Source organism: Musca autumnalis, unplaced genomic scaffold, assembly GCF_047663935.1.
Source record: "Musca autumnalis isolate F117 unplaced genomic scaffold, ASM4766393v1 scaffold_1, whole genome shotgun sequence".
Lineage (NCBI taxonomy): Eukaryota > Metazoa > Arthropoda > Insecta > Diptera > Muscidae > Musca > Musca autumnalis.
In genome coordinates this window covers 61068389-61301527 of record NW_027411644.1, presented here as the reverse complement: position 1 = coordinate 61301527, position 233139 = coordinate 61068389, and the positions used below count along the sequence as shown (strand labels likewise).

The 233139-nt window shown below is 36.1% G+C and overlaps 10 protein-coding genes and 2 long non-coding RNA genes across 30 annotated transcripts; 8 read left to right on the top strand and 4 right to left on the bottom strand.

The window, feature by feature from the left end:
* Window positions 1-2003: 2003 nt before the first annotated feature.
* LOC141399026 (methylglutaconyl-CoA hydratase, mitochondrial) lies at window positions 2004-4152 on the top strand. Its single transcript, XM_073976996.1, has one exon. The coding sequence runs from the start codon at window positions 3144-3146 to the stop codon at window positions 4038-4040; it is 897 nt and encodes a 298-aa protein (XP_073833097.1). The 5' UTR covers window positions 2004-3143; the 3' UTR covers window positions 4041-4152.
* Window positions 4153-4253: 101 nt separating this feature from the next.
* On the bottom strand, window positions 4254-7436 carry KLHL18 (Kelch like family member 18). The gene is made up of 6 exons (XM_073976944.1): window positions 7110-7436; window positions 5922-6622; window positions 5720-5863; window positions 5504-5647; window positions 5156-5270; window positions 4254-5087 (listed from the first exon to the last, which is right to left on the bottom strand). The coding sequence occupies exons 1-6, from the start codon at window positions 7251-7253 to the stop codon at window positions 4605-4607; spliced, it is 1731 nt and encodes a 576-aa protein (XP_073833045.1). The 5' UTR covers window positions 7254-7436; the 3' UTR covers window positions 4254-4604.
* Window positions 7437-12153: 4717 nt separating this feature from the next.
* Window positions 12154-14007, top strand: LOC141399002 (WD repeat-containing protein 55 homolog). 2 transcript variants are annotated; one of them, XM_073976901.1, is made up of 2 exons: window positions 12154-12311; window positions 12396-14007. In XM_073976901.1, the coding sequence occupies exons 1-2, from the start codon at window positions 12304-12306 to the stop codon at window positions 13885-13887; spliced, it is 1500 nt and encodes a 499-aa protein (XP_073833002.1). In that variant the 5' UTR covers window positions 12154-12303; the 3' UTR covers window positions 13888-14007. The 2 variants fall into 2 exon arrangements, with proteins under 2 accessions (XP_073833002.1, XP_073833013.1); XM_073976912.1 differs by having other exon boundaries at window positions 12236-12307.
* An 18271-nt stretch (window positions 14008-32278) lies between these two features.
* Window positions 32279-49687, bottom strand: wkd (TBC1 domain family member whacked). Of its 6 annotated transcripts, none has more exons than XM_073976877.1 (6): window positions 49572-49661; window positions 48026-48263; window positions 47764-47895; window positions 37836-38048; window positions 37395-37759; window positions 32279-35862 (listed from the first exon to the last, which is right to left on the bottom strand). In XM_073976877.1, the coding sequence occupies exons 4-6, from the start codon at window positions 38040-38042 to the stop codon at window positions 34971-34973; spliced, it is 1464 nt and encodes a 487-aa protein (XP_073832978.1). In that variant the 5' UTR covers window positions 38043-38048; window positions 47764-47895; window positions 48026-48263; window positions 49572-49661; the 3' UTR covers window positions 32279-34970. The 6 variants fall into 6 exon arrangements, with proteins under 6 accessions (XP_073832978.1, XP_073832958.1, XP_073832986.1 ...); XM_073976857.1 differs by having other exon boundaries at window positions 48026-48236; window positions 49156-49658; XM_073976885.1 differs by having other exon boundaries at window positions 48026-48239; window positions 49629-49658.
* Window positions 49688-53129: 3442 nt separating this feature from the next.
* Window positions 53130-55922, top strand: LOC141390563 (thiamine pyrophosphokinase 1). The gene is made up of 4 exons (XM_073963512.1): window positions 53130-53461; window positions 53579-53826; window positions 53889-54150; window positions 54210-55922. Exons 1-4 carry the CDS (start codon window positions 53215-53217, stop codon window positions 54335-54337), a joined length of 885 nt encoding a protein of 294 aa, XP_073819613.1. The 5' UTR covers window positions 53130-53214; the 3' UTR covers window positions 54338-55922.
* A 1739-nt stretch (window positions 55923-57661) lies between these two features.
* Window positions 57662-63862, top strand: LOC141398976 (short-chain specific acyl-CoA dehydrogenase, mitochondrial-like). The gene is made up of 3 exons (XM_073976835.1): window positions 57662-58086; window positions 62429-62659; window positions 62727-63862. Exons 1-3 carry the CDS (start codon window positions 58053-58055, stop codon window positions 63698-63700), a joined length of 1239 nt encoding a protein of 412 aa, XP_073832936.1. The 5' UTR covers window positions 57662-58052; the 3' UTR covers window positions 63701-63862.
* Window positions 63863-69683: 5821 nt separating this feature from the next.
* LOC141398965 (short-chain specific acyl-CoA dehydrogenase, mitochondrial-like) lies at window positions 69684-73228 on the top strand. Of its 2 annotated transcripts, XR_012411737.1 has the most exons (4): window positions 69695-69831; window positions 71585-71815; window positions 71881-73060; window positions 73179-73228. XR_012411737.1 is itself a non-coding variant. In XM_073976818.1 (3 exons), exons 1-3 carry the CDS (start codon window positions 69798-69800, stop codon window positions 72849-72851), a joined length of 1236 nt encoding a protein of 411 aa, XP_073832919.1. In that variant the 5' UTR covers window positions 69684-69797; the 3' UTR covers window positions 72852-73228. The 2 variants fall into 2 exon arrangements, 1 of the variants encoding a protein (XP_073832919.1); XM_073976818.1 differs by having other exon boundaries at window positions 69684-69831; window positions 71881-73228.
* Window positions 73229-76012: 2784 nt separating this feature from the next.
* On the top strand, window positions 76013-143312 carry SppL (signal peptide peptidase-like protein). Of its 5 annotated transcripts, none has more exons than XM_073976802.1 (8): window positions 76060-76146; window positions 76293-76454; window positions 133969-135217; window positions 137932-138054; window positions 138142-138333; window positions 138408-138861; window positions 138931-139051; window positions 142696-143312. In XM_073976802.1, exons 3-8 carry the CDS (start codon window positions 134947-134949, stop codon window positions 142762-142764), a joined length of 1230 nt encoding a protein of 409 aa, XP_073832903.1. In that variant the 5' UTR covers window positions 76060-76146; window positions 76293-76454; window positions 133969-134946; the 3' UTR covers window positions 142765-143312. The 5 variants fall into 5 exon arrangements, with proteins under 5 accessions (XP_073832879.1, XP_073832903.1, XP_073832894.1 ...); XM_073976793.1 differs by having other exon boundaries at window positions 76293-76866; XM_073976787.1 differs by having other exon boundaries at window positions 76088-76146; window positions 76293-76785.
* A 9337-nt stretch (window positions 143313-152649) lies between these two features.
* On the top strand, window positions 152650-153821 carry LOC141398941 (uncharacterized). The gene is made up of 3 exons (XR_012411736.1): window positions 152650-153209; window positions 153271-153618; window positions 153676-153821. It is a non-coding gene; the product is annotated as an uncharacterized lncRNA (long non-coding RNA).
* Window positions 153822-177754: 23933 nt separating this feature from the next.
* On the top strand, window positions 177755-220410 carry Lnk (SH2B adapter-like protein Lnk). 7 transcript variants are annotated; one of them, XM_073976701.1, is made up of 7 exons: window positions 177755-178081; window positions 178720-179048; window positions 208683-209798; window positions 209865-209972; window positions 210079-210327; window positions 210388-211545; window positions 213866-220410. In XM_073976701.1, the coding sequence occupies exons 3-7, from the start codon at window positions 209421-209423 to the stop codon at window positions 214721-214723; spliced, it is 2751 nt and encodes a 916-aa protein (XP_073832802.1). In that variant the 5' UTR covers window positions 177755-178081; window positions 178720-179048; window positions 208683-209420; the 3' UTR covers window positions 214724-220410. The 7 variants fall into 7 exon arrangements, with proteins under 7 accessions (XP_073832802.1, XP_073832793.1, XP_073832816.1 ...); XM_073976692.1 differs by having other exon boundaries at window positions 177755-178090; XM_073976715.1 differs by having other exon boundaries at window positions 177759-178090; window positions 178720-179037.
* Window positions 178160-187935, bottom strand: LOC141398929 (uncharacterized). 2 transcript variants are annotated; one of them, XR_012411732.1, is made up of 2 exons: window positions 187536-187935; window positions 178160-178723 (listed from the first exon to the last, which is right to left on the bottom strand). It is a non-coding gene; the product is annotated as an uncharacterized lncRNA (long non-coding RNA). The 2 variants fall into 2 exon arrangements; XR_012411730.1 differs by lacking the exon at window positions 187536-187935 and adding an exon at window positions 179112-186572.
* LOC141389182 (SH2B adapter protein 2-like) lies at window positions 207707-208260 on the bottom strand. The gene is made up of 2 exons (XM_073960351.1): window positions 208238-208260; window positions 207707-208160 (listed from the first exon to the last, which is right to left on the bottom strand). Exons 1-2 carry the CDS (start codon window positions 208258-208260, stop codon window positions 207707-207709), a joined length of 477 nt encoding a protein of 158 aa, XP_073816452.1.
* Window positions 220411-233139: the final 12729 nt, after the last annotated feature.

The window sequence follows — 233139 nt, the reverse complement described above, 5'->3', positions numbered from 1 at the left end:
TCTTCAATCCTCCATGATTAAAAAGTCAAGCAGTTTTTTATATTAATCTCTATCGTTATAATCAGATCATATTTATTCTTAATTTTACTAACACTAACACATTAATTACTAACAACAATACATTCACATAAAAAAATTGATATCAAAATATAATTAAATTTAAAGTATTTTAAATGAAGGAAAAATAATAATAATAAAGAAAATCAAATAAAAAATATCAAAAATTATGTTTTTTTAGTTCTCATACACAATGAGTGATTTTCAAATGTAACGGCTAATAGCCAAATCAGCGAAAGGTCTCGTGACCAAAAATTCAAAAACAAATGTTTCTTTTTGTGTCAAATTAACAAGCTAAACAAAATGTGATTTAACGAATCACAACATTAACTGAATACAACATTCAAAAAAAGAGAGCGCAAATATTTTTTTTGCATTTTTCAACGAACGACCCTAATATCCTCTAAAAGAGCTCTTTTTCTGAGTGAATCAAGGGGCTAACAAAAATTCAAATCTTAGTAACTGCCTCTATTTTTGAAAGTTGAAAACTCACAGAATCTTGACGGACACCAAAAACAAAAATAAAATATTAAATAAATGTAAATACGAATAAGGTCAAATAATGGTAATACAAATAAAAAAGGTAAGTAAAATGAATAAAAATACTAATATAAATATATATATGTAAAAAAACAAGGTGAGTATGTAGGTATCAATTTTGCAGTCTAATAGTCATCAGCCACTATTTCAATCCTTTGTTGATGATAAATGTGATACAATTATACGATTTTCTTAATTTCTTCTCGTTTCAGGTTTTCTTTAGGATTATTGATCATTACCGGCTGATGAAGATGTTTCGTGGAATATCCAGTAATTGGTTTTTGTTTTTGGGACACAAATAACAAAAAGCTTTTGGCTGAGCTTCTCGTCCCAATTCTGAACATCTATTGGTATGTTCCAGTACTGCAAGAATCTACTAATTTTTACTATTTTTTCCGATAACATAAAGGAAAAATTGTTATCGTAGTAAAAAGTAGTAGCTTCTTGCAGGTTCTGGAACAGAGCATATATGTCCAGGAAAAAAATTTCAATGGTGCTGAACTTTGGATTTGTGGAATCTATTAGTGATGTTGTGGCGATTGCTCCCTAGATGGCATTAGGGCAGCCAGATAATCTAGTCTAATAGGTAACACTGTCCTACCTTTGTTTAAGGGTTCTGTCCTGGATTATGTAGTTGTGTTTTTTTTTTCCTCCAGGTTGTCATCAACACGCCAGCGGATTCGGCCAGCCTACCCAAAAATGCATTAGTTAATTTATGTTTTTTTTATTTCTTTAAATCTGGGGTTTCTCTTAAAAAAATTACCTTTAAAATACCCGCTGGATTCTATCGAATTTTTCGTGTCGTCTATTCACCCTTACACCACAATCTATTGATTCCACTTGTTGCCTAATCAAATTAAATACGAAGAGATTATATACTGTATTTGTTTTATTCAAAAATCACTTTTAATAATACCTCTTTGTTTAGTTTGATAATTAACTATTACTTCACAGATTTCAATCAGTCTTTCTTCAACTAAAAATCGTCTTCACTGTTTTAATTATACATTTAAACTTTTCACTGCGAAAACTATTGAGGTTTCCTCACTCAGCACCATTTACTAAACTAAGTTTTTCCCCCAAAACACTCTCTTTTATAACCTATGATAAGAGCAATGGCAGCATTCCAGCAATCGACATTTTGGCGAGATCACTTCAGGCTATCCCTTTTTTAAAATTGATCTATAATTTGTCCCTTTCTATAATCTCTCACGGGTACCTCTGACTCATCAATTATTTTTAAGAGTGTAAACCACATCCTACGTCATAAGTAAGAGAGGGCCCCCACTGTGTCGGTAGTACTGTCCCAAATATTGCAGTGGAATGATAACCCCAGTGGTTTTGGTAGTTCCACCCCCAGAATACATTTGAACCAAAACAAAGAAAAACACAAAAGGAAGCAGATAAAATAAAAATACGCGGCCGGTGGTAAGTTGTATCGTTCCAGTTTTTTGTTAATTATTATTTTATTAATAATTATTTTTCTTTCTCTTTTCAGATTTTCGTTCACGGCATGTGGAAGGACGCAGTAGTCATCAAGATATCGGGAATAATGTGTTTTCCATTGTACCAAATATATTTTGATGACTTCTCCATTTGTCCACATGTTGCGAACATTTTCTGGGTTAGCCTTCGATGGTGAAGAAGGTTAACCTGGCTTCCATGGGTGCATTCCACAAGCAACTAGGAACACCCCAACGAATATAATAACCAAAGGAAAACATTCTGCCCCTCCGCAACGGGCATTTGGACATGGCTAGCCATAGTCGCTATGGTTACCCCTTTTTTAGTGTCCAGATGTCTCGGAGAGGGCACTTGGACATGGCTAAGCATAGTTCGCACTATGTTTACCCCCTTTATAGTGTCCAGGTGTCTACAGATGTTAATTTATCCCCCCACATTTACGGACAATTTATAAAGCATGGTTTTGGAGACCGCCATGGAGGCAAAAAAGGTCTCGCCTAAAGTCCTTTCCACGCAAAATTTTTTTTTTGTGTACAGGGCTGGACTTAGGTTTCTGCAGGGCCCCGCAACATCTTGTCACTTTATTTTCTTCCTCTAAAAGCGAAATGATCAAAAATGCACATCCAATCTTTTTGTCATCCATATTTATTAATAAAAGTTGTTATTTATATGATTTTATAGCTATGTGAACACAGTAATTTTTCAACTTGACTGTTGGTTTGTCATCCAACTTGAATGACTGTTTGGCCGCTACGAACAGCACAACAAAAATAATGTTCCAGAACCTGCAAGAAGCTACTATTTTTTGCTACGATAACATTTTTTCCTTTATGTTATCGAAAAAAATAGTAAAAATTAGTAGATTCTTGCAGTACTGGAACAGACCAAAAACTGAAGCAATCGATATTTGACCAAAAGCTGTCAGTCAAAACTGATCGTCTGAACCCCACTTTAAACAGCTGATTAAAAAATCGATTTTTTTTCTCGAAGTTATCAACTTTCGATAACTCTACTGGTTTTATAACCGGCCACGAACGAGTAAAGTTCTTATCACTTTTAATTACATTATTTTTTATTAAAATATGACTTTTTTAATATCAAACTTGACTCGCTGCTCCCGACCAACATTGCAACAAATTTCCCGACTATGTAAGGCAAATTATTCCGTTGCTGCAAGTGGTCAGGAGGTTCTTGTAGAGAGATTGCAAGGAGAACAAAAAGGAATTACTGTGTTGGGTTTGAATCGTCCTGAAGCCAAAAATGCTTTTAGTCGCGGATTGGTGGATACATTTTCGAAAATTCTCAGCGAAATTAAACGTGACAATGGTTCGCGGGTTGTGGTCTTGAGAAGTCTTACACCCGGCATCTTTTGTGCTGGGGCCGATTTAAAGGAACGCAAAGGAATGTCCGAGGAGGAAGTTAAGGATTTCGTTACTGGGCTTAGGCAACTGTTGATATCCATTGAACAGTTGCCAATGCCTGTTATTGCTGCCTTGGATGGTGCCGCATTGGGTGGAGGATTGGAAATGGCTTTGGCTTGTGATATTCGTACTGCAGCAAACACAACCAAAATGGGTTTGGTTGAAACTAAGTTGGCTATTATCCCTGGAGCTGGAGGTACCCAACGTTTGCCCAGAATCTTATCTCCCTCTTTGGCCAAGGAATTGATATTTACTGCCAGGGTTTTTACCGGCGAAGAAGCCAAGGAAATGGGAATTGTTAATCATGTGGTGCCACAGAATGAAACCAAGGATGCTGCATACCGTAAAGCATTAACATTAGCTGAAGAAATCTTACCTAATGGTCCTGTGGGTGTACGCATGGCAAAACTGGCAATTGACAAAGGCATGCAAGTGGATTTAAGTACTGGCTACTCCATTGAAGAGGTATGTTATGCTCAAGTTATACCCACCAAAGATCGCCTGGAGGGCTTGAAAGCTTTTGCCGAGAAACGTAAACCAGTTTATAAGGGTGAATAAAGTTTTAAAGTTTTTCAAAGGCGTTGGAACAAAGAAAAAAGTGCATTTATTTTTTTATTGTTAAATAATTTCTTTTTTGTTAAAACGAATAAAATTCGTCATTAAACTGTTATTTTTTTGGGTTTCCTTTCTAGTCTAATTGAGGATTTTAAAAAGGATCTTTGCTAGCCAATGACCCCCGAAAGTAAGTATAAAATAAAACCAAAAAAAAAGTATGTTAATATTTCATATTGTATTTAAATTCCGTATGGATAAATTGCAATCGTTTGCAAAGTTCTTTAGAGAACTTGTTTAATCTTAAACATAACAAGGGAGTATTAATTTTAAGAGTGAGAGTATTTTTTATATTATTTACCTATTTTAATAATAATTTTTGGCTTTAAAATGCTTAGATCATATGCAAAAAAGAGCTGCAGTTTAATAATCTGTTGTTTTTTTTTTTTTTTTTTGTTAAAATTTTGACAATTTGGAATGCTAGAAATGTGATGAGCCGCCGCCGCCTTACAATCGAAATGTACTTCCTAAATTAATGACAGTAAAACATTTTTTCGTTGCTGGATTCATTCACTCATTACGTATAACACCAGCTCCCACGCCGCCACTATGAGCACACATAGATGGAACAAATGTCCATATATCTGTTTCAGGATCATATATCTCAACCGTGGAGAGATTTGTTTCGCCATCATAACCCCCAATAGCCCACAGTTTACCCATATTTGCCGCCAATGCAACACGACTACGTTTGCAATTCATTGATGTTACCAATGACCATGAGTCTTTAATGGGATCATATACTTCCACGGAGCGTAAGAAAGAATTACCATCATAACCACCACAAGCATAAAGTTTACCATTGAGGGCAGCAACACCTAAACGACAACGACGATTCAGCATTGGTTTCATTTTTTGCCAAACATCATTGATCGGGTCGTAACGTTCCACCGAATCGAATATGGAAAGGCCATCGTGGCCACCTAAAGCATAAACATATTTTTCTAAAGCCGCTACACCACCGGCCGAACGGTATTTCATCATGGGGGCAACCTATGAAATGAAAGGGAGGGTGTGTTCAGTTGTTGATGGCAAGTTGGGATAAAGTAATTTATACTCACAGTCTTCCATACATCGGTTTTGGGACAATAACACTCGACAGTATTCAGAGAGGTTACGCCGTCATAACCTCCACACACATAGATGCAATCATTAAGGGCTGCAACTCCAACAGCACTGAAAGGGTAACATTTTACAACGATATTTCAAAGTCATCGAAAACATTCGCCCGAAATTGGACTCTAAAATTTACGACCTTATAGTCCTCCAAAAATAGACGACCATAAAGTCTTTAAAACAGACGACCATAAAGTCTTTAAAATAAGAAGACCTCCAAGAGGTTTTTTGCCATCATTGCCCTGGCTCCAAGTCCCTATTTTTTATATCTCGATGTTAAATTCTTTTCTTACCTTCTTTTGCAATTCATGGCACTGCCTTGAGACCATTTATTTTCTCTTGGATCATAGACTTCAACGGTGGATAGACGTTCGGAGCCATTGAAACCACCAAATGCATAAAGTTTTCCATCCATTACGGCAACACCAACACGAGATCTATGATTAACAAGAAAAAAAATTCAAATGTAACATTAACAACAATTATACAGCCTGCATCTTCCTGCCTACCTCATCATGGACATTTGTTCACCCATACGCCATTTTTGGGTTATTGGATCATAAATTTCCACAGTACTGACCGACTCACCATTGCTAGCCAGGCCCCCAACAGCATATATTTGGCCAGATATAAATTCACCACGATGGCGAGTTCTGGGAAATAGAGAAACAAAGGTAAAAATGCGGAAATCTAAATACGAAATGTTCCTACCTAAAACTCTGCAACAGACCCCTTCGCTCGGGCATCAAGTGAAAATCTTTGGCCTCATCCAATAAATCACGACACTGATGCGATGAACGTATCAAATCTTCACGAGCCACACGATCTGCCAGAAATTGTGGTGACAACAATGGCAACCGTACCTGAGCCAATACCTGCGGAAACAACTCCACCCTTTTGGCTTCGGAAAATTTAACCCATTTCATGCATGCCTCAAATACCACTTCTTCCGATTTAACATTCAAATAATCACTCTTTATCAACTCAATTAGCTCATCAAATTCCAAGTTCAAAAACTCTTCGGATTGTGAGACTTTTGCGAAGTTTTGATCAATATATTTATCGGCTGCCTTTATCAAATGTTGACAGCTCATGGAATCGGCAAAATGCCGTATACCCAAAACATTATGTGGATGGAAACGTGATATCAAGAACTCCGCACAAGCCTTACGCACCTTTAGCAATTGAAGGAACGAAGCGCCCATCATAAGACTTTGGACATTTTGATTATCAATGCGTACTTGTCCACTGTACGCAAAGTTGATCAAACTTTCCAATGCCGTGGGTTCGATTTCTTTCATGGTTATTTCTTTGATGCGACTTTCGGCCATATTATTGGTAAACATGGCATAGAAATAGGGTATGGTGGCGGCCAAAACTATTCTGTGGGCGGAGAATGTTTGATCTTCAACCTTTTTTTGGAAGATAAAAACGAAATGTTTATTTGTTAATTACAAGCAGAGCAGAGGACCAAGACGGTTATACCCGCGACCTCCCGAATCTTCTGACATTTTTACCACCGCTAGGTCTCTTTGCCCTGAACAAAACTATGTATAACATTTGTTGCGGAAATACATACTTCCTAAGATATGGGCCTCTGAAGTTGCGAAAATTCCCTTGGTAAAATGTTGATCCCGATCGCGAAGGCCGACTATTTAGAGAAAATGTTATAATTTAAAAGAAAATGTTGGTCCCGAGATTTGAACCAGCCCATATTTTTCGAACTTTAAAGACTATATCTCGTGACGTATGACTTCCGCAACAAATGTTAAATACATTTGTGTTCACAAAGAAACCTACCTTAAGTAACAACTTCAGAATAATCGGTATTTCGCGTGTATGTCCGTCTTAGGTTCAGAATGTAATATTTGGGGTTTGGGGTATGCAATCATAACTCGCCTTCAATGTCACATCACATAATTTTCCCATACGTCTTATCTCCTTGAAAACTGGAAAACTCTCGCTGAACATTTCATCGTGTCTGTAAATGATGAACTTTTGTTCATCGTCCAGTGTCTCACTCAGTTCCTCCTTCAAAGCCATGAATTGTGAAGATAAATGTTGTTTTCTTATTTTCAATTAGTCACCCCAAATCTTTTCAAGTCTAATTTTTTTCACTTTCTTTTTTTTTTTTTTTTTGTTTACATACAAAATAAGAGATATGTATCGATAATATTTTTTACAAACATATCGATGTCGAAGACTATCGGTATATATTTGGTCTGTTCCAGAACCTGCAAGAAGCTACTATTTTTACTACGATAACTATTGGTCTGTTCCAGTACTGCAAAAATCTACAAATTTTTACTATTCTTTCCGATAACATAAAGGAAAAATTGTTATCGTAGTAAAAAATAGTAGCTTCTTGCAGGTTCTGGAACAGAGCATATGTCTTGTTCATACTAAAGTATAGTACACATTTGTTCTGTTCCAGAACCTGCAAGAAGCTACTACTTTTTACTACGATAACATTTTTTCCTTTATGTTATCGAAAAAAATAGTGAAATGGTCTGTTCCAGTACTGCAAGAATCTACTAATTTTTACTATTTTTTCCGATAACATAAAGGGAAAAATGTTATCGTAGTAAAAAATTGTAGCTTCTTGCAGGTTCTGGAACACAGCAAAAATTAGTAGATTCTTGCAGTTCTGGAACAGACCAATTGTCAAGCAAAACTTGCAGTCATCGAGGTCTATTTCGTGAATATCAAAGCCTATCTGAAAATCTTCTTTTGTAATCACTAAATAATACCGTATATATTGTATTTCAAACGTTTTTAGCTAAATAAAAGTTGTTATTTGCCGGAAAATTGTCCTAACAGTACGTTGACTGTCAGTTTTGAATGATAGTGTGTACTTCCCTTAAGGCTAATTCGCTCTCTATTCGTTGTTCGAACCCAAATTACGATATAATTACTTCATTTCCCATACAACACTTTGAAAACGAACAACGATTTTTGTACATTGTTCAATTTAAATTACTCTCAGAACGACGATAAAATATTGGTTTGTCTTTTTACGTACTGAACTTTACTGAACATTTTTTCTTCAGTAAAGTTTTGACAATTGTATAATTGAAATGTTGCTAAACATTACTGAAGAAACAATGTTCAGTAAAGTTCAGTACGTAAAAGGACAAACCTTATGTCCCATCTCTAACAAATATAAGAGTTTATCAAAATAAATTAAATATGACAGGAAAAATATAAAATTTAAAATTTATTAAGAACCCAAACATTTTTATAAAAACTGCAAAACATGAATGAAAATTAATCGGTTTAACGACTAGTATACATTCAAATTATAGCAAATTTTCTCTTCTCTTTTATTGCAGTTGCATTTCTTGTCCATCGTTTCAAATTCGCGTACAAATTTAGAAACAAAAATCAAATGCCTGCCAGAAAGTCTGTATACCAAAAAGTTATTTTGGCAAGTCTCCCTCTCTCGTTAATTTTGAAAGTAGAAAATTAAAAAATTTGCTGAAAACACCAAAATTGTGAGAACAATTAGAAAAGATGAATGAAAATAATATAATTAAATATCAAATAGATATCTGAAAGAAGCACAAATAGTTTTTCAGTTCATATCAATTAATTTTACCCGTCTTTTGTACAGAACATTCTTTAAAATCAGTACATAAAAAGTATGAAAATATGAATCATGTTGCTATGAATTGTGTACCATGTCGTATGAACAAGAGCTGGCAAAAAATCGATGGCACTATCGATAATATCGATTATTTTTTAAAAATACAATATCGATAGATAGTTTTTTCTATCGATATTATCGGATTAAAAACCCCTAACCTAAAATTCATTGAAATTACTAGAAATTCGCGGCTTTTCGTTTCTGTGGATGTAAGAAAGTAAGTTGGTAGTCATATGTACAAATTTTTCGAAAAAGTAAAATGTATTTTTTATTAAATAAAAGCAATTGTTTTTTCTCCTTTTTGATTTCTGTGCACTATTTGTGCAAAATGTCAACAAAAGCGTAAACATTTCCACCATTTTCGTTTCCTAATTAATGGTGGTGACAAATTAACGATAATATCGATAGCAATCGATTTTTTAAACTATTATATCGAAAATATCTAATGTTGGGAATATCGATGGTTTACCAGCTCTAGTATGAACGGGTTAATTCGTGTACGTACCCAGCAAAAAGTTTGCATCCGCGGATGCAGTTAAATCACTAGAACAATTGCCGCTGGATTACATATTTTCCTATGAATTCACCTATGAATTTTACAAGAGAGCGCGCAGCTAGGATGCACTCCATTTTGCTTCCACGGTACACAGATAGGATGCACTCCATTCTCGATCCAAATCACAGTCTTTGATGTAGTTTTTTGGATTGAATTTAAATGCAGTCTAAAGATGTTATAAAATGCAAGCCATTGCAAATATCCCAAAATAAATAAAATACATTGCTTTTTCGTGTAAAACAAGAATATTAACTTTATTACATTAAAACAAATTATAAAAACTCTCCATTAAATTTGATCGTAACTAATATGCCATTTAGATATGACACCATTAGCCGGATTTAGCGCATTATCAGGTTTTATTTGCTAAATCCAGCCAAAATCTACCAGATTTCCCATACAAAAATAAATCCTCCTATTGAGTGGATTTGTTTTAAATCTGGCATAAATCCTCGTATACAACTCTGTTTTTTGCAACATGTTGCTAGAAAATACAAAAAGTTGCAAGCTGACACAAGAAACAAGGTAGATGCATAAGTGAATTGCTACACTAAAAATAATTTAAAATGTAAAAATTTGTAAACAAGGCGGAAAAATTAAATTTGTTTTGATGTACAAAGTTGATTTTAATCAACCAAGACTAATATTTATGATGTCTAAACGATAAAATAATTCGTTTATTTATTTTAGATGGGCAAACTGCGATAAAATAATTCTTTATTTGCTCTTTAGTTAGCATTAGTAGCATAATGTGCTAACATTTTCTGTTTAATACTGAAAATGTTAGCACATTATGCTACTAATGCTAACCTTTGTAATTTGACGTATGTTTTTTGACACGAATTCAATTTTTGACGTTTGACGTTTCACATTCGTTCAGATGGGCTGATGCATCTACCTTGGTAATTGTGCTATGAACAAAAATCAGCTGACTTCCATTTAAATCCTCCAAAATGTATATCTAAATGCAATGAGATTTGTACTGGATTTATTAAATCCAGTCGAGGATTTATGGCTAGTCTAAATGAGCTATAAGTTTACTTCCTCTACTCTGCTTTTTATGACCTCGAAATTGATATGGCCCCGGCACATACGGTCCATTGTGCATCGCGTCACGCGTTGGAAACAGCAACCACATGAAAAAAGTGTAAGTGATGCCAAGTTTGTTCTTGAATTTTTCATGTGGTTGTTGTAGAGCGACGCTCAACTCGCCGTATGTGCCGGAGCCTATATTGCTTCATCATCCAAATGGTTTTTCATTTTTCCTCCAACTCCAGATCAATAGTGGGATTCTGTAACTCATTTTTGTTGTTACCGACAAAAATCGATAAAATTAAATCGCACAATTATGACTAAAAACATAAAGAAAAGTTGGCATCACTGTTTGTGTCGGTAGAGGCTAGCGACTACTTTTTATTCATCGTTAACATACCGAAAAATTTCGTTAATTATCGAAATTATAAGCATTTTAATTTTACCGACAATTATCGATAACAGCAAATATGAGTTACAGAATCCCACTATAGATTTCCATAAAAAATCTAAAGGCCTGGGTACATAAGCTGCCTTGCCTGCTTACTTCTGCTAAAAGAATAAAAAAGAAAAGGGCAACCCAGTTCGAAATTTGCTCGGCCTTCTTTATTCTTTTATTTTTATTATATCCATGGTACAAATACACAGGTAGCCGCATCGGCAATTGTTGGTAACATAAGGTGTCAAAATTTGACATCAATTCAATGCAGTTGACACATTGTGTTACCATCAGCTGGCATGATAATGCTACCTGTATTATTGTACCATGATTATAGCTCTGTTCCTTTACGTGCAAGAATCTTCAAGTTTTACCACTTTTTACTCGAAAAGCGTTCCTTTACTTCTGACACCATACAATTCATTCGGGAGCAGTTTACAACTTTTACTACTTTTGCCGGTTTTACCATTTTCAAAAGTAAAGGAACAGACCATATATCAGAAATGAAGAAGGAAAGCAAGGCAACCAGGCAAGGCAGCATATGTACGCAGGCCTTATCCCTGCGTTTACAAATGACAGGACAGTTGATTTCATGTATTGGTTGTCAAAATCCCAAAACTTGCCTTTATGACGTAGGCGTCCAGACAACTGCAAAAACAGTTGTAAAATTATGAATGAAAATCGTCGATTTCTTTTTGTTTTCCGTTCACGTATTTTGTTTTTGTCCATGTTCTTTTGTTTTCAACACATTTCCATTATTATCTCTCACATTTTTACAGAAAATGTCAAAATTTTGTTAACCCGGCTGTCTGTGAAAGAATGATGGACAGCTGGGAGACAAACGACAAATGTATGTATGTGTTAGTAAATCAGAGTTGTATTTGAAGACAAACTGTCTAGTGTAAACGCCTAGTAACTCCACTTCAAAAATAATTTGCGTCTGTGCGTGCGTGAATTACAGCAATGTTCGTATCTTTAGTTTGTATTTCTTTATTTTTTTAAACAAATTCTTATAATTTTAGACACTCTTTCTTGTGTTCAGAAAAAAAGACTACGACTGTAGGGATAAAAAAATTGGCTTGCTTGGCTAGGGATCTATAAGCGAGTGCTTCTAAAATGTATCGAGCGGAGTGCATTTTTCATAACTCCGTGTGGACTGCATCGAAAGATTTATTGAAATCATAACTCTGCATTGAGCTACTTCCAAACTTTTTTGCTGGTTAGTTATGAGAGCGAACAACGTTATTCAAATGCTGGTATGAACATGGCATTAAAAACCATCATAAAATCCCTTCACGTCTTTTCGGCAATCACTTTGAACGACTACCATCGATGTCGATAACATTGTTCAGTAGTGTGCCATCTCTAGATTGTCAACTCTGTTTATTACCAACAAAAAACGAAAACATTACGATAGAAAATGCGTATGTGAGTCAGATTCTGAAAAAAATACTTAAATTTACCATTTTAAACATTACTAAACGAAGTTTTTCTTTCCCCTATCTGCTATAGGCGTAGCAATTTTAAGAATCCTGATGATCCATCAGATGATTCCGAGATTGATGAAGTAACTGATGCAGTGCTGGAAGATGAAGTAGATCTTATTATCAATCCACGTGTGGACAATTGGAGTGACGATGATGATGAGGATATTGATTTGGCGCCAGATCCTGAATATGTTGCAGGCGATGAAGACACAGATAGTGACAGTTCTGCTTTTGATCCAATGGCAACAGATTCGGATGACTCCATGAGTGATGGTGGTGATACAGACAAGGGAGGTAATGATAAGGCGGCAAATAAGCAAAACTCTACGTCTGCGACGGCGGCAGCAGGTTCATCAACAAGTAAGACCACCAGAAACAATGAAGATGAAGGTGGCGGCGGAGAGGCCAGAGCTTCTGTTTTAGAATTAGATGAGAACGAAGAAGACGATGAAACAGTTAAAGCTATAATAGCAGCCATTAAAAAGCCACGTTCCTCACCACCCGAAATTAAGCTTGAAGACTTTGTAACGGATATTTGTTTTCATCCAGAACGTGATATCATTGCCATTGCCACAATAACTGGTGATGTTGCCCTGTATGAATACTCCAATGATGGCAATAAACATTTACGCACCATTGAGGTGCACGCCAAAGCGTGTCGTGATGTTGAGTTTTCTACAGATGGCCTTAATGTGCTGACATGCTCCAAAGATAAATCCATAATGATAACAGATATGGAAACTGAAAAACTAAAGAAATTCTATGAGAGTGCCCACGATGAACCCATAAATAAACTGCATGTCATCGATGAAAATCTCTTTGCCACCGGAGATGATAATGGTACCGTCAAGCTGTGGGATTTAAGAACCAAAAATGAAATATTTGCCCTCAAAGAGGTGGAAGACTATATCAGTCAAATGTTAACCAATGAGGCGGGTAAACTATTGCTTGTTACCAGTGGTGATGGTTATTTGACCACATTGAATATTGGTGCTCGCAAGCTGTATGTACAATCAGAACCCTATGAAGAGGAGCTGACCTGTATGGGTACCTATCGTGGCGATTCAAAATTGGTTGTGGGCACATCAAAGGGGAATTTATATACCTTTAATTGGGGCCAGTTTGGTTATCACAGCGATAAATTCCCCGGTGTTAAATCTTCAATGTCTGAAATGATACCCATTACAGATCGTATAGCATGTGTCGCCGGTGAGGAGGGTATTATACGTGCTGTCCACATTGCACCATTTAGAAATTTAGGCATTGTCGGACAGCATAGTATGCCAATTGAATCGTTGGATGTTAGCAATTCCGGAGAGTTGATTGCCTCTTCATCGCATAACAATGATGTACGCTTTTGGAATGTAAAATATTTTGAAGAATTTGGTGATATCAAATACAATGAAAAACACCAAAGCTACAAAGAGAAACGACACAATCTACCATCATCCAAATTTTCAAATGCTTCGGATTTCTTTTCTGATTTGGCCAAGGAAGATAATAATGCTGATGAATAGTAGAGAGAGAGAGAGCGCGCGAGATAAACAAAGTTTTTTGTTTGTTTTACTTTTGTGTTGATGAGAGATTAAGAATGTTACTTTGTAAAAAAACACACGCATACACAAATAAAAGAAAAACAATGCAAAATAAGTAAAGAAAAAAGATGTATTTATCATTTTAGTCGTTTTCATTCGAAAATTTAAAATAGGCATTTGAAATAAAATTTAAGGATATTTAGAGTATCTATATATGAGAGAATATTTTATTTGATTACTGGAGTGGTCATCCTTAAAGCCGTCTTTAAGATAATTTTAATGTTGTCAAAAAGACGACTTTAAGGCAGTGCCGACCAAGATGAGCGAAGCCACAAATGTGTGTGTGAATTGCCGAAAATCTGCGTAATCAGCGACAAATGGCTGTTCGGGGCTGCTTTAAGGTCGTCTATTGAGACGACTTTAAGGTCATCCATTAAGACTACTTAAAGGTCGCTTATGAAGACGATTTTATGGTGGTCTATTAAGACGACTTGAAGGTCGCCTATTGAGACAACTTTATGGTCGTCTATTTAGACGACTAAGTTTGTCTATTGAAACGACTTGAAGGTCGTCTATTGAGACAACTTAATGGTCGTCTATTGTGACGACTTTATGGTCGTCTATTAAGACGACTTTAAGGTCGTCTATTAAGACGGCTTTAAGATTGTCTTTTGAGACAACTTTATGGTCGTCTATTGAGACGACTTTAAGGTCGTCTATTGAGACGACTTTATGGTCGTCTATTGAGACGACTTTATGGTCGTCTATTAAGACGACTTTAAGGTCGTCTATTAGACGAATTTAAGATCGTCTTTTAAGACGACTTTATGGTCGTCTATTGAGACGATCGTCTATTGAGACTATTTTAAAGTCGTCGAAATTTTTCATTAATAAAACACATTTACTATTTTCTTTGTACAAATTTTGTTGTTGTTTATTTTGTTATGAAAAATCCATTATATTTAGCAGCAAACAAGTACATGGTGATTGTTTCCGGATGTAAAATTCAGAAAAAAAATATATGATCTTTAAAAATGTTTAAATAAAAAATGTAAAAAACAAAGCGAATAAAGGTAATGTAAAAAAAGCGATTTGTGGCCCACTAAATGACGTTCAAGCAAGTTGGTGTGTTTCATGAATTTGTGCTCCTTGTCTATGGATAAAATTATTTTGAAAAGAAGTATAAACTTCAAATGGATACCGAGATACAGTCCCAAACAAAATTCTTTTAAACTTTACCTAAAATAAGCGTGAGTCAAATATTTTTGGCAATTTGGAGGGACAAAATGACGTTTTATCGGGATGTTTGGTTTTACAGAGTTCTTCTACTAGTCTGGGCAACATTTAACCCAAAGCCATTAGACTAAAATTCCAAGTGGTTTCCGTGTTGTAGACCCAAACAAAATGCCACGTTTTCCAAAAAATAAAAACTTTTTGTCTATAGAAAAATATGTCCCAAATTTTTGACAATTTGGATGTAATAGATAAGATTTTATCGGTTTGATGTATTTTATGGATTCGATCTCCTTATTCCAATTGGTTTCCGAGTTATTGACCCAAACAAAATGCCAGGTTTACAAAAAAAGAACTTTTAGTCTATAGAAAAATATGTCCCACATTTTTGACAATTTGGAGGTACTAAATGACGTTTTATCGGTTTGGTGAGTTTTAGGAATTTCCTCTCCTCCTCTATAGCTACAATTATGCTGAAGCAAAGAAGTGCATATTTCAAAGGAATTAGGAGATATAGACCCAAACAAAATTCCAAGCTAATTATAAAAAAACCAGTAAGGAAAGGATCAAAGTCGGGCGGGTCCGACTATATGATACCCTACACCACTGTGAATATGTAAAATATAAATCGGAGCTATATCTTAACCGATTTCGATATAATTTGGCACATTTATTTCCAGACCGAATTCAGTCACACATTCCAAATATTATTGAAATCGGACTTATATAGCGTGTTTGGTGCAGCAAATACGCGAAATCGGCCGAAAATATATATGGGAGCTATATCCAAATCTGAACCGATTTCAATATAATTTGGCACATTTATTTCTAGACCGAATTCAGTCACACATTCCAAATTTCATCGAAATTGGACGTATACAGCGTGTTTGGTGCAGCAAATACGTGAAATCGGGCGAAAATATATATGGGAGCTATATCCAGATCTTAACCGATTTCGATATAATTTGGCACATTTATTTCCAGACCGAATTCAGTCACACATTCCAAATATCATTGAAATCGGACTTATATAGCGTGTTTGGTGCAGCAAATACGCGAAATCGGCAGAAAATATATATGGGAGCTATATCCAAATCTGAACCGATTTCGATATAATTTGGCACATTTATTTCTAGACCGAATTCAGTCACACATTCCAAATTTCATCGAAATTGGACGTATACAGCGTGTTTGGTGCAGCAAATACGTGAAATCGGGCGAAAATATATATGGGAGCTATATCCAGATCTTAACCGATTTCGATATAATTTGGCACATTTATTTCCAGGCCGAATTCAGTCACACATTCCAAATATCATTGAAATCGGACTTATATAGCGTGTTTGGTGCAGCAAATACGCGAAATCGGCAGAAAATATATATGGGAGCTATATCCAAATCTGAACCGATTTCAATATAATTTGGCACATTTATTTCCAGACCGAATTCAGTCACACATTCCAAATATCATTGAAATCGGACTTATATAGCGTGTTTTGTGCAGCAAATACGTGAAATCGGGCGAAAATATATATGGGAGCTATATCCAAATCTGAACCGATTTCGATATAATTCGGCACATTTATTTCCAGACCAAATTCAGTCACACATTCCAAATATCATTGAAATCGGACTTATATAGCGTGTTTGGTGCAGGAAATACGCGAAATCGGCCGAAAATATATATGGGAGCTATATCCAAATCTGAACCGATTTCGATATAATTTGGCACATTTATTTCCAGACCGAATTCAGTCACACATTCCAAATATCATTGAAATCGGACTTATATAGCGTGTTTGGTGCAGCAAATACGTGAAATCGGGCGAAAATATATATGGGATCTATATCCAAATCTGAACCGATTTCGATATAATTTGGCACATTTATTTCTAGACCGAATTCAGTCACACATTCCAAATTTCATCGAAATCGGACATATATAGCGTGTTTTGTGCAGCAAATACGTGAAATCGGGCGAAAATATATATTGGAGCTATATCCAAATCTGAACCGATTTCGATATAATTTGGCACATTTATTTCCAGATCGAATTCAGTCACACATTCCAAATATCATTGAAATCGGACTTATATAGCGTGTTTGGTGCAGCAAATACGCGAAATCGGCCGAAAATATATATGGGAGCTATATCCAGATCTTAATCGATTTCGATAAAATTTGGCACATTTATTTTTAGACCGAATTCAGTCACACATTCCAAATTTCATCGAAATTGGACGTATATAGCGTGTTTTGTGCAGCAAATACGTGAAATCGGGCGAAAATATATATTGGAGCTATATCCAAATCTGAACCGATTTCGATATAATTTGGCACATTTATTTCCAGACCGAATTCAGTCACACATTCCAAATATCATTGAAATCGGACTTATATAGCGTGTTTGGTGCAGCAAATACGCGAAATCGGCAGAAAATATATATGGGAGCTATATCCAGATCTTAACCGATTTCGATATAATTTGGCACATTTATTTCTAGACCGAATTCAGTCACACATTCCAAATTTCATCGAAATTGGACGTATACAGCGCGTTTGGTACAGCAAATACGTGAAATCGGCCGAAAATATATATGGGAGCTATATCCAGATCTTAACCGATTTCGATATAATTTGGCACATTTATTTCCAGACCGAATTCAGTCACACATTCCAAATATCATTGAAATCGGACATATATAGCGTGTTTGGTGCAGCAAATACGCGAAATCGGCCGAAAATATATATGGGAGCTATATCCAAATCTGAACCGATTTCGATATAATTTGGCACATTTATTTCTAAACCGAATTCAGTCACACATTCCAAATTTCATTGAAATTGGACGTATACAGCGTGTTTTGTGCAGCAAATACGTGAAATCGGGCGAAAATATATATATATCTGAACCGATTTCGATATAATTTGGCACATTTATTTGTCAGTCACACATTCCAAATTTCATTGAAATTGGACGGATACAGCGTGTTTTGTGCAGCAAATACGTGAAATCGGGCGAAGATATATATGGGAGCTACATACAAATCTGAACCGATTTCGATATAATTTGGCACATTTATTTTTCAGTCAGTCACAGTTCACCTTTAGCTCTCGCAGTAAACGGTCAACATTCTTTTTCGTGCGCACAACACACAAGTCTACGTGTCAAAAAAACATTAGAAACAGTCTATAGTTCTGCTTTTCTTATTAAACTATCGAGTTTTTTCCCTCTCTTTTGTATAAGAACTTTTTGAATTATACGTTATTAGTGGTTAACCCGTACAATGGCTTCCTCCTCCGGAGGAAATTATTATGCTTGTTTGGATCCCGGAGAATCTAATCCGGTGTCTCCCAGGCGCAAAAAACAAAAAACCAGCTCTACGTATACACTTGGCAACACAATGGATTACCCTCCACTTCTCTCCACAAACCCAAGAAAGAACCAGTGTCCAAAATACATAGTGATGAAGAGCAAATATGCTGACAAACCTCTGAATTCATTCAACATTTTTCTCGTTTCGAAAGCAATTCAAGGCATATCTAGCGAGTCTCCATTAAAAACTATTTTTACAAGAGATGGTAATTTGCTGTTTTTAACGAAAAATGAATCTCAAGCCCAACGTTTTCTGAAGGCGAAGAATCTCGCAGGCATTTGTCCTATTGAGTGCACTCTACATCCAACTTTAAATACAATAAAAGGCTTTATTTATTGTGACCTGTTAACTAATCTATCTGAGGAACAAATAGTTAGTGGTATGAAATCTCAAGGTGTAATTGGTTGCAAAAAAATAACAACATTCAAAAATGGCACAGTATCAAATACTCCAATGCACATTTTGGACTTTGACCTCTATGATCTTCCACAAACGGTAGAAGTTGGAATCGTTACATGTAAAATTAAGCAATATGTACCTAATCCATTGCAGTGCAAAAACTGCTTTAAAATTGGCCACACCAAAAAATTCTGCAAAAACAATGCAACCTGCGAAGTTTGCTCTTCCGCCATACACGATCCTACTCCATGTACAAAAATACAATGCATAAATTGCAATCACCCACATCGCTCCAATAACAAAAACTGCCCAGCAATGCTACAAAGGAAAGAAGTACTAAAATACAAAATCACAAATAAGTGCTCATTTAAAGAGGCAATTCAAAAAACACCTATTAACAACGCAACTGAAATTCTCACTGAATCATTAGAGAGTGCAATAGAAGAAAGAAAGAAAAGATTGCAATCTATCAAAAACAACAACAGTGCAACTACCGTTGCACAACATTCAAACCCTATTGCCAGTGAAACAGAACCAAACAACAAAATAACGAATTTACAAGAACCCACCACAACAAACTCATCATCAACTGTTAACAGCAAAATTCTCATTGTTAGCTCCCCTAAGAGTATAACAACATCAACTCTAACTCCCACAAATACGCCCTCAATTAAGGAAACAACACAAAACAAATCGAATTTAAATAACAACTCAACAACTCTCACTAAAACAACTTCTTCTTCTTCAACACTCAATCACTCAAATGACAATACTCACCAACAAGGCAACAACACTCTCAGATTAACCTCAGCAAAAATTAGCAGCAGAAGGCCTGAAATACAAGATATCGACGATGTCGATATGAACAATCCTACAGATACACATCCATATGAATAATTTTAAGATTATTCAATGGAATATAAAAGGATTAATAAACAATTTTATCGATCTACAATTATTACTAAAAGATCACAACCCTTTTTTCTTATCACTACAAGAAACACATATTCCTTATAATATACAACCAATATCTCCCAATTCATACATCACCTATTCGGCAAATAAACCCGAAAATACTACTGCGAAAAGCGGAATCGCAGTGTGTATTAAACCCCATATACCGCATCGAAGAATTTCTAACAATTCAAAAATACTTAACATTGCCATTGAAATTACTCTTAACATAAAATTCACCATAGTTTCTGCCTATATTGGACCTAACGAAGCATTTGCTATTTCTGATATCTTAGATATGTTTTCCAATATACATACACCAATAGTTTTCATTGGTGATGTTAATAGTTGGAATATAATCTGGGGATCCAACAGAACTAATTCTCGGGGCGCCATACTAGAAAACGCTTTTAATATGCAAAATTTATGTGTACTTAATGACGGCAAACCCACCCATCTCTCAACATTTGGAACTCTAACTAACATAGACGTATCTTGCTGCTCTCCATCCTTGTTATCTATGGTTAGCAGTAACACACTTGATGATCTTTATGGTAGCGATCATTTTCCCATAATTACCAACGTCAACCTCAGCACTCCTTTCATAAAAATTAAGCCACAATACAAATATAACCTGGCAAAAGCTGATTGGAACTCTTATATGACAAATGTCGACATTGAGCTTGATAACAGAACTCTTAATGGAAATCCAAATAAAGTTAACGCTATCATCACTAAAATCATCCGTAATGCGTGCAAAAAATGTATTCCTATGTCAAAATATACGACAAAAACTTCAGTTCCCTGGTGGAACAAGGATTTAAACATCCTACGAAAAAATAAGGTCACAACTTATCGCAAATTTAGAAAATCACCCTCTTCGGAGAATCTAAAATTGTATAAAAAGTCGAATGCCAAATTTAGATATGAATCTAAAAAGGCAAAAGCCATCTGTTTTTACAACTTTACCAGAACCATTAGCCGTGATGCACCTCTACACTTTGTTTGGCAAAGGATAAATACAATGTCAAGAAAACACACAAGCCATTTATTTACTACAATGGAACACAATGGAGTAGCTATAAGTAATCCAGAGGAAATTGCCAATGAGTTTGGACACATATGGTCAACAGAATCATCCGACACCAAATTTTCTCCAGAGTTTTGTTCTGCAAAATCTGACGTACCATCTTCTTATTCTAACATCCCCTCAAACAGGCATGCTTCAATAATTGAGTCAGAAATTTCATTTGAAGAACTTTTATTGGCAATGAAAAAAGTTAAGGGAACAACTCCAGGGCGAGATAAAATATCATATCCCATGTTACAGAAATTATCGAATAAGAGTAAAAACAAGCTAATCTCCCTTTACAACATGGTTCTAGATACTGGTATTATTCCACACACCTGGAAATCAGCAATCATTGTTCCATTACCAAAACCTAACAAAATCAAAACCAGCTTTTCAGCTTATCGACCGATTTCCCTATTGCCGTGCCTTTCCAAATTATTAGAAAGAATTATTTCTAATCGGTTATCATGGTTCCTTTCTGCTCGTAATCTTATCGCAATCAATCAAGTCGCATATAAAGCAAATCAGGGTTGCACTGATGCCCTCCTTCACATAGATTTTTTCGCCTCTAAAGCTATATCAACTAGAAGTCACACATCAATATTGTCGATCGACTTCGAAAAAGCATTTGATCGCATTGGCATGCATGTCATATTAAACACTTTAATCTCATGGGGTGTAGGTTGCAAGATACTGAACTACATAAAATCATTTTTAACTGGTCGCACTTTCAGGGTCAAAGTAAATAATTTTAACTCTGACTTATTCGCAATGGAAAACGGCATCCCCCAGGGTTCGCCACTATCAGTTATTTTGTTCCAAATTGCATTCAACCACATCAGTGTAATCATCAACAAAATACCAAGAATTTACCACTGCCTTTACGCAGACGACTTATACATTTTGAGCAGCAATAAAGATAATACAATAACGAACAACCAATTTTCCAATTTAATAAACGACATTTGCATATGGGCCAATTCATCTGGTGCAAAAATATCTTCTACAAAATCATCAATACTACACATATGCAGGAAACACAATTGCAATCCCACAGATATAGCCGTAAACGGTTTTAACATACCATATGTAAATAAATTGAAAATCCTGGGAATAATTTTTGAAAAAAAATATAGATGGAAAGAGCATATACTTAAACTTAAAAAGGATCTTATTCAACGATCGAATGTTATCAAGTACCTTTCTTCTAAAACGTTCGTCCATATTAATACCCTCACATATTTGGTAAAAACACTGGTATTGAGCAAAATAGACTACGGGCTGTATTTGTTTGGTGATAGCCCAAAATCAACCCTCAAACTCATTAAAGCTGTTTACCACGATTGCATCAGAGCGAGTATATACGCTTATAGAACTACACCAGTAAACATTTTACTCATCGAATCCGGATTACCATCACTTGAACAAAGAATTGTTGACTCCAAGAATCACTTATTGCCGAAAATTCTATCTTCAAAATCATCCATCATTGGAGTTGATGCTTCAAAAATTTTAAAAGCAAAAAGGAAACCGAAGAAACCGTCAGCCGTATACAGATCAATAATGTATAACATAATCAATTTTAAAGACAGGCTGCCCAGTCATAAAATCAAACAACCTTCGTGGATGTTTACAGACGAAGTATGCAACATATCCCTAAGCACACTAGGAAAAGACAAAACTCCAAATGAATTGTATGTTCAAAATTTTAATCTTTTTTCAACGCAACACAACGATTGGCGATTTTTATATACAGATGCTTCAAAAAGTGATTCAGGAACCTCTTTTGCAGTTGTTGATGCCAACGGAAAAACAATTACCACCAGAACGATGAGAAACTTCACATCTATTTTTACAGCTGAAGCTGCAGGGATTATCGAAGCCATACATATTGCAAAAACATCAAAACAAAAAACTATAATTTTCACGGACAGCTTATCTGTCCTCAAAGCTGTTTTAAACATCGCATGTAGTGCCTGGACATCGATTAACAAAATTCGTGACCTCTTAACAGACCAGAGCAACATAACACTTTTTTGGATACCTGGGCATGTGGGAATTTCAGGAAATGTATATGCCGACAACGCTGCAAAATCTGCATGTACAGCACCTTTAGAATGTGATAAACTAATTGAAAAATTGGATTTGAAAACTCACATTAAAACAGAATTAGCTTTACAAGCGAATCAAAATAACATGGATTTTAGACACTTCCATTACAACAACATAAATCCTTTATGTATTAAACCCACATATCCCACCAACGTGGACAAAAGAAAAATACGCATGTTTTCCCGGCTACGTATGGGTCATACCATCTCCACACATCAACATATTCTAAACAAAGAAGTCGACAACAAATGTCCGAAGTGCGGAAATCCTGGTACTGTAGAACATTTTCTGCAGTCGTGCAATGATCTCTCAAATTTGCACCAAGTGTATCTTAACAACAATGGAATAGAAATCCTTAAGTCACCAACTACTACTAATATTAATCATATGTACAATTTCATAACAAACTCTCATATAATTATATAAGATAAATTGTTAATAATCTGTAAATTCTTTGTATTATAAGTATTAGCTGATGGCCATAGTAGCCAATGCTATCTCTTATTAACATTGTATTTACTACATGTTAATATAATAAATAAATAAATAAATAAATAAATAATTTTTCAGTCACACATTCCAAATTTCATTGAAATTGGACGTATATAGCGTGTTTTGTGCAGCAAATACGTGAAATCGGGCGAAAATATATATGGGAGTTATATACAAATCTGAACCGATTTCGATATAATTTGGCACATTTATTTTTAGACCGAATTCAGTCACACATTCCAAATTTCATTGAAATTGGACGTATACAGCGTGTTTGGTGCAGCAAATACGTGAAATCGGGCGAAAATATATATGGGAGCTATATCCAAATCTGAACCGATTTCGATATAATTTGGCATATTTATTTTTAGACCGAATTCAGTCACACATTCCAAATTTCATCGAAATCGGACATATATAGCGTGTTTTGTGCAACAAATACGTGAAATCGGGCGAAAATATATATGGGATCTATATCCAAATCTGAACCGATTTCGATATAATTTGGCATATTTATTTTTAGACCGAATTCAGTCACACATTCCAAATTTCATCGAAATCGGACATATATAGCGTGTTTTGTGCAACAAATACGTGAAATCGGGCGAAAATATATATGGGATCTATATCCAAATCTGAACCGATTTCGATATAATTTGGCATATTTATTTTTAGACCGAATTCAGTCACACATTCCAAATTTCATCGAAATCGGACATATATAGCGTGTTTTGTGCAGCAAATACGTGAAATCGGGCGAAAATATATATTGGAGCTATATCCAAATCTGAACCGATTTCGATATAATTTGGCACATTTATTTCCAGACCGAATTCAGTCACACATTCCAAATATCATTGAAATCGGACTTATATAGCGTGTTCGGTGCAGCAAATACGCGAAATCGGCCGAAAATATATATGGGAGCTATATCCAGATCTTAATCGATTTCGATAAAATTTGGCACATTTATTTTTAGACCGAATTCAGTCACACATTCCAAATTTCATCGAAATTGGACGTATATAGCGTGTTTTGTGCAGCAAATACGTGAAATCGGGCGAAAATATATATGGGAGCTATATCCAAATCTAAACCGATTTCGATATAATTTGGCACATTTATTTTTAGACCGAATTCAGTCGCACATTCCAAATTTCATCGAAATCGGACATATATAGCGTGTGTGGTACAGAAAATACGTGAAATCGGGCGAAAATATATATGGGAGCTATATCCAAATCTGAACCGATTTCTATATAATTTGGCATATTTATTTCTAGACCGAATTCAGTCACACATTCCAAATATCATTGAAATCGGACTTATATAGCGTGTTTGGTGCAGCAAATACGCGAAATCGGCCGAAAATATATATGGGAGCAAATCTGAACCGATTTCGATATAATTTGGCACATTTATTTGTAGACCAATTCAGTCACACATTCCAAGTTTCATCGAAATCGGAAATATATAGCGTGTTTGGTACAGAAAATACGTGAAATCGGGCGAAAATATATATGGGAGTTGTATCCAAAGCTGAACCGATTTCGATATAATTAGTGACATTTATTTTTAGACCGAATTCAGTCACACATTCTAAATTTCATCGAAATCGGACATATATAGCGTGTGTGGTACAGAAAATACGTGAAATCGGTCGAAAATATATATGGGAGCTATATCCAAATCTGAACCGATTTCGATATAATTTGGCACATTTATTTCTAGACCGAATTCAGTCACACTTTCCAAATTTCATCGAAATCGGACTTATATAGCGTGTTTGGTGCAGCAAATACGCGAAATCGGCCGAAAATATACATATATGGGAGCTATATCCAAATCTGAACCGATTTCGATATAATTTGGTACATTTATTTTCAGACCGAATTCAGTCACACATTCCAAATATCATTGAAATCGGACTTATATAGCGTGTTTGGTACAGAAAATACGTGAAATCGGCCGAAAATATATATGGGAGTTATATCCAAATCTGAACCGATTTCGATATAATTTGGCACATTTATTTCTAGACCGAATTCAGTCACACTTTCCAAATTTCATCGAAATCGGACTTATATAGCGTGTTTGGTGCAGCAAATACGCGAAATCGGCCGAAAATATACATATATGGGAGCTATATCCAAATCTGAACCGATTTCGATATAATTTGGCACATTTATTTCTAGACCGAATTCAGTCACACTTTCCAAATTTCATCGAAATCGGACTTATATAGCGTGTTTGGTGCAGCAAATACGCGAAATCGGCCGAAAATATACATATATGGGAGCTATATCCAAATCTGAACCGATTTCGATATAATTTGGCACATTTATTTCTAGACCGAATTCAGTCACACTTTCCAAATTTCATCGAAATCGGACTTATATAGCGTGTTTGGTGCAGCAAATACGCGAAATCGGCCGAAAATATACATATATGGGAGCTATATCCAAATCTGAACCGATTTCGATATAATTTGTGACATTTATTTTTAGACCGAATTCAGTCACACATTCCAAATATCATTGAAATCGGACTTATATAGCGTGTTTGGTGCAGCAAATACGCGAAATCGGTCGAAAATATATATGGGAGCTATATCCAAATCTGAACCGATTTCGATATAATTTGGCACATTTATTTCTAGACCGAATTCAGTCACACTTTCCAAATTTCATCGAAATCGGACATATATAGCGTGTGTGGTACAGAAAATACGTGAAATCGGTCGAAAATATATATGGGAGCTATATCCACATCTTAACCGATTTCGATATAATTTGGCATATTTATTTCCAGACCGAATTCAGTCACACATTCCAAATATTATTGAAATCGGACTTATATAGCGTGTTTGGTGCAGCAAATACGCGAAATCGGCCGAAAATATATATGGGAGCTATATCCAAATCTGAACCGATTTCGATATAATTTGGCACATTTATTTCCAGACCGAATTCAGTCACACATTCCAAATATTATTGAAATCGGACTTATATAGCGTGTTTGGTGCAGCAAATACGTGAAATCGGGCGAAAATATATATGGGAGCTATATCCAAATCTGAACCGATTTCGATATAATTTGGCACATTTATTTTAAGACCGAATTCAGTCACACATTCCAAATTTCATCGAAATCGTACATATATAGCGTGTGTGGTACAGAAAATACGTGAAATCGGTCGAAAATATATATGGGAGCTATATCCAAATCTGAACCGATTTTCACCAAAAGCAATAGCGTTCTTCCTATGGCTAAAAAAATTATATTCCCCAATTTTCAGCTGAATCGGACAAAAAATGCGACCTGTACGTTGTGAACAAAAATACATGGACAGACGGACGGACATGCATAAATCGACTCAGAAAGTGATTATATGTATATCCCCAAAAGGAACTATGGGTCTATTTCGTTTCCTTTTGTATGGTACATACAAATGCACAAAGACATAATACCCCTTACCACAGTAGGGTATAATTATCATTACTATAACATTTTGCCAATTGGGAGGATTAAGATCACCTTTTATCGGGTTTGTTGTTTTACACATTTCTTCCACTAGTCTATGGGAACATTTTACCCAAAGACACTAAACTAAAATTCCAATAAGTTTCTGAGATATAGACCTAAACATATCTGTCAAGTTTTCGAAAAGAATCAAATTATAGACAATTTATGTAAAAGCCCGATATTTTGACTATTTAGTGGTCCAAGATGACGTTTCATCGATTCAGTATGTTTTATGAATTTGTTCTCCACCTTTGTAGCTACAATTATTAGGAAGTAAAAGTTTATTTCAAATATTTTCCGAGATATCGAACCAAACAAAAAGGTGTATTTTTTATTAATAAAATATCCATGAATCCGTCACTTTGGTAAAGTGGAGACACTAGATAACGTTTTGGAATAATTTACAAGGTTGTTACCCTAGTTCATAGGAACATTTAAACCAAAGAAAGTAAACTAATAGACCCAAACAAAACGCAATGTTTTTCATAATATTAAAATTTAAAATAAAAATAAGTCCGACACTTCAGTAAAGTGGAGGCACTAGGTAACGTTCTTTCGATTTGAAATATTTTACATATTGGTTCTTCTTCTCTATGGCTACAATTACCGCTAAGGAGGGAAATGTGAATTTCAAATGGTTTCCAAGATACCCAAAAAAATATATTAAAAAATTAGCTAGAATTAACATACGTTAAATGTGTTGGCAATTTGGAGGGACAAGGTGAAGTTTCATCGTAATAGTTTGTTTTACATTTTTCTTCCTCTACTCTATGGCAACGTTAAACCCAAACCCTAAAATTCTAATTGGCTTCCCAAGTATAAAATTAAACCTTTTTGTGTTTTCTGAAGAAATTAATAAAATGAGGACCCTTACTATAACAATTTGGAGACATTAGATGAAGTTTGTGATAATGGATTAGAAGGGTTATTTTCACCCTGTACGTGCAACGATCTTTTCCCGACGATATCCCAGCAAAAACTTTTGCCCTTCCTTTTGAGGGAAAACACAACAAAACTTGTAACTTGTGATATTATTACAAAATATGTATATATTATTTTCTTCCAGTTTGTATGTTGTACGCATATGTTTTGCCTTTTGCTTTGCATTTGTGTAATTTTCATTGGATTGGGGTACAATAATTCTTAGAATAAATTATAACAAAACAAAAAATAATCGTAATAATAATAAGTGTAGATATAAATAAAAAAAAATTAAATTAATAAAAAAAAAAATATTGAGACAAATAGAAATAAACATTTAATAATTAGTATTGCAAAATATATTTGTTTTTTTTTTTTTTTTGAAAATTTCAATACATTTGATGTTATTTGCACTTGTTTGCATGGTGTTTTTTTTGTTTATGTTTGCATTTATATAAGAGTTTATTTTTTTGCTTTAATACATATTGCTGTTAAAAATTATTCGATTTATTATATACAAGATTAATAATTTATTATTTTATTTATATATGTATATACTAAAAAAATACTAATAATTTTAATAATAAAAATCTGTGTGCTGATTGTAAATGTATGTATTGTATATTTGTTTCGTTTTATTTCCCATGTTAAGAACAAAAATAGTTCTCTTTTCGTTATATTTTTCAATTCGTATTTCAAACACTTGGAGGGAGTTAGCAAAGGGGTGGATGTTTTGACCAAAAAAAAAAAAAAGAAGAAGAAGAAGGAATAAGTTGGAGTTGTGTTAGTAACTATTGTATATCGTCATAGCCTTGCCAAGGTGAAAACAATTACCCAAAGAAGGAAGAAAGAATGGAAATATGTTCCGTTTTGCAGTTTTCCAAGTACTTAATGGAAACCAAAAACTCGCTTTTTACACCCAGTACTTACAGGACTGGGTTAGCTATTTTGCACTTTAACTATGCCGGTCCTTAGCTATTATTTTAAAATTGTAATAACAAAAAAATTTCAAGCTTGAAAAATAACATTTACCTAACGTTTTTTGCATTTTGTAGCTACAAGATGAAGCGGAAAAGGTTTCTGGTGTTTTACACTTTTGTTCTGCTAGTCTCAAGCTACAATAATGTCGAATACAGAAAACCAAAATTCCAAATGGTTTCCAAGATGTTTCCCTTTCAAAAGGGCTATGTTTTACAAAAAAAAAAGGCTATGGACAAACTATATATGTCGAACATTTCTGCAATTTGGAGGTACTAGTTGAGTTCCTATCGGGTTGGTGAGTTTTAAACAATTGTTCCTCTAGTCTTCAGCCACAATTAAGCCAAAAAGAGTAAACCAAAATTCCATTTTGATTACGAGATATAGCACCAAGCAAAATGCCATATTATGGAAAAATCAGTTTTGGGGGAAAAAATAAATATAAAGACATTTTGGTGATTTGGAGGCCCTTGATCACGTTTTTCCGGAATGGTATGTTCTACAGATTTGTTCTCCAAATCCATACCTACAATTATGCAGAAGAAGAGAAAAGTAAATTTCAAATAGTTGTCGAGATATAGACCTAAATAAACTTCTATATTTTCAATAAATTATTTTAATTTGGGGAAAAAATAAGAGTCAGATATTTTAGTAATCTGAGGGTCTTAGATGACATTTTATCGGTTTGGTTTTTTTTACAAATTACTTCCACTAGTCTATAGCTACAAACAACCTAAAGACAGTAGTCCAAAATACCCACTGGTTTCAGAGATGTAGCCCCAAACACAATGCCATATTATGGGAAAAAATCAGTTTTGGGAAAAAATAAATATAAAGACATTTTGGTGATTTGGAGGCCCTTGAGCACGTTTTTCCGGAATGGTATGTTCTACAGATTTGTTCTCCAAATCCATACCTACAATTGTGCAGAAGAAGAGAAAAGTTAATTTCAAATAGTTGTCGAGATATAGACCTAAATAAATTTTTATATTTTCAATAAATTATTTTCAGCCCAATTATGAACGGCATCTCACCGTGAGTTTTCTCTTTCTCGCCTCCTCCCCTATTATAAACATCATATCGCCGTGAGTGCTGTTATGTTCTCACTCTTCCCTTATTATAAACAACAAGAGGGTAAGCAAAACTCACGTTCGTGAAAAAATTAGCTATTACAAATGTAAAAAAAGTGAGAAAAAGAGGCAAATTTGTGCTGAAATTTCTCACTACCGAAATCAAAATGAGTTGAACAAAAAAATTTAAGTGTGGTCATTTATTTTAAAAAATACGAATATTTTGTATCTGTAATGATAATTAATTGTATTTTAGGTTGAAAGCAACAAAAAATAATTAGAAATTTTTTATGTTTTGAGGTTATTGTTGACCTTTGGACGCTTTTTTCTTTGGTTTTAATTTTGGCTTGAGGTCAACTTAAGAATTAAAATTTTTTTGTTTTTATTCTTATAAAAAGAAAGAAATATCATTGTTATTATAAATTTCTACCATATTGTTTATAGTTGCATAAAACAAATGTTCTTGTTTTTGAAAGCCAATCCCTGAGGATGACCATCAAAGATGGTTGAAATATTGGAAATGGAATAGATTCTACCTTATTGTGATAAGAGTTTCTTTATATTTTTAATCGCAATATGTTTTCGACAAAAACAAATATTAGGACATTTACCGCTAACATTTTTTCAGAGTTCTTTACGAATTCGGTCTGAATCTCTGAATTCTTTCAGAATTTGGTACAAAATTGGGTCTAACTTAGTTCCAAGAATGGGATGTAACTATCCACTGAAGTTAAATGACTAGGTTTGGCATCGCACCTTTAAAAGACGAAGAGTGCTATGCATGGTGCTATCAACATTTGCCCTATAAGAATTTAGACGACTGCAATATCCCGAGTATAGTTGAGCAAAAACTACTCTGGTTTGTGGTGGACTTTATTCACACTATATTTGTTTACATTAGAAACTGCGACTATGTGAAAGCTATACAAACCTACTTGAAATGCTTGTTGAGCAAGGGGTTCTCTCCTGTATCGTTGGGCTTTCCTCTCTAGAAAGTGAAGATCATTCTTGATGGACCTAGTGTATCGGGCCAACCTACTACACCTTTTACAGATGTAATTCGAATCATTTTAGTTGTAATTCGAGAATTCCATTTGTAATTCGTAACATTTTATTTGTAATTCGAGAATTCCAGTTGTAATTCGAAACATTTCAATTGTAATTCGAATTATTCCATTTGTAATTTGAATCATTCTATTTGTCATTCGAATTATTCCATTTGTAATTCGAATTATTCCATTTGAAATTCGAATAATTCCATTTGTAATTCGAATTATTCCATTTGAAATTCGCATTATTCTATTTGTAATTCGAATTATTCTATTTGTAATTCGAATTATTTTATTTGTAATTCGAATTGTTTTATTTTTAATTCGAATTATTCCATTTGTAATTCGAATTATTCTAGTTGTAATTTCAAATGGAATAATTCGAATTACAAATGGAATAATTCGAATTACAAATAGAATAATTAGAATTTCAAATAGAATAATTCGAATTACAAATGGAATAATTCGAATTACAAATAAAACAATTCGAATTACAAATAAAATAATTCGAATTACAAATAGAATAATTCGAACTACAAATGGAATAATTCGAATTTCAAATGGAATAATTCGAATTACAAATAGAATAATACGAATTACAAATGGAATAATTCGAATTACAACTGGAATTCTCGAATTACAAATAAAATGTTACGAATTACAAATAGAATAATCGAATTACAAATGAAATGTTACGAATTACAACTAAAATGATTCGAATTACATTTGAAAAAGGTGTAGATGGTGATTGGGATGGCTCTCACGGTAACGCCCAAGCAAGTACTGTAACTAAAGCGTTCCCCGTTTTCAGGTATGGACAGATCAAAAAGGTGCATACTGTATAAAGCGGTTCACAAATATACAAGGACCCAATCTGGAGCAACCCATGTCTGCGATTGTTGTTCCTAGAGAGAGTAATGTACACGATTTGGAACTTTAAGGGTCGCAGTCTTGGAAAAAATGGGTGCTGGTGCTAAAAAGATGACATGTCCAATCACTTGCCCTCAAGCTTGAATAGAATCAAATATTTTGATGGAATATAAGTCCAGACCGTTGCCCAAAAAGATCCAAACCATTTTGAGATCTTAATCACGTCATCGTCGATAACCCAGTGGAATGGTATCTACACCAAGCAATTTCCTGGAATAGTATTTTAAGTACCGGTTGTTATATGCCATGAACAAAAAAAAATTGGAATTACAATTGAAATTTATTGAAATTGTATTTAAAATTCATTAAATTGGTTTAAGTGTTGAAGAAAGCATTAGGAATTATACTTAGCATTCATAGAATTGGTTCTTATACTGGAGAAAATATCGGATGTTTCACGAATTGTATTTACAATTCTTGGAATTGGCTAAATGCTGAACCTCATTTGAACCAATCATTGATCTCCTGTGATGTCCTAACATCGCTGGTACAGCTTCCACTCCATTTCCTTGGTATTCCTCAGAACTTGCCATTTCTGTTATCACCCAAAATGCAACATTAAACATTTACTTATTGTAGCCATTTAATGACGTTTTTAAACGACATTTGTTCACTTTTTTACGATTTTCCAATAAATTTCACGAATTCTTCAGTGTAAATAAACAATTTTCACATATCTGTCAAAACAAAAGAACAGCTGTTACAGATGTTGCCATGTTGTTTCAATGTTGTATTTTCTTTTACCAATATTCATGTTCTTTTACAGTGGATTTTTAATAACCGACATTTTTCTTGCTAGAAATGTTTATTAATTTGAAAATTTATTTACTTTTTATGTAAAAAATAAGAATTTAATAATCCCAAAGTTATTTGTGCAAAAAATGACGGTATGGTAACACAAATTATTATTTCAAGGGTTCACAAGTCGCGCCATTATTTTCCATTTTCCGACTTGTCAACCCTTGTTCACTTTTTGTGCTCCTCCCTGCCCAATCGTAATAGCTCGAGCAGGTGAAAGTGAACTGCAACTCACTTGTGAGTAGCTCCCTACGTGAAGATTCATAATCGCTATGTTTAATTCGTGAAAAAATAAGAGCCGGATATTTTAGTAATCTGAGGTTCTTAGATGACATTTTATCGGTTTCGTTTTTTTACAAATTACTTCCACTAGTCTATAGCTACAAACAATCTAAAGACAGTAGGCCAAAATATCCACTGGTTTCAGAGATGTAGCCCCAAACACAATGCCATATTTTGGGAAAATCTCAGAGAAAAAATAAATATAAAGACATTTTTATGATTTGGAGGCCCTTGATCGCGTTTTTCCGGAATGGTATGTTCTACAGATTTGTTCTCCAAGTCCATACCAACAATTATGCAGAAGAAGGGAAAAGTGAAATTCAAATAGTTGCCGAGATATAGACCCAAAAAAATTCTATTTTGTCGAAAAAATAGTTTAATTCATAAAAAATAAGAGCCCAGTATTATAGTAATTTTTGGGCACAAGAAGACATTTTACCAGGTTGGTTTGTTTTAGAAATTTATTCCACTAGTCCATAGCAACAACTATCCCAGAAACAATGAACCAAAATTCCAAATGGTTTCAGAAATATAGCCTCAAACAAAATGCCATATTATCGATAAATTTTAGTTTTTGGAAAAAGTAAACATAAATACATTTTTATAATTTTGAGGACCTAGATACAGTTTTTCCGGGTTGGATTGTATTACACATTTGTTCTACTAGTCTATAGCTACAATTAAGGTGAAGACGGAAAAGCAAAATTCCAATTGGTTTACGAGATATAGCCATTCACAAAATATCACTTTTTTGGTTAAATTTATTGGAAGGGTTTGAAGCCAAGCCACTAGAAGACATTTTACCAAGTTGGTTTGTTTTATAAATTTATTCCACTAGTCCATAGCAACAACTAACCCAGCAGCAACAAACCAAAATTCCAAATGATTTCAGAAATATAGCCTCAAACAAAATGCCATATTATCGAAAAATTTTAGTTTTGGGAAAAAAAGTAAACATAAATACATTTTTATAATTTGGAGGACCTAGATACAGTTTTTCCGGGTTGGAGTGTATTACACATTTGTTCTACTAGTCTATAGCTACAATTAAGGTGAAGACGGAAAAACAAAATTCCAATTGGTTTACGAGATATAGCCATTCACAAAATATCATTTTTTTGGTTTGGGTTTGAAGCCAAGTTTATCATTTGGAGGTCCTAGATAATGCTTTTCAGGGTTGATGTGTTTTACACATTTATTCTCCTAGTCTATACCAGTCTCGGCTATTTATTCTAGAGGTACCAGAGCGATGATTCCGGAAAAAGGTGTTTTAAGCTTATGTCCTCCACGCTTGTCCCTACAATAACATCAAAGAAATTAAGACGAAATGCCATCAGGGTTACAAGCTGTTGCCGTTAAGAATTTTAATAGAGGGCGAAGTAGCTAGCCACTTAAGTTTCCAATAAGTACTTCGAATAGAAAACTGCAAGTGACACAAGTGCTTCCATTCCATATTCTACAAAATCTTGATCGGTGTTATTTAAAGAATTTAAAAAAAATTCCATACGAACAAAGAAAATAGTCGGGCCATTTTCTTCGACTGAAAAAAGGAAAATATGTATATAATAAATATTATTTATAATACAAATAAAATATATAAATATTTTTTTTAACAATTTAAGGGAATAAAGTTAATTACAAGTAGCTAGGTATTATTTTGAAATCATTTTTTACAACAAAAACAAAAAAGAGATAATAAAAAGTGGAAAAACAATTGCAAATAATTTTGGGAAATTTATAAATTCCGTTTAAAAGAAAAATTATTTCACAATTTGTATATGTATTGGTGTGTATATGTATGTATGTCTGTTACGATTGGTTTTTAAACGCTCAGCGTTTTTATGTTTTTTTTTGTTGTAATTGTAACTTAAAATTATGTATGATAATTATTAGTAGTAACACTAACACTACCATTGCCATTTGTTGTTGTTGTATTGTTACTATTATTGCCATTGGCTCCAACAACAACTGCTCCTTCATATTTTGTTGTAGTTGCAACAAAAACATTGGCTCCACCAATTGCTCCACCATTACTATATTCAGCTGTAGCCGCCGCTGCTGTACTACTACTAATACTATGATCATCCCCTCCAATATTTACCACAGTAACGCTTCCACTTGTTATATTTGTGGGACTAGTGGTGCGACTGCGTGTAAATGTGTTATTTTGTGAATTTGATGCACTTCTTGACATTATGGGGGTCGCAATTTGTGTGTGTGAAGGCATTATTGTTGTCATTGGTGTGGAAGACGTTGATGCCGAAGTCGCCGATCTTGGTGCTGCAGCCGCTTGTTGTGCTTCTTGCAAAGCTTTCTGTTTTGCACGTCGCGCTTTTTGTCGTGTATGCTCAATCTGAAAATCTTCAACACGCAAATTTAAACGTTGCATATGATTGATGATGAAATCTTCATCTAAGACATTATCGGGCGGACTTCTTAGTACTTCTAGAGTTTCACAGAGGCCATTACATTGCTTGCGCACCTTATGGCTATTGAGAGAAGCACCTAATATCACCAAAGCTACTTTAAATATGACACGTATTCCCTCGGCCAGAAAACAATCCCAAACTCGCAGCAGTGTTTCCCAGGGTAGTGTTCTCGTCATGGCACACAAAAACCAATCGGTCATATAAAGCAACGGTTCAACACGATGCTTTTGTAGATGACGATAAACGGGCGGACAGGTTTTCTTTAGAAGGCCTTCTAAGATACCAGCATCATTTTGTAGTACCTCCAGGCCGGTTATAAAGTAATCTTCCAAGTAGCTGTAAAGAAAATAATCACGAGAGAGGAGATTAGTAGGGTTAATTTTTTGGGTGGAGAATGAAAATTTTCCTATGAAAAACCTTATTCAGCTAAGCTGAATGAAAGTTTTCCTATGGTAAACCTTATTCAGCTAAGTTGAATGAAAGTTTTCCTATGGGAAAACCTTATCCAGCTAAGCTGAATGAAAGTTTTCCGATGGAAAACCTTATTCAGCTACACTGAATGAAAGTTTTTCTATGGAAAACCTTATTCAGCTAAGCTGAATAAAAGTTTTCCTATGGAAAACCTTATTCAGCTAAGCTGAATAAAAGTTTTCCTATGGGAAAACCTTATCCAGCTAAGCTGAATGAAAGTTTTCCGATGGAAAACCTTATTCAGCTACACTGAATAAAAGTTTTTCTATGGAAAACCTTATTCAGCTAAGCTGAATAAAAGTTTTCCTATGGAAAACCTTATTCAGCTAAGCTGAATGAAAGTTTTCTTATGGAAAACCTTATTCAGCCAAGCTGAATGAAAGTTTTCTTATGGAAAACCTTATTCAGCCAAGCTGAATGAAAGTTTCCCATGGAAAACCTTATTCAGCCAAGCTGAATGACAGTTTTCCTATGGAAAACCTTATTCAGCTAAGCTGAATGAAAGTTTTCTTATGGAAAACCTTATTCAGTTAAGCTGAATGGAAGTTTTCCTATGGAAAACCTTATTGAGCCAAGCTGAATGAATGTTTTCCTATGGAAAACCTTATTCAGCCAAGCTGAATGAAAGTTTTCCTATGGAGCTGAATTAAAGTTTTCCTATGGAAAACCTTATTCAGCTAAGCTGAATTAAAGTTTTCCTATATAAAACCTTACTGAGCTAAGCTGAATGAAAGTTTTTCTATGGAAAACGTTATTCAGCTATGCTGAATGAAAGTTTTCCCATGGAAAACCTTATTCAGCTAAGCTGAATGAAAGTTTTCCCATGGAAAACCTTATATAGCTAAGCTGAATGAAATTTTTCCCATGGAAAACCTTATTCAGCTAAGCTGAATGAAAGTTTTCCCATGGAAAACCTTATTCAGCTAAGCTGAATGAAAGTTTTCCTGTGGAAAACCTTATACAGCTAAGCTGAATGAAAGTTTTCCGATGGAAAACCTTATTCAGCTACACTGAATGAAAGTTTTCCTATGGTAAACCTTATTCAGCTAAGCTGAATGAAAGTTTCCCTATGGAAAACCTTATTCAGCTAAGTTGAATGAAAGTTTTCCTATGGAAAACCTTATTCAGCTAAGCTGAATGAAAGTTTTCCTATGGAAAATCTTATTCAGCTATGCTGAATGAAAGTTTTCCTATGGAAAACCTTATTCGGCTAAGCTGGATGAAAGTTTTCCTATGGAAAACCTTATTATGCTAAGCTGAATGAAAGTTTTCCTATGGAAAACCTTACTCAGCTAAGCTGAATGAAAGTTTTCCTATGGAAAACCTTACTCAGCTAAGCTGAATGAATGTTTTCCTATGGAAACCCTTATCTTAAGGATTGAAGTATCCATACTTACACATCACACACGCTGACAAAAACCCAAAATGCATCCTCCGCCGGCAAGTGCATTAAGAGAAAAGCTGCTATTGGTGCTTGGGCTTGACAAAAACCCACTTTTGGATTATAAATGGAATAGGCTTTTAGCACATTAAACAATTCAATTTGACCAACTTTATCTTCATCCAAAAACATTTCATGGAAAGGAAATTGTCGATGTTTATCTTTTTTGATTTCTTCGATGACATGAGGATTTCCCGGCTTTTCCAATAGTTCAGCATATAAATTGGGATTTTTCTTTTTCAATAAATAGGCACCGGATAAAAAGAACCATGCTCGGGGACGTATTGATTTGGGTATACCTTTGCGGCAACGATCTCGTATCTGCAAAGAGTGAGAGATAGATAGGAATTAGATTTCATGACGGAAGGTAAGGGAGAGAAAAAACATTTGGTTATACCTTTTTGTAATTTTTGGACATATACAAAGACCAATTATCCAACATGTATAACCATTTCTTTTCTCGTGCTATAATTTGTGCTTTTGATAGAGGCTCTTTGGGCTTATCTGTGCGTTGAAATCCACCATAGAAACCATTGCGATCCGGACAACTCGATACTGTGGAACATAAAGATATTGTATCGGCAGAACGTGGTGATGTGGCCATGGCAATCTATTGAAGAGAAAGGGAAGGAAATTTGTCAATTGAAAATCGCTTCTTGCATAAATGTGTGAATTAACTAAATATATAAATATATTATTAAAATATAAATAAACAACAAAAGTGATAATTTGTGTTAATAGAAGATAATAAAACCATTTCTGAAATGATTCTCATTATGGGGTTTTAACTTAAATGGTCATTTAGCTAAATCCAATTCCTTTCAGGCAAACTGAATGAAAAAATTTATATTCAGCAAGGCCGAATGAAAAATGTCCTATGGAAATTGGTATTCAGCTAGGCTAATAGAAAAAATTTCAATTGGAAATTTATATTCAGCCAGGCTGAATGAAAAATTTCCTATGGAAATTGGTATTCAGCTAGGCTGAATGAAAAATTTCCTATGGAAATTTATATTCAGCCAGGCAGGCTGAATGAAAAATTTCCTATGGAAATTGGTATTCAGCTAGGAAATTTATGGAAATTTATGGAAATTTATCCTATGGAAATTTATATTCAGCCAGGCTGAATGAAAAATTTCCTATGGAAATTTATATTCAGCCAGGCTGAATGAAAAATTTCCTATGGAAATTTATATTCAGCCAGGCTGAATGAAAAATTTCCTATGGAAATTTATATTCAGCCAGGCTGAATGAAAAATTTCCTATGGAAATTTATATTCAGCCAGGCTGAATGAAAAATTTCCTATGGAAATTTATATTCAGCCAGGCTGAATGAAAAATTTCCTATGGAAATTTATATTCAGCCAGGCTGAATGAAAAATTTCCTATGGAAATTTATATTCAGCCAGGCTGAATGAAAAATTTCCATAGGAAATTTATATTCAGCCAGGCTGAATGAAAAATTTCCTTTGGAAATTGGTATTCAGCTAGGCTAAATGAAAAATTTCCTTTGGAAATTTGTATTCAGCCAGGCTGAATGAAAATTTTCCTTTGGAAGTTTGTATTCAGCCAGGTTTTGTGCAATATTACGTACCCTGCCATGATTTTATGTTCCTCCCTTATGTTGTTATCATTGACAATTTGATATTTACACTAGAGCAAAATGAAGACGCCAATATAAGGTATGTCATATCTATTATACGCAAACCTTGGTATAAACAATTTTTACCTGATGATGATTCATTTTGCCAAGAATATGACGGCACAACGTAACTGAGCGAAAACACTATTGTCGAGTAAGAAGGGAATCTTTTCGATTATGGCGAAGAGGAATGAAGAGCCTATTATAAATTCTCGTGTTCATATCTAAGATAAGATTGTGTTTTATAAATCTGTGTTTTATAAATCTTCAAAAAAACCAAGCAACAATATTTTAAAATTGTGGAAATTCTGCCAAATAAAAATATACCCCTCTCTTTGGCCACCAACCAGTGTTCATCAAGTGTTGGTATATGTGTACAAATACATCTATTCAAATGATCCACCCCCAATTACGGTGCTAATGACTTTGATTTTTCAATATAAACAAATAATGTGCCAATAATAACAACACACAGACACACATATAGCCAAATAAGGTGCATCACCCAACATTGTTGTTGGTTTGGGAACAAACAACGTAATAATGTCATTTGCATACAAATTTCAATTAATTTTGGGCCTCTTTAGTGTGGCAATTCACTTGTAATCAGTATGTTGTGGGGTAATAACATTTATAGACTAATTTTATCTAATATTTTTGTGGCGGTGACCTTAACCGGCTTAGCAATGATATTGAAGAATTCTCAAAAGTACTGACTAATCTTATCTCTACGGTGGTGATAACATTTTAAAATTAACACTAATTAAAAGAAGTTTTGAAAATGGGTTAGAGAATGGCAATTTCCATGGGAAAATCTTTATTCAGCGTGGCTGAATATACATTTTTGAAGGAAAATGTTCAATCAGCCGGGATGAATACAAATTTCCATAGGAAAATTTGCATTCAGCCGGGATGAATACAAATTTCCATATGAGAATTTGCATTCAGCATGGCTGAATATCAATATCCATAGGAAATTTTTCATTCAGCCTGGCTGAATATCAATTTCCATAGGAAATTTTTCATTCATCCTGGCTGAATATAAATTTCCATAGGGAATTTTTCATTCAGCCTGGCTGAATATAAATTTCCATAGGGAATTTTTCATTCAGCCTGGCTGAATATAAATTTCCATAGGGAATTTTTCATTCAGCCTGGCTGAATATAAATTTCCATAGGAAATTTTTCATTCAGCCTGGCTGAATATAAATTTCCATAGGAAATTTTTCATTCAGCCGGGATGAATTCAAATTTTCCTTTGGAAATTTGTATTCAGCATGGCTGAATATAATTCCCGACAGACTAAAATTCATCTAGACTAAACCCTTAATAGCGTAAAATATTTTCAATTACATATCATATTTAGAACATTTGGGATATTCTTCTTTTCTATTTCCCCCTTCCATAGCACATCTATCTATTCATTTCTTCTCTAAAAGTGACTACAACAAAATATTTCAATCATGTCAAAAAAAATTAACATATGAAGATGATGTACGAGTGTATGGACGAATGATGTGTACTTGTCTGACACACATAAAACATTGTGTTTTTTATGGTTAAATTGTCTTACAACAACAACAGTGAAGCAGCAGTAGTAATATGGCAAACATCCTCAGTGTTATGGAACAACAAAACACTGATGACCGCACAAATTATTCATCAGTTCTAATTGAAGTACAAATTTGTTGTTTTTGGCTTTTGTTTCATCTTTTTACCTTCCTTCTTCGTTTCTTTCACTTATTTATTTTTCGTCGTTTCATATTCTGGCACTTGTTGTGTGCTTTTTTTGTTTTGTTTATTTGCCTTTCTATGAATTTGACAGAATTCGGTTCTGCAACACATGTTACCACATTGATATGGTCTTGTTTATAAATATTTCAAAAAGGAGGAGGGGAAGGGCGGCGATGTTTATATGATTGATTACTATTGTTGTTGTTTATTGAATATTCAATAAAAAGTGCATTTCTGTTATGTTCACCGTTTATGGAATGCATCTTTAAGATTTATTTTAAACAAACTGAGACGCCACATATTGCAATTACTCCTGGATTGATCAGCGGGATATGTGATTTCAAAGACGTTTTTATAGTCGATTGGACCTTAAAAGGTCTTGGAGAGGTCTTCTGTTGACTGTAGAAGACCCTAAGAGGTCAAGAGATCATTTGTCGAGACTCGAGAGGACTTTTGTTGACTATAGAAGACCTCAAGAGGTCTTCTGTAGACTATAGGAGACCTCAAAAGGTCTTCTAAGACCTCTATCGACAATAGAGGACCCCAAAGGGTCTTCTGTCGACTATAGAGGTCTTCTGTCGACTAAACAAGACCTCAATAAGTCTTTTGTCGACTAAAGAAGACCTAAATAGTACCTCAAGAGGTCTTCTGTAGACTATAGGAGACCTCAAGAGGTCTTCTGTCGACGATCGAAGACCTCAAGAGGTCTTCTGTCGACGATCGAAGACCTCTAGAGGCCTTCTATCGACAATAGAGGACCCTAAAGGGTCTTCTGTCGACTAAAGAAGACCTCAATAAGTCTTCTGTCGACTAAAGAAGACCTAAATAGTACCTCAAGAGGTCTTCTGTAGACTATAGGAGACCTCAAGAGGTCTTCTGTCGATGATTGAAAAACTCTAGAGGCCTTCTGTCGACAAAAGAAGGCCCCAAAGGGTCTTCTGTCGGCTATAGAGGTCTTCTGTCGTCTATAGAAGGCCCCAAAAGGTCTTCTGTCGACTATAGAAGACCCCAAAAGGTCTTCTGTCGACTGTAGAAGACCCCAAAAGGTCTTCCGTCGTTTATAGAAGGCCCCAAAAGGTCTTCTGTCGACTATAGAAGACCTCAAAAACGTTTTCTGTCGACTATATAAGACCTCAGGAGGTCTTCTGTAGACTATAGGAGACCTCAAAAGGTCTTCTGTCGACTATAGAAAACCTCAAGAGGTCTTCTGTAGACTATAGGAGACCTCAAGAGGTCTTCTGTCGATGATCGAAGACCTTTAGGGGCCTTCTGTCGACTATAGAAGACCCCAAAGGGTCTTCTGTCGGCTGTAGAGGTCTTCTGTCGACTAAAGAAGACCTCAATAGGTCTTCTGTCGACTAAAGAAGACCTCAATAGGTCTTCTGCCGTCTATTGAAGGCCCCAAATTGTCTTCTGTCGAATAGAAGATCCCAAAAGGTCTTCTGTCACTATAGAAGACCTCAAAATGGTCTTCTGTCGACTACAGCAGACCTCAATAGGTCTTCCGTCGTCTATAGAAGGCCCCAAAAGGTCATCTGAAGACTATAGAAGATCCCAAAAGTCTTCTGTCGACTATAGAAGACCTCAAAATGGTCTTCTGTCGACTATAAAAGACCCCAAATGGTCTTCTGTCGACTATAGAAGACCTCAAAAAGGTCTCCTGTCGACCATACAAGACCTCAAGAGGTCTTCTGTAGACTATAGGAGACCTCAAGATGTCTTCTGCCGACTAAAGAAGACCTCAATGGTCTTCTGTCGACTAAAGAAGACCTCAATAGGTCTTCTGTCGTCTATAGAAGACCCCAAAAGGTCTTCCGTCGTTTACAGAAGGCCCCAAAAGGTCTTCTGTCGACTATAGAAGACCTTAAAAACGTTTTCTGTCGACTACAGAAGATCTAATGAGGTCTTCCGTCGTCTATAAAAGGCCCCAAATGGTCCAAATGGTCTTCTGTCGACTATAGAAGACCTCAATAGGTCTTCTGTTGACTAAAGAAGACCTCAATAGGTCTTCTGTCGTCTATAGAAGGTCCCAAATTGTCTTCTTCAAGACGTCTTCTGTAGACTATAGAAGACCCCAAAAGGTCTTCTGTCGACTATAGAAGACCTCAAAAAGGTCTTCTGTCGACTATAGAAGACCCCAAAAGGTCTTTCGTCGTTTACAGAAGGCCCCAAAAGGTTTTCTGTCGACTAAAGAAGACCTCAGAAGGTCTTCTGTCGCCTATAGAAGACCTCAAGATGTCTTCTGTAGACTATAGAAGACCTCAAGAGGTCTTCTGTAGACTATAGAAGGCCCCAAATGGTCTTCTGTCGACTATAGAAGACCTCAAAAAGGTCTTCTGGCGACTATACAAGACCTCAAGAGGTCTTCTATGGACTGTAGAAGGCCTCAAATGGTCTTCTTTCAACTATAGAAGACCTCAAAAAGGTCTCCTGTCGACTATAGAAGACCTCCAGAGGTGTTCTGTAGACTATAGAAGGCCCCAAATGGTCTTCTGTCGACTATAGAAGACCTCAAAAAGGTCTTCTGGCGACTATAGAAGACCTCAAGAGGTCTTTTGTAGACTACAGGAGACCTAAAGAGGTCTTCTGCCTACTAAAGAAGACCTCAATAGGTCTTCTGTCGACTAAAGAAGATCTCAATAGGTCTTCTGTCGACTATAGAAGACCTCAAAAACGTTTTCTGTCGTCTATAGAAGGCCCCAAATGGTCTTCTGTCGACTATAGAAGACCTCAAAAAGGTCTCCTGTCGACTATACAAGACTTTAAGAGGTCTTCTGTAGACTATAGAAGGCCCCAAAAGGTCTTCTGTCGACTATAGAAGACCTCAAATGGTCCTCTGTCGACTATAGAAGACCTCAAAAAGGTCTCCTGTCGACCCCAAAGGGTCTTCTGTCGGCTGTAGAGGTCTTCTGTCGTCTAAAGAAGACCTCAATAGGTCTTCTGCCGTCTATTGAAGGCCCCAAATTGTCTTCTGTCGAATAGAAGATCCCAAAAGTCTTCTGTCACTATAGAAGACCTCAAAATGGTCTTCTGTCGACTACAGAAGACCTCAATAGGTCTTCCGTCGTCTATAGAAGGCCCCAAAAGGTCATCTGAAGACTATAGAAGATCCCAAAAGTCTTCTGTCGACTATAGAAGACCTCAAAATGGTCTTCTGTCGACTATAGAAGGCCTCAAAAGGTCTTCCGTCGTCTATAGAAGGCCCCAAATGGTCTTCTGTCGACTATAGAAGACCTCAAAAAGGTCTCCTGTCGACCATACAAGACCTCAAGAGGTCTTCTGTAGACTATAGGAGACCTCAAGATGTCTTCTGCCGACTAAAGAAGACCTCAATAGGTCTTCTGTCGTCTATAGAAGACCCCAAAAGGTCTTCCGTCGTTTACAGAAGGCCCCAAAAGGTCTTCTGTCGACTATAGAAGACCTTAAAAACGTCGACTACAGAAGATCTAAAGAGGTCTTCCGACGTCTATAAAAGGCCCCAAATGGTCTTCTGTCGACTATAGAAGACCTCAATAGGTCTTCTGTTGACTAAAGAAGACCTCAATAGGTCTTCTGTCGTCTATAGAAGGTCCCAAATTGTCTTCTTCAAGACGTCTTCTGTAGACTATAGAAGACCCCAAAACCTCTTCTGTCGACTATAGAAGACCTCAAAAAGGTCTTCTGTCGACTATAGAAGACCCCAAAAGGTCTTTCGTCGTTTACAGAAGGCCCCAAAAGGTCTTCTGTCGACTATAGAAGACCTTAAAAACGTTTTCTGTCGACTATAGAAGACCCCAAAATGTCTTCTGTAGACTATAGAAGACATCAAGAGGTCTTCTGTAGACTATAGAAGGCCCCAAATGGTCTTCTGTCGACTATAGAAGACCTCAAAAAGGTCTCCTGTCGACTATAGAAGACCTCCAGAGGTCTTCTGTAGACTATACAAGACCTCAAGAGGTCTTCTATGGACTGTAGGAGGCCTCAAATTGTCTTCTTTTGACTATAGAATACCTCAAAAAGGTCTCCTGTCGACTATAGAAGACCTCCAGAGGTCTTCTGTAGACTATAGAAGGCCCCAAATGGTCTTCGGTCGACTATAGAAGACCTCAAAAAGGTCTTCTGTCGACTACAGAAGACCTCAAGAGGTCTTCCGTCGTCTATAGAAGGCCCCAAATTGTCTTCTGTCGACTATAGAAGACCTCAAAAAGGTCTTCTGGCGACTATACAAGACCTCAAGAGGTCTTCTGTAGTCTACAGGTAGGTCTTCTGTCGACTAAAGAGGATCTCAATAGGTCTTCTGTCGACTATGGAAGACCTCAAAAACGTTTTCTGTCGTCTATAGAAGGCCCCAAATGGTCTGTCGACTATAGAAGACCTCAAAAAGGTCTCCTGTCGACTATACAAGACTTTAAGAGGTCTTCTGTAGACTATAAAAGGCCCCAAAAGGTCTTCTGTCGACTATAGAAGACCTCAAATGGTCTTCTGTCGGCTATAGAAGACCTCAAAAAGGTCTCCTGTCGACTATACAAGACTTTAAGAGGTCTTCTGTAGACTAGAGGAGACCTCAAGAGGTCTTCTGCCGACTAAAGAAGATCTCAATAGGTCTTCTGTCGACTATAGAAGACCTCAAGAGGTATTCTGTAGACTATAGGAGACCTCAAGAGGTCTTCTGTCGACGATCGAATACCTCTAGAGACCTTCTATCGACTATAGAAGACCCCAAAGGGTCTTCCGTCGACTATAGAGGTCTTCTGTCGACTAAAAAAGACCTCAATATGTCTTCTGTCGACCAAAGAAGACCTCAAAAAGGTCTTTTGTCGACTATAGAAGACCTCAAAAACGTTTTCTGTCGACTATAGAAGACCTCAAGAAGTCTTCTGTTGATGATCGAAGACCTCTAGAGGCAAGAAAGGCCCCAAAGGGTCTTCCGTCGACTATGGAGGTCTTCTTTCAACTAAAGAAGACCTCAAGAGGTCTTCTATTGACTTATCACTTTTCTTACTGGATTGTATTCTTGATCATCTTGATCAGTAAATCCAATTCTAATTAGAATTCTATAAGAATTACAATCAGAGATGGTCTGTCTACAATGATGACGTATATGACATACATTTCTGACGTATATTACATACGTCGGAAACGTCGTAAACCTAGCCAAACAAACAAGGTTTTTGACAGAATAAACAAACGCATTTTATATCCTAAAAATCGATGTTTTTGCATAATAATAAAACTCATTTTATTATTATTTTTGAGATCCTATTTTATTACAAAACTGGCATAAAAAGATTTCACTCGAAAATGTACATCTTATATATATTTTTTATATTATATGGGGATTATACATATGTTTGTTTGTTACTTCATCCGCAAATTCTGTGAATCTACGTAAAGTAGTGGTAGTGTTCGGAATATATTGTAGATGGCGTACTAAGTGCGTAATCCAATTTATTGTTCAAATTTTTCAGTTATTTTAAAAATTTAAATATTAATAAAAATATGCTGTTATTTTCAAAAAGGGTACGGACCCTCTTCAATAACAAAGACAGGCTTGCAGAATTAATATTAAGTGAAAAATATGATGGTAACATACATTTGTTGAGGTTTATGACATTTACTACTTTTTATACGTTTTCTACGGGTATATGACGTTTTCGACATTTACAACTTTCTTACAGTCGAAAACCTAAAATATCGTCATACAGACCATCTCTGATTACAATGTCGATGTCAGTTAAAGATAATAACGGATACACATATAATAGGAAACACTTCCAAATTCCTTTTAAACTTCCTCCCTCCCTCTCCTTTTTTCTTACTGCCAAATGCAATACCTATAACCTTGTTTAATCTCATTGTTACAGAGGCAGACAAATGTTAATGACTACTTTTATGTTGCAACATTAGGGGTCATTAAACGTTTGACCCGGCAAGTAGCTTCTAATGCTTAGACAGACATCATTAATAATAGACTCAGAATGTATGGCAAGAAATAGCGCCAAAAATGGAGCATTCTTTTGATGTTTTGTTTTTTCTACAATGCGCCTTGGAGCAATAATTAGACATTCAAGAAGAAACTAGAAAAGAAATGTTGGAGAGAATAGTTTCATTATCATATTATCTGGTAAGATAAGACAACATTCCACATAGCGCAAAAGGTAATCATCTGATATCCAGGTCCCTACTTTTAGATCCATTATAAAAAAGGTATTTTAAAAATGTACCCCCCTCCATACTCCTTCCAACACAATTTTGAAATGAAAGTGATTTTGTTTTCAAAATACTCTACAAATATTCCAGAAAATCAGGTTTATACATTTATTTTTTTTTTTTTTTTGTATTTTGTTGGTATGCAAAACATTTGGATTTTGTATCATCATCAAGTGTTGGGTTTCATTTTTCATGCAAGGTGCATCACATTACTGGCACTTGAAGAAAATACAAGAAAAAGTTCACTATCGTAAACCTTAATTTCATATTAATGGCACACCGCACACACATTTAATACGAAATAAAAAATATAAAACAAAAAACCCACATCGATCGAACTACGATCGACATAAAATACAAGGAACAACAACGAAAACCTATACCACCAGCAGCAGCACACAATAACAACAAACCAACCTTAAGAAGGTGTTGCTCTTTTTTGGATGTGTGTGGGGGAGCAACATTTGCATTGTTGTTGTTGGTGGTGTTATTTTGCTTTTGTTAATGGTATATTGTTTAGAGGAAAAAATAAATGAATGGGTCGGTCAATGGTTTTGTTGTTTTGGAGTTCACAATAGTTGACAGACCCCCCATCCATTAGGGGAGAAAGAGGAAGTGCAAAGAGAGAGAAAGAGGAGCATCATTAGCGGAACCCACATCAAATAACAATTATTGTAATTTATCTTGTTTTTGATGTTTGCTACAAAAAGAGAAATGATGACAAGTATTTATATATTTTTTTTTAATTTACAAAACTTACCTTTTGTGCGAAATTATAGTGTTTAATTTAGCCCCAAAAAATATTAAGCAATTTATGCCAGCAAATAAATAACTGCCTCCATTAATTATTTGTTTAAGAAAACTTTCTTGTGGTTTGTCAACCTCTCTGCCACTATTTATTTTTTTAATACATAAATAAATAAAAATTTATTTTAATTTTTTATATTGTTGTTGTTGTTGTGTTATTATTATTGCATTTATCATCATCATCATACAAAACACCACTCTCTCACACACACCACCTTTTATTAGGGCTGGACGCAGACAACGAAGCCGACCCAGTTTTTCGACTCGCTCGCTCAGTACATTTGACAGACAATCGGCGGCGGCGCGCCGATTAGTTTACCGACTGGCGGCTTATTTTGCCATATTTTGTAGTACACAAATTGCCGTAAAGAAAAGTTTTTTTTTGAGAGATCGTGGGGAGGAAATAGTCTTGATGTTTTTGTTGTTCTACTAAAACATGTAATCAGTTTGTAACTATTATAAATTTATAAAGAAAAAATTGTTTAAAGTAGTAAAATTTTCAATTTTTCAGATAGATTTCGATGTTCTCGAAGTCCATTCGAAGCAATGACAGATCTTCTTTCAGGAGTAATGTGATCATTTTAGATTTTGGAAGAATTGCGGATACGTTGGTATCCAATATCATGGAACTCCCTAAATTCTTCTTATGCCTAAATGTTTGAACTTTTGTATGGGAGATACAGGATGAGGTGGACCGATATAGACCATCTTCGAATTTGACATACATATGTATGTAAGTTAGGCCTAAATCGACATCATTTAAGGTGGCTATAGAGTTTTTACAACTTAACTTCAGTAAGTAAAACTATACTGTCGTAATACAAACGACAAGGACCCGTTGTATCCTAGACATGTCACTAAACCGCACAGCTTTGAAAATTTTGAGTAGAAGTAGTAATAGTTGCATCGATATAGTGCAAATTCGCACTTGATTTAAGTGCGAAAGAAATAATACGATGCGCGGTATACTATAAATGTAGCCGGACTCAGAAATTATTTTCCATCTGTCCATAGGAGAAAGTCTCAAATCCCCGATCAAATTAAATTTTTGTAAACTTTCAGTCAAAAATATGTAAATCCGGCCACTACATTCAAATTGCTCCCGATGCGCAAAGGTTGGACCAATGTCGCAAACACTCCTTTCCATAGCTATGTCCGTCAGGCACTTTAGGTGGTCACCGTGAATTTTTTAGAACTTTTATGCCAGTAGACATGGACTTAGTAACTAAGAACGTTATATCGCTGTAGACCACAAGAAGTAATCTCGCTAAAAATATTAAACGATCCTCGTACAGCCCTTAGACTGGACTTGAACAAAAATGTTGAACTTTTGTGAATTAGGTACCTTGTAAATTCTTGGAACTTGATGTACGTTTGTGAAAAAATTTACGATATGCAAAGTTTCGGCTAAATCAGATAAGCAACTAAAATCTATGGGCAAAATCGACTACAACGATAAAAAAATATTGGCGCGCGCCATCTGCAATCGAGTTGACGGCGGCGATTTTTAGCCGATTTGAGCCGATGTAATCGGCGGCGGGCTGAAACCTTAAAAAAAGAGAAGCGGCGGCGCGCCGCCGACCGAACATCGACTCGCTTCCACCTCTGGCTGGACGACGACACTTTCTAATTGGATTCTTTTTTGTTTTCTTTGAAAGATATTTTCGTTTTATTTCCTTTAAATTTCTCAAAGCAACACTTGTTTTTTAAATATTTTGCAATTTCGATTTTGCTTGTATGCGTTTTATTATTTTTTGTTACATTTTACTTGTTAATTTTTCTAATTTATTTTTTTTCGCAAAATACAAACGAACGTACGAATGAAACGAAACGACGTAGAAATAATTTTTGACACTTGAGAGAGGTGGTAATCAATGGAAAATGAGAGCTCGGGAGGCTGCTAATCACCAAGGAATGTTAGCCGGCAGCTAATAACAAAGAAATGATAGCACAATACACAGAGGAGTAGAGCTGGCAAACCATCGATATTCCCAACATTAGATATTTTCGATATAATGTTTTAAAATATCGATTGCTATCGATATTATCGTTAAGTTGTCGTCACCATTAATTTTGAGATAAAAATGGCGGAAATGTCAATGATTTTCTTGAAATTATGCAAAAGTAGTTCACAGAAATGTAAAGGAGAATAAACAAATGCTTTTATTTTATAAAAAATGTAAAAAAATACATTTTATTTTACCGAAAACTTAGTACGTGTGACTACGGACTTACTTTCTTACACACACAAAACCGAAAAGTAGCGAAATTTCTATTTATTTCAATGGATTTCAGGTTAGGGGTTTTTATTCCGATAATATCGATAGGCAAAACTATCTATCGATATTGAATTTTTAAATAACAATCGATATTATCGATAGTTCCATCGATTTTTTGCCAGCTCTACAGAGGAGGGGGCCTTTATTGTAGAGCTGGCAAAAAATCGATGGCACATTGATTGTATCGATTATATTTTATAAAATTAAATATCGATAGAAAGTTTTGCCTACCGATATTAGCAGATTAAAAATCTTCAACCTAAAGTGGGGTGCACACGATAAGTTTTGAATGTCAGTTTTGCTCAAATAATCGGTTGCTTGCCAGTGTGTCCGTTCATTTTTGTCAGTCATCAGGCAACCACAAAATATTTTTGACATTTATTGATATTTCCGAAAAATCGACAGTCAAAACTGATCGTGTGTACCCCGCTTAAAATCAATTCAAATGAATAGAAACTACGTGGTTTTTCGGATGAGAGAAAATATGACCGTAGTCACACGTACACATTTTTATGAAAAGTAACTGCCAGTTTCTGTATGTCGAAAGAAGAATGTGTGCGAATGAAAAACGCCCGAATATTAGTTTTCGAAATAGTTTTACCTTTGCTTCAAAATAAAAAACAAATTTGAAAAACACGCAAGAGTTTGGACGTGTTTCTTTCGCACACATTCTTCCTTCGACATACAGAAACAGGCTGTAAATTGTATTTTTGTTTTGTTTTTATTAAATAAAAGCAATTATTATTTTCTACTTTATATTTCTGTGAAGTACTTATGCAAAATGTCAAAAAGCATACACTGCCATTTTCATTTCCAAATTGATGGTGATGGCGAATAAACGATAATATCGATAGCAGTCGATTTTTAAAATGAAATATCGAAAATATCGATAGTTTCCAGCTCTACTTCTGTCTGCTATAGAAAACTTTAAGACTTCTTCCGTCGACTATTGACGACCTCAAAAGGCCTTCTGTTGGCTATAGAAGACCTCAAGAGATCTTCTGTCTGCTACAGAAGACCTCAAGAGGCCTTCGGTCTGTTAGAGAAGACTCCAATGGGTTTTCTGTCAACACTCGAGAGGTCTTCTGTTGACTATAGAAGAACTTTTTAGTTTTTCTCTCGACTATAGAAGATCCCAAAAGGTTTTTGTTTTTTACTACGATAACAATTTTTCCTTTATGTCGAAAAAATAGTACATTCTTGCAGTACTTAAACAGACCATATATGTAGAATACTTCTTTAATTTTTCTGTCGACTATAGAATACACTAATATTAAATGAGCAGGAAAAACACTTACCTTTCCTGCGAATGTATATTTTATATTTAATTGCACACGTTTCATTCATATTTTCCATTAATTTTGAAATTTTTGGTATTTTCTGTACATTTTTATATGTTTCTATTTTCAAAATTAATGAGAGAGAGAAAAATCAAAATAATATTTGTGTATGCTGACTTTCAGGCAGGTATTTGAATTTTGTTTCTAGATTTGTACGCGAATTTGAAACAATGGGCAAAAAATGTAACTGCAATGAAATAGATTATACAATTCGCTATGCTTTGAATGTATACTAATCGTTGAACCGTTTACTTTTCATTCATGTTTTGAAGTTTTTCTAAAAAAGCCCTACATTCTTAATATTTGTATGTTGTCTGTCATAATTAATTTATTTCGATAAATGCTCTCATTTGTTAGAGATGGGACATATTTTATCGTTGTTCGGAGATTATTTCTACTTGAACAGCGTAGAAAAATCGTCGATCGTTCTCAGAATTGAATTTTGTATAGGGAATCAAGTAATTTATTCGTATTTGAGGGTCGAACAACGAATAAAGAACGAACGACGTACCGTGGAAACAGGCTATAATATGTATCCCTAGGGTACAGCGATCAGTTTTAACTGTAGATTTTTCGGAATTATAGATAACTGTTCAACCGTCCAGCAACCACAAAATATTTTGTGGTTGCCTGACGACTGACAAAAGTGAACGGCCACATTGGCAAGCAACCAAGGCACATTTATATAAGGTAGAAGTGACAATCAGCTGTATTTTAATTGTAATAGGATCTACTCATGAAATTTGAAACTTCGAAATTTGCTACCATAAAATACTTCTTTTCATCGTAGATGTGTAATAACAAAGAACTACGACAGTTCGGTATGCTTTATATTTACATTTTCATCCAAATTTGTTCTATTTTAGGGGATTTTCATAATAGGTCTGTACGATAACCCAAAGGTTTGTAAAAATTTGCACAAACTTTTACAAAATGCTGTTCGATAACAAACTTGTAAAGTAAAAGAGAGCGAATTTGGAGACAATAGTGAGATAATTTTGGAGAGCTGTGGAGAGTTTTGTTTACAAGTTTTTGCAAGGAAAATTTTTCTTGTAAGAACTTGCAAGTTTGATCAGCTGATTTAAATTCGAATGTTTTGTGGCGGACTTCTTGGCAAAAACATAAACAAACGTTTGGTTATTAAAATAAATAGAAATAAAAAAGGGAAAAATTATTAAATAAGCTATGGACTACGATAATGTAAATAAAATAACTTATTTTGTAGTTTATGGTGACTACTTTTTATTATTTATTTATTTAATCTTTTCCGCCAACTTCTTCTTCTTCAAATCACCTGACTTCTTGCAAGTTTTTGCAAATTGCTGTTCGATAACAATCTGCAAATTTTTAGCTTCGAGAGAGTAAAATTGGTGGAGAGCCGTTACTGAGAACTTGCTGAGTACTTTCAAGTACTTTTCACTTGCGAAGTTATCGTACAGACCTAATGTATGTTTTTCCTGAGAAATTTTCTAGAACTACACCATTATTCAACATTTGCTTTGACATTAAATTCTCGATAACAACAATGTTGTTTTTGTAAATTTGTTAGTTGATATAATTCATGCATTTACTTTATATACATTTGCCTTGATTTGAGCAAAACTGACAGTACCCCGCTTTAGTATTTCATTGCCATTTTTTTCATAGCGTCAGCTGCTCGACTTGCCAAATTAGATCTAGAGATTCCTACCTTTCTTCTCGTTTTTCGATTATTAGAACCCGTAACTTTTTCGTTTGTTTTGATTCTACAATTTTATCAGTCTGTCTTAAGTTCCCTTCCATTTCATGCTCTCAGCTGGCATCTCTTGGCACTCAAGGAGAAAAATAATTGCAGTCAGCCTAGGAATGTTAAATATTTGTGGGATAAATGGAGGCGAAACTAATGAGCAATCAACACAAAATATTTGCAAATGGGATCCTGCAAAGATTCTAAGTGAACCATATTTGGCTGATGGACGTGGTCATGGCTGTTTGGTGTTAAATCGCAATATAAAGTCACCAGCCCACGTTGTTACGGCCTTGTGGGAGAATGGTTGGTAAACAAACAACTTTTAATTAAAATCAATCAAGAAGAACGTTATATTTTCATTTCATTCATTATTAACTTTGAGATATTATGTAAACTTTGTTGTTGTTGTTCTTGTTACAGCCTCGATACGATGTTGTGTGGATGGTGGAACAAATAAATGGCTGAATTTCCTTAGGACCGAATTGAAAGATGATGTCGATAATATTAAACTGCCTGATTTAATAACGGGTGACTTTGATTCGATATGCCATGAAACCGAGGAATATTTCTCCTCAAGAGGAGTAAAGAGGATACACACACCCGATCAAAATAACACAGATTTTACAAAAGCCATTGATGTTTTAAAACCTATGCTCAGGGAGAGGAAGGTAAGGAAGGCATATGTATGTGATTTGTTCTATAATACATGTGTTTTTTTCATCTTTATCAGTTACGTGATATTATAGTACTCCATGACACATCAGGTCGTTTTGATCAAATTATGTCCAACATAAATACCTTATATACAAGAAATGATGACTATTGCAATATTTACTTAATGGGTTCATGTTCACTGACATGGCTTCTAAAACCGGGGAAACATTCCATTGTAATACCAGCACAGTTGGTGGGGGAACAAAGATGGTGTTCCTTGTTGCCAATTGGACATGCAGCCAGCGATGTTACAACCAAAGGTTTAAAATGGAATTTAAGTATGTTTTTTAGTAATTTTTATTTTCTTGTTTATAAAAAGAAAACTATTTTTTTACAGCCCACGCCTCAACATGTTTTGGCGGCCTTTTAAGTACTTCAAATACCTATGCATCACAACTAATAGAAATAGAAACAAATTCGAGTCTGATATGGTCTATGGGAGTATTTTATTTTGGCGATGATTAATTAGTATCCTTAAAAGTAGAAGAAAATTTATTTTGTTGCATTTTATTATTTAATTTTAAGTTTTTCCTACCATCTCCAAAAAAATAAAGGGCAAAGGTTACGGCAGGGTAGGTAGTTATAAGTTTTTTTTAATTGTAATTTTGAAAGGAGATGGTAGTACAGGACATTTGACCAAATCCTTTGTTGCTAAAAATGTTTTTGGATTTTTTATTACTTTATTATTATATAATAGTTTGTTATATATGACAATAGTTAGCTTTATTCTTAGTAGACGATTTTCACACACACACACACACACACATAGATACACTTTCCATGACCCCAGTCAGCATTTTTTGAAAATTTTAATCAAATTCGAGTCTTTTTTGATCCGACTGCACGATTAAAAAGCTAGAATATGAGCTCATTTTCTGATCATAAATGACTCCTTTGTCGGTAGGAAAACATAACCTCAGGCGACTCGTCTAAGCAAATCACAAATGAGTCTTCCTGTGCATTAGTTTCGAGTCATTTTTGCCCATTTTCTGATGGTATATAAAGTCTTTTTCGATTCGCATTTCAATCATTTATTGGTAATTTGGGACTCTTTTTCGAGTCTTTTTTGGGTCATGTTTATAATCGTTTATGAATCTTTAGGGAGTCATTTATGAGTATTTTTATTAAACGAAATAAATTAAAAGAATTTTCCCTTTATTCTTTTTTTCTTTCCTTTCCTTTGTTTTCTTTTCTGCTTTGTTATGACTTTTAATTATCCTTTATGTTGGGCGGTGAGTATACTGCTTCTTCATTTCACTTGGCAAAACCTGAACATGTGTTGTGTTCGTATATACACTTAATATTATACGTTACATTTATATCAAAGTTTTGTAGAAAGTGTATATGAGAATTTTATTTTTTTATTTACAACCAAATAAAAATAAAACAAAGCAATCAGTTTTTAATCACCTAACTGTTCAAAATATGATCAGAAGATACATAATTATAATCACTTTTCAAACACCTGCATGACCCTTTTTTGATTAAGCACTTTTCAATCTTCCAGATGATCAAAATGTGACAATAAATAACAAAAAATGGTCACATTTTAAACACTTCAATGACTAATTTGTGATTGCTACACATTTATTGTTGTATTTTAAATTGAACTCTTTTTAATCACTACAGGGAGTCACTTTCGAGTCCCTTTCTGATCATACAAGCGACTTAATCAGTTTTTGATCACCAAAAGGACTCTAAAAAGACTCCTCAATGTGATTTTTGAAAAAACAGTCTTCCAAATGCTATCTGGGACTACAATTTGTTAAAAGGTAACTCTCGAATTGATCATTTTTGTAAGGTTTTTCGAGTCATAGTCCCATCAAATCTATTTTTATTCTAGCCCGCCATCCAACACACCCCCTCCACTTGAACAATTTCCTTTCTTCATATAAGAAATCCAAAAACATGACATGTATTTTTTACATTTTTCTTTTTAATTGTAGTATGTAATTAGTCCTTTTGTTTTTAATGGAATTGTTATGGTACTTATGTGTTTTTTTAATGTATACGTATAATAAAAAATTATAAATATACACTTATATTTTAGTAGCCGACCTCTTTAAGACACCCCCCTTTAGTCGTCTCTTTAAGCGACTTAGAAATCGTCTATATAGATGTCGTTTTTTAGCCTAAGTCGTCTTTATAAAAGAAATTGTCTTTATAAAGGCGACTTTATGGACGAAGTCGTCTTCATAGACGAAGTTGTGTCTATAGACGAAGTCTCCTTCATAGACGAAGTTGTCTCTATAGATGAAGTCACCTTTACAGACCAAGTCGCCTTTATAGACGAAGTCGTCTTTGTGGACGAAGATGTCTTTAGAGACAAAGTGGTCTTTGTAGTCGAAGTCGTCTTTATAGACGAAGTCGTTTTTATAGACGAATTCGTCTTTATAGATGAAGTCTTTATAGATGAAGTTGTCTTTATAGACGAAGTTGCCTTTCTAGGCGAAGTCGTCTTTCTTTAGACAAAGTCGTCTTTTTTAGACGAAGTCGTCTTTTTTAGACGAAGTCGTCTTTTCGAGACGGGCGAAGTTGTCTTTATGGGCGAAGTCGTCTTTAAAGACAAAGTCGTCCTTACCCAGCAAAAAAGTCCTTACTTAATAATGGGTTTTTATAGTACCTATTGATAGTCGTAACCCCTTACAAAACCCCAACTAACCCATTATTTTAACAAGGGCATGTCGCACTTAAGAACTATGTATATGCGAATTCGTCCTTATATACGAAGTCGTTTTTACGGGCGATGTTGTCTTCCTAGGCGAAGCCGCCTTTGCAGACGACCTTAAAGTCGTCTAAATCGACGACCTCAAAGTCGTCTTAATCGACGACTTTAAGAATAAACAAGTGGGAAAAGCGTTAAGTTCGGTCCGAACTTTTTATACCCTCCACCACAAATTTCTGCCATTTCGGTGGATTAATGTGGCCACAACCTTCAAAATACCGAAAATCGGAAGTTACCGTTCTATGGGGGCTATATGATGGCGCGGACCTATACCTATTTTATACCCCCAACGAAGACTAAATACCAAATTTCAGCCATCTCTGTGTGATAATGAGGCCAAAACCTTCAAAATGCCGAAAATCGGCAGATATCGTCATATGGGGGCTATATCAAAACGTGGACCTATATAAACATATTTTGGTAGAAATGTTTCTTAGCCTCTGGAAACACAAAATACAAAGTTGCAACCGATTCTGTTGTCAAATGGGACTAATACATTCAAAATATATTAAAATGACGCGTACTTTATATGGGGCGTTATATGGGGCTATACCAGAACGTGGACCTATATAAACCAACTTTGGTAGGAATGTTTTTTGGCCTCTAGAGACACAAAATAGCAAATTACAACCAATTCGGTGGTAAAATGGGACAAATATCTTGACATGCTTTGGATCCAAAAATGAATAGCATCTTTTGGGGTCCACGCTCATATAAAATTCATCGATGAAGATGCTAAAAAGATGACATGCCAGATCATTTTCACCCATGATTGAATGGCATCTTTGGCATCGAACATTTTGCTGGGATCTTTTCCAAGAATTACTAGGTAATACCGTAAACACAACAAAACAGTAGTACGATGTGACAATTTGTTGGTTATACTGTTTAACCTCACTTTTATCAATATATTCTATAAATCTTTCCATGAAGTACAGCGTTACCACTTCAAAACAGTCTCATCATCCATTAAATCGTTATGCCGTTAACATCCCCTGATAAATGTGATAAAATTGGTCGGTAATACAGTTATCTTTCGTGTAACGTTGCGTACCACACGTTACGTGATACACTAACTGCATCCTTAAGCAAGATAACTTTTTCATTTTATGTTTTCATTAATTTGCAAATAAACAACAACAAATCAATACATTTTAATGGAAACAACAACAAAGTATTTAGCAAGAATAATCATGGTGTTATCATTAGTTGAGTGTTAATAAAAAAACCTGCCCCAATCAAAATGATAACCATTCATTTGACGAGATCATATGCTAAAAATGGCCAAAGAAGAAGAAGAAGACCTCTGTGTAAATATTCTTGTCTTGTCTGCCGTGCCGGTTGTTTTGCGATAATCAGTTGCGAAGTTCGTTGATTTTTTGCGATCCCTCTCGTAGTGATTTACTTTATATTCTATTTTTTGTTGTTTAAAGCTGTCTTTTTCGTCCAACCAAGATGTTTAAAGTTTTAAGTTCTTCCCTGAAGTTGGGTAAGTTGTTCGTTTGTGAGTGATAAAAAGTGGTCCATCGACCAAAGTCCATTTTGAGTTTTTTTATAAATATTTTTGAAGGTAGCAGGAAGGTGACAATATAAAAGGATGTTGAAGATTGTGAAAATTCCATTTAAAAGCTTTCTCCGTTAAAAGTGGCTCGTGGACAAGAACTAAAAAGTTGATGGTTGTGGTCAATATGCTTTGTGTTGTTGTTTCTTGGGTTTTCATAACGCAGAAGAGACCCAGTAAGGTAGAGTTCATATTTGTTATTGAAGACAACATTATGGATAATAGAATAGATCAATAGGGAAAGTGAAGAATTCTGTAAGAAATTGAAAAAAAAATGTATTGGTAATTAAATATTTATATGTAATTTAAACTATTATAGTTATAATGGGCCCACCAGCATTCCTCTCATAAATGCTATTGGGTATTAACCAAGACAGATTGTGTCGGATAACGACATAGGATACAGACACAACTAACGAACTGAATGTGTTGTTAGTCATAATCGTATTAATCTTTATGATCCTTCCAAAAATCCTGTAATAAAGTTGGGCTTAGGAATCGGTTCTTGAAAACTCAAAATTAACAATTGTGAAAGTTTGAAAGTTACGCAAGAGCATGCCATAAAACGTAGTCTATTTTTATAAATATGCGATTTACGACTTTTTGTGGATAGTGAAAAATGTTGTGAATAACAAAATGTTGTGGATAACACCATTTTCTATAGAAAATGTTGTGGATAACACCATTTTCTATAGAAAATGTTGTGGATAACACCATTTTCTATAGAAAATGTTGTGGATAACACCATTTTCTATAGAAAATGTTGTGGATAACACCATTTTCTATAGAAAATGTTGTCGATAACACCATTTTCTATAGAAAATGTTCTGGATAACAACTTTTTCCTATAGAAAATGTTGTGGATAACAACTTTTTCCTATAGAAAATGTTGTGGATAACAACTTTTTCCTATGGAAAATGTTGTGGATAACAACTTTTTCCTATGGAAAATGTTGTGGATAACAACTTTTTCCTATGGAAAATGTTGTGGATAACAACTTTTTCCTATGGAAAATGTTGTGGATAACAACTTTTTCCTATGGAAAATGTTGTGGATAACAACTTTTTCCTATAGAAAATGCTGTGGATAACAACTTTTTCCTATAGAAAATGTTGTGGATAACAACTTTTTCCTATAGAAAATGTTGTGGATAACACCATTTTCTATAGAAAATGTTCTGGATAACAACTTTTTCTATAGAAAATGTTGGGGATAACAACTTTTTCTATAGAAAATGTTGGGGATAACAACTTTTTCTATAGAAAATGTTGGGGATAACAACTTTTTCTATAGAAAATGTTGGGGATAACAACTTTTTCTATAGAAAATGTTGGGGATAACAACTTTTCCTATAGAAAATGTTGTGGATAACAACTTTTTCTATAGAAAATGTTGTGGATAACACCATTTTCTATAGAAAATGTTGTGGATAACACCATTTTCTATAGAAAATGTTCTGGATAACACCATTTTCTATAGAAAATGTTGTGGATAACAACTTTTTCCTATAGAAAATGTTGTGGATAACAACTTTTTCCTATGGAAAATGTTGTGGATAACAACTTTTTCTATAGAAAATGTTGCGGATAACAACTTTTTCCTATAGAAAATGTTGTGGATAACAACTTTTTTCTATAGAAAATGTTGTGGATAACAACTTTTTTCTATAGAAAATGTTGTGGATAACAACTTTTTTCTATAGAAAATGTTGTGGATAACAACTTTTTCTATAGAAAATGTTGTGGATAACAACTTTTTCTATAGAAAATGTTGTGGATAACAACTTTTTCTATAGAAAATGTTGTGGATAACAACTTTTTCTATAGAAAATGTTGTGGATAACAACTTTTTCTATAGAAAATGTTGTGGATAACAACTTTTTCTATAGAAAATGTTGTGGATAACACCATTTTCTACAGAAAATGTTGTGGATAACACCATTTTATATAGAAAATGTTGTGGATAACACCATTTTCTACAGAAAATGTTGTGGATAACACCATTTTCTATAGAAAATGTCGTGGATAACACCATTTTCTATAGAAAATGTTGTGGATAACACCATTTTCTATCGAAAATGTTGTGGATAACACCATTTTCTATCGAAAATGTTGTGGATAACACCATTTTCTATCGAAAATGTTGTGGATAACAACTTTTTCTATAGAAAATGTTGTGGATAACAACTTTTTCTATAGAAAATGTTGTGGATAACAACTTTTTCTATAGAAAATGTTGTGGATAACAACTTTTTCTATAGAAAATGTTGTGGATAACAACTTTGGAGCAACTGGAGTTTAGCCGCTCATCCCAATTTTTTTTTTTTTAATTTACAGTTTTTTTTAATTGGCCGGCCTTCGGCCGGCGATTTAAGACTTTCTCCTATGGACAGGAGCAAATCTAGGGCAAGGGAACACAATTTTTTTCTAATTTAAAAATTTTCTCTCATTAAGTGGCTTTTTACAAGGGAATTTTTGGAACTTCAAATGCCCATATCTCGGGAAGTATATACTTCCCAAAAAAATTATGTGTACATTCGTGATCAGGGAAGTGAAATCTACTTGTAAAAAAAATTTCATCAAAATCGGAGCTGAGCGGCTAAACTCCAGTTAAGCCACAACTTTTTCTATAGAAAATGTTGTGGATAACAACTTTTTCTATAGAAAATGTTGTGGATAACAACTTTTTTTATAGAAAATGTTGTGGATAACAACTTTTTCTATAGAAAATGTTGTGGATAACAACTTTTTCTATAGAAAATGTTGTGGATAACAACTTTTTCTATAGAAAATGTTGTGGATAACAACTTTTTCTATAGAAAATGTTGTGGATAACAACTTTTTCTATAGAAAATGTTGTGGATAACAACTTTTTCTATAGAAAATGTTGTGGATAACAACTTTTTCTATAGAAAATGTTGTGGATAACAACTTTTTCTATAGAAAATGTTGTGGATAACAACTTTTTCTATAGAAAATGTTGTGGATAACAACTTTTTCTATAGAAAATGTTGTGGATAACACCATTTTCTATAGAAAATGTTGTGGATAACACCATTTTCTATAGAAAATGTTGTGGATAACACCATTTTCTATAGAAAATGTTGTGGATAACACCATTTTCTATAGAAAATGTTGTGAATAACAACTTTTTCTATAGAAAATGTTGTGAATAACAACTTTTTCTATAGAAAATGTTGTGGATAACAACTTTTTCTATAGAAAATGTTGTGGATAACACCATTTTCTATATAAAAAGTTGTGGATAACACCATTTTATATAGAAAATGTTGTGGATAACACCATTTTCTATAGAAAATGTTGTGGATAACACCATTTTCTATAGAAAATGTTGTGAATAACAACTTTTTCTATAGAAAATGTTGTGAATAACAACTTTTTCTATAGAAAATGTTGTGGATAACAACTTTTCCTATAGAAAATGTTGTGGATAACAACTTTTCCTATAGAAAATGTTGTGGATAACAACTTTTCCTATAGAAAATGTTGTGGATAACAACTTTTCCTATAGAAAATGTTGTGGATAACAACTTTTCCTATAGAAAATGTTGTGGATAACAACTTTTTCTATAGAAAATGTTGTGGATAGCAACTTTTTCCAGTAGAAAATGTTGTGAATAACAACTTTTTCCAGTAGAAAATGTTGTGAATAACAACTTTTTCTATAGAAAATGTTGTGGATAACAACTTTTTCTATAGAAAATTTTGTGGATAACAACTTTTTCTATAGAAAATGTTGTGGATAACAACTTTTTCTATAGAAAATGTTGTGGATAACAACTTTTTCTATAGAAAATGTTGTGGATAACAACTTTTTCTATAGAAAATGTTGTGGATAACAACTTTTCTATAGAAAATGCTGTGGATAACAACTTTTTCCTATAGAAAATGTTGTGGATAACAACTTCTCTATGCAAACCTGTGGTTTGTTGCGGAATTCTTTAATTTCTTCGCGTAAAGCATTAGTTTATTATCTATCAACAAGATACAGAACATCGCAAGGCGATAATTTTTAACATACGAACACCTTATCTGCCTAGACTATCGAAACTGGATTGTCTGCGTGAGCTATTAATTAAAGCATGTGTGTGGGAATTTTCCTTAGTTAAGAAAGTTATTATGCTTCTTATCAATTGACACAATAATGAAAGAAGATCTACAATGAAGATTGTTGCAAAAAATAGAATTGCCAATGAATAAATTAAAAAAAGAAGATTAAATATATTTTTACATTTTTGACCCCACATAGGTTCCCATCTTCGACGCCCACTACAGCAACAGCTATGTGGCAGACATATTGCATCTTTGTCGGCCTTGCCAGAGACCCATCAAATGTTGCAGAAGACATGTCGTGATTTTGCAAATGCTGAATTGGTACCCAATGCCGCCAAATGTGATCGTGAACATTTGTATCCAGAACAACAAATCAAGAAAATGGGTGAATTGGGTCTAATGGCTGTGGCTATTCCTGAAGAATTGGGTAAGTCACTAAATACAATATTTTAAATGCTTTAAACTAAACTTCCCACTTTTTTCTTGTTTTACAGGTGGTACCGGTTTAGATTACTTGGCCTATGCCATTGCCATGGAAGAAGTTTCGCGAGGTTGTGCATCTGCTGGTGTCATTATGTCCGTCAATAACTCCTTGTATTTGGGACCAATCTATGCCTTTGGAAATGATAAACAAAAACAGGAATACATAACTCCCTACACAACTGGAGATATTGTGGGTTGTTTTGCATTGTCAGAGCCCGGTAATGGTTCTGATGCTGGTGCAGCCTCAACCACAGCCGTTGACAAGGGTGATCATTATGTTCTAAATGGTACCAAGGCTTGGATTACCAATGCCTATGAAGCCAAGGCTGCTGTTGTCTTTGCCACCACCGATAAGTCCCTCAAACACAAAGGCATCTCTGCCTTTATTGTACCCAAAGATACAAAAGGTTTTTCATTGGGCAAAAAAGAAGATAAATTGGGTATACGCGGTTCATCCACCTGTCAATTGATATTTGAAGATTGTATTATACCCAAAGAGAATATTTTGGGTAAGCCGGGTTATGGTTTTAAAATTGCCATGAAAACTTTGGATGCTGGACGTATTGGTATTGCTGGACAGGCTTTGGGTATTGCCCAGGCATCGCTGGAATTGGCTGTGGATTATTCACAAAAGAGAATTGCCTTCGGCAAACCCATTTCCAAGCTGCAGGCGATACAACAAAAAATTGCCGATATGGCTTTGAGAGTAGAGTCGGCTCGTCTGCTTACCTGGCGTGCTGCCTGGTTGAAGGATAATGATAAGGCATACACCAAAGAGGCAGCCATGGCCAAATTGGCCGCCTCTGAAGCAGCCACATTCTGCAGTCATCAATGCATTCAAGTATTGGGTGGTATGGGCTATGTCAGTGATATGGCAGCTGAGCGTTATTATCGTGATGCTCGTATTACTGAAATTTATGAAGGCACCTCTGAGGTACAACGTTTGGTAACAGCTGGTGCTATTCTTAAGGAGTATGCAGCCTAAGCAGATGATTTCAATGTGCCTTAACGTTTACATACATATATTTTAAGTAAAAATTTTAAAAACATGTTTTTATGCATTTATGATGAGAGTACATCACAAAAAATTTATTGTGTTTTAGATTATAAGACAAAAAATAAAAACAACAACAATCAAGCGCGAAAATGTGCATTTTAATAATGCGAATCTTGGGAACAACTCTAGTTTAGTAAAAACTCTCCGATTTTTTTGAAATTTTTTCCAGAGGTAGATATTGTTACGCTGATCACGGAAATGTATAATTTTCTTGGGGGACGGACCCGGTTACCCGGTTATTGAACCCGAAAGTCCGGGTACAAAACCCTGGATCCAGAGAAGGTATCACAACATATAGCACCATTTTGGAAAGGTTAAAGTGGGAGCTTTAATCGGACATGCATTAAGCGGGCACCCATAATGGGCCCATTTTCGACTTTTTGAGGGTTTTATGGAAAAATCCGGGTCCAAAAATCAGTTATATCACCTGACCATCTGGAAATAACACCATCATATGACCACTTGCTGGATAGGTATTTCAATAAGCTTTCCAATGATACCCATTTTGTAGCAATCTGTTCAGTAGAGCCGGGTCCAACCCGGGTTTTGTACCCGGACTTTCGGGTCCAATAACCGGGTCCGTCCCCCAAGAAAATTATACATTTCCGTGATCAGCGCAACAATATCTACCTCTGGTAAAAATTTCAAAAAAATCGGAGAGTTTTTACTAAACTAGAGTTAAGCCGCCGATAACATTTTCTATACTATCGGTAACAATATTTTCTATAGAAAATATGGTCGATAACAATTGCTCTGTTCCAGAACCTGCAAGAAGCTACTATTTTTTACTACGATAGCATTTTTTCCTTTATGTTATCGGAAAAAATAGTAAAAATTAGTAGATTCTTGCAGTTTTGGAACATACCAAATATTTTCAACAGAAAATTGGGTTGATAACAATATTTTCTATACAGAATAGGGTCAGTAACAATAATTTCTATAGAAAATATGCTCGTACAACATTTGCTCTGTTCCAGAACCTGCAAGAAGCTACTATTTTTTACTACGATAACATTTTTTCCTTTATGTTATCGAAATAAATAGTAAAAATTAGTAGATTCTTGCAGTACTGGAACAGACCAATTATTTTCTATAAAAAATAGAGACGATAAAAATATTTTCTATAAAAAATTGGTTTGTTCCAGGACTGCAAGAATCTACTATTTTTTACTATTTTCTTCGATAACATAAAGGAAAAATTGTTATCGTAGTAAAAATTTGTAGATTCTTGCAGGTTCTGAAACGGAGCAAATATGTTCCTTAACAATTGGTCTGTTCCAAAACTGCAAGAATCTACTAATTTTTACTATTTTTTTCGATAACATAAAGCAACAGAATGTTATCGTAGTAAAAAATAGTAGCTTCTTGCAGGTTCTGGAGCAGAGCAAATATTTCATATTTATGACAGGGTCGACAATAATAGTTTCTACAAAATTTTTTGATAAGAAAAGGTCTGTTCCAGAACTGTAAGAATCTACTACTTTTTACTAACTAACGATAACATAAAGGAAAAATTGTTATCGTAGTAAAAAATAGTAGATTCTTGAAGGTTCTGGAACAGAGCAATAGTTTCTATAGAAAATATGTTCGATAACAATATTTTCTATAGAAATATGTTCTGTTCCAGAACTGCAAGAATCTACAAATGTTTACTATTTTTCCCAATACATGCTCTGTTCCAGAACCTGCAAAAAGCTACTAATTTTTACTACGATAACATTTTTTCCTTTATGTTATCGGAAAAAATAGTAAAAATTAGTAGATTCTTGCAGTTCTGGAACAGAGCATATGTTCTATAGAAAATATGTACGATAACAATATTTTATATTTATAACAGGGGCGATAACAAAATTGTCTATAGAATATTTTGTCGGTAAGAATAGTTTCTACAGAAATTTTCTGGAACAGAGCAAAGGTGTTTCTGACTTTCACGTGTGTAAAACCATCAAATTTCTTCTTGTACCTACAAATTTAAAGTTGGATTGTGACATTTCAAGAAAAATTGATTTTTTGTGGTTGTAAAGTGTGTTGCAGAAACGCTTTGAGTGTGTACTTTACACTTGGACTGGAGAGGTGAATGCCAGAACAGACCCGAATATGTTTTCCCACAGAAAATAGAGTCCATAACAATATTTTCTATAACAATTGCTCTGTTCCAGAACCTGCAATAAGCTACTATTTTTTACTACGATAACATTTTTTCCTTTATGTTATCGGAAAAATAGTAAAAATTAGTAGATTCTTGCAGTACTGGAACAGACCCAATATCGACCATATTTTCTATAAAAAACTGTTCGATAATAATTGCTCTGTTCCAGAACCTGCAAGAAGCTACTATTTTTTACTACGATAACATTTTTTCCTTTATGTTATCGAAGAAAATAGTAAAAAATAGTAGATTCTTGCAGTCCTGAAACAAACCAATTTTTTATAGAAAATATTTTTATCGTCTCTATTTTTTATAGAAAATAATGTTGTACGAGCATATTTTCTATAGAAAATATTGTTACTGACCCTATTCTGTATAGAAAATATTGTTATCAACCCAATTTTCTGTTGAAAATATTGTTATCGACCATATTTTCTATAGAAAATATTGTTACCGATAGTATAGAAAATGTTAGAAAATGATTCTTGCAGTACTGGAAAAGACCAAATATTTTCTATAAGCGGGGTACACACGATCAGTTTTGACTGTCGATTTTTCGGAATTATCGATAAATGTCAAACTGTCCAGCATCCACAAAATATTTTGTGGTTTCCTGATGACTGACAAAAGTGAACGGTCACACTGGCAAGCAACCGATTATTTGAGCAAAACTGATCGTGTGTACCCCACTATAGACACTATTGTAGAGCTGGCAAGAAATTGATTGATGATCGATTCTTTTTTTAATTCAATATTGATAGATAGTTTTGCTTATCGATATTATCGGATAAAAAAGAACCCTAACATAAAATATATTGAAATGAATAGAAATTACGCGTCTTTTCGGTTTTGCGAATGTGATAAAGTAAGTCCGTAGTCACACGTACAATTTCTTCGCAGAAGTAAATTTTGTTTTTGTGCCTTTTTATTAAATAAAAGCAATTGTTTTACTCCTTAATGCCTTGTTCAGACTGACGGTGTTTCGCTCTCTATTCGTTGTTCGACCCCAAATTACGATGTAATTACTTCATTTCCCACAAAATTTTGAGAACGAACAACGATTTTTGTACACTGTTCAATTTAAATTACTCTCAGAACGACGATAAAATATGTCCCATCTCTAACAAATGAGAGAATTTATCGAAATAAATTAATTATGACAGGAAAAATACAAAATTTAAAAATTTATTAAAAACCTAAACATTTTTAGGAAAACTGCAAAATATGAATGAAAAGTAAAGTAAAATATTCCTTACTTATTACTTTATTTTATATTAATTTTGTTATATAAACATTATAATGTAGTATACAGCTTAAGGTCGAAAGACTAGGCAAATATGAATTGAAATAAATAAATAAAAATAAACGGTTTAACGACCAGTATATATTCAAATCATAGCAAATTGTGTCTTCTCTTTCATTGCACTTGCATTTCTTGTCCATCGTTTCAATTTCGCGTACAAATCTAGAAACAAAAATCAAATGCTTGCCAGAAAGTCTGTATACCAAAAAGTTATTTTGGCAGGTCTCTCTCTCGTTAATTTTTAAAGTAGAAAAATTTGAAAATATATTGAAAACACCAAAATTGTGAGAAAAATAGAAAACATGAATGAAACTAATATAATTTAATATTAAATAGATATCTGAAAGAAGGACAAATATTTTTCAGTTCATATCAATTAACTTTACTCGTCTTTTGGCTGAAACTTTCTTTAAAATCAGTAAACAAAAACTATGCAAATATGAATCATGTTGCTATGAATTGTGTACCATGTCGTATGTACGGGTTAATTCGTGTACGTAATTATGAGAACGAACTACGTTATTCAAATGCTGGTATGAACATGGCATAATAGTATGGTTACATTGGCGTTTTTTGCCGGATTAAGCAAAGACATAAATACAACTAAGACTAGACAAAATGCATGCAACAAAAAAATGTTTACGAAACTTTGTATAGAAACATTACCCTTAACAGGTTGCAGTTAATTCAAAATCGCAACCAAGGAGGAAAATTTCATGTAATGGTATCAGAAACGAAATTTATGAATTCAAGGATCTATTCAAGAATAATTCTATGTCAATTGGATCGGTAAATTCGGTTAAATACGTAAAAATGTATAAAAGAAAAAAATGTTATATCACCATATCGTGATATAACATTATGTTAAATTCAAAAGCCATCCACTGAAGAATGATAGAAAACAATATGTCTTATCTTGTTGTATTTATGTCTTTGGATTAAGCCACTTCATGAGGATTTATTTGACGTTTGCGCTATGGAATTGACATTTGAAACTCAAACTCACTGGGTTAACCCGGTTAAGTGTAACCGGGGTATTAGTCCATATTTACGTTGGGCAATTTTCCTTGCGGCAATTGTCAGTTTGTAGGTGAGAGAGGGTGTTGAGAGGCAAAGGGTTACCATATGGCACACCTCTCTCTTAGAGCATGCAAAAATCGAGGGCACTATCAATAATATCGATTTTTTAAAAATTCAATATCGATAGATAGTTTTGTCTATCGATATTATCGGATTAAAAACCCCTAACATTTATTGAATTTAATAGAAATGTCGGTCTTGTGGATATGAGAAAGTAAACCCGTAGTCACACGAAACAATTTTTCAGAGAAGTAAATTGTGTTTTTGTGTTCTTTTATTAAATAAAAGCAATTGCTTTTTCTCTCCTTTATATTTCTGTGAAGTACTTGTGAAATATGTCAACAAAAGCGCATAGACATTTACGCCATTTTAATTTCCAAATAAATGGTAACAAATTAACGATAATATCGATATCAATATATTTCTTGAAATTAATGCTCTGTTCCAGAACTTGCAAGAAGCTACTACTTTTTACTACGATAACATTTTTTCCTTTATGTTATCGAAAAAAATAGTAAAAATTAGTAGATTCTTGCAGTACTGGAACAGACCATAAATATCGAAAATATCTAATGTTGGGAATGCCGATAGTTTGCCAGCTCTACACTGTTATTGGTAATAATTGATCTGTTCCAGTACTGCAAAAATCTAAAAATTTTTACTATTTTTTTCGATAACATAAAGGAAAAAATGTTATCGTAATAAAAGCTAGTAGCTTCTTGCAGGTTCTGGAACAGAGCAAATATTTTCTATAGAAAATAAGGTAAATAACAATGTTTTCCATAGCAAATCGGATCGAAAACAATATTTTCTATAGAAAATTTGTTCGATAACAATATTTCCGATAAAAAATATGTTCGACAACATTTTTCTATAATAATTTTTTAAAAAAAATACGAGTAATCGTTAACATTTATATAGAAAATATGGCCGATAAGTATATTTTATATATAACAATTGCTCTGTTCCAGAACCTGCAAGAAGCTACTATTTTTTACTACGATAGCATTTTTTCCTTTATGTTATCGGAAAAAATAGTAAAAATTAGTAGATTCTTGCAGTTCTGGAACAGACCAAATATTTTCTATAGAAAATATAGTCGATAACAATATTCTCTATAGAAACATGGTCGATAATAATGTAAAGCTTTTCGATATCAGTATTTTCTATAGAAAGCCATGCCTTAAGCAATATTTTCTATTGGAAATTATGTCGATAACAATATTTTCCATCCGATTTTTTTGTATTTAAAATACTGTTACATTTTTTCCAATACTCTTCAATAAATTCTGCTGCGAATATAATTTACGTGACGTTATCACTAACTCATTAACATAGCTGATAATTTGTTGATTGCATATGGCAACACTATGTCGATTGATCATGTTAATATTTTTGGGTTGCTTCTTCTGTGTGTTATCAAACAGAAGATCATCAGTTGCTAGTCCATTACCAAACATTACTATTTCTGCAGTACAATTCTACTTGGGACAATGTTTAAATTGTTAAGATCATCGACAAATATTGGTAAGTTTTATAAAATATGTGTTATTAGAAGAATAATAAGTGTATCCAATGTTATTTAATATCAAATAATTCCAAAGTCCATCCATTAACATTGCAAATAAACTATCAATGTAAACATTTGTGTCCATAATCCAGAACCTATAATACAACACACAAACATATACACATGCAAATTTATGTGCATAAATTTGACAACAATTATAAAACAAAAATCGTATGTATATTTAACAGATAAGTATAATTTATGCTTTTTTTACGCGATAAGAATGGTAATTATGTTAAAAATAGTGAAAAGTATTAAAACTTGTTATCTGTTGATGTCTTAGAAAATGAAAGTGTATTATATTTAATATTTCGTTTCTGGTGGAAGATGCCACATTTATATGTTATTATAACCGCCGCCTTTGAGAAGTTACCGTTAGAAATATAACTTGAAAAGACAGTTACCAATATACGATACATTTGTATAAGAGGGCTACATATGATCTATCTTAGAGCTTGATTTTTCAAAGAATAAATCTCAACAAGCCTTGGTCAGTGTGAAGTTACCAATTACTGAAAACCTGAATTTCCACGTTCTCTTACTGGATTCTGTTTTCCAATTGCTTGGAAATAGAAAATCTCCAATGTTTGTTGTTTTGAATTCGGAACTTTGTTTATGATCCTAATCAAAACTTTATTGGCTTCTGCTTTGATAAGCATAATAAAGAAATATAGTAGTAAAGATATACATAAACATAAATTCATAGATGTTATAAACCATTTTAGTAAACAAAGTTGGTATACCAATATAACATTAGGCTTGTTCGATAACTTCACAAGCAAAAAGTATTTGCAACTACTTCTCATTTCCTCTTTTACTGAACAAGTTTGTTATCGAACAGCATTTTGTAAAAGTTTGTACAAATTTGTGCAAACTTTTGGGTTATCGAACAGACTTATTTTATTATCAAAACGGAGAAAATCTAAAATGTTATTATCGCCAAAATTTTCTATAGGAAATGTTGTTATCGACAAAATTTTTCTATCAAAAGTATTGTTAGCGACAAAATGTTCTATAGAAAATATTGTTATCGACAGAATGTCATAATAAATATTGTTATCGGCAACATTTTCTATAGAAAATATTGTTATCGACAAAATGTTGTGTAGAAAATATTGTTATCGACAAAATTTTGTGTAGAAAATATTGTTGACGACAAAATTTTCTATAGAAAATACTTTTATCGACAAGATTTTCTATAGTAAACACTGTTATCGACAAAAAATTTTATAGAACATATTGTTATCGGTAAGATTTTCTATATATAGAAAATATGTTTGTCGATAAAATTTTCGACAAAAAAAATCTATAAAAATATCAAAAAAAAATTCTATAAAAATATCGAAAAATATTGTTGTAGAAATTTTTCTATAGAAAATATCATGATCGACTATTTTTGATATAAACACCGTTATCGACCAGATGTATATAAACACTGTTATCGGCAATTATTTCTTTCGATTATTACCGACAAAAACATTGTAACCGACAAAATTTACTGTAAGTAATTTCTATAAAAACATTGTTATCGACAGGATGGCCTGTTCCAGTACTGCAAGAATTTACTAATTTTTACTATTTATTTCGATAACATAAAGGAAAAAATGTTATCGTAGTAAAAAATAGTAGCTTCTTGCAGTACTGGAACAGACCAATTCTGTTTGATTTCCTAAAAATGAAAACACCTTTTTTTCTTCTTATCTTCCATAGGACTTCGTCTAAAATGTGCCAGCGTACAGAATCTAAAATCCCGTAACATTGCCTGTTTATCAGCACTGCCCGATACCTATCAAATGTTGCAGAAGACATGTCGTGATTTTGCAAATGCTGAATTGGTACCAAATGCAGCGACATTTGATAGGGAACGTCTATATCCCGAGGAACAGATTAAGAAAATGGGTGAATTGGGTGTTATGTCTATTGCCGTGCCAGAGGAATACGGTAACTAAAAAGATACAAAAAATCAGTTTTCACAAACTAATCGCACATTATGAATTCTGTTTAAGGTGGTCCCGGCTTAGATTACTTGGCCTATGCCATTGCAATGGAAGAAATCTCTCGTGGTTCGCCATCAGCTGCTGTTGTCATGGGTGTCAATAACCTATACTTGGGTGCTGTTATGTCATCTGGAACTGAACAACAGAAGAAAGATTTCGTTACACCCTATACAACTGGGGAGAAAGTAGCATGCTTTCAATTATCTGAACCTGGCAATGGTTCAGATGCTGGAGCGGCAACAACAACAGCTGTTGCAAAAGGTGATCATTATGTTTTAAACGGCACCAAAGCCTGGATCACTAGTGCCTATCAAGCTTCAATTGCTGTGGTATTTGCCACAACCGATAAGGCACAGAAACATAAAGGCATTACTGCCTTCCTTGTACCAATGGATTCCCCCGGCATTTCTCGTGGAAAGAAAGAGGATAAAATGGGTATGCGTGGTTCATCCACTGCCCAGGTAATTTATGAAGATGTTATTGTACCCAAAGAAAATATTTTGGGTGGCTTGGGATCAGGTTTTAAAATTGCCATGAAAGCTTTGGATGGTGGACGTATTGGTATTGCTGGTCAGGCTTTGGGTATTGCCCAGGCATCGCTGGAATTAGCTGTGGACTATTCACAAAAGAGAATTGCCTTCGGCAAACCCATTTCCAAGTTGCAGGCGATACAACAAAAAATTGCCGATATGGCTTTGAGAGTAGAGTCGGCACGTTTGCTCACCTGGCGTGCTGCTTGGCTGAAAGATAATGGCAAACCATACACCAAAGAAGCCGCCATGGCCAAATTGGCTGCCTCGGAAACAGCCACCTTCTGCAGTCATCAATGCATTCAAGTATTGGGTGGTATGGGCTATGTCAGTGATATGCCAGCTGAACGTTATTATCGTGATGCACGCATCACTGAAATCTATGAGGGTACATCAGAAATTCAACGTTTGGTAATAGCTGGACAAATTCTAAAGGAATATGCAGCCTAATTGAGTGTCAAAAGTTTCCGTTTTTTTGACTGACCCCGGAAAATAATGTGCATTTAATTTAAAACTGTTTGAACACAGTTTTAAATCTTAACAAAACTAATTTCATTTTTTAATTCATGAAAATACTTATTTCGACCATAAAATGGTTTGTGTTAGATTGTAAGCTATAAGTTTGTAATGCTGGTTTGTAACTCCGAAAAAAGTTGTATGTTTTGGTCTGTTCCAGAACTGCAAGAATCTACTAATTTTTACTATTTTTTCCGATAACATAAAGGAATAAATCTTATCGTAGTAAAAAATAGTAGCTTCTTGCAGGTTCTGGAACAGAGCATATATTTTCAGAAACAATATACAAATAAACTGTTAAGGAAAATATATTTGTGTAGTGTTTGTGGATACATAATTCCAAATATTTTCTACTATATATTTCTGCAATTTAACTAAAGTGAAATAATATGCAAAATTTATGAATTTATATTTGGTCTGTTCCAGAACTGCAAGAATTTACTAATTTGTACTATTTTTTCCGATAACATAAAGGAAAAAATGTTATCGTAGTAAAAAATAGTGGCTTCTTGCAGGTTCTGGAACAAACCAATTGTTATAAAATAGGATTTTTTATAGAAAAAATTTTTATGGACAATATTTTCCATAGATACTTGCTCTGTTCCAGAACCTGCAAGAAGTTACTACGTTTTACTACGATAATTTTTTCCTTTATGTTATCGAAAAAAGAACAAAAATTAGTACATTTTTGCAGTACTGGAACAGACCAACTGTTATACTGTTATCGAAAAGATGTACTATAGCGCGTTTCACTGGAGCAGGGAAGCTATCGATATTCCAAACATTAAATGGGGTACACACGATCAGTTTTGACTGTCAGTTTTGCTCAAATAATCGGTTGCTTGCCAGTGTGGCCGTTCATTTTTGTCAGTCATCAGGCAACCACAAAATATTTTGTGGTTGCTGGACAGTTTGACGTTTATTGATATTTCCGAAAAATCTACAGTCAAAACTGATCGTGTGTACCCCGCTTTAGATACTTTTGAAATTTAAAATATCGATAGCTATCGATATTATCGTTATTTCGGCCTCACCATTAATTTGGACATAAAAATGGCGGAAGTGTCTATGCTTGCTTTTGTTGACAATTTGCGCAACTACTTCACAGAAATATAAAGGCGAAAAAAACAACTGTTTAATAAAAAACACAAAAATAGAATTTCCATTACCAACAAATTTGTACGTGTGACGATGGACCTATTTTCTCACATCCAAAAAACCAAAAAGCAGCATAATTTCAATCAGTTGTAATAGATTTTAGGTTAATTCGATAATATCGATAGACAAAACTATCTATCGATATTGAATGTTTAAAGGGGAGTACACACCAACAGTCAAAACTGACAGTCAACGTACTTTTAGGACAATTTTCCGGCAAATAACAACATTTATTTAGCTAAAAACTTTTGAAATACAATATTTACGGTATTATTTAGAGATTACAAAAGAAATTTTTCAGTTAGGCTTTGATATTCACGAAATAGACCTCGATGACTGTCAGTTTTGCTTGTCAATGTGTACTATACTTAAAAAAGAATCGATATCGATAGTAGCATAGATATTTTAAAACAACTAGTTTATTAGTGGAAAAGATTTGGCATTGTTCGCCAAGGGGTAAGGCAGGGAATACTATAGTTTCGATCCACGCCACTGGATCTCATCAGTTCCCTTGGTTCTTGTTTGTGGATATTCTCCACCGAAGTTATTTTTCAATAACTTCTTCAACAAGAAACTTTTTATACCCAAACATCAATCGTCAGCTCGAAGTATAAAGGTAAGCAAAGAAAAAAGTTCAATGAGAAGTTTTTCCTTGGCAACCTCACACAACTCCGACGAAAGTGTCTGCGAAAACAATTCAAACCTCTTCCACTAGTATGTGTCGTCGAATTTCAACGAATGCACACACCAAAATTTGGTTGGTCTGTTTTACAGCAAAAACAACACACGTCGTGCCAGTGTCTTCAATTAGAAACATTGTGGCGTTTTTTTTTATTGGGATAGCGTTTGCAATTTTGTTTTTTCAAAATAGTCTGGCTTAATCCCATTGTTGTTGTTTTAATATTTTAAAACAACTAGTTTATTAGTGGAAAAGATTTGGCATTGTTCGCCTGCAGGAATACTATAGTATTCCCTGCCTTACCCCATGGTAGAACAAATACAAGGTAAAGTTAATACTACAACAAATACAACTCGAACAACAACCACAAAGGAATTTGTTTTTGTTTGTAACGTTACTGCCAGTTGTATTTGTAAACAAAACAAGGAAATGTCTATAAATTATTGGAATTTAAAAAATTAATAATTTTTCACATTTGGTTGAATATTTTGGAAAACATGAATGAAAATTCGTTATATTTTCAATTTTTATGGTTCCACATCATTCCACTAAATGCATAAATTCTCGCAGAAAGTAGAATTCTTGCAGAAAAGTTTGGGGTCGCTGGAAATTCATAGAAAAAGGAGAAGCTGTTTCAATGTTTTGTTTTAGAAATCAAAGAAGCACATGTTTATTAGGGCTTTATTTTTTTAAATTTTAACAAAATACCTCACATATTAACAAACGTTGTATCGCCTCTACAAGCGGTGATATACTGCGCGGCTTATCGTTCGAACTTGGAGGAGGTTACATATCATTGATATGAAGAAGTCTTTCTGGGAAATGTTTTTTTCCGAATGATATATTTTTTTTCTCAAAAAATATATGTCCCTAATGTACTTCGAAATAGAAATGAATGTATAAAATGTCATATGAAATTTGACACTAACACTACAACCCAGTTCAGTCAGCTGGGTATTGCTGCTACCTTTTCTTGTTCTACCATGGCCTTACCCCTTGGCGAACAATGCCAAATCTTTTCCACTAATAAACTAGTTGTTTTAAAATATTAACCGTCCAGCAACCACAAAACATTTTGCGGTTGCATGATGAATGACAAAAATGAAGGGCCACACTAGCAAGCACCAACAAAGCTGTCCTTCAAAACTGGCAATGTGTACTCAGCTTTAATGTTGGGAATATCGATGGTTTGCCAGCTCTAGTGTGTACCCCACTTAATAGAAAATCGATCCTTCGATTTTCTATGAAGTCAAAAGTCGATTTCGATTTTTAGTGTCTTCAAATCAAAATATCGAAGAATCGATTACTCGATAATCGACTTGCGTATCCCTACTTTTTTGTCCTGCTGCCGTTGTGTGTTAAAATTGCATCAAAAAAATAAGTGCCGAAAATGTAAAAATGAATACAAATTAAACAACAAATAAATTTGCATTTCATCACTACCATTATAAATATTCCATACAATCCAAAGTGTTAGTGTTGAAATTAATTAATAAAATATAAGAAAAAAATCTATATTTTTCCATGTCGATAAAAAGGAACGGGAAAAATTAAAAGAAATAGAAAAAACACAGAAATAGAAAAAAGAAAAAAAAAAAAACAAAGTGTATATAGAATATAGAAACAAGACAACAGAGAAACAACACAGAGAGAGGGAGAGAGAAAATATGTTTTGAATGAGAGAGAGTGAAATTAAAAGAGTAAGTGAAGAAAGAAAAAAACAACAACAAATTAAAACATTAAAAATATTAATACTCTTCTTTGTGTTTTTGGTAGAGTTAGCAAAAAAACAAGGAAAAATTATATTAACTTTATTTTGTTATGAGTTTGCTGGTGTTCAAATGTGTTTTGTTTACCGACGACGAAGAATATACTAACGTGTTGGGTGTGTGATTGGCGAATGCATTTTTGCGTCGGCGGAGTTATAACAAAAAATAAACAAGAGTTTATTTAAATTAAATATTAAAAAAGCAAGCAAAAAAGAAATTAGAAGCAAATGTGGAAATAGAAAAAGTTAATTATTAAATGAAGGTAATTTAAGTGAAAAAAAGAAAAATTAAACAAAAATCGAATTGCTCCATTTATTTTACAATGACCGAGACTACCAAACCGGTGAGTGTATGTGTGATTTTGTTTTATGGCCAAAGTGTCTAACATTTTTTGGAAAAGGGGCGTCTAATATGTAGGAAAACAAGTACCCAGATTTGGATTACTTTTTTGTTCATAGGCCACCATTAAAGGATTATAGGAACAAATCTAGTTTAGTAAAAACTCTCCGATTTTTTTGAAATTTTTTCCAGAGGTAGGTATTTTTACGCTGATTACGGGAATATAAAATTTTCTTGGGGGACGGACCCGGTTACCCGGTTATTCGACCCGAAAGTCCGGGTACCCGGTACCCGATAGACCCGGTTCTACTGAACCGATTCTTACAAAATGGGTATCGTTGGAAAGCTTATGAAACTACCTATCCAACAAGTGGTCATATGATGGGGTTATTTATTTATTTTTTATTTATTTATTTATTTATTCATATTTGTATAACATGAAGCCTTAAAGGCCAAATAATTTGTATACATGACAAAGACTACCTGAGTTTATATATTATATAATTCAAAACTTATATCAAATAATCACCCTTATTACGGTTGGCGTAGTCGTAGACGTTCAAGTGACGTAGACGTTGTCGTAGGCGTAGACGTAGGCGTAGTCGTAAGATACATTTTTATATGATGAAAAATTATATACAACGAAATTTTTTGTCTTTTATAGCATTTTATATCCTAAAAAAATCGAAAGAAATACATTTGTTATTCCCAAAACGAATTTCTTGGTTTAAATACAATATTTTTTTTTTTTGATACGACAAATCGGTATTACGTTTGGCGTATCACGACAAATTGGTATTACGTATGGCGTTGAAATACGAGGAAAAAGTCGTGACCGATTTTGTAAACGACAGCATATAAAAATAAAAACAAATTAATTTCAAAAGAATTTTTTGGCAATGGTTATTAAGATATTTTGGAAAATAACTATAATAAATACAAATTTTACTACTTTGATTCATTTTCATAAGATAAATTTCGTGTCTTTATCAGATGACAAACTTTCTATTGAAAATCTGTTAGAGTCCTCATATAACGATTGAAGCAATGTAAATTTCTTAGTTCTTGCTCAAAAGATGATTTCAAACGAATTGTTTTACAATTAAAAAAATATAAATTTTTTAAATTTTGTATGAGAAAAAATTGTCGTTGTCGTAAATGTTACGTGGTACCAAAAAATATACCTACGACAACGACTACGCCAACGACCACAAAAACGTCTACGCCAAACACTTATTTTGATTGTAAAAACTGTAGGGTTAGTTTTTCTTCTGAATTAAAAGTTTAAAAATGATCTACTAATAATTCTAATAATGTTAGTTACCAAAAGAATTCTTTAAAAATTGAAATTTTTGCTTTTTTGTACAAAAGCATACATAATACCAATTAGACGTTACGACACGTCAGCTTGCAATTTTGGATACGACAACGCCAACCGTAATAAGGGTGAATAAATTTTCTAACAATTCTTTCAATTTACACGAGATACTCTCGCAATCTTGGCTCCCCAGCCAAAAAAAAAAATCTTAGATCAAGATAAATGTTGTCCCATGAGCTATAACTCGATTTATGTAATATAATAAAAACAAAATTAGTTTTGAGATAAGGAATGGAAATGCCCCAAAATTTTTACGCGGAATGCATTATTGCTGTGAGAGAAAATTCGCAGTTCTAGCGGTAAAAAATTCCAGCAACGTGCTACTCTGACGATAAATGATTTTGCAAAAATATTCTTCCAAATCATAGGAATGAATATTTGAGGATTTCTAGAAGAACGCGTAAAGACGAAGGTTCTTCTTAATGCTGGAGGTTTTTCACTTTTTATCATTTTGTAAAACGAAAAAAGGCAACGGAATTTTATGAACATATCAAAAGAACAACCAAGGAAGTTTATAACGTAGGAAGAAACATGACTATCACGACTTAAATTGTATATGAAGCGCGTGATAGTATTTACGATACGCTTCAATCTAATAATATTCATGGCAGTAGACCCCGAGTAAACTTCGAGACCATACAATATTTGTGAAAACAAAAGAGAATTTGCCAGTGTTATCTTGATTCGATAGGGTAAATATAAATTGGCACCATAAATTCTACGTAATGAACCCCATACTTTGCCGGTTAAAGTATCTATATGACTCTTAAAAGATAGTTCAGAATCGATTATTATGCCTAAGCATCTATGTTGTTGCACAAATTCTATACTATCATTACCTATGAAGAGATCAAATGAAGGTAAAACACGGTTAGTAATGCCAAAGTTCAACGCTTTAGTTTTCGACGAATTGACTTTTAATGAGTTTTGTGTTGCAAATTGAACAAATGTATTTAAATGAGAATTAATGTTAATTTCAAGTAAGTTTGGAAAATGACGATTGCCATTGAAAAGCAAAAATATGTCATCTGCGAATATATAAGTGGAGCAAGTCGTAGAATTTAAGAGACGCGGAAGATCATTCAAATATAGAATGAATAAGAGAGGCCCAAGGACAGACCCTTGTGGTACCCCAGACAATAAATTCTGACAATTAGACCTACAACCATTTAACTCGACAAATTGATTTCTGTCACATAAATAGGAAAAAATCAATTTACAGGCAGATTTTGAGAAGTGAAAATCGTTCCTCAGCTTTAAAATCAGTAACGAATGATCAATACTGTTGAAAGCTTTAGACAAATCCAAGGAAATTAGCACACTCAGCCTACTCTTATTAATGTTTTCACGAATGGAGTCTGTAAGTTTTAAAAGCAAATGTGTAGTATTAAATCCTTTCCGAAAGGCATATTGCGACTCGTCGATCATGCGCTCACAAGTCTGAAGCATTTGAGCTTTAATTATATATTCTAATATCTTAGATAAAGCCGGTAATATAGATATAGGCCTGAGATCATCAGAATCACGAACTGAGCGACACTTGGGAATAGGCACCACTCGAGCAGTCTTCCACATAGCAGGGAACGTCGACGTAGTTAAAATGCTATTAACAAGGTCCATTATAAGAGGAGAAATGTATGGAAAAACGAGTTTGATAAAGGTTATTGGTATGCCATCAACACCTACAGATTTAGAATGCACTTTACACATTGCTTCAAAAAGTTCTACTTCATCAACACAATGAAAAGAGAAAGATGAATCCAAATCAGTGAAGTTATCAACATCAATCCGAGGAGCATTATTTCCGAAAGAAGAATTAACAAAGTAATCATTAATGCAGTTGACATCAATGTCAATCACTTCCTGATCATTCCCCGAGCAACCTGAATTTTTTAGGAACTTCCAAAGCCTTGCAGAATCCATTCCACTGAAGGTCCTAATATAATGACGTCTTCTTGTCCTACGAATAACCGACTTAGCTTTATTCCTATATTTGCAGTATAATTTCCATTTTTCTTGAGATTTATCCCTTAAGAATTCCAAGTACGCTAAGTCTCTTATCGATACAGCAAACCTTACCTCATTAGAATTCATCCAAGAATTAGCAGAGTACTTTATTTCCTTTCTAACTATAGGAACAAAAGTAAATAGAGAATCAAGAATATAGGAGATATAAGAGCATTTAGTATCAACATCCATACTCTCAAAGACCAAACTGGGGTCAAAAGTGTTGAGAAAAGAAAATAATGAATTCCAGTCAATTTGATTGTAATCTCGATATTCAACAAAATGGGGAGAGACACTGTGTCTAAGAGATAGAGATGCAAAAATAAGTGCATGATCTGAAATTGCGGGACACTGAACCTGATCAGAATGAATCAAAAGAGAGTTGTTACTAATCAACATGAAATCTATCAGAGACGTAGAATGATTAGCTATACCAAAATGAGTAGGCATAAAATTATGCACAATGTTAAGGTTCAACCTAGTACAGAGTGATCGAAACAAGTACGCTTTGGAGGAATTGAATAAATTGCAATTAAAATCACCGGTAACCATTATGTTCTCATATTGAGCAAAAAGTTCATGATGAAGACTTTCAAACAAATGAATATTTCCCGAAGGCAGATATACGCATCCAAAAAGCAGTTTATTTCCACCAAATTGTAGTTCTAAAAACATGGATTCACAATGAGCTATCGATGTTTTATGAATGCATTTGTATCGAATTCCTCTAGAAACGTAAATCATGATACCACCACCTCTACCAGGTATCTGACGATCATTTCGACAAAGACAGAAGCCCGGAATGGAAACCGCAGAATCAAGTATGTCACTAGTGAGCCAAGTCTCTGAAACAGCAAAAATATCAAATGTATTACCTTCTAGAATGGATTTTATTTCATCCAGTTTAGTAGGAGTTTTAATGCTTCTACAATTTAAATGGGCAATTTTCAGATTATTTTTATATGGAAGTAAAAGTCTTTTAAGATACGAGTTACCACTCACTATTGGACCCAGATTATCATTAGAAGACATCAAAATTGACAATAGTATAGATGGGGAGCCAGATCAAGAAGAATAATCGCGAGAGATAAAAACAATTCATTTTAACAACAATTCATTTAAATTACAGCTAATCGCAAATGCGAATTATAGGCAGTGAGATCAAATAAAATATCAACCAACATATAAAGAGATCAAAATAAAAAAAGGATATGACTTAACCGAGATACAACAGAAAAAGGTTATTAGGCACCTCATAGAGGTTATACATATATTATAAATTCCAAAAATGTGACAGTTGTATCCAGGTTAGACATATTGCAAGAAAAAATATAAGCAAATGTATAAAAAAAGTAATATAAAAGAAACAATATCAATTAGATAGTTACTCCATTCTGTGCTGTCAGTAAAGAAGAACAGCCACTAACATCTCGTTCGATCTGTTTTCCATCAGGCAACACTATTTTCGCTTTGGCTTTATCCCCATTAATTATCCGATATTTTGTAATAATGTTCTGTCGACGAAGCTTGTTGCAAATGGCATTCAAACTGCTAGCATCAGGGGAAAAATGGTCGTTTAAGTAAACCCTTCTCGTGATATCTCCACCTGCACCGGACAAAACATCAGCAATTGTAAGAGATCGACTTTTAAAGTATTGTCGCATTATTTCGTCGCGTAGTTCAGCACAATTTAACTTTACCAAAACATGTTTTTTGTTGTTAATGTAACAGGCTAAGCCCACATCACGGCGTTCAAGTACCACATTGAAAAAGGAAGCAACAGAAATAACAACTGCAACCAAATCATTCAAGCCATCAGGTAGACCAGTAATTAAAAAGTCCGCACGATTTAATCGCCGATGCAAGGCATTGTTTTCAGCTCTAAGCCCTTTATTCTCCTCTTCCAACACAGCCACAGACTTTTCAATATTAGTAACTCGTTCGTTGCTTCTTAACATATCAGCCTTTAATTCAGCAAGACAAGATGTCATCTCCAGAGGTTCAGAAGTTATAACCAAAATACCTCTTTTTGGACCCGGGTTTTTCCATAAAACCCTCAAAAAGTCGAAAAAGGGCCCATTATGGGTGCTCAATTAATTCACGTAATTTTATAGCTCATACTTCAACCTTTCCAAAATGGTGCCATTTGTTATAATACCTTCACTGGGTCCAGAGTTTTTCTAAATTCATCACTTTTTTTAAGTAAATTTTCTTCTAAGTAGCCGGCCTTCGGCCGGGGATTTAAGACTTTCTCCTATGGACAGGTTCAAATCTAGGGAATGGGAACAACATTTTCTTTTAAATTATAAATTTTCTCTAAGTAGCCGGCCTTCGGCCGGGGATTTAAGACTTTCTCCTATGGACAGGTTCTTTTAAATTATAAATTTTCTCTAAGTAGCCGGCCTTCGGCCGGGGATTTAAGACTTGCTCCTATGGACAGGTTCAAATCTAGGGAATGGGAACAACATTTTCTTTTAAATTATAAATTTTCTCTAAGTAGCCGGCCTTCGGCCGGGGATTTAAGACTTTCTCCTATGGACAGGTTCAAATCTAGGGAATGGGAACAACATTTTCTTTTAAATTATAAATTTTCTCTAAGTAGCCGGCCTTCGGCCGGGGATTTAAGACTTTCTCCTATGGACAGGTTCAAATCTAGGGAATGGGAACAACATTTTCTTTTAAAGTATAAATTTCCTCTAAGTAGCCGGCCTTCGGCCGGGGATTTAAGACTTTCTCCTATGGACAGGTTCAAATCTAGGGAATGGGAACAACATTTTCTTCTAAATTTTAAATTTTTCTCTCATTCTAAGGTCAATATCTCTGGACCCTGTGAAGGTATTATAACAAATGGCACCATTTTGGAAAGGTTGAAGTATGACCACTTGTTGGATAGGTATTTTCATAAGCTTTCCAACGATACCCATTTTGTAAGAATCGGTTCAGTAGAACCGGGTCTATCAGGTACCGGGTACCCGGACTTTCGGGTCGAATAACCGGGTAACCGGGTCCGTCCCCCAAGAAAATTTTACATTCCCGTAATCAGCGTAAAAATATCTACCTATGGAAAAAATTTCGAAAAAATCGGAGAGTTTTTACTAAACTAGATTTAAGCCGAATGTTGTGTTACAGTCAGGGGTGCCAACTTGGTGGTTTTCCCGCTACTTGTGGTGATTTTTGACGTACAAAAACCACTGTTTAAGCAGGAATGTCAACTGTTTTAAGGTAAAAATCGCTACAGACCTATGGTGCGTATGTGGCTGTAGCGATTTTTACCTCGGGACTGTTGACATCCCTGGTTACAGTTTTAACAACAACAATCTAAATGTTGTTTTGCTTGACTTTTGACATCTTGTTGTTCTCCTCTCTAATCTCCTCTTATTGTCATAACGGTTGGACACATTGGCATGCATGTTGTTGTCATTGCTTGCTTTTGCTTGATCGAAAAGTTCATTGTTTCCATTAACCCTTCGTAATGGTCTGATGATCTGATGACCTACCCCACATTTGTCTTGAATTCTAATTTTAATTGAATGCCGTCCTCCACCCGCCTCTTTGTGTCTTTTTCTTCTTCCTATCAATAGCAGAACATACATACTACACACAGAGCCAACTAGGAACATGTTTTGCCACAACTCACTGCTGGTAATTACCATTGATGCGTAGAACATAGTTATCATCATAACTCACTTGTTTTATGCCTACCTACCTGCCTAACTACCCTTCAAACTGCATAACTTTGTCGTTTTTCTAAATTCATTAACCATAACATTCCAATACTGTAAAACAAGTGCCAGACTTACTTCCGGTGGTGTTATGGAATGTTGAGGAAATTTAAGATAGTTTTCGATGTGGACATGCGAGAAATTGTTGGCAACTTCATGACTATGTGGCGATGGATCAGAAGTGGTGGGCCTATGAGAAAGTCTTCTCATTGAAGACAAGTATTTCCATAGGACACGAGAGGGTTTTACATAGAATAGGGGTAGGTCTTCTCAGACAACCAAGGAGGACTTCTATTGGAATAGGACTTTTTACCTAAGACCATTAGGGCTCCTTATAGATGGCCAGAAGGTCTTGGAGGGCCCGAAGGATATCTTGTAGAGGACCTTCTTCTGATGGAACGCACAAAAGTGACCTCTGCTGCAATACTAGTAGTGCATCTACTGTAAAATCAGTACACCAATAGTACACCAATTTAGATCACCAATTCCCCTAGTGACCGGGAGATCTTCACTTAGTACATAGAGTAATTAGTAGGTCTTCCCATAGAAGGTCAGTAAGACCCTCCAAAAAAGATCTTCTAATATAATACCAGCAGGTGTTCAGATAGAATGCCAGTAGGTCTTCCATAGAAGGCCCCAGAAAGTCTTTTGATAGAAGAACCCATTTGGTCTTCTCATAGAAGACCCCATTAGGTCATCTGTTAAAGGTCTCCAAGGTCTTCTAGAGGAACAGAAAGTTGTCCCAGTAGGTGTAGATAACACACTTAGATAAAGAGGTTTTTCCATAATCTCATCTCTCTCCTAAATCGTCTCCAAGTCTTCTCATAGAAGATCAGCAGGTCTTCTCATTGAAAATCAGCAGGTCTTCTAATAGAATACCGCAAGGTCTTCTATTAGAAGATCTCTTATAGGTCTTTGGTTAGAGATCCAGCAGGTGTTCTCATAGAATACAAGAAGGTCTACTCATAGAAGACTTGCAGGTTTTCCCCCAAAAAATCAGTAGGTCTTCACATAAAAGATCAGTAGGTATTTTCAAAGAGAATCTGTAGGTCTTCACATAGAAGATCAATAGGTCTTCTTATAGAAGAACTGAAGAAGACCAGTAGCCTTCTCATAGGTCCTCCGATAGAAATCCAGCAGGTCTTCTAATACAACATGAGACACCAACCGATTGCCACAAAGAAAAGCAGAGGACCAGCAGGTTTTCTCGTACAAGATCCGCAGTTTTTCTCATATAATACCAGCAGGTAGGTCTTCTGATAGAAGAACTCACTAGGTCTCCACATAGAAGATCCCATTAGGTGTTCTGATAAAGGTCTCCAAGATCTTCTAGAGGAAAAGAAAGTTGTACCAGTAGGTGTAGATAACACACTTAGATAAAGGGGGTTTTCCATAATTTCATCTCTCCAAAATCGTCTCCAAGTCTTGTCATAGAAGATCAGCAGGTCTTCTAATAGAATACCACAAGGACTTCTGTTAGAAGACTTCTTATAGGTCTTCGATTAGAGGTCCAGCAGGTGTTCTCATAGAATACAATAAGGTATACTCATAGAAGACTGGCAAGTTTTTTTTTCAGTAGGTATTCACATAAAAGATCAGAAGGTCTTTTCAAAGAGAATCTGTAGGTCTTCACATAGAAGATCAATAGGTATTCTCATTGAAGAACTGAAGAAGACCAGTAAGTCTTTTAATAGGTCCTGCGATAGAAGTCCAGCAGGTCTTCTAAAACAACATGAGACACCAGCCGATTTTTATATAGAAAAGCAGAAGACCAGCAGGTCTTCTCATAAAAGATCCGCCCTTTTTTTCTCATAGTAGGTCTTCTCATAGAAGACCAGCTGGTCTTTTAATAGAAGACGTCTATTCTAATAGAAGACCAGTAGGTCTTCTAATAGGAGACCAGCAAGTCTTCTCATAGGTCTTCTGATAGAAGACCAGCAGATTTTTTTCACAGAGGTCCAGCATGGATTCCGTAAGCAGCACAGCACGACAACTGCGCTGCACACCATTACCACACATATTTGTCAAGGACTCAACCAGAGACGGCCGTGTGCTTGACTTATCAAAAGCCTTTGATACAGTCAGGCACTCCACGCTGTTTGAGGACATTGAGCAGACAACCCTCCGGTCAAGCTTGAAACGTTGGATAGTGAATTATATGTGTGGACGCCAGTAGTACGTGGAATTCAGGAACAATAAGTCCAAACCCCGTAGAGTGAAACAGGGAGTTCCCCAAGGTGGGGTGATATCTCCGGAACTGTTTAAGCTCTACCTCTCCTGTATTCCACCCCCTCCAGACGGCACGTCGTGCGCGCACGCCACAGCTATCTGCGACAAACTGAAAAGTAGGAACCAGGTCCTCAAGTCCCTAGCCGGCAGCACTTGGTCTGCACCCCTTGTTGACCACATCTAACGCTATAGGTCGGTCTGTGGTAAGCTATGCGGCGCCAGTCTGGTCCCCTAGATTATGTGATACGAATTGGAAAAAGATTCAAACTTGCCAGAATGCCGTCCTGAGAACAGCAACAGAGTGCTTCCTCAAATCTTCAGTGGACCATCTACATGAGGAGGCAACGATTCTTCCAGTAAAGCAACACAATGAGATGCTTTCGTTGCAGTACCTGCTTGGATGTTACCGTGCAAGCCATCCCAATCACCATCTTGTGGGTAGGCCCGACACATTCAGGCAGATCAGGAAGGATATCCATGCTCTAGAGGGAGAGGTCCAACGAAACAGGAAAGAACCCCTAGATCAACAAGCATACCAAGCAGGTTTAAATAGTATTCACACGGATGCCGTTTGCCCCTTAAGCTATTATAGTGTGAATAAAGTCCTCGAAATACATCCCCCATCTATTGCAGCTGGGGAGCGTCAGCTGCCACAACAAACCAGAGTAGTTTTGGCTCAACTACGCTCGTGATATTGCAGTCGCCTAAATTCTTATTGGGTGGAAATTGACCGTGCCGTGCAAGACATCTGCTCAGTATTCGGCATGGGCCCGCACGACGCAAAACACCTTTTCAAGTGCCCAGCCAAACCTACTCATCTAACTCTGTGATAACATCCCATCAAAGCAGCCACTTTCCTGGAACTGGAGATAGACCCAGAGCCAGATTGAACGGAAGAACGAACATACAAACATAATAACAAAAACTGTTACAACAACAACAGAGGTCCAGCTGGTATTTTTGATAAAATACCAGAATGTCTTCTCATAGAGAACCAGCAGGTCTTCACATAGATCTCTTGGAGGAGTCTACTACCTCTCGGAGAATCTTCTGTCTATAGAAGATCTCGTTGAGGGGAGTTCAATCTACAGAAGATCTCTTGGAGGGGTGTTCGATGTAAAGAATACCTCTTGGAGGGGTGTTGCTCTAGAGAATACCACTTGGAGAGGTCTTCTGTCTGTAGAAAACTTCGTGGAGGTGTCTTCCGTCTATAAAACACTTTTTGTTTGGGTCTTCCATCTATAGAAAATCTCTTTTGGTGTTATCCTGTCTATAGAAGACCTCTTGGAGTGGTCTTCCCTTTATAGAAGAACACCCGGAGGTGTCTTCTATCTTTAGTAGACCTCTTGAAGTGTTCTTCGGTCAAAAGAAAAACTTTTAGATGGATCTTCTGTCTATAGAAGATCTTTTAGAGGGGACTTCTATGTACAGAAAACCTCTTGGAAGGGTGTTATATCTTTAGAGTCCTTTTGGTGGTGTCTTCAGTCTGTAGAAGACATCTTGAGTGGGTTTTCTGTCTGTAGAAGACCTCTTAGAGGAGACGATATATAGAAAACCTTTTGGGGTGTTGTACCTACCATGGGGAAGGGTCTTCCCTTTATCGAAAAATACTTGGAGGTGTCTGTTATCTATAGAAGACCTATTAAAGGAGACTTCTGTCTACAGAAGACCTCTTAGAGTGAACTTGCCTTTATAAAAGAACTCCCGCATGTGTCTTCTATCTATAGTAGACCTCTTGGAGTGTACTTCGGTCTACAAAAAACTTTTAGAGGGATCTTCTGTCTATAGAAGACTTTTTAGAGGGGACTTATATCTACAGAAGACGACTTTGAAGGGTCTTATATCTATAGAAGATCGCTTGGAGGTGTTTTCAGTCTGTAGAAGACATCTCGAATGGGTTTTCTGTCTTTGGAAGTCCTCTGGAGTGTTTTTAGGTCTATAGGAAAACTTTTAGAGACATCTTCTGTCCATAGAAGATCTTTTAAAGGGGGAAGATCTTTACAGAAAACCTCTTGGAAGGGTCTTCTATCTATAGAAGACCTCTTGAAGGTGCCTTCAGTCAGTAGAAGACATCTTGAATGGGTTTTCTCTCTATTGAAAGACCTCTTGGATGTGTCTTATATATAGAAAACCTTTTGGAGTGTTCTATCTACCAAGGGGAAGGGTCTTCTCTTTATCGAAAAATACTTGAAGGTGTCTGTTATCTATAGAAGACCTATTGAAGGAGACTTCTGTCTACAGAAGACCTCTTGGAGTGATCTTACCTTTATAGAAGAACTCCCGCAGGTGTCTTCTATCTATAGTAGACCTCTTGGAGTGTTTTAGAGGGATCTTCTGTCTATAGAAGACTTTTTAGAGGGGACTTATATCTACAGAAGACCACTTTGAAGGGTCTTATATCTATAGAAGATCGCTTGGAGGTGTCTTCAGTCTGTAGAAGGCATCTCGAATGGGTTTTCTGTCTATAGAAGACCTCTTGGAGTGTTCTTAGGTCTATAGAAAAACTTTTAGAATGATCGCCTGTCTATAGAAGAGTTTTTAGAGGGAAGACCTCTTTGAAGGGTCTTCTATCTGTAGAAGACCGCTTGGAGGTGTCTTCAGTCTGTAGAAGACATCTCGAATGGGTTTTCTGTCTATAGAAGACCTCTTGGAGTGTTCTTAGGTCTATAGAAAAACTTTTAGAGACATCTTCTGCCTATAGAAGATCATTTAGAGTGGGAAGATCTTTACAGAAAACCTCTTGGAAGGGTCTTCTATCTATAGAAGAACCTCTTGGAGGTGTCTTCAGACCTCTTGGAGGTGTTTTCTATCTATAGAAAACTGTTTGAAGTGTTCTATTTATAGACGGGAGGGGTCTTTTCTTAATCGAAAAATACTTGGAGGTGTCTGTTATCTATAGAAGACGTCTTTAAGGAGACTTCTGTCTACAGAAGACGTCTTGGAGGGGTCTTCTGTCTATAGTGGATCTCTTGGACGGGTAATCTGTCTATAGAAGACCTCTTGGAGGGTCTTCTGTTTATATAAGACCTCGTGGAGGGGTATTTTGGTTATAGAAGATCTCTTGTAGCTGTCTAATACCTGTAGGAGACTTCTTGCAGGGGTCTTATATCTATAGACAAACTTTTAGAGGGATCTTCTGTCTATACAAGACCTTTTGGAGGGTCTCCTATGTACATGAGAGCACTTAGAGGGGTCTTCTGTCTATAGAATACTTTTTAGAATGTCCTCTGTGTTCAGAAGAGCTCCTAGAGAGGTCTTCTGTCTACAGAGGACCTCTTGGAGGGGTCTTCTGTCGACAGAATACCTCTTGGAGGGTCTTCTGTCTATAGAGGAGCTCTAGGAGGAGCCTTCAGTCTGTAGAACACCTCTTGGAAGGGTCTTCTGTCTACAAAACAGCACTTAGAGGGTTCTTCTGTTTAGAGAAGATCTTTTGCAGAGGTCTTCTGTACATAGAAGACCGCTTGGAGGGGGCTTCTGTCTATAGAACACCTCTTGGGGAGTTCTTCTATCTATGGAGGACCTCTTGTAGTGTTCTTATTTCTATAGAAGACCTCTTGTGGCGCTCTTTTGTCGGTAGAAAATTTCGTGGAGTGATTTTCTGTTTACAAAACACCTCTTATAGGGGTCTTCTATCTATAGAAGACCTCTTGGAGATGTCTTCAGTCTGTAGAAGACATCTTGAATGGGCTTTCTCTCTATAGAAGACCTCTTCTATATAAAACCTTTTGAAGTGTTCTATTTATATAGGGGAGGGGTCTTCAGTTTATCGAAAAATATTTGGAGGTGTCTGTTATCTATAGAAGACGTCTTGAAGGAGTCTTCTGTCTATAGAAGACCTAGGGGAGGGGTCTTCTGTCTATAGAGGACCTCTTGGAGGGGTATGCTGTTTATAGAAGACCTCGGCGAGTGGTCTTCTATCTATAAAAGTCCTCTTGGAGGGGTCTCTTCGTCATAGAAGATCTCTCGTAGGTGTCTTCTATCTATAGAAGACTTCTTGTAGGGGTCTCATATCTATAGAAAAACTTTTAGAGGGATTTTCTGTCTATAGAAGACCTTTTAGAGGGGTCTTCTGTCTACAAAACAGCTCTTAGAGGGTTCTTCTGTCTAGAGAAGATCTCTTGGAGGGGTCTTCTGTATATAGAAGACCTCTTGTAGGGGGCTTCTGTCTATAGAACACCTCTTAGAAGGGTCTTCTGCCTACAAAACAGCTGTTAGAGGGTTCTCATAGAGGGGTTCTTAGAGTTGTCCTCTGTGTACAGAAGAGCACTTAGAGGGGTCTTTTGTCTACCGAGGACCTCTGTCTATAGAAGACCTCTTGGAGGGTCTTCTGTCTATAGAGGAGCTCTTGGAAGGGCCTTCAGTCTATAGAACACCTCTTAGAACGGTCTTCTGTCTACAAAGCAGCTCTTGGAGGGTTCTTCTGTCTAGAGAAGATCTCTTGGAGGGGTCTTCTGTATATAGAAGACCTCTTGTAGGGGGCTTTTGTCTATAGAACACCTCTTAGAAGGGTCTTCTGTCTCATAGAAGGGTTCTTAGAGTTGTCCTCTGTGTACAGAAGAGCTCTTAGAGGGGTCTTTTGTCTACCGAGGACCTCTTGAAGGGGCCTTCAGTTTATAGAACACCTCTTAGAAGGGTCTTCTGTCTACAAAACAGCCCTTAGAAGGTTCTTCTGTCTAGAGAAGATCTCTTGGAGGGGTCTTCTGTAAATAGAAGATCTCTTGTAGGGGGTTGCTGCCTATAGGACACTCCTGGGGAGTTATTCTATCTATGGAGGACCTCTTGTAGTGTTCTTATATCTATAGAAGGCCTCTTGTGGCGTTCTTCTGCCTGTAGAAAACTTCGTGGAGTGGTTTTCTGTCTACAAAACACCGCTTATAGCGGTCTTCTGTCTATAGAAAAGAGGTCTTTTAGTGTTCTTCTGTCTATAGAAGACCTTTTGTGGTGTTATTATATCTATAGAATACCTCTTGTAGCGTTCTTCTGTCTATAGAAGACCTTTTGGAGAGGTGTGCTCTCTATATGACACCTCTTGGAGTGTTCTTCTATCTATAGAAGACCTCTTGGAGGGCTCTTCTCTTTATCGAAAAAGTCTCGAAGTTGACTTCTGTCTATAGAAGACCTCTTGTAAGTATCTTCCATGAATAGTAGACCTCTTGTATGAACCCTTCTATATGTAAAATACCTATTGGAGTGTTTTTCTGTCTATTGAAGACCTTTTGGAGGGGACTTCTGTATAAAAGGTATCTTGAAGTGTTCTTCTCTCTATAGAAGACATTTTGGAAAGGTCTTCTCTTTATAGTAGAAAATTCTTCTTCTATCTATAGAAACTCTCAGCCCAAATGTTGAGAACTATCAATTCAAATTGACTGATACAATTATCTTCCGCATTTCAAGTACTTCAATTTCGAGTGATATTTTCTGTTACTGTCTGAATTTAACAAATAATTATTTTTCAAGTGCATTATCATCTACCTACCCCACTACTACGACAGCCAACCCTTAGGGTATTCATCTCCAAATTGTAATTGTATTGGCTTATAACAATCACAATTTCAAACCATATTCGGATACTTGAAGATTAAAGATCAGCCGGAATGAATTGTTGCTTGCTTCTTCAAATCCACTTATCTCTGGCCATTGTTAGCGTCATGTGCTGCTGTCACTTGTGATGATGTCCCTTTAAACAAAAATTAAATTAACTTGAAAATAATAATTATATACATATGTATGTATGTTAACAATTGTTCACATGCCTACATTTCCGCCATATTTGCCTTATTTTGTACTTAAAAATATTTTGTTTTAATATTTACTTCTTCTTCATTGTCTTCTTGGCAATTATCAAAGCAATTTAAGAGGAATTTGTAATCCCAAAGCGTATCGTGGAAACATTACTAGTTGTTGTATTGTATGTATGTATGTAAGTGGTTGCAGTAGAAGTCAGTACGTCAAGAAGAGCCACTTTTGTACATACAAATAAAGCTCTAGTTTCTTTTACACCACGTACATACCTACTTGTTGTTTTGTTGGTATGTCATTTAACATTATGTCTTTTCCTTTTCGCTTTTTTCTTGTTGTTGTTGTTGTTGCTGTTTCTGTCGTCTTAGTTATTTAGTTTTGATGTAACAATTTTCTACACACAACATATTCATGTTGAATGCAATGCATGACAGCCAATGTTCATTTGGATATTAAGGTGGGGGGGCTCTCAAACATCAAATCTCAAAAAGTAATAATGTATTTACCTTAATTGAAGATATTATATAGAAATCCTCTTTTCAGCCAGACTGAATTGAAGTTTCCCTATGGAAACTTCTATTTAGCCAAGCTGAATTGAAGTTTACCTGTGGAAACCTCTATTCAGCCAGGCTGAATTGAAGTTTACGTAGGGAAACCTCTATTCAGCCAGGCTGAATGGAAGTTTACCTATGAAAACCCCTATTCAGCCAGGCTGAATTAAAGTTTACCTATGGAAACTTCTATTCAGCCAGGCTGAATTAAAGTTTACCTATGGAAACTTCTATTCAGCCAGGCTGAATTAAAGTTTACCTATGGAAACTTCTATTCAGCCAGGCTGAATTAAAGTTTACATATGGAAACTTCTATTCAGCCAGGCTGAATTGAAGTTTACCTATGGAAACTTCTATTCAGCCAGGCTGAATTGAAGTTTACCCAGGGAAACCTCTATTCAGCCATGATGAATTGAAGTTTACCTATGGAAACTTCTATTCAGCCTGGCTGAATTGAAGTTTACCCAGGGAAACCTCTATTCAGCCATGATGAATTGAAGTTTACCTATGGAAACTTCTATTCAGCCAGGCTGAATTGAAGTTTACCTATGGAAACTTCTATTCAGCCAGGCTGAATTGAAGTTTACCCAGGGAAACCTCTATTCAGCCATGATGAATTGAAGTTTACCTATGGAAACTCCCATAGGTAAACTTCAATTCAGCCTGGCTGAATAGAAGTTTCCATAGGTAAACTTCAATTCATCATGGCTGAATAGAGGTTTCCCTGGGTAAACTTCAATTCAGCCAGGCTGAATAGAAGTTTCCATAGGTAAACTTCAATTCATCATGGCTGAATAGAGGTTTCCCTGGGTAAACTTCAATTCAGCCTGGCTGAATAGAAGTTTCCATAGGTAAACTTCAATTCAGCCTGGCTGAATAGAAGTTTCCATAGGTAAACTTCAATTCAGCCTGGCTGAATAGAAGTTTCCATAGGTAAACTTCAATTCAGCCTGGCTGAATAGAAGTTTCCATAGGTAAACTTCAATTCAGCCTGGCTGAATAGAAGTTTCCATAGGTAAACTTCAATTCAGCCTGGCTGAATAGAAGTTTCCATAGGTAAACTTCAATTCAGCCTGGCTCAATAGAAGTTTCCATAGGTAAACTTCAATTCAGCCTGGCTGAATAGAAGTTTCCATAGGTAAACTTCAATTCATCATGGCTGAATAGAGGTTTCCCTGGGTAAACTTCAATTCAGCCTGGCTGAATAGAAGTTTCCATAGGTAAACTTCAATTCAGCCTGGCTGAATAGAAGTTTCCATAGGTAAACTTCAATTCAGCCTGGCTCAATAGAAGTTTCCATAGGTAAACTTCAATTCAGTCTGGCTGAATAGAAGTTTCCATAGGTAAACTTCAATTCATCATGGCTGAATAGAGGTTTCCATAGGTAAACTTCAATTCATCATGGCTGAATAGAGGTTTCCCTGGGTAAACTTCAATTCAGCCAGGCTGAATAGAAGTTTCCATAGGTAAACTTCAATTCAGCCAGGCTGAATAGAAGTTTCCATAGGTAAACTTCAATTCAGCCAGGCTGAATAGAAATTTCCATAGGTAAACTTCAATTCATCATGGCTGAATAGAGGTTTCCCTGGGTAAACTTCAATTCAGCCTGGCTGAATAGAAGTTTCCATAGGTAAACTTCAATTCAGCCTGGCTGAATAGAAGTTTCCATAGGTAAACTTCAATTCAGCCTGGCTGAATAGAAGTTTCCATAGGTAAACTTCAATTCAGCCTGGCTCAATAGAAGTTTCCATAGGTAAACTTCAATTCAGCCTGGCTGAATAGAAGTTTACATATGGAAACTTCTATTCAGCCAGGCTGAATTGAAGTTTACCTATGGAAACTTATGGAAACTTCTATTCAGCCAGGCTGAATTGAAGTTTACCTATGGAAACTTCTATTCAGCCAGGCTGAATTGAAGTTTACCTATGGAAACTTCTATTGAGCCAGGCTGAATTGAAGTTTACCTATGGAAACTTCTATTCAGCCAGGCTGAATTGAAGTTTACCCAGGGAAACCTCTATTCAGCCATGATGAATTGAAGTTTACCTATGGAAACTTCTATTCAGCCAGGCTGAATTGAAGTTTACCCAGGGAAACCTCTATTCAGCCAGGCTGAATTGAAGTTTACCTATGGAAACTTCTATTCAGCCAGGCTGAATTGAAGTTTACCTATGGAAACTTCTATTCAGCCAGGCTGAATTGAAGTTTACCTATGGAAACTTCTATTCAGCCAGGCTGAATTGAAGTTTACCTATGGAAACTTCTATTCAGCCAGGCTGAATTGAAGTTTACCTATGGAAACTTCTATTCAGCCAGGCTGAATTGAAGTTTACCTATGGAAACTTCTATTCAGCCAGGCTGAATTGAAGTTTACCTATGGAAACTTCTATTCAGCCAGGCTGAATTGAAGTTTACCTATGGAAACTTCTATTCAGCCAGGCTGAATTGAAGTTTACCTATGGAAACTTCTATTCAGCCAGGCTGAATTGAAGTTTACCTATGGAAACTTCTATTCAGCCAGGCTGAATTGAAGTTTACCTATGGAAACTTCTATTCAGCCAGGCTGAATTGAAGTTTACCTATGGAAACTTCTATTCAGCCAGGCTGAATTGAAGTTTACCTATGGAAACTTCTATTCAGCCAGGCTGAATTGAAGTTTACCTATGGAAACTTCTATTCAGCCAGGCTGAATTGAAGTTTACCTATGGAAACTTCTATTCAGCCAGGCTGAATTGAAGTTTACCTATGGAAACTTCTATTCAGCCAGGCTGAATTGAAGTTTACCTATGGAAACTTCTATTCAGCCAGGCTGAATTGAAGTTTACCTATGGAAACTTCTATTCAGCCAGGCTGAATTGAAGTTTACCTATGGAAACTTCTATTCAGCCAGGCTGAATATTCATCATTGCTGAATAGAGGTTTCCCTGGGTAAACTTCAATTCAGCCTGGCTGAATAGAAGTTTCCATAGGTAAACTTCAATTCAGCCTGGCTGAATAGAAGTTTCCATAGGTAAACTTCAATTCAGCCTGGCTCAATAGAAGTTTCCATAGGTAAACTTCAATTCAGCCTGGCTGAATAGAAGTTTACATATGGAAACTTCTATTCAGCCAGGCTGAATTGAAGTTTACCTATGGAAACTTATGGAAACTTCTATTCAGCCAGGCTGAATTGAAGTTTACCTATGGAAACTTCTATTCAGCCAGGCTGAATTGAAGTTTACCTATGGAAACTTCTATTGAGCCAGGCTGAATTGAAGTTTACCCAGGGAAACCTCTATTCAGCCATGATGAATTGAAGTTTACCTATGGAAACTCCCATAGGTAAACTTCAATTCAGCCTGGCTGAATAGAAGTTTCCATAGGTAAACTTCAATTCATCATGGCTGAATAGAGGTTTCCCTGGGTAAACTTCAATTCAGCCAGGCTGAATAGAAGTTTCCATAGGTAAACTTCAATTCATCATGGCTGAATAGAGGTTTCCCTGGGTAAACTTCAATTCAGCCTGGCTGAATAGAAGTTTCCATAGGTAAACTTCAATTCAGCCTGGCTGAATAGAAGTTTCCATAGGTAAACTTCAATTCAGCCTGGCTGAATAGAAGTTTCCATAGGTAAACTTCAATTCAGCCTGGCTGAATAGAAGTTTCCATAGGTAAACTTCAATTCAGCCTGGCTCAATAGAAGTTTCCATAGGTAAACTTCAATTCAGCCTGGCTGAATAGAAGTTTCCATAGGTAAACTTCAATTCATCATGGCTGAATAGAGGTTTCCCTGGGTAAACTTCAATTCAGCCTGGCTGAATAGAAGTTTCCATAGGTAAACTTCAATTCAGCCTGGCTGAATAGAAGTTTCCATAGGTAAACTTCAATTCAGCCTGGCTCAATAGAAGTTTCCATAGGTAAACTTCAATTCAGTCTGGCTGAATAGAAGTTTCCATAGGTAAACTTCAATTCATCATGGCTGAATAGAGGTTTCCATAGGTAAACTTCAATTCATCATGGCTGAATAGAGGTTTCCCTGGGTAAACTTCAATTCAGCCAGGCTGAATAGAAGTTTCCATAGGTAAACTTCAATTCAGCCAGGCTGAATAGAAGTTTCCATAGGTAAACTTCAATTCATCATGGCTGAATAGAGGTTTCCCTGGGTAAACTTCAATTCAGCCTGGCTGAATAGAAGTTTCCATAGGTAAACTTCAATTCAGCCTGGCTGAATAGAAGTTTCCATAGGTAAACTTCAATTCAGCCTGGCTCAATAGAAGTTTCCATAGGTAAACTTCAATTCAGCCTGGCTGAATAGAAGTTTACATATGGAAACTTCTATTCAGCCAGGCTGAATTGAAGTTTACCTATGGAAACTTATGGAAACTTCTATTCAGCCAGGCTGAATTGAAGTTTACCTATGGAAACTTCTATTCAGCCAGGCTGAATTGAAGTTTACCTATGGAAACTTCTATTGAGCCAGGCTGAATTGAAGTTTACCTATGGAAACTTCTATTCAGCCAGGCTGAATTGAAGTTTACCCAGGGAAACCTCTATTCAGCCATGATGAATTGAAGTTTACCTATGGAAACTTCTATTCAGCCAGGCTGAATTGAAGTTTACCCAGGGAAACCTCTATTCAGCCAGGCTGAATTGAAGTTTACCTATGGAAACTTCTATTCAGCCAGGCTGAATTGAAGTTTACCTATGGAAACTTCTATTCAGCCAGGCTGAATTGAAGTTTACCTATGGAAACTTCTATTCAGCCAGGCTGAATTGAAGTTTACCTATGGAAACTTCTATTCAGCCAGGCTGAATTGAAGTTTACCTATGGAAACTTCTATTCAGCCAGGCTGAATTGAAGTTTACCTATGGAAACTTCTATTCAGCCAGGCTGAATTGAAGTTTACCTATGGAAACTTCTATTCAGCCAGGCTGAATTGAAGTTTACCTATGGAAACTTCTATTCAGCCAGGCTGAATTGAAGTTTACCTATGGAAACTTCTATTCAGCCAGGCTGAATTGAAGTTTACCTATGGAAACTTCTATTCAGCCAGGCTGAATTGAAGTTTACCTATGGAAACTTCTATTCAGCCAGGCTGAATTGAAGTTTACCTATGGAAACTTCTATTCAGCCAGGCTGAATTGAAGTTTACCTATGGAAACTTCTATTCAGCCAGGCTGAATTGAAGTTTACCTATGGAAACTTCTATTCAGCCAGGCTGAATTGAAGTTTACCTATGGAAACTTCTATTCAGCCAGGCTGAATTGAAGTTTACCTATGGAAACTTCTATTCAGCCAGGCTGAATTGAAGTTTACCTATGGAAACTTCTATTCAGCCAGGCTGAATTGAAGTTTACCTATGGAAACTTCTATTCAGCCAGGCTGAATTGAAGTTTACCTATGGAAACTTCTATTCAGCCAGGCTGAATTGAAGTTTACCTATGGAAACTTCTATTCAGCCAGGCTGAATTGAAGTTTACCTATGGAAACTTCTATTCAGCCAGGCTGAATTGAAGTTTACCTATGGAAACTTCTATTCAGCCAGGCTGAATTGAAGTTTACCTATGGAAACTTCTATTCAGCCAGGCTGAATATTCATCATTGCTGAATAGAGGTTTCCCTGGGTAAACTTCAATTCAGCCTGGCTGAATAGAAGTTTCCATAGGTAAACTTCAATTCAGCCTGGCTGAATAGAAGTTTCCATAGGTAAACTTCAATTCAGCCTGGCTCAATAGAAGTTTCCATAGGTAAACTTCAATTCAGCCTGGCTGAATAGAAGTTTACATATGGAAACTTCTATTCAGCCAGGCTGAATTGAAGTTTACCTATGGAAACTTATGGAAACTTCTATTCAGCCAGGCTGAATTGAAGTTTACCTATGGAAACTTCTATTCAGCCAGGCTGAATTGAAGTTTACCTATGGAAACTTCTATTGAGCCAGGCTGAATTGAAGTTTACCTATGGAAACTTCTATTCAGCCAGGCTGAATTGAAGTTTACCCAGGGAAACCTCTATTCAGCCATGATGAATTGAAGTTTACCTATGGAAACTTCTATTCAGCCAGGCTGAATTGAAGTTTACCCAGGGAAACCTCTATTCAGCCATGATGAATTGAAGTTTTCCTATGGAAACTTCTATTCAGCCAGGCTGAATTGAAGTTTACCTATGGAAACTTCTATTCAGCCAGGCTGAATTGAAGTTTACCTATGGAAACTTCTATTCAGCCAGGCTGAATTGAAGTTTACCTATGGAAACTTCTATTCAGCCAGGCTGAATTGAAGTTTACCTATGGAAACTTCTATTCAGCCAGGCTGAATTGAAGTTTACCTATGGAAACTTCTATTCAGCCAGGCTGAATTGAAGTTTACCTATGGAAACTTCTATTCAGCCAGGCTGAATTGAAGTTTACCTATGGAAACTTCTATTCAGCCAGGCTGAATTGAAGTTTACCTATAGAAACTTCTATTGAAGTTTACCTATGGAAACTTCTGTTCAGCCAGGCTGAATTGAAGTTTACCCAGGGAAACCTCTATTCAGCCAGGCTGAATTGAAGTTTACCCAGGGAAACCTCTATTCAGCCAGGCTGAATTGAAGTTTACCCAGGGAAACCTCTATTCAGCCAGGCTGAATTGAAGTTTACCCAGGGAAACCTCTATTCAGCCAGGCTGAATTGAAGTTTACCCAGGGAAACCTCTATTCAGCCAGGCTGAATTGAAGTTTACCCAGGGAAACCTCTATTCAGCCAGGCTGAATTGAAGTTTACCCAGGGAAACCTCTATTCAGCCAGGCTGAATTGAAGTTTACCCAGGGAAACCTCTATTCAGCCAGGCTGAATTGAAGTTTACCCAGGGAAACCTCTATTCAGCCAGGCTGAATTGAAGTTTACCCAGGGAAACCTCTATTCAGCCAGGCTGAATTGAAGTTTACCATTGAAACTCTTGAATCTTTTTTGTGTTGTACCACTCTAATATCCATATGAAATAAAAACTCACATAATATACTATTTTTATGTTGCAATTGTGCAAACTATTGTTGGTTATAGAGAAAGAAGAAGTAGTGACAACAATTATTTGAAATGCACTCTGCATGGAGATGGTACTCTCTCACACCAACCATTCATTCTTACACTTATGTGAGAGTAACACTGCTGGCCCAATAAAGGTGAGATGCAGTTATACTATTCATTCAACTGTTGTGTTGAGTGTGGGTGGGGGTGAGGCCAAATTGTTGTTTTTTTTCTTGCAATCGGGTTACTGTAAAAGAGTAGAAGGGGGTGTGAGTGGGGGCGGCAGATTGGTTTAATGTGGGAAAATAATTGTAAGGGCACATAAGAAAACAACAACAACAAAACAAACAATAGCCAATATAGGGAAAGCCAAAAGGCCATGTTAACAATGTTTGTTGTTGCGCTCTCTGTGTTGTTATTTTCTGTTTAGTTTCTTTTTATTTTTGGCCATGGATGTAGGTTTCCAAGATGTGGTGCTGTGGTGGCATAGCGTTAAGCGAAAAAATATGCGAATGAATGAATTGCTTGACTTGGTTGGTGTTTGGCTTGTGTGAGTGGAGGGGTGGGGGGGCAACATACTTATTTTACAAGACAAGCTCTAAAAGCCATAATTCTTTTCTTTCATTGTATGGAAATTTAACAACAACAACATTTAACTATTGAGTGTCAACTATAGCTGCTGCTGACATGGTTTTACCATCATCATCATCGGCAGCAACGACGTCACTTTTATGTTGTCTTCCTCCTTCTTCTCCCTACAACACTTTGTAACATAAAAAATACCAACTTTATAATTGGTTTCTTGGTTTGTCTTTTTTCACACAACAATTGCTTAATTGTTTAAAAGCCATAACGACGCCAGCAGCAACATTTAGCTCTCATTCTCAGCTATCACTCAATATTCCTACCTACATTTGCCATAATTATGCATGTTTCTGGCTACCCCTTGTCACACCAGAAACCTACTTCGGCTATGTGTGCTTTTAGTTTTCCCCCTTCTTATCTTTTGGAAAGATGAGTAATGACTGGCTTTTGGGTTCTTATTTTGTTTATATTTTCACGGTTCCCATTAATGGTTAAAAAATTGTATATACTTTCTTCCGCATCAGCTGCAATAAACAAATAATTCCATGGCGCAATAAGAAAGTGTTACATCAATATGCTTTATTGTGAATGGGAGCACATACATACACAAGTTAAACAACTCCTAGTTAACGGAATTTTAAAAAATCGTTGGCGTTTGATTTGGGTATGAGCAACTTGTGGAACACTTTATTCCGTCATGGATGTCCTAAAGATCCATAAAAAACTTGAAGATTCTTACACGTAAAGGAACAGAGCTAATGCGAAAAATTAAACAATTTGGCGGCTAAAGACTATAGCCAGAAGCCTGACAGGGTGGTCAGTTGTTTTTGATATATTCCCTTCTTGTTGCTCCATGACCCTTCCATCGCAGCAGAACAACGCCAGAAGGTTTTCAGCCACAATGGCCAATTTGTTGTATAGTCTTCACGTGACCTCGTGCCCCACCAAGAACAGCTGATAATTTTTTGCAATGCTACGGCGACAGGTTCAATGCACCAAATTGTCTCGGAAGAGTCTTGGGACAAGATGGGCTTACGCCCGACCGACCGTTTTTTGTACTTTCAAGGCCCATATATCGTAATGTATGGACTTCCCCCTGATGAAAAATACGATTTTGTATTCAGGACAATAGCCCCTATATGTAATACAAATTTCCCAGAAATCGCTGGGCTGCTCCTATACTCTACATAAAGTTAAAATGGTCTTATAAATTGTAATAGTTATCCGGCCAATAGATGGCCTTTGACCGATGATTTAAGACTTTCACCTATGGACAGGTGCTAAAGTCGGCCACGCGAAAAAATTGTCTTATGCGGCCACTCGTGTTTTTTGGAACTTTCAAGGCCTATATCTTGGGAAGTAAGGACTTCACATAGATAACATAACTATCTGTGGTGAAAAAATTTCAAAATAATCAGGAGGTCATGTAAATCCTACTTATGCCACATCGGTTAGATGTAATGGATGCACTTCTGAGTCTTCTCTGGTCTTAGCCGACTCCGGGACTACACGATAACAGATTTTTTGCTGCTTCCTGCGCCAGAATATCCCCCAGCGTGTCTTCAACTTTTTTGTCGGATTCATAGTCGTCGTTGGAATACGAAGCACCCCTGCAAAGTCTCCCCAACAACAACAAACGCAGCTTCTAACACCACTTGTTGTTGTTCAGCATCGCGAAAATTGATTGCAACGGTCGGCCTGCGCTACAAAGTCAGCAAAATTGTAAACTTTATGAGTTTTGAGGAACATCATGGTGCAATATTAGACGCTCCTATGTGGATAAGAGAACATTGATAAAGCTCATCTTTGTGGCACTCACCATGTCTGATAAATGTCCTATGCTGGAAATTCGTTAATTGCGTTTGGCTCAGGCGACGTTCTTATCAGCGTCTCTGTTAACAGACCACCCGATTTCATAACCTCTAATCACAGTACTTTTCTGAACTAAGGAGGATCTGATTGACAAGGTTAGGTTTCAGAGAATTTAGCAATGCCCTCGGGTAGCTGATAGAATTTTCCGGGATATCAGAATACATCTACAGTCGCTCGTTACATACCTGCTGTTTGAATACCCGACGGTACTAGCAAATGAGCGTAATGAGCTTCGTCATTCGAATTCTGAAAACCCAAAAGTTAAGGAGTTTACTCCTGAAGACAACAGGCTAGTTAGCGAACATAAGTGGAATATGTGGCTAGACCACCTGAAAAAATGCAACATTGATACGGTATTAAGTAAATTGTGGACAACGGTTAAATCACCCTCGAATCTGGGAAAAAATGATGATAAAAGGACTGTTATTTACAACGTCGTGACAGTAAGAGATCCGGAGAGGTGGCTGTTACTTTCTGCGGCGTGACAGATCCGAAGTGGTGCAGTTTATAGAAGACTCGCAAAGGTAAGAGCAGTGTGTAACACCGTATAAGAGCACTCTCAGTCGAGAAGGTACCACCACAATTTACAATAATCGCTATTGCAGATGTCATCCAAAGCCATGGGTTCACATGGACACTCAGTGGTAATGCTTAGGCAACTGAATGAACCCTGAGTCGAATCTTTGATAAGTGTCCTTAATATATCGTTAGCCTATAGCCAGAAGCCTGGAAAGTTGCAAGGGTGGTCAGTTGTTTTTCATATAACACCTTCTTATTGCTCCATGATCCTTCCATCGTAGCAGAACAAAGACAGACCCCAAAAGATCTTCTGTCGACCATAAAATACCTCAAGACGTCTTCGTCGACTATAGAAGATCTCAAGAGATCTTCTTTATATTATACAAGCAATCACATGTCTTCTGTTGACCGTAGAAGGCATCAAGAGGTCTTCTATAGACCATAAATGAAATCTTCTATTTACTATAGAAGACCTTAAGAGGTCTTATGTCGACCTTAGAACACCTCAGAAGGTCTTCTGTCGACCTTAGAACACCTCACAAAGTCTTCTGTCAATTCTTTGAGACATCAAGAGCTATTCTGTCAGCTATAGAAGACCTCAAGAGGTCTTCTGTCGACATTAGAACATCTATGATGATCTTCTGTCGATTCTATAAGACACCAACAGGACTTCTGCCTACCATAGACATAAAAAACCTACTGTTGAGTATAATAGACTTGTAAAGATCATCTGTCGACTATAGAAGACCTCAAGAGGTCTTTTGTCGACCTTAGAACACCTCAGAAGGTTTCTGTCGATTCTATAAGACACCAACAGGTCTTCTACCTACCATAGAAGACATCAAGAAATAGTTTATTGACTATAAGAGACTTCTAAAGATCTCCTGTCGACTATAGAAGACCTCAAAAGATCTTCTGTCGACATTAGAACATCTCAGAAGGTTTTCTGTAGATTCTATAAGACACCAACAGGTCTTCTGCCTACCATAGAAGACATCAAGAAATCTTCTATTGAATATAAGAGACTTCTAAAGATCTTCTGTCGGCTATAGAAGACCTCAAGAGGTCTTTTATCGACTTTAGAACACATCAGAAGGTATTCTGCCGATTCTTTAAGGCAACAAGAGGTCTTTTGTCGACTATAAAACACCTCTAAAGGACTTCTGTCGACCATAGAAGACATAACAAGGTATTTTCTCTATTATAAAAGACTTAAAGAGAGTTTCTGTCGACCATAGAACACCTTATAAGGTCTTCTGTCGACTGTATAAGACTCGAAGAGGTTTTCTGTCGACTTTATAAGACATCAAGAGGTTTTCAGTTGACTCTAAAAGATCCTAATAGATCTTCTGTCTACTATCGAAGACCTCAAAATGTCTTCTGTCTACTCTATAAGACCCCAAGAGGTCTTCTGTCAACTCTGTAAGACCTCAAAAGGTGTTTTGTCGATCTTAGAACACCTGAAAAGGTATTCTGTCGATTCTTTAAGACATAACAAGGTCTTCTCTCGATTATAAAATACTTAAAGAGAGTTTCTGTTGACCATAGAACACCTGATAAGATCTTCTGTCACTGTATAAGACCCAATGAGGTTTTTGTCAACTGTATAAGACATGAAGAGGTTTTCAGTCGACTCTATAAGGCCCCAAGAGGTCTTTTGTCTACTATCGAAGATCTCAAAAGGTCTTATGTCTACTCTATAAGACCCTAAGAGGTCTACTGTCAACTCTGTAAGACCTCAAAAGGTCTTCTGTCGACCTTAGAACACGTCATAAGGTCTCCTGTTGACCCTATAAGACACCAAGAGGTCTTTCCTTGATCCTAGAACATCTCAAAAGGCCTTCTAGAGCCCTAGAGGTCTTCTGTCGTCTATAGGACCTCAAGAGGTTTTCTGTCGTCTGTAGGACCTCAAGAGGTCTTCCATAGAAGACATCAAGGGAGGTTCTATCGCCTATAGAAGACGCAAGAGGTCTTTTGTTGTCTATAGAACAGCTAAAAAGTCTTATGTCGACTCTATAAGACCCCAAGAGGTCTACTGTCTACTATCGAAGACCACGAATCGTCTTGTGTCTACTATTGAAGACTTCAAAAAGTCTTTTGCCTACTATCGAAGACCTCACAAGGTCTTTTCTCGATTATAGAAGATTTTAGGAGGTTTTTGTCGACCATAGAACACATCAAAAAGTCTTCTGTCGACTCTAGAAGACCCAAGAGGTCTTCCGTTGACCATAGAACATCTCAAAATGCCTTCTAGAGCCCTAGAGGTCTTCTGTCGTCTATAGGACCCCAAGAGGTTTTCTGTCGACTTTAGAAGACCCCAAGAAGTTTTCTGTCGACCATAGAAGTCATCAAGTGGTCTTCTGTCGACTAAAGAAGACCTCGTATTGGGCCCGAATTGACAGCACGAAACCCAATCCCCTGGGGATTGAGACGGCACGATAGGCTCCATTTATTTAACTTCCCAGCTAAACCTACTCACTTGGCTCCCGATTCTTTTTGGACGCAGTCAATCCAGATTGCAAAATTTTAGAATCTGGACATAGAGCCACCGGTAGAGGATAATAGAAAAAGATATACAAACGAACATATTTACTATGCTACAACAACAACAACAATCATTCACAATAACTCTTATTACAATTTAATGTTACCAGGCCACTGATGAACTCCAATCCATCAGAATCAATTAAAAGTATATTTTATAGCAAAAAAGGTACTCTTTGCAAAGGTTTTTTTAATCTTTTCAAATGAAAATAGAAAAATACGCGTACCAATTCCTTGCTCTTATTTGAGTATTGCCGTATATTTTAAAACAAATTTGGTTAATTCACCATGATTCATGTTGTACCCAAACCACCGCAATCTATTCCTAGACATTTTAAGACGAATTAGTCAACCGAAAAATAAAACGTTTTTAAATGGAAAGAAAAATACCTAAATTTTAACACATCAAATATGAGTATTACACCAAAAAAGCATAGAGGAGGAAAGTTAATGACCACAAACGTTGTTGGTTTTTGCTGTTGTTTTTGTAACATAACAAAACCTTGTTATTATTATTAGTGTTAGGTTTCTTTCATTTCTATGAACACAATATGTAGCTTTGCGGTTTATTTTTTGCACTGTTGGGGGGGTTTGAACTTTTTTTCGAAATATATTTAGCTTAATGTGGTAGAGAATAGGGGGAGGTGGTAAAGGACGCTTTGCTAACATGTTTTTAAGAGACTTGTAATGACGAAAGGCTTTTGGGGGTAATTATCGAAAGAAACACTTAATGGTCGAAGACATTTGGAATTATATTTATATGAAGTAGATTTTTAAATCAGGTGTTCCGATGTAAAGAAGACTTCTGGTAAAACCTCTAGCTATAGAAAGCCATAATAAGACCCCGCAACCATAGATGGTGTTTTTCTGTCGCCTTTAGAAGACCTCAATAGCCCTCCTAAGACCCCAGGAAGTCTTCTGTTCACTATAGAAGACCTCAATGTGTCTCGACCATAGAACACTACAAAAGGTCTTCTGTCAACTCTATAAGACATCAAGAGGTCCTCTGTTGACCATAGAAGACATCAAGAGGTATTATATTTACTATAGAAAACCTCAGGAGGTCTTCTTGTCGACTATTGAAGCTCTCTAGAGGTTTTCTGACGACTATAGAAGCCCTCTAGAGGTTTTCTGTCCACTATAGAAGGCCTCAAGAAGTCTTCGGTGGGTCATAAAACACTTCAAGCGGTCTTCTGTCGACTATAGACGACCTCAAAAAGTTTCTGTCGACTATAAAAGACTTCAAGAAGTTTCCTTCGACTATAGAAGCCCTCAAGAGTTCTTCTGTCAACCATAGAAGACAGCAAGAGCTCTTCTATCGACCATAGAAGACCTCAAGAGGTCTTCTGTCGACTATAGACGACTTCAAAAGTTCTGTTGACTATAGAAGACCCTAAGGGGTCTTCTGTCAACCATAGAATAGATCAAGAGGTGTTCTGTCGACTATAGAAGGCCCCAAGAGGTCTTCTGTCAACTAATGAAGGCCTCAAGCGGTCTTCTGTCGACTATATGTCGACAGGCTATAAGACCCCAGGCGGTCTTCTGTCGATTCTATAAGACCCTAAGAGGTCTTCTGTCAATCAAGAGATACATCACGAAATTTTCTGTCGACTATTGAAAACCTCAATAGGGCTTCTGTCGATTCTATAAGACCCCAAGAGGTATTCTATTGACTATAGAAGATCTCAAGAAGTTTTCTGTCGCCTATAGAAGCCCTCAAGAGGTCTTCTGTCCACTATTGAAGAGTTCAAGCGGTATTCCGTAGTCTATAGAAGACCTCAACAAATTTCTGTCGACTATAGAAGACCTCAAGAGGACTTCTGTCTACCATAGAAGTCATCATGAGGGATTATATTGACTACGTCGACTATAGAAGACCCCAAGAGGTCTTCCGTCTACTATAGAACACCTCAAAAGGATTTCTGTCGGCTCTAAGACCCCTGGAGGTCTTCTTTGGACGATAGAAGACATCAAAAGGTCTTCTGTCGACTATAGATGTCCTCAAGAGGTCTTCTGTCTACCATAGAAGTCATCATGAGGGGTTATATTGACTACGTCGACTATAGAAGACCCCAAGAGGTCTTCCGTCTCTCCTGGAGGTCTTCTGTTGACCATAGAAGACATCAAAAGGTCTTCTGTCGACTATAGATGACCTCAAGAGGTCTTCTGCCGATTCTATAAGACCACAAGAGGTATTCTATTGACTATAGAAGACCTCAAGAGATCTTCTCTCGACTATAGAAGACCTCCAGAGGTCTTCTATTGACTACAGATGACATCAAGAGATCTTCTCTCGACCATAGAACATCTCAATAGGTCTTCGGTCGACTCTATAAGACCCAAAGAGGTCTTCTATCGACCAAAGAAGACATCCCGAGGTATTCTGTCGACTATAGAAGACCTCAAAAGGTCTTCTGTCGACTATAGAAGACCCCAATAGGCCTTCTGTCGACTATAGATGACCTCAAGAGGCCTTCTGTCGACTATAGAAGACATCAAAAAGTCTTCTAAAGACTATAGAAGACCTCAAGAGCATCTTAAATGGTCTTTTGTCGACTCTGTTACACCACAAGAGGTCTTCTGTCGACCATAGAAGACATCACGAGATCTTCTGTCGACTATCGAAGACCTCAATAGGTCTTCTGTCGATTCTATAAGACCACAAGAGGTATTCTATTGACTATAGAAGACCTCAAGATATCTTCTGTCGACTATAGAAGACCTCAAGAGGACTTCCGTCTACCATAGAAGACATCATGAGGGGTTATATTGACTACGTCGACTATAGAAGACCCCAAGAGGTCTTCCGTCTCCCCTGGAGGTCTTCTGAGGACCATAGAAGACATCAAAAGGTCTTCTGTCGACTATAGATGACCTCAAGAGGACTTCCGTCTACCATAGAAGACATCATGAGGGGTTATATTGACTACGTCGACTATAGAAGACCCCAAGAGGTCTTCCGTCTCCCCTGGAGGTTTTCTGTGGACCATAGAAGACATCAAAAGGCCTTCTGTCGATTCTATAAGACCCTAAAAGGTCTTTTGTCGACCATAAAAGACATCAAGAGATCTTCTGTCGACTATCGAAGACCTCAATAGGTCTTCTGCCGATTCTATAAGACCACAAGAGGTATTCTATTGACTATAGAAGACCTCACTAGATCTTCTCTCGACTATAGAAGACCTCCGGAGGTCTTCCGTCTCTCCTGGAGGTCTTCTGTTGACCATAGAAGACATCAAAAGGTCTTCTGTCGACTATAGATGACCTCAAGAGGTCTTCTGCCGATTCTATAAGACCACAAGAGGTATTCTATTGACTATAGAAGACCTCAAGAGATCTTCTCTCGACTATAGAAGACCTCAATAGGTCTTCGGTCGACTCTATAAGACCCAAAGAGGTCTTCTATCGACCAAAGAAGACATCCCGAGGTATTCTGTCGACTATAGAAGACCTCAAAAGGTCTTCTGTCGACTATAGAAGACCCCAATAGGCCTTCTGTCGACTATAGATGACCTCAAGAGGCCTTCTGTCGACTATAGAAGACATCAAAAAGTCTTCTAAAGACTATAGAAGACCTCAAGAGCATCTTAAATGGTCTTTTGTCGACTCTGTTACACCACAAGAGGTCTTCTGTCGACCATAGAAGACATCACGAGATCTTCTGTCGACTATCGAAGACCTCAATAGGTCTTCTGTCGATTCTATAAGACCACAAGAGGTATTCTATTGACTATAGAAGACCTCAAGATATCTTCTGTCGACTATAGAAGACCTCAAGAGGACTTCCGTCTACCATAGAAGACATCATGAGGGGTTATATTGACTACGTCGACTATAGAAGACCCCAAGAGGTCTTCCGTCTCCCCTGGAGGTTTTCTGTGGACCATAGAAGACATCAAAAGGCCTTCTGTCGATTCTATAAGACCCTAAAAGGTCTTTTGTCGACCATAAAAGACATCAAGAGATCTTCTGTCGACTATCGAAGACCTCAATAGGTCTTCTGCCGATTCTATAAGACCACAAGAGGTATTCTATTGACTATAGAAGACCTCAATAGATCTTCTCTCGACTATAGAAGACCTCCGGAGGTCTTCTATTGACTATAGATGACCCCAAGAGATTTTCTCTCGACCATAGAACATCTCAATAGGTCTTCTGTCGACTCTATAAGACCCAAAGAGGTCTTCTATCGACCAAAGAAGACATCACGAGATCTTCTGTCGACTATCGAGGGCGTCAATAGGTCTTCTATCGATTCTATAAGACCCCAAGAGGTTTTCTATTGACTATAGAAGACCTCAGGAGATCTTCTGTCGACTATAGATGACATCAAGAGGTCTTCTGTCGACTATAGAAGACCTCAAAAGGTCTTCTGTCGACTATAGAAGACCCCAATAGGCCTGCTGTCGACTATAGATGACCTCAAGAGGCCTTCTGTCGACTATAGAAGACATCAAAAAGTCTTCTAAAGACTATAGAAGACCTCAAGAGCATCTTAAATGGTCTTTTGTCGACTCTATTAGACTACAAGAAGTCTTCTGTCGACCATAGAAGACATCACGAGATCTTCTGTTGACTATCGAAGATCTCGAGAAGACCATAGCAGACATCAAAAGGACTTTTATCGACTATAGAAGACGTCAAAATGTCTTCTGTTTACTATAGAAGATCTCAAGAGATCTTTTTTCGACGATACAAGGCTTCAAAATGTCTTGTTTCGACTATAGAAGACCCTAAGAGGTCTTCTGTCGACCCTCCCTACGTAATATCTTTCCACTACAAGCCTTCATTTAGTAATAAAAGCACAATAAGCGTTACCACAATCAATGGGCAAGCTGCCTGAGCGCCACCAAAAAAAAACTATCGACACTATTTACTGCTGCTGCAAACATTATTTCTACAATGGGTGGCGTTATATTGGGTATGCGCAAAGTGGAGAAGAAGAGTAGTCTGTTGTTGTTGTTGTTGTTGTTGTTGTTGTTAAGAAGAAAAGTTTAGTTACCGCAAACAAAGCAAAAATCTTTACAAAATAAAGCAGCGACTCACTCAGACTGACAAATAGACAGAAAGACAGACAAGCGGGTATTCCGACAGGCAGACAGACAGACAGATACCACAAAACACTTTCTTTTTCAATTGACTCGTAGATAATATCAACTCAGCAGCAACAACAACGACAGCAAAATAAATATTGCGTTTAGACAAAAAAACAAAATATCTTTTCGAGGTGATGGTGGCGGTGGGTAATTTCGCCGTTTCGCTGTGAAGTGAAGGTATTTTTTGTTACTTTTTTTACAAAAAAAAAAAACAACAAAACAATTAAAGAAAATGAAATGAAATATTCGAAAAGTTGTTGTTGGCTGTGCTTGCTTTGCCGCCAGCAGCACCCATTCAAATGACTCGTCGATGGTGCTGTAACTAGACAAAAAAAGTTTGGTGAGAAGAAGGGGGGCAGCGAGGGAGAACAGGTAATAAATAAAACATCAGCGGATAAAATTACAACAAGCAAAGCATATTTAAGCAACATTTTAATTAAGCTAATTGTAAGTTCTCCTTTGTTGTTGTTGTCTTTAGTGGCTTTGTTGTTGTTTTTTTATTGAAGGTTCAATAGCAAAAAAATTAAAAATTGAAATTCATTTCGTCCGTTATGATGTGTTTTCAGATTGCAAATGATGGAAGAATATATTTATTAATTAGTTGGGTATACAACCAAAACTACTGTTATAAAACGTTTACATATACATAACTGGATTTTATAAACCCACTAGGTTGCAAATGTCAATTCCATTGCGTCCAATAAATCCTCATAAAGATGGTTAACCCGACAAAAAAAATCTAGTGCAAACGGTGTTTTAGTGTAAATTCAGTTTCCGAGCAGCGGAATGATCGTCTTGAGAATTTCTCTGTTTGATGTTGGGAATTTCCTAAGGGGGGACTTTGGAAGGAATCATGGTACAATTATAAGGTAAACCCCACCAAGACTATTTTGATTGAAATTTCCTCAAGCTGCCAATATTTTTTGTTTACATTTTCATACGACTAATTCACAATAACAATGAATTTGATAGACTGGGTGAAATCATCTGGCCTTTTTACGCCACCTTGCAATCCGACACTGTCAATTCAAATAAAACTTTACTTTCCTAATTTATTAAAAAAAATTAAATATTAGTAGTAGGTGAACATTGAAGTTCTTTGTGTTTTGTCATTCACAATAATAGTCCTAGGAATGACGATGAAGCTGCATGGCCACACATCAAATTATAATGGCAAATTATGTACATGGATATGAACGTCGATTGATCTTCGAATTAAAATGTTGTTGGACAACGGAGCTTTATTAAAATGATCCCCCAACTTAGGCTGCAGACTCAATAGAGTAGGACCTGCTAACTGATTTAAAGGCCGCTTGACTGTATACATAGATAGTCACCGGTCCAACTATGTCTTCAGCTCTTGTAAATTGCAAAGATTTCGCCTTGGAAAACACCAACATTTTCGTTCAACTTGTATGAGAAGACTTCAAGACGTCTTCTATTGACTATAGAAGACTCCAAGATAGTCACGAAGTCGTCTGTCGACTTCATAAGACCCCAAGAGGTCTTCTGTCGACTATAGAATACCTCAACAGATCTTCTGTCGTCCATAGAACCGTCGACCATAGAAGACCCTAAGAGGTCTTCTGTCGACTATAGAAGACATCAAGAGATCTTTCATAGACCGTAGACGACCTCAAGAGGTCTTCTGTCGACTCAATAAGACCTTAAGAGGTCTTCTCTCGACTCAATAAGACCCCAAGAGGTCTTCTGTCGACTATAGAAGAGGTCTTCTGTCGACCACAGAAGACATCAAAAGGTCTTGTATAAACTATAAAAGACTTCAAGAGGTCTTCTGTCGACTCTGTAAGATACCAAGAGTTCTTCTGTCGACTACAGAAGACCTCAAGAGGTCTTCTGTCGACCATAGAATAACTCAAGAGGTCTTCTGTCGACCATAGAGGACCCTGAGAGGTCTTCTGTCGACTCTATAAGACCCCAAGAGGTCTTCTGTCGATCATAGAAGACCTCAAGTGGTCTTCTGTCGGCCCTATAAGACCCCAAGAGGTCCTCCGTCGACTATAGAAGAACTCAAGAGGTCTTCTGTCGACCATAGAAGACCTCAAGATGTCTTCTGTCGACTATGGGAGAGATCTTCTGTCAACTAAAGAAGACCTGAAACCTCAAGAGGTCTTCTATAGACCGTAAAAAACTTCAAGAGGTCTTCTGTCGATTCTATAAGACCCCAAGAGGTCTTCTGTCGACAACAGAACCTGAAGAGGTCTTCTGTCGACCATAGAAGACCCTAAGAGGTCTTCTGTCGACTATAGAAGACATCAAGAGGTCTTCTGTCGACTCTATAAGACCCCAAGAGGTCTTCTGTCGATCATAGAAGACCTCAAGTGGTCTTCTGTCGGCCCTATAAGACCCCAAGAGGTCCTCCGTCGACTATAGAAGAACTCAAGAGGTCTTCTGTCGACCATAGAAGACCTCAAGATGTCTTCTGTCGACTATAGGAGAGATCTTCTGTCAACTAAAGAAGACCTGAAACCTCAAGAGGTCTTCTATAGACCGTAAAAAACTTCAAGAGGTCTTCTGTCGATTCTATAAGACCCCAAGAGGTCTTCTGTCGACAACAGAACCTGAAGAGGTCTTCTGTCGACCATAGAAGACCCTAAGAGGTCTTCTGTCGACTATAGAAGACATCAAGAGGTCTTCTGTCGACTCTATAAGACCCGAATAGGTCTTCTGTCGACTATAGAAGACCACAAGAGGTCTTCTACAGACCACAGACGACCTCAAGAGGTCTTCTATAGACCTAAGAGGTCATCTGTCGATTATAAATGAAATCAAGAGGTCTTCTGTCAAACCCAAGAGGGGTTCTGTCGACTATAGAAGACCTGAAACCTCAAGATGTCTTCTGTCGATCATAGCAGACTTCAAGTGGTCTTCTGTCGACTCTATAAGACCCCAAGAGGTCTTCTGTCGATCATAGAAGACCTCAAGTGGTCTTCTGTCGGCCCTATAAGACCCCAAGAGGTCCTCCGTCGACTATAGAAGAACTCAAGAGGTCTTCTGTCGACCATAGAAGACCTCAAGATGTCTTCTGTCGACTATAGGAGAGATCTTCTGTCAACTAAAGAAGACCTGAAACCTCAAGAGGTCTTCTATAGACCGTAAAAAACTTCAAGAGGTCTTCTGTCGACTCTATAAGACCCCAAGAGGTCTTCTGTCGACAACAGAACCTCAAGAGGTCTTCTGTCGACCATAGAAGACCCTAAGAGGTCTTCTGTCGACTATAGAAGACATCAAGAGGTCTTCTGTCGACTCTATAAGACCCGAATAGGTCTTCTGTCGACTATAGAAGACCACAAGAGGTCTTCTATAGACCACAGACGACCCCAAGAGGCCTTCTGTCGACTATAAGAGAGATCTTCTGTCAACCACAGAAGACCTGAAACCTCAAGAGGTCTTCTATAGGCCGTAAAAAACTTCAAGAGGACTTCTGTCGACTCTATAAGACCCCGAGAGGTCTTCTGTCGACCACAGAACCTCAAGAGGTCTTCTGTCGACCATAGAAGACCCTAAGAGGTCTTCTGTCGACTATAGAAGACATCAAGAGGACTTATATAGACCATAGAAGACCTCAAGAGGTCTTCTGTCGACTCTATAAGACCCGAATAGGTCTTCTGTCGACTATAGAAGACCACAAGAGGTCTTCTATAGACCACAGACGACCTCAAGAGGTCTTCTATAGACCTCAGACGACCTCATGAGGTCTTCTGTCGACTCTATAAGACCCCAAGAGGTCTTCTATCGACTATAAGAGAGATCTTCTGTCAACCACAGAAGACCTGAAACCTCAAGAGGTCTTCTATAGACCGTAAAAGACTTCAAGAGGTCTTCTGTCGACTCTATAAGATCCCAAGAGGTCTTCTGTCGACTATAGAAGACCTCAAGAGGTCTTCTTTCGACCATAGAAGACCTCAAGAGGTCTTATCGCGACCATAGAAGACCTCAATAGGTCTTATGTCTACCATAGAAAACCTCAAAAGGCCTTCTGTCGACTCAATGAGAACCCAAGAGGTTTTCTGTCGACCATAGGAGACATCAAGAGGGGTTCTATAGACCATAGAAGACCTCAAGAGGTCTTCTGTCGACTATAGAAGACATCAAGAGTTCTTCTGTCGACTATAGAAGACCACAAAAGGTCTTCTGTCCGCCATAGAAGACCTCAAAAGTCTTCTGTCGACTATAGTAGATCTTAACAGGTCTTCTGTCGACTTCTTCTGTCTTGCATAAACTTTAAAAGACTTCAAGAGGTCTTTTGTCGACTATAGAAAGCCTCAAGGGGTCTTGGATAAACTATAAAAGACTTCAAGAGGTTTTCTGTCGACTATAGAAAGCCTCAGGAGGTTTTCTGTCGACCACAGAGGACCTGAAACCTCAAGAGGTCTTCTGTCGACCATAGAATACCCTAAGTGGTCTTCTGTCGACTATTGAAGACATCAAGAGGTCTTCTATAGACCATAGAAGATCTTCTGTCGACTCTATAAGACCCCAAGAGGTCTTCTGTCGACTATAGAAGACCTCAAGAGGTCTTCTGTAGACTCTATAAGATCCCAAGAGGTCTTTTGTTGACCACAGAACACCTCAAAAGGTCTTCTGTCGACCATAGAAGACCCTAAGAGGTCTTCTGTCGACTATTGAAGACATCAAGAGGTCTTCTATAGACCGTAAAAGACTTCAAGAGGTCTTCTGTCGACTCTATAAGACCCCAAGAGGTCTTCTGTCGACTATAGAAGACCTCAAGAGGTCTTCTGTAGACTCTATAAGATCCCAAGAGGCCTTCTGTAGACTCTATAAGATCCCAAGAGGTCTTCTGTCGACCACAGAACACCTCAAAAGGTCTTCTGTCGACCATAGAAGACCCTAAGAGGTCTTCTGTCGACTATTGAAGACATCAAGAGGACTTCTATAGACCATAGAAGACTTCTGTACACTCTATAGGACCCCAAGAGGTCTTCTGTCGACCATAGAAGACCCTAAGAGGTCTTCTGTCGACTATAGGAGACATCAAGAGGTCTTCTATAGACCATAGGAGACCTCAAGAGGTCTTATGTCTACTATAGAACGCCTCAAAAGGCCTTCTCTCGACTCAATGAGAACCCAAGAGGTCTTCTATAGACCATAGGAGACCTCAAGAGGTCTTATGTCTACTATAGAACGCCTCAAAAGGCCTTTTCTCGACTCAATGAGAACCCAAGAGGTTTTCTGTCGATCATAGGAGACTTCAAGAGGTTTTCTATCGACTATAGATGACCTCAAGAGGTCTTCTACACTACAATTTCCGTTCAACTTGTATGAGAATCGTAGGGGTTGAGTGCTATCGGTAAAGATGTCTGTTCCTGTTCCATTTTCCATCTTAGAGTCATCGGTATAAATCTCTATACATTTAGGGGTGGAGAGTTGTGGGTCCAGACCTCCCTGTGTATAGGTTCGAAGTTCACTTGTGGTGATATATAATTACTGATTTCCCACGATTAGTATTTGTTGTTGTTGTAACAGTATTATGTGTTCGTTTTCTGTTTAAATTGGCTCTGTGTCTATGTTCAGTTCTAGAAATGTGGCTGCTTCGATGGGATGTAACCACAGATCTACTGCAGTTTGTTTGGATAGGTTTGGCATGGAAGTTGAAAAGGTGTAGTGTGGCATGTGGGCATGTGTCGCATGCTGGGCAGATGTTTTTGCATGATGGCATGGATCCTTGCCCTACAGGAATTTAGACGACTGCACTATCTCGAGCGTAGTTGAGCCAAAACTACTCTGGTTTGTCGTGGCAGCCTGACGCTTCTCAGCTGCTATAGATTAGGGATGTCCTCCGAGGACTGCATTCACACGTTAGTTGTTTATGGCATATCCGACTCCATTCATGTGAATATTTAAACCTATTTTATAGGTTTGTTGATCTAGTGGTTCTCTCTTGTAACGCTGGACCTCTCCTTCTAGATGACTGCTAGAAAGAAAGAACTTACGAAGATACAATGCCTTGCTTAAAACATTCCACCATACCAGGGAGCCATAAGTAAGAATTAAGCCTGCGATGGACTTCCCTTGACACGTTCTTCGACATTTCTTTTCCACGTTAATTGGTGGTCCAGAATGATGCCGAGGTACTTGACTTTTAACGAAAGCTCAAGGGTGATTCTATGTAGTATTGGTAGGGTGAATGGTTTGACCTTCCTCTTGTTCGTAAACAGAACCAGCCTCGTATTTGATTATTTCACCCCATTATTGGTGGACATTCACATCTTATAGTGTGTATTTAAATATTTTTATGGCTGATGAGCCTGCATTTTGAAGAAATAAATGCAATAATTAAAATATTTCAATTTTGTGTATTGTAATTGTATTAAATGTACATCTATTAAGCCGGGCAATATTATTTATTAGCCTGTTTATCACAAATTACTTTTTTGAAATAAATAATATAGTGCCTCGGTAAAAACAGGTGTCGATATGAATTTGCGTCGCTAAATGTTAGAACAAGTTTAAAATATTATCATTGTAGCTTTGAAGAAAATCACGTTCTGCTAAAGTTTAATGACACAAGCAATACATTTTACTGTCTAACAATAGATTAGAATAATAATAAATGACAAAGTAATTAAATCACAATCAGTGTCAAAAAGAAAAAAAGTACACAGACGTATCTCTTTTTAACATTTTTATAGAATTCTTATATAAATACCTCTGTTTTATGAGACACACATCTTCTCAGCGCAATTCATTACTTTCTTTGAATGGTTGTATGATACAGGATGGGTACGCAACATGCTCTACATGAGAAGTAATTTTGCAACATAATACCACTAAGCCTGTAAACGGTACATTTTGTTTCCCAAATTCATTGATGAAAATGTAACAGCCCCCCTTCGGTCCAGAGTCAGTTCCCGACTACCAAGACTATCTTGGTCACAACGGTGTAGCTAACAGCTTTGTGATAAGCAGTGAATGTCCTGACCATGACTTTCCCTTTGAACCAACCTATTCAATACATACCAAATACGTTTGAGCCTTACTCTAGTGATCAATACTTCGCAATAAATTGAATACACATTTTTGGTTGTGATATTTCATCTCATGTAATGAACGGATTTTCAACGGTAAATGGCGTCTTCATTCATTCTCTGAATGTCTCAGATAGCCAGACACAATCAGTGTGCTCCTGGTCTGACAAATGTCGGACAAATGCGGTTCATTCGGTTTCAAAACGTCGCACCATTAGAGACCACATGCTAACAGCGCATTAGCCGAGCACTGTTAAAGTTAACCAAGTTATTGCCCGATGTCGCGATATTTTCAGTTTTTGGGAATGACCCTGCAATAAGGATACTCATTTTGATCACAGATCCTTTAAGGAATATTTTGCCAGGGCAACATGGGTAACATTGGAAAGCTTATTGAGAAATATTGCCCGATGTCGCCATATTTACTGTTTTTGGGAATGACCCTGCAATAAGGATACTTATTTTGACCAGCACAATATGGGTACAATTGCGAAGCCTATTGAGACAGCTACCACCTGCGCTAATAAAATCATTAAAAAATATTGCACGATGTCGCCATATTTACTATTTTTGGGAATGATCCTGCAATAAGAGTACTTATTTTGACCACAGATCCTTTAAGGAAAATTCTGCCAGGACAACATGGGTACCATTGGAAAACTTATCGAGACAGCTCTCCCATGAGCTAATAAAATCTTTAATAATATTGCCCGATGTCGCGATATTTACTGTTTTTGGGAATGACCCCGGAACAAGGATACTTATTTTGACTACAGATCTTTTAAGGAAAATTCTGACAGTACAACATGAGTACCGTTACCAGATTTTATTAGCTCGGGGTTATTGCTGTCTCCATAAGCTTTCCAATGGTACCCGTGTTGTCCTGGCAGAATTTTCCTTCCCAAAATAAGTATCCTTATTGCAGGGTTAATCCCCAAAAAAAGGTAAATATCGCGACATCGGGCAAACAATATTGCCCGATGTCGCGATATTTATATATTTCTTTAAATATTTTTTTTAATTAAATATTTTTTAAAGATTTTATTAGCTCAGGAGATAGCTGTCTCAATAAGCTTTCTAATGGTACCAATGTTGTCCTGGCAAAATGTCCCTTAAAGGATCTGTGGTCAAAATAGTATCCTTTATTGCAGGGTTATTCCTAGAGTTGGGTAATCTAGTTCCTAGTTCCTTGTGCCAGTTCCAAAACGTATGAGTAACATCATGAAATATAACGTGTAATGTTAATGCGAAGTGAACTAGATAGTTCCATATAGTTCCTTTGGCACAACTCTAGTTATTCCCAAAAACGGTGACATCGTGCAATATCGTTTAAAGATTTTATTAGCTCAGGGGATAGCTTTCTCGATAAGCTTTCTAATGGTACCCACGTTGTCCTGACAAAATTTACCTTAAAGGATCTGTGGTCGTAATAAGTATCCTTATTGCAGAGTTATTCCCAAAAAATTGCAAATACCGCGACATCGTGCAATATTTTTTAAAGATTTTATTAGCTCAGGTGATATATAGCTGTCTAGATTAGCTCTCCAATGGTATCCATGTTGTCCTGGCAGAATTTTCCTTAAAGGATCTGTGGTCAAAATAAGTATCCTTATTGCAGGGTTATTCCCAAAAACATGGGGCAATATTTTTTAGAGACTTTAATAGCACGGGATAGCTGTCTCAATAAGCTTTCCAATGGTGCCCATGTTGTCATGGTAGAATTTTTCTTAAAGGATCTAAAAAGGATATTTTTACAAAGAAATACATTTTTTGAATAGCTCTGTTAACTTTAACAATGCTCTGCTAACGCGCTGTTAGCAAAGACCTTTACAGAGCGATTTGTGTCTCAGCTAGAGCGGTCTGTGTCTTCGCTAATTAAATCACGGTGCTCTTGAAACAATTTTAAATGGAAGGTGCTTACACCTCTGAAGTTTTTGCGGATTCTGAAACTACAATGTTCATAGATGAGAACAATCAAAAAACAAAAAAATCGCCGGAGCGCTTTTTAAATAAATCGCGATTTAAGTTGACATTTTTAGGGGTTGTTTAGGTTTTCGCGATTTTGCTTAGAAACCGCATGTCATGGTCATGGTGGGTGCGCCTTAACTAACTTTTGATGAAAACCGCTTACACAGGGAAAGTTTTTATGAATTCTGAATCAGCAGTGTTCATAGATGAGAAAAATCCAAAAACAAGAAAAAATCGCTGCAGGGATTTTTAAATAAATCGCGGTCAAAATTCACATTTTTAGGTGTTTTTTAGGTTTTTACGATTTTGCTTGAAAACCGCAAGTCCAATCGAAATGGAGCTCAAGAAAATGTTGTAGCTGTCAAAATTCTCTAGAGTATTGACGTTTATCATTTGTTCCCAGCTTGTACCATTTTTGAGATAAGGAAGCTCAGTTTACATTTTTAGTTTTTTTTTTTTGTTAGGGTTTCGCGAATTTGCTTGAATACGGTAAGTCGTATCGACATGTGACATGAGAAAATCTTAAAGCTGTGAAAATTCTCTACAAGACTGGCCTAAGTGACTTATCCTTAGTTGTAACATTTTTTTAGATATATAAGTTTAAGTTGGGAATTTGCAGTCATGACATTGTTTTATAAGGGGGCGATACAGAATTGAATTGAATTTGAATTGTCCCAATTTGAACTTCTATATCTCAAAAACGGTAAAACCGACGAGAATATCATAAAGGTCAATCTTATAGAGAATTTTCATATCTACAACATTTGTTTTAGTCCCATTTTGATACGAAATGTGGTTTCTAAGCAAAATCGCGAAAACCTAAACAACCCCTAAAAATGTCAACTTAAATCGCGATTTATTTAAAAAGCGCTCCGGCGATTTTTTGTTTTTTGACTGTTCTCATCTATAAACATTGTAGTTTCAGAATCCGCAAAAATTTCCGAGGTGTAAGCAACTTCCATTTAAAATTGTTTCAAGAGCACCGTGAAATACGACTTAAATCACTCTAGCGAAGACACAAAGCGCTCTGTTAACGCTTTTGCTAACAACGTTAACAGCAGAGCACTGTTAAAGTTAACAAAGCTGTTCAAATTGCCCGATGTCGCGATATTTACCAGTTTTGGGAATGACCCTGCAATAAGGATACGTATATTGACCACAGATCCTTTATGGGAAATTCTGCCAGGACAACAACAAAGCTTTTTGAGACAGCTATCCCCTGAGCGAAAATGAGGCCGCTAGAACAACCTACTGAAAGAAAGAATCAAAACGATGCGAGAGGAGCTCTTAAACTTCACTTTTTTGGAATTTTGTGTGGGAGGTACCCGAAGGTGTGGACTTATATAGTCCATATTCCAACCTGAAACATGACCTGGATGAAATAATATGATGTGCAAAGTCTGCACCAATCAGAAACTCACTGCGAGAATTACTTGCGGATTTGCCATTTTGGTTGGTGCCGTCAGGGTTTCTTGGAACTTTTAAGCCAATATCTCAGGAAGAATGGACTTGCGCAAGAAAAAAATTGTACCATCGTAAAGGGAGCCGCAAGGACAACTTACTGAAACAAATTTCAAAACAATCCTTGAAGAGCTCTTAAACTTCACTTTAACCGAATTTTGTGTGGGAGGTACCCGAAGGAGTGGACAAATAAATATACTCCATATTCGAACCCCATCTATATCTAGAAGGAACAATACGATGTGCAAAGTTTCCAAAAAATGGCTATGAAAAATCATTAACGGTTATGTCTAGAGTACGTAAAAACAATTTAACGATATATGGAATATCCTGTATCAGTCAGTCTTGCCCCGTATTAGAATAGCCTTTAACGTCGTTGCCCAGATAGAAGTAAAAATCAGGACAAAGAACAAAATTGTTTGCACTTGTCTTTGAAAATTGTTTTTGGAAATATTCCCAACAAAATCAGCATATCTGGCGTGTTTTTTTTTTCCTTTATTATTCCACTTGGGAACATAGGGCTTCTACAAGATTGTTCCAACTTATTCTATCGTTACATAATATTTTGATATCATCTAAAGTTCTGTTTGCTTTCTTCAGCTCATTGAGTATGGTTCTGCGCCATGTAATTTTTGGGCGGCCAGGGCGTCTGCTTGCTTGTGGGTTCCATTCCAAAGCCATCCTGGAAATGCTATTGTGTGGTTTTCGCAACGTATGCCCTATCCATTTCCATTTTCTCCTTGCAATCTGCCGGGCGATTGGTTCTTCATTTGCCATCTGGTGCCATCTGGTATAGTGCAGGGTTTGAGATTTTGTTGGGCCAAAATATTTTGCTTATTATCCGGAGGCATTTGTTGACGAATACCTGGAGTTTTTGTGTTATGGCGTTTGTTACGGGCCAAGTTTCGCTTCCGTAAAGCAATGTGGATTTCACACATGCATTAAACAAACGCAGTTTTGTTTTATACGATATTTGGTTTGATCGCCAAGTTTTGCTGAGTCTGCCGAATGCGGATCTAGCTTTCTTAAGTCTATTGTCAACATCCTCTTCTACACCATTTTCTGATGACATAGTAACCCCGAGGTAGCAAAAGTTGTCTACATATTTTAAGGTTTTGTTTTTGATATTAAATGCGTTGTCGCTGGTGGTGTTTATTCGCATTGCCTCTGGTTTATCAATGTTTATTTCCAGTCCAGCTTTGTTTGCAAGCACAGTCAGGTCGTCCAGTTTACTTTGCATATCGCTGAATTTATGGGACAAGATACATATATCGTCCGCGAAGTCCAGGTCTTCAAGGCGATTGTTGAAACCCCATACAATGCCACGTTTCTTTTCGCATATTTTAATCATAATTTCATCGAGAACTACTGCAAATAAGAGAGATGAGAGAGGGCACCCTTGTTTAACACCTGCATTGGTATAAAAGGATTCGCTTTTTCTGCCTCTGTGTAGAACGCAAGTTTCTGCATTATTGTATAGGACTTGGATTGTTTTAATTAATTTCATAGACACGCCTTTCGCTTTTAGTGCGTTCCATATTTCAGACCTTCTTATCGAGTCAAAGGCTTTTTTGAAGTCTACGAAAACTAAATAAAGAGTTGTTCTCCATTCTAGCGTCGGTTCAATAATCATTCGTAGAGTGTTTGTTTGGTCCAGGCAGCTTCTATGGGGGCGAAATCCGGCTTGTTCGCCTCTGAGCGTTTTTTCGATGACTTGCAGTCTATCATTTAATATGATTGCCATTATTTTATAGATGGTGTTGAGTAGTGTGATACCTCTTCAGTTGTCACATTCAGATCATTCATTGGGCAGTTTTCTTGGGCAGTTTAATTATAAGGCCTTTGTTCCACGAGTTGGGTAGTTGCTCGTTTATCCATGCGTTTCGAATATGGGGATATAACATCTCTGCTGAAGTTGCTGGATTAGCATGTAGGAGTTCTGGTGGGATTCCATCTTCACCTGGTGCCTTGTTTCTTTTCAGTCTTAAAATGGCTTGTTTTATTTCGTTCGTATTTGGTGTTTCTGTGGATATTGAATTGTTTATGTGGTGCTCCATTAACGGTTCTGGGTTCGATAGATTATCTTCGTTTACGTTGCTTATAAACTCTAAAGTGTTGTTTCCATCGGTGCGTTTGTTCCTCAACTTGGGTGATGGGTTGGCCGTTTTTATCTTTCACAATGTGATCACAATTTCTATTTTGATTACTTAGTCGCCCGATAAGTTTATGCAATTCCCTCATGTTGTTTGCTCCTGCAGCAGCTTCTGCATCATCTTCTATATATATAAAAGAGTAGTGAGGTGAGTGACTGACTGACTGACTGACTGACTGACTGATTCATCAACGCCCAGACGAAACGGCTGAAGCTAGAAACTTGAAATTTTGGGTGTAGGTTGCTGTTGGTGTGTAGGGGTGAGATAAGGCTGGGTTTTAGGAAATTCGACCTAGAAGTGTACGAAAAGTACTAAAAGGTACTAAATATGGTACCCTTGGTATTAGGCAAACGGGAAGAGCTAGAATTCTGAAATTTGGAATGAGGGTAACTGATGGAGAGTTAGAAATATGTACCAAAGGGTTTTTGGAAATTCGAACTACAAGGGTACGAAAAGTACTAAATGGTACTAAATTTAGTACAATTTGGATTTGGGTGAACGGATAGAGCTGGAATCCTGAAATTTGAAATTAAGGTAACTTGTGGAGAGTAACAAAGATAGGTTTTTGGAAATTCGAACTATAAGTGCACGAATAGTACTAAATGGTACTAAATTTAGTACAATTTGGATTTGGGTGAACGGATAGAGCTGGAATAACGACATTTGGAATGAGGGTCACTGATGAAGAGTAAGAATGAAAGGTTTTTGGAAATTCGAACTGTAAGGGTACGAAAAGTACTAAATAGTACTAAATTTAGTACAATTTTGATTTGGGTGAACGGATTGAGCTGGAATACAGACATTTGGAATGAGGGTACTAAATGGTACTAAATTTAGTACAATTTGGGTTTGGGTGAACGAATAGAGCTGGAATCCTGAAATTTGGAATGAAGGTCACCGATGGAGAGTAAAAAAGAAAGTTTTTTGGAAATTCGAACCATAAGTGCACGCAAAGTATTAAATGGTACTAAATTTAGTACAATTCGGATTTGGGTGAACGGATAGAGCTGGAATCCTGAAATTTGGAATGAGGATCACTGATGAAGAGTAAAAATGAAAGGTTTTTGGGATTCGAACTATAAGTATACGAAAAGTAATAAATGGTACTAAATTTAGTACAATTTGGGTTTGGGTGAACGGATAGAGCTGGAATACAAACATTTGGAATGAGGGTCACTGATGAAGAGTAAAATGAAAGGTTTGTGGAAATTCGAATTACAAGGGTACGAAAAGTACTAAATGGTACTAAATTTAGTACAATTTTGATTTGGGTGAACGGATTGAGCTGGAATCCTGAAATTTGTAATGAGGGTCACTGATGGAGAGTAGCAAAGAAAGGTTTTTAGAAATTCGAACCATAAGTGCACGAAAAGTACTAAATGGTACTAAATTTAGTACAATTCAGATTTGGGTGAACGGATAGAGCTGGAATCCTGAAATTTGGAATGAGCATCACTGATGAAGAGTAAAACTGAAAGGTTTTTGAAATTCGAACTATAATATACGAAAAGTAATAAATGGTACTAAATTTAGTACAATTTGGGTTTGGGTGAACGAATAGAGCTGGAATCCTGAAATTTGGAATGAAGGTCACTGATGGAGAGTAAAAAAGAAAGGTTTGTGGAAATTCGAATTACAAGGGTACGAAAAGTACTAAATGGCACTAAATTTAGTACAATTTTGATTTGGGTGAACGGATTGAGCTGGAATACAGACATTTGGAATGAGGGTCACTGATGAAGAGTAACAATGAAAGGTTTTTGTAAATACGAAAAGTACTAAATGGTACTAAGTTTAGTACAATTTGGATTTGGGTGAACGGATGGAGCTGGAATCCTGAAATTTGTATTGAGGTTCACTGATGGAGAGTAACAAAGAAAGGTTTTTAGAAATTTGAACTATAAGTGCACGAAAAGTACTAAATGGTACTAAATTTAGTACAATTTGGATTTGGGTGAACGAATAGAGCTGAAATCCTGAAAGTTGGAATGGGGGTCACTGATGAAGAGTAAGAAAGATGTACCAAAGGTCGAAAAGTCCTAAATGGTACTGAGTTTAATATGATTTGGATTTGAAGAGCAGGAATCCTGAAATTTGGAATTAAGATTACTGTTGGAATATAGAATTGAGATATGGAGGTAGCTTTGGAAAATCGTACTAATGTGCACGAAGTAGTACTAAATGGTACGAAATTCGCTATAATTTGTATTTGCGTGAACAGATTATTGTTGGAGTGTAGGATTGAGGTAGTTTTGGAAATTCGTACTTGTGGAAAAGTGCTAAATGGAACTACATTGGAAATCCTGTACGAAAAGTGCTAAATGGTACAAAATTTGGTACCTTTTGGTATTTGCTATATGGTATAGAATTTTGTACAATTTGTGATTTTGTAAAGGGTAGAACTGTAGTGCGATTCTGTAACTCCTTAACGACAGAATTAACGACGAATGTCGGTAGTTAACGATAATTTTCGGTAAGTGCTATTCTGTAACCAATTTTAACGATTTTTGTCGGTAAATTTTTTCGTTAATTACCGAAAATTATTGTTAAGTTAACAACCAAAAAAAAGTAGTTGTTAAGTCTTAACGACAGTACATGATTGCAATATTTAGCCGATTTCTCTTAACAAAGGCGTTTTTATTGGAACATATGTTATGTTAATAAGAAGGGTATACAAGATAAATTCCGCCTTATTGAGAAAAAACCTTCTTAAGTCATTAACATAAGGGTTAACTATGTAGAATACATGGGCAGCTCCGCCACTGTTGCTCTTTCGCCAACGCCGATTTTATTGAAGCTTCATAAAGATCGTCAAAGGGAAATTTTTAGATATTCGACGGTCTTGGATGGTCTTTATGTAGCATCAATCAAATCGGCGCCGCCGAAGCCCATTTTACAATATATATCAAGGCTACGCTAATATTTGTCTTTATTTTTAAAGAGGCAAAACGTTAGCTAAAGTTTTAAAAGAACTAAAGTGTGTCACTTTTATGTAAGACCTATACCAATGCGCTTAACACAATCTTTCTAGGAGACTTTCGTTGGCTTTAATGCCGTATTGAGGCAAAAACGTGTATAGTGTTCCTATAACCTACTTTGTTCTGTGGTATCTTATAGATTAAAACTCAGCATCACTAACAATAAGAATGCTAAAAATGGCTTATAAGTTCGGATTTCCGAACTTTTCATACTCTCCACTATGAGAAATTCTGTTTAATGTGGGCGTGAGATGAAGATCTGAATATATAAACTCAAATGACGATAACGTGGATCCACGAAAATCACTGAAGGGACAGGCTTAAGTCATGTTATATTTTAAACCTCAATCTTCATCTAGTTCTTCTTTTTATTGCGCTATTTAGAATTTGCTTTCAAAGCGCCACAATCCAAAATATGACCCTACCTTTGTAATTAGAAAAAAAATGAATAAAACAGCGCTTTAAATACATACATATAGGATTCTACATTTATATTTTTATATCACACACACATGACCTTTTGAGCAAAGATTCTGATTACATATATCTATTAAACATATTCATATAATGAATCTTCTTTCACTGCAACACAGACGGTGTATACTTCCTGAGACTGCAGGCAAATTTGTTGGTCCGCAAGACAAGTTCCTGTCCACTTAAAACACATAAATCGGAGATATTCTATATTTTGCGTTGTGGTCCCTTTACGTGGATATTAATGCAAAATATTCTGGAAAAAATACCAAAATCTATGATATGTATGTACTGTTCATTTATCTCCTAGAAGTACTTACATACAAACTTGAAGTTGAAGTTACCCTTGGAAACGCATTGTTGGGATACTTGCATTGTTGGGATATTTGGCACATTACTTCCAAAAAGAGATATGTTTTCTTCCTTACGCGTTTTGTCTTCTGTAGTTGTAAAGAAATAATATTTTCAACTTAAAAATGCAATAATAAATATTAAAATATAATTTTGACAAATTGTCTTTCTATCGATATTCGTCGGTATGTGCTACCGATTTTTACAATCGGTAACGTAAAGTTATTGAATAGCACATTCGTTAACTCAATCGAATATTTTTGTTAACTACCGATGTCGGTTCGTTATTAAAAAAAGTTACAGAATCGCACTACTGGTATTTTGAAATTCGGTATTAGATTATCAATTGGTGTTTAGAGTGGAGGTAGGGAGGAGGTTTTGAAAATTCGTACTTATTTATACAAAAACTACTAAATAGGTCCCAAATGGGTTTCAGGGGAACTGGTAAAACTGGAAAAGTGAATTGGGGATGGATATATGTTGAATATAAGGAAGTAATTTTTAAAACGTTTACCTATGTGTACGATAAGTTGGGTAACATGTACCTTAAATAGTTAAGGTACTAAATTTGGTGTTGGGTGTAGGGACAAAACTTGGATTATATAATTTGGAAATACGCTATTTGTACAAAAAATACGAAATGGAAAAATATTTGTTATGAAGATCGCTCTAAAATTTGAGACAAAGTTCTGAGTTTGAGAAATTGTACTGAATATTGTTCCATTGATTTGATGTTAACGCCAAGGAGTTTATAAATAATGTACTGAAATTAAGTAGTCAAACGTGAAGTATCTTTTCAAAAATGGTCCAATGCGACAATTTTGTTAACTAGAAAGTATTTACCCCCTGATATTAAAAATCCTAAATTGAAATGCCTTCAAAAAATTTCCGTTATATACGGATGACATACCCGTGCACATTAAGTACAATTTTTTGTAAAGAAGTTTTCTAACCTTTCATGCCACAAATTCCGAATTTCGGTTGGAAAATGTGCAGAAGATTTTTAAAATACTCTAAATCTTCAAAATATCTCTTCTAATAAACGTGGATTGAAGTGGAGATTTTTTAAATTAAACTTTTATATCCTCTGAGTATTCAAGGTCCAAATTTAAAGAAAATTGGACAATATACATTTGTTCTTCTTTTAAAATACACTTAGTCGAGAGGTGCCGTTATATGGGGATATCCGAAAACGTGGATTTTTATGGCCATTTTGAATGCCGAAAATTTAACGGACCTATTCGGGTTCTGGGCGAAACCGATAAAGCGAAAACCTTGAATTGTGAATGTGCGTGATTGTTGTTGTGAAGGGGTGAGATAAAGTTAAGTGTTTGCTGTGTTAGTGAAGGGGTAAAACCAGGAGTCAAATCTGAAATTTGCAATATGATACGTAGTTTTGGAAATTCGCAATAAAAAATATGGTAGCTGTGTAGGGATGCGATACGGCAGATTTTTTTTTAAATTCTGACTACAATCGAAAAAATATTGGTAATAAAAATAGGTCTTAGTACAACAGAATCTCCAGTATTCACCATTCCCGTATTAAATATTGTTTATATATATTTCGTTTCCTTTCCGCATACGAAGTAGCGGGCATTTGCTAGTTGGATATATTTTTAAAATAATTTCTTTTATCTTTTCTGGCAGATTTTTTCACAAATTTGGCTACAGTTTTGTATCTTTGTAACGCTTCATCACTGTCAAGTTTGCGCTTTTTCCATTCATTTCTTTCCTGTATAAGTGTCCACGTATCTTCTGATATCCATGCTTTTCGATTTTCCTTTTGTTTGTAACCGATTATGTCTCTTCCGATATCCTGTAGTGTTTTGCATGTGTCTTCCCATGATGTTCTTTCTACACTTGATGGCGAATATTCTAAGATCTTTTGATCAACTAATCTTCTCTTTGTTTCATCTCTGAGTGATTGGAGATCCAGGCGCCTGATGCCTTCTATTGAGCCAGCTGGTGTATTTTCTTTAATTTGATCCTTATTGTTGCTACTAATAGCTCGTGATCGCTGTCCATATCGGCACCTCTTTTGGTGCGCACGTCTTCCAAGCTTCCTCTCCATTTTCGTCGAATACACATATGGTCTATTTGGTTATGCGTATTCCCGTTAGGTGATGTCCAGGTATATTTGTGGATTGTCTTATGTGGAAATATTGATCCACCAATGACTAAATCAAAAGTCTGACACGTTTCAATGAAACGATCTCCATTGCTATTTTTTGAGCCCATTCCATGTTTACCCATTATGTGTGAGAGCTTGTGGTTATCAGTGCCAATTTTTGCGTTGAAGTCCCCTGTTAGCATCATTATGTCGCGGTTTGGTGTTTTGCGTAAGGTTGCATATAGTTGCTCATAGAACTCATCTTTTTCTATATCCTCTGTGTCCTCTGTGGGGGCATAACATTGTATGATAGTTAGATATTTTTTGATACTGGTATAGAACCGCTCTGTTATGATTCTGTCCGGATACAGGATTCCATTCAGCAAGTGTCTTCCGTAGGTGTTTTGAAATTATGAATCCCACTCCGCTTTCCGCTCTTTTGTCTTTTCCACTATTCAGCACAATATTTCCATTTCCTGATATGAGGTCACTTTTTCCACACCATCTCATTTCGCTTATACCCAGAATGTCGATGTTAAATTTTTTGATTTGGGCCTCTAGCTGAGCGAGCCTTGACGTTTCTCGTAGTGTCCTGACGTTCCATTGTCCTATTCGTAGCCGTGTTCGTATTCCAATATTCGTCATCAGGTTGGGATTATCATTTTCTCTTGTAGTTGTTTCGTTAATCGTTGAGTTTCAGATAAGTGGGTGATCGGCCCTCTGTATCCTATGATGGTGTTGTGGCTGCCAACTAAAGACACCATCCCGCCTTTAAGGTAAACACATTTGTATAGCGAATCGCTTGACCCAAAACAGACATCCGCTTTTCGCTATACAATCGCCGCTTATTAGTTTTCTGTCCGCCGATTGTTCCTCGATGATCGCCGTACCGGTTGACTCAACCTCCGCCATCCAAAGAAATTAAGAAGCCAGCTGCCACTCCTTAAGCTAGATTTTGGTCACCCCCAGGTATTTTATTTCCCTGGTACTCCACCTTTCGGCCAGAGCGTCCCCAATTCGCCAATGGGAGGGTCCCGATGGAGGATCTAGCTAACCCCACACGGGGCATATCTGGCGTACAATCTACATTTTACTTGTGGAAGAAGCCAACACACACCTGAGTTTAAATAAACAAACTGAGCTATCAAAACGCTTCGTAAGAGGTATTATTGTTTGGGCTCGAATTGCAATAAAGGGTGTTGAAATCTTTGTTTTTATAAAAGCAAACAGGGTCAAAACATTGTAAATAATATTTCTGGAAACTATTTTCAAAGAAAAGTGCAAAAAATGTTGTTCTATTCCCTGATTTTTACCTCTATCAGGTAAGGTGACTAGTATAATATAGGGCAAGCCTGGCTAATACAGGACTTTCAATATATCATTAGATTGTTTGTACTTACTCTGGACATAAGCATAATTAATTTTTCATAGTAATTTTTTGTAAAATAACTTCAAAAACTAGAATTTTCTAGCCAAATTGCCTACAAAGGGACACCAATTACGACCATGCCAAAATTACGTCAAGAACATCATTATTTCTGTTAGAATCAATGACAAAACTACTGAAAAGATATGGAACCAATTATTCCGCCATTCTGATTATTAAAATGGCATAAAAAGCGACAAAATTGGAAATTATTAATCGATTATTGTGGTGCAACATTCTTAATGCTCACTTTAAAAATGCCCATTTTTTGTTTTTCCGTAAAATTTTAGTATAACGGTACTGTAAACGGAATATTTTTGTATACCATCTTAAAGACAATTTTTAAGCCTACAAAATTCTTTTTCGAATTGTTGAAAAATATCAACTCGTTTCCAAGTTATCAACGTTTACCTTTTATATTTTAGGTTGCATCATTTTCAGTGACAGTCACTGTATGTCTTTGGTAGTGATACGCCTAAAAGTATGCTAAACAAAAAACAACTGAAAAGTGGTAAAAATTCTTATGTTTTGTCAAAATAAAACAAATTCAGACGTACTTACTTACTTAGCTGGCCCTTTACAGAACATTTGTTCCATAGACCGAACTAAGAAAAGATCTCCAATTCTCTCTGTTTTTCGCTTCGCTTTTTGGAATATCGCGCCTTTTCATTTCTTCATCCACTTGTATGATCCACCTTTGATCGGAGGGGACTGTCGAAAGCTGCTTTATAATCGACAAAAAGGTGATATGTGTCGATTTGCATCTCATGGGTCTTCTCAAGGGTAAATATCTGGTCAATGGTGGACTTGCCAGGCCTAAACCAACATTGGTATGGTCCAATTATTTCGGTGACCATTGGCTTTAGTCGACTTATGCCCCTATAGTTTGAGCATACGGTCTTATCTCCTTTCTTGTGGACGGGACACAGGATGCTCAGGTTCCAATCGTCGGGTACGCGTTCTTCCTGCCGGATGGTGCTAACTAGCTGATGCATACACCTTATCAGCGTGTCGCCTGCGGTTTTAAACAGCTCGGCTGGTAAGCCATCGGCTCCTGCTGCTTTATTATTCTTCAGCCGATTGATTGCTGTTTTTATCTCATCTTGGCCGGGCGGTATACATTCTATACCATCTTCTGGGATTGGATCTGTGGTATCATCGTATTCGCTACTATTGGATACCAGCAGATTGGAAAAATGCTCCTTCCATATCCTGAGCACGCTATCTGTATCTGTTACCAGATTACCTTGCTGGTCTCTACAGGAGGATGTGCCTGTACCAAAGCCATCTGTTTGATGTTTCACTCTTTGGTAGAAATTTCGGACTTCATTCTGACTCCTGTACATCTCGATTTTTTCACACTCCCGCTTTTCCATTTCTCTCTCTTTTTCTTGCGGAAAAGACGTTTCTCCTCTCTCCTTTTCTCCCGATATCGTAAAGTAGCTCTATATGCCACATTTTTCTCTTCGGTAGCAGCACGACACTCCTGGTCATACCATGAATTCCTTTGAGGAGGTTTCTGGAATCCAAGTATGGATTTTGCGGCTGTTTGCATGAAGTGGGCAATATTTTGCCATTGTGTTGTTATGTTATCGGGACAAGGAGTGCTCTCATTAAGCAATTGGGCTAGTTGAGTGGAATATGCTGTGGCTATCTGTTGTGTTTGCAGCCTATCGATGTCCAACTTCCGCGTTGTGTCTGTTCGTGCTTTATTTGCAACGTTTAGACGGGTACGTACCTTTGCTGCAACAAGGTAGTGGTCCGAATCAATGTTTGCGCCTCGGAACGATCGTACATCCAACACGCTGGATGAATGTCTTCCATCTATTACAACATGATCAATTTGATTACTTGTTCTTTGATCTGGAGACAGCCAGGTGCCCTTATGAATATCGAGATGATTAAATCTGGTACTGCTAACTACCATGTTTTTTGCAGCTGCAAAGTCTACCAGCCTCATACCATTGTCAGATGTTTCACTGTGGAGACTGAATTTCCGGACTGTTGGGCCAAAGATATTCTCCTTTCCAATTTTGGCATTAAAATCGCCTAGAATGATTTTAATGTCATGGGCAGGGCAACGGCCATATGTTTCTTCTAAGCGCTCGTAAAATATATCTTTGGTCTGTTCGTCCTTTTCTTCAGTGGGAGCATGAGCGCAAATAAAGCTGATGTTGAAGAATTTAGCTTTTATCCGAATTGCAACAAGTCTTTCATTCACTGGGGTGAAGCTGGATACCAGATGTTTTAGTCTCCGACTAACTACAAATCCGCAACCAAACTCATGCTTTACGTCATGGCAGCTATAATACAGTGCGTCACCTTTAGGTGTTGTTGTGACGCCTTTCCCAATCCATCGTATTTCCTGTATGGCAGTAATATCGGCCTTGTACTTTTCTAGTACGTCTGCCAATGCGAAGACTGCACCTTCTCTATAAAGAGTGCGAACATTCCAGGTGCAGATTTGCAGATCATGGTCCTTAAAACGTTTGCGGGGTTCGTCAACTTTAGAGGGGTTTGTTTTTCTTTTCTTTCGTTTTTTCATAGTAGGCTGTTTTTTCTGGGGAAGGGTTACTAACCCGACGCCCAAACCCAAGTTTTTAACGTTCTTATGGGTGAACGCGCGGCACATGTTAGCTCACTACCATTAACGGGTGTTAAAGGCAGTTCCCCAGGTGACACCACGGAGAGGTCAGTGTCCACTTGAGATGAAAGAGGGACCAAGATAAATCCTGGGCTTTGCCATGTTAAAACCGCTCAGGACCGTTCTTTAGTATCTTCCATCCCCTACGTCACCCAGACGTACAGAATGTTTAAAATAGAAAATAATACACAAATTGTATGCCTAATAAGAGATAGAACTTCCCAACAAATTAAACACTTTTAGGTTATGTTTACTATAACCTAACCCCAACTTTATATGTGTAAGAAACATTTATTTTGAATATGAACACACTATGAACATAAATCAACTACAAATGATGGCATTTGTCACAATAAAGGGTTCACAGGTTAACTACGAGTGTCAACATACCATTATTTTCCCAAACAATGACCATTCAATTATCGATGCTCGTTCGTTTATCAATTTATGATAACAACAGTCATTTTTCGTGACATTACTACATCAATCGTTGAGCCAAGCAAATACGCCTAAAAGTATGCAACACAATTATAATAATAGAGTTGTGACAATTGTAAAGTAAACAAAGAGTGGTATAAAATAAAAGCATTGCATAGATAAGAATAAATACAAAAAAGAAAACTACATATGGTAAATATAGAAAATGAAGGTTCAATCCCCAGTTATGGACTTGCACCAAATATGAAATAATACTTTCCTAGAAACAAATTTTAGGTTATGTTAACCATAATAATAATATGTTGTTGTTGTTGTTGTAGCAGCATATAATGCTGGGTTGGCAGCCGCTGGCCGAAACACTTTTGGTTTCGGGTCAATCCATTACGTAAGAACCCGCCGCCGTGGTATATATCCAATTGGGATAATAATATGTGTGTCTGGTTACTTGCAAGTTCTTGCTAGAAGAAATTTCTCGGGCAAAAACTTGCAAGTTCTCAATGAAGAAATGTTAACAAAATGAGTTAACATACAACTTTCTGTAACAATTTGTACAAACATTTTTGGGTAAACAGACATACCTAATAATTCTTTATTTGTAAAAAAATATGACTAAAATATGAACACAAACCAACCACCAGATGGTGGCAATTGTCACAATAAAGGGTTCACAGGTTAACTATGAGTGTCAACAAACCATTATCTTCCCAAACAATGACCATTCGATTCTTTCAATTCTCGTTTGTATATCAATTTATGACAACAACAACAACACAACGACCACTTATCGTGGCTTAATTACATCAATATTTGTCCTAAACATTCAACTAATCTTCTCTTATCTCTTTTTCCGTTTTATTTACTTTCAGAACGCAACATAAACACACACGCAAGCAGGCAGGCAGAGGTCAGACAAAATACTCTTACACCAATAAATAGAGACAATGTCAGTGTTTATCCTTAGATAAAAACGTTTATCAATGTTAAGGGTCCTGATATGATAACAGAACAAAATAGCGGCAGTAGTTGTAACAGCGCACACGACGAACAACAACAACAACGGCACTCCAAATACCGGATCTCAAAATAAAACTAAAAAAACTGGATTTGGGGTGGTGCGCGAACGAGCGCCTTAATTATGTTATAGTGCAGGTAATGGTGTTCGCGGTATGTTGAGTTATCAAATCGAATTTGTAACGACAGCGCACCTTCTCCGCCATCATCAAAATAGTCGTTTGTTGCCGTGGACGTTCTGCACTCCACAATAGCTTGCCGCATCATTGAAACCACAACAGTTGTCGACATTTAACGGCCAAGGGAGCATCATCGGTGGAAGCAGTTGTCCCCTACTGCAACACTCCAATCAACACTAGCCAAAAAAAAAGTGTCACGCACACACACCATCAAAGTGATTCATCCTTCCTCCCACAGTTTATGAAAATGAAATAAATTGCATTTTCATTCGTTTTTTTTTCTTGTCGTTATTTATCAAAAATAAAACGAAAGAAAAACCAAACCAACCCATCAACACCGTCAAGGAAAGGAAAAGGAAATTAAAAGATTTCATCAACACAACAAGTGAAGCAAAACAACATTCTCCTCCATCTTCTCAAGCACCATTAAGTCATTCTAGGAACCAAGCAGCCAACTAACTAACCCATCAACCAGCCATCCAACCAATGTTTATGGTTTGATGGTGGTTGTTGTTGTGTTTTGAAGAATTGGTAAAAGGACAAGAAAAATATAGACCCACACACAGAAACCGTAAGAAATCTAGAGTCTTTGCTCTACAAATAACAAAACAAACAACCGCCAATTTCCCTCGAACTATCTTTGTTGGGGTGGCAATGTCGCCCGGTTCTTTAAATGGTGGAGCAGGAGCAGCCGCAGCAGGTTATATCGATAGCAGTAGTGCAACAACAAATACCTTTCAAATAGCCGCCAACGGTATCATGGATTCATCGAGAGTTTCGACATGCCTCATATCGATGCTGTTGATAGTCTATGGCAGTTTTCGTAGTTTAAATATTGAACAAGAGGCCCGCGAACGGGAGTTAAAGAAACGCAATGAGTCGACGACAAATTTGCTAACGGGTGAACCTGTACAACAGGAGACGAGTAAGTTTTGAGACAACATCTTACAATAATACATCACTATGTAAATATGTAATATTATACAGACATGTGGATAAAGTTATCCATCTTTGGGGATAAAATTTATTCGCAAAGGTGGAATTTTTTGCTAAAGTGGATAATTTAATCCACGCTGGTGGATAATTTTATACACATAGTTAAATAATTTTATCCAAAGTTTGAATAACTTTTATCCACGAAGGTGAATAATTTTATCCACGAAAGTGGATAACTGTTGGATAATTTTATTCACGATTGTGGATAATTTTATCCACATGGGGGGATGATTTTATACACATAGGTGGATAATTTTATCCAAATATGTGGATAATGTTATCCAATGTTGTGTATACTTTTATCCTCTGTTGCGAATAATTTTATCCACGAAGGTGGATATAACTGTTAATCACGAAAGCTGATAATTTATCCATTATGGTGGATAATTTTATCCACGATTATGCATAATTGTGGACAAAATTATCCGTTATTTTGGATAATTTTATCCACGATTGTGGATAATATTATCCACATGGGGGGATTATTTTATACACATAGGTGGATAATTTTATCCACATCGGTGGATAATTTTATACACGAAGGTGGATAATTTTATCCACATTTGTGGATAATTTTATCCACATTTGTGGATAATTTTGTCAACATAGGTGGATATTATCCAAAGGTAAATAACTTTTATCCACGAAGGTGGATAATTTTATTCAAGAAAGTGACTACTTTATCCGTTATGGTGGAAATTTTATCCACGATTGTAGATAATTTTATCCACATGGGTGGATGATTTTATACACATAGGTGGATAATTTTGTCCAAATAGGTGGATAATTTTATACACGAAGGTGGATAATTTTATCCACATTTGTGGATAATTTGTTCTGGATAATTTTATCCAATGTTGTGTATACTTTTATCCTTTTTCACGAATAATTTTATCCACGAAAGAGGACAGTTTTATGCACGAAGGTGGATAATTTTATCCACATTTGTGGATAATTTGTTCTGGATAATTTTATCCACTGTTGTGGATAATTTTATCCACTGTTGTGGATAACTTTATCTTCTGTGGTGGATAATTTTATCCACTGTTGTGTATAATTTTATCCACTGATGCGGATAGTTTTATTGACGAAGGTGGACAGGTGTTGGATAATTTTATCAACTGTTGTAGATAATTTTATCCCCTGTAATAATTTATCCGTTATAGTGGATAATTTTATCCATATAGGTGGATAATTTTATCCACAAAAGTGGATAATTTTATCCACAAAGGTGGATAATTTTATCCACCAAGGTGGATAATATTATCCACTGTGGTGGATAATAAAATCATCCCCAGTCTTGGATAAAATTATCCAATATTGTGGATAAAGTTATCCAATTTTGTGAATAATGTTATCCACATGTGTGGACAAAATTATCCACCATCGTGGATAAAGTTATGTTCCATTGTGGATAAAGTTATCCACCATTGTGGTTAAAATCATCCACAATCTTGGATAAAGTTATCCAATATTGTGGATAAAATTATCCACTATTGTGGATAAAATTATCCACTATTGTGGATAAAATTATCCACGTTTGTGGATAAAATTATCCACTTTTGTGGATAAAATTATACATTATTGTGGATAAAATTGCCCACGTATGTGCATAAAATTTTTTTGGATAAAATCGTCACAGTCTTGGATAAAATTATTCACCTTAGTGGATAAAATTATCCACAAATAATCATCCGCAGTCTTGTGGATAGAACCATCCAAAGTCTTGGATAGAACCATCCAAAGTCTTGGATAAAATTATCCAATATCGTGGATAAAATTATCCCATGTCGTGGATAAAATTATCCACGTTTGTGGAAAAAATATCCACAATCGTGGATAAATATATGTTCCATTGTGGATAAAGTTATCCACCATTGTGGTTAAAATCATACACAGTCTTGGATAAAATTATCCAATATTGTGGATCATGTTATCCACATTTGTGGATAAAATTATCCACCATCGTCGACAAAGTTATGTTCCATTGTGGATAAAGTTACCCACCATTGTGGTTAAAATCATACACAGTCTTGGATAAAATTATCCACGTTTGTGGGTAAGACTATCCACTTTTGTGGATAAAATTATCCACTTTAGTGGATAAAATTATCCACTTTAGTGGATAAAATTATCCACGTGTGTGCATAAACATTTTTTTGATAAAATCGTCACAGTCTTGGATAAAATTATTCACCTTAGTGGATAAAATTATCGACAAATAATCATCCGCAGTCTTGTGGATAAAACCACAGTCTTGGATAAAATGATCCAATATCGTGGATAAAATTATCCCATATCGTGGATAAAATTATCCACGTTTGTGGATAAAAATATAAACCACGTGGATAAAGTTATCCACCCTTGTGGGTGATCTTATACAACCTTGTGATTATATTATGCACAGTCTTGGATAAAATTATCAGCGTTTGTGGAAAAAATTATCCGCCGCGCGAATAAGGTCATCCTCCATTGTGGATAATGTTATCCACCTTTGTGGATAAAATAATCTAACTTTGTGGATAAAATAATTACCTCTGTGGATAAAGTAATCCACCTTCATGGATAAAATTTTTCTCCATTATTTCATCCTCTTTAATTTTTTGCAAATATTAACTCACTCTCTCTCTGCTCTCATTTTAGGTAAATTTGCCACCTTGGATACAATGCATGCCCTGTGCCTGCCACTGGGTGCATCCATTTCGCTTTTAATAATGTTCTTCTTTTTCGATTCAATGCAACTCTTGTTTGCCGTTTGTACAGCAAGTAGGTTACCATTTCCCTTTGTTTCCTTTATTCTTGATTTGTAATTAACGATTTCTTTCCTCCTTCGCCCGCCCACTACCCCCATAGTTATTGCAACAGTGGCTTTGGCCTTTCTACTCTTGCCCATGTGTCAGTACATCATACGCCCCTGCACTGATGGTACTCGAATCTCATTCGGAGTCTGTGGACGTTTTACTGCCGCCGAGCTATTTAGTTTTACTCTCTCTGTGTCAATTGTTTGTGTGTGGGTGCTAACGGGTCATTGGTTGCTGATGGATGGTAAGTAGCGGAGGAAATAAAGGAATGTGAAGTCTTTAAGTAATTAAAAATTATTTTCTTTTTTTCCTTTCCAGCAATGGGCATGGGTCTATGCGTCGCATTTATTGCCTTTGTCCGTTTACCCAGTCTGAAAGTATCCACACTACTGCTAACCGGCCTTCTCATCTATGATGTCTTTTGGGTTTTCTTCTCATCGTATATTTTCAGCACAAATGTTATGGTCAAAGTGGCAACACGTCCAGCCGATAACCCTGTGGGTATTGTGGCGCGAAAATTGAATTTGGGTAATATGGTCAAGGAGGCACCGAAATTAAATTTACCTGGAAAACTGGTTTTTCCTAGCATACACAATACGGGACACTTCTCCATGTTGGGCCTGGGCGATATTGTAATGCCTGGTCTGCTGTTGTGTTTTGTGCTACGCTACGATGCCTATAAGAAGGCACAAATTGTAACGAACGATCAAATGCTACCACCGCCAAAGGGTGTCGGCTCACGGTTGACATATTTTCATTGTTCCTTATTGGGGTAGGGAGAATACGTCTGTTTTTAAATAATATTCTTATAAATATATTCATTTTGCTTTATCCTTTCCAGTTACTTTTTGGGTCTACTTACCGCCACTGTGAGCTCTGAGGTATTTAAAGCAGCGCAACCAGCTCTTCTCTATTTGGTTCCATTCACATTACTGCCTTTGTTGACAATGGCTTATCTGAAGGTAAGAAACTGCATTTATTTTCCATTAAAAACAAATTTTTATGGGAAGATCCTTTGGTGTCCTTTTGGAAGACCCGTTGGTCTTATTATAATAGACCTTTTGCATTTTTTCTAAAAGACCCTTTGTTCGTCAAATAGAAGACTCTTTGGCCTTCTTATAGAGGACTCGTTGGTCTTCTAATAGAAGACACTTGGTCCTCTGGTCTTCTTAAAGAAGACCCTCTGGACTTCTTTACACTTTGATCATCATAAAGAAGATCATTTGGCCTTCTCATAGAAGACCTTTTTGTCTTCTCATAGAAGGCTCTTTGGTCTTCGCATAAAATACCCTTTGGTCTTATCATAGAAGACCCTTTGGCCTTATTATAAAATACCCTTTGGTCTTCTTATGGAAGAACTTCTATAGACCCTTTCTAAAAGAAGGGTGCTTCTATCGAGCCTTTCTGTGAGAAAGGGTGGTACTTCTATAGATCCTTTCTGAAAGAAAGTGTGCCTTATTGGACCCTTTCTGAAAGAAAGAATGTTTCTATAAACCCTTTCTGAAATAAAGGGTGCTTCTTTGGACCCTTTCTGAAGTAAAGGGTGCTTCTATATAACCTTTCTGAAATAAAGGGTGCTTCTATATACCCTTTCTGAAACAAAGGGTGCTTCTATGGACCCTTTCTGAAATATAGGGTGCTTCTATGGACCCTTTCTGAAATATAGGGTGCTGCTATGGACCCTTTCTGAAATATAGGGTGCTTCTATGGACTCTCTCTGAAATAAAGGGTGCTTCTACTGACCCTCTCTGAAATAAAGGGTGCTTCTACGGACCCTTTCTGAAAGAAAGGGTGCTTCTATAGACCCTTTCTGAAAGAAAGGCTGCTTCCACGGACCCTTTTTGAAATAAAGGGTGCTTCTATGGACCCTTTCTGAAATAAAGGAGGCTTCTATGGACCCTTTCTGAAATAAAGGGTGCTTCTATGGACCCTTTCTGAAATAAAGGAGGCTTCTATGGACCCTTTCTGAAATAAAGGGTGCTTCTATGGACCCTTTCTGAAATAAAGGGTGCTTCTATAGACGCTTTCTGAAAGAGAGGGTGCTTCTACGGACCCTTTCTGAAATAAAGGGTGCTTCTACGGACCCTTTCTGAAATATAGGGTGCTTCTATGGACCCTTTCTGAAATAAAGGGTGCTTCTATGGACCCTCTCTGAAATAAAGGGTGGTTCCACGGACCCTTTCTGAAATAAAGGGTGCTTCTACGAACCCTTTCTAAAATAAAGGATGCTTCTACGGACCCTTTCTGAAATAAAGGGTGCTTCTACGGACCCTTTCAGAAAGAAGGGTGCTTCTACGGATCCTTTCTGAAATAAAGGGTGGTTCTACGGACCCTTTCAGAAGGAAAGGGTGCTTCTGCGGACCCTTTCTGGAAGAAAGTGTGCTTCTATAGACCCTCTCTGAAAGAAAGGGTGCTTCTATAGACACTTCCTGAAAGAAAGGGTGCTTCTACAGACACTTCCTGAAAGAAAGGGTGCTTCTATATACCCTTTCTGAAAGAAAGGGTGATTCTGTAGACCCTTTCTGAAATAAAGGGTGCTTCTACGGAGCCTTTCTGAAATAAAGGGTGCTTCTACGGACCCTTTCTGAAATAAAGGGTGCTTCTACGGACCCTTTCTGAAATAAAGGGTGTTTCTTTGAACCCTTTCTGAAATGAAGGGTGCTTCTTTGGACCCTTTCTGAAAGAAAGGGTGCTTCTTTGTACACTTTCTGAAAGAAAGGGTGCTTCTATGGAGCCTTTCTGAAATAAAGGGTGCTTCTATGGACCCTTTCTGAAATAACGGGTGTTTCTTTGGACCCTTTCTGAAATAACGGGTATTTCTTTGGACCCTTTCTGAAATAAAGGGTGCTTCTACGGACCCTTTCTGAAATAAAGGGTGCTTCTACGGACCCTTTCTGAAATAAAGGGTGCTTCTACGCACCCTTTCTGAAATAAAGGGTGCTTCTACGGACCCTTTCTGAAATAAAGGTTGCTTCTATGGACCCTTTATAAAATAAAGGGTGCTTCTATGGAGCCTTTCTGAAATAAAGGGTGTTTCTTTTTACCCTTTCTGAAATGAAGGGTGCTTCTTTGGACCCTTTCTGAAATAAAGGGTGCTTCTTTGTACACTTTCTGAAAGAAAGGGTGCTTCTTTGTACACTTTCTGAAAGAAAGGGTGCTTCTATGGACCCTTTCTGAAATAAAGGGTGCTTCTATGGAGCCTTTCTGAAATAAAGGGTGCTTCTATGGACCCTTTATGAAATAAAGGGTGCTTCTATGGAGCCTTTCTGAAATAAAGGGTGCTTCTATGGACCCTTTCTGAAATAACGGGTGTTTCTTTGGACCCTTTCTGAAATAACGGGTGTTTCTTTGGACCCTTTCTGAAATAACGGGTGCTTCTTTGGACCCTTTCTGAAATAAAGGGTGCTTCTACAGACCCTTTCTGAAATAAAGGATGCTTCTACGCACCCTTTCTGAAATAAAGGGTGCTTCTACAGACCCTTTCTGAAATAAAGGGTGCTTCTACGGACCCTTTCTGAAATAAAGGGTGCTTTTACGGACCCTTTCTGAAATAAAGGGTGCTTCTACGGACCCTTTCTGAAATAAAGGGTGCTTCTACGCACCCTTTCTGAAATAATGGGTGATTCTACGGACCCTTTCTGAAATAAAGGGTGCTTCTATGGACCCTTTATGAAATAAAGGGTGCTTCATGGAGGGTGCTTTTACGGACCCTTTCTGAAATGATGGGTGCTTCTTTGGACCCTTTCTGAAGTAAAGGGTGCTTCTACGGACCCTTTCTGAAATAAAGGGTGCTTTTACGCACCCTTTCTGAAATAAAGGGTGCTTCTACGGACCCTTTCTGCAATAAAGGGTGCTTTTACGGACCCTTTCTGAAATAAAGGGTGCTTCTACGGACCCTTTATGAAATAAAGGGTGCTTCTATGGAGCCTTTCTGAAAGAAAGGGTGCTTCTACGGACCCTTTCTGAAAGAAAGGGTGCTTCTATGGAACCTTTCTGAAAGAAAGAGTGCTTCTATAGACACTTCCTAAAAAAAGTGTTCTTCAACGGACCCTTTCTGAAATAAGGGGTGCTTCTACGGACCCTTTCTGTAATGAAGGGTGCTTCTTTTTACACTTTTTGAAATAAAGGGTGCTTCTATGGACCCTTTCTGAAATAAGGGTGCTTCTACGGACCCTTTCTGAAATAAAGGGTGCTTCTACGGACCCTTTCTGAAATAAAGGGTGCTTCTACGGACCCTTTCTGAAATAAAGAGTGCTTCTACGGACCCTTTCTGAAGTAAAGGGTGCTTCTACGGACCCTTTCTGAAATAGAAGGTGCTTCTACGGACCCTTTCTGAAATAAAGGGTGCTTTTACTACGGACCCTTTCTGAAATAAAGGGTGCTTTTACGGACCCTTTCTGAAATAAAAGGTAATTCTACGGACCCTTTCTGAAATAAAGGGTCCTTCTACGGACCCTTTCTGAAATAAAGGGTGCTTCTACGGACCCTTTCTGAAATAAAGGGTACTTCTATGGACAGGAAATGTTCTATTGTCATATCTATAAATTAATTTAATCATTTATTAACCCCATTTATATCCCTTTTGGCTGTTCTTTTTCTTTTACAGGGCGATTTACGTCGCATGTGGAGTGAACCATTCATTACCCAACAACCTTCAAAACAACTGGAAGTCTGAGTGTTTTTCATCAAACGAAAATACTTTTTTTTTAAACTACTACTACTATATAACTTAATGTATAAATTATAAGTTAAACAAAACAAAAACAACACACCCTTTCTCAATAACAAGTATCATTTTTTTTGTTTTTTTTTTTTAGTAATACGTTTTTTACAAAACAAAATAGAAGAAAAAAGTAAGCAAAGAAAACCGTAAATATGAAACAAGAAAAAAAACAAAACAACAGAAAAAAACAAATTTTATTTATAAACATAAGTTAGGTTAGTTTTTAAATTTTGCCTTTAAAATTAAATATTATTAATTATTACATTTATTGTTTTATAAGTTTTAAGCATTTCAAAGGTAAACCCCCGCCCACCCCTCTCATTCATTTTTTTCTTTTCTTCATGGTGGTGAAAGCTACCAATAAAAGGCTCTTGGAATTCATTTTATCATTTCTTTCACCCCTCTTTTTTGTTACTTTTCTTTTTGAAACATGAAAACCAATTCGAATATTTAAAAACAAATATACAATAATAATAAATAATAAACAACAAAAAACAAAACACATTCTGTCACATTACTTAACATAGACATATTATGGAATACTAAAAGAAAAAAATACAAAAAAAAACGTAAAGTATGATGGAAATAAAATAATTATATAATAAATAATAATAATAAACATTAGCAACTATTATTAACAAAAAAAAAAAAACATTAAAATTGAAAGTTGAAACAAATGTGAACAAAGAAAAACAAAACAAACAAAAAACTTTCTTGCAATTATAAAATAAAATGAAAAAAAGCAACAACAAAAACATCTTTAATCTGGTTTGAGGGCACCCCATAGGACCGGTACATTAAAGCGCCCCATCCACTATCAAATTTTGATGTCAACATACATATGTAGTAGTATGTGTACATTTTTCAAAATATGAGAATGTGTGTGTGTATTTTATGGATTGAGGAAAATCAAAATAGATTAGTTTTGATTTTCAAAATGAAACCCAATCAATCCGATGAATATGGTTTATTTTCAAAATTGTCAAAAAGAAATTTTGAAAAAAGAAAACATTGTGTTTAAAAAGAAATAAAAAAATGTAAGTTCATTCGTTTTTTAGAGGAAAATTTGAAGATTTCTCTTGCAAATTTAAGGTTGATTGAATGCTTTGCTACACACTTATCAAGCACACACGTACAGAAGTAGTTCATCGGATGGACAAGCCAATTTCATAGTGTATGGCCCGCTTAACGGCCGGTTTCACTTAAATTCGTTCGAATTACTACCCAATTTCTGTTTTTTGAAAAACATTTGATTCATTCTTGTTTTCAATCAAACAAAATTTTTCTACAAAAACAGGAGTTTCGTAGTTCTTCCAACGAATTTGAATTTGAATCGTCTTTGAGAAAAACGCCATAAAACTTTTAAAAATTATAAAGGAAAAAATTTGCAGGATTGGCAAATCTGACTATGGTCATTCCCTTCCTATAAGCCTTGTGAAGTCTTCAGCATTAAAGAAACTGAAATCGCACAACGTTTGGAAATATCTTCTATTGACGTCACATTTTCTGCCATTAAATTCAATGTGGGATGTCTTTTCTTTGACTGCAGATTCTTCAGATTAGTTATAATAAACCACCGCATTCATTTTGGCCAACGTACCCTTACTCTTCATTGTTTTGGACTACTTGGTTATGTTTGAGTTCTTTATCAGTAGGCCTATTCTGTAACTTTTATCGATTGAAAAGTTGTTAAAATTTCTTTCAATGTAAACATAGTATAATTATCGTCATTTCTGACAACAAGAATAAAGAATAGCCAAGCCACATTCGAACTAGGTTGCCCTTTTCCTTTAACCCTGCGTTTACAAATGACAGGACAGTTGACTTCATGTATTGATTGTCAAAATCCCACAACTTGCCTGTGTGACGTAGGCGTCACGACAACTGCAAAAACAGTTGTAAAATTTTGAATGAAAATCGTCGATTTATTTTTGTTTTCCGTTCACATATTTTGTTTTTGTTCATGTTCTTTTGTTTTTAACACATTTCAATTATTATCTCACTTATTTTTACAAAAATGCCAAAAATGTGTCTTCCTTACTGTCTGTGAAAAAATGATGGACAGCAAGGAGACAAACGACAAATGTATGTATGTGTTAGTAAATCAGAGTTGTATTTGAAGACAATCTGTCTGGTGTAAACGCCTAGTAAGGAACGCTTTGCAGGTTAAAAATGGTAACTAATGGTATCCTCAGGCAAGTAAAGGAACACAACTAATATTAACAATGAAAAACAGGGGCTGGATTCTTGTTCTATGAAAATTTCAAATGAAAAATATTTCCTTTATAATTTTTCATTTGACAGTTTTCTCCTTTATAAAAGTTTTCATTTCACATTTTCATAGAAACAGTATTGAGCCCCAGCTGTTATTTGTATTTGGTAGGTCATGCTATATGAAAATAACTGCTCTGTTCCAGAACCTGCAAGAAGCTACTAAATTTTACTACGATAACATTTTTTCCTTTGTGTTATCGGAAAAAATAGTAAAAATTAGTAGATTCTTGCAGTTCTGGAACAGACCAAACATTTGCAGGTGTGAACGCACAAATCGAATGGATAAAAGAAGTGACAGCTCATACGACATTGATGGCTAGTGTAAACACCACTTAATTAGTACATTAACGTATCGCAACATAAGGAGGGTATTGCTAATGGGTACTTTACACGATATGTTTTTTACATATGAGTTGTCACTTCTCCGAAAATGTATATGCAAAGTGACAGCTCATATGTAAAGAACATATCGTGTAAAGTACCTATAAGTTTACATTTACGAAATCCACTCGATTTCAACTGTCAATTCCATGGCTCAAACGTCAAATGAAATCTCATCTGGATTTCATTTGACGTTTAACCTATGGATTTGAAAGTTGAAATCGAGTGGATTTCGTAAATGTAAACCAAGCATTATTCTGTGTTTAGACACACAAATTTCTCGGGAAAGTAAATTCAGTTTTTTTCCTACCCCCTATTGCCTAAAAACTGAATTTACTTTCCCGAGAAATTTGTGTGTCTAAACACGGACTATGTAATACTTCAATGACAACGTATGGCAAAATAATGTTTAGCCCATTTAGATATGACTTCATTAGCCGGATTTAGAACATTACCAGGTTTTATTTGCTAAATCCATCCAAAATCTACCAGGGGCTCAATTCTGTTTCTATGAAAATGTGAACTGAAAACTTTTATAAAGGAAAAAACTGTCAAATGAAAAAAATTATAAAGGAAATATTTTTTATTTGAAAATTTTTGCCTTTTCGGCTTTCCTTTTTCACTTGCATAATAGATCATAAAGCTCGATTAAAAAATTAAAAAAAAAATTAATCTTAAAAATGATCTTCGCCTAAAAAGGCAAAAATTTTCAAATAAATAAAATCAGCTGAGCCAGGCTGGGGTTTGAACCCACGTCCTTGAAAAACACAGGAAAAAAGTGTTGTCACGGCGTGTTAGCGTTCAGAGCCAAACTCATAACTTTCAAAGGCAGCGCTAAGCGTTTGTCATGAAAGCACAACTAAAGGGTTGTTTACACCATCTATCAATGTCGTATGAGATGCCAAATTTTCTACCTGCGAATGTTGTACACATAGTGTAACCACTATGAAAATTTTCATCTATCAAAATGATTTGGCAACTCATATGTAATTTTTTCATTTAGGGAGCGCTCTATTTGATACGACATTCTCGTATGTAAACATAAATTTATCAGCTGTTTTCTGACATTCTCAAACAAAAAATGAAAAACAAAATCTTTTAAAAAAGAAAATGGAAAGGTATGTATATTTAAATATTCAGTAAAGTAAATAAATGGCGTTTATAATGTTATTTTCAGATCGATTGATCGAAAGAAGCAGTCTTTGAAATGATTGTTTGGTGGCAAAAACATGAATGCCTCTATAACTCCAAACACCAATTCTACCAATTCAGTTTTCTTCAACCAAAATTAAAATTTGCGCAAAATTGCAACTCAACAATAAATGTAAATAATGACAAAAACAGCTGTTTTTATATTTTTAGGTTATGTCATACGAAAATAACACTTGCAGGTATGAATGCACAAATTGAAAATTGTATGGATGACGTCAATTTTGACAAACATAGAGAATGTCGAATGGGTGAAAGAAATGGCAGCTCATATGACATTGATAGATGGTGTAAACAGCCCTTTAGCATTAGTAGCATAATGTGCTTACATTTTCAGTATTAAACAATAAATTTGTAATTTGACGTATGTTTTTTGAGACGAATTTAATATACAAAAAATTCTTTTGACGTTTCAAATTCGATCAGAAGGGCTGATGCATCTACCTAGGTAATTGTGCTATGAACAAAAATCAGCTGACTGACATTTAAATCCTTCAAAATGTATATCTAAATGCAATGAGATTTTTAATAGATTTATTAAATCCAGTCGAGGATTTATGGCTAGTCTAAATGAGCTATTAGAGCCGCGGATGCAGTTAAATCACTAGAAAAATTGCCGCTGGAGTACATCTTTTCCTATGAATTCACCTATGAATTTTACAAGAGAGCGCGCAGCTAGGATGCACTCCATTTTGCTTCCACGGCACACATCTAGGATGCACTCCATTTTCGATCCAAATCATAGCCTTTGATGTAGTGTTTTGGATTGAATTTAAATGCAGTCTAAAGATGTTATAAAATGCAAGCCTTTGCAAATATCGCAAAATAAATAAAATACATTGCTTATTCGTGTAAAACAAGAATATTAACTTTATTACATTAACACAAATTATAAAAACTCTCTATTATTAAATTTGATCGTAACTAAAGCGCTCGGCACATATGGTGCGTTGTGCGTCGCGCTACAACAACCACATGAAAAATGTGTAAGTGATGCCAAGTTTTTTGAAAAACAACAACATGGCTGGCGCATTAAAGTTAAACATAATTTAACTGTTTTGGGACAACGCATGTCCCAACGTGTCACTAAACGGACCGTATGTGCCGAGGGCTTAAGTTTACTTCCTCTACTCTGCTTTTTATGACATCGAAATTGATATTGCTTCATCATCCAAATGGTTTTTCATTTTTCCTCCTACTTCAGTTCAGATTTCCAAAAAACTTTTTGCGGGTTAAGGATTGTTTGGCTGCAGGCTTTTTTAAATAAAAAATCTGATGTTCTGATTTAAATTTCTTTATTTCCCAATATTTCGATTGGAACCTCCAATCATCTTCAGGGAATTGAAAGAGAGTTGTGGTAAGTTTGCTGCCAAGTACTTTCTTCAACTCTCCAACTCCAACTCCACTTCAAAAAATAATTTGCGTCTCGTGAATTACAGCAATGTTCATATCTTTAGATTGTATTTCTTTATTTTTTAAAACAAATTCTTATAATTTTAGACACTCTTTAGGTAGGGATCAAAAAATTGGCTTGCTTGGCTAGGGATCTATAAGCGAGTGCTTCTAAAATGTATCGAGCGGAGTGCATTTTTCATAACTCCGTGTGGACTGCATCGAAAGATGTATTGAAATCATAACTCTGCATTGCACTACTTCCAAACTTTTTTGCTGGGTAAGTTTTCATTTCACATTTTCATAGAAACAGAATTGACCCCCTGGTTAACTTAGTCCCAATTTACATTAAGCGAGTTTACTTGCGGCAATTGTCAGTTTGTGGGTGAGAGAGGGTGTTGAGAGGCAAAGGGTTACCATATACCTCACCTCTCTCTCCATCAAACTGACAATTGCCGCAAGTAAACTAGCCTAATGTAAATTGGGACTTAGAGTTAAAAGTTATCATTAAATTTCAAGGAGGACATTCTTGGCATTTACTTTTAATGTGAATATTATAGTTGTAATCCCTCCAAATTGGTTTATTTTGCGTTTTCAAATCCACCCAATAGTAAAAAAAGACATGTAATAATGGCCCATAATGTGCTAACATTTTCAACATTAAACAAAAAATTTGTAAGTTGCCCTATGTTTTTTGAGACGAATTCAATTTACAATTTCTTTTGACGCTTCAAAGTCGTTTAGATGGGCTGATGCACAAACCTTGGTAATTGTGCTATGGACAAAAATCAGCTGACTACCATTTAAATCCTGTAAAGGTATATCTAAATGCAATGAGATTTGTACTGGATTTACTAAATCCAGATGAGCTATTAATAGTATGTTTATATATAACCGGATTTAACAAACCCACTGGGTTTTAAATGTCAATTCCATTACATATACGTCAAACAAATCCTCATGAAGAAGGTTAATATGCCATTTAGATATGACACTATTAGCCGGATTTAGCGCATTATCAGGTTTTATTTGCTAAATCCAGCCAAAATCTACCAGATTTCCCATACAAAAATAAATCCTCCTATTGAGTGGATTTGTTTTAAATCTGGCATAAATCCTCGTATACAACTCTGTTTTTCGCAACATGTTGCTAGAAAATACAAAAAGTTGCAAGCTGCCACAAGAAACAAGGTAGATGCATCGGTGAATTGCTACACTAAAAATAATTTAAAATGTAAAAATTTGTAAACAAGGCGGAAAAATTAAATTTGTTTTGATGTACAAAGTTGATTTTAATCAACCAAGACTAATATTTATGATGTCTAAACGATAAAATAATTCGTTCATTTATTTTAGATGGGCAAACTGCGATAAAATAATTCTTTATTTGATCTTTAGTTAGCATTAGTAGCATAATGTGCTAATATTTTGTGTATTAAACAATACATTTGTAATTTGACGTATGTTTTTTGAGACGAATTCAATTTACAAAATATTCTTTTGACGTTTTACATTCGTTCAGATGGGCTGATGCATCTACCTTGGTAATTGTGCTATGAACAAAAATCAGCTGACTGCCATTTAAATCCTCCAAAATGTATATCTAAATGCAATGAGATTTGTACTGGATTTATTAAATCCAGTCGAGGATTTATGGCTAGTCTAAATGAGCTATAACCCTGCAAAAGGCTATAATACGGCGTTTATATTATAGTTTTTTGCAGGGTTAACCTTCTTTATGAGGATTTGTTTGAAGTATATACAATGGAAATGACATTTGAAACCCAGACCCACTGGGTTAACCTTGTTATATATAAACGGCCTATAATATTGTTACGAATGTAACTGATAGATTTATGTTAAATTAGTTTAATTTCCGTTAATTTAAAAATTTGAATTGTAACGTAAAGTTTTATTACGCAGTTACTTTATTTATAGCTATATTACATTACGTGTATTTCATGTGTATGTTTTGCATTTTTTACATCTACATGTTGTACACATAGTGTGATCCATATAAAAAATTTCATCTATCAAAATGATGTGTGAACCCATGTGTAACTTTTTCGTTTTAGAGCCCTTCCTATTTATGTATGTACAATAAATAGAAAACAGCTGATTTGTTTGTTTTGATGAAAGCAGAAATTTGCAAAATTTGCTAAAAGAAAGAATTTCTTAAAGAAACATAAATAAATCGATTTGATAAAGTATTTGTTTACATTTATAGGTTATGTCACACAAAAAAACATGTACTGGTGTAATAGCAAACATTATGAATCCTATGCAAAATGTCATTTTTCGCACACACAAAGAATTACACGAGGACAAAAAAATTAAAAACATACACATGAAATACACGTAATGTAATATGTGACAGTCCGTTTGAGTGGAGGTGGTACATGCTGGTAGGCTGCGGCTTAGCTCGCCGGATGGGGAGTTCGTCTTCCACTTGACTGCACATTTAAACTCATGTACCTTCTTTATTTTGGATCATTTTTCAACGTGATTCTGAATTTATATTCTGCAAGGGAAATATAACAAAACAAAAGTAGGAAACGGAAGTATACTTGTACTTCTGGGGCCTTTCCATTCAAAATAGATACATAGCAGAATTCTAATAATTTATGAGGTTTTGATTTTCTACCTCTTTGGCATTTTCCCACCCCTTTAGGACATATTGCAGTCCACCTTGGTGTTTCTGTCGCCAAGAACTATTTTAGAAACACCCCAAAAATTACTATCACTACACTAATAAACTATTCAGCCCATGCTAAATGAATATTTACGCCATTTTTTTATCTATTTAAATTCAACTTTTAATTATTGTAAAAATTTTTAATATTTCATACATTTTTATAAATATATATTTTTTACATTAATTTTAACCATTATTTAATATTAAATTTAAAATTTATCAATTTTAAATCTTATCGTATATTTTATAATTTTGCATGCTTTTATCTATAGTTAGTTTGATTTTTATCTTACTTTAAAATATATTTTTTTATAATTTCTTTAAAATTTTACATTTTGTGTTTTTATATTAGTTTGTCTTATTTTCTTTCTTTTCAGGTCATTGCTTTTGTTCGCTATATCTTTTTTTTATGATTTAATTATTTATATATTTTAATGAGTTTAATTATTTGAAATGAATAAAAGAGAATTTTATATGTAATGCAATTTTTTTATGTTTTTTTTAGCGATTTTTATTCCTAAAAACGTTTATGTATGGATAAATTATGTCAAAAATCCGCGTGTGCCTAAAAGTATGCTGTAGTTTACAGTTATTCTAAGTTTCTAATGCTTTAGGACAATTTTTTATTTTAAAGGTTATTTTGACCACGTGTGCACATTAAAAAAACGTGGTTCTGCTTAACAAATGTATCTTTTTAAATTCAGGGTACATAAAAATTAGGTTAGCACAATATTCTAACAATTTCTTCACTCCTTCTTATCAATGATGCTATCTTGATGTAAATTGTATTGGATTTTACATTTTTGTACTCACTCGTGTTGTTAGACATTGTGGTGTATATCATGATAAAAAGATGGCAGTGGATGTATGTGAGATTTTTTTAGCTGTTGGTTTTGGTGTAAAGTATATTGCCGTTTAGTTCTGGTTGATGCAACTCGGGATATTATGGTGTTACCATCAACTGGCGGAGTAGTGCCGCAAATGGGCTTCACGCTTTGCTTTACAAATCTAGGTTATTGCGGCTAATCCTTAGGTAAAATGCATCAGGACTTTACCACAATATCCTTTAAATGGGATGAAATAATTTGTTTTAATATATAGTAAAACAAATTTAATGGCCTTTTAGTGAAATTTATGCTTACCCGAGAGCAACTTTTTACTAACAAAAAAAATGAATTTCAACACGTCAAAAAATTTCAAGTAGTTTTTTATGTACTGTATATTAATTTTAACTTTACTCTTATGTCCCCGGCACATACGGTACGTTGTGCGTCGCGTTACAACAACCACATGAAAACTTCAAGAACAAACTTGGCATCACTTACATTTTTTTCATGTGGTTGTTGTTTTTAACGCGTGACGCAACGCACAACGTACCGTATGTGCCGGGGCCATTACTCCTAATTTTATGGCGTTAGAATATTACTCTCGTTCACTTTGGCAATCCATGACTGTGATGACCGAAAATTCAATGTGACTTTTGTTGAAGGTTAAAATGCACATGTCAGAATGATAGTGATAACCTGTCAACTTTATTGCATCTCTGGTGGATCGCGAGTTTCATCACTTGATACTAAGCGACACTCCAGATGGCGTTTTTATGATTACAATTGGAAAAAAGGATTTTAATTTGAAAACAAAATCATTTTCCTATACCGAATTATTATTCAGTTTCAATAAAGAATTATCATGTTTATTCGTATGTATTATTCTTTTAGAAAAATAATAATTTTGTATCAACGATAAATTGTATATGCTTGACGTTCCTAACCTTTCTGTCCGTATGACTGACCATCAAACTTTTTGTTAGACACAGTTTCAGGAGACCTGCTATTGCACAGCTGTGTAATAACGTTGAATGGAAATGGCTAACTTTACAACACTGGCATACCATATGTTCATCTTTATTTACATTCTTAATTATCTTTCGGTTTGTCAGCAAACAAAAATAATAATTGTAACAAAAATAAATAATATAAATATTGGTGTGTTGTGTGACCAATATTATCAATTGTTTAAATGGATTTGTCATAACAAAGTCATCTGTAACTGGCCTGTGTTAATAAGATATAAAAGTTTGAATTTGTACGCTTCAACCAAGACTGTTTTTAATGTAAATGAACATTCCATGCTACAGTCAAGTAGCCTGTGGTAAATGGGTGAAAATATTCCATGCTACAGCCATAGATGGCTGTCACAAAGCCAGATCATTTTTCGGAACCTGTGGAGTGAAAATGATTTGGGAACAAGCATGGATGTTAATAGCAGGTAATTGCCAAACATATTTTGTATTCCTTTGGGTATTACCAATTGGAATCATTGGAACATTTGTGTGGGATCGTAAATGCACAAAATTACATCTGTACAAGGGATCATAAATGTGTGAATCTTCTCCAAGATTGTTAGAAGCAACCAAAACGCAAATTCCTACATCCACTAACAAGACGTATGTGTGTCTATTTTTTGTTTTCTTTTCGTTATGCTAATTTGATTTTTTTGTTTTGCAGGTGAATTGAAGTGGATTTTTATCGACGAATGTATGGGCAGTTTGCCATTATGAATGTGAATTTGTTGAAAAGTATCTGGCGTTATTGTACTCAATGTCTCATAAGATATTTGTTATTTTAGTTTGCTTATCGCATATGATGGATGGAGAATATTTATTTTTTTGGAGAATGATCATATTTACAGTAATTCCTACATGGACTGGTTCTTTCTATCTACATTTAAGTAAAAGCAAGTGTCGTCTACTTGGACAAGTGACTTGATGGAAATTATAACCAATGTACAAAAACTTGGAAATACTCATGGAATGAGACAAAAATTAAATTATTGGTGGAAATTGAATATTTTAAGTGAGTTTATTTCCAATACAAATTTTCTTATTTTAATGCATGACATTTTCTTTACAGGTAATGATAATATAACCTATGCGACAAATAGGGTTTTGTGGTTTTGTGAAGGTTTCATATAACCACCAAAATTTCTACCTGTGTGTATGGACAAATAAAGTTTCGGCAAGATAAGTCAAACATACATTCATATTTGATAGCCCTTTGTTTCCCTCGCCAGGGATAACAATCTTGACGCGATGCGGGGGCTTAAGGTCACAGTTTCCACACTCAACACCCTGGAAGTGTTGAGTTGGGGAACTGTGACTGACCAAAGGTTATCCAAGTAGCGGTCTCCTACTTATTAGAGACCCCCTAACGCCGGGGTGTCAGGCGAAACCGTGCCCATCGGTGTTCTAAGGTTTGCAGTTAGGGTACCAACTGTATTAGAACGGAGCCTCGTTGATACCTGGGCATCTCAACGCAGTAATGGCTTAGTTGTCATGTCCTTGCCATGGTACAGGAGGGCTATGCCATGGTGGACCTCACTTCCCCCACTAAATCTATGACGTATGGAGAGCAAAAATTTAAACAAAAAACCAACCAAAACTAATCCGATTGATGACAACAATGCAATGCCAAAGGACAATTCTTCAAAATCTATTACCAAGTCTGGGGCAACCCAGTCAACGGTTGACGGGACGGTAGTGTCGGGAGGGGACGGACCGAAGGTACCCACTCTGGGAGCTGTCACTGACAGTTTGGCTGAACAAAGCCGGAAACTCCTGGAGATACTGGAGCAGACGTTGGCCCTGCGTCTCAGTCAGGGTGGCTATTCTACTGGGGCCGAGGACGGCTCATCGGATGACGAAATGAACACCACAGTCATTCCAGCGACTGTAGTCAACGATGAGTCGGCCTCGACCTCAGTGGAAGCAGCCACCTGTATGAACTCTGGACCAACCGATGCACCAGCTACCCAACCATCGGCCGCAGCCGATGTTGCTGGCTCAAAAGGACTGGCTGCTGTTGAGGAAGGAGCTCCGACCAAAATACCGGCCGGGAAAGCTCCCACCACCTCAGATAGCTCTGCTAGTAAATGGGCCAAAAAGAGGAAGGCGTACCACAGAGCAATGCACTTCCTCAGGAAGTTCATTGACAGGGAACCCTCATCTATAACGCTGAGAGAATGCAAGCTGATCAGGATTAATCTCAAGGTAGTGAAAAAGATCGAAAGATCTCACCCTCACTTACCCAAGGGAAAACCTGATATCAGCAAGCTTTCTCTTATTACGGCAAACGAAGAGGTTAGGTCAATGCCTACATCGACTCCCACAGCCCCCAAGGGCCAAACTGGGAGCGATGTTGACATGATCCGTAAACCATCAAATGATTCGCCTCCTTCGACCTCAAAGCTCTCTTCAAAGGGATGTCCCGTCACACAGACAGGACAAACCTCAAAGAAGAAGGCAGCCAAGCCGAAGGGGACGCATCATAAGAGTTCAAAATCTGGGAAGTCCGACCGAACACCGGTCTCCGCACCTAGGGGAGCACCTACCAAGCCCAATCCATCTCCACCAAAAATCGCGGTGAAGAGAGACAGGTCAATGGAGGAGCCACTCCCCAGTGCAAAGAGGCCCACTTCAGGTCAACAACCCATTATTCATACCTCCCCAGCCGGTTGCCCTAAGACTGGGAACAGGAAAGATGCCGCAGCCAGTTCAGCCTCACAAGCTAACTTGGGCCACAAGGAATCTTCCAGTTCCCATCTCAAGACCAACAGCAGGGGAAAGAGAACAAGCAGACCGATGGTGCCGGATGAGTTGCGAGCAGCGGTCATCGATAAATCTGACCCTGATTGGGTAATCAGAGAGGATCGATGGCTACTTATCGAAACTCGTCTGCGTGACATCGTGTTCGCAGGAGAAGGGGAACCTCCTAAACACACCCAATTTGGCAGTGCCGCTCCATACAGAGGCGTTAGGGTCATCTGTTGTGAAAATAGGGAATCTCTGGATTTCCTCACTTCCACGATAGAGGGTCTTGGCGAACTCTGGGAGGGATGTCAATTGGCAGTCGTTGGGGTCAACGAGGTCCCTTTCAGAAGAGTGTTGTCAGCTTGGGTGCCACCTCCACCTGTGGATCCCGCGCGCATACTGACCATACTCGGCAGACAAAACCCCAATCTCCGGACCAGCACATGGAATCTGGTCAGCCACAATCCGGAAAATGGAGGTGTTGCCATCAGGGTGTCAATAGACACTCAGGGGCAAGAATACTTAAGGACTCGTGAGGGCAAACTACATTTTGGTCTAGGATGGATCAGATTCCGACTAGGACGAAAGTAGTGGAGGAACGGAGGCAGCAGCCGCTTCGCATAATGCAGATTAATCTGCATCACTGCAAAGCGGCTGCTGCTGAACTTCTTCTAGCCCTCAAGAAGTCTGAAGTTGACATCGTCTTAGTCCAGGAGCCTTACTTATACAAGAATAAGGTTGCTGGGTTAAACGATAGCAGCTACACCACCTTCGCCACATCCAACGGGGACAAGGTTAGAACCTGTGTAGTTGCTAAGAAGAGTCTTAAACTAATATTCCTCTCTAATTTCAGCGGAGGTGATATTACGGCTGTAAGGATGGAATGCAGCTCCCATGGAGCCACCATATTCTCGTCCATTTACATGCCATTCGAGAGCCCTGACCCACCGGGTAATGACGTGGAGAAGCTTGTCAAAGAGATGGGTAGCACTTGCCTCATCATCCTAGGATGTGATGCCAATGCTCACCATTTCCACTGGGGCAGCAGAGACACAAATGCCAGAGGTGAGTCCGTATTCGATTTTATCTTAAAATATAATCTCAGAATATGCAACAGGGGAAATGAATACACTTTTCAAAATAGAATCAGGGGGGAGGTTATAGACATAACCCTCACTAATAAAGACGAATCTATTATCAGTGACTGGAGGGTATCGGAAGAATGCTCCTTTTCGGATCATCGGAAGATATTCTTCCAAGTCTCTGTTAATGGCATTCGACAGCCACCATTTAGAAATCCACGGAAAACCGACTGGAACAAATTCAATGAACTAGTAAGCTCCAAGCTGGGAGTGTCACGATACCCCCAAACAGCCACAGAGGTTAATAGTGCAGTGAATCACGTGACAGAGGTTTTGGTGGACAGCTATGAGACCGCCTGCCCACTCACTTACCCAGGCAGAAGATGTCAACCGGTCTGGTGGTCGAAAGATCTGGCTAATCTCAGGAAGATTAGCAGAAGGCTCTACAATAAAGCCAACAAAACGAAGTTGTCCACAGATTGGGAGAACTACAAGTTATCTTTCAATAAGTACAACAGCGAAATAAAGAAGGCTAAACGCAGATCTTGGGTCTGCTTTAGCGAGTCTATAGAGGGAGTAAAGGATGTAGCCAGGTTTCGTAGAGTACTGTCGAAGGACCCTAAATCCATCGGCAGTATCAAGCGGGATGATGGCACATGGACTAACTCCGGTCTAGAAACTCTGGATCTCCTGGCCAAAACCCACTTTCCCAACTGCATGGATGCACCAGATCGCTCAGCCGATCCACCAATGTGTAACCAAGCCACAGGGGAAGTGAGTGTCATCGAGGAGATCATAAGTCACACAAAGATAGCTTGGGCGATAAACACTTTTAAGCCCTTTAAATCACCTGGTCCAGATAGTATCTTCCCTGCTATGCTACAAAATGCATTGGAGGTGTTGATACCACACCTGGATCATATTTATAGGGCCTGTCTACGTCTATCGTTCACACCGGTTCTGTGGAGGGAGGTCACGGTGACATACATCCCCAAAGCGGGGAAGTCAAGTCACACGCTTCCCAAAGACTACAGACCAATCAGCCTATCTTCCTTTCTATTGAAAACATTAGAAAGATTGCTTGACCTAGGAATAAGGTCCAAACTTGGAAACAGTGTTATTAGTCCTGCCCAACACGCCTACATCAAAGGCAGATCGGTGGAGACTGCACTTAATGAAGTCGTTGGTTTAATCGAGAGGAATATGATGGGCTCAAACTATACGTTAACAGCGTTTCTAGATATAGAAGGCGCCTTTAATAACGTCAAACTCGAATCCATCCACAATTCACTCTTGAACTTAGGTGTTTCCACTACACTGATCAATTGGATCGATGGAATGCTTAGCGGCAGGATAATCAATTCAAATATCGGTGAGACCTCCATTCGGAAGTCTGTCACCAGGGGCACACCACAAGGAGGTGTATTATCACCACTGCTGTGGCTCCTGGTGATTAACGAAATACTTAAGGAATTTGACCAACAACGTATAAAGACTGTAGCTTATGCTGATGACGTGGTCATAATGATCACCGGGAAGTTCCCACAAACGCTATCGGAACTCATGAAAGGAGCTCTGGACAAACTATCAAGATGGGCACACAACAATGGACTTGGGGTGAACCCATCTAAGACAGAGCTGGTTCTATTTACGAACAAGAGAAAAGTCAAACCATTCCCCCTACCAACGCTGGATGGAGTGGCCCTAAAGCTCTCCCTAGAGGCCAAGTACCTTGGCATTATCCTGGACCACCAACTAACGTGGAAAAGGAATGTCGAGGAACGTGCCAAGAGAGGACTTATAGCCCTTTATTCTTGCAAGAACTCTATTGGTAAGAGTTGGGGTTTGAAACCACAGGTCATACACTGGATTTTTACGGCCATAGTTCGCCCCATTCTAACATATGGTTCATTGGTATGGTGGAATGCTTTGAGTAAGACATCCCTTCTCCGCAAGATTAATGTCGTTCAAAGAGCGGCATCTCTTCTAATTACCGGTGCCATGAAAAGCACTCCACAGGCTGCTCTCAATGTATTACTGGATCTTCATCCGATGAATCTCGTAGTACAGGAGTTGGCAGCAAAGAGTGCTCTCCGACTCAAGGAGCTAAATTCATGGCGTAACTTCGACTACGGCCATGCTGCTATCTTACGACAATCTGGACTATCGGTGGGTTTGGAGGTAATCAGTGACTATATATCACCACAATTACACTTCGACGACATTGAAGTTCGGATACCTGACAGAGAAGCCTGGACCCACAACTCCCTACCTCTACCCGGTATAGAGATTTATACCGACGGATCCAAGATGGAAAAGGGAACAGGAGCGGGCGTCTACAGCGATACCCTCAACTTACGGATCTCGTACAAGCTAAGCGAAAATTGTAGCGTCTTCCAAGCCGAAATCTTTGCGGTCACGAAAGCAGCAGAATTGATTAAAAACATGGAAGGGGATATAGCCGGACCGGTGACTATCTATGTGGATAGCCAAGCGGCCCTAAAATCACTTAGATCCCATTCAATCAAATCTGCTGCGGTCTTGCACTGCAGGAAAGCTTTGGAGGCCCTACGATCAATCGTTACCTTGTGCTGGGTCCCGGGGCATTGCGACATCGAGGGAAATGAAAAGGCGGATGAACTGGCACGTCGCGGATCTGAGTCAAGCGACATCGAAATCGATAACTCAATCAGGCCACCCCTGTGTCACTTCATGCGGCTCCTAGAACAAACATACAGGGAGAAGGCTGGTCAGATCTGGAATAACGAACCTGGCTGCAAGGTATCAAAGGCAATCTGGCCCAACCTCTCTAAAAGGAAGACCACTTCCCTACTCTCTATGAGAAAACCCGATCTAAAACTAATGATTGGAGTTATCACGGGACACTGCAGGATAAGATCAATGACCTGCAAATGGGATAGAGATGACCCCACGGACTATTGCAGATTATGCGAAGACGAAGAAGAAACAGAGACGATTGAGCACTTATTATGCCGTTGTCCAATGCTCAGGATTAGGAGAGTTCGAACAATGGGTGAACACACATTATCATCCCTGACAACACTCTGCCAAGCCGAGCCGACAACACTGCTTCTTCTCGCCAAGGGTCTGAAGTGGCTTCAAAACGAGCAAATTACAACATTTTAATACTGCTAACCTCCTTACTCGCTCTCTCTCTCCTTACAAATAATTTCATAATCATTCTCAACTATCCTATAACTTACTTAATTATTCCTTTTTCCTATTTCTAAACTCGATATGCTATTATTTCTTTTCTTCTCTCCTACCCTTACTTTAGGATGAACACAATGGACCATAAGGTCTCCGAGTGGAGTGGCTGTCCAACACGACAGCTGCGCGTCCTTTAACCTAACCTAACCTAACCTAGCCCTTTGTTTCCGGTTTAATTTTGCTTATGATTTTACTTTATTCTTTTTGTTTCAGATATTGATTTTCCTGAGTACTAATTATAACGTCGGATGAAGTTTTGAATTTGCCCACAGTGACATGAAATCAACACTTTTTGTGGTTTTCAATTTTTAAACGTAAAAAACTTTTATAAGTTTGGAATTTGTACAAAGAGGCATTAATGTTACTCGGTATGTTGAGAGAATGTCAAAACATTCTTCGCTTGTGTTAAAGAAAAGTGTTAATGTGCTCATTATTGAATTTAGGAATATATATTGGTATTTTTTTCATGCCGCACAAGGCCTTTACATATTAGATACAGACAACTTTTTTTTTTTTTAGATTGTAAATTAAGTTTTTGTAAACGTACAGATGGTCATTTCAGAGTAAACTCGAACCCACGATTTTTTTCAAGATACATGTAATTAAGTTAGATTGATAACAATTTCATAAAATTCTTGAATAATTTCATTAGAATTGTTGTGCATATTTTTTATAATATTTCGTTTTTTTAGATAACTATTTTTGCTTATTATTGTCTTTAGCATTTGTATATATATTTTTAATATTGTATTATTATATTTTAACTTTTCTTTTTTTAGTTTTATTAATTATTACATAAAACAACATTCGTTTAAGCCTTACTATTTTTATATGATTTGTTCTCATTTTTAACTTTGAAGGTGTAACAATAATGTGTATTTTATATTAGCCAATTTTATCTAGTTCAAATTACTTTTAAAAATTCAAATTTAAATAATCCCTTGTTTATTTAAATTCTACTTTTAGCAAGTTTATTTTTAACTTAAATTCGATATTGTTCCTTGTTAACTTTTTTGAATTTAGATAGGTAATTAAGTATCATATACAACGACTTTTGTTATTTATTGTTGTTATTTTTTTATATAATGATTTCTTTGTGTGTTTGAAAACGTTAAATGAAACGGTAATGCGTTCGTATATAATAGTTAATTACAAATATTTAATGTTTTTTTAAAGATATTTTTTTTAAATACTTTTTATATTTATTTTTAAATTATAGTATAATTTACTTTTACAAAATCACATTTATTTTTAATTTAATAATTTTTGCTTATTTAAATTATATACATATAATTTAATTTTTTTTTTAATAGAGTTATTGGGGTTTTATGACGATATTAATTTTAATAAATGTGGTTTCGTTTTGATATCCAATCACTATAATTTGATTGTGTATATTTTTAATTTTTTTTTTAAATATTTTTTTATCGTCTTTTTATAACAGTTGTTTTATTTCTGTATAAAATTAATTATTTTTTTTAATTAATAATTTTTATATATGTATGTAGTTTTCTTTGATATTTCATCAAGTTAATATTAATTCGGCTGAATAAAATTATCAGATAGTGATTTTTTTATACAATTATTTAATTGGAATTCTGAAAAATCAATTTTTGTGGTTTTTCAAAATATTACTAATTTCTAACTTTAAATAGAAATTTTAAATAAATAGAAAAATGAAATTGTTTTTGTAAATATCTTAAAGTATGTTTACTTTTCTAATAAACATGTAAAATAAAGTATCTATTTTAAATGGAGAAATTGATTTTTTTTTTAGTAAAAAGGCCTATTAGGAATTTTTTTAAAGGTAAGTAGAAGTATACAATTTGGAAGAAAAGAAAATTAATTTGTATACAACCTTTCGATGTCAATGAATTCGGCTTTAAAAAGGAACGAATATTAACCTAGCTATATAGCCTATCGAATATGTTTCCTTTTTAAATTGCATAATCCATTTAACTCGATTGGGGACTTGTGTATTTGACAGCATCTTTGCACCTGTACAACGCGGCATGGCTCTAAACGTGCCTTCCGGGATACCGATGCATAGTATGTAATCTCATACAAAGTTTGGGATATGGAAAAAAATCAAAAAAATTTAAATGCCCCACGTTGGGCGCCATAAATGTGACAGTCAGTGGGGGCGGAAATGGTACTGAGGTGGTTAAGCTGCGGCTTAGCTCGCCGGAATGGGGAGGTTCTTTTTCCGCTGAACTGTCCATTTAAAAATAGTGTACCATATACTCTCATATTTTATCGGAAATTTAGACTTCAGAAATAAAAGACAAAAAAAAACAACATTGCAGACGGATGTACCCTAATACATTACCTTGTGGTCATCCAATTCCAAATCAATGTTCGATAGATTTCCATCTTATGTGAGGTTAGATCTTCACCTCATTGGCTACCCACCCCTTATGACGTATTACAGTCATCCTTTGGTATTTCCTTGCCAAAAATTATATATTTGGAAATACCCCATAAAAGCATGCGAAACTATCTGATAACTTTTTTTTTTTTTAGATTGTAAATTAAGTTTTTGTAAACGTACAGATGGTCATTTCAGAGTAAACTCGAACCCACGATTTTTTTCAAGATACATGTAATTAAGTTAGATTGATAACAATTTCATAAAATTCTTGAATAATTTCATTAGAATTGTTGTGCATATTTTTTATAATATTTCGTTTTTTTAGATAACTATTTTTGCTTATTATTGTCTTTAGCATTTGTATATATATTTTTAATATTGTATTATTATATTTTAACTTTTCTTTTTTTAGTTTTATTAATTATTACATAAAACAACATTCGTTTAAGCCTTACTATTTTTATATGATTTGTTCTCATTTTTAACTTTGAAGGTGTAACAATAATGTGTATTTTATATTAGCCAATTTTATCTAGTTCAAATTACTTTTAAAAATTCAAATTTAAATAATCCCTTGTTTATTTAAATTCTACTTTTAGCAAGTTTATTTTTAACTTAAATTCGATATTGTTCCTTGTTAACTTTTTTGAATTTAGATAGGTAATTAAGTATCATATACAACGACTTTTGTTATTTATTGTTGTTATTTTTTTATATAATGATTTCTTTGTGTGTTTGAAAACGTTAAATGAAACGGTAATGCGTTCGTATATAATAGTTAATTACAAATATTTAATGTTTTTTTAAAGATATTTTTTTTAAATACTTTTTATATTTATTTTTAAATTATAGTATAATTTACTTTTACAAAATCACATTTATTTTTAATTTAATAATTTTTGCTTATTTAAATTATATACATATAATTTAATTTTTTTTTTTAATAGAGTTATTGGGGTTTTATGACGATATTAATTTTAATAAATGTGGTTTCGTTTTGATATCCAATCACTATAATTTGATTGTGTATATTTTTAATTTTTTTTTTAAATATTTTTTTATCGTCTTTTTATAACAGTTGTTTTATTTCTGTATAAAATTAATTATTTTTTTTAATTAATAATTTTTATATATGTATGTAGTTTTCTTTGATATTTCATCAAGTTAATATTAATTCGGCTGAATAAAATTATCAGATAGTGATTTTTTTATACAATTATTTAATTGGAATTCTGAAAAATCAATTTTTGTGGTTTTTCAAAATATTACTAATTTCTAACTTTAAATAGAAATTTTAAATAAATAGAAAAATGAAATTGTTTTTGTAAATATCTTAAAGTATGTTTACTTTTCTAATAAACATGTAAAATAAAGTATCTATTTTAAATGGAGAAATTGATTTTTTTTTTAGTAAAAAGGCCTATTAGGAATTTTTTTAAAGGTAAGTAGAAGTATACAATTTGGAAGAAAAGAAAATTAATTTGTATACAACCTTTCGATGTCAATGAATTCGGCTTTAAAAAGGAACGAATATTAACCTAGCTATATAGCCTATCGAATATGTTTCCTTTTTAAATTGCATAATCCATTTAACTCGATTGGGGACTTGTGTATTTGACAGCATCTTTGCACCTGTACAACGCGGCATGGCTCTAAACGTGCCTTCCGGGATACCGATGCATAGTATGTAATCTCATACAAAGTTTGGGATATGGAAAAAAATCAAAAAAATTTAAATGCCCCACGTTGGGCGCCAAAATGTGACAGTCCGTTTGAGTGGAGGTGGTACATGCTGGTAGGCTGCGGCTTAGCTCGCCGGATGGGGAGTTCGTCTTCCACTTGACTGCACATTTAAACTCATGTACCTTCTTTATTTTGGATCATTTTTCAACGTGATTCTGAATTTATATTCTGCAAGGGAAATATAACAAAACAAAAGTAGGAAACGGAAGTATACTTGTACTTCTGGGGCCTTTCCATTCAAAATAGATACATAGCAGAATTCTAATAATTTATGAGGTTTTGATTTTCTACCTCTTTGGCATTTTCCCACCCCTTTAGGACATATTGCAGTCCACCTTGGTGTTTCTGTCGCCAAGAACTATTTTAGAAACACCCCAAAAATTACTATCACTACACTAATAAACTATTCAGCCCATGCTAAATGAATATTTACGCCATTTTTTTATCTATTTAAATTCAACTTTTAATTATTGTAAAAATTTTTAATATTTCATACATTTTTATAAATATATATTTTTTACATTAATTTTAACCATTATTTAATATTAAATTTAAAATTTATCAATTTTAAATCTTATCGTATATTTTATAATTTTGCATGCTTTTATCTATAGTTAGTTTGATTTTTATCTTACTTTAAAATATATTTTTTTATAATTTCTTTAAAATTTTACATTTTGTGTTTTTATATTAGTTTGTCTTATTTTCTTTCTTTTCAGGTCATTGCTTTTGTTCGCTATATCTTTTTTTTATGATTTAATTATTTATTTATTTTAATGAGTTTAATTATTTGAAATGAATAAAAGAGAATTTTATATGTAATGCAATTTTTTTATGTTTTTTTTTAGCGATTTTTATTCCTAAAAACGTTTATGTATGGATAAATTATGTCAAAAATCCGCGTGTGCCTAAAAGTATGCTGTAGTTTACAGTTATTCTAAGTTTCTAATGCTTTAGGACAATTTTTTATTTTAAAGGTTATTTTGACCACGTGTGCACATTAAAAAAACGTGGTTCTGCTTAACAAATGTATCTTTTTAAATTCAGGGTACATAAAAATTAGGTTAGCACAATATTCTAACAATTTCTTCACTCCTTCTTATCAATGATGCTATCTTGATGTAAATTGTATTGGATTTTACATTTTTGTACTCACTCGTGTTGTTAGACATTGTGGTGTATATCATGATAAAAAGATGGCAGTGGATGTATGTGAGATTTTTTTAGCTGTTGGTTTTGGTGTAAAGTATATTGCCGTTTAGTTCTGGTTGATGCAACTCGGGATATTATGGTGTTACCATCAACTGGCGGAGTAGTGCCGCAAATGGGCTTCACGCTTTGCTTTACAAATCTAGGTTATTGCGGCTAATCCTTAGGTAAAATGCATCAGGACTTTACCACAATATCCTTTAAATGGGATGAAATAATTTGTTTTAATATATAGTAAAACAAATTTAATGGCCTTTTAGTGAAATTTATGCTTACCCGAGAGCAACTTTTTACTAACAAAAAAAATGAATTTCAACACGTCAAAAAATTTCAAGTAGTTTTTTATGTACTGTATATTAATTTTAACTTTACTCTTACTCCTAATTTTATGGCGTTAGAATATTACTCTCGTTCACTTTGGCAATCCATGACTGTGATGACCGAAAATTCAATGTGACTTTTGTTGAAGGTTAAAATGCACATGTCAGAATGATAGTGATAACCTGTCAACTTTATTGCATCTCTGGTGGATCGCGAGTTTCATCACTTGATACTAAGCGACACTCCAGATGGCGTTTTTATGATTACAATTGGAAAAAAGGATTTTAATTTGAAAACAAAATCATTTTCCTATACCGAATTATTATTCAGTTTCAATAAAGAATTATCATGTTTATTCGTATGTATTATTCTTTTAGAAAAATAATAATTTTGTATCAACGATAAATTGTATATGCTTGACGTTCCTAACCTTTCTGTCCGTATGACTGACCATCAAACTTTTTGTTAGACACAGTTTCAGGAGACCTGCTATTGCACAGCTGTGTAATAACGTTGAATGGAAATGGCTAACTTTACAACACTGGCATACCATATGTTCATCTTTATTTACATTCTTAATTATCTTTCGGTTTGTCAGCAAACAAAAATAATAATTGTAACAAAAATAAATAATATAAATATTGGTGTGTTGTGTGACCAATATTATCAATTGTTTAAATGGATTTGTCATAACAAAGTCATCTGTAACTGGCCTGTGTTAATAAGATATAAAAGTTTGAATTTGTACGCTTCAACCAAGACTGTTTTTAATGTAAATGAACATTCCATGCTACAGTCAAGTAGCCTGTGGTAAATGGGTGAAAATATTCCATGCTACAGCCATAGATGGCTGTCACAAATATAGCTATTAAGCAACAACAACTACCATGTAGAATTATCTTCATCATTCTAGTTCTTTACATGTTACTAATGTGCCTTTGTTTCCATTTGTTTTGCCATAATCGTTCAATTATCGCCCAGTATTTGTTTTTGTTGTACTTTACTTTGTCCATTACGTCATGTCTGTATTCTGTGTTTGTATCCCGTATATGTGTGTTGTTGTTGTTCGCTAGGTGCGAGTGTGCGTCTGTGTGTTTGTTGTTAGTTGGCTTCTCGATGTTGCCAGATGCATGCTCTAGATACTTCCAAACGACAAATGTGGGCATATAAATTTGAGTTGCCGGGCAAACAGTGAGTAGTTGTGAATTTTATACCGAAGTGTAAACATCGACTAGTAAAGAAGTAAAGTAAAGCTGTGTACTTAGCTATAACAGTCAGCTCCGAATAAGTGTAATAAAGTAAATAAAGCATTGTAGAAACGTAATCTAAATCGAACCCTGTTTTATTTGGTACAAATCGTATCGGGGAATAAAACAACGTCTACACGGAGATTAGTTAAATCTAATTCCGTAACAATTGGTGTCAGCAGTGAGATTACGATCATCCTACAATGAAGTTTAAGGATCTGCGAGTGGAAGACTTGAAGAAGGAGCTAAGTAAGTTGGAGTTGTGTTCTACTGGCAACAAGGCCGAACTACAAAAACGCTTGTTGGAAGAGTTCGAGCGCCGTGGAATGAACATCGATGAATATGAGTTCGAGAAGGAGGAAGTCGAGTTATCGGCAAAGGGCGAATCCAGCGTTGAGGAAATTTCGTCGGTAGCTGCCAGGGGTGACGATTTGAAATCAATGCTGGCTATGATGATGCTGGAAATGAAATCTGACAACTGTAAAATGATGGAGAAATTAGATGCTAAAATGGAAGAAAATTCCAGAAAGAGCGAAGAAACTTCCAGACTTGTGATGGAAATGAAAGCAGAAAATTGTCGAATGAGCCAAGAAAATTCCAGAAAATTGGAGGAAAGATTTGCCAAATTCGACGACAACTTAGAGGAAAAGTTAGAAGAGAACTCTAGAAAAATCGCTAAGGGCATGGAAGAGAAACTAGAGGTAAATTCTAGAACAATTAACGAGAAACTCGAGAACATCACGATGGTGATTGAAAAGAGAGTAGAAAACGTGGAGGTACAAATTAAAGAGTTGGATAAAAAGATTTTGTCTGTTGACGAGAAATTTCTGGCTCAAGATGAGAAGATTCTGGGCATAGAGAGGAAAATGTCGGAACTGGAAATCAAAGGTGGCCCAGTGAGAGCTATTCATAACACGTTAAAAATCAAGCCTCCTGTGTTCGACGGCTCAACCTCTTTCAATGTGTTCAAATTACAGTTCGAGACCGTGGCTGCTTGAGATTCTTGGAACGACAACGACAAGGCTGTGTCACTACTAATGGCATTGCAGGGCGGTGCTGCTGAGGTAATACAGACTATTCCCGCCGCTTCTAGAAACAGTTATGGAGATATTATGGCTGCTCTTGAACGTAAGTACGGTGGCGAACATAAGCAAAACATCTACTTAATGGAATTAAGGGGAAGAATACAGAAGCCAAATGAGACCTTACAGGACTTCGCAACGGAGGTAGAACGTTTGGTGCTAATGACGTATCCAGGAGAAAACCATCCATTGTTGGACCGTATGAAAATCGAAACATTTGTGAATGGTATACGTGACCCCGAGATCAAACGTGCAACGTATGCGTCACCAAAATCGTCGTTTGCTGAAACCGTGTCGTACGCCCTTACGCAAGAGACGGCAAGAATAATCACCAATCCCCAGACTCACAAGGTCCGCAAACTGGATACCGAATTCGATGAACCCAAATCTCTTACTAACGAGATGGTGGCAGCATTGAAGCAGGCATTAAGGGAAGAACGTTATACGGCAGCACCAACTAAGGCCAGGGGTAGGTGTCACAATTGCGGCAAAATGGGTCATTTTGCGCGTGATTGTAGAGCGAAGCGCAAGCGATCGAGGTCATCGTCACCACCCCCGTCAAGGGAAAGTAAAAGAGTGGTTCAACGTTCTGCAAATGAGTCACCGTTAAACTAAATCGAGCCAGTCCAGCGGGGCGTGAACTGGCTCCCATCGACGACGGCCCCACAATCTCCATAGCGATTGTACAGCAGAAAAACCACAACCTTACAACAACTGGTTACATCAATGGCGACAAGCGAATTCTGACCTTGGATACAGGCGCATCAAAGTCAATCATCAGATCAGATCTGGCAGAAGGAAAGATAACGCCACTAAATGGAGTCAGACTGCGCACAGCAACGGGGGAGCCTGCGGCAGTACATGGAAAGATAACCGTGAGACTTACTACACTTCACCCCGGTTATTTACCTCTCTGCTTAACTGCCTTTCCCGTTTAATTGCCTCATAATCAAAATCCCCAAAAGTTTTTCATATAAATGAGTTCAAACTGTCCCGGTTAATTACTTTTCTATAAGTACCCAATTCGGATATTTACCTGTCAAATATTTTTCCAAAAAGAACATTTATTAATACTTTTCTCGGTTTATCACCCGCAATGGTATAATTCTGAAACAATCGATTTCGATGACTACGTGAATTGTTATGAAGATCTCCAGTGTTATGTTATGGTGTTATGATCACAGAATAATAAATTTCTTATTGATTAAATAATATAACTTACATTATACACTTAGACTTGGTTTTATTTTTTGACTTATTGTTTTCTAATTGTTGTCATTTTTTGCAAGGTTAAGATGAGATTTTTGTAACTACCCACATGAGGTAGATATGCGAGATTTTCGTAACTGCCTTTCCCGCTTAACTACCCCAATTTTTTGGAATTTTATGAAAGGTAGTTAACCGGGGTGCAGTGTATTGCCAATAAATCGGTCGACTACGAGTTTATAGTGGCTGATATCGTAGACGAAGTTATCATAGGCGCAGATTTTATGATTGCCTTTGGTCTTAATCTGGATATGAAAGAACGTGTGATGACATGGTCCAATGTGGAAATTCCATTAAATATGGGCTACGATGAAAACACACCTATTAGACGTCTGACTACGGAACATCCAGAGATTATACCGCCTTGTGCCGAAACATTGATATGGGTACCAATGGATGGAGATTGTGGAGTCGGGAAATTGTGGGTGGTGGAACCAGCAGAGAACAAAAATAGTAACATCTTAATAGCGAATGCCCTGGTGAAAAGCAACGACGATGGACTGATTCCAGTTAGACATGGTATAAGTAAAGAGGTAGATTTAAATGAAAAAAATCTATAGAACCCTTGTTTTTCTTGAATTCCTAAAACTTCAAAATAAAAGCAACAAGTGAGTTTGTTTACAATGCATTTTTTGAGCATTTTATAAAAAACGAGAAAAATGAATGAAGAGTTATGTTTTCTCCACATAATCGAATTGTGAATATGATCAACTGATTGTTTCAATGCAAATCTCACCAATCTCTTCCATACAAATGGTCTAAAAACAATTTTAAAAATCATTGAATTCGATTGTTTTTAAAATTATTTGGCATATTATTCAAACACCACACACACATACACAGTTTGTTTATATTGTTTTGAAGTTTTAGGCATACTCGAATGAAAAAAATTAATTTGACATAAAGCTTTGGCTAACCTTTATTATTAAACCATGCAGTTAGAGTTTTGAACCTGTCAGATAAGCAAGAACAAATTTGCCAATTTTCCGACGTTGGACAATGTACACCAGCCGAAGCTGTAATCAATTTGGAAAATAACACCGAAAAATCAGCAGCCACGGAAAAGAAGCACCTCGATGGTTACATCAAAGAGTGGACACAGAACTTATCACCTTCCGAGAAGAACAAGGCCAAGCAGTTATTATGGAAACATGCCTCTACCTTTGCGTCTACAAAAGGGCATCAAGGAAGAACATCGGTGGTGAAACATGAAATAAACACAGCAGACGCAAGACCAATAAAACAGGCCCCAAGAAGCGTTCCACTGGCAAAAAGGGACGAAGTCCAGAAGTTGATAAGCGAAATGGAGGAGAGTGGTGTGATCGAACCGTCGTCGAGTCCCTGGTGTTCCCCAGTAGTTCTGGTCAAGAAGAAAGATGGAAGCACCAGATTTTGTGTGGATTACAGAAAACTAAATGATGTCACCAAGAAAGATAGCTACCCGCTCCCAAGAATCGATGACACACTGGACACCTTAGCCGGGACGTCATGGTTCTCTACCCTCGATCTGCAGAGTGGTTACTGGCAGGTAGAGATTGCCGAAAAAGATAAGGAAAATACAGCGTTTGGCGTTAACGGCGGTCTCTGGCAATTTAATGTCATGCCATTCGGGCTCTGCAACGCCCCGGCCACCTTTGAAAGGCTGATGGAGCGGGTGCTGAAAGGATTGCAGTGGAAGTCGTGCCTTATATACTTGGATGACATCATAGTCATGGGACAGACCTTCGACGAACACCTCACGAATTTAAGGAATGTACTCCAGCAGCTATCGTCTTCGGGTCTAAAACTTAACCCGTGTAACCTCTTCCAGCGAGAGGTGAAGTTCCTGGGGCACCATGTGACGACGGAGGGCGTATCGACGGATAGCGAGAAGATTAAAGCCGTCAGAGACTGGCCGCAGCCTCGAAACCTCCATGAGCTGCGAAGTTTTCTGGGTCTCTGCACCTATTACCGTCGGTTTGTCCCCAATTTTGCCAGCATTGCCGCAAGCTTACACCGATTGACTCAAAAAGGGCAGAAATTTCTGTGGAGCAACGATCAGGAAGAGGCATTCCAAAAACTCAAGGACATGCTCTGCACAGCCCCTCTTTTGGCGTACCCTGTACCCGGCGGTAAGTTTGTGTTGGACACTGACGCCAGTGCATACGGGATCGGTGGTGTCCTTTCCCAGGAAATAGACGGCCAAGAAAAAGTCATCGGGTACTACAGCCGAACATTGTCAAAGCCTGAGGGGAATTACTGTGTGACGAGGAGAGAGCTGCTGGCAGTTGTGGAGAGTATCAAACACTATCACAAATACCTGTATGGACAGCCCTTCCTGCTAAGAACCGATCATTCCGCCCTGCGATGGCTGCTCCAGTTTAAGAACCCGGAAGGTCAATTGGCCCGCTGGATCGAGAGGCTTCAGAGTTATGACCTAAGTATCGAGCACAGAAAAGGTGGAAAACACGGTAATGCTGATGCCCTGTCTCGTCGGCCATGCAAAATTGAATGTAGACATTGCTCGAAGGCTGAAGCCAAAGCAAGCATCGTCGATGTCCGGCTACTGCAGGTTGAGTCCGGCGAGGATTGGTCGGCGGAACAAAGAAAAGATCACACCCTATGCAAAATAATTTCTGCTATGGAAACGGGCGAGCGCCCTAGTCGCAAAGAAATAGCGCCCGAAAGCCCACTTTTGAAATCTTATTGGGCCCAGTGGAACAGTCTACTTCTAATAGATGGGTGCCTACATCGTAAGTGGGAGAGCGACGATGGAAAAACTCACCGCAACTTGATTGTCGTACCAGACTCCAAAATAAAAGATGTCTTGTCAGAGTTTCACGATGGGCCAAGTGGAGGACACCTTGGTGTGACAAAGACTGCCGAAAAGGTAAAGCAGACGTTCTACTGGGTCGGCTGTCAGAAATCCATCGCAGACTGGATTGCCAACTGTGAGAGGTGTATAAGAGCTAAAGGTCCAACCCGGAAGAGTCGAGGCCACATGCAACAGTATAATTCAGGAGCTCCATTTGAAAGAATCGCAATGGATGTGGCTGGACCGTTTCCAATAAGCGACTCTGGAAACAGGTATGTCTTAGTGGTCATGGTTTACTTCAGCAAATGGCCAGAGGTTTATGCCATTCCCAACCAGGAAGCCAAGACAATAGTGGATGTGTTTAGCAAGAATTGGATTTGTCGCTATGGTGTCTCATCCGAGGTTCATTCCGATCAAGGAAGAAATTTTGAGTCAGCGATCTTCAAAGAAATGTGTGACACCTACGGAATCAAGAAAACGAGGACAACGCCCCTGCATCCACAATCAGATGGCATGTTGGAAAGATTTAATCGCACCCTGGAAGAGCATCTACGAAAGGTGGTAGATAGCGGCCAAAGAGACTGGGATGAGCATATTCCAAAATTCCTACTAGCCTATAGGTCGGCCATTCATGACTCCACATCTCGAACCCCAGCCAAAATTTTGTTCGGGAATGAATTGAAGCTGCCTGGTGACCTGATCTTCGGTGCCACACCAAACCCCGAAATTGATAATGATGAAAACAGTCAAAACTCTTTCAGTGAAGTCCACGATGCAGTACGCCATCGGATAAAAATGGTCAGCAATCGCATGAAGGCGAGGTACGATCGAGCGGCAAATACTGATGGGTTCCAAGAAGGGCAACTGGTACTATTGTTCAACCCACAACGAAAAAAGGACTATGCCCCAAATTACAAACGCACTGGGAAGGCCCCTACAAGGTAGTCACAAAAATAAATGACGTCGTGTATCGCATACAGAAGAGCGACAGCCCTAGATCAAAGATGAAGGTGGTACATCTAGAACGGTTGGCCCGCTATGGAACGAGAACTGTGCCAGGTCATGAGGAACAGGCTTAAGCGGGAGGCAGTGTGTTACCAATGTCCATACCACAGAGAGGGAACTGTGCCTATTCGGGACGAACAGGCTTAAGCGGGAGGCAATGTTACGAATGTAACTGATAGGTTTAAGTTAGTTTAGTTTAATTTCCGTTAATTTAAAAATTTGAATTGTAACGTAAAGTTTTATTACGCAGTTACTTTATTTAAGCAACAACAACTACCATGTAGAACTCTCTTCATTATTCTGGATGTTACCTTTTATTAATGTGCGTTTGTTTTGTTTTGCAACAATCATGTAATTATTGTTAGTTTGTTACTTCCTTATTTCTTAAATTTGTTGTTGTAATTACGTCACTCGTATTTCACCCATGTATGTATGTGAATGTGGTTGTTCGCTTATTGCGAATGTGCGTATGTGTGTTCGTTGCACAGATTCGAGATGTTGCCAGATTTCTAGATAATTCTAGACCAAGGAGATTTTGGGTATAAATATGAGATTCCGGCCAAACAGTGAGCAGTTGTGAATTTTATACCGAAGTGTAAACATCGACTAGTAAAGAAGTAAAGTAAAGCTGTGTACTTAGCTATAACAGTCAGTTCCGAATAAGTGTAATAAAGTAAATAAAGCATTGTAGAAATGTAATCTAAAACGAACCCTGTTTTATTTGGTACAAATCGTATCGGGGAATAAAACAACGTCTACACGGAGATTAGTTAAATCTAATTCCGTAACAATATGTTAAAAGTGCCATATAGTGCAAAAACATTTCTTTAGCTAAGCTCCAGAATATTCTTGTTGGAAAAGTGTTCCAAAAATAGCAAAAGTTATTCCCAAACTTATGACAGTGAACAAATTTCATTCACTTATTTTCTACTTGACAAGTTTGGCTAATCTGACATCGTGATTGCTGGTATCCGATTTGCAGATAAATGTCAGCAGAATTTTTACAAAAATTGTATTTTTTACATTCCCGTACTTTTGGAACAAATTTAAATTAATATCAATATTTGATAAATTGTTCATTCGTAAGTTTAGCTAAAAAAAATCAACAATTTTATTTTCCCTCGCGAATACACATTTTTTGTCCTTGTTTTCAATTTTAAGATATAGCAGAAGTTTTTTGTGGAACATCTACCTTTATGATTGCATAATGTCAAAAACAGTACAAAATGTCAACCCTGCTTTTGACAGATTAGGCCATGGTACAATAAAGCAGAGGTAGGCCAGGTATGAAAATCACTGAGAAATGCCACCCTGCAGCCATGGCTTAAAACGTCAAATGGCATGGTACAATAATAATGGTAGATGTACCTGCATAGCTAACCCGTATTACAAAAACATATGGAACTTAAGGCCTGCGTACATAAGCTGCCTTGCCTGCTTACCTTGCTTACTTCTGATAAAAGAATAAAAAAGAAAAGGGCAACCAAGTTCGAAATTCCCTCGGCCTTCTTTATTCTTTTATTTTTATTATGTCAAAAATGAAGCAAGAAAGCAAGGCAATCAGGCAGAGCAGCTTATGTACGCAGGCCTTTAGAGCTTCACTTTTTATATGTTAAAAGTGCCATATAGTGTAAAGTTTGGCTAATCTGACATCGTGATTGCTGGCATCCGATTTGCAGATAAATGTCAGCAGAATTTTTACAAAATTTTTAATTTTTACATTCCCGTACTTTTGGAACAAATTTAAATTAATATCAATATTTGATAAAAATTTCATTCGTAAGTTTTGCTAAAAAAATCAACAATTTTATTTTGCCAAGCGAATACACATTTTTTGTCCTTGTTTTCAATTTTAAGATATAGTGTTACAGCAGAAGTTTTTTGTTCGAAAAATTCAGCGATACATCTACCTTTATGATTGCATAATGACAAAAACAGTACAAAATGTCAACCCTGCTTTTGACACATTAGGCCATAAAAAGAAAAAAATTGTAATCAGCTGTGAGCTGTGGCCTACCTTTACTTTATTCTACCATGGATTAGGCCATAAAAAGAAAAAAATTGTAATCAGCTGTTAGCTGTGGCCTACCTTTACTTTATTCTACCATGGTCTAAACGATAAAATAATTCGTTTATTTATTTTAGGATTGGCAAATTGCGATAAAATAATTTTTTATTTGCTCTCTAGCATGGTACAAATACACAGGTAGCCGCATCGGCCATTGTTGGCAACATAAGATGTCAAAATTTGACATCAATTCAATGCAATTGACACATTATGTTACCATCAGCTGGCATGATAATGCTACCTGTATTATTGTACCATGCACTCTAGTTAGCATTAGTAGCATAAGCTGTGTTCCAGAACTAAAAAGCTTTTACAATTTTTACGACTTTTACACATTTTACTCGAAAAAGCGTTCCCGTACACAAAAAAGTTGTAAAATGTTCACTTCTCTTTAAACAAAAATGGCGCTGAATGACGCTCTCTTTAAAAACTTTTTACACGACAAATTTGGGCGAGTAAAAAAATAGTAACATGGTTGCCGGCGTCGGATTGGCTGATACGCCGACTTTGACATTTGTTCCAGTTTTTTTGACGTATTTTCCATTTTTCCGTTCCCGAACTATTTCAAAAAACTTGTGTGTGAGAACAAATTTTTTGCAGTTCTCTCTTTTACGAGTTTTACCATTAAAAAGTTCGGGAACGAAGCTATAATGTGCTTACATTTTCAGTATTAAACAATAAATTTGTAATTTGACGTATGTTTTTTGAGACGAATTCAATATACAAAAAATTCTTTTGACGTTTCAAATTCGATCAGAAGGGCTGATGCATCTACCTAGGTAATTGTGCTATGAACAAAAATCAGCTGACTGACATTTAAATCCTTCAAAATGTATATCTAAATGCAATGAGATTTTTACTGGATTTTTTAAATCCAGTCGAGGATTTGTGGCTAGTCTAAATGAGCTATTAGAGCCGCGGATGCAGTTAAATCACTAGAAAAATTGCCGCTGGAGTACATCTTTTCCTATGAATTTTACAAGAGAGCGCGCAGCTAGGATGCACTCCATTTTGCTTCCACGGCACACATCTAGGATGCACTCCATTTTCGATCCAAATCATAGCCTTTGATGTAGTGTTTTGGATTGAATTTAAATGCAGTCTAAAGATGTTATAAAATGCAAGCCTTTGCAAATATCGCAAAATAAATAAAATACATTGCTTATTCGTGTAAAACAAGAATATTAACTTTATTACATTAACACAAATTATAAAAACTCTCTATTATTAAATTTGATCGTAACTAAGTTTACTTCCTCTACTCTGCTTTTTATGACATCGAAATTGATATTGCTTCATCATCCAAATGGTTTTTCATTTTTCCTCCTACTTCAGTTCAGATTTCCAAAAAACTTTTTGCGGGTTAAGGATTGTTTGGCTGCAGGCTTTTTTAAATAAAAAATCTGATGTTCTGATTTAAATTTCTTTATTTCCCAATATTTCGATTGGAACCTCCAATCATCTTCAGGGAATTGAAAGAGAGTTGTGGTAAGTTTGCTGCCAAGTACTTTCTTCAACTCTCCAACTCCAACTCCACTTCAAAAATAATTTGCGTCTCGTGAATTACAGCAATGTTCATATCTTTAGTTTGTATTTCTTTATTTTTTAAAACAAATTCTTATAATTTTAGACACTCTTTAGGTAGGGATCAAAAAATTGGCTTGCTTGGCTAGGGATCTATAAGCGAGTGCTTCTAAAATGTATCGAGCGGAGTGCATTTTTCATAACTCCGTGTGGACTGCATCGAAAGATGTATTGAAATCATAACTCTGCATTGCACTACTTCCAAACTTTTTTGCTGGGTAAGTTTTCATTTCACATTTTCATAGAAACAGAATTGACCCCCTGGTTAACTTAGAGTTAAAAGTTATCATTAAATTTCAAGGAGGACATTCTTGGCATTTACTTTTAATGTGAATATTATAGTTGTAATCCCTCCAAATTGGTTTATTTTGCGTTTTCAAATCCACCCAATAGTAAAAGAAGACATCATGATGAAATTATAAGGTGGCGTAAAACGACCAGCTGATTGGTTTCAATCTGTCAATTTTTTTGCTATTGTGAATCATTTGTATGAAAAAGTAAACAAACATTTTGACATATTGAAGAATTTTCGGCCAAAATAGAGTTGTTGTTGTGCTACTTACGTGATCTTATAAATAGATCTTGGAAGACATGTAATAATGACCCATAATGTGCTAACATTTTCAACATTAAACAATAAATTTGTAATTTGCCCTATGTTTTTTGAGACGAATTCAATTTACAATTTCTTTTGACGCTTCAAAGTCGTTTAGATGGGCTGATGCACCAACCTTGGTAATTGTGCTATGGACAAAAATCAGCTGACTACCATTTAAATCCTCTAAAGGTATATCTAAATGCAATGAGATTTGTACTGGATTTACTAAATCCAGATTAGCTATTAATAGTACGTTTATATATAACCGGATTTAACAAACCCACTGGGTTTTAAATGTCAATTCCATTACATATACGTCAAACAAATCCTCATGAAGAAGGTTAACCCTGCAAAAGGCTATAATATAAACATGGTTTAACATTGCTCAACATGGGATTGACATTTGCGACCCAGTGGGTTTATTAAATCCGGTTACATGTAAACATGTCAATTCCATTGAACATTTATGTCAAATAAAGACCATATATACTGGTTTTTGCTCTGTTCCAGAACCTGCAAGAAGCTACTATTTTTTACTACGATAACATTTTTTCCTTTATGTTATCGGAAAAAATAGTAAAAATTAGTAGATTCTTGCAGTTCTGGAACAGACCATTTATGTGCAAGTGTAAATTAAGTTTAAGAAGTTTCAACCGTCTAGCAATGAATTAAACTGACGATTGCTAATGTAAACGCAGCCTAATTTTAACCTTGCCAGAAAGAGATTTTATCATAAATCCACTGCCTCAGTTTTTAACGGCGCTATTCTATACGTGCAACTTTGGCTTTTCCCATAAGAAACGTTCAATCTAGTTAGCCCTTACATACAGAAAGAAGAAGCGGACCCATTAAACTACAAAAAATAGGCAAAAACAACGTGATATACGGTGAAAAAAATCATAAAAAATATATTGCGTAAAAAGTTTTTTAAAAAACTTAAAATGTATAATTTCAAATAAAACGAATAACGTGATAAGTGATGGAATAGCAAATAAAAGAAAGAATATGTGAAAATTGGTTTTTCTTTAGTTTGAAAGAAAGTTGGGCAGAGGCATTCAGTCAGTCACAAAGTCAAGCCCAAAAAATACGAAAAGAACAAACGAGACGGTTTTTTTTTATTGTTTTCCTAGTGAGTGTGGTGTGTATATATAAATAAAATGTTCTAATTCTATATTTCAAATAAATCTTCTTGCTTCTTGTGTTGTAGAAAAAAAGAATATGTTATAAATTAATGTTTTGATCTACTAATATTCTTGCTGCTTCCTCTTCTTCTGTGTGTGTCGACTCCTTGTCGTCTAAACGAGGCATTGGGAAATTTTATTTTCAAAGCAAAAGGAAAAAATGTGGAGTTCCCTGTAAAAAAAGTGCTACAAAAACAAAAAAGAATTATATTACATGGTTGATGACGGATAATGGTGTTGTTCTTGTTGCTGCTGTTGTTGTAGAGAAGGAATCAACAGTGAAAACAGTGTTGTTCTTGTGGATTTTTTATGGTTGTTTTTTTTTATAAGTGTACTTACAACAAAACGCGCAACAACAACTCCCAACACAAGACAACAGACAACGGTTCGTCTGTTCTGTCTATTATTCAATGTGTACATAGGAGTGAGAGAAAAGAAGAACTGCATGTCACTGGGCAAAGTGTTTAATATCCGTGTGTTGCATATGTCAAAAGAGAGCAACAAAGTGAGCCCCCTCCCCCTTACACACAAAGAAGGAAGAGAGAGCACGAATTCAAGTATTGTTTATGCAATTACAACTGCCTAGGTCACTAAAACGAAACGAAAAAAAACATAGCAGACAAACAGACGTTTTGTTTTAGTCAGTCTTTGTGATGAAGATGCAAAGAGATTTTAAAGAAAATAAATGAAAAAAAATCTAATTGTTAATTACAAATCAACAACAACAATAAGAATAAAGTACACAAAACAGAAAAAAAATAAATTCCTGGCAAAAATCGCATCTCTAAGGCAAAGTAATAACCGAGCATCAACAACAACAATTAGCATACATAAGTGAAAAAAAAAGAAAAAAGATAGTAAACAACACATCACTCATCATCAACTGCCATCGGCAGAAGCGCAGGCAAGTACAAGGTAATTTAAACTAATAAAAAAACTACAGAAAAATAAACAAAAAAAAAAAGAAAAAATACCTACTACGTAAAAAACATTCATTGGTGGCACACAAGAAAAACAACAACAGCCAGCAGCAAAAAATATGTATAAACAACAGCAGCAACGATTGCAAAGAAGAAATATTATTAAGCTTATTAATGTGGGGTTGTGGGGTTTTACGGCGCAATAACTGAAACAGCAACAACAACAACCCATAACAAAAACAACATCAACTACAAAGAAAAACAAATTAAAATGGCAACAACAACAACACAAACAGCGCCAGCAAAACACACTAAAATGCGTATATTAAAATAGAAAACAAAATAAAATAGCAACAACAACAAAAACAATAAGAATATTTGTATTGTATTGTGTATAAGGATCAGGTTGCAAACAAAATGGGCGATGTACAAATGTTAATGGAAATGGGCTTCCCCAAGGAGAGAGCAGAATATGCACTTAAGGTTACTAATAATAAAGGAGTTGAGCCGGCTATGGAATATTTTTGAAATTTTTATGAAATTTCATGAAATTTCACTTTAGAAATTCAAATCAAAATATACCGGATGGAATCTGCGCCTCATTCATCTTCATCTATCATTCATCAGGATTTTTGTTTTTGCGATCTTTTTCTTCTCTTGCCTTTTTCCAATTTCAACAGCTAAACACGAAAATGAAAACAAAACAAAAAATACAATTGAAATTGAAATTCTCAGTTAATTCTGTCAAAATAACCTCTCTTCTCTGATAATTCTGTCAAAACAATCTCTCTTCTCAGTTAATTCTGTCAAAACAATCTCTCTTCTCAGTTAATTCTGTCAAAATAATGGTGTTGTTTTTGTTTTCTATGCTGTTTGCCGTTTGTTTTTTCATATGTTTACTTTTTTATTATTGTTGTTATTTCTTTATTCTACTCCATATAATAATATTCGCACACAAAACGGCGAACACATACAATATTTTTTTTATTTTCTGTGAGGTCTTGTTTTTTTTCTAAATTTGCACCATGGCAGAACTACCAGGTAGTGGTATCACACCAGCTGATCGAATATGAAAAGTCAAATCCCTTTATAAAAAATGATTTTTGTTGTAATTTCCCCAACAACATAAAGAAAGTTTTGACATAACATATTCAAAATTTTACGATGCCACTACCTGGGTAATTGTGCCATGATTTGCACTTAGAAAATATATACTAAAGTATGTAAGTGAAATTTTGTTTTGTTTTTCATTATATCATTATTATAGTATGGCCACAAAGGAAAGGAACACGCAATTAGTTTTTGCAAAGAAATACTCTTTCCTATCACCCCTCTCCCCTTTTTATATGTTCTCTTCTTTTATTTAGCAACGGAAATGTCAAATTCCTTGAAATTAAAGGAGCTCTCAACAGAGTTGCCACATCAACAACATAACTGTGGTGTGTTTTGTGGGCAAACGGTTAATGTGATTTTTTTTTGTGGAAAAACTTTCAGTTGGGGGCAATGAGTCAAGCTCTAAAGCAGCGTCGCCCAAGAATTTCCATAAATGTTTTAGTATGTGTTTATGTATGGGTGAAGAAAACATTAACACATGGTGTTAATTGTTTGTTTTCTTTCATTTACACTATAACTGAGAGAGAAGAAAATATGTGTGTTCGTTTACTTACAATTTGTACAAATTGTTACTGGATGTTGTTCGTTTACTCTACAGCACCATGCAAAAGACATTAGTCGATTACAAGAAGTTACTGGACTTGTACAAATTTGTACAAATTTTGAGTAAACGAACAGACCTAATGCAAAAAACAACTCAGTGGGCGCCCTCACTATACTGCCTTTGCAAAGAAGCGTGTCCCTGCTTTAGAGAAGTGAAATTATTTTTCAACAGAGTTGCCACGTAATATCTTGTGGTTTTTCATGCCTATCAAAAATAATTTCGTTCCACTACTTTTTTAATGGTAAAACCCAGAAAGGGTCCATAGATGCAATGCAACCTTTCTTACCGAAAGGGACCATAGAAGCACTCTTTCTTTCAGAAACTGTCAATAGAATACAGAAACGGTCTATAGAAACAACCTTTCTTACAAAAAGGTTCATAAGAAGCACTCTTTTTTACGGAAAGGATCCAAAAAAGAACACTTTCTTACAGAAAGTATCAATAGAAGCACCCGGTCTAAATAGGCACACTTTCTTGAAGTCATTGTCTATAGAGATTCCTTTTCTTACAGTTAGGGTCTATGAAGGCACCATTTCTTGCAGTCAGGATCTATGGAGGCAACATTTTTTGCAGTTAGGGTCTATAGAAGCAATATTTCATACAGAAAGGTCACATTTTTCGCAGTCAGGTTCTATAGAAGCACCATATCTAACAGACAGTGTCTATAGAAGCTCGATTTCTTACAGTCAGAGTAGAGCTGGCAAAAAATCGATGGCACTATCGATAATATCGATTATTATTTAAAAATTCAATATCGATAGATATTTTTGCCTATCGATACTATCGGAATAAAAACCCCTAACCTGAAATCCATTGAAATAAATAGAAATTTCGCTGCTTTTCGGTTATTTGTGTGTAAGAAAGTAAGTCCGTAGTCACACGTACACATTTTCGGTAAAATATAATGTATTTTTTTTAATTTTTTATAAAATAAAAGCAGTTGGTTATTCTCCTTTACATTTCTGTGAACTACTTTTGCATAATTTCAAAAAATCATTGACATTTCCCCCATTTTCATATCCAAATTAATGGCGATGACAACTTAACGATAATATCGATAGCAATCGATATTTTAAAACATTATATCGAAAATATCTAATGTTGGGAATATCGATGGTTTTCCAGCTCTAAGTCAGAGGGTCTATAGAGGCACCATTCCTTGCAATCAGGGTCTATAGAGACACCCTATCTTACAGAAAGCGTCAATCGAGGCGCCTTTTCTTACAGAAAGGGTAAATGGAGCAACCCTTTCTTACAAAAACAATCTATAGAAGCACGAAAGTGTCTATAGAATCATCGAGAGAAGCACCCTTTCGGTAAGAAAGGGTGAATAGAAGCACCCTTACTGTAAGAAAGTGTGAATAGAAGCACCCTTTCGGTAAGAAAGGGTGAATAGAAGCACCCTTACTGTAAGAAAGTGTGAATAGAAGCACCCTTTCGGTAAGAAAGGGTGAATAGATGCACCCTTTCGGTAAAAAAGGGTATCTATTCACCCTTTTTCACGGTAAGAAAGGGTGAATAGATGCACCCTTTCGGTAAGAAAGGATGAATATATGCACCCTTTCGGTAAGAAAGGATGAATATATGCACCCTTTCGGTAAGAAAGGGTGAATAGAGGCACCCTTTCGGTAAGAAAGGGTGAATAGATGCACCCTTTTGGTAAGAAAGGGTGAATAGATGCACCATTTCGGTAAGAAAGGGTGAATAGAGGCACCCTTTCGGTAAGAAGGGGTGAATAGAAGCACCCTTTCGGTAAGAAAGGGTGAATAGAAGCACCCTTTCGGTAAGAAAGTGTGTATAGAGGCAACATTTCGGTAAGAAATGGGGAATAGAAGCACCCTTTGGGTAAAAAAGGGGGAATAGAAGCACCCTTTCGGTAAGAAAGGGTGAATAGATGCACCCTGTCGGTAAGAAAGGATGAATAGAAGCACCCTTTGGGTAAAAAAGGGGGAATAGAAGCACCCTTTCGGTAAGAAAGGGTGAATAGATGCACCCTGTCGGTAAGAAAGGGTGAATAGAAGCACCTTTTCGGTAAGAAAGGGTGAATGGAGGCACCCTTTCGGTAAGAAAGGGTGAATAGATGCACCCTTTCGGTAAGAATGGGTGAATAGATGCACCCTTTCGGTAAGAATGGGTGAATAGATGCACCCTTTCGGTAAGAAAGGGTGAATAGAAACAACTTTTCAGTAAGAAAGTGTGTATAGAAGCAACACTTCGTTAAGAAAGGGTGAATAGAAGCAGCCTTTCGGTAAGAAACGGTGAATAGAAGCACCCTTTCGGTAAGAAAGGGTGAATAGATGCAACCTTTCGGTAAGAAAGGGTGACTAGAAGCACCCTTTCGGTAAGAAAGGGTGAATAGAAGCAACCTTTCGGTAAGAAAGGGTGAATAGAAGCAACCTTTCGGTAAGAAAGGGTGAATAGAAGCACCCTTTCTGTAAGAAAGAGTGAAAAGAAGCACCCTTTCGGTTAGAAAGGGTGAATAGAAGCACCCTTTCGGTAAGAAAGGGTGAATAGAAGCACATTTTCGGCAAGAAAGGGAGAATTGAAGCACCTTTTCGATAAGAAAGGGTGAATAAAAACACCTTTTCTGTAAGAAAGGGTCAATAGAAGCACCTATTCGATAATAAAGGGTGAATAGAAGCACCCTGTCGGTAAGAAAGGGTGAATAGAAGCACCCTTTCGGTAAGAAAGGGTGAATAGATGCACCCTGTCGGTAAGAAAGGATGAATAGAAGCACCTTTTCGGTAAGAAAGGGTGAATAGAGGCACCCTTTCGGTAAGAAAGGGTGAATAGAAACAACTTTTCGGTAAGAAAGGCTGAATAGAAGCACCTTTTCGGTAAGAAAGTCTGAATAGAAGCAACTTTTCGGTAAGAAAGGGTGACTAGAAGCACCCTTTCGGTAAGAAAAGGTGAATAGTAGCACCCTTCCTGTAAGAAAGGGCGAATAAAAGCACCCTTTCGGTAAAAAAGGGTGAATAGAAGCACTCTTTCGGTAAATAATGGTGAACAGAAGCACCCTTTCGGTAAGAAAAGGTGACTAGAAGCACCCTTTCGGTAAGAAATAGAAGCACCCTCTCAGTAAGAAATGGTCAATAGAAGTACGCTTTCTGTAAGTAAGGGTCAGCACCGTTTCTTACAGTCAAGGTCTATGGAAGCAAGACTTTCCAATTTATTTTTATACCCTCAGCATTTATGCTACGGGCAAAATGTGCCTCATCGAAATAATGGTTTTAGACCCCAAGTATGTTTGGACGAAATGTGTTTCAGACAATTTGGAGTCGATTGAGCAATGTCCGTCCGTCTGTCTGGCTGGCTGGAGCGCACGATAACTCTCGAACGGATAAACCGATTCGGTTCAAATGTTGGCTTTCGCAATATTTTGCCCAAACTTAGTTTAAGTTCGAAGATGGGCTATATCGGTCCACTCCTTCCGGTACCTCCCACACAAAAGTTCGAAAATGTTCGGAAAATTTGTGCGCACGATAACTCTTGAACGGAGTTACCGATTTGGTCCATACTTTGCATATCCTGAAATGTCTACCAGACTTAGATAAGGTTTCAATATGGACTCAATCGGTCCACTCCTTCGGGTACCTCCCACACAAAATTTCGGAAAAGTTCAGTTTAGGGCCATCTCTCGAATCGCTTTGATTTTTGTTTTAGCAACTTATATTCACTGCCCCCAATACGACGGTACAAGTTTCATTAGGGGCAAGTCCATACTTCCTGAGAAAATAGCATGAAAGTTGCAAAAAAACCCTATGACACCGTGTGAGGTAGTTGGAGCGCAAGATAACTCTAGAACGGATCTGCCGATTCGGTCCAACATTTAGCCTTAGTAATATTTTGTCCAAACATAGTTTAAGTTCGAAGATAAGCCATATCGGTCCACTCCTTCAAGTACCTCCCCCACAAAAGTTCAAAAATGTTCGGAAAAATTGTTCGTACGATAACTCTTGAAGGGAGTGGCCGAATTGGTCCATACTTTACACATCCTAATATATCTTCCTGATATTGATCAGGTTCAAATATGGACTATATTTGTCTACTCCATTCGGTACCTCCTACACAAAATTTCGGATAAGTTCACTTTAAGACCTGATTTCGAATCACTTTTATTTTTGTTGAAGCAACTTGCGCATTCGGTGCCTCAATTACGATGGTAAAAGTTTTTTTCAGGGGCAAGTCCAAACTTCTTGAGAAAACAGCCCGAAGGGTGTAAAAACCCCATATGTAGTGGCTGGAGATCCACTTCCATAATGGTCAATGTCGATCCATTCCTTTTAGTATATCCTCCGTAAAACTTTTGATCTTTAATCCTAATCAAAATTTTTGTCGATTCAAACGCCAAAATTTTTAAAACCCCCTAAATATATACATTTTTTTGGGAAAACATTATTTCAATATACACAGACTGAGGGTATATCTCTGTCGGCAAAGCCGACTGATACTTTTTACTTGTTATTTAACCCTTTTTATTCTTTCTAAAGGGAATTAATTATATACAATCACGGCAATCCAAACAATCTGGCAACACCGCTGTCAGGAATAACGACTTTTTTGACAGTGAAAACAGTGAAAAAGAAACTGTCGTTGTTATTATTTTCCCAGTGGGAAATTAGAACGTATTACATTTGTAATCGAAAAAGGAATGTACAATGACCAAAAATTTGCACATTGATTACCCACTATATTCCCAATTCCAAAGGTAATGGAATCAATATACAGACAATTCGTAGATTACATATTCATCTATTCTGGACACAATAAAAGAATGTATTATTTTCCTAGGACATGCTCCGTGTTAACAATAATGTATTCATAATAATGTTGGCTGTGGCTGTTGTAAGTTACAATTTCTGACTAGGTACTTCCTTTTTTGTTACATACTTCATCGTCGTCTTCTTCTTTTTCTTCTGACATTACTGTTTTTGTCATATTCTCAAGGCTGTTGGTGAGTGCTTTTATTTCTGCCCTAAATAATGTGAACAACGACAACACACAACTACATGATAAAGGACGGGCTGAAAGGCTGGTTTTGTTGTAAGAAAAAAAACCCGTACAAGGACATTAAATGGGCTTGATACTTGTACAAAAAGTGACATTACAAGGATATTTTTCCACAGAGAAGGAAGAAGTAGCTACAACACCAAACATGTGTGCTTAATTGTAGGAAAAGAATGAAGGAAAAAAAATGCAAAAAGTGAAAAATATCACGCAATTTTCCAAAAATCTCACGAAATAAATATTACACCACAAACCTAATTAAATAAAAAAAAACGTAAACAAAACAATTCAATTGATATTTTGCTTCTTTTTTTATCAAACAACAACAATAATAATAACAACAAAACATACATGCGCCGCCACTACTGCCGCCTCCCAAACAAATAAAACACACTCACCCCCGAAAAGGGGGGAGGGGGGCCACCGTTCACTCACAATAATAAACACCACCAACTATCAATAAACCACAACAATAATAACAGCAAAAAAAAAAAACAAAAAGTAGCAGAACTTTCAGTGGTGACTATCTAAACAACCATCGAATAGAAACAAAATGTACAGATGTTGTGTTTTGTTGTTGTTAGTGGGAGGAGAGGGAAGGCAAGACAACCCACAAACCAACCAACATATGTAGTACTTTGACGGCAGGGATGCCAACTGTTCCGAGTTAAAAATTGCTACAAACAAGTTGTGTTAAAAACCACCACAAATCTCTACTGATAAAGACCAAAAACACTAGGAAAATGTTAAAAACGTCAGAAATTATCAATTGTTACACAGAAAGAGAGAAATTTAAAAAAATGCACATATGTACCAGGGATGGAAAATTCAGTACAATAGTACTTTTTTCAGTACCATTTCACCATAAAAAGTACCGAAGTACCCCCGCGGCCAATTCAGTACTATTTCACATACTCTAGTCCTACAGGTTGAACAATTTTATGTGAAACTAAAAATGCAACATTCACACTTTACTTCCAAGATAAAAATTGTTATATATATATTATATTTTCTTCGTAGAGCTCTTCCACCCATTGACAAACCGAAATACCAAGTTACAGTCACTAAAGTAGACTAGTCATTTAAAGTAGTTCATATCGATAGGTATCGTAGTACATTCCAATCTGAGAAGTTGCAATACCTTTTCTATGGGCTACTATCGCTAATTTGATTAGAGTTCATATAATCGATTTACGACAGCGATCAATACGAAAGTCGGACTATTGATAGTTTGCCAACACTAGGCTATATTAAAACCACAATTGTCTATAGGAATGTTTTATATCCATATCGAATACAAAATACCTAATTTCAGTTACTTCGATGGGATAATGAGCCTATAACTTTAAAGGCCTAAAATAGGATAGTACCGTTTTGTGGGGGCTATATCTGAACGTGAACCTGCACTGTCAAATTTCTGGGAGTGAGTTTTGTAACCCCAACGAAGACTAAATACCAAATTTCAACAATGTTGGTATGATAATATTTGTTAAACGTTCAAAATATCGAAAACTGTCATGAACCGGTAGAGTCTCCGACGAATATTTTGATGTGTTACAAACGAAGTTAATTATACCCTATAGGAAGGTATGAAAATATATACGATTTTGCAAAATTCTTCAGATTTCATCATATAAGCCATTGTTGTTGTTTTTTTTACTGAGTAAAAATTTTTAATTTATAAAAGTACCTTTTCCTTGAAAAAAGTACCATTTTATTACTTTTTGGAATTTTTAATTTTCCATCCCTGATATGTACATGTTTTTATCCATTTCTTCAATAAAATATCCGATTCCCCTGATTTTTGCTTCACAATATCCTCTTTTTCGTTTTCTTTAAAAGTGATGATTATAAACAATGTTGTGTGAAAATCGCTACAACCGCTACCACGAACAGCCAAAATCGCTACTGTAGCGATTTAAAATAAAAAAAAAAACGCTACAACTCTTAAACAGCGGTTTTTGTACGTCAAAAAATTACCAAAAGTAGCGGAAAAAACACCAACTTGGCATCCCTGAATGACGACAACGACGTACGACAATGATAATGACGGTGACTACCTACGTCTCAAACACTATCGGCTAATAAATAAACAAATTAAAACATAAATAATGAAAAGGCAAAGTACAAATTAACAAGTGTCATCTTCCCTTGTGACTTGAATCACAAATTCACTATAAATTGTATTGTGGTGTGATGGTCAGATATTTTGTTTGCCATTTGACAGCAGGTAATACCCAGAGGAAAGTAGTGGGGAGTGGTGGGTGTAATAGTTGGAGTGATAGTCAATGTTTAATGTTTGTTTATTATGTAGGCAGAGTTAGTTCTAATAAGAATGATGCATATTTGGATGCTCTCTCTGTCCCTCTCTTTTATTTTTGCGTCTGTAATGTTGAAAACTAATTTCATCAGATTTTTTAATAAAGCAATGCAATTTACTTTTGTTAACTAAAAGTAAACAGACAAGTTGTAATTACATTTTATTTTAGCACCAAGTTATATTTACCGCAAAATGGTATTTAAATTTAATTTTTCTTCAAATATTAGGTTTGTAACAATTTGGAAGAGTCGTCTGCTAACACAAAAGTCCAGCAAAAGAGAGCGATTCGAGAGAAACATTTTGACAATTCTTTTACTGAGAGTTTGCAAATTCTTGCTAGACAAATTTCTTATAGCAAGCACATTCAACTCTTAAAATGTAAAAATGTAAACTCCAAGAAACAGCTGTTTTCTCAATAGATGAATTGAAGGGGGCTGTCAACAGCAAGAATTCGTCACGTGTGGCAACACTTTAAGGGCGTGATTACACCTATATTAATGTATGCTTTATCGTATACTATTTTGTTGTGTTATATGTGTGCAGTAAACGAACATGGAGTTAGTTTTTGATGGGAACTATATTCTCAGATAAAAATATCCAAGAAAATATTGTCATTTTCCCCAAAAATAGTCTTCGAACTTTTTTGAGTTTTCGGGTTTGAGTTACTTGATCGCGGAAAAACTGAGTAATTCGTCGTCTATAAATTAATTAGTCTATGACATTATAAATGATCTGTCTATTCATTCATTAGTCTATGTTTGTATCAATTGTTGCTGGAAGTCGTCTGTTAACACAAAAGTCCAGCAAAAGAGAGCGCTTCGAGAGAGACATTTTGGCAGTTCTTTTACTTAGAGTTTGCAAATTCTTGCTGGACAAATTTCTTCTAGCAAGCACTTGCTACTCTTCTTCTTCCCGCAAACAATAAATCAGCTGTTTTTAATTATTCGTTTGTGCTGGGTCCCGGGGCATTGCGACATCGAGGGAAATGAAAAGGCGGATGAACTGGCACGTCGCGGATCTGAGTCAAACGACATTGAAATCGATAACTCAATCAGGCCACCCCTGTGTCACTTCATGCGGCTCCTAGAACAAACATACAGGGAGAAGGCTGGTCAGATTTGGAATAACGAACCTGGCTGCAAGGTATCAAAGGCAATCTGGCCCAACCTCTCCAAACGGAAGACCACTTCCCTACTCTCTATGAGAAAACCCGACCTAAAACTAATGATTGGAGTTATCACGGGACACTGCAGGATAAGATCAATGACCTGCAAATGGGATAGAGATGACCCCACGGACTACTGCAGATTATGCGAAGACGAAGAAGAAACAGAGACGATTGAGCACTTATTATGCCGTTGTCCAATGCTCAGGACCAGGATAATTCAAACAATGGGTGAACATACGTTATCATCTCTGACAACATTCTGCCAAGCTGAGCCGACAACACTGCTTCTTCTCGCCAAGGGTCTGAAGTGGCTTCAACACGAACAAACTACAGCATCTTAATACGGCAAACCTCCTTACTCGCTCTCTCTCTCTTTACAAATAATCTCTCAATCCGTAGCACTCACTTAATCATTCTCAACTATCTTCTAACTTACTTAATTATTCCTTTTTCTTACTTCAAAACTCGATATGCTATTATTTCGTTTCTTTTCTCCTACCCTTACTATAGGATGAACACAATGGACCATAAGGTCTCCAAGTGGAGTGGCTGTCCAACACGACAGCTGCGCGTCCTTTAACCTAACCTAACCTAATTATTCGGTGTTTGTGCAAATTGACAAAAAAATTTTGTTGTGGAAATATGGAAGTCAATAGTTTTTTTTTTTTTTTTTTTTTGGAGAACCAAGTTGCAAAATGGAAAAAATTCCTTTTTTGTGTAAATTTCTATTTTATTTTTAATAGAATACAAAATTTTTGCCTGCTTTGCTTGTTTAAGGGTCGCCAAATTGCTGTGTTTTGGGAAATCAGCTGATTGCTTGCAAGTTTTTGCAGGGAAGTTGTCGGTTTACTTTTTGCATTTTATTTGCAAAAGAAATAAAAACTCCTTACTCTCCGAGAAAGTTCTTGCTGGGAAAGTAACCAGACAGACCTATTATTTTTTTTAAAATGTGAACAAAGACATAGAAGAAAGAAATAAGTTTAGACAAAATGCATGCAACAAAAAAATGTTTATGAAACAATGTATAGAAACATTACCCTTAACAGAAACAATGCAGGTTGTAGATAACACTGTGCAACATTTTTAAGATGGCCTTGTGCAAACAATTCGAACTGAAGATTTTTTGAAAGTACAGACCCAAACGACAAGAAATCCTAGTTGTGTTTTGTTGTGTCAGATCCAGCTCGGATTTTATGGCCCCATCTAAACATGGTTAAATATTGTTAAATATTGCTATATCTCTGAAACCAATGCGAATCTTCTTCTGACCTCTGAAGCAAATTTGTAGATAAGGACAACAATAATATATTTGGAGAAATAATGAACTCGAAAAACTACATTGAGTAATTCGACGTCTATAAATTCATTAGTCTATGACATTACAAATTATCTGTCTATTCATTCATTAGTCTATGTTTGTATCAATTGTTGCTGGAAGTCGTCTGTTAACACAAAAGTCCAGCAAAAGAGAGCGTTTCGAGAGAGACATTTTGGCAGTTCTTTTACTTAGAGTTTGCAAATTCTTGCAGGTTGTAGATAACACTGTGCAACATTTTTAAGATGGCCTTGTGCAAACAATTCGAACTGAAGATTTTTTGAAAGTACAGACCCAAACGACAAGAAACCCTAGTTGGGTTTTGTTGTGTCAGATCCAGCTCGGATTTTATGGCCCCATCTAAACATGGTTAAATATTGTTAAATATTGCTATATCTCTGAAACCAATGCGAATCTTCATCTGACCTCTGAAGCAAATTTGTAGATAAGGACAACAATAATATATTTGGAGAAATAATGAACTCGAAAAACTACATTTATTGCCTCAAAATTCAAAATATATGCAAAACTTCCACAATTTTTAAACATTTCGCACCGTATCTCCAAAACTGTTAATTTTTCTGAATATTTTCTTTTGGAAAAATATTCCCTGGAATGTAATACACAACTCTTCAGAACATATTATTGTTGTAGAATGCCTCTATGCCGTTGTTTTCAGTACATTTTTCAACGACGATTTAATAAAAATGTCAATAATGTAGTGAAATCCGAAATGCGAGAATAAACTGTTGGTGTGAACTGTGTTTGAAATACATGTTGTAAATGATATGATGCAAAATACCGCCGAAACAACATGAAGCAAGCATTTTAGAGTTTCAGAATGTTCTAAAGAATTGTTGAGAACTTTATTTGCAAGATTTTTGCAAAAGGTTACTTGGTTCAACTCCCAATAGTTTAGCCGATACTGACCAGAATTTCAGCAATTATGTAAAATTTTCTATATTTTATAGATTTTGATGCCCTAGATGGAGATTTTCTTATATGGTTTTCTTCAAAAGATAACTTCTACTAATTTAGGGCTACAATATTGCTAAAGACAGCAAGGCCAAATTCCTATTCGTTTCTGAGATAAAGGCCTGATAAATGCAAAAAAGTGTAGATTTAGCCCGGTTTAGATGAGACCATAAAATTCGAACTGGATCTGACAGGACAAAACCCTACTAGGGTTTTTATAGTCTAAATATGTACTTTCAAAAAATGCATACTAGAAGTTGTTTGCATTTTCAGTGTTGCATAGTGTAATAGTATCAGAAACGAAATTTATGAATTCAAGGATTCAAGGATCTATACCAGAAGAATTCCATGTCAATTGGATCGTTAAATTTGGTTTAATAGGTACAAAATGTATAAAAGAAGAAAATGTTATTTTAACATATCGTAAAATTACATTATGTTAAATTCAAAAGCCATTCACTGAAGAATGATAGCAAAAAATGTCTTATCTTGTTGTATTGGTGTCTTTTTATTAACTAAATGTTGCTGAAACATTTTTTTCAGCAACTTTTCCCTTATACAACTGTCAAAATCTGCAACATTAGTAATAATTATTACAAATTATCACGTAAAAAGACACACCTTTTGTCTTTGATGTAAACTCCAAGAAACAGCTGTTTTCTCAATAGTTGAATTGAAGGGGGCTGTCAACAGCAAGAATTCGTCACTTGTGGCAACACTTTAAGGGCGTGTTTACACCTATATTAATGTATGCTTTATCGTCTACTATCTTGTTGTGTTATACGTGTGCAGTAAACGAACCCACATGGGGAAAAATGTAATAAACAATTTAAGAATTTAATTAAAAGAATGATAAAAGTTGTTTAAATGATTATTATGATGATAAATGTTTTTGGTGTTGCAACATTTCTCTCTCGTTGGGCATACTAAAGGGAGAGTTATAATAATAGGGATGTCTTTTTACTTACTAAATGTTGCTGACACATTTTTTTCAGCAACTTTTCCTTTATACAACTGTCAAAATCTGCAACATTAGTAATAATTATCTGCAACATTAATAATAATTATCACGTAAAAAGACACAGCTAATATTTGTCAATCACAGCCATTAGTGGTATTTTAGGGCTTATTTACATGCATTTGCATTTAAAGGCAGTGAAATTTCATCGTCAAAGCTATAATGCTTGTCTTACAGAAAGGGTCAATAGAAGCACCTTTCTTACAGAAAGGGTCAATAAAACCAACCATTCCCTTCTTACCGAAAGGGTCAATAGAAGCATCACTTCTTACCGAAAGGATCAATAGAAGTACCCATTCTTACTGAAAGGGTCAATAGAAACACCCTTTCTTCAAGAAGCACTCTTTCTTAGCAAAATGGTCAATAGATGCACTCTTTCTTCAATAAAAGTAACCTTTCTTACAAAAAGGGCCCGTAGATGCACACTTTCTTATGGAAAGCGTACGTAGAAGCAGCCTTTCTTACGGCAAGAGTCTGTAGAAGCACACTTTCTTCAATAGAAGTAACCTTTCTTATACAAAGGGTCCATAGAAGAGTCTATAGAAGCGGATTTTCTGATCGAAGGGGTCTATAGAAGCACCCTTTCTTACAGAAAGTGTCTAAAGATGCACCGTTTCTTACAGAAATGATCAATAGAATCACCCTTTCTTACGGAAAGAGTCTATAGAAGCGCGAATTCTTATAGAAAGGGTCTGTAGAAGCTCCTTTTCTTACAGAAAGGGTCTATGGAAGCACCCTTTCTTACAAAAAGGGTCTATAGAAACTCCATTTATTACAGAAAGGGTCTATAGATGCACCGTTTCTTACAGAAATGGTCACTAGAAGCACCCTTTCTTACGGAAAGAGTCTGTAGAAATACACTTTCTTACCGAAAGATTCTGTTGGCGCATCGGAAAGAGTCTATAGAAGCTCCTATTTTTATTGAAAGGCTCTATAGAGGCTCCTTTTCTTACAGAAAGGGTCTATAGAAGCACCCTTTCTTATCGCAAGGGTTCTTTCGTACCGATTTTTATCACGCTCATTTCGCCTCTACAGTAAAAGTTGGTCCGATTTCGGTCATTCGACCAGCAGGTACGCAGCAATAGCGACTGATATACCGAAGAATTTTCGAAGCTATACGAGGATCTGAGAGGAAATTGCAGTTCTCCGAATTGGTAAATTTCATGAACTCTTGTCAATCAGCTTGTCCATGGTTCAAAAAAGTACGTCGATCAGCGGTTATTAATTCGGGTGGTCTGTCTCCGTAGACTACATATGTATAATCGAAAGATAAAAAAGTTTATCAGTCATAAATTTTCATGTAGAAAAATGCATCAGTCATTAATTTTCTAGTAGAAAAGTTCATCAGTCAGAACTTCTCGTGTAGAAAAATCATCAGTCATGAATTTTCTTGTAGACAAGTTCATCAGTCATGACTTTTCTTGTAGAAAAATTCGTCAGTCAACAACTTTATAAAAAAGTGCATCAGTCATTAATTCCCTTATAGAAATGTTAATTAGTGATGATTTTTCTTACAGATTTCAAGTTTATCGGTTTTGATTACAGAAATTTTTATCTTTTTTTAGTAAAAAAAACTTCATCAGTGACAACTTTCCTTATAGAAAAATGTGATGACTTTTCTTCTTGTAGATATGTCTAAAGGGCGTAATTACATTTACATACACAACGTGTGTTGGGCATAATTAAAAAAATGATGCCGCTAATAGGTCTGTCTGGTTACTTTCCCAGCAAGAACTATCCAGCAAAAATTTTCTCGGAGAGTAAAAAGCAAAAGGTTGTATTTTAATAAAAACTGAAATGAAAATGGCCCAATAAAATAAATTTTCTATTTTGCATCTTGGTTCTCCAATTTGCACAAACATAAATAACCGAATAATTAAAAAACAGCTGATTTATTGTTTGCACGAAGAAGAAGAGTTGCAAGTTCTTGCCGGAAGCATGGTACAATTATTTAGGTAGATTCATCAGCGAATTGCTACAACAAAGCAACTTTTTTTGTAATGTGAAATGTCAAAAATTTCGCCAAATGGTCTCTTCTTGTCTCTTTTTATCGCATGTGTTTGTCTATAAAGCGAACACATTCTATCACTTACTTACCAAATCATATGGTTTTTTGTTTTGATTTTTCATGGCGAATTCCTAGTTTTTGACGTTTTAGATTCGATCAGCTGGACTGAGGCATCTACCTAAGTAATTGTACCATGGCCAGAAGGAATTTGTCCAGCAAGAATTTACAATTTCTCAGTAAAAAAACTGTAAAAAAATCTCGCTCTCTTTTGCTGGACTTTTGTGTTAACAGACGACTTCCAGCAACAATTGGTACAAATTGTTACGAATTTTAGGGTAACTACATCTGGGAAATCATGAATATCAATTACCTGCCGAATTTATTTCCTTTCCCAAAATTGTTATTTCCATATTTATGCTCAAAAAGGGAATATTTTTGTCGATTGGGCGAGAATATTCCATAATTAAGTGATTCTAGTAGTTTTCAATGTTTTAAAACATTTGATTTTAAAAGAATTGAACTTTTTATACTTATTTTCTGTGCGGAAAATTCCGAGGGAAATATTCATCATTGCCCTGAAAATGTTAAGCTGAATACACAACGTTTGGGTAAAGTTTTGTGTGGTTTTGGCCGTTTTTACACTGATCGGCATGATGCCGAAAAATTCAAATTCATTTGAAATATATGCCGGCAAAAGCTGAAAACACATCCAACGTTTGATTAAAGTTTTGTGTTGGGCGTTGAGAAAAAAACAACAACAGGGTGAAGCCGAAACCAAAGTCCAGCGTTGATATGTTTACCGGCATATATTTCAAATGAATTTGAATTTTTCGGCATCATCCCGAACAGTGTAAAAACGACCAAAACGACACAAAACTTTACCCAAACGTTGGATGTGTTTTCAGCTAAACATATCAACGCTGGACTTTGGTGTCGGCGTCGCCCTGTTGTTGTTTTTTTCTCAATGCTCAACACAAAACATCACCCAAACGTTAGATGTGTTTTCAGCTTTAATATTTCTTAAGGGCGTAATTACACCCAAAAATTTTAATACATATGTTTGAGTCACAATTGAATCGTTTGGCGTTCAGCGGCTGATTGTGTGTAAAAATGATACCCAAATGATAATTTCATAATAGAAGTTTTGGGCTGAACATTTTAGGACTTAAAAAGACGCACAGCTTGCGTACCTATTTAAGTAAATTGAACATTTATTTAGAAAATCTAAATAAATATGTATGTCCCAATTTACATTAGGCGAGTCTACTTGCGGCAATTGTCAGTTTGATGGAGAGAGAGGTGAGGCATATGGTAACCCTTTGCCTCTCAGCCCCCTCTCTCACCTAAAAATTGACAATTGCCGCAAGTAAACTCGCCTAGTGTAAATTGGGACTAAGTTATATGTAGTACAAAAGCTATTTTTTTTTTGGTCGTATTTACATCTACATTATGGTAAGCTCGGGCCCATGGCACAATTACCAAGGTAGCATGGCACAATTACTCAGGTAGTGGCATCGTAAAATTTTGAATATGTTAGGTTAAAACTTTCTTTATGTTGTTGGGGAAATTACAACAAAAGTATTTTTTTTATAAAGCGATTTGACTTTTCATATTTGATCAGATGGTGTGATACCACTACCTGGTAGTTCTGCCATGCAAGGTAGTGATGTCACACCAGCTGTTCAAGTATGAAGTGTCAAATACCTTTGTAAAAAATATTTTTGTTGTAATTTCCCCAACAACATAAAGAAAGTTTGTCGATATCACTACCTATTCAATTCGCCTTGGCTCGGCCCATATTAAATGATGGTGCCACGCTGATGAAATAATAATGGCAATTTGTGAATTTTATTATATGAATAACTCTGTTCCTTTACGTTCCAAAGTCTTTTAGCAGATTACCATTTTTTACCCGAAAAGTGTTCCCTTATTTCAAAGAGAGCAGTTCACCCACCACTTTACCATTTTTAAAAGTAAAGGAACTGATCATATTTATAGACCCTAGGTCATTAGGCAATTTCTCTTGCGGCATTTGTCATTTTATTGGATAGAAAGGTGAGGCATATGACAACTCTACCGCTCACCACCCTATTTCATTCACAATTGCCGCAAAGAAAATTGCCTAATCCAAATATGAACTTTTATTTAAAAACATGGAAATTCCTATCAAAAAATACATTTCTTCAGGTATTTCCATTAAACCATAAATTACTTAAAATATACATTCCACCACTTGGTGGCAAAATACCCAGACAGTTTTGATATGAATGTTGAATTATAAATAATAAACAAAAAACACGAATGGAAGTAATGATCCGTTCGTCCGTCCGCCGGCTCGCCAGCCGTTATACCTCCCCACAAAATAAGCGCGACTAAATAAAACAAACAACAATTTGTTTGTTGTTTTTGACCAAATCAAGTAGTGATTGAATGAATCATCTGCAAAAAATTCATTGTAGTCGTCATTCTCATCATGAGTACATACTTGTGCCGGTATTGATTTGTGGTCTTCGTCGTCGTCCACCATATGTGCCCGCCCGACAAACAACAGACAAATCAAAATCAATAATGCATTGCATTGCGCCGCACACTGAAAAATACCAAGAAATTTCGACAAAAATAACAACCACGACCAAAAAACAAAAGCGTAGCCAGCGCTAGCTGGTCACACATGCTAATTTTGTTAAAAATAACCATTGTTGTCGCATTGTTATTTCACTGAACATCAGCAACAACAACAACGAATATAAAATAATACACAAATCTATTAAATATAAATAAAAATACAATGCATTTATAAATAAATCTAATGGCGGGGACACAGTGATGATAATGTCTGCTGTGCTGGCGCAACTAACGCTGCAGATGCTGATGTGTGTGATAGATATGCATATGGAATGGTTGGTTGAACGGCAAACAATTGATCAACTGCTAGCTTTGCCTGATCTTCTGTCGTCGTTTGCATCACTGTTCAAATAGAATTTAGGTACTAAAATGTTGTGAAATTTAATTTTGGGACGGGGCCTTCGAAAGGGCCTTTGAGAGGAAATTGGTTTTTTGTTGTCATCTACACAAATCACCCACCACAAAGTTCATACGACTTTGATAATGTTAAATGATACACGATTCACGGATAAATTCCTTTAAAATACCTATCCGAACAATTCCTTACAATAAGGCCATGTTTATTGCTTTGTTCCAGAACCTGCAAGAAGCTACTATTTTTTACTACGATAACATTTTTTCCTTTATGTTATCGAAAAAAATAGTAAAAATTAGTAGATTCTTGCATTACTGGAACTGACCATATATTATAGCCTTTTGCAGGGTTAACCTTCTTAATGAGGATTTATTTGACGTATACGCAAAGGAAGTGACTTTTGAAACCCGTTGGGTTTGTTAAATCTGGTTATATATAAACGTACTCTAATAGTGCGTCTGCATATAACCGGATTTAATAAACCCTCTGGGTTTCATACGTCAATCCCATTGCTTATATATCAAAATAAATCCTTATAAAGAAGGTTAAGTCGGCAAAAGGCTCTAATGTCAACTACGTTTAAAAGAAGATCAGCAGCTACGGTCTAGAGTCTTACAGCGCATTTACACGTTGCAAGTTTTATACAAATTCTTTATTTAACTTGTCAATTTCATTGGAATATTCTTCAAATAAAATGTCTAATTTCCTAAAATGGATATTTTAGGCTCCAGTGTAAATGTAGCCTTAAGCCCAGCCCGTAATAGAAGAATAAACGTTTGTGTATCATTTTTAAACACAATCAACCGCCAAACGCCTAACGATACCACCACATTAGAAGTGTTGGAAAGGAATATTAAATACTCTCTCTCTCTCTCTTTTAAGCTGGAAACAAATCCAACGTTTGAGTAAAGTTTTGTGTTGGGCGTTGAGAAAAACAACAACAACAGGGCGACGCCGACACCAAAGTCAAGCGTTAATCTATTTGCCGGCATATATTTCAAATGAATTTGAATTTTTCGGCATCATGCCGTACAGTGTAAAAACGGCCAAAACGACACAAAACTTTACCCAAACGTTGGATGTGTTTTCAGCTTAAGTGTGTTTTTATTTTAATGCATTGAGCTGAAAACACATACAACGTTTGAGTAAAGTTTTGCGTTGGGCGTTGACAAAAAACAACAACAACAGGGAGACGACGACACCAAAGTCCGGCGTTGATGTGTTTGCCGGCATATATTTCAAATGAATTTGAATTTTTCGGCATCATGCCGTACAGTGTAAAAACGGCCAAAACGACACAAAACTTTACCCAAACTTTGTATGTGTTTTCAGCTTAAGTGTGTTTTTAATTTGAATGCATTAATTTTCTGCATTAATTTGGTTCCAGTTCCACCTACTCCATAACATATCGCACCTGTTGAACAAAAGGGTAGTAACTCAAAATTTTGAAATGTCCACTAAAAATCTCCCATTGTTTTGTCTACTCTTTCGTCAAAAAATACCGTTATTCCTCTCTTCCTGTCCTCAGAGTTACTATAGTAACTATAACTATAGTTAAGTATGAACAGGTTTTTGTCTCTACTGAAAAGTAAGAAATTTTGAGTTGCTTCACTTTTGTTGATCAGGTGCGATATATTAAATATTTTTTTTAATTGTATTACACACATCAACCGTTGAGTGTCAAGCGATTTAATTGTGTCAAACATTTGTAAAGTATGTGGGTGTAATTACGGCCTTTCTACGGTAATAACTGTACGCAATTTGCTATAAAAAGTGTTATTTCTACAAGAAAAGTCATGACTGATGAAAATTTTTTACAGGGGAAGTCGCAACTACAGGAAAAGTCATGACTGATAAACTTCTCTACAAGAAACTGATTGACTGATGGATCTTTCTAACTGATGAACTTTTCTACTGTTCTACCTGAAAAGTCATGACTGATTAACATTTCTACAGGAAAAGTCACGACTGATGAAGTTTTTTACATGAAAAGTTATGACTGACGCATTTTTCAACTTGAAGATTCATGACTGATGAATTTTTCTACATGAAAAGTCATTACAGATGATTTTTTCTACATGAAATATCATGACTGATGAATTTTTCTACATTAGAAGCCGTGACTGATATTTTTTCTAAAATAAATGTCATGACTGATGAACTTTTTTACAAGAAATGTCATGACAGATGAATTTTTCTAAATGAAAAGTCATGACTGATATCTTTTCTACATTAAAAGATATGACTGAAGAACTTTTCTACAAGAAAATTAACGACTGACTAATTTTTCTACATGAATAGTAATGACTGATGAACATTTCTACAAGAAAAGTTATGACTGATAAACATTTCTACAAGAAAAGTTATGACTGATGAACATTTCTACAGGAAAAGTCACGACTGATGAATTTGTCCGATTGACTGATGAATCTTTCTATGTGAATGTCATGACTAATGAAATTTTCTACGTAAAAAGTCATGACTGATGAATTTTTCTACATAAAAAGTCATTACAGGTTATTTTTTCTACAGGAAATGCCATGACTGATGAATTTTTCTACATTAGAAGCCGTGACTGATGATTTTTTTTACATAAAAAGTCGTGACTGATGAGTTTTTGTTACATAAAAAGTCATGTCTGATGTATTTTTCTACATGCAAAGTCGTGGCTGACGAATTTTTCTACATGAAAAGTAATGACTGATGAACTTTTCCACAAGAAAAGTGAATAAATTTATTTATCTACATAAATTTATCGACTGATGAATTTTTCTACATGAAAAGTTATGACTGATGCATTTTTCTAAATGAAATGTCATGGGTGATGAATTTTTCTAAAAGGAATGTCATGACTGTTTACAAGAAAAGTGATGAAAAATCATGATCGATGAATTATTCTACATGAAAAGTCAGGTCTGATGATTTTTTCTACATGAAAAGTCATGTCTGATGGATTTTTATACATGGAAAGTCAGGGCTGACGAATTTTTCTACATGAAAAAATCATTACAGATGATTTTTTCTACATGAAATGTCATGACTGATGAATTTTTCTACATTTGAAGTCATGACTGATATTTTTTTCTAAAAGAAATCTCATGACTGATGAATTTTTCTGCATGTAATGTCATGGTTGATGAATTTTTCTATATGAGAATTCATGACTGATGAATATTACTACATGAAGAGTCATGACTGATGAACTTTTCTATATTGAAAGTCATCACAGATGAACTTTTCTCCAAGAAATGTCATGACAGATGAACTTTTCTCCAAGAAAAGTTATGGCTGATGAACATTTCTCAAGAAAAGTTATGACTAATGAACATTTCTACAGGAAAAGTCACGACTGATGAATTTGTCCGATTGACTGATGAATCTTTCTATGTGAATGTCATGACTAATGAAATTTTCTACGTAAAAAGTCATGACTGATGAACTTTTCTACAAGAAAAGTGAACTGATAAATATATAACACTATAACATTAAAAGCCACGACTGATGAATTTTTCTACATGAAAATTCATGACTGAGGAACTTTTCTACATGAAAAATCATTACAGATGATTTTTTCTTAATGAAATGTCATGACTGATGAATTTTTCTACATTTGAAGTCATGCCTGATAAATTTTTCTAAAAGAAATGTCATGACTGATGAATATTTCTGCATGTAATGTAATGATTGATGAATTTTTCTATGTGAAAATTCATGACTGATGAACATTTCCACATGAAGAGTCATGACTGATGAACATTTCTACAGGAAAAGTCACGACTGATGAATTTTCCGATTGACTGATGATTGTTTCTACATGAATGTCATGACTAATGAAATTTTCTATGTGAAAAGTCATGACTGATGAACTATTCTACAAGAAAATTAAAGACGGATGAACTTTTCCACAAGAAAAGTGAAATGATGAATTTATCTACACTAAAAGTTACGACTGGTGAATTTTTCTACATGAAAAGTCATGACTGATGAACTTTTCTATACGAAAATTAGTGACTGATAATTTTTTCTACATAATGAACTTTTCTGCATATACGTCGAATTAATCTCACAATAGAGCTCTAGTGTAAATGTAGCCTTTAAGCTGAAAACACATCCAACGTTTAGGTAAAGTTTTGTGTCGTTTTGGCCGTTTTTACACTGTTGGGCATGATGCCGAGAAATTCAAATTCATTTGAAATATATGCCTGCAAACATATCAACGCTGGACTTTGTTGTCGGCGTTGCCCTGTTGCTGTTATTTTTTCTCAACGCCCAACACAAAACTTTACTCAAATTTTGGATGTGTTTTCAGCTTTATATTACTTACTTATATTGCTCCTGTCGTGGTTTGTACACTGCCAAGGTTTGACATCTTGGCCAATTCTATGACAACTTAGAGCAACTGTAAACAGTGTTACATTGTAGCGTTTTTATGCATAACAAAACTCACATCCTGTTTTTGTATGTGGAAAAGAAAATGTGTGGGAATGAAACACACCCAAACTTAAGGTTTCGAAATTTCATTACCTTGCTTCAAAACAAAATTGAAAACACACACACACGAGGTTAGGTAGTGTTTGGTACACATTCATTTTCTTATCGACATGCAGACACAGGTTGATTCAGCCTTTACGGTCGTAGTTACATGTTATGCATTGATTGTCAAAGGTTTAACTTTAAACTTTGCTGCCGGCGTTAAATTTAACATGACGGAGTCTCAGCTTTCACAAAAAATTATTTGTTTCTTTTTTTCAATCAAAGACTAATTGGTCAAACAGTCGTAGTATTTGACTGAACCAATCTACGAAATTATCTCCTAACCCCACGTTGGGCGCCATTTTTCTTAACGTCTTATTTATCTAAAACCTCGTTTGTTTTTCTAGCCCCAAATTGGGCGCCATTTTTTAAAAGCTATGTTTATCTACATTTTTTTATTCTACAGCCAATGGCAGATCTCTAGTTGGGCGCCAGTGCTTAGAGCGCTTTTCCGCCTTGCATAAAAATTTATGACTTTCAGCCTCCAAACAGACAACATCACATCATTATAATGTTGACTTGCATCCAAAAGAGAACTTCCCTACATGCGGAGTTCTTGTATATGTTTGTTTTTTTAAATTAAGATCTCGCCCCGCGTAGGGCGCCATTATGCTTAACATCCTTATTGTTCACATTGGGCGCCACCACTTTTTTATTATTATTACAGTCGAAATCGATTATAACGTCGGTCAAGGGACCGACGGAATTCGTCGCTATAAGCGATATGTCGTTATAAGCGATAGGGCTATAAAGGGCCCCAAACATTTGGGGCTTTTGGATATGGTCGTTATAACCGATATGACGTTATAAACGACGACGTTATAAGCGATTTCGACTGTATTTTTTTTTTTTTTTTTTTTATGTAAATGACGAATCTCCGAATTGAACGCTACATCTTTATTTTTTCTTTCTGTGCTCGGAATGTTGTTTAGGTATAGGAGGCAATTCTTATATTCCCTATACATGCCCCACATTGGGTCAGATTTGTTCAAATTGTTCGTAATGTTTTTAATTACTTTCTTTTTCTAGGTAAATTCAAGGATCTCTGTGGATAAAAGAATGGTTTCCTAGACCTCTATCCGAAAATAAATGTCAATACAATGTGTTTAGGAGGAAGTATTCTGCCTACAGAAGAAGGAGAAGACCTTTAATAGGTCTCCTACATATAGGAGACATTCATCTATGGAAAGCGTCTTGGATGTCTTCGAAGATTTGTAGGATTGGGTTAAGGATAAACCGTACGTTAGCCAGCGATACATGTTGTTTTAGTTAGCGATACATCTTTGGCTAGTTGGCGACACATGTTTCGTTAGTCAGCGTTACATGGTTCGCTAGTCAGCGTTACATGGCTCGCTAGTCAGCGATGGATGTTTCACTAGCTTGCGATACATGCTCTCCTAGTTAACGATACATGTTTCGCTAGTTAGCGATACATGTTTCGCTAGTTAGCAATACACGTTTCGCTAGCTAGCGATATATGTTAACATCTTTAGGAGGCCCTCCATCTACAGAGGGTACATTTAGGCCGTCTTCTATTTATAGACGAGCTTTGGGAGGTCGTCTACATATAGAGGTTCACTAATTGGGCGCCACTTGAAGTTTTATGAGTCTCTGGTCTTTATATTCCCTGCGTCTTTAAAATGTATTTATTCCTCTAGAATTAATCTATTCATCATCTTTCATGTATCCTAGTAATGCTCCAGGCGTTTGCATTATATTTTTACCATAAATATTCCCATAGGTCAACCCGAGTGTAGAAAGGTCATCTAGATTCTTGGTTTTTTCCATTCCGTTTGACTTTCAGTTGTTTTTCTCTTGACATTTCAGCTAATTTTAGGAGAGATTATCACCATCCGAATCAAGCAGTCTGCTTTTTTGTGGCGCCATTAGTCTTCTTGCATTTCAGCATCAACATTTTTCGGCTACTGCGACTGATAAGACCTTTTTGAATTTGTTTAAGTCATGACAAGATTTTGATATGTGTAAACATTTACAATTTTTCTTTTATTTAGAGGAGGACACATCATGCCCCTAATGGCATCATCATGAGTAAGGAGCTCTTTGAGATAAAATAATGGATAGTTCGACTTCTTGGAAGGGCGCGTGGATTCTTTGGTATTTTACGGGATATATAACCGATTTTCTGGTCTCTTATGGGGCAAAACACGTCCCAATGGTATCATAGTGGATAGGAACTTATTGCCTTTTAAGAAAATATCTCGGTCTTCCGGTGTTCCTTAAAGCTCTATAGGATAAAAGAACGGCTTCGTGGTATTTTTGGCTAGACGATTTACTTTTTGGTCTTCTATGGGATATTGAACCGATTTTCTGTCGTAGAGCAACGAAGCTAATGTAAACCTAACCTCATGTCATGTTTACATTAGAGGTTTTCAGGGTTAATCTTCTTTATGAGGATTTATTTTACACATACGTAAAGGATTCATAATTTAAATTTATTAATTTTTATTTATTTTTATTTATTTTTTTATTTTTATTTATTATCTAGTAGATTTAAATTATCAAACGTAATATTAAGCTTGCTGCATTATTCCGATTTATTTGCATGTATTGTATGAAAATGACAACCTAAATCAACTAGATTTGTTATATCAAACATAGTCTAAACGTACTATTAGTAGCGTTTCATTTATTGCGTATTTACCGTATTATTCTTTATCAAAAATAATTGTGGCAAAAATCACAAACAATTCCCCCATCCCTTCCTCCGCTCAACACGACTAGATTGCATTACAAAAAATTCCTAGAAAATATTTGTGAATGGGAAGAAAATATGTGGGCCATAAACAACACTTCAAATCTTCCTCCTCCTCTCCCGTACCTACCTTCCCTTTATGATGAGTAGTTGTTTACAAATGACATTTTTCCATCTTCCACGAAAGCAGACAGCCGCCTGTCGCTGCTGTTGCATGCATTTTTTATTTATAAAACTTATTACAAAACATTTTTGTTTTGTTTTTCAATTGGAAACACACGCGCCGTTACACATACACACATGTCCGCCCCATTAAACATATGGGTGTGTAAAAACGGCCAAGAACTACTCAAAGTTGTTGTTTTTGTTGTCGTCGGCGGTGATGAGTAAACTCTCTGTGTTGGCCACACTTTGATATGTCCCGTTGTAATTGTTGTTGTTGTTGAGGCGGTTTTATTTTTGTCGCCGTTACCGTTGCAGACATCACCGTCGTCGTTGTCAATAAATTGTGTTTTTGTTTTGGGGGTGTCCGATTTCCGGTTTGTTACAAATCGAACGACACACACACTTGTGGGCGCTGCTCATATTCTGCTCTTTCTTCTTTGATTGTTTTGTTTACGTTTTTGTTGCTGCTATTGTTGTTGTTGTTTTTGTGATTCCTGCTGTTATTGTATTGTAAATTATGAGAGCAGTGAGTGTGTAATCGATGGAAATTGATGGCTTTGTTGTCTGTATTGTGGGTTACCAGATGTTAGTAGTTTTATGATATTTGGGGGGCTGTGAAAGGGAGATTTATTTTATGGAAATAATTAGAAATAAAATTATTGTTAAATTTCACTTCATAAAAATAAAAAAATTGACAGTGAAACATGTTTCCCTAGGCAGTGAAAACATGTTTCCCTAGAGAGCGAAACATGTTTCCCGGGACAGCGAAACATGTTTCCCGGGACAGCGAAACATGTTTCCCGGGACAGCGAAACATGTTTCCCTAGACAGCGAAACATGTTTCCCCAGACAGCGAAACATGTTTCCCCAGACAGCGAAACATGTTTCCCCAGACAGCGAAACATGTTTCCCCAGACAGCGAAACATGTTTCCCTAGACAGCGAAACATGTTTCCCTAGACAGCGAAACATGTTTCCCCAGACAGCGAATCATGTTTCCCTAGGCAGCGAATCATGTTTCCCTAGACAGCGAAACATGTTTTCCCAGACAGCGAAACATGTTTTCCCAGACAGCGAAACATGTTTTCCCAGACAGCGAAACATGTTTCCCCAGACAGCGAAACATGTTTCCCCAGACAGCGAAACATGTTTCCCCAGACAGCGAAACATGTTTCCCTAGACAGCGAAACATGTTTCCCCAGACAGCGAAACATGTTTCCCTAGACAGCGAAACATGTTTCCCCAGACAGCGAAACATGTTTTTCTAGACAGCGAAACATGTTTTTCTAGACAGCGAATGTTTCCCTAGGCAGCGAAACATGTTTCCCTAGACAGCGAAACATGTTTCCCAAGAAAGCGAAACAAGTTTCCCTAGACAGCGAAACATTTTTGTTCATTCTCCTTACAAGGGGTCAGATTAGTTCTGAAGCTTCAGTATATTGGGGTAAGTTATTTGACCTTCTACACACCTTTCTGGCATGAGTTCGGCTTCGGAACATAACCGCACTCCAGCACGTTGCTTGGAGCAGCAGACTTCCTCTTCTCTAAGATTTTGCTAGTCATTGCACTCACATTAGAGGCTTTGGTTTGAGTGGTTTCAGGTTATGGGAGGAAGATCTTACCCAACTGAAGCTCGCGTCGAAGAAGATGAGGGTACATTTTTTTTTAATTTTCTCCTGGACCTGAGTTTGATTCTGATTGATACACACAGCACAGCAATTTTTACAAAGTTTTGTATCTCCAAAGACCAAATTTATCAAATTATAAAGGATGTCAGAGCCTCTTTGCAATTCCGCCGTCGTTCTTCTCTATAAAGCTAAGAGTTGACTGCGTTTGGCCTGAACTTCTTTGGCACTTCTGTCTTTAGAGACATTGACTATTGTTGGAGTCTCCTTATACCTGCTAATGTCTTCGTGGCATCGCGCCTCGGTGGTTTTTTTTATAGACATGTACCGTTATAGAACCGAAACTGGCGTTGCTGCTAGTTGTGCACCTGAGTCCATACAACCCGTCCTCCACATTACTCTCATCTTCCTTAGTAGATTTGGACGAAATCACATGTGGTGATTCCCTTCTGCTCGTCTATAAAAGGGTCTGTAGAAGTATCCTTTCGTTCAGGAAATGTCTACAGAAGCACCCTATCGTTCAGGAATGGTCTACAGAAGCACCCTTTCGTTCAGGAAAGGTCTACAGAAGCAACATTTCGTTCATGAAATGTCTACAGAAGCACCCTATCGTTCAGGAATGGTCGACAGAAGCACCCTTTCGTTTAGGAAAGGTCTACAGAAGCACCTTTTCGTTCAGGAAAGGTCTACAGAAGCACCCTTTCGTTCAGGAAAGGTTACAGAAGCACCCTTTCGTTCAGGAAAGGTCTACAGAAGCACCCTTTCGTTCAGGAAAGGTCTACAGAAGCACCCTTTCGTTCAGGAAAGGTTTCTTCTTTCTTTAAAAAGGGTCTATCGAAACTACCATTTCTTTAAAAAGGGTCTATAGAAACTACCATTTCTTTCAGAAAGGTCTATAGAAGCGCCCTTTCTTTCACAAAGGATCTATAGAAGCACCCTTTCTTTCACAATGGGTCTATAGAAGCACCCTTTCTTTCATAATGTTTCTATAGAAGCATCCTTTCTTTCAGAAAGGGTCTATAGAAGCACCCTTTCTTTCACAATGGGTCTATAGAAACACCCTTTCTTGCAGAAAGGACCTATACAAGCACCCTTTCTTTCAGAAAGGACCTATACAAGCACCCTTTCTTCTTTAATATCTGTTATTGGTGGTGCTGCTGCGCATGTATAAGGAACTCCTTGATTATGTACGTACTCGTATAAGGTAACATCGAAAGTACCAACCGATTCCAAGGGTATGAGATGATGACGGAAATGTTCCAACATTTCCTGTATTGTGGAGAACCATAAATGTTGTACACGACACTGGCCCTTATCGGATAGGATCATGCGTAAATGTTTGTCACGTCCATTAAAATTGAAGGTGAGGACAAATTCTCCTTTGCGTGTTTCACTTTGCCGAACTAGGAAGAAACCATGACCTTGAGCTTCATTTTGTAGGACCATACATGCTGCATCAGAACGTGGTAGGGTGACATGGAACCATGGAAATTGTCGCATTTCATTGCTAATGTCGGCAACATTGGCATCGGGATCCTGGAAACCTGCACAGGGTTCAATGTTGCTAGAGGAGGAAAGTCATTGTCGGACATTGTCTCTTAAAAAAAAACATTAAAAATTTGCAAATTATGATTTGCCCGCCTTTCTTGGTTAGTCATTGACATTTATGTATATTTGAAATGTGGCAACCCTTTTCCCTATTGCTAATAAATCATGCATAACCGTAATTTGTGTTTGGGGAGAGAGTAATTGATTTATTTAATAAATTTTATTATGATTCCTCTCATTCTCCCTGTTTGCTCGGTTTTAACGACGAGTACTTGTGGTATTTTATAAAATTATGAATGAATTGAAATAGAAAAAAAAAATACTATTCTAATACAAATTGGGATCGAGTATTGTTTTTATTTTGATGGTGCGGTAACATAATTTGCCAGCTACATATCTTCACATGACCACCGGTGTAAATTAAAATTAGCGTAACCAATTGAAATTTATGTCACGTCATTTGTCGCTGTTATTTGGTTTTTTACTTCTTTTCCCCTATTCTAATCAGAATTTCTTTCTTTTATTTTGCTATTTTCAGAGAATATTTCTACATCACAATAAAAACACAACGCGCACATCACACAAAGATTTCTCGGAAGAAGAAAAAGACAATAAAATATTTGTTTATTTGATTGGGTGGGGAGAAGAACGCACACCAAGAAGAAATAGACAACAACTAATCCAAACGACGACGACAAGGGGATGCTGGTGATGCTAGTCTCTGCACTAGTTGGCAGCTTAAAGAATTGTGTCAATATTCAAAAGGAATTTTATGTGTGGGAGTATCATTGTCGCCACCACGACCACCAATAATAGCCAAAACAAATACAAAAACAAAAAGAACAAAGAAAAACAACAGACGGCGGGCTGGCCCAACAATCCATCCATCCATCATAGACAAGAATAACACATGAAAGAGGGCAACATTTGTCAAGATTTCATCTTCTTCCTCTTCTCGAACTAAATATAAAAAAGCAAACAAACAAACAATTGAAATAAAAGATTTGGATGTTTGATAAGAAAAGAAGGAGAAGAATAAACAATTATAAGGCATTTACTCTTCATTTAACACAAGAGAAGAACCCTCCAAGAAACAAAAAAGAAAATCCCAACGTCACAGTAAAGAGGTGTGTTATTGTTATTGAAGTTCCATTACCCAATACAAAAAGTTGCCAAAATTCAAACAACACAGAAGGAAAATATCCTTGCCGGAGCTGCAGAAGCTGAACAACCATTACGCCCAACAACAGCCGCCACAATAACAGCAACAACAAGTATGGGTGGCAATAGCACTGCCTATAGCACCGGCTATATGGGTGGTAGTGCTGGGAGTACGGGTAGTGCCGGGGGTGCTGTGGGTGGCGGAGGTAACTCCGATTTAGTACCATCGAGCAGTATGTTGGGTAGTGGCGGTGGTTCCTCATCTACTCCCGGCATTCCCTATGCATGTGGCATCAGCTGGGATGAGTTTTCGGAACGTCATGCCCGAGTTGCAGCTGCCGATTTTGCCAAAGCCTGTATTTGTTTTATAAATGGTGGGCTATCACCCGATGAGGCCCGCAACCTGACCTATCGGAATTTTGGTCAAAAATTCTTGGAATCATTTGCGGAGCATTATGAAAAGGAATTTCTAAGGAGAAGAAGTAATTTGAAGGTATAAAACCTCCATCTAACCCTACCGCAAGTATGCGAATTTTAACCACTTCTCTTTTGCTTACAGGTCGGCAATGGTGTCCTAGAAGAACCCGAATATACCGAAGAACAACCAAAAATCTTTCCAAAAACATTCTTTCGCAGGCTATCATTTAAGGGATTGCGCAAGGGCAAGGTTTGCTATCATCGCCTTTTTGTTGTTGTATAAACCCAACTTATTGCTTCAAAATTTACCACCAAAACTGTTGGGGAACAGTCATTTAAAAACGTTTTATCATTAGAATTTTCTATTCTTACAGACTTTGTCACTGTTCCACAAAAGTTCCGATGAAGAGGAGTCCACGAAACACAATAAGAAATTTGCCAAAATTTTGGTGGAATGTAAAAAAGAGGGCACCGTCAATAATCTAACACCGGAAAGTTTAGATCAGCCGACGGGTACACAGAAATGGGAGAAATGTCGTTTGCGTTTGGTCAAGGCTGTGGGAGGTTTTATGCTGGAATTTTATATGCCACCCAAGGCGGCCAAGGTAAGTTCCTCACATCCATGTCCCACAAAGATTTTAATTGTTTATTGTTCTGGTTTCCAGCCCCGTTGTGGTGTCTTTTGTTTCCTAATATCTGAGGCTCGTGAAACAACGGCCTTGGAAATGCCGGATCGTGAAAATACCTTTGTCCTAAAGGCCGACAACAATATGGAATATGTTATTGAGGCCCAAAATGCCGAAGAAATGCGTGACTGGTTGGATACCATACGTTTGTGTATGCGTACACCACCCACACAACAGCCAACCACAGATACCGAGGTAATGGCAGCAGCCATGCAAGCTTCCCCAATCATAAACAATCCCCAATCTGGTGTGACACCAGGTGGTGGCGGTGGTGTAGCCACACCAGGGCTCCTCAATGCCGTGCAAAATCCCCAATATCATCAACAAAATGCCATGGGCTCAAATGGTAATGTGGCACCAAGTAGTTCACTGTCCGAAAATGCTCTCTCTTCCATGGCGGCAACAACAGCTGGTCTAGGTGGCGGAGGAGGAGGCGGTGTGGGTGATTCCATCAATGACATTGCCTGCAATCCTGCCGCCCACAACATGTCCGACATACAACATCGGCGTGGTGAACAACGTCTTTCCTCCTCCAGCAACATTGAGCCCTGTGAAGGTTTCCAGGATCCCGATGCCGATGTCAATGTTGCCGATATTAGCAATGAAATGCGACAATTTCCATGGTTCCATGGCACCCTACCACGTTCTGATGCAGCACGTATGGTCCTACAAAATGAAGCTCAAGGTCATGGTTTCTTCCTAGTTCGGCAAAGTGAAACACGCAAAGGAGAATTTGTCCTCACCTTCAATTTTAATGGACGTGCCAAACATTTACGCATGACCCTATCCGATAAGGGCCAGTGTCGTGTACAACATTTATGGTTCCCCACAATACAGGAAATGTTGGAACATTTCCGTCATCATCCCATACCCTTGGAATCGGGTGGTACATCGGATGTTACCCTAACCGAGTACATACACAATCAAGGAGTTCCTTATAATATGCATGCTGCCGCAACAGCAGCACCAATAACAGATATTAATGGTGGCTTGGCTTCTGCGGGCCCACCAATGGTAGAAAACATAAATGCCACAGTTTCCAGTCCATTGCCTCCATCATCGTCACAGTCGACGCAACAGCAGCAGCAGCAACAATCAGCACAACAAACACAACAGCAAGATCCATCACCGAGACATGTGAGATAGCCTAAATTTTGGAGTCAATTCAGTGTCAGTGATGATTTTTTATTTTCATTTTTATTTTTTATTATTTTCTTTTTGAAGATTTATCTCCTCGTGGCCAATGGAAGCTTTTTTCTGCAACTAGAGGACGGTTTGTTTATCTCAGAGCAAAGCCAAGCTTTTGTTGGTCATTGTGGGGATAGATTGGATATATTTTATAATTTTTATTGAGTTTAGTTTAGCTTGTCGTATTTGGGATCAGGAGAGAATGTTTCCAAGCAGCAGAGGGTATTTAGATATAACTAAAGTGAGATCTTTTTGAGGGATAAAACGAAACATTTTCTAGGGAACCAAAAGCTGGACTTCATAGGCGATCAACGCGGAGTTTTAATAATGGACTAATGGTGGAAGGGAGTCTTTATAGACGAGGGGGAGGGAGTCTTTATAGACGAGTTGGAGGGAGTCTTTATAGACGAGTGGGAGGGAGTCTTTATAGACTAGTGTGATGGAGCCTTTATAGACGAGTGGGAGGGAGTCTTTATAGACGAGTGGGAGGGAGTCTTTATAGACGAATTGGAGGGAGTCTTTATAGACGAGTTGGGGGAGTCATTATAAACGAGTTGGAGGGAGTCTTTATAGACGAGAGGGAGAGAGTCTTTATAGACGACAAGGAACGAGTATTTATAGACGAGTTCCAGGGAGTCTTTATGGACAAGGGAAGAGAGGGAGTTTCTTTATAAACTAGCGAAATAAAGACTTTATAGACGAGCGGAAGACTGTTTTTTATAGACGAGCAGAAGGGAGTCTTTATTAACGACCAGAAGGGAGTCTTTAGGGACAACCAGAAGGAACTTTTTACTAGACGAAAAGAATGAACTTTGTACAGACGAGCGGAAGTTAGTCTTGATAGGCGGCCTAAAGGGAGTTTTTATAAGACGAGCGAAAGGGAGTCTTTAGTAGTTTTTACTGAGTTTAGTTGAGCTTGTCGTATTGGGATCAGGAGAGATTGTTGCCAAGCGAAAGAGGGTCTGTAGATGCAACTAAAGGGAGACCTTTTTGAAGGATATAATCGAAAAATTTCTAGGGAACCAAATGCCAGACTTCATATGCGATCAACACGTAGGTTTTATAATGGAGGAAGGGAGTCTTTATAGACGAGTGGGAACGAACCTTTATAGACGAATTGGAGGGAGTCTTTATAGACGAGTGGAAGGGAGTCTTTATAAACGAGTTGGAGGGAGTCTTTATAGACGAGTTTTAGGGATTCTTTATAGATTAGTGGGATGGAGCCTTTATAGACGAGCGGTAGGGAGTCTTTATAGACGACAAGGAACGAGTATTTATAGACGAGTTCCTGGGAGCCTTTATAGGCAAGGGAAGGGAGGGAGTTTCTTTATAAACTAGCGAAACAAAGGCTTTATAGACGAGCAGAAGGGAGTCTTTATAGACGAGTAGAAGGGAGTCTTTATTAACGACCAGAAGGCATTCTTTATAGACGACCGGAAAGGAGTCTTTAGGGACAACCAGAAGGCATTCTTTATAGACGACCGGAAAGGAGTCTTTAGGGACAACCAGAAGGGATTCTTTACTAGACGACTAGAAGGAACTTTTTACAGACGAGCGAAAGGGAGTCTTTATAAACATGGGAGGGGAGTCTTTAGAGGCGAACCGAAGGAGGTTTTTATAGACGATCGAAAGGGAGTCTCTATAGACGAGCGGAAGAGAGCCTTTATAAACGAGCGGTAGGTAGTTTTTATAGACGAGCCCATGGGAGTCTTTATAGACGGCCCGAAGGGAGTCTATAGAGGCGTCCAGAAGGTAGCCTTTATAGACGAGCCAAATTGAGTTTTTATAGAAACGCTGAAGGGAGTATTTATAGGCGACCACAAGAAGTCTTTATAGTCGGCCAGAAGCAAGCGAAAGATAGTCTTTTTTAGTTGCGCAAAAGGTTTATTTGTGAAAGACCCTTCGGAGTGTAGAATCGCAGAAGTTAGTTTATTAATAAACTACAAAAAAGAGATCAGAAAGTATATTTTTGGAATCACCTTTTTTAATTTATTTTTTTGGCAAAATTTCGAAAATTTCACATCTTTAATTGCATTTTACTTAAGTTTGTTTTGACTAGTTTACTTTAAGGAAGCATGTTGAACGTGTAGACATTCCCTAGATCTTACTATCTTTACTTTCGAACAACACAAAAAACAACTCAATTAGTTTTAAATTTTCTTCTTGGTAGTTGTTAGTTAACACTTTTTCTTAATAATTCGTTTCTTAGAAACAAACAAAAACACTAACAAATAATTGATATTGTTGTTTTTCTATTTTGTTTTTATAGTCGCAGGATGTTATATCCATGAATTGTAGTGTACGCTTAAAAACGAATGAAATGGATTTGGCATTATTATTGGCAGCCGGTGTGGCCACGCGTCATCAACATCACAATCATCCTCAGCAGCAGCAGCAACAACTGCTGCAGTCGCAGCAGCATTTGCAAACGCAACATCAACAACAACCAATGGCAGCATCTACAATATCATCTGTAGCAGCAGCAGCAACAACAACTACAACGACAATAATAACATCTTCATCCAATACTAACGCAGTAGCTGCAACAACGGTAACTTCCAATACTTCCTCCACTTCACCATCAACAGCCCTAGCAAATACCATTCCAGTTTCCGCCGCCGCCACTAACTCACCCAGTCCAGCAGCAGCAACACAACAACATCATCCAACCAATCATTACATTGACTCTGCAGATGCTTTGCAACAATTTGAACACAGTAATAATGCATCTATGATGGGAGCCGGAGCCATTGTCACTTTACCACCCGAAAATATTCGTGACTCAGCATCACCCACCCAAATGGGAATGTCAAATGCAGCAATGGCTGCAGCAGCTGATCTAAGTCAATATCTAAGAGCATCAAGTGTTTCGCTGCAATCACAAGCTACCATTGGTGGTGGAGGTGGTATCGGCGGCGGAGGTGGCAGTGGTGGTGGCGGCATTGGTACTGGTTCTTCAGGCAGTGGTGGAAGTATGGGCAGCGGTGGTGGTGGTGGTATTATGCATCTAACACAACAGCGTCAGTATCAACAACATCTCAACAGCACATATAATTTGGATTCGGGCAATAACGCATCACAAAGTACAACGCCACGAGCTGTTGATAATCAATACAGTTTTGTTTAAACTGTGTTATTGGTTGAGGCTTCCCTATTCCCTAGTGGTGAGCTATGTTGTAAGAGGTCGAACATGTGTTATACTTTTTTTGCTGTCAAATTATTGTGTAGATGGAGGCTTTTGGCTTTGAAACATAATCGGGGATTTTTTAGAAAATCCTCGATTTTTTACAGACAAAATTTAATGGAGACTTTTTGAAATATTTGATATGGGAAGAGTTTTACTTTCAAAAGTATTTCTAAAGTAAAGATCGAAGGAGAATATTTGAGGTTATGAGGAGTTTTTAACGATCCAAAGGAAATATATAAAGATAATTGTGCTTAAAAAAGACCAGATGGCATTCTTTTAGTTACGAACATGATGGAATAATAGGGTCAAAAACAGCTGATCTTCATCCCAGTTGTCAAAATGCGTTATTGTGAATAAAATCACATACAAAATGTAAACAAACAATTCACAGTAATGCATTATTGTGAACAAATTTGACGTTTGACATGATTTGATGTAACACCTTCTTATTCCACCATGGTTACGAACAAAAGATCGTTTTTACAACAGAGTGAGGTTATGTATGTTAAACTGTTGCATTTATCAGGTTATGAGGAGTTTTTAAGGCGCCAACGGGAATTTTTAGAAATAATACTGCTTACAAACGAAAAATAGAAGTGAGACTTATTAAAAAGTGAGGTTATGTTGGTTAAACTTTTGAATTTGTGAGGTTATGAGAAGTTTCAAGAAGGCGTCAAGACAGTCTTTATAAACGGCAACTAGCAATTATTCGTGGACTATCCGAAAGAAGTTTTTATAGATGACCTCTTAAGGGAGTATTTATAATTGAGGTTATGTATGTTAAACTTATGAATTTGTGAGGTTATGTATGAGTGCGTTCAATGTATCAAAAGGGAATTTATATGGATTATTATGACACAAAATAGCATTCTACTAGAAACGAATTGAAGTCAGTCTTTACAAAAAAGTGAGGTTATGTATGTCGAACTTTTGAATTTGAGGGATTAAGAGGTGTTTTTAAGGCGCCAACGGGAATTTTTAGGAATAATACTGCTTAGAAACGACCAGAGGAAAATAGAAGTGAGCCTTATTCAGAAGTGAGGTTATGTTGGTTAAACTTTTGAATTTGTGAGGTTATGAGAAGTTTCAAGAAGGCGTCAAGACGACCCGAGGACAGTCTTTATAAACGGCCTCTAGCAAGTCTTTGTGGACTATCCGAAAGGAGTTTTTATAGACGACCTCTTAAGGGAGTATTTATGGACGAGCAATCCGAAAAGAGTCTTTATAAAAAAGTGAGGTTATGTATGTTAAACTTTTGAATTTATGAGGCTATGTATGAGTGTGTTCAATATATCAAAAGGGATTTTATATGGATAAATATGACACAAAATAGCATTCTACTAGAAACAAATTGAAGCCAGTCTTTACAAAAAAGTGAGGTTATGTATGTTAAACTGTTGCATTTGTGAGGTGATGAGGAGTTTTTAAAGCGCCAATGGGATTTTTTTTTTTTTTTTTTTTTGAATAATACTGCTTAGAAACGACCAGAGGAAAATAGAAGTGAGCCTTATTAAAAAGTGAGGTTATGTTGGTTAAACTTTTGAATTTGTGAGGTTATGAGAAGGCGTCAAGACGACCCGAGGACAGTCTTTATAAACGGCCTCTAGCAAGTCTTCGTGGACTATCCGAAAGGAGTTTTTATAGACGACCTCTTAAGGGAGTATTTATAGACAAGCAATCCGAAAAGAGTCTTTATAAAAAAGTGAGGTTATGTATGTTAAACTTTTGAATTTATGAGGCTATGTATGAGTGTGTTCAATATATCAAAAGGGAATTTATATGGATAAATATGACACAAAATAGCATTCTACTAGAAACAAATTGAAGCCAGTCTTTACAAAAAAGTGAGGTTATGTATGGTGAACTTTTGAATTTATGAAGTTAAGAGGTGGTATAAATCTTTTAGAGACAAAGAGAAGCTGGACTTAAAAAGAAGTGAGGTTATGTGCGTTAACTCATATGGTTTTTTCGACAAAAATTTAATTTTTGAAAACTTTTTGTTGAAAAAGTTTCAAATCCAACCATTACATTCAACTTGCTCCATGAGGGAATTCAAAGTTTCAAAGGAAATTTATACAGACAATAATGTTTAGTAACAACCGGATTACATTCTTCTAGATACGAATAGAATCCAATCTCTAATAAAGTGAGGTTATCTATGTTAAACTTTGAAATTTGTGAGGTTACGAAGTTTTCTAATTGGTCAAAACTATCAAATAGAATTTTTGTAAAAAGGGAATAAAAGCTAGTCTTTGCCTGCAATGAGTCTTTATAGGCCCGAAAAAAAATACACTTTATAGAGGAACAAAAGGGCGAAACTCGGTAGACTGCGAAAGAAAAGAGGTTATAAAAAACAGATTATGGCGACCAGAAGGAAGTTGTTTTATCAAAAGAAGTCTAATGGACGGCCAATGTCAGTCATTGTGGGTTCTAAAGGAAGCCTTTAAAGATATCAAAGAATGATGCGATCACAATGAAGAGACCAAAAAATGCGAATAGAAGGAAGTTTTTTAGATGAGAAAAGTGAGTCTTTATCGACTCGATTCGGTAGAAGTATTTTTGGACAACTAGATGTGGGAAGCTTAAAAGACTAACCTAACGGGTCATAATAGAAAACCAAAGAGAAGACGATAGCATAGATGAGCAAGATTAGCAAGCATTTAAAGATATTAGAAAGCCTTTAAAGATATCAAAGGATACGCTCACAATGAAGAGACCAAAAAAAATCCGAATAGAAGGAAGTTTTTCAGTTGAGAAAAGTGAGTCTTTATCGACTCGATACGGTAGAAGCATTTTTGGACAGCGTGGGAAGCTTAAATGACTAACCTAACGGATCACAATAGACAAACAAAGAAAAGACGATAGCATAGATGAGCAGCACTCACCTTTACGTTTTCCTACGATTCACCATACAAATGCTCTCTTCGTTGTTGTTGTTGTAGCAGCATAGAAACCTAGGTAGAAGCATAGGTTTGATGCTGGGTTGGCAGCCGCTGGCCGAAACACTATGTTTTCGGGTCAATCCGGTACGAAAGAACCCGCTGCCGTGGGATTGAATGCTCTCTTCGTGTTCATCATTATTTTGTAGCAGCGATGCTCGTCCTGGAACGAAAATGTACCACACATATTCTCTCTTTATGTTCATCTGCCGTGGTTTAACAATAAGAATGATCGCTTACCACAACAAATGCACGAAATACTTTGAGCATATCTGCTTTATAGACAAACAGAAGTATTTTTTCTGGCGAGAAGAAAGGAGTACTTATAAAGCATCAGAATAAAAGCCAAATAAGTCTATAAAAAGGCACTTGTTCCTGGGTCAAGTCTTTATGTGCGGCCGGGAGGATGACATTTCCGCAAATTACTGAAAAGGAATTTGTATTACACCAAAAGTAAGAAGAGATTTTGGGATACATATTTTAAATGTAGAAAAACTTCTCCAAAACCTCACTTTTTTGGCATAGCATGAAGAAACGCATTCCCTAGAGACCTCTATTATTTCTAGATGTTCAAATACTTTTTATGGGCAACAGAAGTCACTAACGGTAACATTAAAAGATATGTGAAAGGTAGAAAAAACTTCACCATAACCTCACTTTTTTGACATAGCACGAAAAAACGCATTCCCTGGAGACCTCTACTATTTCTAGATGTTCAAATACTTTTTATGGGCAACAGAAGTCACTAAAGGAAACATTAAAAGATATGTTAAAGGTAAAAAAAAAAAACTTCACCATAACCTCACTTTTTTGGCATAGCACGAAAAAACGTATTCCCTAGAGACCTGTACTATTTCTAGATGTTCAAATACTTTTTATGGGCAACAGAAGTCATTAACGGAAACATTAAAAGATATGTTATACATATGTAGACAAACTTCTCCATAACCTCACTTTTGTGGCATAGCATGAAAAATGTATTCCCTAGAGATCTCTACTATTTCTAGATGTTCAAATACTTTTTATGGATAACAGAAGTCACGGAAACGTTAAAAGATATGTTAAAGGTAGAAAAAAATTGCACCATAACCTCACATTTTTGGCATAGCATAAAAAAACGTATTCCCTAGAGACCTCTACTATTTCTAGACGTTCAAATACTTTTTATGGGCAACAGAAGTCACTAACGGAAACATTTAAAGATATGCTAAAGGTAGAAAAAACTTCACCATAACCTCTTTTTTTGCATAGCATGAAAAACACATTCCCTAGTGACCTCTACTATTTCTAGATGTTCAAATGCTTTTTATAGGCAACAGAAGTCACGGAAACATTAAAAGATATGTTAAAGGTAGAAAAAAAAACTTCACCATAACCTCACTTTTTTGGCATAGCATGAAAAAACGCATTCCCTAGAGACCTCTACTATTTCTAGATGTTCAAATGCTTTTTTATGTGCAACAGAAGTCACGGAAACATTAAAAGATATGTTAAAGGTAAAAAAAAAACTTCACCATAACCTCACTTTTTTGGCATAGCATGAAAAACACATTCCCTAGTGACCTCTACTATTTCTAGATGTTCAAATACTTTTTATGGGCAACAGAAGTCACTAAGGGAAACATTAAAAGATATGTTAAAGGTAGAAAAAACTTCACCATAACCTCACTTTTTGGCATAGCTTGAAAAAAACGCATTCCCTAGAGACCTCTACTATTTCTAGATGTTCAAATACTTTTTATGGGCAACATAAGTCACTAACGGAAACATTACAAGATATGTTAAAGGTAGAAAAAACTTCACCATAACCTCACTTTTTTGGCATAGCATGAAAAAACGCCTTCCCTAGAGACAAAACATGCAGTTGTTTCAATGAGAGATAGGCTTAGGGCCATTATTATATGTGTTCTTTTACTATCTGAAAAAATATTATTTTTACATTGAAAGTTAATGCCAAGAAGCTCCTCCTTGAAATACAATCATCACTTTCAACTCTAAGTTAACCGGAACGCTATAAATCTTTTCGGTAAATCCAAACTATAACAAAAGAAGACTTATAACCTCACTTTATGCAAAACCCTTGACAATTTCTTTATGGTAACAAATTGGTAACAAATTGTGATTTTTCATCAATGTACAAGTGTATTTATTTACAATATTTCTTTTAAATAGCAAGCCCTATTGAGGCGTATCTGTCCATAACCTCACTTTTTTACATTGTTTAGCTTTGATAAAATACACGATTTAATTGCTTATGGAAAGCGTTCATTTTGAAAGAAATCTCTGATTTAATATACGATCAAAGCCAAATATCTACATAACCTCACTTTTTCACTTAACATTACCATAACCTCACTTTTTTAAATGGTTTAGTTATTTCTTTGATACCATACAGGCTTTTATTACTTATGCAAAAGGTTAATTATGAATTAGGTCTCTAATTTACAAAATTGACTTTTTTCATAACCTCACTTATTTTGGTATGACATAAAAAGTATTTCTACCTACAAATCACTGTGAAAAAATGTTATAAACAGTTAAAGAGTTAGTGTTGTCTGTTAAGAAGTTTTATAAAATCGCAGTTTTTATATACGAATTAAAACGAATAATTATAGACGACCTGGAGAAAGTGTTTATGGAGAAAAAAACTCAAAAAAATTACAAAGGAGTTTTAATATCAGATAAAAAGGAAGTTCCTATTATACCACCAAAAGGTAAACGGAAGAAAATCTTCATAGACATACTAAAGGTAGTCTTTAAGGCCGGCAAAAAAGGAAGACTTTAATAACGACCGAAGGTTAGAAGTCTCAAACGCATAACATTTTAAAGCTCTCTCTTTGGTGGAGAGAGGATGTACGTTCAATGGCCATTGGTGACTTGTGACACTTTCCAATTGATTGCTGCAATTAATAAGGTGGCTTCTTAGTTGCCAAACTTCATGATGACATTGAATTCTAATCAATATTCTCAAACGAGCAGCAAGTTTTTAAGTACGACCAAAAGGGAGGGAAGGCAAAAAGTTTTGTAGAATCACAATTTTTATGTACGAATAAAAACGAATAATTATAGACGACTTGGAAGTCTATAAAGGAAGTTCCTATAAGACCACCAAAAGGCAGACTTTTATAGACGGAAGGAAATCGTTATAGACAAGCTAAAGGTAGTCTTTAAGGACGGAAAAAAAGGGAGACTTTAAGAACGGCTAAAGGGGAGTGTTTGGGGACGACCAAAAGGTAGTCTTTAGGTAGGGCAAAAAGGTAGCCTTTAGGGAAGGCCAAAAGGGAGCCTTTAAGGAGGACCTAAAGGGAATCTATAAGAACGACCGAAGTTAAGTCTAGAAAGATCTTTTGTGAGTCTAAGAGCGAATGTTTTCTTTAGAATTTATTTACTAGCAGAAGATATGCATCCATAGAGCCCCACTAGTAGCAATACTTAAACATGGCTAGCCACATTTCTCACTGTTTGGTCTTTCATCACCCCGAATGAAACCACGATTTTAAGTCATATTTTGATTTTAAAACAGTTTTTTTTATGATTTGAAACAATTTTATAGCACATTTTTTAAACAGAGACTACAAATTTGAGAGACTTGTATGTGCCATTTTGTTGAAATATTAAAAAATAACATATTGTATTTAATGTTTTAATTTATTATTTTATTTTATTATCATATTTGGCTTTTTTTTAATTTTCAACAAAACTTTACGAAACACTTCCCTAACAGAAAACAAATACATACATAAAAAACAATATATTGCGGGCTTTTCATTGGCTTGCAATGAAATGCTAATGAAATTTTTATGTGAAATTTAGCTTCCATATACAAAGAAAAAAAAAAACATATATTAGGCAGTTACCCCATAAGAAAAAAAAACATTATTTTTAGAAAAAAAACTGGGGAGGAAGTTTAATGTAGGGAAAGCTTTGAAAATTGGCTACATTAAGCTTCCCTTCCATCTTAGCGCTTGAGACTGTACATATTTTGAAATACTTTCCTTCATTTGGGAAAATATTTTCAAAAAAAAAACTCAATGTTCTTCATTACTGTGTGTTCAATATTAATGTTTTTTAATTGGTTCAAATTTATAAACAAACAAAACTGCATTATTGAAATATCCTAACCTTATTTCCTCTCTTGTGTATATAAAAAGCCAGCATACTACTCTCTCTTCTTTTTTTCTCTATGTCTCCCTCTCTCTCTCAAGAGAATATATTTTTTATAAAATATTTTTGTAATTTGCCACAAACAAAAGTAAAAAAAAAGAAAAAAGACAAAATGAAATCATGATTTATAAAAAATACAACAAAAACAACCACAAAAACTATATATTTAATATTTAAGAAAGTATAACTTGTTCTTAAACATTTTAAGGCTTTAAAGAAAAAAAAAAACAAAAAATTCAATAAATAATTAAGTAAACAAAACACAACTACTATTATACATTATCCTATACATACATTAAATATATTTATAATTAATATTTAAATTATATAAATCAGCATCTATATAAGAATAGTTTATATTAATAATGCATAGATAAACGAAACAAAAAAAAACACACACTAAAGTAAAATATTATTAATAATATTTATATTAATTTATATATGTAATTAAATTATTTGTATATTTATAAAATGTGTTTTTGTACATTTCCTAACTACAAGTAAAGAAAACAACAAAAAAAAGATAATAAAAATAAAAATAAAACAATGAAATTTATATTTAAGAATGCAAACAAAAAGATATACGCCAAATTATAAATGGAAAGAAAACCCGAAACACAGAAAATTGTCATATGGAGGGTTTTTAGTAGTCTTCATAGATTACATAAAGGGAGGCTTTAAAGACTACGCAAATGTACATTTTATAACTAACCAAAAGAAGTGCTTATAGACGAGCTGAAGAGAGACTTTATAGACGACCTGAAGGGAGTCTTCATAGATGATCAGAAGGGGGTCTTTATAGGCTAATAGATGGGAGACTTTATGGACAAACAGAAGGGAGTCTTTATAGACAAGCACAAGGGGTCTTTATAGACGAGCTAAAGGGAGTCTTTATAGACGAGCTAAAGGGAGTATTTATAGACGAGCTGAAGGAAGTCTCTATAGACGAGTTGAAGGGAGTCTTTATAGACGAGCTGATGAGAGTCTTTATAGACTAGCAAAAGGGAGTCTTTATAGACGAGCTAAAGGGGAGTCTTTATAGGCGAGCTGAAGGGAGTCTTTATAGATGAGCTGAAGGGAGTCTTTATAGACGAGCTGAAGGGGTCTTTATAGGCGAGCTGAAGGGAGTCTTTATAGGCGAACAGATGGGAGTCAATATAGACGAGAAGAAGGGACTCTTTATAGACGAACATAAGCTTCTTTATGGACAAACGGAAGGGAATCTTTATAGACGAGCTGAAGGGAATCTTTATAGACGAGCTGAAGGGAGTCTTTATAGACGAGCTGAAGTGAGTCTTTATAGACGAGCTGAAGGGAGTCTTTATAGACGAGCTGAAGGGAGTCTTTATAGACGAGCAGAAAAGAGTCTTTATAAACGAGCTGAAGGGAGTCTTTATAGACGAGCTGAAGGAGGTCTTTATAGACGAGCTAAAGGAAGTCTTTATTGACGAACAGAAGGGAATCATTGTAGACGAGCTGAAGGGAGTCTTTAAAGACAAGCAGAAGGGGTCTTTATAGACGAGCTGAAGGGAGTCTTTATGGACGAGCTGAAGGGAGTCTTTATAGACAAGCAGAAGGGAGTCTTTATAGACGAGCAAAAAGGGACTCTTTATAGACGAGCAGAAGGGAGTCTTTATAGACGAGCTGAAGGGAGTCTTTATAGACGAGCTGAAGGGAGTCTTTATAGACGTGCTGAAGGGAGTCTTTATATACGTGCTGAAGGGAGTCTTTATAGACGAGCTGAAGGGAGTCTTTATAGACAAGCAGAAGGGAGTCTTTATAGGCTAACTGATGGGAGTCTTTATGGACAAACAGAAGGGAGACTTTATAGACAAGCTGAAGGGAGTCATTATAGACGAGCAGATGGGAGTCTTTATAGAGAAACAGAAGGGAGTCTTTATAGACAAGCAGAAGGGAGTCTTTATAGACGAGCAGAAGGAAGTCTTTATAGACGAGCAGAAGGAAGTCTTTATAGACGAGCAGAAGGAAGTCTTTATAGACGAGCAGAAGGGAGTCTTTATAGACGAGCTGAATGGAGTCTTTATAGTCGTGCTGAAGGGAGTCTTTATAGACGAGCAGAAAGGAGTCTTTATAGACGAGCAGAAGGGAGTCTTTTATAGACGAGCTGAAGGGACTCCTTATAGACGAGATGAATGGAGTCTTTATAGACGAGCTGAATGGAGTCTTTACAGACGAGCTGAATGGAGTCTTTATAGACGAGCTGAAGGGAGACTTTATAGACGAACAGTCTTTATTGACGATCAGAAGGGATTATTTATAGACAAACAGAAGGGAGTCTTTATAGACGAGCTGAAGGGAGACTTTATAGACGAGCTAAAGGAAGTCTTTATAGACGAACTGAAGGGAGTCTTTATAGACCAGCTGAAGGCAGTCTTTATAGACGAGCAGAAGAGAGTCTTTATAGGTGAACAGATGGGAGTCTTTATAGGCGAACAGATGGGAGTCTTTATAGACGAGCTGAAGGGAGTCTTTATAGACGAGCTGAAGGGAGTCTTTATAGACGAGCTGAAGGGAGTCTTTATAGACGAGCATGAGGAAGTCTTTATAGACGAGCTGAAGGGAGTCTTTCTAGACGAGCTGATGGGAGTCTTTATAGACGAGCAGAGGAGAGTCTTTATAGACGAGCTAAAGGGAGTCTTTATAGACGAGAGCAGAGAGTCTTTATAGACAAACAGATGGGGTCTTTATAGACGAGCTAAAGGAAGTCTTTATAGACGAACGGAAGGGAGTCTTTAGACGAACAGAAGGGAGTCTTTATAGACGAGCAGAAGGGAGTCTTAGTATACCACCAGAAAGGAGCATTTATAGACGAGCTGAATGGAGTCTTTATAGTCGATCGGAAGCGAGTTTTTATAGACGAGCAAAAGGGAGACTTTATAGACGAGCTGAAGGGAGTCTTTATAGACGACCTGAATGGAGTCTTTATAGACGAACAGAAGGGAGTCTTTATAGGCGAACAGATGGGAGTCTTTATAGACGAGCAAAAGGGAGTCTATATTGACGAGCAAATGGGAGTCTATATAGACGAGCAAAAGGGAGACTTTATAGATGAGCTGAAGGGAGTCTTTATGGACAAGCAGAAGGCAGTCTTTATAGACGAGCAGATGGAAGTCTTTATAGATGAGCAGAAGGGAGTCTTTATAGACGAGCAGAAGGGAGTCTTTATAGACGAGCTGAAGGTTGTCTTTATAGACGAGCAGAAGGGAGTCTTTATGGACGAGCTAAGGGAATTCTTTGTAGACGAACAGAAGGGAGTCTTCATAGACAAGCAGAAGGGGTCGTTATAGACGATCAGAAGGGAGTCTTTATAGACCAGCTGAAGGGAGTCTTTATAGAAGAGCAGAAGGGAGTCTTTATGGACGAGCTGAAGGGTGTCTTTATAGACGAGCAGAGGGGAGTCTTTATAGACGAGCAGAGGGGAGTCTTTATAGACGAGCTGAAGGGAGTCTTTATAGACAAGCAGAAGCGAGTCTTTATAGACGAGCTAAAGGAATTCTTTGTAGACGAACAGAAGGGAGTCTTTATAGACAAGCAGAAGGGGTCGTTATAGACGATCAGAAGGGAGCCTTTATAGACCAGCTGAAGGGAGTCTTTATAGACGAGCAGAAGGGAGTCTTTATAGGCTAACAGATGATAGCCTTTATAGACCACCAGAAGGGAGTCTTTATAGACGAGCTGAATGGAGTCTTTATAGACGATCGGAAGCGAGTTTTTATAGACGAGCCTTTTTTATAGACGGGCCTTGACCTGTACAATGTATTGGAACAATACAAAAAAGGAATCAACGGATCAGTTACCTTCTACGTGGTCCTACTCTATTAAATCTGCCAGTTTTGAGGCCACTAAAATCAATCGTTACTTTATTTCAATGCAACATTGAAGGAAATGAAAATCGATAACTCGCACAATGCAACTGTATTTCACTTCATGCAACTGGATGCGATGTTTCCAACGGTTGGAATAATCCAGGGTCACTGCAATATTAGATCGACGTCTTGCAAAGAGGAAACGAGATTGCTGACTTTTGGGTCTCCGAGTGAAGTAGGGCCGATTTCCGAAACGTCAGTTGCTTTGTATTTGTGCATGAAACTAGGGGTTCTTAGATCGAGTTCCATATTAGAGGAATTTTATGAAATTGCTTGCAGTAGTGGGGAACATACAACGAAGCCGGCCGATTATTTCGGCTCACTCGCTCACGTCTATACAAGCCAATCGGCGGCGGCGCGCCGACTTATTTTCCAAATCGTGGCTAAATTCAAGTATATACATATAACATGTAGTTTAAACATAGTCCCGGTCCACACCAGAGTGAGTTTCACTAAAAAATTTCATTAAGGGGGTTTCCACCGTTGCAACTTAAGGGAGAAAGTGAAAAATTTCACGGGGAATTGCCGTTCATGATAACCCCCGAAATTAGGCGTTCATAGATTGAGTTCCCCACTACAGAAATTTCCTAAAATTACTTTAGTATGGAACTCGATCGAAAAAGCATAATTTCATGAAATTTTTTCAATAAAATCAATCTTGTGTGGACCGGGACTATGCATGTCACGAAATTTCTCATGGATGATGAAAATGATCGGCGCGCGCCATTTCTTCAGATTTGACGGCTGACGATTTTTAGCCGATTTGAGCCGACAAGATCTGCGTCTGCGCGACTCGAAAAAAAGGATCGGCGGCGACGCGCAGCCGATTTTCAGCCGACTGGCTTCCACCTCTGGTGGGGAACTCGATCCTAGTTTCATACACGAATACAAAGCAACTGACGTTTCGGAAGTCAGCCTAGTTGTCAATTACTACAGCAATAAAGGGGGTTATTCTGCCGTTTCAACTTGACGGAGAGAGTGAGAAAACTCACGGTGAGTTTTCACTCAGAATATCCTCAAATTGTTGAAATAAATATTGCTCAGCTCATGGCCCAATAATGAAGGTCATCCAATCGGCAAATTAAAAAAAAAATACAATACAACAAATACAATGTTAATTTATCAGGCACGTCACAGAAACGAATTCCGATCGGAAGTGGAATGAATTCCGTATTTAGCTTCTTCAGAAAACGAAAAAACGAAGAATTTTTCGGAATGAAACCACTTTTGATATTGCAAACGGAATTGTATTTTTATTTTTTTAAATTTCACAGTTTACAACACTCTAAAAACACTTAGAAATAATAAAAATGTTCTTTTATTACCAATTTTACATTTAATATCATATTTAAACTAAATAATGAAGTTTTCCGGTTTCACAAAATCGATCGAAATCTGAAGAAGCTTAAACAAAAACGATCGAAATGAAACCATTCCGATCGGAATCTGTGACATGCCTGTATGTTTGGTTTCTTTTATATCACACAACAATAAACGCCACAAAACATAAAGATAATTGTAGACAAATGTTTTATTCGGGATATTTCCAAAAAATTTAAACATTTGGTTGAAATCATGATACAATAATATGCTGTTTATATTAGAGCTTTTTGGGAGGTTAACCTTCATTATCAGGATTTGTTTGACGTATGTGTAATGGAATTGACATTTAAAACCCAGTGTGTTTGTTAAATCCGGTTATATATAAACGTACTATAAGAAGGTAGCAGCAACTGCCGTTTTTGGTAACATAAGATGTCAAAATTTGACATAAATTCAATGCAATTGACACATTATGTTACCATCAGCTGGGCTGATAATGCTACCTTCTTATTGTATCATGGTTGAAATAACCAAAATTTGTTTTCAAAGACATAAATACAACTAAGACTAGACAAAATGCATGCAACAAAAAAATGTTTACGAAACTTTGTATAGAAACATAATCCTTAACAGGTTGCAGTTAATTCAAAATCGCAACCAAGTAGGAACATTTCATGTAATGGTATCAGAAACGAAATTTATGAATTCAAGGATCTATTCAAGAATAATTCTATGTCAATTGGATCGGTAAATTCGGTTAAATACGTAAAAATGTATAAAATAATAAAATGTTATATCACCATATCGTAACATAACATTATAGCACGGTTACACTACAGCTTTTTGCCGGGTTAACCCACTTCATGCGGATTTATTGCTTAATCTGGTCAAATCTGACCAGATTTGCCATACAAAAATTAAATCCACTCACGACTGGGTTTATTTTAAATCCGGCACAAATCCACCAAAAATACAGTGTTGTGTTCGGTATTTGTGCAAAAAAATCCAACTCTACTCAAAAAGTACCAAAAGTTGCAACTGTTTTTGCAACAGAGTTAGTCGTGTTTTACACGCTTACGATTGGTCGCATGAGATTTTATGGAGTTAATAAAGCTAAAGTTATTTGAAAATCATAAAATTATTTATTTTTTTACTGTAGACACTTTTTTAAACAAAAAGTACGCTTGATACCATGATACAAAAATGTATCCTTGTGTGTAAAATATACCAATATGAGAAATTGTCATACGAGAAATTGTAAAAGTGTAAAACACGACTTTATTAGTTTTTTTGTATGTATACGTAAACAAACATCAGCTGACAGTTTATATCCTCGAAAAGCCAAGTGTAACCAGCAAAGATTAACCCACTGGATCTATTAAACCCAGTGGGTTAACCTTCAATAATCTAACCGGGGTATTATGTTAAATTCAAAAGCCATTCACTGAAGAATGATAGCAAAAAAAAATGTCTTATCTTGTTGTATTTATGTCTTTGTTGTTTTGATAATTTTGCTATGGGTAACTATGTTTTTTGTTCAATTTCAAACTACGACAATATATGTTGACAGGAAATGGAGGTATTAGTTTGTCTTATTGGATAACCATCTATTTGGATCTTGGCTCAGCTTTTTATTCTTCTTGACTTGAAGAATGAAGAATAAAACTAAACTAAAACCTTTACCCATGATGTAGAATCGAAATGGACATATTAACAGTAGTAACTGAATTCATACAGAAAGCTTTTCTGGTACTCTCTAGACACTGCCAACATCCGCGTCTCGGCGATGACTCCTAGGAACAGTACCCTTTTCGGGGACTTTCTTGATTCTCTTTAACACGACAAGGTCTTGCTTTCATGTTCAATGAATTACTGACATTGTCACAAGGAGATTTACCGTTAGTTGGCGATCCAACACATGAAGTGAAAACGAAAACCCCCTAAATGTTGACAACCTTCTATCAGTTCCTCTCACATCATTCAGTAGAGTTGAAAGCTCATTATCCATTAAGTTTTTCCGATTTTTACAACATAACCTCACATTATTATAAGTATTAAAAAATATTTGAACCAAAAACTTGCCGTCTATTTCGCAATGTCGATAAGAAAATGAAAAGCAACACACCTGTAGTTCGATTCTCTAACTCATTTTTTGAGTTACCGACAAAAATCGGTAACATAACGCAAAATTATGAATGAAAAGTATCAAAAAATTTGACAGCAACAGCTTTATTTTGGATTTTAACTTACCGAAAAATTTTGTTAACTACCGAAATTATAAGCATTTTAATTTTTCCGATATTTGTCGGTAACTCGAAAAATTAGTTACAGAATTCCACTACTGTAGTGCGTGCGATTCTCTAACTCATTTTTTTAAGTTACCGACAAATGTAGTTCCGTAACTAGTTAACGACAAAATTACCGACAATTATCGATAATTGCAAATTTTTATTTGCTTATAATTTCGATAATTAACGGAAATTGTCGGTAAGTTACCGACAAAAATAAAGTAGTGGCTAACCGCTACCGATGCCGCAACAACAACACGTCAACTTTTATTTCAAGTTTTCATTCATAATTTTCCGTTTTAATTTTACCGATTTTAGTCGGTAACGTCAATAAAAGTCACAGAATCCCACTACTGCTTATAGCTCATTTAGACTAGCCATAAATTCTCGACTGGATTTAATAAATCCAGTACAAATCTCATTGCATTTAGATATACATTTTGGGGGATTTAAATAGCAGTCAGCTGATTTTTGTTCATAGCACAATTACCAAGGTAGATGCATCAGCCCATCTGATTGAATTTGAAACGTCAAAAGAATTTTTTTGTAAATTGAATTCGTCTCAAAAAACATACGTCAAATTACAAATTTATTGTTTAATACTGAAAATGTTAGCACATTATGCTACTAATGCTAACTAGAGAGCAAATAAAAAAATATGTTATCGCAGTTTGTCAATCTAAAAATAAATAAACGAATTATTTTATCGTTTAGACATCGTAAATATTAGTCTTGGTTGATTAAAATCAACTTTGTACATAAAACAAATTTAATTTTTCCGCCTTGTTTACAAATTTTTTTCATTTTAAATTATTTTTAGTGTATCAATTCACCGATGCATCTACCTTGTTTCTTGTGCCAGCTAGCAACTTTTTTTATTTTCCAGCAACATGTTGCAAAAAACAGAGTTGTATACGAGGATTTATGACGGATTTAAAACAAATCCACTCAATACGAGGATTTATTTTTGTATGGGAAATCTGGTAGATTTTGGCTGGATTTAGCAAATAAAACCTGATAATGTGCTAAATCCGGCTAATGAAGTTATATCTAAATGGGCTATTACTTTTGGTCTGTTCCAGAACATATAAAAAACTAATATTTTTGGAATTTTGGAAATTATTCCTTGATAAATTTGAAAAGTTTTCCAAGTTTTTGGGCAGGTGAAATAAAATGTCGAAAACTAATAGTACGTTTATATATAACCAGATTTAACAAACCCACTGGGTTTCAAATGTCAATTCCATTGCTTATATTTCAAATAAATCCTCGTAAACAAGGTCAACCCTGCAAAAGGCCATAATATAAACATGGCCTAATGATCTGTTTCTCGAAGACGATTCGAATTCGTACGAATTACTACTAAACTCCTGTTTTGTAGAAAATGTTTGATTGAAAACAAAAATGATTTTAATATTTTTCAAAAAACAGAAAGTTTGGAATCGTCTTAGTGAAACAGGTCATTAAATATGAAGTGAGGGATCCTTTTTTTATTTCAGTTGCCGCATCTCTACGCGGCTGAATGTGTGCTGAACATGCAACTTAATGAATTGAATTAAGCCAGAAATCCTCTTATGTGTCGAGGCCTTTAATGCTGCGTACTAACTACTCGTACATTATAAAAAATTAAAATGTTTTTTATAATATTCCTTTCGTCTGTCTTTTAAAAACATTGCCTAAAATTCTCTATATTACAATTTCCTGTGCTTAAAAAAATATGCCTCTACACTAAATGCAAATTAATGTTGTGTGTGTTTTAGTTGTTTTATTTTTTATTTTTTGTACAAAGAAAAAATCTTCGTTTTTAGTTTAGCTAAAATTATTATAAAAAAACATAAACGCTTTTTTCTTATTTAAAGAATAAAAAACTTAATTGTAATGATAACAATTAGTAACACATACAAATAATAATAATAAACAAAAAAGCTAAAAAGCTTTTAAAAATTTATTCATAATAAAAACAAAACAAAAAAAAAATTAAAAATATTATTTATTTTTATTAAAAATTGAATTTAATACTTGCAAGATAACTTTTGAACATAATAACAACTACAACAACTACTATTACAACACACTTTAATAGAAAGAAACATCAACAACTAAAAACAAATAATAACGATATGAGAAAAGCAAATAATTTGCATCATCATCGTCGTCATAATGATCATCATGTATACTATTGATTACAACTTAATTTTAATAATTGCAAAGAAATACAAATAAAAACAAAAAAACAAAGAAAAATTAAAAATTAAATTCATAATCAAAGTAAAATTATTTCATATAATTTATTAATATGCGGTTACTTTTTCTTATTATATAAGGCATATTTTCTTTGTCTTTTTGAGGTTAGAAAAAGGTAAACACAAGGTAAGACAGAAGAAATACAAAACGTCGATGACTTTACGCAAGGCATATTTATACATATAAGGTAGAAGTGACAATCAGCTGTGTTCTTACTTTTTTGGTAAATTTAGTTTTCAAAATGTAATAGGGTCTGCTACAAGGTACATTTATACAAGGTAGAAGTGACAATCAGCTGTATTCTTACTTTTTTTGTAAATTTAGTTTTCAAAATGTAATAGGGTCTACTCATGAAATTTGAAACTTCGAAATTTGCTACCATAAAATATTGTTTTTCTTCCTAAACGTGTAATAAAAATGACCTACGACAGTTCTGAATGCTTTATATTTACATTGTCATTCAAATTTGTTCTATTTTGGAGGATTTTCAAAATGTATTTATTTTTTTCCTGAGAAAATTTTTAGAACGACCCTATTATTCAATATTTTCTTTGACAATTAATTTTCAATACCAACAATGTTGTTTTTGTAAATTTGTTAGTTGTTGTAATTCATGCACATACCTTCTATAAATTTACCTTGGTCTGCTAATGAAATTTGAAACTTCGAAATTTGTTACCATAAAATACTGCTTTTCATCCTAAACGTGTAATAAAAATTACCTACGAGAGTTCTGAATGCGTTATACATATGTATTTACAATTTGATTCAAGTTTGTTATATTATAGGTCATTTAGATATGGCATCATTAGCCGGATTTAGCCCAATATCAGGTTTTATTTGCTAAATCCGGCAAAAATCTACCAGATTTCCCATAGAAAAATAAATCCTCGTATTGAGTGGATTTGTTTTAAATCCGGCATAAATCCTCGTATACAACTCTGTTTTTTGCAACATGTTGCTAGAAAATACAAAAAGTTGCAAGCTGGCACAAGAAACAAGGTAGATGCATTAGTGAATTGCTACAGGAAAAATAATTAAAAATTTCAAAATTTGTGAACAAGCCGAAAAAATTAAATTTGCTTTGATATACAAAATTGATTTTATATGCTGTTTATATTAGAGCTTTTTGCAGGGTTAACCTTCTTTATGAGGATTTGTTTGAAATATAAGCAATGCAATTGACATTTAAAACTCAGTCGGTTTGTTAAATCCGGTTATATATAAACGGGGTATAAATCTACCAAGACTAATATTAACGATGTCTAAACGATAAAAATAATTCTTTATTTGCTCATTAGTTAGCATTAGCAGCATAATGTGCTAACATTTTCAATAATAAACAATAAATTTGTAATTTGCCGTTTGTTTTTTGAGACGAATTCAATTTACAATAATTTCTTTTGACGTTTCAAATTCGATCAGATGAGCTAATGCATCTGCCTTGGTAATTGTGCTATGAAAAACAAATCAGCTGACTGCCATTTAAATCCTCCAAAGGTATATCTAAA

Bases quoted from the DNA above. Each gene is read 5' to 3' on its own strand.
- LOC141399026 (XM_073976996.1), top strand. From the start codon at position 3,144: ATGACTTTTTTAATATCAAACTTGACTCGCTGCTCCCGACCAACATTG.
- KLHL18 (XM_073976944.1), bottom strand. From the start codon at position 7,253: ATGGCTTTGAAGGAGGAACTGAGTGAGACACTGGACGATGAACAAAAG. The intron at 6,623-7,109 runs GCGAGTTATGAT...TTCCAAAAAAAG, and splicing joins TATGTGATGTGACATTGAAG to GTTGAAGATCAAACATTCTC. The intron at 5,271-5,503 runs GTAAGAAAAGAA...TTACCCTTTCAG, and splicing joins GCCATGAATTGCAAAAGAAG to TGCTGTTGGAGTTGCAGCCC.
- wkd (XM_073976847.1), bottom strand. From the start codon at position 38,042: ATGGCCACATCACCACGTTCTGCCGATACAATATCTTTATGTTCCACA. The intron at 37,760-37,835 runs GTATAACCAAAT...CACTCTTTGCAG, and splicing joins TGTCCAAAAATTACAAAAAG to ATACGAGATCGTTGCCGCAA. The intron at 35,863-37,394 runs GTAAGTATGGAT...TTTTCTTTACAG, and splicing joins TTTGTCAGCGTGTGTGATGT to CTACTTGGAAGATTACTTTA.
- LOC141390563 (XM_073963512.1), top strand. From the start codon at position 53,215: ATGCTCTCAGCTGGCATCTCTTGGCACTCAAGGAGAAAAATAATTGCA. The intron at 53,462-53,578 runs GTTGGTAAACAA...TTCTTGTTACAG, and splicing joins TACGGCCTTGTGGGAGAATG to CCTCGATACGATGTTGTGTG. The intron at 53,827-53,888 runs GTAAGGAAGGCA...CATCTTTATCAG, and splicing joins CTATGCTCAGGGAGAGGAAG to TTACGTGATATTATAGTACT.
- LOC141398976 (XM_073976835.1), top strand. From the start codon at position 58,053: ATGTTTAAAGTTTTAAGTTCTTCCCTGAAGTTGG. The intron at 58,087-62,428 runs GTAAGTTGTTCG...GACCCCACATAG, and splicing joins AAGTTCTTCCCTGAAGTTGG to GTTCCCATCTTCGACGCCCA. The intron at 62,660-62,726 runs GTAAGTCACTAA...CTTGTTTTACAG, and splicing joins GGCTATTCCTGAAGAATTGG to GTGGTACCGGTTTAGATTAC.
- LOC141398965 (XM_073976818.1), top strand. From the start codon at position 69,798: ATGTTTAAATTGTTAAGATCATCGACAAATATTG. The intron at 69,832-71,584 runs GTAAGTTTTATA...TATCTTCCATAG, and splicing joins AAGATCATCGACAAATATTG to GACTTCGTCTAAAATGTGCC. The intron at 71,816-71,880 runs GTAACTAAAAAG...ATTCTGTTTAAG, and splicing joins TGCCGTGCCAGAGGAATACG to GTGGTCCCGGCTTAGATTAC.
- SppL (XM_073976778.1), top strand. From the start codon at position 134,947: ATGTCGCCCGGTTCTTTAAATGGTGGAGCAGGAGCAGCCGCAGCAGGT. The intron at 135,218-137,931 runs GTAAGTTTTGAG...CTCTCATTTTAG, and splicing joins ACCTGTACAACAGGAGACGA to GTAAATTTGCCACCTTGGAT. The intron at 138,055-138,141 runs GTAGGTTACCAT...CTACCCCCATAG, and splicing joins GTTTGCCGTTTGTACAGCAA to TTATTGCAACAGTGGCTTTG.
- LOC141389182 (XM_073960351.1), bottom strand. From the start codon at position 208,260: ATGTCAATGACTAACCAAGAAAG. The intron at 208,161-208,237 runs GCGGGCAAATCA...TTCCTCCTCTAG, and splicing joins TCAATGACTAACCAAGAAAG to CAACATTGAACCCTGTGCAG.
- Lnk (XM_073976701.1), top strand. From the start codon at position 209,421: ATGGGTGGCAATAGCACTGCCTATAGCACCGGCTATATGGGTGGTAGT. The intron at 209,973-210,078 runs GTTTGCTATCAT...TTTTATCATTAG, and splicing joins AGGGATTGCGCAAGGGCAAG to AATTTTCTATTCTTACAGAC. The intron at 211,546-213,865 runs GTGAGATAGCCT...TTGTTTTTATAG, and splicing joins AAGATCCATCACCGAGACAT to TCGCAGGATGTTATATCCAT.